The 288358-nt window shown below is 44.0% G+C and overlaps 8 protein-coding genes and 3 long non-coding RNA genes across 23 annotated transcripts; 6 read left to right on the forward strand and 5 right to left on the reverse strand.

Moving 5' to 3' along the window:
• Window positions 1-16312: 16312 nt before the first annotated feature.
• Window positions 16313-27408, reverse strand: SMIM13 (small integral membrane protein 13). The gene is made up of 2 exons (XM_081015094.1): window positions 26726-27408; window positions 16313-21216 (listed from the first exon to the last, which is right to left on the reverse strand). Exons 1-2 carry the CDS (start codon window positions 26799-26801, stop codon window positions 21032-21034), a joined length of 261 nt encoding a protein of 86 aa, XP_080871220.1. The 5' UTR covers window positions 26802-27408; the 3' UTR covers window positions 16313-21031.
• An 11515-nt stretch (window positions 27409-38923) lies between these two features.
• ELOVL2 (ELOVL fatty acid elongase 2) lies at window positions 38924-89874 on the forward strand. Its single transcript, XM_081015010.1, has 8 exons — window positions 38924-39184; window positions 63221-63284; window positions 66304-66491; window positions 75145-75222; window positions 79277-79448; window positions 81248-81372; window positions 83378-83512; window positions 86667-89874. Exons 1-8 carry the CDS (start codon window positions 39182-39184, stop codon window positions 86790-86792), a joined length of 891 nt encoding a protein of 296 aa, XP_080871136.1. The 5' UTR covers window positions 38924-39181; the 3' UTR covers window positions 86793-89874.
• LOC308482182 lies at window positions 44811-50785 on the forward strand. The gene is made up of 3 exons (XR_013989123.1): window positions 44811-47699; window positions 48072-50362; window positions 50607-50785. It is a non-coding gene; the product is annotated as an uncharacterized lncRNA (long non-coding RNA).
• A 1325-nt stretch (window positions 89875-91199) lies between the features above and the next one.
• SYCP2L (synaptonemal complex protein 2 like) lies at window positions 91200-122639 on the reverse strand (the record flags this gene model as incomplete). Its single annotated transcript, XM_081014536.1, has 32 exons — window positions 91200-91259; window positions 91906-91975; window positions 93278-93348; window positions 93426-93525; window positions 94039-94133; window positions 94270-94394; window positions 94948-95082; window positions 95699-95768; window positions 96520-96593; window positions 98691-98805; window positions 99400-99449; window positions 101661-101820; window positions 102457-102505; window positions 103907-103956; window positions 104343-104394; window positions 105684-105745; window positions 106170-106275; window positions 106728-106836; window positions 111755-111907; window positions 112378-112438; window positions 112537-112629; window positions 113455-113500; window positions 116039-116091; window positions 116460-116602; window positions 117653-117687; window positions 118396-118484; window positions 118591-118676; window positions 119631-119655; window positions 121142-121242; window positions 121793-121916; window positions 122104-122238; window positions 122610-122639. 32 exons carry the CDS (start codon window positions 122637-122639, stop codon window positions 91200-91202), a joined length of 2727 nt encoding a protein of 908 aa, XP_080870662.1.
• Window positions 122640-128750: 6111 nt separating this feature from the next.
• Window positions 128751-134756, forward strand: GCM2 (glial cells missing transcription factor 2; the record flags this gene model as incomplete). The annotated part of the gene is made up of 5 exons (XM_081014537.1): window positions 128751-128837; window positions 129762-130014; window positions 131526-131638; window positions 132805-132930; window positions 133872-134756. 5 exons carry the CDS (start codon window positions 128751-128753, stop codon window positions 134754-134756), a joined length of 1464 nt encoding a protein of 487 aa, XP_080870663.1.
• Window positions 134757-143664: 8908 nt separating this feature from the next.
• Window positions 143665-170092, forward strand: MAK (male germ cell associated kinase). Of its 9 annotated transcripts, none has more exons than XM_081014807.1 (15): window positions 143665-143938; window positions 148843-149138; window positions 150119-150173; window positions 150260-150381; window positions 152014-152093; window positions 153778-153910; window positions 154085-154256; window positions 154880-155047; window positions 155949-156281; window positions 156725-156915; window positions 158047-158174; window positions 158437-158565; window positions 160139-160213; window positions 164928-165050; window positions 166401-166493. In XM_081014807.1, the coding sequence occupies exons 2-15, from the start codon at window positions 149038-149040 to the stop codon at window positions 166490-166492; spliced, it is 1902 nt and encodes a 633-aa protein (XP_080870933.1). In that variant the 5' UTR covers window positions 143665-143938; window positions 148843-149037; the 3' UTR covers window position 166493. The 9 variants fall into 9 exon arrangements, with proteins under 9 accessions (XP_080870933.1, XP_080870936.1, XP_080870937.1 ...); XM_081014805.1 differs by lacking the exon at window positions 166401-166493 and adding an exon at window positions 169749-170092 and having other exon boundaries at window positions 143667-143938; XM_081014806.1 differs by lacking the exon at window positions 166401-166493 and adding an exon at window positions 169749-170092 and having other exon boundaries at window positions 143667-143938; window positions 160142-160213.
• Window positions 170093-173889: 3797 nt separating this feature from the next.
• LOC308482062 (transmembrane protein 14C-like) lies at window positions 173890-181061 on the reverse strand. The gene is made up of 6 exons (XM_081015077.1): window positions 180933-181061; window positions 178433-178549; window positions 177621-177697; window positions 176515-176616; window positions 174733-174820; window positions 173890-174537 (listed from the first exon to the last, which is right to left on the reverse strand). The coding sequence occupies exons 3-6, from the start codon at window positions 177694-177696 to the stop codon at window positions 174480-174482; spliced, it is 324 nt and encodes a 107-aa protein (XP_080871203.1). The 5' UTR covers window position 177697; window positions 178433-178549; window positions 180933-181061; the 3' UTR covers window positions 173890-174479.
• A 6229-nt stretch (window positions 181062-187290) lies between these two features.
• Window positions 187291-189690, forward strand: LOC308482187. Its single transcript, XR_013989128.1, has 2 exons — window positions 187291-187369; window positions 187485-189690. It is a non-coding gene; the product is annotated as an uncharacterized lncRNA (long non-coding RNA).
• GCNT2 (glucosaminyl (N-acetyl) transferase 2 (I blood group)) lies at window positions 188265-217824 on the reverse strand. 2 transcript variants are annotated; one of them, XM_081014891.1, is made up of 3 exons: window positions 216870-217824; window positions 192319-192411; window positions 188265-190386 (listed from the first exon to the last, which is right to left on the reverse strand). In XM_081014891.1, exons 1-3 carry the CDS (start codon window positions 217795-217797, stop codon window positions 190196-190198), a joined length of 1212 nt encoding a protein of 403 aa, XP_080871017.1. In that variant the 5' UTR covers window positions 217798-217824; the 3' UTR covers window positions 188265-190195. The 2 variants fall into 2 exon arrangements, with proteins under 2 accessions (XP_080871017.1, XP_080871016.1); XM_081014890.1 differs by lacking the exon at window positions 216870-217824 and adding an exon at window positions 201799-203525.
• A 30854-nt stretch (window positions 217825-248678) lies between these two features.
• Window positions 248679-260505, reverse strand: LOC308482125. Its single transcript, XR_013989061.1, has 2 exons — window positions 257909-260505; window positions 248679-249341 (listed from the first exon to the last, which is right to left on the reverse strand). It is a non-coding gene; the product is annotated as an uncharacterized lncRNA (long non-coding RNA).
• Window positions 255305-284608, forward strand: TFAP2A (transcription factor AP-2 alpha). 4 transcript variants are annotated; one of them, XM_081014883.1, is made up of 8 exons: window positions 260616-260917; window positions 265240-265266; window positions 266533-266967; window positions 270690-270741; window positions 273698-273929; window positions 276093-276211; window positions 280641-280782; window positions 282776-284608. In XM_081014883.1, exons 1-8 carry the CDS (start codon window positions 260867-260869, stop codon window positions 283062-283064), a joined length of 1347 nt encoding a protein of 448 aa, XP_080871009.1. In that variant the 5' UTR covers window positions 260616-260866; the 3' UTR covers window positions 283065-284608. The 4 variants fall into 4 exon arrangements, with proteins under 4 accessions (XP_080871008.1, XP_080871009.1, XP_080871007.1 ...); XM_081014882.1 differs by lacking the exons at window positions 260616-260917; window positions 265240-265266 and adding an exon at window positions 255305-255459; XM_081014881.1 differs by lacking the exon at window positions 265240-265266 and having other exon boundaries at window positions 260710-260917.
• Window positions 284609-288358: the final 3750 nt, after the last annotated feature.

The raw sequence follows: 288358 nt of genomic DNA on the forward strand, positions 1-288358 counted from the left end.
GCCACATGCACAAATCATTCAACTGGTACTTTGTTGTTTAGTCGTTTAGTCGTGTCCGACTCTTCGTGACCCCATGGACCAGAGCACGCCAGGCACTCCTGTCTTCCACGGCCTCCTGCAGTTTGGTCAAACTCACGCTGGTAGCTTCAAGAACACTGTCCAACCATCTCATCCTCCGTCGTCCCCTTCTCCTAGTGCCCTCAATCTTTCCCAACATCAGGGTCTTTTCCAGGGAGTCCTCTTCTCATGACATGAGGTGGCCAGAGTATTGGAGCCTCAGCTTCAGGATCTGTCCTTCCAGTGAACACTCAGGGTTGATTTCCTTAAGAATGGTTAGGTTTGATCTTCTTGCAGTCCATGGGACTCTCAAGAGTCTCCTCCAGCACCATAATTCAAAAGCATCAATTCTTCGGCGATCAGCTGCCTTTATGGTCCAGCTCTCACTTCCATACAAGAACTTGCCATAGTTTGCTGTGGTACTAGTGTTTCCATTAATATCCAAAGAGACACATTGTGGGATGGGGTTAAACAACTGGGAACCACAAAGTAAGTGCTTAAAGGAATACTAAGCAAGGCCAGAAACTGTGATCAGCCTGTAATATGTAGCGTCTGGCATTATATACAATGCAAACATATACCAGCCATAATCCAGTGGTATATGTTGCATACAGGAGAACCTGGATTCAGTTCCCAGTATCTACTGTTATAGGTTCTCAGATAGAGATGCTAGAATTTTGTCTGAGACTCTGGACCACTGCTTACATCAAAGTGCTAGGCTAGGTGGTCTACTGGCCATATGGCACAAGGCAAGTTCTTATATCTGGAGGAGAACACCAGACTTTTTTGTAAAGTTTTTTTTAAAACTATTTCATTTTCTAATGTACAATTTATAATGAACAATTATAACGACAGAGAAAATTAAAAGATGGGGGGGGGGGGGGAAACCATACAATGGACACTTAAGAGTGAGTAGTTGCATGAGTTTAAATAACAAAGCCCATCTTAAAAATGGTGGTTCCATTGTGTATGTCATGCCAAATCACATAAAAAGTATCTGGAGGTTCTAGTCCTTGTTGAAATATCAAATTATGCATCATTTTCTCTATTAAAGCTATATTCCAGAGTGAGTGCTACCAAGCGTCCAGTGTAATATTTTGGGCTGTTTTCCGCTGAGCTGCAGTTACTCTTTGTGCTGCCAAGGTCAAATATAAGACCAATTCTTTTGAACCATGTGAGACTTTTTGATAAGGCAATCGTGTAGCATGTCCTGACTCAGATCTCTTGTTAATGAAAAGGGAGAGAGAGAGGGAGATGGTTGCTGTAACTAGCTTGTTTCACACAAACTCACCTCTTGCAATCGCAGATGCCATATAACTGTGGAGTCAGTAGCAGTGAGGATTAAAGGACAGGTGTACAGGCCATGGCCCATCATGATTGAAAGCTGCCTGGCTTTCTGTGTCTGTTGCTCTATGATCACTTCAGCTAAGCGATCCCGCAAGTCTGCAATATTCTTGCACCGCCTGCCTAGCCAGCAGGTTGCCGTTGGCTAAACGTTATTTACAATCCGGTGATAGCTAGTCTACTTAAAATAAGGTCTTTCCTGCACACAGCATGCTTGGTATTATCACAGTCTGTGTTTTTACATGCTTCTCTTAAATACCCAAGAAACAACTGCTCTTCTTTATCATGCTTCAACAATTAACACCAACAGAGAGCATTTATTTGACTACCTTCCTTGAACTAAGAATGACTGATGGGGGCCATGAAAGCATTTTTTTGCTGCTGCTCTGCACTTCTGTAACTTCTCTCCTTTCCCAGAAGATTACAGGTTGGCAGAAAATGCTACCTGACAATCCCAGCATCTCTCTCTCTCTCTCTCTCTCTCTCTCTCTCTCTCTCTCTCTCTCTTGTTTCAGGAAAAGCAAGCTGCTAGCCCTTATGTTAGGGAACACAGGCTTGAAAGTACTTGTACAATTGCTAATGAAAACCTCCAAAGCCCCAACCGAGTCCTTTTCTGTTTTTTTTCTACTAGTCAGATGGCAGGACTTGCCCTTCTCCAATGACTAGGAACAGTATGATAAGCAGTTCTTTCTTTCTAGAAAAATAGGTGCCGGTACTCACCATGAAGTTGTTACAGTAAATGCCACACTTTTTAACAACAAAAAGAGGTGCCAGTACTGCATATCCTTGAATACCCCCTGAAACACCCCCCCCCCCCCCGCTGATGATAAGGATGTAATCCTATATCCAGCTACCTGGAAGAAAATCCTGCTGAAGTTAATGGAATTTTCTTCTGAGTAGACATGTAAAAGAATGCCCTGCAAATAATGCAAAAGGAGCAAAGGATTAACACAGGTCCCAGCTCTGTTTTCAGGTGACAGACAAGCTGGTATTGGTTGTTTTTTACCAAATCTTAGTTCATTTTATGTGGCATAGTTTTTTACCTGAATTTAACGGGGGCGAAATTACTTTGGGGACCTTGAGATATGGGCTTTAAATACCAAATATGTTAATAGAACAGCATGCCCTCTTTGGAAGTATCTTGGAGAGCAGGAAGCAATTGAACATGGAGGGACATGATGTATTTTGAGCGGTCGTAGATATTGCTTTCCTAGGACCTTGATCTCGCGCATTAATGCTGAGGGAGCTTGAGATCCCCAGAAATAGCACCAGGCCTTAACATTGCATCTGGCATAAGTATTTAGAACTGCTCAGCTAAAGGAGATGGGCTCATCTCCTGTTACCAGTAGAAACATTTTAAAAAGAAAAAGGAAAAAAATCTAAATTCAAGTCTGTTGGAGGCATTTCTGGGTTTTTTTCTTCATGAATGTGCCCTTTCAGAACTTTGTGGTTCATGATTTGTTCTTTGTGCATGGTGTATGTCCAACATAACAATGTTGTAAACTGCAATATATGAAGGGCGTGATCCAGCAAACACTACCTGCAAAGTAAGCGCCTTTGAAATTTTAATGGGATTTTAAGCATTCAGCTGCTTGCCAGTTTCATCAATTTCAAGGTTGTGCTTTATTGTCTCATTTGAAGGACATATGAAGCCCAAGTCCTGTGGGAGTGCATTGCTTCCCATTGACTTCTGTGCAGAGAACTTTCCATATGCACGGATATCCCCCTTTGTACATGTCGAATTTTCCTTGTTCAGAGAAGCTTCTCACATTGGCCTCTGGACTTGCAGCCTGCACTTGCTTCAGAGCACCACCAGCAGCCATGGTCTCTCTTGTGCAGATGTGGAGGTATAGGTAGTCTCTGGCCATGATCTACAGTTGCACATGTGCAAAACTCCCAGTCAGAGCGCCAGAAATGTTCAGAGCCTCTTTCACCCTCCATAAATTGTGGTAGGAAAGCCCTCTTCCATGGCCCACATTGCTCACTGCTGGAGTTCTCAAGTGATGCCTATATAAGGCAAATAAATTTCCTTTTGCATTTGTTACCGTGTAGAATAAAAATCACCATGTATACAAAGAATGCTTTTAAAACAAAACTTTTGTGTTGACCAGTTTTATTGTCGTCTCCCATTTTGTACAATGTGTTTTCTCCAGATGGGGATCAGTCGTCCAAAAGAATAGCTACGTACTGTTTTGTTTTCCTTTAGCTGGTATTATCAATAGATGCAGTGCTTTTAAAACAATGTTAGTTGAAAAAAGCAGATCCCTGGCCCAAGGAGCACAGAAATGTAAAAGCCCTGCTAAATCAGACCAAAGTTCCATCTAGTTCTCCCCAGATTCCTATGGGAAGCCTGCAAGGAGGACAGAAGCACCACTTTACTCTTTCCATCTGTGATTCCCAGCAGATGATACCCAGAGGCATGTTACCTCTGACACTGAATGTCATGCATGCCCATCATGGCTAAGCAGCCACCAGTAGTGCAACAACTATTGGTCACCAGGTGGAGGTTAACATAACTCTGCATTGAAACGTGCATCCAGTTAGCTCAATACAGTGGTACCTCGGGTTACATACGCTTCAGGTTACAGACTCCGCTAACCCAGAAATAGTACCTCGGGTTAAGAACTTTGCTTCCGGATGAGAACAGAAATCGTGCAGCAGCGGCGCGGCGGCAGCAGGAGGCCCCATTAGCTAAAGTGGTGCTTCAGGTTAAGAACAGTTTCAGGTTAAGAACAGACCTCCAGAACAAATTAAGTTCGTAACCAGAGGTACCACTGTACTCCGTACTTCTGCTTTTGGCTCTCCTTCGCTAGATGAGAATAACCCAAATTTCAATAGAGTGTGAGGCACCAAAGGGGGGGGGGGGGAGTTAGAGGAAGCAGTAACGGGAGATATGTAAGTAAGTTTAGCTATACAAATTTCCAGGGATCCTTTCAATGATTATCCAGTTTCCTGAGGGTAGATAAATGGGAAAATTACATTAAAATAGAGGTTAGTACTTAGGGTTGCCCAACCAATTTGGGCAAAGCTGAGAAAAGCTCAACAACTTTGGCCAAAAAAGTTAAAAAGCTCAACAACTTTTGTGTTTGGATTTTCACTTTTTGAAATATGGCAACCCTATTAGTACTGAAAGTTTCCTATTCATCAGAGTCTCCCAAGATTGAGCATATTCAACTATTCTGTGTGTATTCACATCATGCAAGCACAGAATATGGAACTTGATGCAGAAGTAATCCTTTCAAAAGTCTGAGCTTTCCTCTCTTTGTTAAAGACAAAAAGAACTTCAAGGACTTAAGGTTGCAGAGGCAGACATGAATGTTTGGCTCATGCCTAGTGAAATTACAGACACCAATGAAAAGGTGACTTGAGCAGGCTTCAAAGCTCAGGGTTCAAGTGACCTGCGGTTGTGCCTTACCCTGCACCATATAAATGATGCAAAAATCAATGAAAACTTGCTTAGTTTAATCAGGACTCTGACTCCAACTCTTCATACTCACAGCCCAGCATAATACGAAAAGCTGCACAGTAGTCTTGTGGAGCTTGGAAGCAAATTTTGCAAGGAAGCAAATCTCCTATCTTCTGCCGCCCTTAACTTTCCTGAGCTTTTAAAGGTCCAGAATCTGGACTGCAGCATCTTTACTTGCTGAGAAAGTTCCCTAGGCAGTAACTTTCCCCCATTGTTCTTCTGTAGCAAAGCTTCCTTGCAAATATACTTCTACACGGTCAGCTTTAACCTGCAGTCTGAAGCAGATTTGTCTATGTCACAGTCATTTTTAGCAATGTGTCGTAAGCCAGGCACATCCTTTGTTAGGAAACTACAGCTGATACATTGCCATGGGGACAATATAGTTAGCTAATTGCTTCCTAGTAGAGGATCATTTTTGGAACTCCCTGAATAGGGGGGAAAAACAATCGGAGAACGGGGCTGACTTTCTTCCCAGTTAAGGATGATGTAATCTAGGCCTATGTGAAAAATGAACAAAAGGACAGAATTCAGTTTTGAGAGTTCCCTGTGAAGAGAGATTGACGATTAGACCACTCTGAGAAATGTACCAACTACTCTCAGCACCCTTAACAAGCTATAGCTCCCGGGATGACTGTGGTATCATAGTACTTCCAATGCATGGTGTGAATGCTTACCTTCCAACATTTCTCCAGTGAAAATAGGGACGTCTGTTCTATAATAATAATTTTACTATTTATACCCCACCCATCTGACTGGGTTGCCCTAGTTACTCTGGAGGCTTCCAACATATATAAAATAATAATAAAATATTAAACATTTAAAACTTCTCTACACAGGGATGCCTTCAGATGGCTTGAGGGTTCGGATAACTCCTTCCGCTCCAACATTCTCCGATGAAAATAGGGACATCCTAAGGAAAAGTGGGACATATAGGGATTGAATCAGAAACTGGCACGGCTTCTGAAAATCCGGGGCAGTCCCTGGAAAATAGGAATACTTGGGGGGTCTGCAAACGTGGTCCAAGTCTGGGTAAGTTCTGTGCTCCTGTAACTTCTCACTACTCGCAGAAGTGAGATGGGAATAAGTTCAAAGGCAACTGGCCTCCTTTAAACACTGAAGCACCTGAGATCCCTGGCTGGGCCATATAGCTCCCTAACACACAATCTACTTGGACCCAGAGCATAATAACTCAGGGAGGGAGGAGCCCTGAAATGACTTTTCTTGGTGAAATAGAAAGGCCGCAGGGAACCAAATGAGTCAAAGGGCTGGCTCCACAGTCTGGGAGGGGCTGTGTTTTATTTCTTAGATGTAGGTCAATGCCAAAGCTTCAGGCATCAGCTTCGGGTTTTTGGAAACTGACACCAGATGCTAGATGCCACTGGTGTGCCAAACCCTGCAAAAGTTTAGAAATGCCTAGGCAGAACAATAACAATTGTGAGCATGTGGGCAGCTATGATGGGCTTTGCATTCCCCCCTCCCCCCAGTCCTTTCAGAACTGCCAAGTGTCCCTATTTTCCTAGGCATGTCCCTGATTTAGGGAAGCCGTCCTGGTTTCTGATTTGAACCCAGAACATCCCACTTTTCCTTAAAAGGTAAAGGTAAAGGGACCCCTGTCCATTAGGTCCAGTCGTGGCCAACTCTGGGGTTGCGGCGCTCATCTCGCTTTATTGGCCAAGGGAGCTGGCATACAACTTCTGGGTCATGTGGCCAGCATGACTAAGCCACTTCTGGCGAACCAGAGCAAACGCCGTTTACCTTCCCGCCGGAGCGGTACCTATTTATCTACTTGCACTTTGATGTGCTTTTGAACTGCTAGGTTGGCAGGAGCTGGGACCAAGCAATGGGAGCTCACCCCGTCATGGGGATTCAAACAGCCGACCTTCTGATTGGCAAGTCCTAGGCTCTGTGGTTTAACCCACAGTGCCACCCGTGTTCCTTAGGATGTCCCTATTTTCATTGGAGAAATTTTGGAGGGTATGGAATTATCCGACCCCCGAACCATCGAAAGGCAATCCTGTATAGGGAAGTTTTAAAAAAAAAGTTTAATGTTTTATTATGTTTTTATATATGTTGGAAGCTGCCCAGAGTGTTTGGGGCAACCCAGTAAGATGTGTGGCATATAAACAGTAAAATTATCGTTATGGAATGGGACGTCCCTATTTTCATCGAGGAAATGTTGGAGGGTATGGTTCCTTTAGACATCATTTTATTAACTGGACTCAACTCAAGATTGTTTACTGTGTCGGAGAATGAATGCAGTCATCAGAAGGCTCCCAGTCAGCCATTTCTGTTTAATGTTTTAGCAGCAAAGCATTAAAAACATTTTTGTCCACACCCCCACTCCAAAAAAGCAACATAGAGCAATCCCTGTGAAAAGCTTGCATTTGATGCTCTGTAAAAGGGGGTCAGGAATGATGTTGTTGCAGCTTGTGGGTTCTGGATAATCTATCCTGGGCTCTTTTCCGAGTCAAAGTTAAAAATCTCTGCCTCCAGCTATGTGGAAATGGAAAAACCCAGGAGGATGAGTGGATAGGGACATGAAAGAGAGAGGTGGATTTTCACCGTCTTTTCATCCGAAGAGACATTGCTTCTTTTTTTGAAAGATGATAAAATTCCTGAGGGCAGTCTGCACACAAATGCTTTTATCTTTCAGGCAGATTTGAGCAGGCTATCAATAGCTGTAATTAATGTGCCTTCAGACAGGAATTAAAAATAACCTTTGTGCTTTGTGCTGTACTGGCTTTTAAAGGAAACAGGGCGACCTTCCTGAAAACAAATAGCCTGCTTGCACTACATTGCAGAGCAGAATTCTCAAAGTCCTTTGCTGTAATGGAGCTTACATTAGGCATTCCACTTTTCAGAACCACACGCTCTCTGTTGAACAGCTTTTTAGCCTTTTTCAGGCATGGCGTTGGCCGTTGGTGCCATTGTAGCAGGAAGCCAGCTGCAACCTAACAGATGCAGCTTCTTCTTCTTCTTCTTCTTCTTCTTCTTCTTCTTCTTCTTCTTCTTCTTCTTCTGTATCTCCATTTCAAGGAGCTTGTTAGGGAGGTTTTATTTATAACATTTACCATCTCACCTGCCTAAGGTAGCACCTGTTGTGTCCCCCCCCCACATGTCATATTATCCTCACAACAAACCTGTAAAGTAGGCTAGGCTGAGAAAGGGAGAATGACTGTCCTAATATTGTTCAGGACGCTTTGTGGCTGAGCAGTGATTCGAACATGGATCTCACGGGTTTCAGTCCTTGCATCTAACTGCCATTATTGGCATCTATCTGTCTCGAGAGACAATTGAGTGTGCCTCCGGGGGTTTATGGCAACCCTAAAATATACACACTTCAAAATGTTGTGGTACATTTGGGGAGTCAAGAACCACGTTGCAAAATATGAAGATGGATGAAATGCAAAGGATAATAACATTCCAAGCTGCTCCAGAGGCACAGATCAGGTCAGTTTGCACCGGAATCCACAGAAAATAAAATTCGTCTAGCATCCCTATGCCTGAATTACACTGTGCATTTTTGAGAGGCAAACTCAAGTTACCTACATGTGGGCTATGGTAAGGAAAACATTATTGGACAGAGCTAGTGGGCCATGCCAAGAAAAACAGCAGGACCTACTGTCATTTTGAGGGTTTAAAACGATCCCTTCTAGAAGTTTCTCCACTGAAGTAATCATTAGATGCATGCTGATTTTATTACAATGTAAACCACTTCACATGGCTCAGAGCTGTGGGATGGCTCAATGTCCAGCTCAAGCTAAAAATAATATTTCCTTAGGCTAACATTTGCAACACATTTTCCCCAGTTCAGTATAATGTCGCCTTATATACTTTTAAAAAAATATTTTAAAAAATACTTGTTTTAAACTTGTGGGTGAATGGGGAAGTGATCAGGAATAGAGTACTGTGGATTTCTGTTTCTGATAGGGAACTTCACCAGTCATACTTAAGTAGCTCAAAAGCTTGCCTATATCCACAAAAAGGTTGGCTCAACAGAATAAAGTATTATCTGTCAGATGGGTTGTATTTTCTGGTACCAGCAGAGCAGCAAACATTTGTGCCAATGCTGTACACCCTACAGCAGTATCTCTCAACAAGCCAGAAGACAGAGACAGTGTTAGAAACCGAGATATGAAAGCTAGGAGCTAAATGGCACCTTAAACCTAGGTTATGGGCACAACAATGGAATGTCTAGGCGCACTTTTTTATGAGAAGAATACAAAGATGAAAATGAATGAACTTGCAGCTAAAATATTATGCTCATTTTTCACACGGTCTAGTCCTTCCCCTGCCCACCCCACCTAATATTCTTAAGAGGGTCTCTTCTCCAGTCTTCAGAGAGTAGCTGGGAGTGGGGAGGCAGAAAAAGGTCTTCCTTTCCTTCCACTCTTCAGTTTTATTCTGAAATATTAGGCGCAGTATTGCGCCCAGAGCTCAGAAACTGCTCATGCTAATGAAATTCCCTGTCGCAAAATGCACCTAGATCAATGTGAGTTTCGAACACTGGATGAAGAAGGAAGAATGGAGGAAGGTCTCCCTCCTCTGAGCAGAAAGGGACAAAGGAGACGTTGAAGGAAATTAAAAGGTGAGGAAAAGCTGGTATTAATTATCAAATTTTTTAAAATTATAAACAACCAGGAAATAGAATGGAATGAGAAAAGAGGGAGTGCAGTATTTTTAGCTTGGTCCCTCATGCATCTACTTGTGTAACTTTCTATTAACAATGCACCACAGCAGACTGAAATATTTTGGTTATCAGCTTCATCAGTGAACTAAAAGGCATCAGAAAGCTCCCTGTCCTCATGTACAGAAACAGGACAGTCTGGAATCTCTCATCATTTATATCTGCACTACAAGCAACGATGTACACTTCAAAGCCCTTCTTCAACTTTTTCCAGTTGTTAGCCACATTGCCTTGAAGCACAGGCTTCCCTGGAGAGTGGAATTATCCAAACTTAGCTTTCCTTCATGCTTTCCATGCTTTAAAGCTCTGTGTCCAATTGCCCCCTCCTTTTTCTTTTTCTTTTTCTTTTTGCTCCGGAGCTTTCCCCACAGAAGTCCACTCTTTAAAGCTGAATCAGAGCAAATGGCAATCCATGGAAACTCCATGGATTGCTGTTTGCTCTGATTGGTTACGTCAATCCTGCTTCTGTTTACCACCATTGTGTGACAAGTGGGCCTCACTCCTTTTCAGCCACCTCAACTGGGCCCTGAGGGTAGAAAGTTTGAGAGCCTCTCATACAGGGACAAGGAACAGCAGGTGTGTTCTAGAACACCATGCCCTCCAACATTTCTCCAATGAAAATAGGGATGTCTTATTCTATTATTATTATTATTATTATTATTATTATTATTATTATTATCCCACTCATCTGACTGGGTTGCCCCAGCCAATCTGAGTGGCTTTCAACATATAGTATGTTAAAGCATAATAAAACATTAAACATGAAAAAACCTTCTCTGTACAGGGCTGCTTTCAGTTGGCTTCTAAAGGTTGTACAATTGCTTATCGCCATGGCTTGGGGGTGACATAACTCCATACCTTTCAACATTTCTCCAATGAAAATAGGGATGTCCTAAGGAAATGTGGAAACATTCTGGGATCAAATCAGAAACTGGGATGGCTTCTGTAAATCCAGAACTGTCCCTGGAAAATAGGGACACTTGGAGGTCTGGAACACTCTCTTCCTGAGATACAGGGAACCAGGCAGAGGGCCTTCTCGGTAGTGGCGCCCTCCCTGTGGAACGCCTTCCCACCAGATGTCAAAGAGAACAACAACTACCAGACTTTTAGAAGACACCTGAAGGCAGCCCTGTTTAGGGAAGATTTTAATGTTTGATGTATCACAGTATTTTAATATTCTTTTGGAAGCCGCCCAGAGTGGCTGGGGAAGCCCAGCCAGATGGGCGCGGTATAAATAATAAATTATTATTATTATTATTATTATTATTATTATTATTATTATTTGCATGCTGAGATTGAGGGAAAGAGACAGGAGAATGGAAGGCTGGCCACACATTTAAAAACTAGGGAGAGAGAGAGAAGAGTAGAAATAGCTTCCAGGCACAGTGGATATCTGCGTGAAGAATGTGCGTCAATGGTTCGTAACTCAGAGACCCGCAAAGCAGTGATTATTTAGTTGAGGAGGACATTGGTTGTGGTTGATGGGCCTCAGGCAATTGTGCTACCCCAGATATCACATGAAAGAAGGGCACTTGTTATAAAACACCCTCCTGGATCTTTTAGTTCTCTGTGATCTATAAGCTACTCACATGTTGCATTGTTTTCACACCAGGGAACTTTCGAATAAGAAATAAACACACTCATGATCTAAAGCGATGCGACCACGAGGCACAAGGAATATAAGGCATTGCAAGCAACCTGACGTAAGGCTTATGCAAGGTCCTGTCTACAGGGGAGCGGCGGAGAGCATGGAATTTTTAAGTTGGGGTGATGACCGTTAAAACGGCTTTTCCTGAGGCTGTTTTACCAAAGTCTCCTCTGTTCAGATAACATGGTTGGGGAGAGAGTAAAGAGTCCTGTAGGCTGGATACTTTATTTGGGCTGTGTCTTTCCTCCTGATCTAAGAACCTCAAGGCAGTGGATAATAAATATCTGTCTGAAACAACTTGAGCTTTCATTAAATGAATAAAACCATTCCATTATAAATTCCGTTCCCTTTTTTGGGGGGTATAATATGGGGCTGGGGAACCTAGACCAGGGTTTCCTAAACTTGGGTCCCCAGCTGTTTTTGGACTACAACTCCCACCATCCATAGCTAGCAGAACCAGTGGTCAGGGATGATGGGAACTGTAGTCCAAAATCAGCAGCAAACCCAAGTTTGGGAAACCCTGCTCTAGATGTTGGCTGGGGAGCCAGTGGCCCATCAGACCTAGCTGGTGATGAGAATTGTAGTCCAATCAGGACAGCTCTGGTCTAATCACTGTGACAAAGAACACAGTGACTTGGCTAACCTCTGTGAGCAGGAATGGGGCTTTCTTGTTTCTCCCTTCCTGGCATAGCCCCTTGCCTCCTATAGGAGGCTGCTTCCGAAGGTTGGGAGACCCTGTGGGAAAGCATGGGATGTAGGCCGAAGGGTTTCAGCATAAAGAGAGAAAATCTGTAAAGTCAGCCATCTTGAATCCAAGCTGAAGCACTGGGGACTTAAGCTACATTTTCATCTTCCTTCCCCCTTCTTTTTTTTAAACCTGATCCAGTTTACCGCTGCACACCTGCACACCTCATCTGGGCTGCAGGAAGACTGCACCACTTCTGGAAATGAGTGTTTATCTCAACCTGAGTTTGTACTGAACAGTAGTACCTCGGGTTAAATACTTAATTCGTTCCGGAGGTCCGTTCTTAACCTGAAACTGTTCTTAACCTGAAGCACCACTTTAGCTAATGGGGCCTCCCGCTGCTGCCGTGCTGCCAGAGCATGATTTCTGTTCTCATCCTGAAGCAAAGTTCTTAACCCGAGGTAATATTTCTGGGTTAGCGGAGTCTGTAACCTGAAGCGTATGTAACCTGAAGTGTATGTAACCCGAGGTACCACTGTATATGGTGGGTGTGAAGGGAAGTGCAGCAATAATCTTGGTGTCAATACAGTGCAATACAGTACATGTTGTTCTGGGGCAATTCACTCCTCCCAGTGGCCTCCTCTTGACTACTATTATTTGCTAACTTGGGGCAGCTGTTATGGAGGGGACACTTCTTCCTGTTAGTTTCGATAGGCTGCATGTGGTCAACATAAACTCAATTTTAAAAGTGTTGGAAAGCAGAATCATAGAAGTGTAGTGTTGAAAGGGACCCTGAGGGTCATCTAATCCAACTTCCTGCAATGCAGGAATCTCAACTAAAGCATCCATGGCAGATGGACATCTAACCTCCTAGGAAGTAGAATCCACCACCTCCCAAGGGAGGCCGTTCCACTGTCCAACAGCTCTTACAATCAGAAAATTCTTTCTGATGTTTAGTTGGAATCTCCTTTCTTGTAACTTGAAGCCATTGGTTCGGGTCCTACCCTCCAGAGCAGGAGAAAACAAGATTGCACTGTCTTCCATGTATATTTGAAGATGACTATCATATCTCCTTTCAGTCTCCTCTTTACCAGGCCAAACATACCCAGCTCCCTCAACCGTTCCTCACACAACTTGGTTTCCAGACCCTTCATCATCTTGGTTGCCCTCCTCTGCACACATTCCAGCTTGTCAATATCCTTCTTAAACTGTGGTGCCCAGAACGAAACGCACGACTCCAGGTGGGGTCTGACCAAGGCAGAATAGAGTGGTGCTATTATTTCCCTTGATCTTGACACAACCTGCTGAAACAGGCCAGCATCCTCTTCTTCCAGCGGCTAACCAAGTTCTTATGTGATGTTCTGAGTGCAATTACCAAGTGGTCTTCGGAAGCTTACTGCTCCCAAAATAATAACAGCATGGCATGAGGGTGTACAACTTTCTAAGTCCTGCAACGTCCTTGGGGATGATGTTCTCTATTGCAGGAGCAGCTGGAAAAGAGTTGCTGCTCCGACTCAAATAAATGCACTCCTTTGACCACAGCAGTCAAGCAATCGCCTCCTCAGCATCCTAAGTAACCAAAGGCCTTGTGAGGAAGAGAACACGAGGCTCACATCATCATTTGTCCTGTCAGCCAAATTGAGATATGACATGCCTATTATTAGTACAGGGCTTGTTTGTTCTTTAAATAGATGGCTGCTGTTCCGTTTATTCATTTTCATGCTTTAAAAAACCGGGCATGTTTCAGAACTGGCTTCAGCCACCACACTGTTGCTAAATTGGTTGAGAGGTGCCATCTTGTGGTGAGCCAACACAGAAAGCATGGTCTTTTAATTTGTAGTGATTTTGCTAGCAGGATCCTGTCGCAGGAAGCCCCCCAGTCATGTTATACATTGTGTGGGCATTCCTCTTCCCTTAGAAAATGATGTGAATCTATCAAGGTGCTTTCTGAAAAAAATTGGCTGAGCAGGACGCTCTAAAGCTACCTTAAACTTTGCTTCACACAAAAGCCAGTTACTCCTTAATCCCTTCTTTACTGATGTCTCAGAATAATCCCATGCCATCTACTTAGAAGTACGGTAACTCCTATTGAATACAGGACTGCAGCCTAAAATACAGAACCCCCATCTGTTGAGTGTCAGGAATGGCAGTCAGGAGCAGGTTGGCAATAAATCACACAACATCAGTGAAGTTAACTCTTTATTCAAGGAAACACGGTCGGCCCAGAAGGCCAGGCCTAGGGAGCATAGCAACTTGTCCCGATAGATCTTGTCCCTATGAGGCAGTTGGTAGGGACTGAAGGTCTCCACCTTCCCACCGCTGTCTAAGTGTCCTCCTCCTCCAGGTCCTTCCCAAGCAATCTGAGACTGTCGCCTGCCTTTGTTCCTCCCTCTTCATAACTCTTCTGCTTCTGGGAGACCAGAGGAAAGAGGAGCTTGTCGCAGCAGGAGGGGAAAGACACCTATGACTCTTCACCAGCCTGCCTCATCTCTGCCTCTGTCCCTCCCTCCTCTCCAGCCTCTGCTTCTGTCTCTGCTTCTGGGCTTCTCTCTATCACAGATTCTGCCCACTCACTAAATCCAGTTATTTCTTCAACTTCCAACACCTCCTCCCCCCACTTGTGGTTGTCCACCAATCCCTTGGCTCTGAGCCTTCTTCCCTTGGGGGCTCCCTAGCTGGCGCCTCTCGCCACTTCTCTGAATCCAGCCAGTCCTTGAAACTGAAATAATTCCAGACTCAATTTAAACCTAATTTGTTCCAATTTTAAGAAGGCTTCTATCAACAGATGATTTTGTTGCGGTCTGAATTTCATAGTATTTTCCCAGCTAAACTTTGGAACATAAATTAGCAGATAATCAAACAGCAGCCTTCTCCCTCCCCCTTTTTATTAAAGCAGAAGCTTCAGTATCTATGTACATCATCGAAGTAATCCCCCTAGTAAATGTCAGGGCTTGCTAATATTAAATAATTACTGTATTTATTGCTGCCTTGATTTTTTTAGATAAGGCTTGAGAAAGCATGAAATTAATAACACAAAGTTGAAAAGAGCTGTCTACAGCCAGTCATCAGGTCATTTATATAATTTCCCCTTTATTGCTTCAGGCTGTGTTTGAATTGCTATGTGGGGAGCTATTGGTGCTGACTGCAAGCTTGCAGGTTGCTGATTATCCGAGGTGCCCTCTTCTGATTTGGCTATTATACAGTAGGAACAGACAGATTTGCCCATTTCCAACCTGTGTCAGTTTGGCAGGCCATTCTGCCAAATCTTTTCAGTAATGATTAAAAAATGTACCGACAAAATTATGTGGGGGAAGTTATTTGTTGAAATAAAAGCAGTTACTGGACAAAACACTTTCAGATATCCAGAGCTGGTGCTGCTGAATCCTTTCACAGGAGATAACACCCCGAGTGCAAATCCGTAGTAAGGTCTCTCTTAGTGGCAGCCTGGCTCATAATGAGATATGGGAAGAAAAGGGGGGGGGAGCTTCTTTGAACAAACCGGTGTAATAAATTAGGGCGAATAATGCTTGTGGGGGAAAACGACTAATAAAATAAAGTTAGCACAATGTATGAAGCATAAAGGCTCTTTTGCAACTGACTGGTGCAGGTTTATTATGACTGAAAATGAAAATAAAGGATTTCCCTCACATTCTAAAACTTTTAGGTTAGCATGAGCTGCAGGGTAGGAACTTACCGTACATTATTTTGGATGTGTTGCCTAAACTCCATCTTCTGGGTTAGAGTGGGATATTTTATGTATGATATTGTTATATGTTGCAAGAATCTTTTTTTTTTTTTTTAAACCATTTATCACAAAATACGCATGTAGAATGTCATCCTGTTTAGCATTGTAGGAAAAACAATTGTTGTGGCCTCTCCTGGCCTGAGGGTGCCCGGCCAGAGTTATTCATGCTCCTGTTACATGAGGGTTAGATTACCGCAATGTGTTGCTTGTGGGACTGCCATTTAACTCCAAGACATTCCTTTGGTCCAAATACAGTGGTACCTTGGGTTACATACGCTTCAGGTTACATACGCTTCAGGTTACAGACTCCGCTAACCCAGAAATAGTGCCTCGGGTTAAGAACTTTGCTTCAGGATGAGAACAGAAATTGTGCCCTGGTGGCGTGGCAGCAGCAGGAGGCCCCATGAGCTAAAGTGGTGCTTCAGGTTAAGAACAGTTTCAGGTTAAGAACAGACCTCCAGAACGAATTAAGTACGTAACCAGAGGTACTACTGTAATGCCAGGCTCCCAGCCTCACCGCCACTGCCTGGCTGTCAGAAAGCCTTGCTGATCCACTTGTCCACCACCCAGAGACCTACCAGTAAATCCCAATCTACCTTCTGCCTACCCCGGCTCCAAACCTTTGGAAGCGGGCACGCCATAAATGAATCGGTGTACCAAAAAAATCCAGATGCAAAACGTTTGGGCACCCATCTCAAGCTGGGTTGTTTACATTTTATTTGTCAAGTTACTGGTGGAGTCAGTTTTAAGTTAAGAAATAATAATTAAAAAAGAGAAAATAGTTAGCATGATGGAGTCAGAACACACAAAAACATTTGGTACAGTATACATATTTAACCAATGAGCACAGGAAGCCTCATGTGTTGTTACTGCGGCCATCTATGTATAACGCTGGCCATGACTGATGTTGGAACATCTGCAGGTGTAAACTAATTCACTGCGAATGTCACCGGGAGCGGCAAAACTACTTATCAGCTGTGATGCAGTGAACGGCATATCCCAGAGATGACTGCAACAGCAGTGCTGTGAATGAACGATTCAGAATGTGTTATTTTACAAAGCTACCTAGTGTTTCCACAATGTGACACCCACTAGTTGCACCGCAGTAGAGACAAAGGAGCATTTTGTAAGCAAACGGATCTTAAATGCAATCTTCATGGGGGGGGAGGAATAATATCTACTATTATTTCTGTTTATGTCTGCATGCTGAGTGGTTACCCAACTCATCTGCAGAAGTCGTAAGGATGTCGGCAGCTAGTGGGTCAAACTACTGAATGCCATATTCATTAAAATGGTTGCAATACTAACAGAGGAAGCGACAAACATAAAACTCTCAACTCCCTTGCACGTATTAAAATTCCATAATCTTTGAAGAAAAGATGAGCAACAGCTAAAATGGGTTTTCTTAAACGGGTCAGATGAAATAGCTTGAATTTTAGGTGAAACGGGGGACAAAGAGCAGGTTTGTTTGTTTTTTAAGGCAAAATTCCCAACTGCAAGACACGTGTCACAACTGGACACTACGTGCAAAGTGACACGCACAACGCCACTCTTGTAAGTGGCAAGCTATATAGAGAGCCCATGCCCCTATCTCCTACGAAGCACTTTCACATAGTCACTTGCCAATGCTTGCATAGGCCAAAAGCTGCAACCCTCTGTCGTTATTATTGAGTAAGCAGCAGTGAGAACAGCGGTAAATTTCCAAGTAAACCTGCACGGAATTTCACTGGGTCTCACATAACTTCCACAAGCCTTGGTGGCGCAACGTGCTCTAAGGTTCTGAAGAAAACCCTTTATCTGCTAAAGGTGCACCATGTCAATCCACTCCACGTAACTCAGCTGCACCACGTCAATCCACTCCAGCTAGCCTTTGTGGCTAGAACCTGCCTCCACTTCTTACGTGACTGAGTCAACTCATACTCACTGATCAGTTTAAAGAGTACCTGCAGTTAGGTAACCTTTCTATTAGTCTTTGGGCAAGTCCAAGCCCTGGTGCAGGTTTGTGAATGATAACGTTGTTGTTGTTTGTACTAAATGCAAGCTTGCATTAAGGAGAAACAGATTGGATCTGCTTGAGGTTGCCCACTTTGACGCCAGAGAAGCATTTTGGCCTGCCCCTACTCAACTACCTCAGTCCACTGTCACTGAAAGCTCTTCAGTCTCTGCTTTGGGGCTGTTTGTGGGCCTGGGAGAATCTAGAGGTCATCGCCACCTGCTCTTTACGGCATGAGTCAATGGAGAGTCATATCTCCCCACCAATGCTTCCATTAAGAAAGGAATACTTCCAGCTCAGGGGAACAGCCCTCCTCCTCCAACCAGACTTCCAGGGATCTTCCCTTGGCCTTTTGGGGGGCTCTGACTGACATCACAATTCATTCGAGAACCTTTTAGCACAGGCTGGGGAACCTTGGACCGTCCAGACATTATTGGATGCCAGCTCCCATCAAGCCCAGCACAGCCAATGATCAAGGGTGATGGTAGCCCACCAACATCTGGAGGGCTGAAGGTTCTCCATCTCTGTTTTTGCAGGAAATGCTCATGAACTCAGTACACAGCTAACGTGCGTAGCATTTCAACCAAACTCTTCACCACAGCCAAGGTTGACTGGGATGCAGGAGGGGGCTCAGCGGGAAGAGTACTCGGCCTGTAACTGATTGGATAATCCAAAAGGCGGAAGCTACTTGGTGTGGACCAAGCATGTGATGTGCAAACACAGCTAGAAGAGTGCTACATTGTCGGCAGGTGCAGTGCTACTGGTATGAAACAGACTGGGGTAGCATCATTGCTTAGGGGATAGCGTTCTCCATTTTCCAAAATGTCAGGAGGAAATGATGACAGGTGTCCTGCTCAAGAAGCAGTGAGCTGGACAAGGGATACCAATCTAGCCAGAAGGGCACCGTGTCAACAAGCTTTCCCTGAGCCCTCTGTGTCACACTGTTGAATGCTACATTGAAGGAAAATCTAGGCAGGCATTAAGTCCTCATCAACTCCGAGTCCCTGTGCTTCTTTGCTTTGAAGGCGAGGTCATTACAGCCCTGTACGGCCACAATTTTGCCCACTCCTGAAACTGCCCGGTGGATGATCCATTCCTTGGTTCAGAGGGAACAGATAACAAGCGCTAGCCTTCCAGACATGCAGCTATGGTACGGACATTTCACCAAGCTGCAGGAGGCGTGTCTGGTGCTCTTTGAATGAAATGTATCTTAGCTTCCTCCCTAAGTGAAGCCTTTTCAGAATATCTATTACAGAGAAAAACAAGAGCCATTAGAAACAGGATAAAAACTTCAAACAGGGGTCACCAACGTGGCACCCACAGGCCTTTCCAGGAGCTGCTCTGCTTGCCTCCACTGAAGTCTTGAAGGAAGCATTTTACAGGAGCCAATAGAATAGGTTACAGTAGGGGCATGGTTACATTACACGGGAGTGCGGTGCTCATGAGAGTTTCACAAATTTGAAAATGTCTGGTGAACCCTGAAAATCAGCAGGTGCAACACAGAGTCTAATGGGAGGCAGGGAACAATCGGTCATTGGCTTTCATGGACAAATAAGTTTTGAGCTGCATTTTTTTTAAAGCTGATATCATCCAGTGGACTGTTGTTATATAAATCTGGTAAGGCAACCATTTGTGGGACGGATTGGGAGGGGGGAGAAAATGAGGCAGATTAGTCTGAAAACAACTGGCATTATTTAATTTCAAGTATTTCTTCCCACCACATCCACCTTAAAGAAGCCAGTTGCAGAAATCTTTTTTGATACGCCAAGGTTTTCATTTGCAACGTCTTCAGATTTAAGAGTGTCGTTTTTTTACGTGTACAGACCCAGGTTTGCTGTCGTGAAGTACATGAAACAGGCCTGTACTGCCATGTTCATTACATGCTCCAATAGCTATTAATTAAAAACAGAACAGAGAGGAGTTTCCAAGAAAATAAAATAAGAGCAGGGCAACCACTTCAGAGGGTGGGAAGATAGGAGCCATTGGTGGGTTTATGAATATTGTCATCTTCAAATTGCTTTTTGCTTTTCCAAAGGGTGTACACAGGTAACTAGACAAGGAACAAACAAAAACCCCAAACAAACAAGGCTCTTGACCCAAATGTTAAAGGAGGTCACTCAAGGTTGCTGTTCAAGATGAGGAGTCTATAGATAAGAGTCTTCAGGAGGGCTTGATTTCAGCTGCTATCAAGCATTAAGACACTTTTCCGTAGTCAATGATGAGCAAAACTGCAAGGAGTTGAACAAGAAGAAAGTCAAACCAACTCAACAAGACACATCCTGGAGTTGAAGGAAAAGTCAGCCATGAGCATCCGGGGGGGGGGGGGGCATCATCATCTCTTACCTACCACTGGTTCAAAGTCAGTATCAGTTATCTTCTACTACAGTTACAGGTGCTAGTTTTATGAATTTAGCAATACTGAAAGCAGTGTCAATCAAGTGGGGGCTCCCTTTGCCCGAAGGCAAAGCAGACGCATTTGCTAAACTGATCATTTGTTTGAGGAACAAAAGATGCAAAGGTCCCAGTCATACAATTTAGCAATAGGACGAGACTATGGTTAAAAAGCTGCCCCCCAGAGGTTTGTCTGTAACTTGTTTCAACTGAATTTTGGTGCAAAGGATGCAAAAAAAGAAGAAGCTTACTTCAAACTAATTAGTTAGTGCCTTAAAAAAAAAGACATTCCATGAAAGGTTTGTAACAGATACTCCTGTCCTCTCTCTATTATGGAAATAAGAAAGGATGTGACGACACATACACACTCCTGCACAAGCCTGATGAGCTCTTAAGATTAAAAGCAAAGCAGAGCAAGGAACTGCTGTGCATTGAAACTAAAATGCTGTGTTTCATTGCCCTCTTATGTTTAAGTCAGTTGTCAACACCTCCGCATGAGGCTAACAGCGAATTTAGCCTATGGACAGAGGCATGCTTTTAGGTCACTGACCAAAGCAGAACACCCTTGTGAAGTGGATAAGGCTCAAGTAAAGACACACTTCCTCTTTGCAAGACGTAGAAATGAAGGGTCGCAAGAGATGCCACCTGCGATGAGTTGCAGTCCTACACAAAAGCAGTCAGTAACCATTTTCAGCTTTGGGAAGCTCATCCACAGATTCACGCTGGGCCTAACCACTGAGGAACAGACCCAGGAGTGGCACTCCCGGCCGACTCTTCGCCAGAGCAGGGAGGAGCCATTTCTGCTCCGCTCTCCCTGTTTCTCTTCAGTCCCATCTTGCTCTCCATTAAAATCTCGCCGGAACCTCTTCCGAAGCAGTGCATAGTTAAATTCCAGGAGTAAAGGAATTCACAAATCCTTGGCCGTCCTCGTTCGGCGTATCAGCAGCACCAAACTACTAAGCCACAGAAGAGTCGCCGGCTGCCCATCTCTTGAGGATTGCCCAGGAAGTTCCAATTAAGTTGCTTCTTCAGCAGGTGCCCTTCGCTGCCGGGCAGATCTCCTCTGTGGAGCGGCTGGCACATCCTGCTCTGCTTCAGGCTCAACCACGGCATTATCCCCTTGTTGAGATCCTGTGTCTCCTATCAGCTCTCGTAAGAACCGGAACTGTGACAGGAAGAGGTGCCAGACAACGTACCAACCTACAGAAGGTGCCAGGAAAGGAAAAAAAAGTTGATGTTGTGAACATCTACATAGAAAAACAAGAAGAGGCTGTGCCAGGGCAACTAAACACACACAAACACACTGCCCCATACATGAACAGATGTTGTGCGTGTAGATGTTTATGTTACCTTTGGCAGACACAGAAAGCTTAAGTGCCAGTGTGATGTAGCTGCTAGACTGTCGGGCTGTGACAGTGAAGATCGAGGTTGAAGTCCTCACTCCACACATCATCATCACAACCATTATTGTTTTATATACCGCTTAATCAGCAAAGTGGCTTCTAAGCGGTTTCCAAGTATAAAAGACAATTACAAAATATTAACATGTTTTAATTGAAAATACACAATAAATACACACAATTCCATCAAAACATCGAACATTTTAAACATGCAATATTTTAATAAACATTTTAAACCTGCACATTTAAAATGCGCAGTAAAACAAGCCTGTTAAAACGGAATAACAATTAAAGCAGGAGGTTGGAGTCAAGAGATGGGGGCATGCTTGTCAACACTGATATGTCTCCAAGTGCCAGTAGGATGATAAAACTTCAGAGGCAGTGCTATTTTCCTAGAAAAGGAGGTGCCGGAAATCACTGTGAACAACTCCTTTGTTCTCTTATAATGGCAATGGCACCCAACTGAGAGGTGCCGGAACTGAGTTCCTGTAAGTTCCCCTGGGGGGAGCCCTGTTGCCCTGTTCAGAGGACCGTTGTAAGGATAAAATGCAGAGATGGGAAGATGTGTGCTGCCTTCAGCTCCCTGGAGGAAAGGCAAAACAACCTATCTAACTGTTGAGAATCAGCGTGGTATAGTGGTTAGAGTGTCAAACTAGGGCCACGGAGACCAGAAAGTTGTATAAATCCAGACTGTAAAATCCAGAGATTTCAAGTCAATGATGAAAGAAACTGAAAGGCAGATTGTCAAAAAGGACAGCCGTACTGCCAAAGCAAACATAGCGACAGTAAAAGCGAGCAACCTTGAATAATAATAATAATAATAATAATAATAATAATTTATTATTTATACCCCGCCCATCTGGCTGAGTTTCCCCAGACACTCTGGGCGGCTCCCAATCAAATGTTAAAAACAGTACAGCATTAAATATTAAAAACTTCCCTGAACAGGGCTGCCTTCAGATGTCTTTTAAAGATAGGATAGCTGCTTATTTCCTTTACATCTGAAGGGAGGGTGTTTCACAGGGTGGGCGCCACTACCGAGAAGGCCCTCTGTCTGGTTCCCTGTAACCTCACTTCTCGCAATGAGGGAACCCCCAGAAGGCCCTCGGCGCTGGATCTCAGTGTCCGGGCTGAATGATGGGGGTGGAGACGCTCCTTCAGGTATACAGGAGGCTGGTTGTTAAAGGCTTTCAGGTGATCCTGCACCTGCCGGCTACACGCTCACATCAATTTTTGTGGTTTTACAATCCCTTGTTTTCCTCTATCCAGTTACACCTCCCGGTTGCTGTGTTTTTTTTTAAAAAAAATCTATGCCACAGATCACTTTTCCGCAGGAAGCAAATACACAATTGTCACAAGACACCACCTAATGTTCAAAGCCTTTGGTGGTTTGGTGGAAAGAAGTCCCTTTTACCCAACACCCAAATGCTGAAAGAGTTAAGCTCGAGCATGTCACCTGGAAAAGCAGCAAAGCAAAAGTAAACAAAACCCAGCATCTTTTAAAAGCATCTGCCAAATTCCTACAGGGACACAAGCAGCTGCTTTCGGTTATTGGCAATGAAATAATCTGGAACACCTCATCTCAGCATCTGAGGATAAGCAGCTGTATCGATCTCAGTCACAGCAGGACCAGAGCGACACAAGGAGAGGTGCTTGAACACAACTCCCTTGACAAGTCTGTGTTCTATTCCTAGAATCAAAGATCTGGGAAGAACCTTGCAGGAGGAGCGATGTCCCCACCACCTCTCAAGGCAGGCCGTTTCATTGGCAAACAGCTCTTGCCACTAGGTAGTTACCACCTGGTGGAAACTCTAGCTCACATGGCCCTTAAATGTAAAATGTATGATGATCTCCGCCAACAATTTCTAGACCATCTATGTATTCCAACATGGAAACCAGAGATGGAGGTTATGCGCTTCTTATTACAGGGGAGAGACCAGGAGCTCAACAAGACAGTAGCTAAGTTCCTCTATTTGATTTTTTTGTCGCCGAAGTACGCTACAGGATCCTGCCCTTGCTGGAAACCCACAGAGATGAGGCGGATTGTTCGCCTCTTCTGCCCTTTGGTGGGTGACTGTGCCGTTGGGGGGGGGGGCGCGATGAGATTGCACTGGCCTATCTATTCTGAATGTATTCTGAATGTTATTATGTGATGCCAATAAAGGTTACTTGACTTGACTTGACTTGGTAGTTACACCTAATGTTTGGCCGAGATCAGTTACCCTGTAACATCCACCCACCGGTTCTAGCCCTGCCCTGTGGAGTAACAGGGAACAAGCCATCTTCTGTGTGTGGCAGCCTTTCAGATATTTGAAGGCCGCTCCCAGTTCCAGCCCAAGACATTCTGCTCCCTGCCCATATTCTTTAGCAACATGAATTTAAATTTAAATTTCCCAACGTCCTCAAGCTTTTGTTTGCCATCAATGAAGGCCTTCAGTGAATACAGAAAAGGTCAGGAAATTACATTCCATGCATAATACATACTATACTAGGAGAAAATTGGAAAAGATTTCCAGTTTCAGGTATCTGCAATATAGATTTTCCCCCAAACTTGATGCCATGTTCAAAATGCTTCTTTTGGAAGCGACTCTAAAACATCTAGGATTTGCATTAAAAGGAGAAAATTTCATCTATCACTTGTGTAGATGTCGCAAAAGCTGCACTTGGCAATTTTCTACCCAACTCTTGCTGTGAGAGGAATCTTGCAACTTACGTGGGGGTTACTTTATGGGGATCGCACCTAAAGCCAAAATTGTATATGGTCAAAACCCATCGGCTGCAATGGTAGGTGGGATTGCCAAAGTCATTTTTCCTGGAACCTCGCCCCCTTTATTATTTATTTATATCGCCATGTATGTAAAGCTGAATGCGCACAAATAAATGCATGTAAGTTGCATGCTTACTGTATTTAACAGGTGTTTGTACACAAGCTGTGTGTCTCCATGAATTGTGAGAGTATCAGAATGTGGTGGGGAATCTCCTGTCAAGAAGGGAACCCCTTCCCCGTTCCATATAAAGCCATCTGGACACTTACTTAACAATAGCTACAGGATAGCATCCTTCAATGCACCAGAGGCAGCCATGTCATTCTGTCTAATGATAAGGATCCAGCTCCAACTGCTATCGTATCACCCCTTAAGTGTCTTGGAAGTCAAAACATGCACAGCTTTTTCAGCCACTTATTTGCCTCCCCCCAATTTTATAAACCATGCCTCCATTTCAAAAAAACGCTGCATATGTATGAATTTAACATCTACAGCTGTAAAGTTTGTTCTAAGAAAAAGTGCTTTCAATTTGACCCACATGGGTATTGAAAGAAAAACATTCATGGCAATTTAGTCATCCAGGCCAAAATCTTGCAAGTGTCTTATTTTAATGCACCAGGTGTTGTGGCTTCATTGCAAATGTAAAAACCCTGCAGGGTTCACTAACTTCTGTCATTGTCACATACCATCACCAGCGATAAGGCAGGGGGAAGGGAGCAGTGGTGCCTAGGGGTTGTGAAGGATCCATATTTCTGGATCAAGGAGCTTGGAACTGCAAGAAAGCTGTTGGTTCAGCAATGAATGTCCAGATCAAATGGCTCTTTGCTGGCAGCGTGGCAATCTGCTGGGCACTGCTCCCCTTTCTCCTCCTTTTAGGAGACCTCAGCTTTCAGCTGGGCAGGACTGAACCCCAACAATAGGCTCATGACGAGCTTACGCGACGCTTGCTGAGTCCTAAAAGACTGCAGAATGTGACACCCTTCTAAGCTTCGTAAGTCTTGGTTCAGCACTTGGTTCAACATTCCTTTCATTTTTATGAAGAGCTGCCTTATACCAGATCAGGCTGTCCATCTAGCCAAGGACTGTCTAACCCCGAGGGCCCCATCCGCACTATCCATTTAAAGCAGCACCATACCACCTTAAACAGCCACGGCTTCTCCCAAAGAATCCTGGGAAGTGTAGTTTATTAAGGGTGCTGGGAATTCTTAGGAGGCCTCTAAGTGCAACAATTCCCAGAATTCCATGGGAAGAACGGCCACCTATTAAAACCACCCTGAGAACAGGGGTCTCCAAACAACTCTCTAGCAACCTTAAGGAACTACAGCTCCCAGGATTCATTGGGAGAAGTCATGGCTACTTAAGGTGGTATAATATTGCTTTAAATGTGTAGAACAGCAGGACAGCAGCTTCCCGCATTAACTGCTACCTGATCCTTTTAACCAGAGGTGCCAGCAACTGTGCCCCCCCCCAGTGGTGCACATGCTCATCCCACTATCACCCCCGCCAGGCAATTTTCTTCCTGTGCTTTGGCCAGTTGCAAAACTTGTAGGATTAGAGATAAAACAGGGCAAAAATAAATGGATGCCAGCTATCATAGCACCTGCGGCTGTCTTAAAAACCACCAACTGCTTCCATTCAAGCCCAAAGCTCTTAAGGGTTAAAAAACTACACACCATCATTCAGATAACAGACTCTTCTTAACTTCATTCCTGGCTATTTTTGGAAGCTGGACGATGATTCCTTATTGCTGCTGTTTTGGGACTATAAGCTACTGCCTGGACACCAAGATAGACTCCATCTAGCAAACTTCCACGCCACCAAAGTCCTTTTTATCAGTTTGGTCTTTTGAAAAGAAATCTAGATAATCAACTCTGGTGACATCTTACAATCTCAGTTGGAATTATATTTTTAGTAAGTGTTTAGGTTTTCATCTTTTCTTGAGTAAAAAAGGGAAAGGGGACCATATTCTTTCCTCCACTCACCTGCTTCACCACAAATCCAGGGTGTGTGTGTGTGTCCTAACACACCCACACAATTAGAACAACAGGTTTAACGTGAATCCATTTAAGGGCCTCTTGTCTGAGTATTCACCCCTAATAAGTGTGTGGCTTGTTTATTTTTATGTCTGTCACTTATATTTATATCCTGCCTTTTTTCTAAGGAGCTCAAGGAAGCATATGTTGTTCTCCCCTTCTGTTTTATTATTAGAACAACCACCCTGTGAGGTAGGTAAGGATGAGGGTCAATGGCTGGCCCAAAGAACACCCAGCGACCTTCCTGGCTGGGTGGGAATTTGAACCCACATCCCCCCAGGCTTATTGCAGCACTTGTGGCTTTCTAGTTGGACCACAATGAAGATGATAATTTAGCATCATTCCCAAAATCAAAGCGGCCAAAGAAAGGCTGGGGAAATCATTATTGTTTCATGCTATTGCACCTTTCTCTTCTTTCCTTTTTTTCCCACCACAGGAAAGGGAACGGAGAGAGAGGAGAAAAGCAAGACACTTCTGGTTACTGGAAGACAGATCAATAGAAAGTACTCACCGCAAAGCACTAGCAGCAGAAAGCAAGCAAGGGCGGCCACGACGACCAACAAGGACAGGCCAATGCTTTGCCACATTTTCGCAACTAAGAGCTGGGGCTTTGCTCTTCACGGTTCCCTTGGGTTAACTGCGGGAAAGACGACGAGAAGGAGAGAGGCGACAGCAACATCGCTGCCCGCCAGGAGTGGGGAATCCACCGCGACAAGCAAACGGATGGGCTGGAGCGCGCTTGCCCCCTTTCCCGAGGGCTTCGCGCTGGCAATCAAGAGGCAGGGAGTTCCGCAGGGCGAGGGTTCCAGGAGACCCGGAGATCGAAGGGTGGAACAGGGGAAATAAATGAAGCCCAAACTACACGGATTAAAAATTAGTCAGGGTAAGGGGCTCCCAGGGCTTTGCGGGGTTAAGAAAGCAAGAGGAGCGGCTGCACCGGTGGTCCCGAAAGCGAGACGTGAGGCTGAGAGTGGGCAGAGCGCTATTTCCTCCCGGCCCGGAGGCTGAGAGGCGGCAGCTCCATCGCTCCTTCCGCGGGGGGAGCAAGGGCGCCAACACCGTCGCCCCCCTCCACCAGCCGCAGAGTGGTTTCTCCCCCTCCCTGAAAACACCCCCGGCAGCCGCAACAAAAAAAAAAGAGCCGGGAGAAGGAGGGAGGGAGCTCAGCCTCCCATCACCCGGACATGGCTGTCTCTCTCTTTTCTCCTGACTCTTTAGCGAAGGCATCATGGGAAGTGTGGTTTTAACGTAGAGGTGAGAGCCCTGGCGGCGCACGGAAGAAAGAGAGTGACTGGGACTTCGATTCCCATCGGGCCTTGCGGGTGAAGGCCCGCCTTCCCCGCGCTTGGCGCAAGTTGATTGAAAGACGCGGGGGCGGTAGAGAATTGTCATAGATCCAAATCAGGGCAGTGGTTTTCTAAATCAGGGCAGTGGTTCTCCAAATCGCTTCGGATGGCTGTGGAGAGCCTTTTAGATATAAAAAATTTGAACTTTCACATACACACACATTTAAAACCACTTATTCTTTCTTCCATGTCTGCAACCTGGCTAGAAGAGCAAGGGGCTCCGGTGTTTAAATGTACACAGTATCTTTGCAAGGGAGGAGGATGGGAGGAAAATCAGAAAACAATGCCCCCTGTTAACTTGGTTGGCCACAGACCCCAGTGTCCACCCAGGTTGAATATCTTCATGCAAAAATTAAACTCACTGGGTTACAAACACAGCTTTATTAATCGTGAAACGATAGCATGGAATTTGAGAGGGTTGATGAATACTTTTAAAAGCATTGTATGTAAGAATGAATATACTGTATCACAAACATAAATGCCACTAAGAAGCATACCAAATACAAAAATTGGACAGAGTGCTCCTTCTTATTAGGGCTGCCAACTTACTAAAACCATGCTTAAAATTGAGTTGTTTTGGATATGGTTCTTTTCTTGGATCTTAATTATTGGTTTTGGTAGATTTTATGTACTACATTATTCTAAAGCGGTTAGTCACACACACTGATGAATTAAAGCAGATTAGTAGAGATTAAATCCTGCCGCCTTGGCTGTGCAAACCTGTTCCCTCCTGAGAACAAGGCACATAGCCAAGGCAGGATTAAAATCCGTAGTTCCGCCGACCAGCTGATGTCACTAGTGACATCAGCTGATGGGCAGGTGAGCGTGGTTTGAGGGAAATAGTCTCATGGGCCTAACTGGATCCTCTGGCAGACCAAGATTGGCCCAAGAACCAGGATTTCCCTACCCCTGAGTAAAAGCATCAAATAGTAGGAGTGGTATTATAGGTCTGGCAAATACCTGAATAAACAGGTATGCTTTCAGTTGTCAGTGGAAACAAGCCATAATTGGGACCCACCTGATCTCCATGGGGAGATCATTCCCAAACTAGGCACCACCGTGGAGAATTAGGCAAGAGTAGGGTTGCCATATTTCAAAAAGTAAAATTCCTGACACTTGCAAAGTTGTTGAGCTTTCGTTGACTTGATCCCATTTTGTTCAATACATGAAGTGTTATCCTCATTAGGCATGTGTAATATAAATGAGTAAACATGAACATTTAAAAAAACTATCGGGACTTAAACTGCCAATGCTATACTCACCAACCTGTAAGTCCCACTGAACACAATGGGGTTTACTTCATAGATATAGACATATGTATGTATCATTTATTTTATTTTATTTGGCTGCTGAAAGAGCTCAGTCGGTAGAGCATTAGACTCTTAATCTCAGGGTTGTGGGTTTGAGCCCCATGTTGGGCAAAAAATTATTGCAGTGTAGGGGGTTAGACTAGGTGACCCTCATGGTCCCTTCCAACTCTGTGTCCCACCTTTCTCCTAGTACAGGACACAAGGTGGCACACAGCATGAATTAAAACAAATCCAGCTACAAACACACAATCAATAGAAATATTTTGAAAAGCACAATTAAATAAGTAACCGTTATATTAAAGACAGCACTAGAAAAAAAACTTAAAACTAGTTAAAAGCACATGAAGAATAAGAAAGTAAGTACAACATCCACCCTCAGAAGACCTAGCCACAACAGCCAGTTGGCGGCCAAATACCTATCTCAAGAAATAAGTGTCTGCCACTGAAAGGAAAACAAATCCCATGTATCTGTTTAGGAACACACTGCACATGACAGTGAAATGCAACAGACAGCAGGAGGCATACATAACAGAAGGCAAATATGGCTATAATCGTTATGATAATATAAAATGGATAAGAAGGCAGCTGTTAATCCACTCCAACACACTGAATAGACGGGGTCAGGTTCAGTCAACAGCCTCCAATGATTCATTGCCAGGGTAGCTAAGGACAGCAGCAACCTTGTTTCTGATTAATGATTTTCCACGGACCAGTTGTTGTCCTTAACCTCAGTGCTTTGTGTTTGTTTAGTATATAATGTGGCAGCAGGATCTAGCAAACTCTTTGTGACCTGACGTTTTCATTTCTATGCCTTGAGGAAGGCAACAAGAATTCACGTTATGTGATATTTGCAGTTTGGCTTCTGTCCATTTCTGACACAGCAGCAAAGCGCTAGGTCCTCTCTCTTAAAATAATATTCGCTGCTGTGTGCACCCCAGTCTCTGAGTAGTGGGAAAATTCAGGGGTGCCAGCACATTCCTCACATTTGGTTTCCTTGGAATAAAGGGGACCAGAGATTGTAACACATGCTTTTACTTACACATACATCCAGGCTGAGTATAAGTTGGAAGGTCTCACAGCATTAACATTCCAACAAATCTTGCTCTCCGATTGGGTTTCTAGGAGGAGAGGCAAAAGCCATGGCTTTTGTTTTGGTACAGAGAGCAAGTCAGGCCTTTACGTCTTCCCAGCTACGTCTTCCCAGAGCAGACCAGTCTGGTCCTTGGCCTATTGTTCTCTTACATCTCCTATACCTTGGTCTACAGCCAGGTGAGGGAGTTAAGACCCGCCTCATTTTCTGGAAGTGACACTAAGCTTGTTGTTTCTATGGCAGCACACCCTGTACTTGGACAACTCTTTTTGTTATGTAAAAAAGAGTCTTAACAGGCTTGTATAGGGCCATTAGCTTAACAAAGAGACTGTCTTAAATGCAATACTTTTTTTTCTAAAACATATATCTTACATTACATTCTTTTATTATTCTCATTCCTTTGCTTATACAGTGGAACCTTGGTTTTTTGAGTGTCTTGGAAGCTGAACGATTCAGAACCCGAACGACAAAAACCCGAAAGTGAATGCTTCCATTTTCAAACACGCCTCAGAATTTGAATGGCTTCCAAGGCGCATTTCTCCATTTTCTAAATGGAATTTGCCAACCGCCCATTGCGTATTGGTTGTTGAATGTTTCGGAAGTCGAACGGTTTTCCGGAACAGATTACGTTCGACAACTGAGGTACTACTATATTTCAAGTCCTGCCTATGATTTCATTTAACTATAGTATTTTCTAAAATAGTCTGAGAAGGGTCTCCATTCTTCCACAAGCAGTTTGTCTCTTTGGTCTCTTATTTTTGCTCTCAATTTTGCCATCTCCACATAGTTCAATAGTTTTAAAGTCCATTCCTCTTGTGTTGAAACTTCTTCTTTCCATTTCCGCACATACAGAATTCTGGCTGCAGTGATAGCATTTTGTTGTTGTTGTTTAGTCATTTAGTCATGTCCGACTCTTTGTGACCCCATGGACCAGAGCACGCCAGGCACTCCTGTCTTCCACTGCCTCCTTCAGTTTGGTCAAACTCATGCTGGTAGCTTCGAGAACACTGTCCAACCATCTCGTCCTCTGTCATCCCCTTCTCCTTTATACATTTTCAAAATCAGCTTTTCTTTACCTTCTAACAGTCTTCATTCAGTTTCACATCTTTGTTCTATAAAGCCAAATATCCTATATTTCTTAAATAGTCCATTTACTTGGTGATGTTGAAGCCATCGTGTCACCCAAACACTTCTTGTTTTTCCCCATTCACCACCATCTCCAGTAAACCTTAATATATCCCTGAATGTACCCCATTCTGCTTCCAGCGTTTTATTCCATTTTCATGACTTTCCCCTAACTTTTAATTTCCCTAACATGATATTTGAACTTTCTGGGCAATGCATTTCTATCAAGAATCAAATCCACTCTCTTGCTGAATTCTCCCCCTGGCATGGGAGCTGTGAGAATTCTGTAGGGTTCCTGAAACATGCATGGCATATGTTGGAAGAATCCAAATTGCTGGAACTCAGCCAGGGGCAGGGATGCTGTGGCCTTCCAGATGTTCCTGGACTACAAAGGCCATCATCCTTAACCAGTGGCCACGCTGGATAGAGGTGGTGGAAGTTGGTGCCCAACAACATCTGGAGGGAAAGAGCTTTTCACCTAAACATTGACTCAAGAAGGAGAGTGTTATAATTCAAAAGCCCACTAAGGGGCGGCATAGACTCATCAACATTCAACCAAGAAGTTCTAAGTGGCTGAACAGAGCTTGCAGCTTGCAGAGGTACCTTGGGATACCCTCAAGGTGGGATGTTACTCGGTAACTAAATACAGGTTCATTAACAACACAATGCAGGTTCATCAAGTTGCCTCAGCTATGGCCCTTTCGTGGTTTGTCTAGGACAATTTGCTTAAGCAGAACGTCTAAGGTGGTCTGATTACTTCTTCTGCATTTGCTTTTTCTGTTACTTTTTGCTTCTTTTTTTGTCTTGATTTTGATTTACTCATTATTTGCTTTACTATGCATTCACAGTGAGCTTTCGTAAAGGTATACATTGCATTAGTGATGTGCAGTCTTGCCCTCGGGTATCCTCTCCTGCAAAAGAAGTGCTCAACGTTCTTGCACAGAATTTCGGATGAAGCAGAGGTCAAACTAGGACAGAGGTTACACATGAACGGTTTGATAAATAAGCAATTAAAGTAGGCTCAATGGAAAGCTGCTTATTTTCAACAGTATAGCAACCCGCATAATTTATGTCATGTGTTCATGCTGGCATGAAAATCATGTGAACGAGCGCCAAAAACCATATCTATAAATCTGTCCTGAGATTGTGCATTGTCTCTAGAACTTGTCCATGTAGATCAGCCTGGGAACAACAGCTTGCAGGTTATTATTTTATTTTTCAGTGGCACCACCCTGACTCCTTATGAGCTTTCCCCCTTTCTAGAGATGGCTGATGTTAAGGTTGGGGTGCCTCCCTTCCATAGGTGCACATGGGGAATCAAGGATGGTTGGACACCAGTTTTGCATAGGCACCTTATGGGTATATCAATCCAGAAGTCTGTAAAAATGACAAGGCACCCTCCAAACCACTGTCCGCAAGAGTTCAGTCAAATGGAGGGCTGTAAGTACTACGTTGTTGCTGCAGCACAAGTTGTTGCCAGTTTGCACTTTGCACAGTTCCACAAGCCAACCACCACACCTACACACAGTGCCACAGCAGTTGCCCTCTGGTCCCTTGGAAACACATGCATGAGGACCAGTGTGTGTTTCTTAAGCACTCCAATAGTGGTAGTTAATTCTGTCACACCCATGTGCCCCAAGGACCAGCATGTTTGGCAGAGGACCAGCTCTCCATAATAAGGTGACTGCTTACATAAGGGAGCTTCTGTGTCAGAGAAGGTGTCCAGAGTATGTGTTCAGTGGCGCTGGACCTCCTCCAGAGTCCGGCACCAACTGGCAGAAGATTAAAAAAAAAAAGTAAAGAGGCACAGGAAATATACAGTAGACAGAGAAAGTAGACTGCATTCCTAGACCACCAGGAATGGGTACCTTTCTTTCGCAATAAAATGAATTAAAATGGGCAGTTATAAGCTGAATGTACAGTGGTACCTCAGGTTACATACGCTTCAGGTTACATACGCTTCAGGTTACAGACTCTGCTAACCCAGAAATAATGCCTAGGTTAAGAACTTTGCTTCAGGATGAGAACAGAAATCGTGCTCCAGCGGCGCAGCGGCAGCAGGAGGCCCCATTAGCTAAAGTGGTGCTTCAGGTTAAGAACAGTTTCAGGTTAAGTACGGACCTCCGGAACGAATTAAGTACTTAACCCGAGGTACCACTGTATATGTATTAGTTCAATTATGCATTTAAGCACCAAACCTGAAAAAATAAATAAATAATGAACTGGAAGATGAAATTAGAGGAAGGTTCCACCAGAAATAGAACAGCAGAGAAACCAAAAAGGCAAATGAGGGGCAGAGGGGTGAGGCCTTGTGATGAAGGTATGCATAATGCCAAATAGGTGGAATTTTGAGAAGGGCAAAAGAGAGATAACCGAAGAACTTTGATATGGCAGGTGCATGCTGCCAGGCAAATTACCATGTACAGTGGAACCTCGGGTTACAGACGCTTCAGGTTACAGACGCTTCAGGTTACAGACTCTGCTAACCCAGAAATAGTACTTCAGGTTAAGAACTTTGCTTCAGGATGAGAACAGAAATTGGGCGGCGGCGGCAGCGTGGCAGCAGGAGGAGGCTCTATTAGCTAAAGTGGTACCACAGGTTAAGAAAAGTTTCAGGTTAAGAACGGACCTCCAGAACAAATTAAGTTCTTAACCTGAGGTACCACTGTAATCAGTTCTGGAAAAAATTCTGCATTACTGCCAGTTAGTTGAAAGATGGATTTTGACGGTGTGGCTGAGATCTTGGTCCTTTCCCCCCCAGTACAATGATACATCAGGTTACAGACGCTTCAGGTTACAGACGCTTCAGTTTACAGACTCTGCTAACCCAGAAATAGTACTTCGGCTTAAGAACTTTGCTTCAGGATGAGAACAGAAACCGCGTAGCGGTGGCACAACGGCAGTGGGAGGCCCCATTAGCTAAAGTGGTACCTCAGGTTCAGAACCGTTTCAGGTTAAGAACAGACCTCCTGGACGAATTAAGTTCTTAACCCAAGGTACCACTGTAGTGATTTTGTAGAAGAAAAATCTTTGGGGGAAAGGAAACTGAACAGACAACAGCAGCAGAACAAAAAACTACCAAACTGCCCAATATCTGAAAGGAAAGTTTCCTTAGCAAGCAAGGAAGTGAATCCTGTGTTAGCACTGCATCTAAAAGCAAGACCAAATAAAAGCTGGCAGCAATCGAAAGGCAGAGGTGGAGTACAACAAAAATCAATATGACTACCCCGTTAGGGCCCTGATGGAAACCCATCTGTGTCAATCTGATACAAGCACACAGTTTAAAAGTCATGCCCAGAAAACTGAAGGGAAGATTGCCTTATCCTCTGCCTGGCAAGCGGTGGTAGATAAGCACTTCTCTGATCAAGCAACATTCACACTAACTCTTAACAGGAAAACTGCACTTTAAACTCCCAACAACCCCCCTCCCAATTGCTCTGTCATGAAAAGCTGCATGGTATTTGGATCACTAATTATCCCCCACAATCACATGCAAACCAGAACATTAACCAACCATTTCATGGCATCATATCCTTCCCAATAACACATGCATACCTCAAGGAAACAACATTTAACTAATATTGAGATGAACAGAAAACCTATTGGGAGGTGGAGAGGTGAAAGAGAGATAGAGAGAGAGTTCATAGGTTATTGTGTGCTTGGGGAGCAGAGGTTTTTCTGTAGACACAGATAATTTTTTTCCTGACACACAGACAGTTATAGTTATTATGCCGAGTTACACCAAAAAACAAAACATAGTACAGACCATCATGCAAAATGTAAGAAGCCTGCACAGCCCCATGTTGGGTGTTCACACAGATGCATGGATAACATTAGCCGTCTGTTTCAACACTTTTCCATTCCAGAAATCTACCAAAGAGCTTTTAGTAAACAAAAACGAAGAGAAAACTGGCCAGTTTTCTAAGACGTGCTTCCTTGCAGCAGAAAAAAATTCATCTGGGTGGGAATGCTTCTCTCCCAAGGTGGCTTGAAGGTATGGAATTATTTGGAGAAAGAAATACAGTGATTGCACTACTTAGAGCAGCAATACCAGCCAGGACTGGAGGGGGTGCAGTATGTAACACAAATCTGATTGATTAGTTGTTGTTGCTGTTGTTGTTGTTGTTATCATCAAATTTCTAAATTACATAACAATCCCACAATATGTAACTGTAGATTTAAGATCTCTTCTTCTATGTCCTGCTCTGCATGCTGTGTTCCATTTATCACCAGTTTTGTTTGTTTCTCACACTCCGACCTCCACACCTTCTGCCAGCTTGTTCCAATGTCTGGAACAGGTTGCCTTTAATAGGCAAATATCCTCCTTGGAAATCCCTTCCTAACATCCACTGCACAGTTTCACCTGGACTCTTGCATTGGTTAGAAGCCACTTTACACTGGGGTCTCTTCCAACTGTACAAATCTATGATTTTATGGGGCACAAATTCCCATGAACAAACCTCAGTGTGAAGAACAACGCCTGGTGGACATCACACGATGCCTTGGTTAAAAATTGGGAATATGAAGCTTGCCTTAAGGGTACCCTTGCTCACTTTGTTTCTGGAGAGCTATTCAGAAAAGTGTCTCAAAAAATGAGCCCATTTATGGCTCCTTCCTAGCAATCTTAAGTGACAGAAGTTTACAAGTTAAAGTCTTTGGGATTTATTTTAATCTTTCTAAACTGCTCCTTATTACTGGAGCTTGTTTGCAGAGATGATGTCTGGTCAAGTTATTAACCTAAGAAATGAAATACATAGGTTTTGCATATCCCAGCTTCGGGCATTGCAGATTTGGTGCATTTTTTAAAAAACTGCTGGCTCCAAATAATTGGGAGCTTTATAATTATCTTTGTACTTTAATCTTTGGTGATGTAAGCAGGCCCTTTGCTGTCATGAAAAAAGGAGATAAAGACAGTGGGAGGAAAGTCCACATGAAAGGCAAATAGATGCTTCCAACCGGTATTGATGCAAGGTGAGGGTAAAGGTAAAGGACCCCTGGGAGGTTAAGTCCCGTCAAAGGCAACTATGGGGTGCGGAACTCATCACTTTTAGGCCGAGGGAGCTAGCGTTTGTCCACAGACAGCTTTCCAGGTCATGTGGCCAGCATGACTTAACTGCTTCTGGCGCTACGGAACACCGTGACAGAAACCAGAGCACATGGAAACATTGTTTACCTTCATGCCACAGCAGTACCTGTTTATCAACTTGCACTGGCATGCTTTCGAACTGCTAGGTTGGCAGGAGCTGGGACAGAGCTATGGGAGCTCACTCCGTTGCCGGGATTTGAACCGCCGGCCTTCTGACCAGCAAGCCCAAGAGAGCTCAGTGGTTTGACCATGGTCACTGCATACATGGAGCTGTCCAACACCAGATGCAATATAGAGACTTAGAGCTGCAGACAAGGAACTCTGTTTTTCTGAGTTGCCACCATCATTTTATCTAAAGTGAAATTTGTACCATATGTGGAAGCTTTTGAGTGGCTAACTGTGGAGGTAGATCAGAGACAGCCATGGTGGCACCCTCAGATGTTTGGACTGCAACTTCCATTATCCATGAACACCAAGTTGCTTACCCCTTAGATAGGTAGCCTGTGATAAATCCAGCACCCCAGGTAGTCTACTAGATTTACTGGATTTGACCTGATATTCTCAAGATTCTATTATGATCACCCAGCTACATTATCCAGTGCTAGGTCTCTGGCTAGGTTTTAGTAACATTCAGCAATTGATAGTGAACAAGGTGAGGCAGCAAAGATCGTACACATTGGGTCTGGTATTTTGCTTTTCTATAATCCAGCCATACAGGCCATGTGGACAGCAGCCTTGGACCTTGCTTTGCTGAGGTGTGCTCAGTTTTATCAGAAATGAGATAAAACCTTACCCTTCATGTTCAGAGAAACACAGCAGAAATTCCTAAAATGACCACTGGCAGTAACAAAGCTCCCTTGAAGGTACTAAGGAAGGTTTCTACTTAGACATGGCCATACAATCTGCTAAAGAGAGATTCCAACAGCTACAACAATATATACAGTATCAACAACAAATCTACTGAAGATGCACTTAAGGCCTGCAAGAATTTGGGAAAATAATTGATGCATTATGGAAACAAATATATTGATGCTGAAGATCTGTGCTGTGAACTTATAGCAATAGCTCGAAGACTTCCAAAGTCTTTGCCGCCAAAAGGAATACTTCTCTTCGTACTACAACAAAAACTCCTGGATAACGTGCCTAACGTTTCTGTTGATCTAAGCATCCTTCCCACACTTTCAGTGTCAGTGGCAAGCGGTGAACACAGTTTCTCAAAACTCAAACTTTTACAAACTTACATATGCTCAACAATGTTGCAAAAGAAACTGGTTGGCTTGGCAACTATATCCATGAAAAATGCCCAAGCATCAGCACTCGACTTGAAGGAAGCAGTGGCAAAATTTGCAAAGGAAAAAGCATATGCTAAGCGAGATTTGGATGTGCCTGAAATTGAAACTTAAATTTTAACACCACAATTGACAAGATTATTCAAAATGATTTGTATGCTAAAACATTTTCTTTTGTATTTGAGAAGCTAATCAAAGATCGTTGTATTATTTATTGCAATTTAAAATAAATTTAGCAGAGCCAAGTTTGGTGCTTTTCATTTTTTTCTGCAAGACGTCTGTTTTTGAAAATTGAAGTGAGTAATTTAGGATGTGTTTGTGCAAGAAGTTAGCCTTGCCTGGGGTAGAAAAGAGTCTCGTACCAGTTCTGCTTCTGTGCCTCAGTGGTACAGTACCAAAAGTTCCCTTTACACAGTACAAGTTGCATTACTTTGAAAAGGCCAAATATTCCTACTGAAGTAATAATCTTAGGTAACTGTCTGAAGGTAGAAATAAGCCCCATTGCAGACACCTCCATACTGGAGCCTTTTTGCAGTTCTGCAAGATTTCTTTATTTTTAAAAATTACATTAATATCAAGGAGGTCATGCGGTTCACAGTTCTCCCTCCACTATTTTATCCTAACAACAACCCTGTGAGGCAGGTTAGGATGCTAATGGACCCTAGGTGAGCTTCATGGCAGCACATCCTCTCTCCCTCCCCCCAGGTTTGCTGGTGCAAACGGGTGTGGAAGGCGAGGACCGTGCGTAACTCCTGCGATTATACCACCACGTGCACAAATCGCCGTGAACACGCAATGGAAAGCACGTCTGAAGGGGCCCTAAGTTCCATGGCGCTTACTTCCAGGTACCCACAGGAGTTGCAGACGAGGGACCATCGAAGCTACTGCTTGCTTGCTGTTGCAACTTTCTCTTTAATACTGAATTGTCTATCTATTGATCGATCGATCGATCGCAGTTTGTACCCCACTTTTTTCTCCAAGGAGCTCAAGGTGCACGGCTCTCCCTCTCCTCCTTTACTACAATACGGCGGGGTCGTTTAGGCTAAGAGAAGATAACCCAAGTGAGCTTCATGGCAGAGAAGGGATTCAAACTCTGGTCTCCCAGGTGCCTAACCCTGCTCTCTAACCACGGCACCACGGTTAGGGAATCTATTGCAACGTTCCAGATCTGCAACTGGAGGTCGCTAAACTCGCAGCCCCTGCAAGAGAAACGGGCTGGCTGGCAGCCTTGCAGCAGCCCCGGAGCCAAGTGGGCCAAAGGAGCCCCGCGGAGGGGTTGCAAAGATCAAAGGCACCCGCGAAAAGCAGGCGCCGCCGGCTCCCTTCCCCATGCAAACCCACTGGCTGGCGCGCGCAAGCTGAGCTCCCGGCTCGCGCTGGAAGAAGAGGAGGGGGAGGAGGAGCCGCCTTTGGCCCCGCCCCCTCTCTGAAGTCACCCCCGCAGCCCCTCGCCTTTCGCGCGAGGCCGGGGGGCGGGGCAGGCGCGCGGAGCATGGGGAGGCCGGAGCTGGCCTTAAGCTGCAGAGCGAGAGGCGGAGGCGGAGAGAGCGGGAAGCCCAGCACGCCCGGCCGGGGAAGGAGCCGCTACTCGCTGGAGCGCTTGCCGAGCTGACGGAGAGCCGGGATACCCTGGACAGCGCCTCTCCGCGCCGCCGCCTCCTCGCCTTGCCGAGCGCGCCCCGCCGCCTTCCCGCCCAGAGACCCCCTTCGGCGGCGGCAACATGGTGAGTGAGGGAGTGAAGGGACCAGCCTATTTCTGGCGCGCCCGGAGCGGACAGCCGCGTTTCTCCCGCCGGGAGACGCTAAATCCCTCCGAGGAGGAGGAGGAGGAGGAGGAGAGCGCTCTCTCTCTCGCGCGCGCGCGCGCTCTCCCTCTCGCTCTTCAGCCATGAGGGCTGAGAAAGAAGGCAGGAGACCCCACGGACAAGAGCCGGGCTCTCTCCTCACAGGCGCCCACAGCAGCGCCTTTCCCACCCCAACACCTGCCACAGCCGTGCGCCCTCGCCCTCGCGCGCGCCATTCATGCTTTCCTCGTAGACGCTCAGCAAGCCAAGGATACACACGCAGCACCTCTCTCTCTCTCTGCCCACGTACACACACGCAGGTGCACACATGCCCTTCATTCTCGTTCACACATGCTTCCCTGCCCTCAAACACACACCCCTCCTCCTTATTCCTCTGCCTCATCCCCTCATTTTCTCCCACATCATTACCCGCAGGCACTTTTTCTCACACCTGTACATGACATGCTGCCTCACGCTCCTATACCCCATTTTTCTCTCTCTCGTGCCCACTTTATCCTTTGTCTCATATCTAGCGCAATGCCATCACTTTTTTTTTAGACCTTGAGCCTTTCCCTTGCACACAAATGCTTGTTCTCTGCAAGACAATGCACCTCGCGCAACATATGCACTGCATTTTCTTGATATGCACACTGTTCTTGTTAGCACACCCACACAGCCCTTGCACAGGCAAACACCATCCATTTCTCTCACTGTATCTCATATATATAGCGCGCTCTCTCTCTCTCTCTCTGTCTATAGGCAACAACTGCTGTGCCCACATTACTTTATCCTCTCTTCCCCGCCCACACCTGACCTCCCCAACTAATGTTTCCTCACACACAGACAGACAGATGTTCTTATCTGCATACAGGTGTTTGATTCTCAACACATACAGATTCACAGTTGTTCATTTGTTGCTCTCAGACCCATTAACAAAAGCACACTGAGGACCTCAGGGAAACCATATTTTACATACTGGTTTCACCAACAGAAGACACTGAGCTCCCTCCTTCCCCTCCTTTTCTGCCCCACAGCTTATTTTTTCAAAATGCATCCTATGAAGAATCAGGGTGCAGTTTTGGGTTGCTCTCTGTATATGAAGAGCTCCTCTACTCATGCACACACTTGCTTCCTATATGGTGCAATCTTATACAAGTCTACTTGGAAGTAAGTGCCATTAAGTTCAATAGGGCTTACTCTCTGATAAAGGGGTTTATAGGATTGCAGGCTTAATCAGCTGCCCTTGCAGATCTTCTGTCTTTGTGCACACTTGAACAGAAAACATTCATGGTGCCGCTATAGTAAGGGTTAAAAGAAGAAGAAACTTTCCTTTTACCTAACTCTGTTGTAGAAATGGGTGAAGCAGTTAGTTTATACCACTCCATTGTTACAAACTGGTCCTAACATCAGCTTAGGCAAGCCTTGAAGAACTCCAGGAGGAATCCTTGGCTGCCAATAGTACTTCCAAATTACTCCTTCCCCACCTACTCTAGTAGTATGCAAATTAAAGATGAAAGGCCAGTTTAAAGGGACATAAAAAACCAAAGTAGACATGCAGGTTCCTAAAAAAACCCCACCATACATTGTGGGGCCATATTTTTATTGGAATCAATCAAAATATCACAACAGCTCCACACTTTTGTGATGTTTTCGTTGATCCCAATAAAAGTATTGCCCAACAGATTTTGCACTTTAAAAGGCAGCACTCTGCTCCTTCCTTCCTACTGCAGATCCAAGTTATTTAGAAAATCCTAGGAAATTCAGATCTAGCTACTAGCTTTGGGAACAAATCCATCTGAATGTAACAAATGCATGTTAGAGTATTAGCATTCCAGCTTCACCACCATTACCCTTATTCAGTCGGGTTCTTCATGACCATATTTGGATTAGGTCTTTTATGTGAGTGTTCAGATTGTATATGTATTCTTTTGCGGCAAAATTAAATACTCATGTTAGGATAACAGCTCAGGGAATGTTTTCAGCCTGTAAGACAAAACGAGGACAATGACATATATATTTTTGGTCAAAATTTGGGTCTTACTGTGTGAAAAGCCCTTAGTTACTATCTGGAAGGTCGGTTACCAGACCAAAGGACCATTGTAGCCAGATGACAGGTATGTAGCCATTCACCTCTGACAGTAACAAAGCTAAAATGGGATTTGTCTCCCCCCCCCCATCTATCTAAAAGAACACTAAGCTGTACATAATGAGAAAGAAATAATAAGTATTCCAAGACCTACAATACCTATTCTTGACAATTAGCTGAAATCCATGTTAATGAATGTTGTAACAGTTTACAGTCATATCACAGAAAAACTGCAATAAGAATGGAAGGAGAAAGGGTGTGTTTGTGATAAAATTCCAGTTGTATATAGCTTTATCCCTAATAGATTTCATGCCTTTCATAGAATGACATGAAACAAGAACCAGATAAGCTTTGGAAACCCCTTAAAGGTTATTGTATACATTTCTCACTGTGCCAATTCCAAGAAACAAACCCAGTTCTGCACTGTTGATAGCTTTAAAAAGGTACTCACCTGGGTTCAAATCTTTCTTAACTAAGGCAGGTTTTACAAGTGGGGAGCTAACAGATGAATGAAAAATGCAATCTTATTGGGTGACTTTTGTGCGTGTAATTTTTTTATTTAAAAAACCCTGCCAAGCTTACAGCTTTTGAAATGGAATTTGAAATGTAAGAGCATGAAATGTAAGGGTGATCCACAAAGGGGATTGGAAGCCTCATGTTAGCTGGGCCTATCAGTCATCTCAATGAATATACAGATGAGAAAACGAAGGTTCAAGGTGGCTCAGTAGCTAACCCAATTATCAGTAATGTGTTCGTGTGTGTTTGTAGTTACACCATTGAGCCTGTGTCCCAGAGGATCACAAGGACTGCACTAATGATAAGATGAAGTTAATGATGTATGATATAATGAACAACCTAGTGCACATCAACTGGGAATCAGGTCACATATAGGTGCTACTGAGTTTTTATTCTAACACCAAACCTGAAACTTTTGGCTTGCACCAGTTACTCTGAACTCTCCATACACCCAAGTAGTTTTTGGGAAATTAGATTTTGGACAGCATAAATATATTCCATACTTGTGATTTATCCTGGCAGTGTTTTATGTGTTTTGTAGAATCATAGAGTTGGAAGGTAATATGTGCCATTCTCCTGCCCATGGAGGGAACTCGCTGCATCCAAAGCATATTCAGAAATGGCAGCATGGCTTTTTGTTTGCAGTTGGTTTTTTAAGTCAGTAACTTATTGGAGAAAATTAGTGCAGGGAATGAGATGGACACACTTTTTACACAGAGACATGTGTAGTTGAACTACAATGAAATGACAAAGGAGACTCTTAGTGATCACAGTTATGTGATGGAAAGCAGCTTCCCATCTAGTTCTACAAGCTTCCCATCAAGTTCTACAAACCTGGAAACACATATAAAAACAAATTCTCTTGTCCATCTTACATGCTGATCATAAACTCATCATTTGGAAGCAAGTACAATTCGCTGAAATGGCAGTGATGCCCAAGGTCAAGGTGCCAGTATCTGTGTTTTATTTGGGAAATCGTTAGTTTGAAAGTTGCATACAGTTTCTGTAGTAAGCATGTATTATTACACTGTATCTTTTGATATAGCCATGCAAAGTATTTGTGAGAATCGGGATACAACGTTTCGCCCCACTCAAGCCTGAGAATCATTTTGAAGACATCAGGGTGTTTGTTTGTTTGTTTTGTTTTGCTGTTTGTGGAATATACTTCCCATATTAACCAGCGCTCTCAGCCTCAGTTGCATGCTTATTCTGAGCCATGAGCCTGATTTCCCCCAGGATCTCCAGTTAAAACTGGATCATCTCAAGTAGACATGCATGGAAATACATTGGAAAGCCACTACCAGTAAGAAGAGACCCTGCTGAGCCAGATGGACCAGTAGAGGCAATGGAGCAGATTTTGGAATTACTGGGGAGCTACAGCGGGGAGAAGAGAGAATAGGCAGGAGAATCTCCATTTATGCAAACTGATTTTTTTGTTGTGCAGGCAGGCTGACACCATTGGATGTCACCCCATATACTAGACTTCAGGAACCACCAATGTTTTCTGCAGCAGTTGCAAACTGTGGAACACCCCAGACATGCCATGAGCATTGCCTGTCAAAAGTGAATGATGATAACTATCGGTTTGTCTAGTGACAAAGGACCAATTCACACCACAAGTTTCCTCACCCCCACTGTGCAGAGATTCTTCACAGCTACATAGGATGGGGTGGCCAGATGTGGCCCTCCAGGGGTCCCTGTCTGGCTTTCAGGATTGTCCCCAGGATACACGCAAGCCAGACACCCGATTGGCTCTGTTTCATGCCTTCCCTGAGTGCCTCTGCCTTGCTGGAATGTGACCTTGAACTGTGACAATGCCTCTTGCTTGCCTGGATAGAGAGAGGGTGGAGAAGCCTCTTAATTTTGTGTGCTTTTGCCTGCTGCATAAAGGTAAGAGTTGCATCCATTGCTCTGGCCCTGCTCACCACTGGCACGAGCATTGTGCATGAAGGAATACAACCCCCACACTGAAAAATGCTCCCCGCCCCAACATAGGAACCTACCTTATACAAAGTCAAGCCATTCAACCATTTAGCTCAGTATTATCAACAGTAACTAGTAATGAGTCTGTAAGGTTTCAGGTAGGCATTTTCCCCAGCCTTATCTGGAGATGCCAGGGATTGAACCTGGGACCTTTTGCATGCAAAGCAAATGCTATACCACTGAGCTACAGTCCTTCCTTTATGAACATACTGCCCTACAGCTAGAGCTTCATGTTATCTGGAATCTTCATGGAGTTCGGTTCCTTCAGCAAGTGTCATAAACCAATGTCCTCTTTGCAACCATATAACAACTTTTTTTTCTCTTTTCTTTTGGTCTGGCATAATACCTGGAGGTGTGGGATAAATGATTTGTGGAGGCCTAAAGCTTAGTTTGTGGGGGCACGCTCCCAGCTCCTTTTTATTTTGCAGATACATTGGCAAGATGAGAGCCTAGAGCCCTTGACAGTGTAGTGTGCCAAAATTAGGCACTGAACTGGATGTGACACTGGGGTGTATAAAAAAGGACAACCTCCTGGAGATGTGGGTATATCATCTGGTGTTGTCAAGCATTAAATAACGTTACAACAAACGAACAAACAAACAAACAACCCAACACCCAACCATTTTGATTGCAGAGAATTATTGTGCATCTCAAGAGGACCATCCCTGGTCTTGGAGATATATGATTAGGGAAAGTACAAAGCTTTTTTAGTGGTGCAGTGGTACCTCAGGTTACAGACGCTTCAGGTTACCGACTCTGCTAACCCAGAAATAGTACCTCGGGTTAAGAACTTTGCTTCAGGATGAGAACAGAAATCATGCAGCAGCAGCGGGAGGCTCCATTAGCTAAAGTGGTACCTCAGGTTAAGAACAGTTTCAGGTTAAGAACGGACTTCTAGAATGAATTAAGTTCTTAACCCGAGGTACCCACTGTACAAGTGTGTTCCTCATTACCACTGATTATGCAGATACTTCAGTTCCTCATTACCACTAATTATGCAGCTCTGTTTCAACCCTTCATGGGAACTAGGAATAAGGAACTGGGAACTACTAACCAACATCAGCCTTATTCCTGATGAAAAGTTATGGAGAACATGACGGTTTGCTCGATATTTTGTGACACTTTGATTGGTTCCAATAAAGGTATTACCCTACCCTGCCCTGATTTCCCCCCACCTATGGATCTGGATCAATGATATGGAGACATCAACATTCATGATACTTTGCAAGAGGACAGGTCCCTCCCCAAGGAGCATTCAGTCTAAAATTCAACACAGGAAAAGGCAACAGAAGAAGGGGAGAGGAGTGAAGGCAGGGGTGAACAGGAGCAGAATGTGCAATTATTTCAGTTATACGTACTTAGGATTAGTTATAGGCTTAGGTTCTTATTTTGGAAAATCATACAACTTGTGCCAGGGGCTTGTGCTTCACTTAAATAAATAAGTGTTGCTAAATTGTGGATTACAGCACTATATTGAACTATCTGGCAAAGGCTTCAGGTATTTGATTTTTCACTGACGTTTTCCCCTGTAAAAAGAATGTCTCTGCATTGATTTGCAGCCAGCACGATCCAGTGGATTATTGGTCTTTGATCTAGGAGATTTGGGTCCAAGTTCCACTTCCTCCTCAGCTGGTTGACTTGAGATAAAATTTGTTGACTTCAACTTCCCCATCACCAAAATGGGAATAACAGAATTCCATTGGATGGGGATAGTTGCTAGCGTGATGAAGCATGGAAAGCTTTGTGCAACATCAGTGATTAAATTTATAAAAGGGGGGGGGAAGCAATCTTGCATTCTCTGTTACCTGTTCCTTCCCTTACCCACCCCTTTCAACAGTCTTCACTGGGCTAGTTTTTTTTAAAATTTATACAATAGCCTATGTAATTGTACTTGCAAATCTAGGCTTAAGTAACCTAACTGGGGCCCACTTAGTTTTAATTTAAGAGAGGGTTATTTTCCAGTATTCATTTCATCCACTCAAGTGGCACTGAGTATCTGATCTTCAGCTTCCACTGCCTTCCTCACACATGCATTCTTCCCAGCCAGTATTAAGAAAAAAGAATCCCCGGCAATCTCTGCTGCAAACTCTGAACAGAGTCCTTCCAAAAAGCATCATACTGGCAGCGAGTGAATTACTGGCACAAACCTCCAAAAGGGGGTGGGGAAAATACTGTTTCAAGGAATTGGCATTCTTTTCATCAGAGTACAAGTTCCAAATAATGGCATCCACACCACATTTGCTTTCCAGTTACTTGTTATGTAATGGCTTGCTTTGGTTAGTTGTGTAGGAAGTCGAATAAATTATATTGCGACAGTGTCTTTAATAAGCATTTGCTGGTACAAAGGGACATTTTATTTAGCTCTGTTCTGAGCCAGGGGTGGTAGTTTAGAGGTTGGAAAAGACAGCCAGGTATAATTCTGACTGCGTTTACTCCACTACAACACCACTGATTTTACTAGAATTGTAACCTTGGGCAGTAGCTCACAATTCATGAATTAAAGTCAATAGGACATCTATGTGAAATTTTGGACCTCTAATGCTTACTGACATTTAAATTTTTAACATTCACTCTCACAACTAATTATTTCAGAGTGATTCCATTAAAGTTGACAGAGCTCCTCCTCAGACACATAAAAGGAGTCTTGATAGATGTGCGTCTTAATGCATGACACATCGATGGAAGACCATAACATGGTGTCAGAAGTCATGTTGTAAATTTACAGATTCCTAACCAGACAAGGAAAATGACACTGTTCCCTGCACCAGAAGTCTTCAACTCTAATAATCCTGCACCCTGGAAGAAATAGAAGAAAATATTTGCTTGCTTTTGCCTGGCCTCAGAGGAATAGTGCACATAAAGCTCATCGCTTTATGTTATGGGGAAAGAAGCCAACAATGGCTGCTATTCATGTAAACTTTTCTCAGAGCAAACCAATTGGATTCAACTGGTTGATTTCAGTGGGTATAGTCTGAGTATGGCTAACATTGAATATCGCCCAATGTTTGCAATTCCTTTATCTTTGTTGAAGAGGGCAACAAGCACAACCATAACCAGATTAGATGCCTATTTCACTCCCAAGAGGAATGTAGCTTATGAGAAGTCTGCTGTCGAAGACTAGTCAAATCCTTGAGTCATTTGTTAGGGCTTTGTCTGAACAAGACTGAGCTTACTGTTAAAAAACATAAGAGTGCTGGTAGAGATAGATTGGTGGCTGTAATTCTAGAAAAGGTCTCTCCAATCTTTTGTCCTCCATCAGTTATGAACCACAGTTCCCACCATTCCTGACTATGGGCCATGCTTGATGGGGCCGGTGGGTACTGTAGAAGTGGTATTACCCAATTGGGACTGGTAGGGGAGAAGGCAGGGATGCCAACTGTAGGAAGAATTGGAGCCAATTGCAAGCAAAACCAACTAATGCTAGTTTTGTCTCCATCCTCCTCCCTGTTGAGTTCCACAAGAGCAACATCAAGACTGAGGAAGGGCAAGTGGACAGCCAGTGCCACACACCCCCCCCCCCGGGCTGGTTGTGAGAAGGTGGGGGCTGGCTGAAGGCAGAGTGAGGTTGGTGGGGCACTGCCCCGTTCACTCCAATGCACCAGTCTCCACTGCGCTGTAGACCCAAACATCTGGAAAGCACTAGGCTGGGGAAGGCTTTTCTGCAGAAAGGGTTCCTGAAAGAATGTAGCTAATAGAAGACTCAGTCCTTCACCAAGCCATGGGGATAAGCAAGGGAATCAGAGTATATCAAAAACCCAGAGCAGGATAGGAAAGATAACTTTGGAGCAACTTGGAGAAGGTAACCTTTACTCCATAAAACATGAGAAGAAGAGGTGGTAATTTTGAAAAAGAGTAGATTCATACTCGCGGGTGGCGCTGTGGTAAAACCACAGAGCCTAGGACTTGCCGATCAGAAGGTCGGCGGTTCGAATCCCCACAACGGGGTGAGCTCCCGTTGTTCGGTCCCTGCTCCTGCCAACCTAGTAGTTCGAAAGCACGTCAAAGTGCAAGTAGATAAATAGGTACCGCTCCAGCGGGAAGGTAAACAGCATTTCTGTGTGCTGCTCTGGTTCGCCAGAAGCGGCTTAGTCATGCTGGCCACATGACCCGGAAGCTGTCTGTGGACAAACGCCGGCTCCCTCGGCCTATAGAGCGAGATGAGCGTGCAACCCCAGAGTCGGTCACGACTGGACCTAATGGTCAGGGGTCCCTTTACATTTACCTTTAGATTCATACTGGAAGTCCAAGAAAAAGCAATCCTGCCATTTAAAAAGTGTTCTGCAACACAAAGATACCCTTTCAAACAGCATGCACGAGTTGTGGAAGAATTCACAGAGGAGTTTGCCCCAGTGATGGGAGTGTACATTTCAGGATGTGCTCCCAAATACGCTATTTTGCTGTGTTCAAAAGTGACCGTAGTAGTGGATGTCTTATTTTTCTTAGGTTCCATATTTTGTAAAGACAGTAACCCTTCCTGAAGAATATATTTGGGACAATCATTGTTCCAAAAGTGATTTATGAGCTGATGGGACAGCAGTTTAAGAGGGATGACCTACAGAAGATTCCAGAGCACCCCACCCCTTATTTACATAAAGCAGAAACCATTTTACACAGGTGTCACTTTTTTATGCTTTACAACACAAACAAGCTACAAAGAGAAGCAGATTTTGTTCACTGAGTATGCAATAGTCATAACCTGGATAATCTCAGTCATGGAGAAGCTCCAAGTATGAGACTACAGAAGACAGTAGGGGGTGGGGGCGGAGATATGTTTGGGGACACTGGTCTACATAAAGGAGATCCTGTGGACATTGCTTTAACCAAACCATATAAGATACAAGCACCCTGAAAGGTAGAAGTGGAGCTGGGACAGATGAAGGAGCATAACATAATGAAGGAGATTATGTTAAGTTTTCAGGAAGCATCCCTCCCAAGCAGTGTGGAAGGTTACTGTTGGAATTGGGGATGTGGAAGCTAATGTGCGCACGCAGTGCTTAATGCATGGCCTTCTGGTTTCTGAAGCACTTGACTTATTTGAAATATGACATCTTAGCCAAATGTTTAAATGAGTAAGCAGGGGGATAATTGCATTTCCATCTAGAGCAAGCTCTTTAAGGTGGCAATACTGCACAGTACAGTAAAGGGGATGTGTGGTAGAAAATCCTTTCTGACCCTGCCTGGCAGCAAAAGGAGGAGGAGCCCCTGGTACATTAATCCCAGTCTTGGGGACACCGTGTTACATTGCAGGCAGCTGGGACAGCAACCAAGAAACCTCCTTCTTAAACATAGAGCCGCCTTTGTCTCAAGGCTAGACAGGGAGCTGTTGTAAAACTGAAGGCATTCTCTGCCTCTCTCTCTTTCTATTTAAAAAGTTCAATTGCTGAACTAGCATAGATATCCTGTGCACAAGCTGTGCACCCAGTGTCTGAAATGTGTTAAAATGAAAGATGTGAAAAAGATCCTCAATGGGATAAAATTACTCCCACCCCTTTTTCATTCTCCTGCAGTAATCCAAAATGTGTTTCAAATAGCAAGATAATCTCAGTTTATCAATGGCATAAATAACACTAACTCATTCTTATGCCTCTGTTCAACAGAAAGCTATCAAAATTGGTACCATCACCATTTGTAATTAACAGAAATGTATGGACAGTATGACTTTGACATACTTGTTCAAAACTTTTTCTATACAGTGGTACCTCGGGTTAAGTACTTAATTCGTTCTGGAGGTCTGTTCTTAACCTGAAACTGTTCTTAACCTGAAGCACCACTTTAGCTAATGAGGCCTCCTGGTGCCACCGCACCGCCGGAGCACGATTTCTGTTCTCATCCTGAAACAAAGTTCTTAACCCGAGGTACTATTTCTGGGTTAGCTGAGTCTGTAACCTGAAGCGTATGTAACCTGAAGCGTATGTAACCTGAGGTACCACTGTAATTTTTTTGGCAATGTCTAACTAATAAAACACATGCATTATTTATGTAGCATTTTAGAGTGTTGAAATGCACCTATGCATTCTTCCGGTAATCCTTACAGAAACCATACAAGAGAGGACAATATCATCATCATCATCATCATTATCATCATCTCCCTATTGCAGATGTAAGATGGTGGGTGACATGTGACATATAGGGGCTTGCTTAAGCCTCGATCACTTAATGAGTGTGTGACTGAGAAAAGATTTCAGCTAAACACTTCCTGGATCATGGCCCGTACGCGTAAGCCCTAGAGTGCACCATCCCTATTCAGACATCGATCTGTGTACAAATGAATGTGTGGAGTGAGAGATTTGGGGTCCCATGCTGGCCAACAAGTCTCATCATGTGCACATAATCTATACCAGTGTACAGAATTTTGATCCCCTGCTCTGTTGTAGATCTTGCCTGCTTTCCTCTCTTCTCTTCGACCTCCTCCTTCTGCACTTCCTTTTCCCTTTTAAACATTTTCAAAAATTTATTTATCATAAGCATATGTACACATAACCAAACAAACGGAACCATATATGGAGCATAGTCAGCATAAGAAACAAAGAGATGTAGTTACATACAGTGGTACCTCAGGTTAATTACTTAATTCATTCCGGAGGGCCGTTCTTAACCTGAAACTGTTCTTAACCTGAAGCACCACTTTAGCTAATGGGGCCTCCTGCTGCCACCGCACTGCCAGAGCACAATTTCTGTTCTCATCCTGAAGCAAAGTTCTTAACCTGAAGCACTATTTCTGGGTTAGCGGAGTCTGTAACCTGAAGCGTATGTAACCTGAAGCGTATGTAACCCGAGGTACCACTGTATTGCTGTTTTGATTTCCCGTTTAGAGGACCATTTCTGCCTTTGTTCCTGCAGCATTTGTAAACAAAGTATTCACTTTTACTAAAGTGTGCTGAGTTGCATCACTATCTAGAGTGATATATTTAATGAATGAAGTATGCGTGTATGATTAAAGTGTTTTATATTTTGTTGCAAATGGTTGTGTCCCTCTCGATATTGCATATAATGAGAGGCAGGATATGAACCTTATAAATAAAATAAAATAATAAATAATAGATGTGGCCATTAGGCTGCAGTTCTTGAAAGTAAGTCCCACTGAACTCCACAGGGCTTACTTCCAAGTAGACACACATAGGCTTGCATGGTTAAAGAGCAGACTTTCCTAAGGTCCAAATCCAGTTAATCTGATTAGCGATGTTTACCGCTCCTAAATGGATAATTACCCTGCATCACATTGACTGGATTATTTTTCTCATACTCCCCCCCCCCCCCGCTCCTTTTCAGTTTTCATAAAATGGAAACATTTTAAAGCATTGCTTCTACCATTAGCCAACTCAGTGTTGTCATTCAGCCCGGCTGCTTAGAAATACTTGGTTACACTTGTATGAGTAAATATAGACTGCAATGGAAAGTGTAGAAATTGATACTAATTTAGATAAGCATACCTGATCTGCTATTAAATTTGAATGCATGGAACTGAACCTGAGCAGTAAAAGTTAGCAAACTATTTTCCATCTGTAAAGATTGCCAGGTCTGTTGAAGCTGCTCAGGCAACCCTCTAACCACAAGATAGTCACAGTATGCGGAATCCAGTATGTGGAAGCCGAGTGCAGTGTAAATCTATGACCAAGCATGGGATTTATTTATATTACAGCACACATTGGGATGCTTACCTCTAACCCAAACCCACCGATGCTTCCCCAAACATGCTGAAAGCTGAATACTGTGTGTGGTAATACCTCACTACAGACTGGCAGTCGCCACAAGCATCCATGCCAAGTGTATGTGCTGAAGTTCCCAGATGCCTGCTGGTTGTGTGAATGTGTCCTGGCTGTAGCATAATAGCTCTTGTTGTTTGTGCCAGAGATTTTACATTCAGTTGCACTATTAGCTAGGAGATACGCCAAAGGCACCATAATTTCCTAAACATCCAGTGCCTAAACATACGCACTAATGTGCATTTGTCTGTGTCAGCAACATAACATGCACCAGCCTACTCTTTTAATATTTTGTTATGCTAGCTGCACAGATGTATGCATACATGATTTCCTTGCAAAACTGATACGAAATCAAAATCCATAAAACCATCCGAAAAGCAACTAGCAATCAATTGACTGCTCAGTTTTTCTGATTGTCAGGTAATTGTAAAATATTCTAAGAATGATGCTGTGTCGATGTGGGTCAATTAATTTTTGCTTAATTATGGTTCCATTTGTCAGTAAGGGCAACATGTCTCGTAGCCTGCAGCACTCGGGGATAAACCTAGCAGCACAGCAAGACTTCTCCCACACTGGCCCGCTGCTATAACTGTAGGAATCACCAAACAAGATCACAAGCAGTCTTCGGGGACAAAGGTCATTGCCTAGTGGATGGAACAGAGCCAGGGAATTATTTTCAGCCTAAGGGCTTTGCTCCCTCATAGGCAGGGCTTGCCCAAACATTTCATCACCTGAGGCAAACCACAAAACAGTGCCCCCCCCCCTTCCCACCAGGGATGAATGGGTGAGGGAAGATGTTCATCAGGAACAAGGGGCAATAAAGATTTACAATGGAACCTGCTGCCCTTGTGAATCCTGCCACCCGAGGCAATCACCTCAGCTTGCCTCATGGGTGGGCTGGCCCTGGTTGTAGGCAGTTTTTCAGGGGCTTCTTTCTTGAGACTGGTGGGCAGGGCCTGAGGGAAAAGTAACCAGAGCAATTAATGCAACCTTTCCTTGTATAGTAGGCTGCACTGCAGTCACACCAAAGCCAGAGGTTTCTATATGCACATTCCTCCAGCCAGGCAAGCAAGAAGCACATTATTACAATTAAGCAATGTCTTCCAGTCGTGCAAGAGCACTCAGGGAGGTTGTTGAGCAGGGAGGTGGTATGTGGCCTGGAGAGAATCTTGAGGATCAGAGAGGACTGCTGTTTGGCCCCTAGGTCTACACTCCTGGTGTAGATCATGGGGCTAGGATGAGGAAGACCCAGTTCCAAATTTCTCCCTAAACATGAAGCTCATTAGGTGACGCTATATAAAACCATGTTTATGGAAGACAATCTTACTTGGCTACGAGTGATCGCCAAAGGAGAAGAAGACGATAGAAATATATGCCTTACAAATAGCTGGAGATAAATCTTTACTTGTCATGCTGGCCCCAGTTGAACAACAAGTATTATTTACATATGCATTCATGAATGGAATGCATTTCTCTCCCTTGAGCTCAAGAGAGGATTTAGTCCTTTTTTGCTTTCAAAACTCCTTCATAGCAATGCATAAGTTATTCACCCATTAACTTGCCTGTCCTCACAGTGTCCTCCAGACAGCATCCCCACAATTCTCACTTTCACAGTTAAAGATAGAACTAACAAAATAAACTGCCAACTGCCACCTCTTTTCGCCAATACCGTTTTTGTGTGTGTGTGAAATACATTTACGCTACAAATACACTACAAATAACTAACAGTGCTGAGTGCGTCACACACATTCCCTGCCTAAGAAGAGGGCAATTTGTGAAGATGAACGGCAACTATGCATGCTGGGCTAAGCTCCTTGCAGAAAAGGCAGGGTGAAAGTTTGTTAAAATAATGTATTCTATTTTAAAACCCATTATTTCATGGTAGCAGCCATCTAACTTGTTTTTTGTAGCTAGCGTAAGCCTCAAACTTGTTGGTAGATTTCTTTGATGTTGCACTCAAGTAGAAAGCCAACATTTTAAATTCTAAGAATAAACAATAGAAGTGATTTATTTATTTACTATACACATTTACTTATTATACAAATTTATAGCTTGGTTCATAAGATAATATTCAGCCGTGAACAACATAAAATCTCATGAAACAATATTTGTTCAATATGTAAAATACAATTCAGTGAGAAAACAATACATGTAATTTTAACTATGCACTGTGTGAAGAAGTACCATAATTCCTTTTATTTATCTGGAACCTTCCAACATTCCATTTCATGGGATGCCCACAATTTCACGTGTTTTGAGAGAGGGAGAAACACCTTTCTCTATCCACTTTCCCCAGGCCATGCATCAGTTGCAAATTTCTGTCATGTCACCCTTTCTCTCAATGGAAAAAGTCAAAAATTATGGAACCTTTCCTCACAGCAAAGTCACTCCATCTCCTTGATCATTTTGGTTGCCTGTTTCTGAATCTTTTCCAACGCTGCAATATCCATTTTGAGGTGAGGTGAGCTAAAACCAACCTCCCCCAGTCCGATGCCTTTCAGGCGTTAAGACCAGTGGCGAAGCTGCATGCTCTGGCACCGGGGTGGAGAGCAGGCAGAGGCGTGGTTGGCGCCCGTCCCGGGGGGCATGGCACGTCACCTGCGGGGGCGTGGCATGCGTCCTGAGGTGTGTGGCATGCTGCCCATGGGGGTGTGGCATGCATCCCGGGCGTGTGACGTGCCACCCACGGGGGCATGGCATGTGTCCTGGGGGCATGACACACTGCTTGTGGGGGCTTGGCGCCCAGCGCTGTGGGGGAACGTCCACCAAGCATGTCCGGGGGGGCGGGCGCAATGGTAGTCCCCTCCCCGATGGTGTTGGGGGCGGTGCGCTCCCCCCGCCCCCCATTCCTCCGCCAGTGGTTAAGACTCCCATCAGCCTCAGCCCGCATGTCTGCAGCTGATGAAAATTACAGTCCAAAACATCTGGAGGGCACCAGATTGGGGAAGAAGGATTCTTCAGATACTCTCCCCAGATAAATCTTCCTTAATTACAAATTAAGCTGATGTTCCACTATGAAGTAGGTAGAATAGAATAGGATTACTTTTAAATGGATTGCACTAATCTCCTTTCCGGGCCAGGCTCATTTTGCAGCATTAAGAGCAGGGAGATTCCAGAGCTGCAAACATCATATTTTCTTAATTTGGCCAGATTTTGTGTGTGATACATATGTTTGCAACACTTCATTATAACAGGGTTGTTTTCTTTTTTAAAAAAGACAGTAAAATAACTATGGAATGTGTGCTAGACAATCGTCTAATAAATACTAGGATCATAGAATTGTAGAGTTCGCAGGGGTTCCCAGAGTCATCCAGTCCAACCCCTTGCAATGCAGGAATTCTGCACACAGACACACTGACCACAGAGATGACTTACTTAGTATAAAGGGTACACACAAACTCCTTTTTGTGTTTTTATTTATTTTGAAGGAAAGGCTTTAGTGCTGGGACTTTGGGCTCAAAGATACCAGCGTGTTTGCCGTTTCTTCTTTGCTAAAATATTTTGATCAATGTCACTTCATTTCAGTCTTTCCAGTTAGAGATGGTGTATGGAATGCTTTTTGTGAAATACCTGGTATCTGTGGATATCCCCTCAGTGCCACCTTCCACTCAAGGTTCCCAGGTGCATTCCTACCATTAATAAAACACTGGATTAGGATATTCTACTAGTTGATTCATAAGTTTCACCATCTGAGCAGGAACAAGAGTCAGCAAAACTAAGCAAATATGCACTAAAGGAAAAGAACGAACGAGCATTTTTGTTTTTGTTTTTCTCAAACTTGCAATTAATGTATTTTTCGCTCTATAGGACGCACTTTTCCCCCTCCAAAAATGAAGGGGAAATGTGTGTGTGTCCTGTGGAGCGAATGCAGGCTCCTTGGCTTCAGCAATAGCAACACGAAGCCTCCAAAGCGAGGCTTTGTGTTGCTTTCGCTAAAGCCTGGAGAGCGAGAGGGGTCGGTGCACACCAGCAGAGAGGGAGAGCTGCGCAGCGCCCCTTCAGCGAAGCGGGAGGAGAAATGGAAGGGGCTCTGTTTCTCCTGCCGCTTCGCTGAAGGGGCGCTGAGCAGAGAGGGGGAGAATTTTTTTCCCCTTGTTCTCCCCCTCTAAAACAAGGTGTGTCCTATGGTCGGGTGCATCCTATAGAGCGAAAAATACAGTAAATTCCAGATTTGGAAGCAGAATAGAATTAGGATGCAAATATGCACTCTTAATAGCAGGCATACAGTGGAAATAAGCTTATAGACTCACTTGCTTTTGGGTTTCTTTCTCCCAAACAGGTCCAGGGATGGTCAGTATCCATAGAAGTCTATCCTTTCACACTCAGCAAGAAGGCTGGCCACAAGTTCCCAATTTACAAAATTGCAATGCGGAGAATGTTAGCCGCTCTGCCTTACTCTGAAGCAATATTATAGTAATAGGCATATTAGGCTATTAATCTAGTGGACCTTGCCCCATTTTGGTTAGAAGAACACTATTCAGTGTGGGATTTTAATTTATTCCTCTTGACTCAGATCAGTTCTCTTTAAAATCCACTGTGCTTTGCAAAAACACGGTTGAAAGTTTGGAAATGGGTTATACAAGAAAGGGTTAATGGAGCCAGAAGTAATCTGTCAAAGTTAACAAGTACCTCCTTTGTTAGAGAGATTGGCAGATTGCTCACAATAGCAGGATCTTCTTGAGTCTTCTGAAAGGCTAGGACAGTGATGGTGAACCTTTCAGAGACCGAGTGCCCAAACTGCAACCCAAAACCCACTTATTTATTGCAAAGTGCCAACACGGCAATTTAACCTGTATATCTCATTTTTTTCTGTGTGTTTCACGTTTCTTCTTTATGACTGCTGTTGTAATAAATAATAATTCATAAAAGTTATTGCATTACATTCTTCATTAAATTATCCTTCCATTGATATATAATTTTATGGTATAACTCAGCGCTTTTTTCTAAAAAAATGTTGAGGGGTACAGTGGTATCTCGGGTTAAGAACTTAATTCATTCTGGAGGTTCATTCTTAACCTGAAACGGTTCTTAACCTGAGGTACCACTTTAGCTAAAGGGGCCTCCCACTGCCACTGCGCTGCCGCCATGCGATTTCTGTTCTCATTCTGAAGCAAAGTTCTTAACCCGAGGTACTATTTCTGCGTTAGCGGAGTCTGTAACCTGAAGCGTCTGTAGCCTGGAACGTCTGTAACCCAAGGTACCACTGTACTCTCATTTTGACCCAAGAAAATCACCACGGGGGTGGGGTGGGGATAAATACAGTTCAAATTGGGAAATATAAATACAATTCAAATTGGGAAAAATAAATACAGTGGTACCTCAGTTTTCGAACAGCTTAGTTCTCAAACTGCTTGGAACCTGAATACTTCAAACCCGGAAATGAGTGCTCCGGTTTTGAAACTTTTTTCAGAAGCCAAATGTCCTCTGTTCTGAGTATAACTTCCATTTTGAGTGCCACACTTCCGTTACATGAGCAGGCAAGGCATATCGCTGCCACCCCCTCCCCAGCCTGCTCCTGCATGCAGGCAAGTAGGCATGGGATTGGGCTGCTCTGCTAGGCAGCATTGCTGCTTGCATGGGAACAGGAGCTGGATCGGGGCTGCTCAGCTGGGGAGATGCAGGCTCCATCACACTTTCCATTGAGGGGTTCATGACTGCACTCCCCTCAAGGGAGAAGTTTAAAGAAGCCCCACCTCCACATCAGATCCCCTGCAACCCTGTGAAGGCAGCCAGGCTGAATAGTTGCTGGGGTTGGGGAAGGTGGAGGAAGCCCCTGCACCATCTGAAGGCAGCCAGGCGCGCCTCAGCTGAGCTGCCCGATGCCACTCCTACTTGGGTGCAAGCAGGAGTGGAGGTGGGAATCTCTCAGCACGAAGCCTCCACTCCATTTCTGAGAGATCCCTGCCTCCCCTCCTGCTTGCACGCAAGCCCTCTTCTCCCCCTCCTCCCCCCCCCCAGCACAGGAGCTACAGCCCTGCACACATGCCCACAGAGAGGCCTCTGAGTGCCCTTTCTGGCACACATGCCATAGGTTTGACACCACTGGGCTAGGAGATACCTGAAACAGGGCCTGACTTTCTCCCCCAACTCCTAGGTAAAGATTATGTCATCTATGTCTGTATATAGGAAAACACAGACCACAGTTTTGGAGTGTGGAAGAAGTTACAGGAGGAGCCTTCACACGTTACATTCAACAACTGTGTAGTCCGTGTGCCTCCGTACACAATAGTCCAGGTGTACAGTGGTACCTTGGGTTACAAACGCTTCAGGTTACAGACTCCGCTAACCCAGAAGTAGTACCTTGGGTTAAGAACTTTACCTCAGGATGAGAACAGAAATCGCGTGGCGGCGGAGGCAGCGGGAAGCCCCATTAGCTAAAGGGGTACCTCAGGTTAAGTACAGTTTCAGGTTAAGAATGGACCTACGGAACGAATTAAGTCTTAACCAGAGGTACCACTGTACAAATCAAGAAGTGTTACACTCTTGTAAATGTGTAGAAACAGGTTGTGTTCAGTGTAACCCTAGAAAAAGCTGTGTTTGGGGGCTCGGTAAGCTAACAGCATTTAGGGCGCCATCTCTGTCTGGGGAAATGGATTTGGCCCTCTGTTTGATTGCTTAAGCTGGGGCTCAACCTGCACATTTCTAATTAAACGCAAATATTAGAAAACTCCATAAGCCTCCAAAGTAAAATTAGACCTGGGCAGCAAGCAGGCATCAGGTGAAACAATGAGGGAACAGCAGTGAGGAATTGAAGGATAAATCTCCTTGTGAACAGCCTGCCCTCCCTAAGTTAACCTGCTCCCTGCCCCCCTGGGTGATAGATGAAGTCAGATTCAGCTGCCAGCCTGGTCAGCATTTTTCTGTGGAATGGGGTGGTGCCACTATATTGTTCCTCAGCTCGGACAACTAAATTTCTTGGGCTGGTCCTATCTCCCAACATTGCTGTTCTATTAGTGATATGGCCATTAGGGTTTAATTACACCAATTTGTGTGTAACATGTAAATTTGCCATCATGCACAGCAGATGGACAAAAGGAGTCAGACAGCAGAGTTGGGGAGTATTTCAAGAGAAAAGACACACATCCTACTTATTCGAGCTCTGACACATCATATCTTCACTTTGTTGTATTCTACTTAAATAGCATAACTGAATATGGTTCCCTTTTGGGTTCAGGGAGAGTTGAGAAACAGAATTATCTGCACTGTGTAAAAACCTAGACAGAAAGTGGTTAGCTTTTTTAAAAAAAAGTTTAAGAAAAGCTTTTAGAGTACAAACAAAGTGAGAAGTACTGAATAGCTTGATCTTAATTGCATGTGACACATTTTGAGTTAGAAAAGCAAACTTAAAAAAAACCCACATCCTTCTTACGTGATCCTGTCTCTTTTTTCTCCCCTCATATCTCAGGAGATATTATATGCTCAGTCATGTGGGAAATAGTTCTGTTGTTACATAACTTTTCCTTCCAATGTGTATAAAATAAAAACTCCATATAGTAAGTCTTCATCTCTGAGATTGAGGAAATGACCTGAGTATGACACATCTCCCTGCACCTTACTTATACTAAGATTAATGTTTTCAGTTCTCTGAGAGCTGGTCTAGATGGAGGAGGGAACTTTTCAGAGAGATTTTGCCATGGTGGAATACTGCCAGATCATATAACGCTGGTTCACACATGCACACCTGTCATTTGATGACTGTGCCATCAAGTGATAACTTGCATGTGTGTGTGAATAGACCATCATGGATCTGAAGCCATACCACATATAGAACATTATTGTGATCCTGTGTCACTTTAAATGCAGCATTTTCAGATGGAGTCAGTTCACACATTCAGCATCAGCTGCATCAAGTGTTGCTGGGTAATCAAATAATGGGAAATAAAGTAATAATTCATAAGATAGCTGCAATCCTTACAGCAACATCACAAAATGAATCAAAATTGGTAGTCCCCATATTGTAGAAAGGCTGAGACAGAGAGAGCAGCTTGTCTAAGGGCACCTAATGAGTTCATGGAAAGGTGAGAAATGAGCTGGGGACTTCCTTCTTTGCATCTCAGTCTCTTCTCTGCTGTGCAATGCCAAGTAGCTTAGTATTGCAGTCACAGCAATTACACTAAATTCAACAAGTTCACTCATTAACAAGGACTGAAGGGAAAGCAGCAGTTGTATAGATTTCGTTCACACCAAAAAAAAACCCAAAAAAACAAAAAAAAAAAAAGCTTGATGGAAAATAATTTCATGTGGTTAATGTGCACAGCAAGTGAAAATAGCATTTTTACAGGAAAGCCTCTTAGATGCAGAAGTTTTTCTTCCCAACGAATTCCCCTTTTGTATTTCCCAACCTTCATCCACCAGTACCAATAAACCAACATGTCCCTCATATGTATTAAAATTCAGCCTTGGGCAGAGATTTGTCCACTGGCATTAGAATTCATGTTAATAGTGATATTGTTCCTATTTTGTGTAAATACCACTTATGTTACCTAATAATAAATTCAAGCTTTTGTGCTTTGATTTTACATTTGTTATAAGCCACATAGAGATGAACAAAATATTGTTACATTTCTAAAATGTCATGTTAAAACTTTGGACAATGGGATCTCTGTGAAACAGAAGCAGTAAGAGAAGGCTAAAGTTGAGGTTCTCTGTTTTCTCACACTCCATGCTTCCTGACTCAGCTCCTCATCTGAAACTATTTTTTGTTGAAACCAGCTAGCCTTGTGAACACAGTTCCCTGATAAGTTTTAGTATGATAGACATATTTGGAAATTTGTATTTATCACATTTGCACCTTACATTTCTAGGTGTACATTTAAAATGTTTTAATAGTAATGTAGGGCAGCTGCAGGCAAATGTTTCAACTCAAACTATTTGAAGATATATTCTTATGGATATAGGTTAAATCATCTTAAGGTTAAAGGTAAAGGACCCCTGGATGGTTAAGTCCAGTCAAAGGTGACTATGGGGTTGCTGCACTCATCTTGCTTTCAGGCCAAGGGAGCTGGCGTTTGTCCACAGACAGCTTTTCAGGTCATGTGGCCAGCATAACTAAATCGCTTCTGGCACAACAGAACACCATGACGGAAACCAGAGTGCACAGAAATGCCGCTTACCTTCCTGCCACAGTGGTACCTATTTACCTACTTGCACGGGCGTGCTTTCAAACTGCTAGGTAGGCAGGAGCTGGGACAGAGCAACAGGAGCTCACCCTGTTGTGTGGATTTGAACTGCCAACCTTCTGATCGTCAAGCCCAAGAGGCTTCAGTGGTGCCACCCGCATCCCAAATCAACTTAATAGAGCAAGTGAAAATATAGTTTTGATTGAAATGATTTCTCTTTTTCTGTTAAATCAGTAGCACTTTTGTAGAATCGGACTGGTATTTCCAACCAGATAATAGTATTAAAAAGGAGTCTCAAATTAACTATTTAGAATACAAACAGTGCATTCTGATATACAGGCTGCCCTGGGACCAATGGCATGTATACTTTGTAATGATGATTAACAGCCAAACCATGAGCTGAATGGCAGTACAATTAAATAAGAAAACTAGAAAACATACATTGGTCTCCAAATGCAACAAACCATGCCACAATCACTATACCTTTCAAAGGTACTTTAATGCTTTCCCATCTTTCAACTGAACGTATCTTCAACAGCATCTTTGGGGCATCTATCCTGCCTTTGCTTTTGTGCATGCAGATTTCACTAAACAATGCAAACTGTGTAAGTAGATCCTCTGCAGAATATGGTCTTCCCTAAAGAGTGTTTGAAGAATGCATTGATCCTATTGATACCTGTAGCTGGCAGAATTTGCACAGAAGCTTACTATGCTGACAACCCTTGTGGAAGAAGCCTGCCACTTATAACATGTTACTGCAGTACATTAAGTGCATAGGGTTGTGTCCTCCATACAGGTGGTTTCAGTAGTAGCCGAAAGGCCTGTAGGATAATGTATTAGGAGATCGTCTCAAGCTTTGCCCCCATCCTCTCGTGCTCTGTCTATTCTGTGTTCATTTTTGTGCTGTTGCATAATCATTTCGCAAATCGCTGCAGCACCTCGTTGGCTTATCTTGGTTTGTAGTATCAACATGACATTGGTGCAATGTCCTGGGTCAACTCCTGTTATGAACCACTTGTTTGCTTTTATTGATTTGCCCCCCACCCCCTCCTAACTTGTAATTTTCAGTTGCCAGCCACAGCAGATCCTGCATCTGAGCTTACATGGTGACTTGCCCGTTCAAACCCTCCATAGTGTCAGCCTGTGTTGGCAGATACTTTTGAGGCTCTTTTGCAGAAAAGAATCTCTGCCAGTCTCATCTGACCTCAGAAAAGGCAACTCCTAGCAACTAGCAAAAGAACATTTCAATCTCTCAGGATATTTTGCTGCTCGCCTAAAAGTTGCCATTCTCCTATAAAGGAATTTCAGAGGGAGACTCTGAAAGTGTGAAATAGCTGAATTATAACAGTTTGATTCTATTCATTTGGACTTGAATAGAGACAATTGCTTCCTGCTTTTACTTAGGAATGATAAGGTTATTGTGGAATCACCAGATACTGCTTTTGTGGTCATTGGGATTATTGCTCATTGGGGAGCAGTAATCAATTAAGCTTAAATAAAAAAAATCCTTCCAGTAGCACCTTTAAGACCAACTAAGTTAGTTCTTGGTATGAGCTTTCATGTGCAAGCACACTTCTTCAGTTGGTCTTAAAGGTGCTACTGGAAGGATTTTTTTTATTTTGACTATGGCAGACCAACACGGCTACCTATCTGCAATTAAGCTTATTCAGAGTAGACCCACTAACATGACTAAGTTACGTCTATTAATTTCAGTGGCTCTACTCTGAGTCTTCCTTGGAGCTTTAATTCTCACAAATAGTACCTTTTGCATTTCACTGCCACAACCTCACTGTTTACAATTCCTCCCCTCTGTACTAGTGGATCCATATATGCCTGTCAACTGAGGTTAGCACTTCATGCATAAAATGGAGAAGTTTCTAGATCGGTTTGTGCCATAATAAATCTGTTAGTCTTTAAAGTGCTTCAAGTCTCTTTGTTGTTTACCGCCAATCTTACGTTTGCATTAAGATCCTATGAAGAAGATCTCTTTTGGATCAGCCCAAGGATCCATCTTGTCCAACATTATTTTTCCAAAAATGACCACCCAGATGAAGAAATGCAGAAAGGCAACCTCTCCCTGTTGTTTGCTGCTAGTATTAGATACCCAGATGTATGTTGGTACTCCACGTGGAGGTCAATTTAGCTGTCGTGGCTGTAAAAAGGTAAAGGTAAAGGACCCCTGACCGTAGGTCCAGTCGCAAACGATTCTGGTGTTGCGGCACTCATCTTGCTTTACTGGCCGAGGGAGCCGGTGTTTGTCTGCAGACAGTTTTTCTGGGTCATGCGGCCAACATGACTAAGCGGCTTCTGGCGCAACAGAACACCGAAACCAGAGCAGCGCATGGAAACGCCATTTACCTTCCTGCCAGAGCGGTACCTATTTATCTACTTGCACTGCTGTGCTTTTGAACTGCTAGGTTGGCAGGAGCTGGGACAGAGCAACGGGAGCTCACCCTCTCGCGGGGATTTGAACCGCCAACCTTCTGATCAGCAAGCCCAAGAGATTGTACATCTCTGTAAATGAGGACATAACAAACCTGACCCTTGTTTCCTTCTGCTTTCTTTTTAGGAACATCTGAAGGCATTTGACCATGAAGTAAATGAGTTTGTGGACTATATGTTTGGAGCTAGAGGTAGGTGTTCCTTTCATGGTGCTACCAGGCTCTCCTCACCTGCACCAGCTCTGCTGGAGGGTCATTATAATATGTGTACCATGGTGATTAAAGAAAACTGGGAGATAAATGCATTTAGTTCAAAAAGAATATATAGCTGGTTCTGATAACTCCTAGTGGAATGTATAACAGGCAGCATATCTCATTTATTTACTCCCAGGGAATTCTTTTACATGACACTTCACACGCTTATAAGCTTTTTAAAATATATATATATATATATATATATATATATATATATATATATCACCCTCTTATTTCCTCATGTAATATTTTAGTTAAAGATTTGGAAGGTAGCCCTTAGTTTAAAGAAGATAGTGACACTTTTTGCTCTCCAAATTGCCAGTGCTTAAAAAAAAATCTTTCTGTTCAGAAATGCAGCTGGAGCAATTGTTCATTGTGGCTAATAAAAATCACTTGTTATAGCTCCCAAGGGACTTAAAGGTACTTAAGTCTAATGAATTCTACCTGTGCCAATTTGTTCATTTGATGAAAGGGGAAGCTTGCTTCACAGGAAGAAACCAGTGTTTCCAGTGAAAGCAAGTTGATGTGAATGACTTTTACCTGGTCATAGGAGGATACAATTGTGAAAACATTTGCTTTGTTGGCTACAACAAAAAGGGAAACTGCCAGGATTTAGTAGAACCATCAGGATTTCATTGTGGGAAGAGGAAACTACGTATTTCATATCCAGCCATTGACTAGTCCAGCTATTGACTAGGTAAGCACAGAGGGAGCATTGTGCTGTGTTGAATTTTGAGATAATTTGTGTTCTTGCTGCTTTTTAGGCAACTTAAAGAGCTTAAACAGAATATGGTGTGAAGCTAGAAACGTGAATAGGCAAAATGCTTTGTTGGGTGAGGATAAAAGTCTATTTCAACTGTAGCATTGTGTTTTAAATAGTGGCAATTCAGATGCCCCTGAGAAGCGGGGTTTGGAAGCAATAGCCCTTTGGTCTTCTTTGTCCTTATCATCTGGTGCAGAGAGGGATACCTCTGCAGATCACAGGGTTCTGTTTTGATACACTTTCTTAAAGTACAGGGTCTTGGTTTGCAACACACTTGCCTCTGTTTCCTCCTCTTACTTTTAAATAGGCTAGTGTCAAATGTGTAAAAAAATCATAGCGGATGTTTTGTTGTTGTTTGTTTCAAAAGGGTGCTTCCTTATGGGTGCTTTTACCTGGAGCTGTTACCTAGCAGGTTCAGAAGTGTAACAAGTGATCGTTGCAGCATTGCAGTCAATACGTCACAGCCACAGCAAGGACGGTATTATCCAAGTTGATTGCTAGTATAGTTTGTTGGCTTTGCACAAATAGTCACCCATATCGGGAGACTTTGAGGTAGTTATGCTTGGCATTCATCAAGGCCCGATAAACAAAAGGAAAATGCAGCATGGATAGCGGGAAGGGATGAGTCACCTTTAAAAAAAATAAATCCCTAGTCATCGACAGCTTCACTTGTGCAAAAGCTTCAGGTCAGCTACCTTAAGAAAGCGCCAAAGGCATTTAGTTGATAATGTAAGGACTTATAGCTTTACAAGGAAACGCATAAAGATTCAGGTGTGAAAGTCCAAGCTTAGAATAGAAATGAACTGATGCTTTGCCACAGCTACCCAGGGTGTGTGCAATCGACAATATTTGTGGTTTGGGGACAATAAATAATGGGGATCAGATACTGGCCAGGTGACTCTGTAATAATAATTATTAAGCAGAGCCCCACTTGCTATGGTCAAATAAGGTATGATCTTATTTTTCTGGTTCTAAGCTTCCTTCTTGTTCTCTTAGAGTAACTTCTAACTTAGGCATGGCCAAACGTGGCCTTCCAGATGTTTTGGGACTACAACTCCCATCATCCCTGGCTAACAGGACCAGTGGTCAGGGGTGGTGGGAATTGTAGTCCCAAAACATCTGGAGGGCCAAGTTTGGCCATGCCTGTTCTAACTGAATCATCATACACAGGTGTTAACTCTTGCTTTGATTTGTGAAGCTTATTGGTTTGTTATCTTTTGTTGTACCAATAACCTTTCAATTATTTTTATTTATTTATTTCCCGCCCTTCACCCTAAGTTCCAAGGGTGGGTCACAGCATTAAAAGACAACATTAAAAACAATGTAAAACTATGGGCATAAAAATAAGGTGGGTCTTACCATTCACCTGTGAATAGTTTGACTGAAATTGACAGCACTTCATTAGGCCTTAACCTGCCTACTGGAAGGCATAACTGCCAGTTTAGGACATACTTATGTTTGCATCCAGGAACGATGAATGCCTCTTATGGTTCTTAAGCTATTCTGGTTCTGGACAGTGTACTGCTGTGTGAAAAAAGACATTGTAGAAGGTGACTTCTTCTAACAAATGGTAATAATGATTAAAAAAAATCAAAGGCTTATATTCTAAGCATTATACAATCTGATCGTTTATTGGGGTTTCGGTAATGTGCAAATATATTGGATGACATCCAGTGATGTCTGCCCACCTCCACAGCAGAAATCTGCTTGTGCATTCTCTCTTTCCCCCCCTCCAACTCCCTTTTGTGCCCCCAAACTCTGCTCTGGATAGTCCTTCAGCCCTCTGGAGCAGATTTTGGGGGCACATGGGTTCTGTAGGGGGTTGAGAAGCGAGAGAAGCCCTGTTGCACAAAAAGACACTTGCTTGTGCTATTTCAGTTCTCACCCATTAAATTTAACTGAATAATCAGCTGTTATTTATTAAAAATTGTATGTACCACCCTTCATCCATAGATGTCAGGACGGTTCACAACATAAAAGTACTAGGGGCAGGGGACATAATAAAAACAAGAGCAAGAACAAACTAAAAACCCCACATTATAAGAGCATCCTAGGAGAAGGTTGTAAAGACTGGAGGGTGGGTATTACTGGGAGACTGAAAAGGTGTTGGTCGCCCATTGAATGACTGTATTGAATAAGAAATATTTATATGTGCATTTATATGAGGCTTTTTGCTTTGCTTTGTTTCTTCAGATCCCAGGGTCAGAGGATGGCTCATGCTGGATTCTTACTTGCCCACTTTTTCCCTCACTGTTGCGTATCTTCTCTTCATATGGCTGGGTACCACATTTATGAAGAACAGGCCTGCTCTGTCACTCAGGGGTCTTCTCATTGTATATAACCTTGGAGTCACCATGCTTTCGTTTTACATGCTTATAGAGGTGAGTCTTTTCAGCGTTGGCCCAGTTTTGTTGTTGGTCTCCGAGTTGAACAGATTGGGCAGTTTGATAAAATTGCTTTCCACAGGTCATATTTTCTGAGAATCCTAGTGTTTTACTTTCTATATTTTGCTCTTTATTTTCACCAGTATCACATGGCTCACCTGCCTGAGCCATCCAGACATGCACAGTTTGAATCATTCCTTGCTCTACATTCAGGGTGCATCTATTGCTCCTGCTTCCATAGTTGATCTTCTGTGATCTCAGTGATCTTATAGAAGCTTTATTGAAACATATGTGCAAGGACTGGACTAGGTGACATTCTGGTGACTTCTAGAAATGAGTCTGTAATGGACTATATTTTGAAGAAGCATGAACATAAGAGGTGCCTAACATTACCATTTTTTAGTCATTTGTTTTACAAAAGAGAGGAAAAGAGGGAGGATCTGAAGCACTATCGCCGAAGGGCACACATTATACACAAATTATGTACAAAACAAGCCCCAGTGGACACTTTTCTGCACTGGGAGAAGCTCATTTTGAGCAGAGGGGCCATGCATAACTTTTTTTCTCCACACTGCAAAACAAAAGCAAAAACAAACCCACACAATGCTTTCTTCCTCCCTGCATTCCAAGCATTTAAATTTGACTCTGGCAGGCAGGGTGGGGGGTGGAATCTAGAACCTCTCCCCAGGCTGAGAGTCATTACCGTATATTAGGTAACACATGGCCAGAGTAATAATATCTTCCTGTTTAGCTAAGGCTGCAGTCTGAACCCCATTTACTGGTGGAGTAAGACACAATGAATTCAATAAGGCTTACATTTGAGTAGTCAGGGTTAGGACTGCGCTGAACATCTGTGCTGGTGGTAGTGTTTTTAACAGGTCAACCACTAGTCCAGTTAAACTGTGATGGTTGCCTTCAGAACATGTGGGAAGTGGCAGTTCTCATATGAAAACCCATGACCGCATGAGGAGGATCAGGAGTCTCCTTTCCAGAAATCCCATTATTCAGGTTGCCAGAGACAAATACCTCTGACTCAGGTGTGCCACTGGATGCCAAGATGTTGCAAATCCTTCAGGCAGCTTCTGAACATATAAAGGCAGGCCAGTGAATGTGAGCGACTACATGTTTATTGTGTAGCTCCATTTGGTTTTTTCAGGCGCCCCCCTCACTTCTTGGCGTGGGACTGTTTGCCCATGTTTGACAGTCACCACATTGTCAGTATTGGAGCATCAACCCTATTTTGGATATTTACTGTAGCATATACAGTAACTTCCGCTGTGTTCAAGTATTTGAGGTCTCTGGCAGTGGCGTAGCGTGGGGGGTGCAGGGGGGGCCGGCCGCACCGGGCGCAACATCTGGGGGGGGGGCGCTCGCACTCGCAGCTCTCTGCCCCTACCTGGCTCACTCACTCTCTCTCACTGCAGTGCTGGCTGTGCGAATCCGACCTGAGCCACTGGGTCACCGCCCACTGTGGAGGGGGTGGGTGCCAGGCGTGCGGTGCGGAGAGAGAGCGAGGAACTATCTGGGGGAGGGACAGTGCAGCAGCTGCCCATCGCAGCGCTGAGCGCGGGAGAGAACCACACCAGACCAGCCCAGGCAGCAGCAAGAAGAAGCTGGCAGCGGTGGCAGGTTAGGGGTTAGGGGGCGCAAATTACTTGCCTTGCCCCGGGTTAGGGGGCACAAATTCCTTGCCTTGCCCCGGGTGCTGACAACCCACGCTACACCGCTGGTCTCTGGGGCACGCTAGCTGCAGTCTTTAAGTACGGGCTGCATTATATCTCAGCAGCCCATCTAAAACCACGGATTAAACAGTGGCTCTTCGAAGATCATCTAAAAATAGGCAACCTACATAGAAAGCAGGGCTTCAGTGAAGCAGGAACTCTGGAGTGCTGGGTTTTCTCTAACTTCCTGAACAAAGAGAAATGCAGGGCCTTGTCTCTCTCCCCACCCTCCACCTCCAGCTTTTGCTTGCAGGATCTGTTCTGGTTCTTTCCATGGATCCCTCCTAATCCATCTGAAAAGAAGCAGACTTCACCTCTTAGCCAAAACCCAAGGCTTTGGTTTCAATAAACCCTTTGCTTATGCTAAACAGAAGAGTCTTGCCTCATCCTCAGGTTCTAAGGCAATTCCTACAAGCATCCAAGCTTAGTACATAACAGGAATAGAGCTGGCAGGGAAACCCCAATAGCCTATACCAAACCTTTCTTGGGTCCTCAGCCAGCTCAGATCACACCTGCAGTGCATGGTGTAATAAACCAACATCTGTCCTTATTCCCTTATGGGGAACACAAGAGGCCTTAGAGTCCTTTGTAGGTTCTCCAGAGGCCAACCAGAGAATTTTGAGAAGCAAAGCAGCTCGTAAGCCTGATCTGTTGCAACAGGGTGCTCCCCTCACACGCAGGAAAGGAGAAGGACACTGAGCAAAGGTGTGCCTGCCCTTATATAGACATTTTAAATTGCCCGCCCTGGAGTCCAAGACCACCCCCAGAAACCTCATACCTACATCACAGAAAGGGCAGTCTACAACAGAAATCTGAGTGCGTTGTTTATCTCCTGTCTAGCAGACCTGTTAATGGTCACTTGATTGGATACCCTGGGGAGCCTGGCCAGTCTTTTGTAATGACAAATACTTCGTTCCTGAGCCAGGTCACAGGCTCATCCTATTCATACACAGACATACCCGTAAGACAGGATTTGTGAAGGAAAAGACAATGGGGAGGCTTTTCCATTTTCCTTCAACCTTGCAGAGAAAACATTTGGTCAGTTTGGGAGTCAAAATGGTTTCAGGGCTGTTTTCCTGTGCTGCTTCAGACATGTGGTTTATATATTTATGTACGTGTTTGCTTGGTACATTTATGAACATTTATTATATAAGACCTTATTTTTTATTTCAATGGCCTCCAGTGTGGTTGCATGTGGAGCTTCATTTACATATGCAGACACACTCCCATCAAATTCAGAGAGCTGTGAAGCAGTTGCACATGAGGGTGTTTGTATTCATATGCGGTACTTGAGTTGTATGCTTGGACTGTTGTCATGGAGTTCTTGCCGGGTTGCAGTGGCTATTTTGGGCCTGTTCACTTTGCTTGAACTTCTCCTTCAGATAACTTTGCCAGGTCTTCTTTCAAGCCACCCAGTAAAAGTATATATACTGCCATCTTCAGCATAGTTTCACTTCCCCATGTCAATATTCGGAAGTGACTTCAAATTAAGGGTGTTTTCTTTCCCATATTCCCACATATATTCAAACAGGCAGGATAATTATGCTTAGAACAAAGCTGCCATTGTGAGCAGAGTCTATTTATACTTGAATTGTCAAACAGAGGCCATTTACTCATATTACAATGGAGATTTGTTCATTAGGTTATACGAGTGGAGGTAATTTGTCCCCTAAAATTAAATATCAGGATGTTTTGCTGTTGTGCAGAATTTTGCAGTATTTCATTATTCAGGAACTAATGACAAAACATAACTATACATCATGATAGCTGAGATAACATGCTACAAATATGCTTATAAAAATTATTATTATTTGTACCCTGCCCATCTGACTGGGTTTCCACAGCCACTCTGGGTGGCTTCCAACATACATAAAAACGTAATAAAACATTAAACATTTAAAAAGCTTCCCTATACAGAGCTGCCTTCAGGAAATAATAATAATCATTTATTATGGATTGTGTGCTACAACTTATGAAGGGATGTTGTCACAAAACAAAACGCTGTTCTACCATTGAAGGGGTGTTAAGATAGCTTTTTAGAAACAGACAAATGTTTAAGACTGGACACTTAAGATGCAGCCATGAATGTACTTTTCTGGTGATTTAAAAACTAAGGTCTAAAGCTGTCATTCAGATATCACTTGCTCCTGCAGCACTGGGCTACAGTGGTACCTCGGGTTAAGTACTTAATTCATTCCGGAGGTCCGTTCTTAACCTGAAACTGTTCTTAACCTGAAGCACCACTTTAGCTAATGGGGCTTCCTGCTGCTGCCATGCTGCCGGAGCATGATTTCTGTTCTCATCCTGAAGCAAAGTTCTTAACCAGAGGTACTATTTCTGGGTTAGCGGAGTCTGTAACCTGAAGCGTATGTAACCTGAAGCGTATGTAACCCGAGGTACCACTGTATAGGTATTCTGGGTACCTGGCAGGATCACAAGATCACCCACACGGTCACAACTAAGAAATTTAGACTGGGATGGTTGAAATTAGGATGCAGGGAAAGAGTGGAAAGAAAGACTGATGGGAAGGCAAGCAGAGAATGAGGCAAGAGAACCAGCCACACAGGTAAGGGCAGAAGGTAGCCTCTAATCTGTAAGCATTTGTATCCTGTCCAGCTTCGGAATGCACAGTGGCAAGTTCGATGCACTTCTGGGGGAACAGGGAGCTTTAGTTTCCTTTCACTCTCTGAATTAGCCAACCAGTATAGCTTGAAGTTTGGCAGATTCTTAATAAACTGCATGCTGAATCAGCGCAGGTATGCAGCCTTGCGTTAGATGATGGGAAATAAATATTACTGACTCAGAGTCACACTCTCTCCAACCGCTTGCAAAAGACATAACTTGTGCAGTGTTCTAGGGCTGTGGTTATGTTTGCAATAGTTCCTATGGTGAATTTTGCAGGTGGCCTGCCCTACTTCGTTAGTGTCTCTGGTTTTAGTGGGGAATAAGTAGCTTGCACCTCTTTGTGGTATGCAAAAGCAATTTGCCCTAATAAAAAGGGGTAACACTCAGACAATTCAGAAGTGAAGACTTGCTTGTCTATTTAACCCTCTCAAATAAATTCTGATGCAGTACATTCCATACTGCAGCCTTTGCCAGCTGGGCACCGACCAGGTGTTTTGGACTACACTTCTTTCAACCCCCAATCCAAAACCTCTGGAGAGTATCAGCCATCAAGTTGGCAAAGGCTTCCTTACAGCCACAGAAGACGCATCCCTAGCATAGAGGAAACTGGTGGAATGTAACAAATGGGGAGAGAGCAGGTGTTTCTTTGTAGAATTAGTAGGATTGTAGCTTTATCAGGCCCTTAAATGGGACCTCCTAGCTCTGTTTTGAAGACAAAGTCCCCAGCCTTCTTGCCTGCCTTCGTGACCTCACACCACCCTGCAAGCGAGTGAAATGATATGCAGGCTGCTCTAATGAATAAGAAATCTATGCTCCTTCAGTTTCCATCAAATATATTTGTCGGTATGCAGTGGTCACGTTACTCTTCCCATCTGCCTCTCCTGCACTCAGCTAGGTGCAAGCCACTGCTCTCCGGATTATTCTGACTGCAGACATGTGACATTTCAGAGTTAAAGGGACTGTGTTTGATAATGACCGATTTCATTAACTCCCTGGATTGGCAGAGTAAAGGTATAATTCCTAAAAAAATTGCTGCAGTCCAGTCCACCCTCAGCTCGATTTCAGTGTTTCCACATCTGCAGTGCTGAGTGGATCCTTTTGACTTGTCATCTTCTAAGTTGGAACATCAGTGAGTTACTTTTGTAAAGAAAACAGGGTTGTTTGCCTTTCAACTCTTGAAACAGAAGTCTTGGGGTTTTCCCAGACACTGGGGGGGGGGGGACAACCTATTCACCCTCCCACTATGCTCTGAGCAGGCAGTATTTAGAATAAACTAAATGTTAGATTTAAAAAATAAAATAAAATAATGCCTACAGCAATACAAGGTGATGATGAAGGGCAAAAGAGATAGAGTTGTTGAAGGTCGCCGCTTTGTTTTATTAAGTGAAAGTTTCTCAAATGTGTTAGCACGTAGTGTGCCTTTGAGTAAGGATATCTGTCTTCTGCTTCCAAAGAGAGGACAAGTGAAAAGCTGCTCAGGCAAATAGCCAGCGTAAGGAATTACTAATGGGCAATATCAGTTTCAGCTCTGGCAGCAGAGTAAGTGCAGTGCTCAGTTATGTTTGTCATGCTATTACCAACTGGAGTTCACCAATTGCACTGTTGTGGAAAGTGATGAGAGTTGGAAATGAGTTGCAAGCCCTTGGCAATTAGTAACTGGCATTGAGCTTTGCAATTAGCATCAAGAACCTGGCTTTCAAGAGCCCTGCAGGCCTTAAAAAAAGGAATACAGTACCTTGCTTTAGTAAAGCATGGTTTGGCAGCGCACACCTATACATGCACACCTATACATGGGAAGTCCCATTCTTTCCAATGGGGCTTACTCCCAGGTAAGTATGTGCAGGATTGCTGCCAGTAAGGCATCTATACATACATGCATCCTTAAAAGAAGGATGCTATGGTTAAAAGGGCTCTGTTGGCTTTCTTAGCAGTAATGGCAGCAGGGGTACTGCAGCAGCAGAATAAAACCAATCTTTAGAACAGGTATGAGGAAACCTCAGCCCCTGGTGGGACTGAATTCAGTCATTTGAGTCTATCTAGCTAATGCTTCTTCCTTGCCTGGATGGAAGCTAGAGAGGGGTGTCTCAGTGTGTGCATAGGTGAGCCTGCTATGCCAAGGTAAAATTTACATCTGTTGCTCCGCTTTCTTTTCACTTTGACCCCACCTTCCACTAGCATATGCCCCGTCCCGGGTGACAACTCCTAGGGGCCTTGGTCCCTTTCCTGCCCCCCGTAAAATATTTGAGAGGGCCAGGCCCTGCCAAAGCTGATGGAAATTGCCATTCAATTGGTGTCATAGCTGTCAACTTTCAGATTTGAAAATAAGGGATCAGCAGCCTCACCTGTCCCGGGGACAGTCTACGGGATGTCTAACAATCCGGGATGGCAATGGGAAGCAGTGGGAAACGGCGCTGAATAAGGGAATTTCCCGCAAAAAAAGGGAAGGTTGACAGCTATGATTGCTGTGTGTGCGCTGCATCTTGTGATTGATTATGTGGGTTGGGGCTTACCTGCCCCCCTGTTTTATTCAAGTTGGCACCCCTGCCCCCCACCGTCCCCAAAGGTTGCCCAGAAAGGAATGTGACCCAAGTGGAATCTAGACACATATAAAAAAAGCTGTGAAAATGCTTTTTTTTAAAAACCGTTTTGAAAAATATATTGAATTTGCCGTATCTCGCCATCACCAGCTAGTGTCACATTTGTATAATGCACCTTACAACACACCTAAAACATTTATTTGCAGCTGCATAGCTGAGTCCCTTCAGTCTGGAAAAAGGTTCCTCACCCCCTACTTCAGAGGCCAGTATTTAGAATTTCATCCATAATGTTATAAAATGCCAATGAAGAAGTTTCAGAAGTCGTGTAGTGGCTGGAGACACATATTTCCCTTTTCTTTTTTCTAGACAGTTAAATGTGAGGTGACAGAGAGCTTCTTACGCTGCAGGCATTCACCATTTTGTGCCTCATTCCCATTGAAACTGATTTGCAGGGGGGTATTTTGCATTAAACGTGCATTCAACATTTCCACCACTTCTGCTCCAATCTAGTCCCGCTCTTTGAATTGTAAGCATGTTTTTTTCCAGTTTTTCTGGGCAGGCAAAGGAAATGAGTGGCAACACTGTGGGCAACAATGGCTCTGTCACAGAAATATAGGGAGAGTCAATGGTTATGCAAGCTGTCTTAAAAAAAAAAAAAGAACCCTGCAACATGTTTGTAAAGAACTACTACGATTCCACCAAGGAGGAAGGGGTTCATGCCTGTCTTTCATACCTTCTTCAGCTCCTTTAATAATTATTGCTTGTCTTTTAGAGGAATGCCCATTTTCTTCTGAGCTTACAAAGCTGAACTTACAAAGCAATATTGCTTTTTCTAATCCTGCATACTGCACATGTAAACATACTTCCTTAGGGATCAGGTTAACACATGCAAAGTAGTTCTTCATGTAAGGGGGGGAATCAAGAGTGCAGAGGCAGTTTTCCCCACATTGGGCCCTGACATGAAAGCTGTGACAGGGTCCTATAGTTCTTCCTCCTCCCCAAAACCTACTAAGCTTTTTTCTAGCTTTGGGAAGGAGCAGGGAGGGCTCTAGGACCCTGCCCGAGCCCTCACACCTCCTTCCCAAAGTCCAAACAGCAGAAGGCCTGGAGGGGGGGCACCAAATTTTGGCCTAGCTCAGGGCACCATAGTACCAAAGGCTGCCCCTGGAGACTGGGATGATTCCTGAATGCAGGTAGACACATTCAGTCTGCTGTTACATGCAGGAATCTCTAGATCAGCACCATTATTTTGAGTGATGGGTGAAATGCTTAATACGAATAGTTTGAAACATTGCTTGTAGGTCGAAGGTTGGATTAGATCTGAGCAGAGCTCATAGTGGTGATTACCCCCCCCAAACTGAAAATTCAGACTTAGTTACCTTTAATTAACCAATGGGACTTCAGTAATGAAGAAGTCATCTCATTGATTTCCTTGGGATCTAAGACTGACTTAGTCTGACTCAGACACAAAGTAGATATTTATTTAGGGTGTTAGTTTAGTAGTGAGACTACGTTTGAAATTTTTGAAGATACCTGCCATTTTGTTCCTGGTGATTTTTGTTGTTGTTCTTTCATGATTTTAAATTCCCCTCCCATACTTATAATTTTGCACATCTTTATTTATGAGAACAGGGGTTTAAATTTGTTACCATGCGTAAAGCTGAAAGCTGTTTACCCTTCAAAACCCCACATGCTTGCAGTGATTAATAATTATTAACAATGGGAAATTCTATTCGGAGTAACAGAATCTGTTTTCTTCTTCTCCAGCTAATTCTTGCCACTTGGGAAGGAGGTTATAACTTACAATGTCAAAACCTGACCAGTGCAGGAGAAGCCGACATCCGGGTAAGAAACAAAAAGCAACCCAAGAACTGAAAGGTGGCTGTGAGGCTGGAAGGAGTCATATTCCAAAATATCTTGAAGGCACCAGGCTGGCAAAGACTAGGCTAGCCTCACCTTAATGTCTCCCAGTTCTTTCTTAGGCTGTATTCATGTATACACACTTAGCTTAGGGGCAAGTCCCACTGAACTCAATTGGGCTTCCTTCTGGATAGGTATATAGAGGACTGCACCATTGCCACATTTCTATACCTTGGTAGAATTTTTTTTTAAATGCATTTATCATTCTATGGCTAATCTTTAACTCTGTCTTTTAAATTTTGTCCATTGGGGTGGGTTTGTTTGTTTGTTTGAGGCTGTTTTTTCACATGACGATCTCTTTGGTGTACAGCTTACGCTGGTGCTTTTTAATGGGAAAATTCAAGCAAGCATTTCCTAAAAATAGTTTTTCAAAAGGAAAAAGCTTACAACCTTCTGCAGCTAAAAGAGGCTATTCCACCCCCCTTCAAAATTAAGAAAATGCTTCCTACCTCTCCATGTATCTCTTCTCATGCTGCGCCTTCTTCAGCAGCTGTCTGGATTCAGCCAGGACCCAATTCTAGAAAAGAAGCTATGTTTTTCTTCTCTTTCCCTTTTTGCACTATTTACATGCCTGGTAGCGAAAGCTGGAATCGGAGAGTAGCCATAAAGAAACTGCCTATCAAACTTGTATGTGTATGTGGGTCTGTGTATATCTCTCTCTGTATACTCTTTATATCTTTAATCTTAGAGTTCTAAGTGAGACAAGAAAAAGAACTGGCACGAAAGGTATTCTTCTAACTGCAATTGCCGATTTCACTTCCCTCTGAACTTTCCTCCCAAAAGCCTTGGTGCTGAATTCACATTAGATGCTTTTACTCTTGGCTTGCTGTTTCTGCTCCTCCAGATTCAAAGGCACTATTCACATGCATAGAATCATAGAATTGTAGAGTTGGAAGGGACCCCCAAGAGTCATCTAGTCCAGCCCCCCCCCTTAGCAATGCAGGAATCTCAGCTAGATCACACGTGAGAGATGGTTGTCCAACCTCTGCTTAAAAACCTCCAAGGTTTTTCACCTCCAAACCTGCCTATTTCCAGACTCAAGAATTGGCATTGAAGACAACGCTCCTGGGTTGAGCCTGTGTGCGTCTTGACGCAAACCAAGTTGTAGGAGAGGGGTAGGGAATTACTTTATAAGAAGAAAGGGAGTACAGTTGTTGGGGTAGGCGGCGTGGGGAAGCATTTTTATGAAGATTAGTTGGAGGGGAAATGAGGCAGGGGGAGCTAGGCATAGACTGTTGCATAGACAGGAACAGAGCCATAGGTCAGTGGGTAGCACATCTGCTAGGCATGCAGAAGAACCCTGCTCCAGTCCCCAGCATCTTCAGGCAATGCCTGGAGACTTCAGCCTGAGACCCCCGAGAGCCACCACCAGTTAGTGTAACTAACATTGAGCTAAAGCAGGGCTCCCCAAACTTGGATCTCCAGCTGTTTTTGGACTACAGCTCCCATCGTCCCTAGCTAGCAAAAACTAGTGGTCAGGGATGATGGGAATTGTAGTCCAGAAACAACGGGAGACCCAAATTTGGGAAACCCTGAGCTAGAGGAACCCACAAGTCTGGTTCAGTAAAGGTAGCTTCCTATGGATTTTCTAGCAACAAGTGGCGTCAGGGCTGGCCCTAACGTTAGGTGAAGTGCTTGTTTCCGGCAGCAAATGATCACCCTCCCTGCTGCTTCCCATCCTCCCCCAATTCAGCTTCATTGAGGGCAGAGTGCAGGAGTGCAGCTGGTGGTGATGAGGCTGGTGGTATCTCTGTACCTTCCCCTGGTGTTGCTGGTGGCAATGCTATGACTGTATTGTGGTGGAGCTGCGGCTGTAGGCTCAGACTGCTGGTCTGGGTGGCGCAAGCACTGAGGAGCCATCTCTGCTGATCTTCTGCCCACTGCGTTTCGGGGAAGTGTCTGTGACCTGTGCTGTTTCCCCTCCAAAAGTTGAGCAACTAGCTCAGTTGAAGTTAAGGTGACCCAGATGAAAGGCAGTGTTTGGCATAGCAAGGGCTCTCCTTAAAACAAAAAACAAATGAACCACCCTCTCTGATGTTTGCTTGCCTGCCTGTGCTTTTAACATATCAGTACTTGGTCCCCAGGCAGTTGGCTTAACTGAATTATGCACTCAGGGCACAGCTAAACTCTGGAATTTGGTACCTAGAAGAAGTGATGGTGCTTCTAGATGGATGCTTATTGTGCAAATACATGCAGGGTTGTTGTCCCTGCTCCCCTCCCCCAGCATTCAAATGAGTGAATGCAAAGGACGGTCCCTATTATCTCCAATGAAATCTTAAGAGTGGACAGTGTTGGACTAGAACTTGGAAGACAGAAGTTCAAATTCCCACTCAGCCATGGGTAACCTTGGGCTAGTCAATGACTCTTAGTCTTAATCATATGTGCCAAGTTATGCTTGACGTTGGGGAGCTTTGTCACGTGCACGTGATGTCACAAGTGCAGCACACACGTGTGACATCACAAGTGTCAGGAGGAGGCCTCGAGGCTGACAGGGCCTCCATCACCATAGAGAGGCCCAACATCACTACATGGAGGCCTAGCGGGGCCCTCTGCCACTGCAGGGAGGCCTGACAAGGCCTGCAGCAGCCAAGACCCTCAATATTGGGAGGGGAAGGGCTCAGCCCCGTCCCCACATATTTCAGGGGGGCTCAGGTATCCTCAGCCCCATAGAGTTGGCACCTATGGCCTTAGCTCCCTCATGAGACTGTTGAGAGGATAAAATGGGGAAGGGGAGAACCTTGAGCTCCTCAGAGGAAAGGTGGAATATAAAATCAATTAAATGCCATAGTAGAGATTTAATGTACTTATAGCTCTCCTTTCTCCCAAGCTGGGATTCAAGGAGATATGCCACCTGTCAAAATATGGTACACGGCACTCTTGTACCACAGAAACTTAGTCTGGCAGAACAGGGAGAGAGTAAGTAAATAAATACTGCACAAACAATTTGCCCCAACATAAGGGAGCCTCTGATTATAGCAAGCACGTTCTTTGTAAGCTGAGAACATTGTATTTACTCCCACCGTGTGTAAGAATTTCTCCACAGTCAATGGCATGCAGGGCCATATGTAAATGCCTCGCACAATTTACTTGTTCTGCTCAATTCATTATCCATTATTGGAGCCTGATACCCTGTTGCAAAGCCCACCATGAATTGCATAGTTCTGAAGCTAGATCGTGATTCTGAGGAGTAATTTGGAAGCCTTGCTGAGAAAATGCAAAGGAGAGAGGGCATTAATAAACAACAGCTGCTCAGGGACTCAGTATTGCATACTAAGCAGGTTCCTTTTCTAAGACAGGAATTGTAGTTGCTCAGAATTAAATCCCACTGGAATCTACGAGGATTACTTCCAATGGCTTGTGTTTAAGACTACCTCTAGGAACGAAGTCTGAATCTGTTGCACTCTCTGGGCTTGTGCACACTGCTCTTTCCAGACATGGTCCATGCTTAAAAGCTCTGTGTTTGGGAACCCTTTTGTTTGCTCTTTAAAACCCCCTCTTTGAAGCTCAATTGGAGTGAACAGCAACCCGCAGAAAACCTGAATTGATGTTTGCTGTGATTGAGCACTAAAATGTGAATTTTCATGGAGAAAACGCCAAGGCAAAAAGCAAAGCTAGGACACAGAGCTTTTAAGTGCAGACCTGTGCCTGTAAAGAGTAAGCCCCATGGAATACGGGGGGAGAGGGGGCTTGCATCTGCATAGGACCAGGCAGCACCCAATTTTGGATTACTGTAAGCCACATATGGGAAATCTGAGGCAGTCCAGATGTCGATGGACTACAACTCCTCTCAGCCAATGGCCAGGGATGGTGGAAGTGGAAGCCCAACAACAGTTTGAGAAGGGCAGGTTCATCGCCCCTGTTTTAAGCCATAGGAAAATATCTTAAATCTGAGTTTTGCCTGACTAAAGGATTATTCAAGGATAGCAGAACATGTTCCTCCAAGAAGAGAGATATTAATTCATCTGTCTTGTTCCTGCAGGTGGCCAAGGTGTTGTGGTGGTATTACTTCTCCAAAGTCATTGAATTTGCTGACACGATGTTCTTTGTTCTGCGGAAGAAAAACAGTCAGATTACTTTCCTTCACGTTTATCATCACGCCACTATGTTTAACATCTGGTGGTGTGTCATGAACTGGATACCTTGCGGACAAAGTTAGTATTCGGAGACGCGGACTTAAAATGTAACCAAGCAACATACCTAGAGTACCTTTATATATGATAGATCTAACAGCAGATCTATGCAGTCCTGCCATTTGGGGGAAAGTGGAGGTGAATCTCATTTAGTAAACGAACAAAATGTTGAGTAAGCTGTCAGGCACACTCTCTGTCTGAAGTAAACACACAGCAGCAACTCAGTTGCCATTTTGTTTTTTTGAAATGTTCTGCTGCATTTAGTATATTGTAGAATCTACCTCAGACACCTCCTGTATCCTGCAGATGATGTGATGGATTAAAGTGTGCAGAACAGCTAGAATACTGCAGCACATTCCTTGAGATCACTAGTTCAAATCTTACATGCATACCATCCCGATCTTGGGTTGTGAGCATTGCGCAGAAGCCCCTGCTTCTTCCTTTTTGAGTCTCTTTTGTGCAAAGAGAAATACTGAGGATGCAATAATTTTCTGTAGTCCTCTGGCACAGCAAAGGTTGGAGGGGACTCATAGATATATTTTCCCCTTGTAGTGAGGTGAAGTAAAGGAAATGACTCTGAGCTAATTAGCCACGGGTGGCGCTGTGGGTTAAACCATAGAGCCTAGGACTTGCCGATCAGAAGGTCAGCGATTCGAATCCCCGTGAGGGGGTGAGCTCCCATTGCTCGGTCCCTGCTCCTGCCAACCTAGCAGTTCAAAAGCACGTCAAAGTGCAAGTAGATAAATAGGTACCACTCTGGCAGGAAGGTAAACGGCGTTTCCGTGCACTGCTTTGGTTTGCCAGAAGCAGCTTAGTCATGCTGGCCACATGACCCGGAAGCTGTATTCTGGCTCCCTCGGCCAATAAAGCGAGATGAGTGCTGCAGCCCCAGAGTTGGTCACGACTGGACCTAATGGTCAGGGGTCCCTTTACCTTTACCTATTAACACAGGAACCGGTTGCAGTTTTCAAAGGATAGAGCAAGGGTGAGAAACTTTTCTTTTTTTAAAAGAAAAATATTTTTCATTTTTGAAAATAACATTTTTTCTTTTTATATATACATATCTAATCCAAATTTTTATTAATTAACTTCCCCCTGCCCCCCTGGTTTCCATCCCCCCCTTTTATTCTCCTTGCATATAATTATACTGGGGTGAGAAACTTTTCAAAGGCTAGAGCAAGGTGCTATCTTCCCCATCCCCACAGATCAAGTTTGACAGGTGGGGCAGTCTATCTGTCAATCATTTGACATCCGAATGACATCAGATTGCATGTTTTTGCCTGCAGTTTGGAATTGAACCATGCTAGCAAATACACAGCCTGCAAAGCCTGACTAATCGCCAGTGCTTGTAGAGAACTATGCACAGAACTTTGCAGGCACCACTTGCTTAGTGGTGCTTGCAAATCCCCTTTCGGTGCAGCCACATCTCTATGGCCTCAGGTGTAGGGTTAGGCTCATCCCACACCTGACGCCATAGAGATACGGCTTCACTATCGCCTCCCCAGTCCAGCGCCCCAAACCAGCTGCCTGGACTATCTGTCCCTTCAAGCAGCTTCAGCCACCCCAGCAGCAGTTGTGAGCCAACTCACCACCAGAACCAGAACCACTTGAACAAGGTTAGAAAGAAACCCATATAGGCTACAAGAAGGAAAAAGGCATTAACTCACGGAACCGTCATTATGTAACACTCCCATGGCATGGTAATAGAGGCTCTGAGCTCAGCCGCCAAAGGAAACTCTGCCAGTTCTTTACATTGCCAGTGAACCATAGTATTGATTCTCAGAAGCAAAGTCTTAACAATGTGTTCAATTCAATCACAGGTTTCTTTGGACCCACCTTGAACAGTTTTATCCACGTCCTCATGTACTCCTACTATGGACTGTCCGTCATTCCATCCATGCGCAAGTATCTATGGTGGAAGAAATACCTCACTCAGGCACAACTGGTACGCTTACAACATTTTGTTGCTTGTACTGACCATAGTTCTGAAAATAAATATATAAATCCTGTAGCAAGGTCAAGCTAGCAATGAGCCAGTTTGCAATGGAATACGAAGTTGAGGGTGGGGAAGCTTTTAGTTCTTCAAGGCAGATTACCGTATTTTTCGTTCTATAGGGCGCACCGGCCCATAGGACGCACCTCGTTTTTTTGGGGGGGAAATGAATAAAAAAAATTATCCCCCCCCCACCGCGGCTGCCGCCCCAAGCCTTGTATACACCTGCAAGAAGCACGGGGCACCCTCCGGAGGGCTCCGCGTGCTTCGGGCTGCAGGCTACCGCCCCAAGCCTCGCGCGCTCGGCGGGACCTCCCGCCGGGCGCGCGAGGCTTGCAGACACTTGCCCGAAGCACGGGGAGCCCTCCGGAGGGCTCCCCGTGCTTCGGGCGACAAGCTGCCGCCCCAAGCCTCGCGCGCTCGGCGGGACCTCCTGCCGGGCGCGCAAGGCTTGCGGACACTCGCCGGGGCTGCAGGCTGCTGCCTGCAAGCCTTGTGAGCCCGCGGGAACTCCCACCGGGCTTGCAAGGCTTGCGGATAGCTTCCTGAAGCCTGGAGAGCGAGAGGGGTCGGTGCGCACCGATGCCTCTCGCTCTCCAGGCTTCAGCGAAAGCCTGCATTCGCCCCATAGGACGCACACACATTTCCCCTTCATTTTTGGAGGGGAAAAAGTGCGTCCTATGGAGCGAAAAATACGGTATGTTCCTTCTTTTTCCACTATCCAGGGACACTAGCACAATGGCAAGGAGCCACAGCCCCATCCCAGCTTCCAAACATGTATATGAACATCTGCATCATGCATTACACATTCACGCTGCATGTGGGAATCAGTGTGATGTAGTGGGTTTGTCTGCAGCACAAATCTTCTAAGATGTGTATGCCTAATTCTACATAGAATCAGGCTTGGGGCCATCTCAGTGTAGCTGCTCCACCAGGAGAACCATGAAGAGACCTTATGTTTTGGAAGAAGGGAGCAAGGAACACACAGCCAGGCAATGAGTTGCTCAAGGCCAATATTTGGGAGAAGTGTGATGGAAGTAAATCAATTTGAAAAGCCACAAGGATCTTATAAGAACTGGGGTTTTTTGTGGGTGGGGTGGGGGAATATGCTATACAGGAGCAATACCAAGTGCTGGCAGGAACAGAAGTGGCCCCAGTGTAATTGTAGTTGATCCCTCTACTCATTGACACTGCCCCATGTTTTAGTGTGAGCCTTGCCTAGGTTCAATTTCGAAGGACAACCTGTGTGGCACAGATGCAAGTCACATTCCAGATATAACTGGCCATTGCACTTGTTCATCCTGCCCACTATGCAACATTGTAATAGCCAGAGCTGCTCTGTGCTGAGACGATATATGGGCATGTTCTTTGATGTGCTCTTGAGGGATAGTGTTATGCCCGTCACATCGACGCTGTTGCAATTTGGAGCACGGCTGCTCCATGCTCCTGTCTTGACTTGTAGAAAACTCATGCATTAAGTGACACTTCATCACCCAGAGAGTTTCCAGGCTGGTGCCATCAGACATCACAGCTCTCCTGCCCTAAGCAGGATCCTTGTGGCAAACTATTCAAGATATTTAGGCCAAGTGAACAGAATATGTAAGAACCCCTAAAACATTAATGGCCTTTTTTTTTTTTTGGGTGTTGCCACAAGCGTCAACAGGTATGAGTAGTAAACACTGCCGCTATGGTGTCAAGGTGCGACCTGTAACTTTCTGAACAGAATTGATGTGGAGTTACCCTGGCTTTTCTCTCCAGTGAAACAGCCATTCCAAAGGGAAACTGCCATTTTTTAAACATTCATTAACAACCTGGATATTAAATGTAGGTGAACGGCGGTAGAGCAGAACTTGTAGATTGACAACACAACCATCATCCATGAGAAAGGGGTATGAATTTCACCTGGGGAAGGCCTAATCCTGAAAATGATGGGCATTGATGTTTCTTTCTTCAACAGATCCAGTTTTTGCTCACGATTACACACACGCTCAGTGCAGTTATGAAGCCATGTGGATTTCCATTTGGTTGCCTCATCTTCCAGTCTTCATACATGGCCACACTGGTCATTCTGTTTGTTAACTTCTATGTTCAGGTAAGTTGAAAAGAAAAAGGATAGCTGCATATGCTTAATGAAAGTGTCTTGAAACTTGGCATTCCTAGCTTTAACGGTGTCAAGCTTGGTTTCCGCCCCATGCTGGTTTTTAAAACAAACTTTAAGTATCTTCCTCAAATTGCTCATTGAGTTGAACTTGAAGAGGGGGCACTGAGGTGAAGGAAGCAGTCATGCCGTCAGCAATTATGCAACATCCACTGCAGTGTGATATAATGTTTCTTATTGGCGTGTCCAATTCTGCAATGTTAAGAGCCTTTGTTGCAAGGCTCCTTGCCGGTATTCAGTTCCCGTGAAACGTGGGGGAAAGGAAACGTGACAGCAAAATCAAACCGAACCTTCACTTATAATGAAAAGATAGATGTCCACTAGTGTGTCCACCAATTCAGCAGAATCCAGCAAACTCTATACTACAAAGCTTCAGCAAGTAGGCAGCAAATACAGGCAAAAATTATGCTTCAATGGCTACAGTGGAGTCCTAATGGAAAATGATGGGCAGGCCAAGTTAGGAATGTGCATTTGTCATCCACATCAAAAGAAAATAATCTGGCCGCTTCACCCAACTGAGGCCCAACTGAGCTTCGCAGTGCAGGTTCATCTGCTGCATATGTAGAAGCTGTTTCTGTGGGCAGACCTTTCTTGGTGAAGCAGGGCTGAAATATTTAATCCAGTATTATCTTTATTATTAGATTTACATCCCACCTTCCCTCCAAGAGCTGAAGGTAACATGGGTTCTCCTTCCAATTTCCCCCCTCCCAGGTTGTGCTAGGGGACAGTGACTCTTCCCCCCCCCCCCCCCCCGCTCGAAGGACACCAAGTGAGCATCATGGGCTCAGAGGGGATTTGAACCCTGGTCTCCCACATCTTGGTCCAGCACTCTAGCCAAGGCATCCCCAAACTCGGTCCTCCAGATGTTTTGGGACTACAGTTCCCATCATTCCTGACCACTGGTCCTGTTAGCTAGGGATGATGGGAGTCGTAGTCCCAAAACATCTGGAGGGCCGAGTTTGGGGATGCCTGCTCTAGCCACTACACTACAGTGGCTCTTATCCCTTCTCCAGGTGCAGAATGGGCCAGAATCAAGGGGAACATTAGTTCCAGCGACAGATTCTTAAGCGAGAGAGCACAAGCACCTTTTCCACATCACTTTTCTGTGCAATAAACTTGCTTTGCTATTAACTTGTTTCACATGCTCCACTTTTTTCTTTTTCAAGGCTGTTCTTCTGCTAAGAGTTACAGCGTTCTTCTTGTACTCAAAGTTACACTATATTATTTGCTTATTTTATTATCTAAATTCTTTGCGATGGTAGCACATTCAGTGCTGCTTGTAAGAGCAGCGCTGTTCACATTTCAGCAAATCTAGCGCTCGAGTGCTTACCCTGCATTTTCAAAAAAAGAAGGTGGCAAAGCACATCCCTCCCCTGCCTACAGTAATTTCACGAACATTATACAGAGGTCTCCCAATTAAGTATCTATGTGCCTATTTATTTATTTTTTAAAAAGAAGAACAGCAGCATAGCTAACCCCTTTTATCCTATACATACAAGGTTGGAATTTTATGCTCTTGTGTCACAGAGAAATAGCACACCAATGACAGAATGAAACTACTGTGACATACTCTATTCAACCTTTGTAATAATAATAATAAATAATAATAATAATAATAAATATTATATATAATATATTATTATTTATACCCCACCCATCTGGCTGAGTTTCCCCAGCGACTCTGGGCGGTTTCCAATCAAGTGTTAAAAACAATACAGCATTAAATATTAAAAACTTCCCTGAACAGGGCTGCCTTCAGATGTCTTTTCAAGATAAGATAGCTGCTTATTTCCTTCACATCTGAAGGGAGGGCGTTCCACAGGGCGGGCGCCACTACCGAGAAGGCCCTCTGTCTGGTTCCCTGTAACCTCACTTCTCGCAATGAGGGAACTGTCAGAAGGCCCTCGGCACTGGATCTCAGTGTGGGAAAGGATCAAATGAAAGGACTTTCCTGTGAAATCTTGCACAGCAATGCTTAAATGGGAAAAGAAACTGGAGCAACAGCCTGGGGTGGGGAAACACTACAAAACAGCTCTAAATTTATTGCATAGTGCAGCTCAGCAGTTCTTCCTGCAGTCAGGTGTAGATAAAATCACTTCTAGATGAAATAGATCTACATCTAAGATTGTTTGTAGGTGTTCTTCTCCGTAACAGTTGGCTGGGTGGTCAGCAGCATCTCTGTAGCTTGCTGAGGGGGGTGAGGCTGCTGGAAACACAGTGGCTGAGCCAATGCAATGTGGCCTTTGATGGGTTTGCACTGCACCACCACCCCTCCACCTCTTCCTCCCAGTAAGCCACAGCAAGGCTGATGATAAGGTCAGTGGCGGGCAGTCGGGCAACTACTGCTGCCTTGCTGACCTCTAGTGGTTTTGCTGATCCATTGCTTTTTAGCCCTCTATAAAGGATGTCTTTTGAGTTTGTTTAGGTAACTTATAAGGAAGAGGTTTTGTTAAAAGAGAGTTGAATTTCTCCAGCATGATACCATGTATTTCAAACAAATGCATCTGCCATGAGTTTCTCTGTGTAAGTCCAGGAGCACATTTCTGTTCTTCTCAACTGTCAATCCGTTTTCTGGGCTTCCGGAAGAGATTTCTCTGTGGATAATGAATGCATTTTCTCCCTAGGTGTGACATGTTAAGTGCAAACAGAGAAAAAACAAATCTACTCCATTCTGTTGAGTATAATATTCTACAGCCAGCACCAGTATGTTATAGCAGTTGCCGTAACACCAGCTTGATGAAGGCTAGTATTCAATTGGGGTTGCGTCAGTTGTTAGTCCTGTTCAGGGTAGACTCATTAATGGCTCAGGTCCATTGATTTCAACAGGTCTACTTGATGTGAACCTTAGTTGGATACAGCCCCAAGTATGTTTATTTTGTGAGGAGAGATGATAGTACATTAGACAAAAGCCTTTGGAAAAAATACTGGATAAGGAGGCACTATCAGTAGTGGAAACTGTTAAAACAGAAGTCATGCTGTTGTATGCTTTTTAACTGCAGGAAAAAGAACTTTGGCTATGGCTAAAAACATTCAGATCTACTTAGAAGAGGCTGGCCCTAATTTTGATTACTTCTGTTTTTCCTTCCAGACATATCGGAAAAGACCTTCAAGAACCAATACAAAAGAGGCCTCTCTAGTAACAGAAGTCAAGAACGGGTTCCATAAAGACTACATAATGGCAGCTAATGGTGCTCTGAACAAAAAAGCACAATAAGAAATATATTTTATTATACTGTAGTGTACAAAATCCTTCCTCTTTTTTTTTTGCTAAAGCCCCCCCAAAACACGAGTTGACCAGGCAGTTGTGCACAGCTTTAGTATGAGATTTGACTCTGTTTCCTTAACGTTTAGCAATTTTTACTCCCTTGTTTAACTCACGATTGATGACTTGTTTTTAACAACGTAGTTTCAAGTGTTTTGATAAATACCTCCATCGAAACGGTGAGGACATGCTGTCTCTTTCACCCAGCCAAAACAAAGCCACATTTTGTAAATTTTAATCATGGGCAGAATGCCTGACAAGAGTTGTTCCTTGGGATGATGGTTTGGGGTGGTGGTGCTTTGAACAAAATCCTACCTATTGAAACCAGCTGCAGGTTCACAGGTATTAGTTGTGCAGACATACAGAGTATATAATCTCTGTTTTAGGAAGAAGTGTGTGTTTTAGTATGGTTGCATGGTGACACTAAATTTGTTTCCCCCTTGGATTCCAGGAAAAAAAGTGACTTGTATACTAAAAACTTTGTTATTATCTTCATGGGGATAAAGAGAGGTAGGAGGATTACTCCTATTCCAAGTTCTAGCAAGAGGCAGTGTAAGGTGCTCCAGAATTTCCTCCAACTTCACGTGCCAACTAAGAACACCTGAACTGCATTGTCCACCCTGAAACCATCCAAATGCTGGTGTACCTGCTGCCACCCTTTAAAAATGTGCTGCAACAGGTATACCAGCTGCAGATCACCTTGCAGAAAATGTGTTGGGGCATAACCCGTTATGATAAGCAGCGATCGGTCACCTGACAGAGCCGACTGCAACCTTGCTATTGTCTTTTCCCCCTTCATAATGCTTCCTTGGCTAACCAAGAAAGGTATGGTTTATATCCAACCCCCCCGGTTTTAAATCTGTGTGACTGCAGAATACAAGTTCACTAGATGCACCATAATATGCTTCCTATGAAGCAATAAGGTGGAAACCAGGAAGAGGGGCTTGTTTACAGGCAGGCATCATCATTACTGCAGCACAAAAGTGCACAGCTGATAAGACTTTTAAGGCAACCCTATACAGGTTTGCTGAGAAATAAATCCTACCCATTTCAATGGGACTTAGTGTTCTGCGTGAGGGATTGCAGCCTCAGAGTTTTAGCATTTAAATATGACAAGTCGGATCACTTGCACCACCAGCAGCCCCTGTTCTGAAAGCTGAACCCCTACTTCATGAGCTTTGCACCTTCTTAATTTCTTGCTGTGGGTCCACAAAGCCCACATGCTTGAGCTACCTTCTCCGACATTTAAGTGCTTCTCTCTCTACTCTATTCTAGCAGCCACCATACCTGTTTTAGGTGTGGTCTGTTACCAGCGGATTAAGCCTGTTTGCCACTCGGATGCTATGGCCTACCGTTACAGTGGTAAGAAGCTAGATTCTGCCACACATAAGTGTCATCAAAGCATACAGTCCCCTTTCAAACAGTTTTATATTGTGGGACACTTAACATTTGCTGCTGATGGACATTGGTAGTGACAGAGCTTGGTTTAATGCAGCTTTTATTCCCAGTATGAACCTAAGAAATTCCGCCTACCAAGCAGCTGCTTGATTCTGTACTATGACAAAACATCAGCAGGAGGAAGCAGCACTGCAGCTCAGCCTTGCTGCCTGCAGTTGGCGTAAGAAAAACACTTTACCATTCCACACATCCATTATTTCATTCCCATGTTGGCCACCCCTCTCCCAGTTGGTGCAAGCAAGACTGGCCACCTTAGACAATTTGGCACCCTAACTTTGTACGACTGATGGCTCCAAATGTAATCAGCACACATTAAAACCTGGAGGCAGAAGTGTTGGGAAAAGGAAAAAATAGTTGTGTCTGGAGTCCAGGTGCAGGACACAACAGAATCCCAAAAGCTCAGCATTAGCACAAGGACTATGACCCTGAGCATGTTTACTTGCAATTGATTCTCACTTAAATCAGTAGGACTTACTCTGGGGAGAAAAAAAAGCTTTGCTAGAAGACCGGGGGGGGGGGGGGGCGCAGCAAATATATGCACCATGCCTTTATGAAGGTGAACTGTTGCCACTGATGGGTAAAAACAGTATCACATTGGGTGTAAGAAAATAAGATTCATCAAAGCACCCTAAACATTTGATTCTTAGAAACCATCAACCTTTAGGAATTCAAGTGGAAGCCAGGAAGCAATGACAATTTCCCCCTCTAGAGGGTAGTACACACAGCACTACATGAAACCAAATGACCACTTGAGTGTTGCCAGAAAGATCCTTGAAGTGACTAATTCCTTGCCTCTATTTTACTCAAATAAAATCCACTTGAATTTAGAGTTCTGGCATAGAAATTCTCACCAGCATTCCATAATGCCTGAAGCAATCCCCCATCTGTGTGAGGAGCAACCTACAGATATGTAACCTGCTGAAGCCGTGATGGGCGCTTGATTCCTTCATCTCCGGGAGACATGGTTCCACTTGACTTCCAACACTTGATGACTGCTGAAAACAACTCTTGGAACAAACAGGTGTTTGAATTTTAACCTGAGACAGACACACTTTTAATCCAAACAGAGCCCAAAAACCTTTGCATCGGGATGTGAAATTCATCCAAAAATGACAAGCCATTCCGAGGAGCTCTCAGATCTCCTGGTATTTGTTAGTTCAGGTATGAGAGTTTACTGTGCAGCGAACATTCAGCAGGGGTGGCTAACCATTGCTGGTGTTGCTGAAGCCCCAACTCCCATCCAACTTGGCCAAGCTGGCAGGCACTGGAGGCTGTTGGTAGTGTTAGCAACTGCAAACCTCACCCCTGGGTTTAAAGGGTTTTTGTTCCATTTTTTAAGGATGTGCTGGGGGGGGGCAGGGAAGGGGAGGAACATTGCCTTACTCAATCTTTCAAAGGGCTGAAAAATACACTGTAGATTTAAAACCACTTGATAAAATCGTAATCAGGTACATGTCTGAATACGCAAAAACTAGTAACATGCTGCTATTCTGAACAACCATCAGGATAACAACTTCTGAAATTATTTTCCTGTATCAGTGTTTGCCGTTGAAAATAAAACACGTTTTACAGTCAATGCGTTTTGCGGTCTTCTGTTCTTGCTATGTGACAGTGCAATAGCTTGGAATATGAAAATACCCAAGATTTGGCATAACGGGGGTGGGGTAAGGGTGTTAATTGTTTTTTGCAGCACAAAGTTGGGGGGGTGGGGAGGAGCCACATTCTATCACCCATTACATGCCCTATTATATTCCCATTATATCCTGCCTCTACCCATATAAACTGACCCAAACTCTTGTGCTCATCATCTGAGGCCCCTCTTCATGTGTCCCCTCCCCAAGAGGTCTGGAGTGTGGCAATACGAGAATGGGCCTTTTCTGTAGTGGCTCCCTGTTAGTGGAGGAGGTTCGTCTGGTACCTTCATTAAATATCTTTAGGTGCCAGGCGAAAACATTCCTCTTCAACCAGGCCTTTTGTTGATTAATATTCTACAGCCTTTTAAATGTGTTTGTGGGAGAGGGGGTTATTATTTTGATTATTTCTGCTTTAACTATTTGTGCTTTAACCTTGTATTTTTATCTTGTGAACCGTCTTGAGATCTTGCAATGAAGGGCTGTATATAAATCTAATAAATAAAATAAAATAAGTAATTTGGAAACTGCACTCTGTCAGGTAGAAGTGCAAGACAACTCATACCCATTTCCTTCTGAGGTGCTGATTAAATGTGAAGTCATAACCCCCCCCTTAGTTGTTTTCTACCCATGTTGCCAGTATTATTAAAACCTGGCAGTTACTGCTATTAAGAACTGTGCTGCCCTATCTTCTGTGCTACACAAATCCCTTTCATGGGCACTTGAGGCAGGCAAAACTGAGCTGCAATTTGGGCCACACCAAACACTGCTAGATGGAATCACTTGTGTCCAACAGACCACACTCTTCAAATACATTTTTAAATCTGTTAGTCCCTTAGACAAGTCAAGCAAGAGGTAAATCATAATAAAATAATAAAAAGAGTTTTCATCCAATAAGAAATTGGGGGGCGGGGACACTCAAACAATTGCTTCTTGTTAGGAGAAGGTTATCTTTAATTTGTGTTTACAAGATTTCTAACACAATTGGCTGCATATAAAATATAAATGACAGATAAGGATGGGAAGGAATGATATCAACTGAAATATCAGCTACGCTATGCATTTCACAAATTGTTGGCACCAGAAACCCCTCAACACTACCCCCTTGTGGGAAAGAGAGAGAGCAAAACTCATTTAAGCATCGAGTACATGTTAACAGACAACTGTTTATAGTTATGGACTGAAGGCATTTATCCAGCATATTTTAAGAAATGATTCAGACACGTCAGCATTGATCAGAGCTCTTCGGGTCAGCTTAAATTAATTTTAATCAGTCGGAGGCAATGACAGAAGTCTTGCTTCTCTCCTCATGATCTTCTGCTTCCTCAAACTGGGGGGGGGGGGGGGAGAAAAAAAGCATGCAAAATCTGTTAGTGCTTTACAGCACAGTCCTTACCTATATTCACCGAGTACTACTCAGAGGAGACCAACTGAAATAAATGAACCTATGGCTTGTTAACTTCAATAGGTCTACTCTGAGTCCCACTGCCACTGATTACAATGTATGAAATGTATTTTCATACATTTGGGACCAACACATCACAGGAACAGATAAAAGCCCTTATGACTGTGGGAAGCCTCGTTCTACAAAAAATGACCGCGGCAAACCCTTTATGGAAAGGGATAAGGAAATAGTAGTACTCTCAAACTTACACCCAACCCATTAACTACACCAGGACTAAACCTTGGTTACAGGCTGCGATCAGTCTGAAGCCAAGCTTCAGATGGCATGCTAAAGCAAGCCACAGTTTATACCAAAGCTGCCGCCACCTCCTCTCAGGGAGCCTGTGGATTTGTCTCAAGGCATGGTTTGGCTCAGAGATGTACTGACTATAAATGAAGGTGTTAAACAGTTAGATAAAGAACTGCCATCTTGCCTGCTCAATAAGAGCCTTTGCTTCTCCTTGTAGTTCCTAAGACTCACACCTGCTGTTCAGTATGCAATGTGTGGCAATCTGCCCAGCGACAGCCCTTACCTTTCCATTTGGGGCTGAGTCCTCCAGGTTCTTTGCTGCTCCCGCCAGCTCTGAATCCATGGACTGCATCCTATGAAAGAAACCAAAATGGGTATAGTTGAATTTGGTGCAGCTAAAGTTACTGCTCATGCTCCCCCAAGCTGCAGTCAAAACCCAGGGTGAAGGCCGAAGTGAGGAGGAAGGAAGGAAGGAAGGAAGGAAGGAAGGAAGGAAGGAAGGAAGGAAAGAAAGAAAGAAAGAAAGAAAGAAAGAAAGAAAGAAAGAAAGAAAGAAAGAGGGGGGGGAAACAGCTCATGATGCTGCCTGGTGACGTTGATTGCCAATAGTATTAAGGCAGCTCTTCGTATGACGACAGCTGTAGCCTGGGATGGGCAACCCTGACATCTAAGACAGTGACGGGCTGTTGAACGCTGCACCCACTACATAAAGTGGCCCAAACATTTCAGCCTGATGGACCCTAAACTTCCTCTCTGGTGGAGTCTCCTTTCCCAACAGTTTATCCATGAATGCAAGGATGAGATCCTCAACAGTGGCCACATGGATTTTGGAGATCAGGGAAGGTTTAACCTTCTCCTCCTGCCACAAAGTCCTAACCATGAAAGAAACAGGGATGGGGACGGAACTACAGAACTAACCCCTACACAAACCTCAATCCAAACAGGGTGGTGGTGTGTGTACCATGGCTATTACTTTTAAAAAGAAAGAAAACGACACCCCAAACCACATGCACAAGCAAAACTAAAGATGCATTTCATGTAAGACGCAACTTGGCCCTTAACATCACCATTATTATTCCTCTTTTATACATTTTTTTAAAATAAAAACAGGAGCCAAGAAGCCGAGATTCGGAAAATGTTCTGTGGATTACTGGTTCTGCATGGGTTGGTTCTTTTTTTTGTTTAATGTCATTATATTATTTTTCATAAATGGCTTTTGAAATTGTGGCGACGGATAAGGAAATTGACATTTACATTTTACACACAGGTTGTGCTGTAGGCTTGTTGCAGGAGGGGCATTCAGCTTCCCCAAACTTACAATTTATTGCGGCTTTGAGAATTGCCAGGGGGAATCCAATGTCCCTGGCAGCAGAAGCACATCTTTGTTCAAATAAAATAATCTGGAAAAGCATGAGCAGATATACACCCACCCACTCACTCCCTCCAGGGTGGCTGTGTGAAAAGAAAAGTACAGTAGAAGGAACACCCAGTCAACTGGGCTTGATTCTTCCAGCTGTGCCATTTGGAGACACCATCAGTGATGTAGAGATGCATGCGCTAAAGTACCTAGAAGATAGCAAGCCCAACAGACGGAGGAAAACAGTGCACAATTTTTTAAGCGGTGCACATTGGACAGACAGCAAGATGATAAATACCTCTGCATTTGACGAATACAAAAATTGTTCATTTTGCTGTTGAGTTTGCTGGATTGCTTAGTCCAAAATTCCTGAAACAAACGTTCTCAGCGTGAGTCGTTAAATCAATCCACAGACAACAAATAAAATGGAAAAGAAATACACACACCAAAGTATCCTTCTCAAGGTTTGAAAGAAACCGAGTTCTCTTCTCGAGATTGGCAAGTTCCTGGGTAACTGTCTTGTGGAAGTGTTCCAGTTCATTCAGCCTGTTGCAGACAAACATAAGTCATTTTACCGCTTCAGGAAAGCAGCATTTGACACTCATCTCACTAATGAGAATTGACAGAGCTGGGGGGAAAGATGCAAACACAACATGGAAAACAGTATAAGGAGAACCAATCTACTACATCAGGCAGCTGGCTTGCAGCTAGGTCCTTTGACATTGTGACTTCCTGATGGACACCTCTTGGGCTGGACTAGTAAAGCAAGCCTAATAAAATGCAAGACACAAGCTGGAAAACAGTTTTCATTGACTGAGATAAGGGAGGAAGCAGCTTAGATAACAATGCTCCCAAGCCTGCTTCATTAGTCCTAGGAAAACCTCTGTACCAAAAGAATAGACATCTTCACTTCAGTGAACAACACTGTACAGCAGTCTCTTCTTGCAACCCTCCTGCATTTGAACCAATAACAAGTCACATGCATGATAAGACTTGAGGCTTTTGACAGCAATTACTGCAGAAGAGATGCCACACAGTTATTTGATGGATGCCACGTACCGGCCCTGATGAATCTGATTCAATAATGCCAAAATATGCCGTTCAGACGTCCTCAGAACGTTTTGGGTATAAATCGCCATCCTCTTGTACCTAGACTAGTCACAATGCCAGCAAATTAGAATGGGGAAAATACTTGGAGCAGGTGAAGATACATGTTGAAATATTCATGCCAGTCTGTAAGCAACCCGTGGTGCACTTAAAATAAGCATGATGTTGCAAATTATTAGTTACCCAAAACGTTTTCTTCAATACGTGTGTGAAGCTTTCAAACGCAGCAATGACCTCCGAATCGCCAGCTCCTTCCTCAAGTGTTTTGGAGAAAAATACGTCTTCCTCTAACTCTTCTAAATTATGGCCTGCAAGAAAGACACACCACACACACACACACACACACACACACACACACACACACACTATATAAGAACTTTGTGTATGCTCAGTATCTTGGGGAAATCACTACTAAACTGCAGCATTTTTTAAAGGAATACTCTGGAAGCATTACAATGTGTTTTGCTGTCCTGGGCTTCTTTAGGAGGAAGGGCAAGATATAAATTTAGTTAATTAACTCTCTCTCTCTCTCTCTCTCTCTCTCACACACACACACACACACACACACAGAGCAAAACTACACGGCACATCAAATCTAGCTTGGCCACCTTTCCAGAGAGCAACTGATAATAAAAGCCAATCACAGAGTACATTAAAAAAGCCTCCGCATCAATGGCTGCTAGAAGCCAGAGTTACTATAAAAACAAAGGAGAAACCTCTGCAGTGGAATGTTCTGGAAAACACAGGTAGATCTTCACTGTCAACAAAACACAGGAAGTAGGGGAATTAGGAAATGTGAAAGGAATTCAATTCAGTACAGCTGCAGCAAAGGCTTGCTGGTTTCTGTTTCAAAGTAGTCACCTTCCCGAGTCTCCTCTTCCATCTCCGGGGAGTTGAAGAGTTTTCTTGGTACAAAAGGAATGGTAGGGGAGCACTCATCCCTGGGCTGCCTCCTGGTGAGCTTTGAGCGCTTTCCACTGGTACCAGCTGACAAATCTAGCAAAGACAGAATCCCAAACCCATTTCTTTGTTGCTGGAGGTTCTTATAAGGCTTTGCATGCTGACAGATGAATGCTAACATGCATTCTCCTTGAATTAAGTCCCAAGGGACTTCAGTGAAACTTCTCTGTTAAAGCAAACTTAGGTCCATACCACGATGAGATTCCAAACTTTCACCACCTGGAAGCGTCTCCACCCCCATCCTTCAGCCCGGACACTGAGGTCCACCTCTGAAGGTCTTCTGGCGGTTCCCTCACTGCGAGAAGTGAAGTTACAGGGAACCAGGCAGAGGGCCTTCTTGGTAGTGGCACCCATCCTGTGGAACGTCCTCCCACCAGATGTCAAAGAAATAAACAACTATCCGACTTTTAGAAGACATCTGAAGGCAGCCCTGTTTAGGAAAGTTTTTAATGTTTGTAGTTTTATTCTGTTTTTAGTGTTCTGTTGGGAGCTGCCCAGAGTGGCTGAGGAAACCCAGCCAGATGGGTCGGGTATAAATAATAAATTATTATTATTATTATTATTTGCCTTGCAATAGTGGTGGCTGCTCATATCCCTGGGCTCAGGATACTGTAAATGAGGGGGTTGGGGGTTGGAGACCCTTCCTCTTTACCTGAAAACTTCCGCTTGGATTTGGAGACTTCATCTTCCATGGGCAGAGTACTAGAAGCAGCTTCATGTTTCTAAGAAGAGCAAAAGCAAGACAATACGGCAACTGCAGTATGTAATTAAAAAAAGGCATATGCTATCCCCATACAGTCGTACCTTGGACGTCAAACGTTTGACTTCCAAAGCTCCTGCAGCCAATAGGAAGCCGCAGAAGCTCCGTTGGACGTTCAGCTTCCAAAAATAGTTTGCAAACCAGAACACTCACTTCTGGGTTTGCGGCATTCGGGAGCCAAAACGTTTGAGAACTAAGCTGTTCGAAAACCAAGGTACGACTGTATTACAACTGGGAATTACAAAGTAAGAAATAGCGCAAAGCAGTGAGAAACTTATTTTCATTTGCCACAGCACAACCCATTTGGGGACATGGGTGTCTTCTTCAGGAGCAATCTGAAATCTTTTTTCAAATTCTGCAGCTTGTCCGCATATTGCTTATCTGGCAAATAGTGCTACCATGATGCCAGGAAGACAGCAGCAGCCATTCATGTTGTTCCAGCTACCCTACAGAATTGAATGAAGTTTAAGATCGCTCCCAAAGAAGAAAGCTGTGTTTCGAAACATGCTGAGCCGCAGTAAATCTGTCTGGCGAGCACTTCTGAGATCAAGTTTCTTTTTGCATTCTTTCTGGTTTCTGTGGCTCCCTGTTTGTCGGTTTGCAAATAACAAGTGCAGCGTTTCTGTTTCCACACACACACACTTTTATCTATATTTCATGTGCAAACAGGTGAAATACCACAAATACATCACCCACACATCCGGGAACTGTACCTTGCTTGCTCCAGCTTCTGAGCTATTGGGCAAAAAGTGACTCGGCAAAGTGTCGTCCGCCATTTCCAAGTCATCTAAAAAAGAAGCAATTAATCTGTGAGATGCATCTGCAGGTCCTTGATGTCCACAGAATCTCGCCAAAACACAATAGCATGAAAGCGTCAATGAGAAGTGCTGCTCCATCTACCTAGAAGTCTGTATATTTGGACAGACAAGCCACTACCCAAAGGTTCCCCCACATTCAGTCACATTTTGCTGTGACCACAGCCTCCCAAACCACAGATGAGGTGACAAACCTTTAACCACGCAGAACTTTGCACTACGGGGGGGGGGGGGGGAGAATAATCACAGAACCGTAGAGTTAAAAGGTATGACAAGGCTTAACTAGTCTAACCCCCTCTGCAATGCAGGAATCTTTTCGCTCAATGTGGGGCTCGAACCCACAAACCAGAGATTGAAAGTCAGGGTTCAACTGAGCAAGGGGGGACTTGTAGGATGGAATGTTGTTTCCCCCACAACTGAATAAAACAATACAATAATAGGAAACTAGCATGCCAAGACGGTTAGACTACAACTCTTCTCCTTGACATGCTATTTACTATCTGCAGGGATTTTATTTTATTTTTGTATGGAGAAAGTATTCCACCTTTGAAGGTGACTCAGAAACTACAACTAATCCAGGATGTGGCTGCTAGACTGGGGACTGGAAGTGGCCACTGGGACCCTATAACACCGGTCTTAAAGGATCTATATTGGCTCCCAGTACGTTTCCAAGCACAATTCAAAGTGTTGGTGCTGACCTTTAAAGCCCTAAATGGCCTTGCGAGAAGCAAAGTTACAGGGAACCAGGCAGAGGGCCTTCTCGGTAGTGGCGCCCGCCCTGTGGAACTCCCTCCCTTCAGATGTCAAGGAAATAAACAACTATCTGACTTTTAGAAGACATCTGAAGGCAGCCCTGTTTAGAGACATTTTTCATGTTTGATGTTTTATCATGTTTTTAGAATTCTGTTGGGAGCCGCCCAGAGTGGGGCAGTCCAGTCAAATGGGTGGCATACAAATATTATTGTTGTTGTTCCACTGTGTAAAGCCCCAAGTGGTACAGTCCAGACATAGGCTTGCCAGCTCATCTGTTCTGACAAACAGGCCTTAGAAACAGATTTTAGGATTGTGCTATGCAGATGAAGGAGGAGGTACAATTCTTAGTGACTGGGGGTTGCCACGGCATGGGCTTTCCCCATTGTTGAGAGACTTCCAAGTGCATTCAAGTGAATACAGACCCCCTTCAGTCATTACCACTCCACACTCAGCAGCATCCCTAGGGACTAGCCAGGTTGGCCCCTGCCAAGGGCCCAAGCCCGGGGGGGAGGGGTGCAAGAAGAAAGGCAAAGAGAGCTGGTGGTTGCCAAGGGAAAGAGTGGGTGCCAATATAACTCCTTGCCAAGGACACAAGGGAGCCTAGCTACATCTCTGTCCACATTCAGAACTTAGTACAGTGCGATCGCAATTTACGCTGATTTTACTTACACAAGCACATGTTTACGCACTTGGCTGAAAAATAAATGAATGAAAAGGGGGTGGGAAAGTGGGGGAGGGATGTTGGAAGGGGCCATTCAAGATTCTGCAGGAGTCTCCAGAGCCCGGTAAATCAAGGCGGAGGGCTTAAAAAGCTCTTTCTGCACTGGGGTTTTCTGCATTTGCCTCGCTTTCCAGGCTCTGGGGAACTCCACAGAGATTTCGTGGGATCTCAGACGGCCCCACGAGATCTTGTGGGAGCCTCCCAAGACCTTGCAGAGCTCATACGTGACCTCGCCAGAGCCCAGTAAGCAAGATGGAGGGCTTAAAAACTCATTGTTTTGGCCTGAGGGCAAAGGCCTGCTCAGCATACTGGCTTCAGTCAGGTAGGGATGGTTGCACGGGGGCAGTCCTGGAAGCTGTCCTGACTTAATTCAATTTTGCTGTAATGCACAAACCCCCAGAACGTGACCCCCCACAAGTTGCGATGACACTGCAATGCCTGCTGAGGACTCAGCTCTCAGTCAAGGCAAGAACTACTAAGAGAGGATATAGAGTGAAGCTTATGCTTTCCAGAGATCCACTGGCTTATCTTTTCCTCTCAAAACAAAAGCCTGGGAATCGCAGAGATATGTGGTATATTAGGAGGAACCACCTACTGTGTCTAACATGCGATATAGGGGTTGAGGAAACCATTGGTGGCTGCATTGCAGCAAAGTCATTCAGCTCTGGGCTTGGCTCCATCCTTTGCTCCCCCCTTGGTGAACTCCCCACCTGGAAGAGAAGGCAAAGGCATCAAGTCTACTATGGAAGAAAGGTCTAGCAGCAGAGTAGTGAATGTGCAACCCAGGCTCTTAAGAAACAAAAGTTATCTACCCGTGTAGCTCATGAAACATACTCTACTGGGAAGGTCACAGAGCTCACTAGTGGAGCAGATACTTTTTATGCAAAAGGTTCCAGATTCACCATCATCTATAGGGCTGGGATTGATTCCCTTCAAACTCTAGAGAGATAATCTGCTTAAACAATATTGAGTGAGGCAGACCCATAGAATAAAGGCAGCTTCTGCAGTAGTAAGAAAGAAATCAAGTTACCGTAAATCTCACTGTGAGAAAGTGTTTTGCAATCTCTCGTTTCATATTGTCACTGGGATATATGGTTGAGTTATAGACTTGTGACTGAGACTCTTTGCTATCACTTTAAGTTTGATTAAAATTCAGCCATATTATTTCTAAGAATCGGAAATGGCACATGAAGATTTTCTTATGTAAGCAGATCTAGATGATTCAGAAATGTTAGGCTTTCTGACACTGCAAGAGCCTGGTCTCAAAATATATATATAAATATTAGAATTGAGCTTTTCCTTACCTTCTTTCCATGGTGATCGCTGCCACTACTTGGAGAAGACAATGGCAATACTAAGTGAGGGAGGGGCAGACAAAAGGTATTCATTAAGAACAGCGGAAACACAAGATAGCTTTTCTAATCTGCTAAAGTTAAAAAACTAGAAATAATACTTATGAATGGCTCTTGCCGATTGAGTAAGGCTTCATATACAGTGGTACCTCAGGTTACATACGCTTCAGGTTACAGACTCCGCTAACCCAGAAATAGTACCTCGGGTTAAGAACTTTGCTTCAGGATGAGAACAGAAATTGGGCTCCAGCAGTGTGGCGGCAGCAGGAAGCCCCATTAGCTAAAGTGGTGCTTCAGGTTAAGAACAGTTTCAGGTTAAGAGCGGACCTCCGGAACGAATTAAGTACTTAACCTGTATTTCAATAACTGAAGAACCTCAGCATTCTTGGGTAATTTCAGAGATAGTGTTAGATTAAAAGTGGTTGACCTTTGTGAGAGATAAGCAAAACAAAAAAACAAAACAAACAAAAAAAACCCACATGGACAAGCAAAGGATGTTACTTCATTTTGCAGCACACAAAATATATAAACCACTCAGCTAGTTTGAAATATACATTTACTTCAAGGTAGTTATATGCTTTGCTGCCTCGGCAAAAGAGAACTTAAAATGCAGCAACCCAGCCTCACATCAATCCACAAGGCACATTGCGCCACCATCATGTGACTGCAACTCCACGGCAGCAGACACATCTCTTCGCATGCACACGTATAACACCGGCTACTGAACTTTCACTAGCTATCACCACCATGCTCTATAGATGCTCTAGTTAGCCCAGTATCTTTCTTCAGAAAGGAAAAACTTGGACGTTTGCAAATGAGACGGGCATCTACCAGCCAGGCAGGATACTAAAAAAAGAGGGCCGTAGCTCAGTGGTGAGTGCACCTGCTTTGCATGTAGAAGGTCTGAAATATACTCGGAGTAAAGAGTGGATTTCATGCTCTTTATTCAGCTCATAGTGGTGAGGAGGAATGAAAGTTCCGCCAAAGTATCTGCTTTATATACATTATTTACACAATGGGCTGCACGTGATTGGCTAATTCCGGAATTCTCCTGTAGGCCAATCAGGTTGTAGATTCACTTCCATCTGGAGCTGGGTTGGGTGGCTCCTGCAGACCAATCATACTGCTGCATTGTTCTAGGACCAATCAGACTGCTGCATTCTGAATCCTATTGTTCTCGGACCAATCAGACTGCTGCATTTTGGATCCTAGTCAACTCAGTACATAACAAGGTCCCAGACTTAAAGCCCTAAAATGTAGAACATCTTGAGCTAGATTATTGAGCTGTTTCATTATTATTTGCTGATGTTTAATTTTACTGTTTACTATTAGTTTCTGATGGATTGTTGAATGTTGCTTTGATATAAGTTGTTTATTTTAAAGTTACTGTGACTTTTAAAATCTTGCATCAGGTTGTTACTGTTCGATGTTTTATTATGTTTGTACATGTGTTGGAAGCTGCCCAGAGTGGCTGGAGCAACCCAGCCAGATAGGCAGGGTATAAATAAAATAATTCTTACTATTATTTTCAATGGCCTGGCTAGCTCTAAGGCATCTTCCTATTTCTGCGCGTCATATGGCTCAGCCAGTATAGAGCAAGAGACTCTGGGCAAAAGATTCCTGCATTGCAGGGGGTTCGACTAGATGACCCTCGTGGTCCCTTCCAACTCTACAATTCTACGATCAACTCTCTATATAGATGCATGCTCTGTAAAGCCTAATGGAAGCAGCTTATTTAAGAAACCATGGCTTCAGAAGTTTCCTTGATTGGGCAGCCCTGTTCCATACCCCAAAATTGATTGGATAGCCCTGTTCCACCCACCCCAAAATGCAACAGTCCTTTATAACCAAAAAAAGAGGAAATAGACCAGTCTCCCCACTCCAACCCCCTAACACTAACTAGAACGTGAACTACCAATCCACATACTGTCGCATTTATACACACTCTCAAGTCACACTTTGCATTCTTCCTGCTTTTCTTAATAATACAGTTATTTTAGCCACACCCAGACAGGGAATAATATGAAGCCTAGAGAGCCACAATTATCTGTCCTTACAGGCTCTGGCTATAGCCCCATCCACATTTACTTGGGTGCAAGTCCTGCTGAACTTTTCAGGGCTCATTTCCAAACCAAAACAGAATCTGGCTACATCTCTCATTTAGCCTGCATCAGGTGGCTAATTCAAAATTGTGCTGTATACCCCATTTTCACCTTTTAACTTGCTCCTGACCCTCTTCTTTTTCCGAGTATAGTCTGCGGATTTTGACACCAGCTTTTTCTGAGAGTCAAGGACCCAGCTTTTCTCACTCTCACTGTTGCTTGGAGTTTCTTGGTTGCTCTCTGAAGGGAGATTATTCCTGTAGCTGGCAGACTTGTAAAAAAAGAGGTGAAGAGAGAAGTTAGTTCAATCTACCAATCTTTTGCAATAAAGAATGGGGATGTCACATCCAAACATTTAAAGTAAATATTGCATTCATACAATAAAGAATGGGGATGTCACATCAAAACATTTTAAATGCATAAATCATCTCAAAATCAACATTAAACACAGAACTAGCTTTAAAAAAAAAGTTATGCCAGCGACTCTAGTTTCAGACACAGTGTTTCACAATACAGGGTGGAGGGGGGACCTTTCCAAGCAGAGGGCCTTCTCGGTGGTGGCGCCCGCCCTGTGGAACGCCCTCCCACCAGATGTCAAGGAAATAAACAACTATCTGACTTTTAGAAGACATCTGAAGGCAGCCCTGTATAGGGACGTTTTTAATGTTTGAAGTTTTATTCTGTTTTTAATATATTGTTGGGAGCCACCCAGAGTGGCTGGGAAGGCCCAGCCAGATGATGATGATGATAAATTATTCCAACTCAGAAGCCAAGTAAGTGCTCAAAAAGCCCCACGGCTGATCACACATTTCAAGTACTACTATTTCTTTCTGGATGCCTGACAACTATGTCCCATCCATTTCTGATATCCCTATTCCCATGAAGACTTAAGAATGGGCCTTGTTACCAGTCTTCTCTTAGACTTGCTCTGTTCAAGGTCTCCTTTGCTGGAACTCCTGTGCACAACACAAAAATCAGGATATTAAAGAGATGGCAGAAGAGGCTTCCAAAGGATTTAGGACGACTCTACAGAGTCCTGAGTTACACATGCTTAGATATTGAAGTCCTAGAAGTCTCCCAAGCTCAGCTCCCGCCCACACTTCCCTGCTAATTACAGCAACTTTACCTTCAAGCGTTAAAATATCCTGGTTGAGAGCCAGAAAGGGGGAAGGGGTGGCCAACGCCACAGCCTTAGATATGATTCTGTGCTCCCAAGCAATTTTTTCCCCTGCCCCCTGTATGCCTACAAGACACCTTTGACTGTGGCAGTGCCAAGCAAAAATAAAGAGAAAACCAAGAAGGCAGTCCAGTGCTGAGTGGGTGGAGAGGTTTGTCCTCTCCCATCATCAAAACAAGCATCCCCACCTCAGCTGATCGGCACACTTCTAAGTGGAAAAGGTGAGCTGCAGGATCTTTATGTATGAGGAGGTATGCACGTGAATGTGTGAGGTTGCGACACCCACTTTGGGCTGCCTGTGATGGCCAAGGGGAAAAGTGGCCCTCAGGTTAGAGCAGTGCTTCCCAAACTTGGGTCTCCAGCTGGTTTTGGACTACAACTCCCATCAACCCTAGTTAAGAAGACCAATGGCCAGGGATGATGGAGGCTGTAGTCTGAAAGCAGCTGGAGACCCAAGTTTGGGAAACACTAGGTTAGAGCATCAGACTGGGATTCCCAGATTCACATCCTTGGGTTAGCCATGAAGCTCACTGGAAGACCTTGGGCCAGCCACTTGATCTGCATAATCTAATATTTTTATAAACTTATGATTTTATATGGGCTTGAAGCCACCCAGAGTGGCTGAGGAAACAGAGCCAGATGGGTGGGGTATAATATAATATAATATAATATAATATAATATAATATAATATAATATAATATAAATATAATAATAGGATACCCCTACTTTAATCGGATATTATGTTGCTGTTGTTGTTGTTACTATTACCTCCCAGGGTTGACCCAAACAAGCAGAATTCATTAAGCGGCAGCAGTGGTGGGTTGTAAGGGGTGGAGCCACATTCTTGGCCAGCAGGCCATAAAATCACAACACAAGCAAAATTTAATTCAGTCATGACAACACAGCGTTGGCTCTCACCCCAGAACCCTTTCCCATAATTTCAATGATCAAGAGCTCCTCAAGTAAGCAAAGGCTTACTACTCAGTGGAAGATTCCACACTGCTCAAATTGGATCACAACTAAAATACTCTTAAGTGTTTCAATCCCCACTCATTCCATTTCTCAGGCAGCATCTCTCTGATTTTACTTCTCATTTCCAGCATCTCATCTGGATATACTTTCATAATTAAATCTGTGTAACAGCCCCAAGATAATTTTAGTGCAAGATTCCAACTATACCTGGGTAAAGCAGCCTTCTGGACAAATACTTTTTGCTTCATTTCAGAGACCTGAAAACAAAGTGAACTGAAAATACATTCAAGGTGTTTTGAGGGTTTGGTTTTTTAGAAATGAAAAACACTCCCAACCCCAGCACAATAATTCTACTAGGCCCTGTAGTGATCTCACCAAATTTCCTCCAAGGCTGCGTTTGAAGTCTCAGCTATGAATTCATTTCTAATTTACTACTGCCAGCAAGTAGTAAACCTGGGGCACAAAATCTTTCTCTTTAAAAAAACAACAACCAAATTCAGGGTGTCTGAGAAACACCACTAACTACAGTACTAGGTGTGTGGGGAAGGTGGAAGAGAAGGGCACAATTTATATTAACTATTCACGATATAATTTGTTCACCAAAAACTCTGTTCAAAATATTTCTCCAACTTAAGTGTCTCACCATCTCATGTGTGGCAGGATCAGACGTGTATTCAAATTCGTACGCATCCTTCCTGCAAAGTGAACATTTCCAGATAAACAGAACTTTTTACTCCTGTGAAAATAACCTAAAAGCAGGATGCATTTTCAAAGTCGCTATGAAAATTCAAAGATGGGCGGCTCAACGGAGCTGCAGCCATAGCTTTCCAAATCAATGGCTGAACTCAGCTACCCCCTACACCACCTCCAGCATGATGGCCTCTTAGGACAACAAGAAGCTGCATATTGGACAGACTATTAGTCCAGGCTTGATTTTGATTGACCAGAAGTGGTTCTCCAGGATTTCTGGTGGAAGATTTCCAAAGCATCTGCTGTCTAGTTTGTTTTAATTGGAAGCGTCAAGGGTTCAACCTGGAATTGTCTGCTTGCAAGGCATGGGCTCTCCCACTTCCTGCCCTTATGATTCTCGATGGACTGACATTTCTTGGGCTACATTTTTACATGGTCAACACCAGATTTAGGGTGGTGTGGGCGGACCGCCCACATAGGATGCCAAGCTGAGAGGGTGCAAAATTGAGACAATCCATAACTGAGAAGATCCATTTGTTTGTGCCAGATTTTGGCCTCCCTTAGGGCACTATATTAGCAAAGATTACCAAAGTCCACCCCAGTCACATAGGGATTTATACCAATTTAGTGCTTCTTGGTATCATTCATACCAGGCCATGGCAGATTCCTGGGGGTTTCTCTGATGTGCAAAATACTTCTTCTCGCTTCACAGAGAATGAATATGGATAGTCTGTCACCATGAGAAATGAACATGAAAAATCACTTCATGAAACGTATTAAAAAAGTTAAGGTAACCTCTGATCCTTAGGAGCTACTTTAAAAATATTATACTTCTGCCATGAACAGAGTATTGTGGATGTTTGAAACAGAATTACTTGCCCTTAATCAGTGGATAAGATGTTAACTTAAAATATTCACCTCGTCTGTTTAAAACAGGGGTCGGCAAAGTTTTTGTGGCTTGGGCCGGTTCATGGTCCCGCAGATGCCACAGTGGGCCGGAGTGTGTGTGCGCACACACGTAAACGCTATTTCCCTCACTCCTTCTGGCGCAGAGGTGGCATGTGCAGCTTCCCATTGGCTGCAGGAGCTTCCTGCAGCCAATGGGAAGCCGGCCAGCGTCGCGGAAGGCGGTCCCTGCTCTGCTCTGCGCTGGTTTAGCACAGTGCATGGGAGCCGACCGAGCGGGCGGCAGGGGTCCATGGGCCGAATAAATGACCCCCATGGGCTGCTTGTGGCCCATGGGCCTTAGGCTGTCAACCCCTGGTTTAAAACATACCAAACAAAACTTTCTTACTTTGCCTCTGTGATCTGTCTGGCTGAACTTCTGACGGCATTTGTCTTCTCCAGCAGAGCATCCTGGAAAGGAAACATGGAGAGTCAGATAATCACAGATTCAAGAATGGGAACCTAGTCTGCTTTGTTTTAATTAGAAGTGGGTATAATGAAACAACAGCAATTACCTCACACCGGTAAAGGTAAGTCTCTTGGGTTACTTTTTAGAAAAAAGAATACTACCGAGCAAAGTAGGACCAGTTATCAAAGGGAATAACAGTGTTTTAACTGTCAGAAATCCATTATATACAATTTCTTCCATTCCAGCCCACTGCACATTTACATACAGTGCTAAGCCCCGCCCCCTGGCAAACCTGTCAAAAGGTGAGGTGCAAGTCCCTTAAATAAGTAAAAAAATCAATAAGCTAATCAAGTGAAACAGAACACAAGCAAAGAATTAAAACCTTTGGAACCTGCTAAGAAAACCAAGTTTAAAAATGCAAGTTACCTTCACTAAATCCGTACTGTTGCAACTGGGTGAAAGCGTTAAATCCACGTCTACGGGAAATGCTTGTATACCTTGCAGATGGGATTCGCCTTCAATGCCTGGCTCACTAAAAGCAGCAGAAAGAATGACAGGCAAGAATTATATGCCAGAGCTGTCATCCCAAGGCCAACAGAACCAAATAGCATCTGTGGAAAGTTCGCTTAAATGTCAGTCCTAACACAAGTTTGCTGGGAAGGAAGCTCAGCCAGTTTCAGTGGGATTTTTCTCTGAAGTAAAGATACTTAGGTCCAATGTTATTGACTTCCAAATAGGGCAACACACAAATGTACATTCTTTTTTATTACAACCCCCGTGAAGTAGGTTAGCTGAGGGAGAGTGACCATGCTAAGATGCCTTGTAATTTTTCCTGTACAAAGCACAAGTTTAAAAAAATTGGCCCCCCCATGACACTTTCTATATAAACTGATGAAGCTGCAAAGCAGTCAGATGGACCATCAGACAACTGAACATTCCACAATAAAACTGTCTTTTAATAGAGATCTCTACAGCTGCACTTACACAGCCCTATCCTTTCGTCTCTGTGGAGAGGCATTCGGTGCACTTGTCTTCAATGGTGGAGGAGTTTTCAAAGCATTTGTTCCAGAAACTGCACCTACATCACCAGAAGCTTTCAATTGAAAAAGGGAGAGAAAACTAAATCAGCAGAGTTTATAAACATTAAAATGCCATGCAAGGCTAGAAACCCAACCCTAAATTCATTCACTTTCTGAACAAGTCCTACTGGTTTAAATAATAAGTAATCATACACAGGCTGCAGTCTTAACCTCATTTATCTGGGAGCAAGCCCCATTGAATTAAGCGGGACTTGCTTCTGAGTAGACATGGTTAGGATTGATGCCTTGGAACAGGAAACAGCAAGAACCATTCTGACCTTGACTGTCATTTTGTTTTCCTGTCAGTTGACTCTCTCTAGTTGCAGTGGCATCTGAAGGAGCAATGGTTTTCTGCTAGAAAGAGAGGGGTGGTGGATGAGCGTCAACAGAGTACATTTATAAACGTCTGTTTGGGAGATGTAAGAAAATAGATATTTACACCAGTTAGAAATGTATTTTTCCAGGCTAGAGATGGAAACAGGCTTTTAAGCAGACTTGCCTTTGGGCAAAATCAGGGAAGTCCTACATAACAAGATTTTCTTCTTCTTTCAGGTGATGAATAACTAATACAAGGGATGCGGGTGGCGCTGTGGGTTAAACCACAGAGCCTAGGACTTGCCGATCAGAAGGTCGGCGGTTCGAATCCCCTGCTCGGTCCCTGCTCCTGCCAACCTAGCAGTTTGAAAGCATGTCAAAGTGCAAGTAGATAAATAGGTACCACTCCGGCAGAAAGGTAAACGGCGTTTCCGTGCACTCCTCTGGTTTGCCAGAAGTGGCTTAGTCATGCTGGCCACATGACCCGGAAGCTGTACGCCGGCTCCCTCAGCCAATAAAACGAGATGAGCGCCGCAACCCCAGAGTCGGTCACGACTGGACCTAATGGTCAAGGGTCCCTTTACCCTTTACCTTTAATTATTATTAACTATTACAGTGGACGCTCGGGTTGCGAATATGATCCATGCTGGATGCACGTTCGCAACCCGCAGCAGCGCGTCTGCGCACGCACAGGTTGCGATTCGGTGCTTCTGCACATGCCCGACCGCCGAAACCCAGAAGTAACCCGTTCCGGTACTTCCGGGTTCTGGTGGTCCATAAACCGAAAAAACGCAACCTGAAGCATCTGTAACCCAAGGTATGACTGTACTACTACTACTATTTGTACCTCGCCCATCTGACTGGGTTGCTCCGGCTACTCTGGGTGGCTTCCAACATATTTAAAAACATAATCAAACATTAAAAACTTCCTGTCACAGGGCTGCTTTCAGATCTCTTAGGAAAACTGTGTCATTGTTTATCTCCTTGATATCTGACAGGAGAGCGTTCCCCAGAGCGGGAGCCACTACCAAGAAGGCCCTCTGCCTGGTTCCCTATAACTTCCCTTCTCACAGTGAAGGAACTGTCAGAAGGCCCTCAGAACTGGACGATGGGGGTAGAGACATTCCTTCATATATACAGGGCCAAACAATGATGTGCGGTAGCATTTGTATAGACTTACTGGGAAAGCTATCCAGGATAAACAAATATTATACTGCTAGCAGGTTCATACCTGGCTTTGCTCAGGAATTCTAAGAAAACCCCCAAAAATCAGCACTGTTTTGAAAGGTTCGGGCCATAGACTTGTTTCAAAATGGCTCCCACTGTATCCAAACATAGATGAAAACCTGTTCCTTGATCTCAGGAACCATCATGCAAAATTGAGGCATACAAATGCATATCAAACAAACAACTTTCCAAAATATATAGTGAATTAATTATCAAGATCCTCCTCCCTCCCCCATCTGTCCCAACAAATCCTGTTGGGGGTTTTATTTGCCACCCTCTTTGCAGCAATGTACTTTTTTGGGAACTTTTAAAGTAACTCTTCAAACAGTAACACTCCAACCCCATTTAGCTCACCTTGCTTCAGCTAGTGCAGTGCTTCTTCTGACACACAGCAACTTTTCCCAACACCTTCTTTATTTTCTCAGTTCCTACCATTTTACCTCTCTCGTTCATATATGGCTGCTGAGTTGACAATTTTATAGCAGCTGTCAACTGAGGACATTATGAGGGTTGGGGATACTGGATTTTGATGGGTAGTTCATAGAACGGAATAACAGAATTGTAGAGTTGGAAGAGACCATGAGGGTCATCTAAGTCCAACCTTCTGCAATGCAGGAACCTTTCTGCCCAACAAGGAGCTCAAACCCACAACCCTGAGATTAAGAGTCTCATGCTCTACTGACTGAGCTATGATGTCACATGGCTCTATGTAATTTTGTATTCACTTGTGTTCAGCAGCAAAGGAAAGAACAGAAAGCTGGGCACCCAGCAACTGCAACAACCCCATCTGGCAAATGTTGTCCCCAAATATGCTCACGGATGTAGCTGCAACTGACAGTAATGTTGAAACGTTCAGTAAGGAATCTGAACCCTCAAGATCTTTTCCACTCTCCACATGTCTGCTTACCACTGTAAAAAAATGAAAATAAAAAAATCAGCAGTATAGACAAATTTTCTAGGCCAAACATGGGCATGCTGTTGCCTAAGGGTGCAAATGCATTTTATTCCACACACCCCAATACTTCCAGAAGCTGCCTCATTTTACCATCCTTCCAGAGTTCCCATTTTAAAATTCATCTTTCTTTCCCCCAGCTTTTAAAAACGTTTCCCTCTTTCTATGCAGTTTCAGAACTATCAGAAGGAGCCTCATTTAATTTGATACAATATAAACTTTTTCATAATTGAATGGTTTGGTCGGGAAAAAAGCCTCAACCCCAGGTGTCTACCATTTATATGAAGTGTAATGCATATATGTGTGTGTATTCTACATTCTATGTCACACTATAGTCTCAAACAGTGCTTTTTTCCCCAGAAAAAAGGTGCCAGAATGCACTTTCCCCAGCAGACCCACCCCAGAGCTCAAAGAGGATAATCTTCGGGCTCTGGGTGTCTCCTCGCCAGCCAGAGGCTTGTTGAGGCTATTCAGCTGAGGGGAGGGGAGGCTTCCATTCTGTATAGAAAAAAAGCCTGGTCACAAATGATTAATTTCACTTGCTTTCCAGTACTGTAGCTGTATTAGTTAGTTGTAGTAAGGAAGAAAAATACTTGACATGAACCCCACCAAACTCAGAATAGACTTGAACGAGGCTCTAAAAAGGCAGCTATGGTGAAAACCAGGCATAGGCAAACTCTGGCCCTCCAGATGTTTGGTACTACAATTCCCATCATCCCTGACCATGGGTCCTGTTAGCTAGGGATGGTGGGAATTATAGTCCCAAACATCTGGAAGGCCGGAGTTTGCCTATGCCTGGTGAAAACTAAAGGAAGGAGGCATTTGTTCCAGATTAAGACTTTTTTCCTCCATGATTAGCTCTGGTGCCACCCATACAGCCCCTGATGTAAACATACTCAGGATGTAAACAGAAGAGACATGAAGTCTCCAACCACACACATAGACCCCTCACTTCTGGCCCCTCTTTGCCATGGTCCATCTTGACTTGTCAATGACTTCTTTATTGAGAAAACCGGCTCAGTTGGGCATGTTCAGTTGAGATGCTTCGGATGCACAAACTATTTCTCTCATCAGAAACATTTGCACAAGCCATGTGTTTAAAAAAACACCCTTGACCCCAATACCCTGGAAGAGAGATGGCTCTTACTGCAAATGAAGCGTGGCGCCAAGACCAAGGGAAAGCCCATCCCAAATCTCAATTTACCCTTTGTTTAATTCTCCCAGTGAAGATAGGGAGGCATAACTCTAAAAAGGAATGCTTCTGGAATGCCAGCTGTGGAAAGGCGAAGAGGCAGCAATCCAACCCTGTCTTCTCAATCTCAGTGAACTCCGGTCGTGGAAAAAAAACAAGGGCTGAATAAAAACAAGGGCTGTATTCTGTATGTGTTTATATCAATAAGTGTGTGTGTGTAATATTAAAAAGAATAACAATGTTTCCACACTCAAGTCACCTGAAGCAATAGCCAAGAGAGTGCAAGGAAGAAGCACACAACAGTTGTGAAATTAAACCAACACAAAAGGCGGAAAGGCCTAGAAAGAGTCTTTTTTTTGGCTAAAATTGCTGCTCTTGTACAGATGGGGATCTTTATATACAGGATATGGCAAAAGGTAAGATTGAGGATATTACATACATGGCTGAGACCAGTTAATAGACTATCAGTAAATTTACAGGCTGCCCTCCAGTACAAAACTCCTCAGGGTGATCAGCAACAACAAAGAAAGCATTCAGTACAAATCACAGAAGCAACAGCCACAGTAAAATTCAGTAAATCTGTAAGACACACATAATTGACCGGCTATTATAAAACATGCTGATTGCCTGAGCAAATAAAGATGACTTTGCACAGCACCAAAAAAGTAATCACAGTTGGCACCAGGCAATTCTCACTGGGATGCATCTGGAATTCCAACCACAAGATGCCACAAGGAAGAGCCTCCTCTCCTTGGGTACCAGTTATCTAGAATCAAATGGCCGGAGGACCCAGAAAGACTACAATTAAGCATCACATCTGACTTGGATACTAATATTGGTGCATTCAAAAGACACTCACCTATTGTACTTTGCTGTGGCTGATCTCCACTGCAGTTATCATCATCTTGGTCAAGCACTATCTGTCCAATTAAGTTATTGGAAAAGCAGAGTTTAATCCAGGAAAAGCACTCGCTCATGGATAAAAGTTGTAGGAAATGAAAAAATGCCTGCCAAGTTCAGAATCTGCAGCTTTCCAGTCTTGAATTTTGTTGATATTATTAAGCAACCAGCCAATGCTTTATAACATGAGGCAAATGGAGCAGGTATTAGTTGTGCTTATTTAACAAATGACCTAAGCACTTGGCTATTATACTAACGTCCATAAAGAGAACCAACATGACACACAAAATTCAAGACCACAGAAGGGTTCTGAACAAAGGTCAAATGAAGGGAGGGGGAGAAATACTTGCCATCACTTTATCCTTTCCCATTACATTGAAGAGCTGTGTCAACACATCAAACTGGCTATCAAAGTGAATTTGTATCTTTTTTACTTCTTTTTTGTTGATGGCCGTGGGATCCTTCAAGACCATTTTAAGAATCTTTTCTCCCCCTTCCTCTTTAGAAAAAAAGAAAAATGCATGTTTTCTAGAAGATGCCAACACTTTGTTCAAACAGCATAAATAAGGCACCACAAAGGCAGACCACAAAAACAATTGCAGCTGCAATAATGGTTTAACCTTTCTCCAAACCCAAGAAAACCTCATGGTGTTTTCATATCTGCTATCTTCTCCCTACATGTCAAAAGTTACCATTATTTGCCTATGGCAAGATGGCCGCTCCTGTCATCTACACAGAGTGGGATAACTAGGGAGAGCAGAGCAAGAAAATTCCAGGAAAAGGCTCTCTTGAATCTGAAGCCACTCATGTTTCCCCACAAAACACTTTAAGAATCTAAAACACTCTTCCTGCTTCACATCTGGATTCATACAGCAAGTCTATTTCCTGTCAACAGTAACTAAGATTTCTCTCCATTTGCACAAGCTCAGTTTACACACACGTTTCCTTTGAGTGTATGAAGAGTCTCACCTGTAAGACGATAGCTACTAACTGCTTCCTTTGCCAACCTCACCGACTCCCAGAGACCACCCTGAAAGGATATTTGAAGTAAAATTGTGTCCGTTATTTTAGTACAGCTAAGAGCAGCCAAGGGCAAAGGGGCTCAGTATCTTTTTCTTTTCTTTTTACCTCAAGGCTGTCCACATAGAAAGTAATGCTCTCACTTCCAAAATTGAAGTCAATCCAAAACTCCTTTAGTTTGTCATCAGCTGGTTTCTGTAACTTGGAAAGAAATGGGAAACTTTTCTGCTTGTTTTCAGAAAGAAAGGAAAAACTCGATAACCTGTGGACTTCAGTACATAAAAGCTTAAGCCACATTTGTCGTAAGACACTGATGTTTTTGCTGCAACTAACTTGGATACCCCTCTACAAATTGTAAATAGCTTGCTTAATGGTTTAGGGAACAGAAAAAACAAGCCACACACGTTACAAAGCCATGACTGTCCCCCTCTCCCTTGCATGAGTACTGCTTTGACCACCATGGGGGTCCCAACACCAACTGGCAGGGGTAGTGGCTAAGCCTTCCTTTCTCCATCTCTCCCAAAACATCTCCCCCAAAGGTGGCTTGCAAGAGAAACGAGGCCACTTAGCCTTTGCTGCACATGGACAGCTGCAGTGTAAAATGAAGGTTTTCCCAAGTTAGCCAGCTTTAATATAGTTAAAGAGTTAGCTGCTTAGAATAAAAAAGGCACTGACAATTCAGCAAATAGTTTTTTTCTGATTTCAAGCAGGATCAAGGACTCTTTTCTTGTGGTCTTTTGTGAGATAGAAGGGAGAGCCTCCTGTAGATTCTAGGTCCCTGGAAAAATGAGAAGTCTAAAAATACTCAGGGAGCCTCTAAGAGGACAGGAAGCTTCTAGCTTCAGAAGTCTGCCCTCCCACTTGTAGACAGCAATCAAGACAACAATGGAGGTGGCATGCTGCTCCCCACCACCTCCCTCTCATGTATTTACATTGCTCAGATGCAAAACACCTGAAGAAGGCCATAGGAGCCCTATTAAGCATTATCGAGCTTCATGCAATATCACAGCGATTTTTAAGCATTACCATGTTCGTATCAGCAACAGCAGCTTTGCATGGAACTGAGTAAACCCTGCAAAAGAACAAATTCGCCACTAGAATATCGGTCTCAAATACAATCTGCTCCGACCCCTGCTTCCCCCATCTCATAGCTATGGAAATAGCTCGTCTCCCTCAAAACTTCCTCTTTCTCTACTTTCTCCCCTCTCCCTCCCCACCTCGACCCCACCCCACATTATCTACAACAAAAAATGTCTCAAAATGACTGTCATTGATTTGTATGAAGGATGCTTAAAACACAGACACCGAATGTACTTTTGTTACCTATGAAAAATCTTTCAATAATAATAATAATAATAATAATAATAATAATAAAAAATGCCTTTCGCAACGTTTTTATTTAAAGCAGACAATGCTAAGTACAGCCCAAACAGGTAGAAAATGCCCGACAAGCAGCGCTGGCAAGCCTGAGCATGGAAATGGATGAGTACAAACATGTCGCAGATGTGTAACCGTATGCATGCCAGGGGGTAGTCAATTTGGTGTCCTACAAAAATGTTACTGGACTAAGACTGCTGCCACCCCTGACCACAGGGCATGCTGGTTGGGGCTGATGGGACCTGAAATCTAACAATATACAGTGGTACCTCCGGTTAAGAACTTAATTCGTTCCGGAGGTCCGTTCTTAATCTGAAACTGTTCTTAACCTGAGGTACCACTTTAGCTAATGGGGCCTCCCGCTGCCGCCGCGCCATTTCTGTTCCCATCCTGAGGTAAAGTTCTTAACCTGAGGTACTACTTCTGGGTTAGCAGAGTCTGTAACCTGAAGCATTTGTAACCCGAGGTACCACTGTATGGAGGGTGACCCATTGACTCCCTGTGGTCTACGTGCCCATGCTGTTCTCTCACAGCATCAGAAGCCGCTTAATGTACAATTGCAGTGGCAGGCCTCCAAGTTAGCAATGACCTACAGCAAGACTGAACATGAGAGGTGGTGATTGAGCCTAAGCTAGCCCATCTGTTTGGAGAACTTCAACGCAGGTCAGCACCAGCTCACGTCAACACCATCTGCCATGGCAAACAAGGTGGGCCCGCATCTCTTCCCATGCCCCATCAGCAATTCACACTTCATTAAGTAAAGTCCTTTCCTTTCCACACTACTACCAAGGCAATCATATCAGCGTATCAAGTGAAAGAGGTTGCCAATATGGATACTTCCTGAGCCTGAGTTTCACTGGGGGACAACACTAGAATGGGAAGCAGACATGCACACATGACTTCCAGCTTCTGACGTGGCCACATAGCCCTTTCCATGCCGCTGGGGAAACACCCAGCAGATTTCGACAACAATGGAATCAGGGCAAAAAAATATTGAAAAACAAATGAATAAACCATCTCCCATCTCCTCTGAAAGAAAGTTTGCCCTTTCAAGATGTTTAGAAGCTTGGGCAAAGGGAGACTTGTATGTTGGGAAGCAGGCATAACTCATAAGTAAATTTATTTCTCATCTATGGCCTTAGCCTACTGTCAAATTTCAGAAATCATTCCAAGCATGTCAAATGCGCTACTTAATGTGAAAATGCCATTCAATAGCCTGAATATTCATCGTTGTTTTAAAAAAACAGAGTCCTCTAAGTTAACAGGACAGCAGTTGCTTAGAGTGTGGTGCTGATAACGCCAAGGTTGTAGGTTCGATCCCTGTATGGGAGGGATGCATATTTCAGCATTGCAGGGAGTTGGACTAGATCAGCCTTTCTCAACCTGTGGGTCCCCAGATGTTGAACTACAACTCCCATCACCCCTAGCTAGCAAGGCCAGAGCTCAGGGATGATGGGAGTTGTAGTCCAACAACATCTGGGGACCCACAGGTTGAGAACCGCTGGACTAGATTATCCCAGGCTCCCTTCCATCTCTGCAATTCTATGATTCTGAGTATTAAGACCTTACTTTCCAAAATGCCCAATACTGAAACCATGAAATAATATTTCAACATAATTAGCTAAACCCCATTATTGGCAGGGCCAGCTTCAAAGATGACTTCCCCCACTAAGCTGACCCAATATTTGTACATGACTAAGCCCTGTACTTTTGGGCTCAACTGGATAAGCCTTCCACAGGAAAATTCCACTCCCAAAGTCTCCTCCATGTGTGCATGAGCGAGAGCAACTGAAAAACTCACCATCCAGATTGTCTCTCATTTAAGTATCAAGGTGACAGCATGCTGATTCTTAGCTCTGTAACTTTTGAAGCTTTTAAGACCAACTCAGCAAACTGCCATCCATTCTGACATGATCTGTAGCGCTACATCTTTCTATCTCCATGCTTTCAGTGCTCAAGACTGGTGTAGTTCTGCAACATAACTTCACATGCCTAGACACTGGAGTTTATGCATTACCGGCCTGAACGGGAGAACTTGGGCTCCTAGTAAGCTTGCCTCAGCAGCACCTCAGAAGAGACATGCCTACATTGAGTGGGGAGGAAAGAGTCTGGGGCGCCCAGTTACTTCTGTGGATAAGCCCAGAAATAGAGTCGGTAAACAAAACCGGCAAAAGCCTGTGATAAATCAGTGCTCAAACTCTCTTGGGTGAGCATGTTTGTGGCAAGTCCTTACCTTCTTTTATCCCCAAGTCTTTCATTCAATTTGTTAAGAAATAACCTGGAATCCTTCAAGAGGGGGAAAAGGGAAAGCAGAATGTGACGATTATTTTCAAAAATTGTTCCAACGCCAATTCCATTTTTTAAAAAAATAAACATTGCATGCTCTTCCCAGTGGCACATAAGCCACCGTACAAATGCAAAATGAGTTCAGAAGGCCTGAGTATCACAAATCAATCAGCTTCAGAGTTGTTTTAAAGACAACCAGCGATGCTTGATTTTCTTCACTGAGAATGCACCGTTAGCAGATTACATCCATTAATTCAGTGAAAAGGGAGAGAAACCAGTTGCTATACTCTTTCACAAAAAAAATTCCGCTGTTGCTATACATTTGAAGATTAGCAAAAACAAGAAGCTGAAAAAACAAAAGCCCTTACTGTCTCAAAATCTCTTTCTTTGATTTCTCTAAAAGCCTTAGCAAGGTATTGATCTTCAAACCAGTTGTGAACAAGATCGTCTCTCAGCTTTTTCAACATTATCCTGAACAGGGCTTCCACAATAGCAATCTGGATGTCATAGTCTGCACAAAGAAAAGAGTTACTGAAAACAATATATTCAGCATCCCATATGCAAAGTATCTTACCAAGTGATGAAAAACTTCCTTCCATCCTTCCTTGCACTACAAGTTTAGATCAAGAACTATTCCGCTTTATATTCAGCCTTTGCCCAAGTCCATTATTCCAATATTTCAAAAGGCAGCGTGCTTTCCCTCCCTCCTTCCCTCCTGGGAAGTTTGATGCTATTGCTACACTATTTATCTTGCTAAAGGGAAATGTGATTTATTACTACAGTCTTATGACTTTTGCATTTCCGAGAATAGTCAAATATTCATGTGCAACCATTACAGGTTCATTGGCTATGACTCAACAAAGGTTTGCCACTTTTGTCCCATAAAAAACCATGGGAATTAGAACTAGTGCCACTAATGCACCTAATTTAATTCTACTGCTAGGGAAGAGATCTCACCTTTCCAAAGAACCTCTTGCTTAAAATGGTATTCATATCAAAATACTTGTTTGCACATAGCATTTCTGAAGAAGAGCTGCTTCAGATTAATTCTTGTTCTTTAGAGACAGCAGTTTAACCCTTGCCTAGTCAGTATTCCCTTAACATTTTAACACAATACAGGAATAAGAAGAAGAATGGGGTGTATCAGATATTAGAGCAACTAGTGAGGGCAGGGAAGCTACAGCAATCTCACCCTAGCATTCCCTGGGACTAATCAGGCCTACCAGGTCTTTGCATTTGGCCCATGAGCTGGTTTTGCCCGCCTGGCATCATCTATGCCGTTAGATGTGAGGCAGGTAAAAGTGCTTTGTAAGTCCTGATGACCAGCTGATCAGCTGAGTGGGCAAAAACTGGTAACGACATTTCACTGGGACATCAGGTGACATGTGGTTCACTCAGTTCTTAAGCAGCAGCTTAGTTTTACAGCTAACATCAGTTGAAAAGTACCACTCTACACAGGAGTTTCCGTATTCTTGGATTTTAGCATCAGATGTCTAAGGCCTCGTCAAAACAGGTACCTGGACTTTTCCCAGCCCCAACCAAGATGCTAAGTTTTTCTTACCACCAACATCCAGAATTGCTTTTGCAAGTTCTTTCCTGAAACGACATAACCCATTAATGAGCTTTAAGCCAGAGAGAGAGAGAGAGAGAGAGAGAGAGAGAGAGAGAGAAACAATTGGGGATTAAATATTTAGACATAAGGTATGAACAGTCAAAACCGAGAAACAAAACATGCATAACAGGAGTGGACTGAAAGGGAACTTTTGCCAAGACTGTCCAATTTAATCTTTATGAAGCAACGTGGCAGTTTAGGGCCACAGCAACCAAATGCCTTTCTCCCTCATATTCAAATGCACGATTCATAAAAGTAAGTTCTTCACTTGAACAGTCATATGGATCTTCAACCACAGGCACAGTGCTGCGGTATACAAAAACTGAAATTGTCTCCATATGTTTCCCAGTAACGCTGTGAAAACTGGACTAGTTGGGCCATAGGCCTGGTCCAATAGACTAGTCTTATGTTCTTAGGTAGCCAGTGGTGGGTTTGGGCTAGTCGAGTCAGGGATAATGGGAGTTGTAGTCCAAAAACAGCTGCAGGACCACATAGGCTAGCCACACTGCACTAATGCAAGACATTATTGGATGCAAATATCTCCTCATTTACTTCAGCAAAAATTCAAACTTTCTGTTAAGTAGATCCAATAAGAAATTCTGGAAAAGAAGAGGGGAAAGATTCCTTCCTAGCACCTAACAGAGCACAGAAGACACACAAGGATTAAGTCCACATGTTACAAAGATGCTTACATGAGCAGACACATCTCTTCAGACCCGGCAAACTTCTTTTTCTCCTCTTTTCCAGTGTTATCCAGCAGAGTGTTTAAGGTTCTCAAAGCCTTTGATACAGGAAGTGTAAGAAATGTAGGAAGACAAGAATAAGTAACTAACGACTTTGTTTTACTTCCTAGAAATCATTCCACACATTCCTTGTTTGAAACTGACCTCCTGTCGCAGGAAACAGCTCACATGAGAATCAGCAGCTAGATGTCCCAAATATGGTATGAAAGACTCCAGCAACTGCTTTTTCCCTGTAACAGAGAAATTTGGAGAGAAACACACATTTGTTACCAGTTAGGCAGCAAGACCTCTAAGTTTCAAAGCAGTGCCACAGTCTCTCTTATTGGAATAGCAATCTTCCCAAATCAGTGTGACCTGCTTTTTGTAATATTGTACAAGAGGTTTGCTTTTCACTCCCTCATTGTAGAAGTTTAAATACCTACTGCATTTTTATTAGAGCTGTACACAGATTGGATCATTTTTAGCTGATCAATAATTTGCTTTTTAGTCAATTAAATATATTTGTGCATTACTGAAGTGTGTGAGAGTTTCGCAGTATGGAAGACAACAGAAGGAAAATCCATTTCTAGTGTGTCCCCTATTCCAATTCCTTACTACAGCAAAGCATCAGAAACAGACAACAGTATCCTAATCTCTCAGTCTGATTAACTGGAGGGGACCCACTAGAATGATCTAAACAGTGGTTCCCAATTGGTGGTCCTCAGACACCAGGGGGTCCGTGGCACCATTCACATAACAAAAACTACCACAGAGATATAAAAATTTTCCAAATTAGGGGGTCCATGGCTTTTGAAAAACAGGGGCTCCTCAGTACTTAGCTAATTGGGGACCACTGATCCAAAGTATTAATTGGTTGTCTAATTCAGTCTAAATAAACCTGGCAGCCTCACTTCTTTTGTTTACTCCTATGCTCCACAAGGACTCAAAACAATTTAGAAAGACAGCTCAACAAAAACATTGCATGTTTATACAGTAGTAAATCTCAATGTGTTCCATTGGATTTACTCCTGGAGAGGTATTGTAGTCACAAATTATATGCATTTAACAGCCATAAATTCTCTCTACTTCAAACCGCCATTTCTTTTTTAAAAATGTAATTTTTGTATTTGTCTTTTGTCATGTTGCCTTGGGACTGCTCTGATAATAAATCAACATCAGACACTTAAAGGTATTCAGCGACTGACCTTCAGCGTTGCTTTTGCCAATAATCTGAAAGCAAGATGTTGTGGGGATGGGAAGAGAAACAGAATAGATATAACTCAAAGGTAATACCTTATTGGCATGCATCAAAATGTAGCACATTCAAAATACTGCCCAGTTTATAAAACTTACACACCAGCACTAATATATCACAGCATTGTAAAGTGCTTAACCATAATACCGGCCAGGTTCAAACAGAACAAGTTTCCGCTCCTCAACACTGAGTTTTATTTCAAATTCAGAGTCGTCCTGAATTATTATCATTGTCATTCATGCAGTGCATTTCAACCATGTACAGATTTTCACACGCATTTTCTACATTCCCATTTTTCCATGCAGGTATTGTAAAAAATACTACGTGGTACGATGACAAGTTAGGGCCAACTGCTATGTACTTTGAACAACATAGCTTCCAGCAAAAATTGCATGGTTGGGTCTTCACAGGAAAATCTGAAGCAGCATCCCACATTTGTCCCACAGGTGTCATGGATGCTGGCCTCACTAGCATTGTCACCCCGTGGCGCTGGCGTGGGTACTTGCTACAATGCAGATGAACCATATGGGAAGTGAACATAATGTTCCTGCAGGCACATGGGGCACTGAAAGCTCAGAAGCAACTTCCATTGTCCAGTTTGTCACGGGGAGCATTTATCAAAATCAGCCTCAGCTTGCACAACCACACCTCCAACATTTCTCCAGTAAAGAAAGGGACATCGTATTCCATAAATAAATAATAATAATATTTATACCCCGCACGTCTGATGGGGTTACCCCAGCCACTCTGGGCAACTTCCAACGTATATAGAAACATAAATAAACATTTTTTTAAAAGTCCCTATACATACAGATGCCTTCTAAAGGTTGTATAGTTACTTATCTCTTTGGCTTGGGGGTGGTGGTGACAAAACTCCATACCCTCCAACATTTCTCTGATTAAAATAAGGACATCTTAAGGAAAAGTGGGACAATCTGGGATTAAATCAGAAACTGGTACGGCTTCTGTAAATCTAGGACTGTCCCTGGAAAACAAGAACACTTGGAGGGTCTGCACAACATCCACATGCATCTTTGCATCTTAAATGGCTCAAAGGATGGCTTTCCACATTACCATGATGTCCTAGTATTGAACAAAGCTGCATCCATACAGTCCATTATAAACATACAAGGAAAGCATTAGCTTACCGCTGAGCTGGGGAACTTGTTCCTCCAGATGTTGTTGGACTACAGCTCCCATCATCCCTGACCTCTGGCCATGCTGGTTGGGACTCATGGGAGTTGGAGTCTGACAAATTCCGGCAGGCCACAGGCTCCCCCATCCCTACATCCACGTGGTAAAAGGTCAGGTCCAAAAAGCACTTTTTCAAAATAAAGGTCACAAATGGGCATGGCTACAGGGAAAAGGGAGATTTGTGGGGTTCATAACCAGCCGCTTTGTGGTGCACAAATATGGTTGCCAAAAGGCCGCAACCCAGCACGTTTGTCTCTGTGCACTTACCAAGGCAGTGTCAAAGAAGTCTTCAACAAGGTGGACCAAGAATGTACTTTCACTTGGTTCTATCAGGCTCAGAAATTCTCTGGTTCTTTCAAACCAAATGACCATGTAAAACAAGACACACACAAGCAAAGTCAAAGGAATGTCTCAAAGCTAGTTTTCTACTTACAGAAATGCAGCTAGGAGAAAGACGACAATTACATGTGTATGGAGACCCACAAGTGTTTTTATTATACAGGGAGGGTTGAAGAGTAAGATAAAAGCTGCCCATGGATATTGCCTGCCCATCTTATGTGGGCTATTCCCAATTTATGAAACCAATTTCTTCTTTCAATGAAATAACACAAATCTTCACAGAACCATGCCTAGCTGCATAAAACAAAAAAGGAAGATTGTCATCCTTGTCCACAAGTAACAAAATGAGGTCAAACAAACTGACTGCAAAAAAATTAAATGGTTTGGGGTTTTTTTGGCGGGGTGGGGGTGGGGAGATAATCAATCCGCAATGGAAAGGAGGGCAATTTAGAAGTTTGGTTTGGTCAGCTTTTGGCTAAGAACACCAGTTCTTAGAATAAGGAAATTTCTGTTTCATGGAGCATTAGTATGGTTTATACACAGCAGAGCACTTAAACAGCCATTCATGTATAGGGTTACTTATCTTTGCTATCAATCCCTCCTGAAGAAGCAAATTTACACCATCTCGAGGATCACTTCTACAATACTGCTGAATGCACTTCAACAATAGGGATACATTTGTGAACTCATTTTTGTCCAGTTCCTAGGATGGAGGGAAATCCCGCATTACTGCATAAACAAGCAATTCAATGGACTGAATTTTAAGAGATTAACAGTGCAGTCCTATAAATGTCTACGCAGAAGCGAGCCTCATTGAGTTCAATGGGGCTTACTCTTCAGAAAGAAGCTACAGAATTGCAGCTGAAACAATGGAGCTTTTTCCTACTTGCCTTTTTTAGAACTTTGTCCAGTTGGTTTAATAGTTGCTTGCTGTACTTCTGAGGATAAATATCATTCCCTTGGATTATTTCTTTTATTTTCTGAAATCCTTTTCCCTTGAAGGCATCACTCAGTAATGACTCTAGCTAGAATAAAACATGCACAAACAACTTTTTGAATAGCCTCTCAATTATGGACAGATTATGGTAGCTTTCCCACCATTGATCTAGCCACTTCCTGGTCCATACCAACTTTGAAAACAGAGTGAGAAATTCAACATAGCGCTATGGAAATGGCTCCATCCCCACTCTTCTCTCCCCACACTCTTCTCTGACTCTTCTCCTGAAACACACACAAGCCAATTTGGAAGAATGTGAGGGGAGGACAATGGTAGAAATCTTGTGTGAGCTTCTGCTAGTGGGGCTCATTTGGCCCTCAATATGCTGAAAAGATGAGTGTCTCTAAAACAAAGACAATTGATTTTAAGGTGACTGAACAATGTTGTGCACATGGTGATATTTACATAGTATTCAGATCTGTCCGGCATGTCACCATCATTTTCTCTACTCTCTTCTTCCTATACGTGAGGGGGACACACACACAATCATTTCAAACATACAAATTTTGATTAGAAATATCTACCCAGAGCTCAAATGGTGGGCAGAAATGGCAGGGGAGCCCTTAATGGAAGCTCACTCGCCCAGCTGCTCATACTCTCCAATTTTGCCCACTAGGCCCCCACCCCAAGACCATTAGGAAAGGTAGAGGAGATGGCCCTCTCCCCAGTGCCTCCCCACCCAGTACTTATGTTGATCACTGCAAGAAAGACTGGAGATGTCCTCAAAGAGCATCAGTAAACTTGTGCCGGAATTGTTTTTAAGTAAACATAAGAAAAGAAAGATTGGGACGTGGGTGGCGCTGTGGGTTAAACCACAGAGCCTAGGACTTGCCGATCAAAAGGTCGGCGGTTCGAATCCCCACAAAGGGGTGAGCTCCCGTTGCTCGGTCCCTGCTCCTGCCAACCTAGCAGTTCAAAAGCACAGCAAAGTGCAAGTAGATAAATAGGTACTGCTCTGGCGGGAAGGTAAACGGCGTTTCCGTGCGCTGCTCTGGTTTCCCAGAAGCAGCTTAGTCATGCTGGCCACATGACCCGGAAGCTGTGCACCGGCTCCCTCAGCCAATAAAGCGAGATGAGCGCCACAACCCCAGAGTCGGTCACGACTGGACCCAATGGTCAGGGGTCCCTTTACCTATGAAAAGAAAGCCCAGAAACAGGACCAGAGCACAGGAGCTCTCTCCCCTCCTCTGATTTCCAGCAGCTGGTGTTCAGAAGCAGCTCCTCCTCCTGCAGGGTATTTCATCTGCTATAAGCCACTCCTGGTAGTATTTGATTAAAAGATGGGGCATAGATTTTCAATGTGTCCTCAGCCAAAAAAATATATCACCACCCATTTGCAGCCAAGAAAAAGTCAGCCAAAATCCCAGAAAAAAAGACCTTTGAGGCTCATTGGGTAACCCCCACCTTGAGCGTTTTGCAAGGTGACCCTATGCATCTCCAAGGGGTTAATCTCAGGTCATGCCTAATCAGACGCATGTGTACTTGAGAAGGATCCCCCCCCCGGGGAGGGCCCATGGGGCACACTCTCCAAACAAAAGCCCACAACAGGTTTGCCACCCCAACTATGCTGGAGAACCAGTCTTTACACCAGTCAACAGAGCCCCTCCCGCGGGCCTGCAAGCGGCCGACCGACCTGATCCTGCATGGCCGGCTCCAAATCCTCCAGGAAAGAGTGGCGCGCGCGCGCCAAGCGCGGCCTTAATAAGCGTTCGGGCAGCGTCTGACGCGCGTTCCACGCGCAGCTGATGCTGCCACCTGCGCCCAAGGGCGTGAATTAAGGGTGGCTGAGCGCGCTCGGAGCCCGATCCACTCCCCCCCCCCACTGCGTCGGAGGGGTTACTTTAAGAGGCGATTTCCTGAAAGGAAAGCTATGCATCCCTTCCTAGTAGGCATTGATTCCGGGGGTGCAGGGGGGATTTTATTCCCTGCTGCTGCGCATATGTCCCTAGGATTGGTTTATCAATTATGCGTTTAGGATGGGGACATTATTTTGTAAGTAGGAGGAACGAGAAGAGATGGAGTTCCGCGTCCCGGTTGCAATCCGGTGCGCCTTATAAACCCCGCGGAGAGGAAGTCTTACTTCTGTCCCCGACTTAAAAGGGAGAGGAAGGAAGTGGGATCGTTGAGTCCCGAAAGATTTGTGCGCTTTTCATTCTGCCTGGAAGACGAGCCTATAGAGCTTGACTATCGAGTGGATTTAAAGGGTCACTTGGTGGAGGTGTTGCAAACGCAGAAGGGATTTTGCAGTACGTTTACGCAGACCTACTGGATTTAATGACGCTCCTAAGCGAAGGCGTGCCTATATACGATTGAAGCCCAAATATTTTCTGTATCCAAGGCAGATTAAAATCTCCAATCACAAAGGAAAATTGGAATTTCATACTCCCTTGAGGGCACCACTACCAAGAACGCAGTTTATAGGGCAAGTCTAGACTTGTCTGCTCAAAGGGAAGTTCCATTGTGTTGGAGACCTTAGGATCCTGCCAAAAACCGGATTTTTCGCCCATTATAGCCATCTTGTGAGCTTTAGGTTTAGCAACCTAAAGGTTTAGCTTTAGGTTTAGCTTTAGGTTTAGCAATACCCGTTTACCTTGGAGCAAACTACAGTGAAGTATAGGACTGCTCTTTTACAGAGTAGCTATAATGGATGGTATTCAACTAAGTTTTAGGCATGTTCATTAACGAGTCTACTCTGACTCTTGAGTAAAACTTACTTGAATACCAACCGGCGCATGTAAAACGGTGTTGTGGATGCGTCATGACCAGTTCAACAGGTGCCACTTATTTAGTTTTGCTTCACAATAACTATGGAGGTTAACATTAAACAAACAATAATCTATGCCTTAAAAGATGTTTAGGAACATATTTCAGAAAACACGCCTCCAGGGTCATTATTTTATTCATGCTTTAAACAGACAGACAGATGGAAAAGCGGCCAATGAAATAAAAACATACATTCATAAATCGGGTCTAGCATGATGATAAATCCTGGTCACAAAAGATTGAAAGAATGTAACGCAAAGCGAGGGAAGTAAAGACAAAGGAAGAACATTGTCAATATGATTCTCGTTCCAGTAATCCGCAAATAAAATAACTGGCGTTTTATTATTTTTATTGGAGAACAAAAATCTAAAAAGTTTCGCGTCATATATTTGCCAAACGGTCGAGGGGAGGCGATTTCTTTTATTATCGGCCACAACAAAATAGATCCTAGCAGTGCATAATTTTAGAACAAACTCTGTCGCAACTATTACGCAGAGTTTATTTAGAATGCTTGTTTCGGGAACAAAAATAAAATATATATATAGAAGGCAGAATATACCCCGTGATATATTTTATTAACAGAATGATCCTTTTCCAAGAGGTTTGTCCTAGGCAGAACCAAGTCCGCTGATTGTACGCAGCCGCGTCTTCTGCTTTTGAGAATGCGCGGTAGAGGAATACTGGGCGCGTTTTTTCCCCTTGGAAGTAGATCCCATTTTCTTCATTGGGACTCACTCCCTAGCAAGTGTGTTCGGGGATCGAGATTGCGGCGGAATAAATGCGTTATTAATTTCAGCCCTGCAGGTTTGCTAAAATACCCCAGAAACTTGTAAAGTGTTTAGGGTATTTTAGCAAATCTGGAGGGCTGAAATTAATAACGCCTACGCTACCTGCCACGTAAATGTGCATCGGATACGATCGCAGCCAGTGTCCTGCACAATGCTGAGCATCAAACGCTGACTTTATTTAACGTGTCTCCTCAAAGGTAAGACCCACTGAGTTCTATGAGATTTACTCCCAGGTAACTGTGTATTGGATCGTCGTTTTACGTGCCAGAGAGCTGGCTTAAATGTCTTCAGGATGGTATCGGCGAATAAAACCCAAAATCGAAAGTAAAAAAAGAGAAGGCAGGAAAGTATTCAGTGTGCTCAAGAGTCTAGGTTTTTGTATCTTAGAACAGAGCAAAGATTTAAAAACTGTGAACCAACTAACATCATAGGAAAAATGCAAAATCGTTATGAAACAATACTTTTCGTTGTCAGCGTACGGAAATGGCTCCCCTCTCCCTACCTGGCTGCCGCCATCGGTGTGATGGAATTTTGTCACATTGCAGAATTAACATTAGAAGATTAAAGAGAGCTTGCCTCGAATCGTTGCAAAGGATATCAAACAACAACTTTGCAGAGCCTTTCGGTTTTCCACCACTGGATATGAGAGAACCAACATGGTGTATGGTCTAATTCACTTTCTAATTCAGGCTGTAGTCCTTTCTGCACTTACCTGACTGGGAGTAAGTCCCATGGAATTCAATAGGACTTACTTCTAAGCAGACATGGTTCGGATTGTACTTGGTCACTTCCAACTCCAGCTGCCTTCGTTGTAGTTGTTAAGCTCCTTTGTATCTAACCATTTCAGGGACAGTGAATAATAGAATTGTAGAGTTGGAAGGGACCTCAAGGAAGCGACCTCGTCTGGGCCAACCCCATGCAATGCAGGAATCTCAGCTAAAGAATCCCAGACAGATGGCCAGCCAACCTCGGTTTAAAAACATCCAATTAATATCTCCTGTAGTTCAGCTTTTGCTCAACCTGGTGCCCTTCAGATGTTTTGGACCGCAACTCCCATCAGCACCCAAAACATCTGGCGTTCTAGTCCAAAACATCTGGAGGGCGCCAGGTTGGCAAGCCTAAGCACTACTTAGATAACTATACACCCTCTTGGAGTTGAGCGCGCAGCTGGGTAAAAATCCACTCAGCGCTGGAAATCCATTCAGAAGTTTTGAGCCGACGCTGAAGCTCAACGCGGTTTTGTGGAGCGCAATTTGGAAGCTGTTTTTGGCCGAAGAGAGTGCTAAAATGCCGAAATGCGTAATGATAATCATCATAAATTATAAGTTGTTGTTGTAGTAGTAGTTACTGAACTGCAGTCAGGCGAACAGACTTCTTCTGAGTAAGCGGATTTCGCATTGCAGGCTCCCATTCAGAGGACACCTTTGCTGGCTTGGGGATCGGCACCCTATTGAGGGGCTTGGTTTTTTTTGTTTTTTGTTTTGTTTAATTAATTTGTGTGTGTGCGGGGCGGAGAATACTGGATTCCTGAGCCTTCAGCTCCGGGGCTGAAGGAGAAGGAGGAGTCTCCCTCCCTCCCTCCCCCACGTGCTTTTAACACCTCGGAGGACAGCTATGTGGGAGGGTGAAGGTCGGGGACAAAAAAGATCCCCTTCCCGGAGTGAGCAGCAGATCAGAAGCGGAGCTCGAGAGGGTAAGGGCAACAGCGGGTTCATTTCAGCACCACAAGAGACGGACAGCGGCAAGGCGAGGACGCCGCTGTTTAAGGCAGGTTGTGCAACACCCTTGATTCCCTCTCCTGTCCTGTCCTGTCTCTCATCCTCACCTTCATCCCTTTCAGTTTGTTCTCTTTTGCCATCACTGTAGAGCAGCCTTTCTCAACCTGTGGGTCCCCATATGTTGATGGACTACAACTCCCATCACCCCTAGCTAGCAAGGTCAGAGCTCAGGGATGATGGAAGTTGTAGTCCAACAACATCTGGGGACCCACAGGTTGAGAACCGCTGTGTAGAGACATGGGCACCTTACCAAGGTTATTGTGTTTTAGTGTTTTGTTGGAAGCCGCCCAGAGTGGCTGGGGAAACCCAACCAGATGGGCGGGGTATAAATAATAAATAATAATAATAATAATAATAATTTTTATTTTTATTATTATTACAAAGGGAGGTGCTGGGGTATTTATTTATGTCTGCCTCTCCTCCAAGGAGCCCAGGGCTGCTCACATGATTTCTCCCACCCACTGCAAATAGCAGTCCTGTGAGGTAGGCCAGTCTGATAAATAGAAACTGGCCCAGGGGCATTCAAGTAGCTTCGTGGCTGAGTAGGGATTTGGAGACTGCAGCCCTTTAACCACCACTCCACAGCAGCTGCTGAGGACTGTTGGGCCATGGGTGAGAATGGTGAACTGGGAGCAGAAATCATCTATATCAACTCCTACATCAACCATGAACTCACTGCCTGGCCTTAGGAATTGCATGATTCTCTTATATTCCCCTCCCCTCCTCTTAGCTGGGGCACGAGGATCACCTTACTCCATAGATGCCTGCTCAACCACTTGGATATGTGGGACTTGCAAGGATTTCCATCCTTCAGTTTGGCAGCACCTCCCTGCCCATTGTCCTTAGCCAAGCACCTTCTCTACCACTGCTAAACTCTTCTTTATTTAAGCAAGCCTACCCAGATGTCTAAATATGATGTGTATTTTAATAGGACATTTTAGTTTGTAGTGGTTTTTTTAACTGCTGATTTTATTTTGGAAAAAAGAAGGCTAATTTTAACATCTGCCTTTAATGCACATTTTATATGTTAGGTAAACAGCTTAGAGGTTTACCTCTAACAGAATATTATATATATATATATTCTGGTAAATAAAAAATAAAGTAAATATAAGGTAATTCTGGCCTTCTTTACATCTTAAGGTTAATCTTTATCTCCAGATTAATCTTTACCTTTTGCTGTATCTTTTTTGTTATATTATTTACCTAGATCCATGGTTAACATGTCAAAGGACTCGGACTACACCTGCTCCTATGGGATGAAGTTAACCTGGGATATCAATGATCCCAAGTTACCACAGGTACAGTTCAAGGAGGGAGGTTTGGAAGAAACCTACGCGAATGAATTTGTGGGCTAGTTTTCTAAGGCTGCAAAACACACTTGAAAGCCTTACTGAGCCTTACTGAGCTCATTGGGGCTTTTTCTTGAGTTGGTGTGTATAGGATGGCCCTGTACACCTCAACAAAGCACACCCCAAACTACACTGTATCTTTATAGGATGCTCCTGCAACAGCAAACAAGCAATAATGGTATGATGGCTGATCTATAGGCAATTGCTAGGAGTGGTGCAGAGATGTTTCTGTTCTTGTTCTCCCTCTTACTTTGTAGATCCAGCTGGATATTTGCTCCAGAAGAAGAGAAGGGGAGCAAAGCACCCCTGAAAATTAAAAACAGGAGAGGACTACAAAATGATATTGTATATGTGTGTGCTTGTGCCAGTGGAATTATATTAGCAGCTCATTTCTATTTAAAAATATTCTCCACTGAAGCACATTTTTTTTGGGGGGGAAATACATAGCTTGAATAATAAAGCCCATAGAGGAAAATTGTATTGTTCATCGCCAATAAAGTCACAAGGAAGGAAACTGCATTAGCTGCTTGAGCCTGTGACATTTGCACAATTACAAGCCCACAATTATAAATCTAACTGATTTCAATGGAATATGGAATGTGCAGACTTGCAGCATTAATTTGGGATCTAAGTGTGGAGCTGAACTGGACATGGATGCCTTTTGGGAAGTTGCTGTCATGGTGGATCTTCACATGTGCATTTGAGCCGCTGCTTGCATTATTTTGTTAATACATTTTGTGTGTGTGTGTGTGTGTGTGTGTGTGTGTGTGTAGAAATGATAAAGGCCCAGATTGGTTTTCACCTTAATGAGATGCTTTGCTAATATAGCCTCCATCCGTTCCTCTTTCTTTCATCCCTTTGCCGCTGATGCAGGAACCCAAGCACTTTGATTCCTTCCAGGAGTGGCCTGACGGCTATTTGCGGCTCATCTACTCCAACGAGGATAAAAATGCACAGCGCCACCTCAGCGGGTGGGCCATGCGCAACACCAACAACCACAACTGCCAGATCCTCAAGAAGTCCTGCCTCGGTGTAGTGGCATGTGCCGGGGACTGCACCCTGTTGGATGGGACCAAGCTGCAGCTCCGGCCTGCCATATGCGACAAGGCTCGCCAAAAGCAGCAAAGTGAGAGAATTGTGATGGGGGAATCCACCCAACGGCTGTTGCATCTTGCTCTGATTTGGGAGCCATAGGGGACTTTTGTGGAGTTTACAGCAGGCAGTTCAGTCGAATGGCATCCTCAGGGAGGTACACCTGGCATCCATGCTATAACATTATCGATGCCAGGTTAAAGTCTCCTTATTTACAGAGGCATTTTAGATGGTGGCATTTTTAGCTGGTTGGACAGCTTCATTCCTCTTAATTTTATTGTGCTGGTTTTTCTTATAACATTTCTGGCATTTTAAATTTCTTTGTGTATCGCTTTGGAATCTGTTTTTGGATGAAAGGTGGTTTATGTAAAAAGTCAAGGAAAATCTGTCCAGGAGATTTCAAGCCTCAACACAGCTCCGTTAAATATTTTCTCAGTGTTTTTAAAAGTACAGTCGTGCCTTGGAAGTCGAATGGAATCCATTCTGGAAGTCCATTCGACTTCCAAAAAGTTCGGAAGCCAAAGCACAGCTTCTGATTGGCTGCAGGAAACTCCTGCAACCAATCGGAAGCCCTGGAACGTCCGGCTTCCCAAAAAAGTTCAAAAACTGGAACACTCACTTCCGGTTTTTGATCGTTCGGGAGCCAAAACATTTGGCAACTAAGCCGTTGGAGATCCAAGGTACAACTGTAGAGTCCTCTTAGAGAATATTGTTTTGGCACTCATGGGATGATGTTTTGAAGTGATCCTGTAACTGCAAACCATTTTTGTATTTAAAAATTACCCTGGAATTTCCATCACTTTCCAAGGAATGTATCTGAGGAATTCAAGGAAGACCCAACAATAATCTTGAATCTGTAACAACCAATAGGAATCAAATATCTGCTTTCAATACCATCCCTAGAAAAACTGCAGGCATAACTGTTCCAGGTGTAATTTTTCTTTCTGCATTGTACTTATAGGCTCACTTTTGTCTCATGGATGTCAAAAATCATGTTGTAAGCATCCTGCAAATGCCAAAGATATCTGAGCCAGCTCTAGGAGTCCTACCTTTCATTCTGGCAACTGAGAGCACTTGCAATTAATAGGGTTTCAAACATCTTTAAACCAAAGTCCCCATTGTTATTATACACCATCCTACTAATGTATTTCTGTGCAAAGTAAATTTACAATCGTGTCATTCCACCCTGCCTGTAGGACTTCCCCTTCTGGGTTGTTGGGGGAAAGTAGGCAATACTGCTGGAGTGGCACGTGCTGACACACAATGAACCAATGGGAAGCTCCTGGAATGCTACAGAGGGGAGGAGTTGGTGGTGGGTTCAATTTTGGAGAGTACATAAAATGTGGAAGGCTATCAGATTCATAAATCATTTTAAGTTACAAGCAACATCAGTTCTGAAGAGATTTGTACTTTAGAGGTTCTAAGTTAATAATTCCACCATTTATCAAATCTACTTCAAAAATAATTCTGCCTGGAGATTTTAATACAGAATGATTGAATCTGACTTCCCTTCTGTTCATCACTTTAACCTATTATCCTTCACAGAAAAACTTTGTCCAAACTGCAATTCAGCACTTGAATTAATTCCTTGCCGGGGGCACAGTGGCTACCCAGTAACTAACTTCTGGAGACATGAAGGCAAGGCAATATTTTTCCAGGTAAAATATAAATAGTGCTTTTGGATTTTGAGCAGCTTGTGTTTTTTTCCTCTTCAGTGATTTGGAATTTGTGGATGGAAAATCCGTGATCATATTTGTGCACCACATAGAAGGAATTCATACTGGAATTGCTTGTGATAATCACCTGTACTCACCCTTTTTATTTTTTTTAGTGCTTTTGAATGAAATTAATTATGTTGCACTCACTGAGGGTCTGCAACAATAGCCTGGCAGTGATAAGATGGCAGGACTTGTAATTTTGGTTGTTTGATATATTGAATATTGACATAATTCCAAAGCCATTGATTTAGAGTTCCAAAAACATGGTGGCTGGAATCCAATTAATTATATGAACAATTTATGCCCCAAGGACTTTGAAGCTAAATTGTCGCCCCAAGGTTTCATGGCAAACTTTTTTGAAATGGAAGGACATTTCAAAGAGTTTGTCATCATATGGCACGATGGGTATGCCTCAACTCTTTGGCATGTTCCAAAGCAGCTCTCTGGATCCTATGTTTGATCCAGCATTCACTACTTATTTCATTTATTTATTCATTCTCAATATTTATAGACCACTTTTTACCATGAATGGTCTCAAAGCAGTTTACAAATCAATCAATAGAACAATGCACTAATCAAATAATATGGTGTTTAAATCAATAGAAGCCACATAGGCCTAATACAACTTACTTAAAATGCCTGCTGGGATGCAAAGCTCTTCCTCAGGTGCCTGCGGCTCAACAGAGGGGTGTCTGATCTCAGCTCGGTACTACAGAGTTAGACCTGAATGCACAAGTCCTGGTGAAAATAAGCTGTCCATCTGAGCCAGGGGAGACTACCAACACTCACTTTCATCAGTTTCTCTGGTTCGTTTCAATGAGGCTTGCACAACAAAAGTTGACTTCATTTTTTATAAATGATACAAACTTCAATCCACAGATGTTAGCAAAACTCCAGACAGATTAAAAAAGCAATTTTTTGTTACAAGGTCAGACTTATAAATGTTCCTGACCATGGCTTTCAACAGAAGAAAATGACCTTCATATCATATTAAACTGGTTATAAGATCACTCCAAATTAACTAGTTTATGGATGGGTTGGAATGTCTCTATGCTCATATGTTTCCTGTAACTAAGAACATTGTTCACGTGTCCGTATTTCTCCAGGCCAAGGGAATACATGATCACCCTAGACCAGAGAGTAAATCAGAAACAGAGATCAGAAGAAGTGCCCTTAAAAAGCAAACACCACCTTCTCATTCATCTCAGAAAAAAAGACTTCTGGATTTTCAGGTAACTATAAGGTTGTAGAACCACAGAGAGCTTTGTGGCAACTTAAAGACTATAACAAATTTATCCAGGCATAAGTGTTTGCGAGTTGCAGTGCGTGGGGATAGACAGGTAGTTACCCAGCCACTATGTCCTTCTGCTTCACTCCTCACCTTTGGCAAAGCAGGGAAGTGGGGTGTGTGTGTGTGTGTGTGTCCAGCGCTAGCAAGAGAAGCAATATCTGTTGTAAGGGCTGGGGAGTTGTCTAATATGCGGGGGCGAGGAGCAATGCTAGTGTGGAGGCAGTGATGCTGGAATATCACATAATAATTTATGAAGTAGGAGGTGCAGATAGCCCACTTCAAAATCAGTACAATTTCACTTTAATCCCATCAGTGGGTTGCTGCTGCATACACCCACAGCAAAAGACCTATCTGGAAATGCCCTAGGCTTGAAATAAACCAATAAATAAACCAATACAGTGGTACCTCAGGTTAAGTACTTAATTCATTCTGGAGGTCTGAACTTAACCTGAAACTGTTCTTAACCTGAAGCACCACTTTAGCTAAAGGGGCCTCCTGCTGCTGCCACGCCGCTGGAGCACAATTTCTGTTCTCATCCTGAAGCAAAGTTCTTAACCAGAGGTACTATTTCTGGGTTAGCGGAGTCTGTAACCTGAAGCGTATGTAACCTGAAGCATCTGTAACCCGAGGTACCACTGTAAAATGAAAATTATCCAGCAAATGTTTATGGTGATTCCAAGATGTGTACAGAGCATCAGCACTAGTTCCAGGTGTTTCTGATATCAATTAGCCATTTGAAGCCATCATCTGATGCTTCATTTGAAAAACTTGAGCAAAATTAATTTGAACCACAACTGGCAACAACTGAAATAGCCATTTGCCATATTTCATGGGCGCATGCAGCCATTTCTCCTGAAGTCTTTTTATTTATCTTCTCATCAGACAGGAATGTGTTTTGAGAACAGCAGTCACTTTCATTATATTCATCATCTGGGATGTGAAGAAGGATCAGAAAAAATCAACATAATTACAGATACCGGCTTTCCACTCCTAGCTCAGCCTCACCATTTATTTCAAAATATAGAACCTTACAACATTACCTACGATGCAGCCAGCTTTCAAGAGGATGTGTTATCACCACTTCAGAAGCGTCCGAGCCCCAAAATCTATACATCTAAACCAACTTGTGGCTATGAATGCTCATTTCCTGGTTACATCAATTCCAGTCTGTATACATTTCACAAAGATCCAATGGATATTCCAGGGGATGCTGACCATGTTGTGTTGAATGGACTTCAGTACCATGTAAATTCACTAGATGCCCATGAAAAGAACTTTGATGGCACCCATAAACATCATGGACTAAAACAGGCCTTAGCTGAAACTAACTACGGAGAAAGGATTGGCGATGAATCGAGTCAAGTCAATGTTAACCATCCCCATTACAGTGAAGAATATGCTTGCAGATATAGCAGTCATTCTTCTTTGGAAGGTCATCCTTTGCAAACTGTTATAACCACAACTACCAAGATGTTCCTTGAAGCCTACAAGCCTCCTGTGGCAAAGTATGGCGACAGTTTATATGATCCAAAAGATCTTATGAGTTGTTCCTTGGCAGAAAGCATTTCAGGGAATGTCTGTCGAGAGATAAGCCTTCAAGACCACTGGGGAATGGGCAAACCAAATGAGATTGGTGAGCATTTTCTGACAATTGATAAGGAGGAGCATATAGCATCAGTGAATGAATGCCAGGATAGTACTGATGCAGGAAAAGTTTATACTGGATATGAAGGACAAACGTTCCAATTTGAGAATACTGAATACTAAGCCTCAGGTGTGGCAAGATTTGTGTACACACACAGAGAGAGAGAGAGAGAAGATAAGGGTTTTTTGTTTTTTAAAACCAATAGATTATAAAATATTTTGTGGGAAATCTGTTGGCTTTGGGAGATTTGATCAACACTGTGGCTCATGTTATTCATTCTAAACATACACATTAAAGTCACAATGTAGAAACCACACAGCAGTTAAGTCATGGCTAGGTTAAAGGGTGATGCAATGTCAGTCATACCAGAGGTCCACTGAAATCTGAAAATGACTTCATTGGATATCATCTGAAGATCTGCATGAATTTAAGATGTATACAATACATACACTACCAGAATTATATAGGCTCAAAATGCTGTTGTAAACTTTGGTATTTTACTCAAAGGTGCTCCAGCTTAAAGTATTGTGAGTGCAGATCACTGAGAACATCAGCTGTGCATGCTCAATGGAAACACATGTGAACCTCTATTCTTTTTAATCTGTCATGCATATGATAAATTATCAGTATGTGTGTGCCCTTTGTAATCATATTATTTCACATTAGCTCCTTGTGTGGTTATGGTTAGGTTTTGAAGTAAGGATGGGAAACCGATATGGCTCTTCAGATGTTGCTGGACTTTAAATTCCATCATCCCCAACCAGCAGGGACAATGGTCTGTGTTTATGGGAGACAAAGTCCAACAAAATCTGGAGGACCACATGCCTGTTGAAAGCACCTATTCAGTCTTTATGGCAGCATAAAATGCTATCATAAAGATCATAAAATGCTATCAATTGAGAGCCAGTGTGGTATAGTGGTTAAGAGTGGTAGACTTGTAATCTGGTGAACCCTGGTTCAATTCCCTACTCTTCCACATGCAGCTGCTGGGTGACCTTGGGCCAGTCACACTTCTCTGAAGTCTCTCAGCCCCACTCACCTCACAGAGTGTTTGTTGTGGGGGAGGAAGGGAAAGGAGAATGTTAGCTGCTTTGAGACTCCTTCGGGTAGTGATAAATCCAAACTCCTCCTCCTCTTCTTCTTCTATCAAAATGTGACTCTTTAAAGGCTGAAAAAACCATCAACTACGGTAACAAGTAATAAACAAAATCACCTTCAAAAATCAATTTATTAAGCTATTATGTCAAACATTAATTTGAAGACATAAGATGGAAATCAAACAATTTTATTTATTTTAGTTATTGCATTTTTATACAGCCCTTCATCCCAATACATGATGATATTTTATGAACTTGAATCAGTTTTATTTAAGTTTTTTTTATCACTTCCAACCCTACAATTCTCTGATTTGAAGCACACATCACTATAATTTTCATGGAACAGAATTTGTGTTCCTGGAGGGCTGAATTTCACTGCAGCAACAACAATGCTGGAGAACTATATTTTACTGCAACAACAAATATTCCAATCAGTTTTGTCAATGAAAGCTACAAAATGAAACTAACATAAAGAACAGACATAAAGAACATCCCTCATTCACTGGACGGGCTGGAAAGCTCAGTTAGCTAGTGTGGTGCTTATAATGCCATGGTTGCAGGTTTAATCCCTTATAGGACAGCTGTGTGTTCCTTCCCCCCCCCCCAATAAATTTTATTTGATTTTTCATTAAGCATACATATATTCATATAATACACATATAAATTACATATTTGTCTTAGGCCTTAGGCCAAGCCTCGGACTTCCCTCCATTCCTTTGGTAAGTATCAAATAAAATCTCTTATCTCGTATTCTATATACTGCTTGTCTGCCACACGCTGTAAGAGTTATTCCAACCCTACCAGTGTCTTTAAAGATTTACAATTATTTCTTATATACATCAAATATTTACTCCAGTTTTCTTGAAACTTCTGATCGTCCTGGTCTCTTAATTTTCCTGATAGTCTAGCCAGCTCAGCATAGTTCATCATTTTAACCTGCCAATCCATTATATTGGGTATTACATCCGTTTTCCAATTCTGAGCTAGCATATTTCTAGCTGCCGTCGTGGCGTATAAAAAAAGATTTTTATCTTTTTTTTCAATTTCCTTACCAATCAATCCCAGTAGGAAAGCTTCAGGCTTTTTTGGAAAAGTATATTTAATTTTTTTTTTTTTAAGTTTGTTATAAATTAATTCCCAAAAGCCCTTCACTTTACTACAGGTCCACCACATGTGGTAGAGGTCACCCTCCACCTCTCCACCTCTCCACATTTCCAGCATTTCTTATTTTTTGTTCTATATATCCTTGCCAATTTCACCGGCATGAGATACCACCTATAAATCATTTTCCATAGGTTCTCCTTTAATGCCGTACAAGCCGTGAATTTCATATTTACATTCCATAGTTCCTGCCACGCTTCAAATTCAATATTATGTCCAAAATCGATAGCCCATTTGATCATGGCTTCCTTTACCTCTTCGTCTTTTGTATACCAATCCAATAATAAATCATACATTTTAGATAGCATTTTATTTTTACCTTCTACAGTATCGATATTGAACTTAGATTTCTTATCCTCAAATCCCAGTTTCCTTTTATCTTCTTTTAACAAATCATTAACTTGGTGGTACTGTACAACAGCTGCGTGTTCCTGCATTGCACAGGGCTGGACTCAGGGTCCCTTCAAACTTTACAATTCTATGATTAGACAATTAAGCAGAATGGCGAAAGGAAGCTTGCAAGGCTTGTAATATCCATTTCAATAGCCTGTGGTCCTCCAGATGTTGCTGTACTCTCTCCCATCAGCCCCAGCCAATATGGCCAGTGATCTGGGATTACAGGAGTTATAGTCCAACAACACGCAGAGTCTCATAGGATCCCCAGCACTTTTTAAAAGCACCTTTTCATGAATCAATAAAACAGAAACAGTGATAGTGGAACTATTTTAAGACATATACAAGTGCCATCTAGATCTCCAGGTTGTGTAAGGTTAGCTCACACGACCATATTTCTCATAAGGAAGCTTGGTTGCAGGAAAACCATTCTTCTTGATCCATACAGTGCTCATGAATGGGAAGCCAGTTTAGCAGGTGAGATCAAAACAGTAAAATGAATTTGGGCTCATTTTCGTGCATCATGAAGTATGGCACGGACAGAGTCTTTCTTTGCAGAGTGCCTGAAAATATTTACCTGTTGATTCTCTATGGGTTGCCATTTCCCTACAACAAATACCTTTTACAAGATCTACTGATCCAGAGTGGTTAGCATCTCGGCAGCAAGTCAGACTTGGACTGGAGAGACTGGGGCTCAAATCCTCACTTGCCATAAAGCTCACTGGGCCTATTACACCATCCCTGAGCCTATATCACAGGGGTAATTGTAAGGATAACATGGGATTGCACTCATGCATGTGTCACCCTGAGGTCATTGCAGGAAAGGTTGGAATAGAAACTGAGAAAAATAATACAGCATATTGATCTCATCCGTACCACATTCACAACAGACAGATTCTCAGAGCAGCCTTTGTCCTTCATGTATTTGTTGAGAGCTTGTTTTCTTTGCTGTTTATTTCCCCTTCTAATTAATACAGCTAATTGCATTATCAGAATTATTCAGTAGCAGCTGCTATGTAGTTAAGAGGCTCCTAAAATAAAATTAAACATCTTCAATTGTGTCTCGTTTTTATGTGGTAGCCCAAATCAGTTTGAAACCGTTTTTAAAGGACATGGTTTAGTGCTATGGAAGTGGGCACTGGAATGCAGTCTAATGTTCCTTGCTTTGTGGAATCTGCACTGCTATTGCAACCGTTATTTCTCAGCTAGAAGCAATCGTGAAGACAGTAAAGAACTTGGCCCGTGTTGACTATGACATTGCTAGTCCTCCCCACCACTTGCATGTGGCCCTCAGAAGGTTACCCCGGAGGTGATGTGGCCCTCAGCCTAAAGAAGGCCCCTTCCCTTACCCTTGAGCTAAGAGCACTAGACTAGGAGAGACCCAGGTTCAAATTCTCCCTCAGACATCAAAGTTCACTAGGTGACCTTGGGCTAGTCACACAGTCTAGCCAATTTGTCATGAGGCTGAAGGGAAGGGGGCAGAACCACATGCAGCTCCTGGAGTTCCTTAGAGGAAATGTGGGATACCGAATAAATTCAAACTAAACAACGTATTTTATTTATTGACTTGGTTGGGGAATATGCCTGAAGTCCATTTCAAAAAGTTATATTCAGTTAAAATAGGAGCCAACTTGGGTGCCCCATAATGTGAACACGGTGAAGTGTAAAATGAGTCAGGCAGCAGGTGCATTTGGATGTTGTGTTTCCAGCTTCTTTCGTAAAAATGCAAACTGTGTTGCTCTTCATGGATCTTTTAGCTCTTGCCTATTATCTTTCGTTTCATTTCCTGGTTCACAGCAAGAGCAAGGAACGCTGCTGCTGTTATGTCTGTGGGGCAAAATGACGTGCTAACTGATCGGCACATGTTGTTCATCCCATTGCTTTGGGAAACATTGGCAGGTTGTTCTTCTAACGTCAAACTGACCTATTATCTATGAAACCTAAGAACTGCTATCAAAGAACAACATCAAAAAGCAACTGTGTGATAGATAACCCATGAAGAGCAACACAGGCATGTGCAGTAAACATGATCACACAAGCTCAAATACACCAACATCATATTTATTTATTCTTAATGCTAAGCTTGCTAAAGAACTACTGCCCAATGCCTTTGCTACTTAAAGATTAAGCATCAATAGTAATTCTTCTTGTCAGAGACTGGCTATTATAGATCTGATGGTGGAGTACATGATATCGTTAAGCGTGTTTAGTATCTTTGAAACTAAGGCACATGGTTGATAGAAATATATTTATAATTATTGCTGCTGCCTGAAGGGCTCAAAAAGTAGGAGACAGCCATACAAGTATTTATTTCACTGTTGTCACTTGCAAGCTGTGACTGGCCAGTGTTTCCCTGTATCATCAGATGCCCCATGTTTCAGTTTTTCCTATTCAGAAGTGCTTTCAAATATGAAAAATGTGACATATGATGTGGCACAACAAAATGCAAAAAAGGAAAAGAATGCAATAGAAACAAGAGAAATATGAATGTAATTTTAATCTACAATGAGACTGCCTATAGAGATGTTAGTAAAGTTCTGACAAAAAAGAAGTATTAGTTAAAATGTGGTATGTGTGTGAGGGGGGCGGGGAGAGAGAGAGGATGGTGGTGGAAGGAAAGGAAAGACCTTTAAAGCTGAAATTCTACACCCACTGAAAATATGTCTTGAGTAGCCATATATTAGGGTTGTGCCATAAAAAGGTTACTTTATGGGAAATCCCAATTTCAATAGACAGGGATTCCATTCCATATCCATTCATATTTGGATTAACAAAACAAATATAATTTCTTCTGTCAGGACAGGATATGCATCTACATTCTGCATACACTTTAATCCAAGGAAACCCAGATTCAAATCCCTACTCAGCCATGAAGCTCACTAGGTGACTTTGGGTCAGGCACACACTCACAACCTAACCTACCTCATAGGGTTGTTGTGGTAATAAAATGGGGAAGGGTGGAAAAATATGGATGCCACCTTAAGCTCAAGAGGCAATGGAGTGCACCTCCAGGGGTGACGTCAAATTGTTGTGTTAGCAGAACCGTAGTGACCTCCATGGGGCACAAGCCTGGGAAGTGTATGGAGGTCCCAGGCTGCCCAGACGACAAGACTCTCCTTCTCTCGGCCTCACTGATATGGTCCAAAGGAAAGCAGAGCAATACTTTTGGCACCAGTTTGGCTGCGGCAGTTACTGGAAGGAGGCGTACAAGGTGACATCCACCCGTCTTAGAGACTCCACTCTGGATTTGTTTACTCCTTAGCCTTTTCTTCTCACAAAGATATCCTGCAAAAATGAGGCATAAATGCAATAATGCATAGTTATAAATGCAATAAAGCAAAACATAAGGTGAAACAACACTAGCAGTACTGAATCTGTAGCACAATAGCTTGAGATGGTATTGAAGCATAAACACTGAGCCAGCTCCTGGTATCAAATGACTGAACCTATCTAAGAATCAGTGGCTGCAGGGTAAGATAAGACTTTGAAAATGCTTGTTTCCTAGGAATTATTAGCTTGTTGATGTACAGAGCGGTAAAGCTTGCTATTTTTATCCAGAGATAGAAAGCAGTCTGATTTCTGATTGAAATCTTTGTGTATGGAAGATACTGTATTTTGTTAGTGATATTTAACCAGCAATGTGTTTTTAGCCATTTGAACTCTAAATAGCTAATTTTTAAGCTTTTCCTCCTTGTTTAAATTGCTCATTAAACCAGGAATTAATGGTTACCACATTTAATGTAAACAATAGCAGTAGGACTCCATGCCTAATTTGGTTTATGGCACTAGTTTTAAGACTTCTTTTGAACATCTTTTCAACGGCAAGATCTATTGTTTTCAACAGTTTATCCTCTGGATTCCAGAAAACTGACTCTGTTACCCTGACTTTCCAGTTGACTTGCTGTAGAATCAATTTGTCTGTCAACATAAGCCTATATCTGCAGCAAAGAAGCTGATCAGGTTTACAGTTGGATGCAAAAATAAAAGTAAGTCAAGTGAATTTTCACTTCTAATCTGCTGTACAGAGAGGACGCAGGAGTGGCTTCGCTTCAGCCAAGGCACGTTACCTGCTTTGTTTTCCCACCCCTGCAGCCCCCCCCGAACTCCTAAACTGTACAAGGAAGCTGCCATCTGTGCAAGCACAACCAACAGCTTGTGTTTTTAAATCAGATGGAAGCTAGTTTGAGGGGAAATGCACCAATAAACAGAAGGATCCTGTGGTTTGTGGCTAATGCTGTGTGCACTTGGCTTCAGGTACCCAAAAGCTGTGGGTGGTACTGTGGATTAAACCTCAGAGCCTAGGACTTGCCAATCAGAAGGTCGGCGGTTCAAATCCCCATGATGGGGTGAGCTCCCGTTGCTCGGTCCCTGCTCCTGCCCACCTAGCAGTTCTAAAGCACATCAAAGTGCAAGTAGATAAATAGGTACCGCTCTGGCAGGAAGGTAAACGGCTTTTCTGTGTGCTGCTCTGGTTTGCCAGAAGCGGCTTAATCATGCTGGCCACATGACCCGGAAGCTGTACGCCGGCTTCCTCAGCCAATAAAGCAAGATGAGCGCTGCAACCCCAGAGTCGGTCACAACTGGACCTAATGGTCAGGGGTCCCTTTACCTTTTTACCCAAAAGCTGGAGTACACTTGAGCCAAAGCAAAAGGGGAATGTGTACACAGCCTCACACGTCATCCATATAAATACACAGAGTAGTAGTAGACACATCCTTTTGGAATGAAAGTTGAGTCCTGCCGGATCAGGCCAGCAGCCAACCTAGTCCATCTTCCTGTCCTTAGTGACCAACCAGATGCCTGTGGGGAAACCACAAACAACACATGTGCGCTGCAAGAAAGCCCTCCCCACCTGTGGTTTCCAGACCCTCCAAGTGTCCCTATTTTCCAGGGGCAGACCCCAATTTACAGAAGCTGCCCAGGTTTCTGATTTGGTCTCAGAATATCCCGCTTTTCCTTAAGATGTCCCTATTTTCATCGGAGAAATGTTGCAGGGCATGGTAGGACATCCTTATTTTCACTGGAGAAATGAGTTAACCGATCCCTCAAGCCATCTGAAGGCAGCTCTGTACTGTATAAGGAAGTCTTTTTTTAAAAAAAGTTTTTTGTTTTATGTTTTTATATATGTTGGAAGCTATCCAGAGTGGCAGGGGCAATCTAGTCAAATGGACGGGATATTCTTATTCTTATTATTACAGTCAAACCTCGGTTGTTGAACGTAATCCATTCCGGAAGACAGTTTGACTTGCAAAATGTTTGACAACTGAAAACTGAAAGTGGAAGCCTCAATACAGAAGCTGCATAGCACGTTCGGCTTCCGGAAATCGTTTGAAAACCCGAGCAGTTACTTCCATGTTTTCAGAGTTCAGGAGCAAAAACATGCCAAAATGGAGGCGTTTGGGAACCGAGGTTTGACTGTATTATGAAATAGGACGTCCCTATTTTCATCAGAAAAATGTTGGAGGGTATGCGTTTCCAACAACTGATATTCAGAAGCATTGCTGCCTCCCAGGGTGAGGGTCCAGAGAACAGCCATCGTGGCTATCGGAGGGGGACACTGAACAGTGTAGGGCATAGGGGGTGTCGTTTTAGGGGTGAAACTTATTTTTTGCACATTTCTTTAGCGAGGGGTTTCTGGGTGTGAGGAATTCAAATCTGCTACGATATTACTTTAGCAACGGGACATTTTGCTTGGTAAATCTACGTTTGATTTTTTTAAAAAAGCACATAAATTGCTCTTGGAAAACCAAATAATTTTAATTTCATTTTCTGAAAATGTCAGGTAATGCTAACTAATAATAATAAAAAAATAAAATCAATATATAATAAAACTGCAAGTACTTGGCAATCATTTCTATGCCACGTTACACACATTTTACTTAGCAAGCAAAACTAGATCGTATTAACTTAGTCCAAACGTGTTTTGAATTCCCAAGTTCATATTACTGTACAACTTTTTAACACCCCTCATTTTTTGGAATCCGAAAGATGAAATATTCAGCACGACGCTCCTGCGCAAGCGCGCAAAGGACCGTCCCCTCGATTCTACAAGCAGGTGCGCGCGCACTTTCTCTCTTCTTGAAGAGGCCACTTTTTTTTTTTTTTATTTAATTCGCCGGCGCGTGCGCGCATAATCAACAAGTCGAACGCGCGCGCGCGACCTTCTCGCCTTTCTACGGCTCGGAGGCTTAAGTGGGAAGCGTCATCGCCGCCGCCGCCGCCGCCGCCGCAGCTGCCACGCGCGCGCAGCTTGCGTCCGCCCCGCCCTCCCGAGTTGCTGGGCCGGCCGTTCTCGAACCGTCACTCAAGTCAGCGCCCAGCCAATCAGGATCAACGACGCGAAGCTCGAGCGCTACCCCGCCACCACTTCTCGTTCCTACGGCCCTCCTCCTCCTCAACTGCTCTTAGGCCCGCCCGCTCCGCCTGCGTGCCTCGAGAGCTGGCGCCGGCGATTCGTGTTGCCTAGGAGACGGGTCGCCGCCGCCGCCGCTTGCTGCTTGACGCTGCCGCCGCCGGCTCTAGACCCCTGGCCGGGTTTAGAGTCGAGGGAGCTGCTGGTGGTTCGGAGGTTGGGATGAGGCGGCCAAGGGAGGAAGGAGGAGGACCCGGAGGGGGCGGCCCCGGAGCTTCCGCAGGCGGCCAGCAGCTCAGCGGTGAGTGAGGCGGCAGGGAGGGCGGATTAAGGAGGGTGACGAGGCGGGCAGGCAAAGAAAAAAGCCTTTAACACCCCCCCCCCCCGCGCGCGCGCTCTTATTCTGGAGCAGCCCCGTTTGAAGCATTGCAGGGGGTTGGTCTAGATGACCGTGGGAACCCCCTTCCAACTCTACGGTTCCATGATTCTTGTGACTTGGGATTTTACTTCCCAGGCTCCCGTTAACTTTGGGCGGGACTTCAGAGTTCAGGCGCGATCTAGCCAAAGCTATAAGGGGCCTTTAGAATCGCGTCGATTTCAGTGGGAAGCAGCTTAAAATGGGATCTCAAGCACTGGAGCGACTTTGCGCTTTTCGTTTATGTATCTCACTTTTTCCTCCCAGGGGCTCGCATCACTTATTTTATCCACGCAGGGAGGGGTGGGTAAGCCTGAAAGGAGGTGGGCAACCCACTGAGTTTCAGAGCTGTATGCGGGTTTGAATCTGGGCCTCCTCCCAGGATCTAATATTACTTTCTTCCACTGTGTTACAGTGGCTCTTAACAGTACTTAATCTGGGTACCTAATGAGACGTGGGTTGAAATTTCCAAGAATGACGGTGCAGTCCGAAACGTGTACTACCCAGAAGGAGATCTGGTGGATGTAATGGGAGTTGTAAGATGGTAGAATAATAGTATTGTAGAGTTGGAAGAGAGCATGAAGAACGCCCTGCAATGCAGGAATCTTTCACCCAACACGGGGCTTGAACCCACAGCCCTGAGATTAAGAGTCTCATGCTCTATAGACTGAGCTATCCCAACTCAACTATGTATTTCTTTAAAATCTCTAGCTACCCTATCTACTGGTAAGACTGGAGGGCCACAAGGGGACCATGGTAGGGAAACACTGATCTACAGTATGTCATCAAATCCCCCCCTCCAAAAAAAAGGAGCAACTGTGTAGGTTTTGCTTGACCAATCACAGCTGTCACCTTCCTCATACAAAATGAGATATTTTCTATTCACTTGTGATAACAGGATTGTTGCAGAGTTAGATAGAACTATTGGTGGGAGGCTGTGGGCTGAAATTGACAGATTCCATGGTGGGAGGATTGGTTTTGCCTTCAAGAAGCTGATCAAAACGAAGATCAACCACAATCTGCCAAACATCATTTATAAGCTTTTTCATATGGGAAAAGAAATATTTTAAAATTGCTATGAGCTGGAGATTCAGAAATCTAAAATTTTCAATTAGCCTAAGATAATGGCTGCAACCCTAAATATATGTTGAGCTTGTCAATCTGAAGCAGAGAAATTCTACATTGATTCCAATAGGTAGGCTTAATGCTGCACTTGATAGTACTGTATTTTTTAATGTTCCCTCCACTGAAACCGCTTATAAACATTTTCAAGTAAATACAATTAAGAGCAGATTATAATAAAGTGGGTGAAATTATTGAATGCATATTTTTTCTAGGTGTGCTGAACGAAACGTAGAAGGGTAGGGACAGCGTCTTCTCTTAACCAAGGGGGTGATGACAGATGTACAAATGCCAAGAAGAGAAGAGTTCAAATAGTGTTCTTTATTCACAGAATGAAGGGTGCAGTTTCCACTTGAATAAAAATATGTGAAACTACCTTGTTTACTACCTTGACTACCACTTGTCACTGTTTAGCAACAGCAGCAGTTTGTCTTGTAAAAGTAAACACGGAAAGGAAACTAAAGTAAAATGAAATCTCTTCAAATATATGAGTATGCATTAATCCCCCCTGCCATGCATTTAAACACCACCTGTTTCCTATTGCCAATGGAGCAAGAGTTTTGCCTGTGGCAGCTACCTTTCTGAACATTTTCTGAATTTTCTGTCAATTTTTGTTACTGCATTTTTAAACAAAATAATAATAATGAACTGTACAGTCACTGCTAGTTCTCACGAAGCCAGTGACAAAATTGTTTGCAAGGTGAGCCTGATCTGGGCTTTTATTGCTTAGCATTCATGAGGTTTACCTTTTATCTTTATCTGTGAGAAGTTTTCTGGAAGGTGATCAGTGTGACCAGCTTTTCGATTAAAAAAATGTGAAGCAGTATTCTAAACAAGACACTAATGTCAACTGATATTTTCTTGTTTCTTTATTTCCAGTGCAGGGACCCAATGGTGCAACTGTTAGCTATCAGCACTACTATGTTTCTGATTTCCCCTAGCTCCTTTGTGACGCTGCTGTTCAGTGCAACATGCTTGCTTTGAGCACAGAAGGGATTTTCCTTCCCACAGCACAAGATCTAAGGTGGTTTACATAATCCCGCACAGTAGCACACCTGTGGTTTTCATAAAAGTATGGCAGAGTTGAATGGCTTTGCCATACTTGGCTGCTGGAGTAGGCAACTTGTGACACTCAACCTAATTTTATGGGCCTTCTGCGAGGAACCAGTTCATGCCCTCTGCAAGTGTTGATGGAGAGTACGCTGTCATTGTCCCAATTAGTGCCTCTTCATTTGCTCAGTCAAGCAAATGAAGTCTAAAGATCCCGAAGTTCCAAATATTTGGGCAAAATTCACATCCTCTCTCATTCTCCCATTTTGCCAATGTTTCTGTTCTTCTTTTCTAAGCTTTCCTATATATGATGTCTTCACAAAGCCCTAAAATAACAATAGGCTTTTTGATCTGGCTGTCATGCCCTGATTTTAAACAGTGAATGTTACTGAAAATAATGGCATTTTGTTGTGAGCTAGTATGTTACATAGTCCTATATTCCCTGACCTGAGGGTGAGCCGCATTGAACTTAGTGGGGTTTATTTCTTACGTAGACGTATTTCTTACGTGGTTAGGATTGCAGTAGCCGATTGATAAACCAATGTCCCATAGTAGTCCTCTTGGTTCAGAATAATCACTTCAGCAAGTAACTGGAAAGGTGATATAAGCATCTTCTGTTGTTGCTGCTAATGACTTTAATTACCTGAAGGATGGCACATTTCCACAGATGGTTTTTTAGAATGTGTGTGTTTTACTGGCAGTGACTGTGGTTAGTCAACACTGATTACTTAGGCTTTAGTTCTACCAGTTGTACTATTTTATTTTTAGAATAGCATTTTTACAGGCAGTGTCATCAACTTTGACGTGCTTTTTGCCCACTAAGTATGGCTTCTGTTTTTGAAAAGTTTATAGTTATCCATCTCTAGGAAACAAATGTATGTGCATCAGAGCTTCTGCAGGCTCTGTTTCAGTTGTGATGCTTTCTCTATAAGGTTACGCCTTAACATAAAGAGGGCATTTCTGGTAACTATCTTTTTACTGAAATTTGTCTTGAAAGGATGGCAATTAGTCAATCACTGAATTACTTTGATTCATACATAACTAGCTATCTCTCTGTGCAATTTTTCTGGTACTGCTAGGCACATTTGCCTTATGACAACTTGACCTTTATCTGTCCTCTGCTTTAATCCTCCCTTGATCCTCCTTGAGGAGATTATTGGCAGCATGTCTTGAACAATGAGGAACAATCTGTTGTTTACAATAGCATTTTTTCTCCATCTCCCTTGGGAAACTCCCAGGGGAATGTGATATACACTTGTCTCCAAGTTCTGCGTAAGAGTCAGAAGTACGCTGTGGGGCCTGCATATAATGCTCTATGTGCCTGATCAAATTGTCCTTAAGAATAATGGTTTTAAAAATCGTATTAAGAAGTGGGTGGAATGTGCAATAAACAGAAGGGCTTCATTTGCTTATTCCTGCACCACCATCCTATTCTCTCCTTACATACTTCCTCTGAAAGCTCTGTTATGCAATTAAATCATACCAACAGCTGTGAAATGCTGCAAAACCATTTAATTTACTTCACATATATTTTTGTCCTTCAGTTCCATCGTCTAAAACTTGGCTACCCAGTTAATTCCATTTTAATTCCATTTGACACAATTGTCTCCTTTGTAGCCTTCAAACATAGCTAGGTGACAGCTTCACAGGCTTCCGGTTTTTCACTTTATTATTATTATTATTATTATTTATTATTTATTATTATTATTATTTATCAGACAACACATAAAGTATCCTTTTGGGGGGTTCTATATTTGCTTCGTCTGTTTCAGCACCACCAGAGAATCTCTTTTCATACAAGCAGTAGCCTGGTCACTGAAGATCCTCTTGTGTGCTTTAGGAATTTTTCTTCACCGTATTGTTTGGATCATTCCTTGTAAAAGCATTCACTGTAGCATATGTGCTGCTATAGCATCTCAGTTTGGGAACTACTCTGACATGCCTAATAGAATCATGTTTTGGAGCTTTCTTTACCTCTATGAGAGCTAGAAACCTGTATTTAATAATTAAATTGTAGAGTATTAGAATTGTAGCTGGTGTTGTGGCAGTCTAGAAATGAAAACTTTGATCACTTTGGTGACATCCTGCACAATCCTATGGCACAATTAAGTCCCACTAATTAAGTATATGATGATAGTAAGTCCCACAAAATTAAGTAGTGTTTACTTTCTAGTACCGTAAGTGGGTTTAGGTATGGTCTAAAGCAACAATCCTCTACACACTTACCTGGGAGTAAGTTCCATTAAACTCAGTAGGACTTAGAGGACTTAGTTGTGAGTAAACATGAATAGGATTGCACTGCTAATATCTCAACCTATATGTTGGCTTGAAATAATATGTTGTATAATTAATTAGCAATCATGATTATTAATAGTCAGAATCTGCAGTGTCATTTCACTTGATTCTACTGTAGTATTAGCCCTTCTTGCTCTCTTTTTTTTATTCTAGAGGGAATTTTCCCACTTTGCAAGAAAGCTAGTCTGGCATTCTGCTTGGATTTAGCTCAAATCTACTTTGCATGTTTAGTTTTTAAATATAAAATGTTTTAGTTTGCTTGTTGCGTGATAGTAACATGCTTTTCCACAGAATACTTAAACAAAATATCTGTTTCTATTAAGGACTCTTGTAAGAATGGCAGAATTATTCCCTTCACTACGACGTTATTTCTGGATAGTGTGGTTATAATACTGGAAAAGAAGACTGATGACTTAAGCAAGTACTCGCCCGTGTAACAGCAACATTCTCAAAATTCCCGGCTTGAAAAAGAAGCAGTTTTAGCATTTTTAAGGATTTGGCTAACCTGTTTTTACAAAATGAATCGCTACACAACCATGAAGCAACTTGGGGATGGAACATATGGCAGTGTACTGATGGGGAAGAGCAATGAATCAGGGGAGCTTGTGGCCATCAAAAGGTACGTGCCATTAAATCTTCATGCATGACAGTGCAATGTTACACATGTCTACTCAGAAGTAGGCCCCATTGAGGTCAGTGGGAATTAGTTCCAAGTAGGAAGGAGTCAGCATATGATGTTGGTTGCTGTTAGTGAAACATTAACAAAATATTAGGTCCAGTTGTGACCGACTCTGGGGTTGCAGCGCTCATCTCTCTTTATTGGCCGAGGGGGCCGGCGTACAGCTTCCGGGTCATGTGGCCAGCATGACTAAGCCGCTTCTGGCGAACCAGAGCAGTGCACGGAAACGCCATTTACCTTTCCGCCGGAGCGGTACCTATTTATCTACTTGCACTTTGATGTGCTTTCAAACTGCTAGGTTGGCAGGAGCAGGGACCGAGCAACGGGAGCTCACCCCATCACGGGGATTCAAACCGCCGACCTGTTTCGGCAAGTCCTAGGCTCTGTGGTTTAACCCACAGCACCACCCGCGTCCCTTAACAAAATATAAATAACAACAAATATGTAAATGATTGAAGCCTCATTCTGGATGCTCTTTAAGCAGTAGTAGAAATCACATGTAATTCCCCCCCCCCTGTTGGTTTGTGCTTTGTGAGCCACCTAATTTTTCTCCCACTTTGCCTTCTGAAATGGCCTTTTACCTTTTGCTGGGCTGCTGCTTCTGGCTAGCTGAACTGCATCATTGGGACCCTTTCTGTGCTGCTTTATTTTAAGTTATGCTGATTGGAATAAGCCGTTATGGAGTGTACACTGCCCATTCATTTCTTACCTTTTTCAAATTCTGTTCAGTAGCTTGCATTGAAATTGCTGCCAAGACTTTTTAATTTTTAATTTGTTCTGATATTAAGTAGAGCAGGTTGTAACTTCCGAATCGGGAAATAATATTTCAGTGCTCTGTATAATCTACTCTACTTTCTATCTTCTTTGTGTGTTTCACTTTTTACCTAATAAGCATGGGTTCCTTGTGACTTTTATTTCAGAATGAAAAGAAAGTTCTACTCTTGGGATGAATGTATGAATCTTAGAGAAGTCAAGGTAATGCTCATATTTACTAAATAACTGTTTAGGCCTGTGTTGGAACCAATGACATCATCATAATTAGTTTCTCTGATGTATTGCAGTCTCTGAAAAAACTTAATCATGCCAATGTGATAAAGCTGAAAGAAGTTATTCGAGAAAATGACCATCTTTATTTCGTGTTTGAATATATGAAGGAAAATCTCTATCAGCTAATGAAAGACAGGTATGTCCACTTTTAAAACTTTGCTTAGATCTGGTTTGCTTTTTTTCTAGAACTCTGTTCACAGTTCTCAGTACAGCACCGAAAGGTGATTATTACAATATCAAAGGGAAAATGTTCATGTTTCACATATCTAAGAATCTGACCTAGTTGGTATACAGCAGATCTACTGAGCATTTGAATATTATTGCAAGCTAAGGTATCTTAAGCAGGTCAATTATTTTCCTCTGAGAAGAGCCTTTTTGTGACTCAATTTTAATTGGGTGCTTTTTTATTTGTCTTGGAAGGGAGCCTTGTTTATGTGGCACAACAGAAACCGAGAACCTTGTGTGTTACCTTTTTGACATCCTCGGCATCCTATCTGTATGTCAGTCTGAAACAAGTTTCTCTTGCAATTTCTGATGGAGAAAGAAAACTAGTGAACTCTTCAGAAGATTTACTTTGTTAGCCAGAAAGTGTCAGACTGTTATTTAAGAGTTGTACTCAACACTGCAGTAAGAGAACATTTTTTCAGTCCAAGGATTTCTCCTTGCACAATAGAATGTTCTGTCCCCTCCTCCTCTTATGTGCCCCCTAAATCTGTTCTGGGAGTTCCTGAACCCCCCCGAGAAGATTTTGGAACAGAGTGGGGTATGCATGGGGAGGGGGGAAGTCCCATAGTGCTAATCCATGCACTAGTGCACATATTTAATTGAATACTGTCATTAGTCAGCAACATGTTGGGGATTATCTAAACCTTGTGTTGCTTTTGTTGAGTTGCATGTCATAAATTGCCATCAAGAAGTACAGATTAATCAGTTCACCTATTTATCGCTTTAGCTGGTGTAATATAGATTCTGTTATACTATTTAATATTTATTTAAAGCCATATTTTGTATTCGGTTGTGCTCTATGGTCAATATTAAATTAAAGGAAATTGAATTTTTAACCCAGCAGCTTTCAAATGAAGTGGTCATCAAAGCCATAGGATCATTTGGGAGGACCAGCAGAGCGGCAAGGTTGCAGCTTTCTGCCCTGCTCATCAGACCCATCTTCCAGTCTCCAATACTGCCAGACATCCATCCATGTGTTTGAAGAGTGCATAAAACACAGTGCGCATAGGTACAATTTGCATGATTTCCAAATTGTTCATGGATATTGACTGCACTGTTCAAGCCTACACATACTGCTTTTTATGCACATACGCTCCATTCAGATGTTAGTGCATATATGTGGGTGTCTGGCAGAACTGGTATACCGGAACATACCTGGGAGGGGGGGGGATGTAAGCTTGCTCTCATATCGCCCCTAGAGAAGATCAGTGAGAAGATTGCTAGAGTTCAAAATTGTTTACACGTAGGAAGAGTTGCAGAAAAGTTTAGAATAATTGTGAACATCAGTCATTGTGATTTTATATTCTTATATTTTATATTGTTGGGCATCCTTAAGAAAAGTTGCAGTGTGAATTCACTAGAAAAAGTAAATGAAAACTGAATGCCATTTTGGATGGTTAAATCAAGGCTGTTCACTTTATGTGTTGATTTACTGCATTTATATAAGGCTGCTGCATTTTAAAATGAGATTTTCTGCTTCATAAGCAGAAAAAGCTTTAATGTTACAAAAATCTGCTGACATTGTCAATTTGTTTCCTCTCAGAAATAAGTTGTTCCCTGAGTCTGTCATCAGGAACATTATGTACCAGATATTACAAGGGTTAGCTTTCATCCATAAACACGGTAAGACACTTCACTATTCTTGCTTTATCTGAGTAAAGTAAATGTACAGTGATAAGCATTTGTAACTTGGGGGGAAATGCTTCATGATTTGTTAAAGTAAGATTGGTGTATATTATTACTGTTATGCAGTGTCAGTGGATCAAAAGGAGAAGGAACCTTCTGATTGATACATAATTCAGATGGTCCTCTGAAACAAAGCTACAGCTGTGTATTTGTCACTACACAATAGTTGGCAATTTCCCACTCACCCACCCAAAGAGTGTTATGTTTAAATCCTTTGCTCTATCTTCAGTTTTCAAGGCAATATTAATTTTACCTCAAGTTGAATCTATCCAACCATTGGACCTCAAGCAGAAGGCCCTGTAGCAATAAAAATAAATATCTAGGACTGCTCCATATGTTAGGCCAGTGATGTACTGAGACAGACACATGGTTGTCATGGTGACTATGAAGCTCCAGGCCAGCCCCAGGACTTCATGGCCACAGTGAAGCTGTTTAGTAGTGGGATCGATGGTACACTAATAAGATCCCTGTTCTGTCACAGGGAAGAAAGTATCAAATCAGGTGCCCAGGTGCACTGGCTTCCCTGAAAGAAAGACTGCAATTTTTTTGGCTGATGTCCCCTTCCAGCCCACCAGCCTGTGCTGGTTCTGTACAAAATGCTCAGGTAGACAGAGCTGGTTCAAGGTAGATCCACCCAGGTTTTCTGAATACATTGCACGTTAACCCCCTCATCCAAAATGAAATCATGGATGGTGGTAATTTTATTATTGGCTGATGCGTTCATCGGCAGCACCACTTGGGGAGCAGTGGGAGGCAAATTGGCACGGTCATTCAAACTGTGATGGTTGAGAGATGGTCCAGATTCAGCCACTTCTCAGCTGGCCTGACCATGCTTCAGACAATGACCCTGGTTATTGAGGTGCTCTGACCATGCCCCCAAAGCACATTCTCCTAAGCACATAATTCAAGTTGACTTTATATTTGGGTTCTGCATGGTCTTTGGATAAGCTTGACCCAGTAACAAAGTGCATGTATATAAAAAGCAGGGCTGCTGAACTCTCTCAGCTTCAGCTACCCATGGACATCGGTCAGGGATGATGGGTGTTGTAGTCTAGCAGCATCTGACAGGCAACAGGTTTCCCATCCCTGCACTGAAGCAATCTGAACCATTAAAAACTTTATACCAATGTATGATCCAGCACAATGTTAACACTGAGTAGTACATATGAGTAGGTAAAATTACGATTCAGTACCTTAAAATAGTAGGAAGCGGTAAAGTGCAAGTATCACAGATAGATTTGCTCTGGCCGTTAAAATGCAGATGCCACAGGCAGACCTTTTAACACCCCACCACCACCATTTTTGGGACTGCAGGATTTTGCCCTAGTTTAAAAGCAGATGGTTCATCATTCTTTAATTAAAATTCTTTAATTAGTTGCCATAATTACTAGGTGCCAGCTGCTACAGGTCAGAATGTTCTCTGTATTTAATTTGATGAACAGATTTTTAAAAAAAATAAGAAATGATAAACTAGTTTAGAATTAATTCAAGAGAGATTACTTTTATTTTCCACTTGAATTCCATGCCCAAGTTCCATATTTCAGGTAGTTGTTGATACTGTGGTTTGTTTGTTTGTTTGTTTGTTTGTTTGTTATATCTTTGTCCATATTCACATTTACAGGATTTTTCCACCGGGATATGAAACCTGAAAATCTTCTCTGTATGGGTCCTGAACTTGTTAAAATAGCTGACTTTGGACTGGCTAGAGAACTTAGATCTCAGCCTCCATATACTGATTATGTTTCTACCAGATGGTAAGTATGGCTGCATTTGTAACCCCACTTTATCTGGGAGTAAACCCCACTGAATTCAACATAAATTGCTTCTGAATAGACATGGTTAGGACTGTGTTGTTATTCAGCATGACCTTCACTTACCTTTTGCATCTCTGCATGAATGTATTCAATTATTTCTCTTCACCATCACAGGTACCGTGCACCTGAGGTTTTACTGCGATCCTCTGTTTATAGTTCTCCTATCGATATATGGGCTGTTGGCAGCATAATGGCTGAACTATACACACTAAGACCACTTTTTCCAGGAACAAGTGAAGTTGATGAAATCTTCAAAATTTGCCAGGTGTTAGGCACTCCAAAGAAGGTAAGCTACTTTGAGAATATGTAATGGCTTGGATGCTAAGTTAAATTAAGCAAGTTCACAAACAGAAAGTTTGTCATCTCTTCCCTGCCGCCATACCTCTGCAGTGGGTTATGAGGAGGCTCCTGAGCAATGTGAAATAGGGGCGATGATTTATTATTCCTATTGTTTAACAGTGGTATACTGCTGAAAGGAATCAAGCTGGGTAACCAGCAGTGTTTTTGGATAGAAGGAATGTGAGCTCCATTTAATTTTGTACTGAAAACAAATTTCTGGGTTCATAATTCTCTAATTTTAAATGTGCAGGCAACTCCCCATTTGTGTGTGATCAGCAAGCACGTGACCACTGACACATGTGCTGTTTTTGGCACCACAAGGGGACACACACTGTGCCTCGGAACACCCACCCGCCCTGCGTAAATGGGGAGTTTCCTGTATGTCTTTTACACTAGGCTCCCATTGGTGGATCTCAGATTTCTAATAAAAAAGAAAGTAGATTCCGCAAGCCTGAAATCTGCCCACTCCTGGTCTAGAAGAGTTCATTCCCCCCCCCCCAGCTTTTTTTAAAAAATGAAACCTCTTCTTATCTGATGTTTCATGACTGCTGTTGTATGCCTTTTTCTCAGAATGATTGGCCAGAAGGATACCAACTTGCCACTGCAATGAATTTTCGCTTCCCTCAATGTGTCTCCCTAAACTTGAAGACTCTCATTCCAAATGCCAGTAATGAGGCAATACAGCTTATGTGTGAAATGCTGAACTGGGATCCAAAGAAACGACCTACAGCAAGTCAGGTATGTCATTTGCAAAATAGGTTTGTTTTTTTAAATTATCATGAGTAATTGGACCACTGCTCATATCAGCACCAGCTGGCATGGCCAGTAGTTAGGGACTGTGGGAAATAAAGTCAGCAACATCTAATTCCCTATCGCAGTTTAAAGTTTAAAGAAAGTAGCACTCCAATAGAAAGTCTGGGGCTTCTAAATTCATTTTTGAAAGTCATGCTACAAACTCTTTCCTTCTATGGAAATCAGATAGTCACCAGTAAGGAGCAGGTCATTCTTAGTGGTGGCTCCATCTTTCTGGACTGATACCTTCCAAGAGGCATCTTCATATCCTTCCTTCCTGGCCTTCAAGTAAGATTTAACCTGTAGATCAAAAGGAAAGAGGGGGAGCAATTGACCTCAGGTGGTTGCTCAGTGCTATACCTGGCTTTGGTGTTTTATTCAGTATTGGGTTGATTTTGCTTCCTATTTTTATGGCATTGTGAACAGTAAAGGTGGGAATAAAACAAAGTTGATAAAATCCATAAAAGGTTATTTCAAGCGTACAAAGCACATCTCATATGTTACTTTAATAATACCACCCCTGTGACGTATACTAGTAATACTATTCCCACGTTGTAAAGGAATTGTGAAATTGTTGCTTTACCAGGGCCTGTTGAACTTAAGGTTAATATGACATTTGAATTGGGAATGTCCTGCCTTGGACTTCTGACTGCTACACCAGTTTCTCCATTTTGCATGCAGTTAAAATTCCTCCTTGGCTGCTCTGTCCTGTGCATGATATTGTCCATGCCACAAAACTTGCTTCTATAAGATTTTGCTTAAGGAGAACTGTTTTATCAGCCGTACGCTAGAATGATTGTAGACATTTTATCTGCATTCTAGTTATCAGCATTCTCTCTTTCTTCAGGCATTGAAGTATCCTTACTTTCAAGTGGGCCAAGTTTTAGGACCCCCTCCACAATATTTGGATCAGAAACAGTCTCATCCCAAATCAATTCAAGCAGCAGATCCAAAGCCGTCTCTATCCAAGCTGGACCCTGTATCAAAATTAGAACCCGTATCTAAGCCAGAATCTCAGTCTTCACCAGATGCCCTTGATAAGTTTCAGCTGCAGTGTGTATCAAAGAATAGCCAGCAGCCCCTCCAGGCAATTCAGTTGCCACAGAATGCAGCCAATCATCAACCATCAAAGCAGCAGCAGCAATCATTCCTTCCAGCCATCAATAAAAATTCGACACCAGTAAGTTGCTGTCAAGTGGCTATTTACCTATGAACAAGTCAAAAGTACTAAGTAATTACTCTGAAGTCCTGTTTTACATTCGTATTAATTCAATAGGGTTGCATAATCTGCAGCATTCTGTGTAAATTTTGACTTGGTGTTTTATTCTGAAATCCATTCTTTACAAAGCCACTTTCCACTTGTACCCATGCCACTCCTTTCCCTCAAGCAAACTACTAGAGATTTCTCTGATGTCTCCTGTTTCTCTCTCCATGGTGCTTACTTCTTTCCTTACCCTGTAGCATGTACACTCTCTGCACACCAGATTTACTCTAGTTTTGCAGTCAGAACTCCTACAAACCAAGAAATACTTCCAACCACTTTCCAATTTAGGATAGTAATGTACAGGTAGCAAGATGTTTCAGAAATAATATAGCCTTTTTGTGTGTGTGTACTTGAAACAGAAGCAGATAGCCATAGGACCGTCAAATGGCGCAGTAGGCCTAAAAAACTGTCGGCGCCGATGGGGCCAGACTATGTTACAGGCGATGGATAGCTGGGACAATTTGGATGACTCTGAATTTGGGATTTCGTATTCTAAGAAGCCTACCATCACCATGTTAAGTGAAAAGAAAACAAAGGAATCTCTTTTTAGGTAAGGCATTATATTTTGTCCTGTTTTCCCTCCTAGTTTATAATTTGTATGTGTGGGAGCAGGGAAGCAATCTGCAATATTTGCCGTCTGAAGACCAAAAACAGGATGAGTTGTTTCTCTAGAGCAGCCTTTCTCAACCTGTGGGTCCCCAGATGTTCTTGAACTACAACTCCCATCACCCCTAGCTAGCAAGGCCAGAGCTCAGGAATGATGGGAGTTGTAGTCCAACAACATCTGGGGACCCACAGGTTGAGAACCGCTCCTCTAGAGCTTTTGGCCCAGTGGGCCTGATACTTATTCCCCACCCACCCCCACAGGCGAACATTGACAGATGGGCAGGGCCACTTGTTAATCATCTGATGTCATGTTGACATCAGGTAACTCATAGGTGGGCAGTCCCATCCACCTTTCAATGTTGACCCACAGGGTGGGCGAGGCAGCACCCAGCATGCTTGAACCCTCTACCCCTTAGCTGGTGGACAGGTGGTTGTAGCTTGGGGAATATGTCCCATTGGGACCACCCCCACCCCCCAGAGCTTTACCACCCCAAGTCTGGAGAGTCTCCTATACAAAAGCAGCAAAATACACAAAGGCAGGCTGGACCTATCCACACACATTGCAATCATTGCCTGTGGGGTTAGTGTGGAATTATGGTCAGTGTATCTCTTTGCATCACAATGAGGGTTGTTTTTCCCCAGAAGTGCTTCATTTTTTAACTGTTCCCACACAGCTTCCTGACATTCTTGCCTAAACTTTTTCAGTACATTGGTACCTCTGGTTACGTACTTAATTCGTTCCGGAGGTCTGTTCTTAACCTGAAACTGTTCTTAACCTGAAACACCACTTTCGCTAATGGGGCCTCCTGCTGCTGCCGCACCACTGCGGCACGATTTCTGTTCTCATCCTGAAGCAAAGTTCTTAACCCGAGGTACTATTTCTGGGTTAGTGGAGTCTGTAACCTGAAGTGTATGTAACCTGAGGTACCACTGTATAGGCTCTGCATGGAATCCGCATTCTAGGTCTGCTTCAACTCTGCACTGAATGTGAAAATGCAGCATCCCTACGATGCTGGAAAACACTGTTGTTTTGGATCAAGAGTTAATTTGTGTCATGGGTTATCTTCACTTTCAGTGTTCCTGGGTGTATGTCCCCCAGATCTGGCCAATCAGGAGAAAACAAAGTTCTGAAGAGAAATGACTCTGGAATATCAACGACTTCAGCAAAACAGTACTACTTAAAACAGTCAAGATACCTACCTGGTAAGGAGGCAGTTCTTTAATGCTTTTGATTACATTGGTTGGGGGGGGGGGGTTGTGCCTTTTCTTCTGCTAGTATACATAGGTCAGAGGAATAAGTGGGCAAAAAGAGGGGGGAATCCAGGAGCTAGAACAAACTTTATTTCAAGAGGCACAGTTTTCAGTGAAAGGTGTTGCAAAGCACATTGTGACTTCAGCGCTCTTGTTAGGTTATGCCCTGAATTGGCAACCATATATTAACTGTTATCATTATTATTTTTCTAAGGTGTAAACCCTAAGAATGTCTCCTCAGGAGCAGCCAGTAAAGAAGGATCCCACGGTAACTGGAATAATTCCTTGTTTTCAAAACCGATGGCACCAATTGGAGGACTGTCTTTCAGCAGAGTCAGTGCAGGTAATTAATGTAATGGATAGTTAAAAATCTCTGTGTACCCCCCTGTCTCATATATTTGATAGATTTTGTAAAATTTATTTACTATGTTATTTTTGTGATGGTTTTCAAGCAGCGTGTGTTTTCAGTGTTCTATTTGTAATTCTGCTATCAATGTGCAGAGCAGCAGGTATGCAGCCTGAGACGGTCATTGTCCATTTGTATCAGTGTTGCACTACATAGTGCTGAACATGGCTGTGTCAAATGCCTCTTGTCGGAATGTGTTTTGTGGTATTCATAAGCGTCCAGATGCATGTCTGTGTATGAGGGGTTCTCAGTCGAGGAAGGGAATTGGGACATGTATGGGGCAAGTATATGCTAAGTATAATGCTGAAACACAGCCTGGGAAGTTTTCATATTTATCCTGTGTTAATTTACAAGTAAATTGACCTCCATCATTCCTCTGTTGGTTTCAAACAATATTAAAGAGCTTATCAAAAGAAAGCAAATTACTTCAAAATTAAAACTGTAGATCTGACTAATCTCAAAACATTTTAAGTTATTGAAAGCAGCATAACCTAAGTTCTAGTCTATTTCTATGTAGACAACATTTTTCAGGTTGAGCTTTTTTTTTTAACAGCTATGATTACAGTTCCATGGCAGTTTATTTCAAACCCTTGCATAATACCCTAAATATCAAGATAATCAGAAATCTCAAATAAATAAGACTGCTTATTTTGTGTTACAATGACATTGTGCATATTGTGAAATTGGAGGGTCCGGGTTTTCTGGTAAGTAATGTTCTGTTCTGTTCTTCAAACCACTCACTTTATCTGTTTGCAGCACATGGAATAAAGCTCGTATTGCTATGACCCTACGTGGGGCTAGATTTGCTTTATTTTTCTGGGTTTGTATTAAACCTTTGCATGATCATACAGGGCAGACAAAAATATATATGAAAATATTATAAATATCCTGTATGGGCTTTAGAGGCAGGTAAATCAGCTTTACTCAGTGTCTTCTTTAACCTATTTGAAGTACTCTTCCGTTAGCAAATAATAGTAATTACTTTTACTGTATTGATGATTATTAGCTGACTGCACATACGAAGGCTGCAGTCCTATGCACACTTATGTGAGAATTGGTCTACGGGGCTTAATTCTGAGGAGACATGCATAGGATTGTCCTGTAACCTTTTCGTACAAGAAAAATACACTATGCATTTAAATACAGATTTGTTAGAATTCTGTAATATTCTCTTTCTAGGATTAATAAAGGTAATTTGGTATTTCAGTATCCTATTCCTTCATTATGCTTATGATCATAACCACTCGCAATTACCTTTTGCTTTGCTTGTTTGATTCTTGGTAATAAGTACTCACTGGTCTAGCTCCTGTTTTAGAGATGAATCTTTCAACATTTACAGAACTGATACAGCATCCTAGAGGCTCACTCACACATGCTGTATTCCAGATTGCTTTTTTATTTTTATTTTTTTGTGTGTCTTCCATTAGTTTCATCCATTCATTCTGTTTGCCTAAGGTATTTATTTTCATCCTTTTCTTTTCCTCCATCTGTTTTACTGCCTCCTCTGAAGAAGAAAACTTAATTAAACCAATTGAAAAACTGTCATGCAAAGAAAGAGTGAATGAAAAATTAGAGGACCCAAAAGGTAATTCCTGGCAATTACGTTTGGCAGTGCTTAATCTTTTGCAGGTTTTGGGTTTTTTTTCATATTCAAATCATATTTATTTATTTGCTTTTGAAAAGGCATTAATTGTATCATTTGAGCCGTAGTATTTTAGTTTGACATATGTCATGGCTTTAGCTCAGCATCTCCAACGTGCACAGAGGATCTTGTGTGTGCAGAAGCTTCCTTGTTCACTTTTATGATCCAAGAGATCGTAAGAGGCTCTTGGATTTGGAAGATTCCACAGGGCCATCTGGTCAAACATGTCTGCCAAAAAATGAATCAACCGCCATCAATCCATCCAGTCTCTGGATCACTGTGTGTCACAGGCACAGAGAAGATTCTTCAAGGCTAACTAGGTCCAGATAATTCAGGGAAGCAATCTAAGCCAGATTTGTTGGGCAGCAATAGGAGGTATTTGCACATATTTAGATTATTCCAAGGATATGGAAGACAGAAGTAGGACCTTTTGAACACTGAGTAGAATCAGGATTTGTTCACTGTCATGAAGGGTGTGTCTTTTCCCTCAGCTGAAAAGGGAGTTATACTTAGAAAAATCTTTACGGAGCAATCCTGTGTGTGTACAATAGGGCATACACTCAGGTACATACACACAGAATTGCTGCCTTACAGTGAAATCATATACATGTATATTTAGAAGTAAATGTAGCTTACCCCTGGTAAATGTGTATAGAATTAGAGATGGTACTCATGGAGCGTAAACAATATGTTCCAAAGTGAACTTTGTCCCCTTTTACTTTGTATCAAGCATTATAGATCAAGTACAAACTATAACTGTTGGGATTAGGTTTTTAAAGACCTAAGAAACCGTACATATCCTGTGTGACTCTCCAACACATTTGAGCAAAGGTCTCCGGAGTTATTTGAAAAAGTTTTAATTTACTTCTACTTGCTTTCTCTTTGTTTGTTTGTTATTTACAATGGACTTAGTGTTTTGAAAACTAGGAATAATGATGCTGATATTGTTTATGTCTCTTTTTATTGTGTTTCTTTCTGTATCCTATTGTGTTTTGTTGTATAAACAAGATGAAAATATGCAGAAGAAAATGCCAATAATAATTTCCTGGGACTAGGGCTGCATTCCAGTGAATATTTGTGACTGAGATGGTGATTCTTTTGTTGAATTTGCAAAGGGTGCAATCCACTACAAATGCATGGGAAATGTGCAAAAGTTTCCTGATTGTGTAAACAGACTCGCTTAAGTATGAGAGGCTTGAAGGAGTCCTCTAATTTCCTGTTGGTTTGTTTAAATTTGCTAGGCACAAATGGGTGTGTAACTTTATGCCATTCATTTTAATACAGTGGTACCTTGGGTTAAGAACTTAAATCGTTTTGGAGGTCCGTTCTTAACCTGAAACTGTTCTTAACCCGGGGTACCACTTTAGCTAATGGGGCCTCATGCCGCCGGAGCACGATTTCTGTTCTCATCCTGAAGCAAAGTTCTTAACCCGAGGTACTATTTCTGGGTTAGCGGAGTCTCTAACCTGAAGTGTCTGTAACCTGAGGTACCACTGTAATGTGGCAGAGCTGTCTGAATCATGCTTACAGTGGCATGCTATGTTTCTTTCTGTAGGTCTTCCCATGCCAGAAGGTTGGGGCTGAGGTACTGAAGCACTTACTTTGAGTAGAGAGATTTGTATGTGCATACAAACATAATAATTACAAAGTGTAGCATACCCGATTCTGGTTCCCATCAGGTTTCCAGTTCCATCACTTTAGTGTGTAATCAGCTGGTGGGTTTCTCTGGCATACTGTGTATCTTTTCAAACATCTGAATGGTTCCAACTGCTGCTTCAAATGATGATTGCTCTTTTTTGCATGAGGGAGGATTTTAAGCAGAGGCTGGATGGCCATCTGTAATGGATGCTTTGGCTGAGATGACCCTCAGGGTCCCTTAAATGTAAAGGGGCCCCTGACCATTAGGTCCAGTCATGGCCGACTCTGGGGTTGCGGCGCTCATCTCGCTTTATTGGCTGAGGGTGCCAGCATACAGCTTCCAGGTCATGTGGCCAGCATGACAAGGTTCCTTCCAACTCTACAATTCTATGATTCTCAGAATATTGCGTAATTTACAGTAGTACGGCTTGCATCCCACTCTGGATGATACCATTGCAGAGAGTACACAGTTCCCTCTGTATCCACTTCCAAACCATCTGTAGGCCTGGGAGGCCATATAAGCATGAGGATGAACACAACCACCTGTGAATGACAGTGCTTGGAAGAGGTAAGGATTCCCCTTTCCTAATCTTTCCGTATTTGTAGGCTTGGATATTTTCTAATTTTTCTAATTTCTAATATTTTCTAATATTTTCTAATATTTTCTAATATTTTCTAATTTTCTTCTTCTTGTTGCAGCTTTTCCTCTTACCTTCACTGACAGTCTTTTTCTCTTTTGTATTTCTAACTAGATTCCAGAGATGGAGGCATTCCATGTTTCATGCATTTCCACATGGCTTGCAAAAGGTTCAGCTGCTTTCTTTTGAACTCTCTGCTTTGCCTTCTGCAGTAAGGATTCAAAGGAGCCAATTGTGATGGGGAACACAATTGAGGTTACCTTAAAAAAAAGTTTCCGAAATAAAACTGGTAAAACAATTTTTCTTGGGTTTTGGTTAATTAGTCATCCTCTTCTCTTTCCCCCCTTCCCAACACTTAGATCTGCAGGGTATCCCGGCAGGCTGTCCACATGCCCCCACTTTCAAATATACCTAATGAAGCGCATATGTTTAAGAATGCAAATCTGCATGCATTCCATGTTCTGTTGAAAACTTACACCTTTGATTATAACTCCCTCACCCCAACACAGCCAGGAATACACAGAGCAGAGCTTGTTTTCTTCTGCTCTGGAGGGTAGGACCTGAACCAATGGCTTCAAGTTACAAGAAAGGAGATTCCGACTAAAGGTCAGGAAGAACTTTCAGACAGTGAGAGCTGTTTGAAAGTGGAATGGACTTCCACAAGAGGTGGTGGACTCTCCTTCCTTTGAGGTTTTTAAGCAGAGGTTGATTGGCCATCTGACAGATATAAGCAGCAATGAAGAATATTGATACAAATTTAGATAAAGCCGATGAACACCCATATTTTCATTGTTTTGATATTTGTTTTCAATATTTGCTCATTATTTTCTAGTTACAAAAAAAATGCCCAATACTGGAAACAACCCATAGAAATCTGGGTAAATAATATTTGGAACGTAGCTCTATCGGGACACCTTACTCGTCATAGAAGGGTAATTAAAGGCACTTCAAAGATAGACACTTTTGGTGAGACTTGGCTTCCATTCTTTTCCTTTATAAATGAGACAAAATATACTTTTATTCCACCCACAAGACAAGAATCTCTGTGGAGAGGATACTTGAATTGACAGTGCCCAAGTAAACGTATTGCTTGTGTACTGCATATGAAACTGAATAAGAATGTACCTCTGTATAAGTTACTGTATTTATATGTTGTTCTTGTATTTACATGAAAACCAATAAAAATCATTTGGATTTTTTTTAAAAAGTGTATAAAATGCTTGACAATTTCTTCGGGGCAGTGCCTTTGGGTTTTGACCTAGGGGTAAAGACCTGTTGCAGCAGAATTAAATAAATAAATGGACGCCTTGCTGGTTATCATTGTTCTTGCCTGTTTATTTAAGATAACTAAAGTCCTACCTAGGACAAGCTACATTTCCATGATATTAGCCAATAGTGTTGTGCTTAACGACTTCCACCCAGTATTTTATTTCTCTGGCTTTCTTCAGGTGCATTTGACCCCTAATACTGGATTGGAAAAGTCAACTTTTCTATCAGCGGAGGGTTAATGATAATTCATTCTGAGACTGCATAGATAAATCGGTTCCTCTGGTGCAGATACTGTTGTTCCAGAGAGGTCTTGGATGCATACATGGGGCTAGAGAACGACAGTAAAAACAACCGTGTGCATTAATCTCCCTGAAAACGTCTCTGATCAAGAGTACAGTGTTTGGGCAAGGTGCACCACTAGAAGTGTGGTGCTGGCATTAGGACTCCAGTGGGCGTCATTGGAGACTGAATTTCTTAGAACCAAGACTGTACAGTGGAACCTTAGTTCTCAGACGACTTAGTTCACGAACAAATTGGCTCCCAAAGGCCAAAAACCCGGAAGTACCATAAGTGTTCCAGTTTTGGAATGTTTTTCGGAAGCTGATTGTCTAATGCAATGCCGCTTGCCTCAAAACTATAGATAGTACTATTTCTTGTCAGTATGATTGTATTTTTAGTTGTATGCACACTGACACTGAAGAATAAACCAGTAAGGCCTGGAGAGAAGAAAGCTGGATTTGGTGCACTCACTAATCATTGGGGTTTTTGTGTTGAACAACTTTCTGTCACAGCATTTCTACTGTATTGTGGTTTGCCTGCACTTTATGTAAGACATAATGCTTGCATCTAATTCTGCTGATAATTCTTTGTACCAGTTTTGTATGTACCAGTCTATCTGGGGATACTTATGACACACAGGGAACTTCTCCCTTGCATCTAAGTTTCTAGGCAAGAAGAATATACTAAGTTGTAACAGTGAACACATCTTTGAATACCTCTGAATGACTAGTACAGTCCTAAAATGATCCTTCAGATCTTTGGAAGAATGTGCTAGGTGCTTGAAACCCCACCCCCTGGTTTATTTATTTTTTTAACTTTGTTCCTTTCCACAGGAAATCCTGGCTTTGTAGGAGCTGCTTACAGTACCACTGGATATATTCCTTCCTTTCACAAAAAGGAGGTTGGTTCAGCTGGTCAAAGGATACAACTAGCACCTCTTGGTCCATCAGCGACTGGTAAGATTGCATTATTGTCTTATCTATAGTGAAACAAACCATCACGTGTTTCTGAAGTCTCTATCTCTTGGGCTTTCTGTAAGGATCTGGGCCAGATCACTATGGCTGTCCTTAAGTTTTTTCTCAAGACTAGACCCATTGAAATTAATGAACACGACTATGCTCCATTAATTTCAGTAGGTCTATTCTGAGTAACACTTAATTAAATACCACCCATAATGTATCATGTCTGAAACATTAGACTGGTCTTGCAAAGGTTTTAATTTTGAGTGTGTGATGAGGTGTGTTTTTGTTTTTTAGTTGTCTTGATTTTATAATTTTATATCTTATTTTGTATCTAAATTGTTTTCTTTGTTGTAAGACACAAATATAACTTTGTTACTGAGTAGCGTAAACACCACCCATAACTAACTGAACTGAACTACAGTGATAAAACTGTTCTCAAGCATAAGTTTGCCCATTTTCATATTAAAACTTCACTTCAGCTTGGCATATTTAGTTTTGATTCCTATTGGCAATTATTTAAAGTTCACATCTATCTCATTATGTAGGAGCTAGCAAAAAAAAAAAAAAGCTTTTTAGTTGTTATTATAGGGTATTGCACCACAAATGACATCTATCTTGTTAACAGTAAATTCCACAACTGCCACTGAGCATTAACATTGGCTTTCTGTTTAAAAACGTTATAGGGTGTTTGTTTTTTTGTACAGCAGTTAAAGATTTGGCTCCATATTAAAGTGTGGCTAAAAATGTATTACTTTATGGTCTGTGATAAGTCATACACACCTGAAACCCCTTTGCCAAAGAACCATTGATTAATTGGAGAGTATTTTTTAAAGCACCATAAAAGCAAGAATCAGAAGTTCACGAAGTTCCTTGATTAAGTGCCCAGTAATAGATGTGCAGACTACAGCACTTAAGACTAAATGAAACTTCACCCTGGGGTTGCCAAGTCTTCAGCCGGACCCTGTAGCTGTTGATTTTTAAAAGCAGGGTGAAATGCAGGGAATTGGCAGGTGAAACTTTTCATGGTGTGGAGATAAAATGCATCCTTTGCCAATTGCCGTTGATCAAATCACAACCTATAGAGGTGAATTGAACAGTTGGCAACCTGTTACTTCACCTTCCAGGACCGCATGGCCACTATACCTTTTAAAAGTAATGAATATTCTATAGATACCGGACACACATTTTATGTTATACTCTTCAGAATTACATTCATGATGCCGGTGTATTTTTATTTTGACAAAGGCTTAAGTTTACAAAGGAGTAAGTTGGGAATAGTTGGCGCTCCCATGTTTCGGAAGGTGATCTAGAACTGTGTGTGTTTTACTGACTCGCTATTTGCAGGTGGCTCGTTATCTCCACCTGGATATAAGGGCTGTGGAAGTGGCTTTTTAGAGAGAGAAAGCGGACCCAGGGTGTGGGCAGAGCAGTCTTGAGGTAGGAAACTTAGGTACTGCCATAGTGGGTGAAAAGGTCCCACTTCCTTATTCTGCTTGGGCCTTGATAGTTGCAACAAGGAAAAAAACACCATTTAAAACCACAAACATCGAAGGTAGAGTGAGAGATGGGTATCCCAACTCACTACAGATCTAGTGTGTGAGGCACATCGATTTCTGTAGCCCTTATTCCACAAAACGTGCTGTCTGGCTAGTGCCATATCTAGTCACCTTTTAACTGTCTCCACATAATGGATTTGTCTCTAGTCATTTACATACATGGACTAGAAGTTGTTGGTTGCTTGTTGGAGAAAACTATTCCTTGACTCCGCAACCTTTAGGAATGCAGTTACCAGTGGGAATCCTTGCCCCATAACTAGGGTTGCTGGTTTCCCTCCTGCCCACCAGCTTTTTTTTCCCTGAAAGAGAGATCAGTTCTATAATGGCTCCCTGGTGTTCACAAATACCAACAGCTACAGTTTCCCCATTAAATCATCATGGTATGGAAAACATGGCGCCCTGAATTTCTGCCCATCGTGCAGCTATTAATTGAACAGAAACTCTGTCAGGAAAAAGCTGGAGATCTTTTTCTGTAACACCCAGAGGGAAAGACTTAACTATTCTATTGTATTCTAGCTTTCTCCTCCCACTTTGAACAGCAAACATGTTTATTTTTCTTGTCATGTTCTCACCTTTTTCTCACTTCATTTATTTTGCCTGTCAGAGCTTCCTACTATCTGTGACACAAAGAAAGGTAAAATTAGGAAGCTGTGTGATAAATAAATTGTTTTGAACTGATGGTGATGTAATGAGGAGCATGAATAAAGCAGTGTATCCAGCATACCCTATTGATAAACGTTTATGGGTTTGAATCTCCTGGCTCATGGAAAGCACATCTAGGCAAATGCTGGCTGAAATGTGCAGAGTGGATCACCTTCATTATATGCAGTTGCACGGGTGCCAACTTGAAAATGATATTGATATTAAGCCCCTCCCTGCATAATTGACAAAAGACAAAAGATTCAACACACACCATTTGAATGGCAATGCCCATCAACTTGGGGGGGCCTGGGCCCCGCAAATATTTTAGGGGGGGCAAAGGGACATCCCCTCATGGCTCCTATGTGCAGTTGTCTTTCAGTGCCACAAGTGATGAGTGCAAATTGCCACAGAACGAACTTTATTCTCTCACAAGATTTGTATACCACTTGATTATAATCAGTGCTTTTTTCTAGAAAGATAGGTGTCGGTCCGCACCATGAAGTTGTTACAGTAAGTGCCACACTTTTTAACAACAACAAAAAGAGGTGCCGGTACTGCGAGTTCCCCCCTGGGGGGGAAGCGCTGATTATAATAAAACCTCAAAAGCACTTGCTGAATCTGAGCATATCTCTGGCAACATCGCTTTTCTCTCCTATCCCTGGAGTCCCTGCCAATAGTATGTGGGATGATGGATTGGAAATGTCAGAGAATGACAAACTGAGACTTTTCTAATCTTTTGGAGTTGAGTGCCAATGTTTGCACTTCTTAATGAATAAGCAAACAAAGCAATGCTTACCTACCTCAAGCTGAAAGACATCTGAAGGCAGCCCTGTTTAGGGAAGCTTTTAATATCTAAGGACCATTGTATTTTAATATTTTGTTGGAAGCTGCCCAGAGTAGCTGGGGAAACCCAGCCAGATGGGCGGGGTATAAATAATAAATTATTATTATCATTATTATGCTGGTCTGTGTGGGTGATATTCAGAAGAACAGGGTGGCAGTTCTCTGCAGTGCAAGTGAATTCAGTCTGGAGTTCTCTTATCTTCTGGGAGGCTTTGGTTTAGGGAGGTCCAGAGATTGTTTACCTTGCTCCATGGTTGGGTACCATTCTCAGCAATATCACCTCTCCTGTCTGATATAAATGAGGGTTGCCTAGGGCTGTGCATCTAGTTTTTATTTTATTTCGTGCAGTGCTGAACTTCTTTAGGCGGGAAAGGTTAGGCATCATTCCCATACACACTTACTGGGAAGTAATCTCAATTGAATGCAGTTGGACTTGAATATATCAAACTTCTTGGAAAGAGTAAAGAATGGAGAAGCTAAGGAAAACAAGTTTAATAGCCACAGTGAAGAAAACACTCATTAAGATTTTGAGAAGTGCTTTTGTTAGTCCAGTTGGTATGTTTGAAGCATGATTTAAAGTTAGCTTAGAAGTGAATCCTATATCTGCATTTATATGTTTTGGTTGTGTGGACAGGTATATGCTTGTTTAATAAGGCGGGTGGGGTAATATGACAGTTTAAAAACTTGTATATGGCAATATTTAGTAAGTTGATGCTATTAAAGGTTTGTTTCCATAGCATTTGAATGAGTTGTGTATGTTTATTCATGCTCTTTATAGAGATGTGTTTTGTAGGTTCATAGGTATTTAGGTGCTTGTGAGTGATAGCAAAAAGTAAGTATGTTCTATAATTTAAGGTATTGCTGGATGACAAGGTCCAGACATTCCCATTGGTAGCAGTTACGATACAGGCCAGTGTTTGAAATTTGCCAGGTGCCAGGTGCATTTTGCACCTGGCTATTGGCCACTTGCAACCAAGTGAAGATGCCTGGGTGCCAGGATGGTGCCTTATGTCTCCGCCATCTGGAGGTGCATGCCTGGGGATCCTTGGATCTTGACTGTTTTCACACACTAGCAACACATCCTATAGAATTCTATCCATTATATTTTATCTGCACAATCAAAATGAATTTCAGGAACCAAAAAGTTGTATTGAAAAATGTGATTTTCAAGCTGTCTGCCTCCAAAAGGGCAACTAGGCATTCTGTTTTGGCAACTGTAACCCTGGTTTAAGGAGCCATTTGGCACCTAGCTTATATATATCTGAGTTTCTAACACTGATACAGCCAGCCAAACTATCCAAGGATGAAATAGCTTACCTTGAGGCTGCTTTGTTGTCTGTCCTTGTACTGCTGTAGAACTCTGTGGTTTTGGCATAGGTGATTAGTTGTGTGGCTTTGGTAGCAACATATATGCCATTACATCAGCAAAAAGTGAAAATAAACACCCTTCTTTCCCTTCCCTGCTCGTTACCAATGTGTGCTATTACAGCTAGAGTATATTTCCCCCTTTTGTGTGAATAGTAATATTCAGTATCGTGTACTATAAACTTATTAAAATAAAAAACCAATTACTCTGTTTAACACAGAGAGAGAAGTAAAGTTTTAGCCACTGGATTCTGGCTTATATTGACTTTTGTGTTTTTTAATTCAGAATATGCAGAATATGCTTGGAAAACGAAAGCTGCTCGTTCTCAGTTACCAGGGCCGACATACAACCCAGCAGCGAAAGGCATGAACATTTTAACTCGCCCACCTCCAGTGCAACCCATCCATGGAAGGACCGACTGGGTGGCCAAATATGGCGGGCATCGATAGGAGGGCTTGCTCCCACTATGTATGCTTTACTGTGACTGTTATACACTTCCCTTCATTTACTTCCGGGACGCTTTAAAGCACGTTTCTACTAATAGAATATCAATTCTGGAAAGAACCGAGAGCCTGTATTTTATTACCTTTAGGGGGAAAAAATAATAATAAATACATTTTACTTAGAAAGCGTTCTTCAAAATAGTGTCTCTAAGGTAGGGTTGTTGTTGTTTAATTTTGTTTACATTACAAAGTATTCTATAAAGTATATTGCCAAAACTAATGAGTATTTCAACTCTTTCTAGGTAAGTTTTTATTGGATCCCTTTGATGTTTCCTTTTAAAAATGTTTTTAAATGACATAAAAAAGCAAATGCACATGTTTACCATTGAGAAACTGTGAGTCATTTCTATGCGGAGAACAGCAGATGTGCAAAATGTAGGGTAAAGGGTGACTTTCAAATGGATGTTGCTTCCAGAACATTTACAGATAAAATCAGATTTGAACAATGAAAGTCATAATGATTGCTGGAGAATAATCTTCTATTGCATTGTCTAGCTAGCATCAAAGGGTCCATTTGACTTTGTTTTGGATTGCTCTATGTCCTTAACTACCTTTTTGTTTGCAGAGAGTGAATCCATACATCAGGGGTGAGGAAGCTGCAGCCTTTGAGATGTTGCTGGACTCGCAACTTCCATCATCCTGGCCAACAACATCTAGAGGGCCACAGATTTCCCACCTCGGCCATCCGTAGTCACCAAGCCCATGAAAATAAGTGTTTTACAAAGGTGACACATCCCCAAGAGCCCATTTCATGTTGTATTATGCAAGCATGGGACCCCTCCTTGCATGTGGATCCTGCAGAAGTATTGTGAAGGCTGTAAACCTTGTAAACTATTTAACTAGTGACCAATGTATACAGCTTGTCTCTGGATCTGACTTACAAGTGAGTAGGGAAGAGATTCATCTGTACAGCATTTTTGCCCTAATCCCCAGACAGTTATGTGCAAATGTGTACTGGATACAAGTATGTGGTGGTTGTTACCTTTGCATTACACTGCAATGAAAGAAGCCTTTCATTGCACAAAAGATGTGTGAACAGGAGCACTGGAACCCTAAGGAGCCCCTGGATTGAGGTGAAAGTTTTCTTGGAGATCATTTGCAAGTTTAATCCTGTGATTGAGAAATACAGCCTGTGGATGGTGTTGAAGCCTGGTTTCCTACCCAGTAGGCTTAGCATAATTGCCAAGCCAGGAAATAGATGGGTATTTTAATTGTAATTACTGACTGAAGACCTTTAATCTTTGTGTTCTGCAGGCAACTTTTATCCCCACCTTTATGGAACCAGAGTTCTGGTGTTTTGTCACAAATTGTCTGCAGGAAGTCTAGGCCACTGTGGGTTTTTGTGGGGTTTTTTTTTTACTCTTCACTAACTTTGTTGAATCAGAAATTTTAGTTAGTCCCACTTACTGTAGTGCCTTCGCCTGGTAACCAAAGCTGAACAACTATAGAATTTCCTACCGGTTCCTGAAGCGTGTTTATCGTTGAAATCTCATACTTGTAGCATATAGCTGCATTATCTGGCCAGGGACACATTTATGACCTCCTTTCCTCCTTTTGGATGCCATAAAGTACACAGTGGCCCCAAACCTATGTGCTATTTCAGTATATTTCTGTTTTTAGTAGATTTGCTAATATACTAGACAACAGAGATACAAACTGTGGAGAGATATATAAGGTCTGCTGCTTTAACTGCTAAATGTTATGATATGTAATGTATTAAACCTGACAATCCAAAGTTTAAAAAATAGCATGTATTGTATTGTATATTTTTAACTTGTAAAATGTTAGAGTTATTTGCAGGCTAACAAGTATTTTTATGTGTTTTTTAATGTACAGTTTTGTTGTAGAGTATTTATTGGTTGATTTGAGGCTTGAATTAGGATTTAAGCTTTAACTCACTTGAACACATTTTCATAATTTGAATAGTTTACTGATGTGTTAAGTGTGTTTTAACATGAAAACCTTGAATTAACTAGTAGCAAAAAGGGGCAAGTGATTATATTAATTCAGTAGTTTATCTAAGCTGCTGCTATGCAGGCAATATTATGTTCCTATGTGGAGTTGCAGGAACATCAGACTAATACTGTACTAGTTCCCTCATGTTAAGTGGGGTTTCAGTCTTTCCAGGTTTACGCAGTTTCACTGAAATGCTATATTGTAGGTATCCGTCTACAGGTTTGTATGTTAGTAAAAAGCAAGGAACCTGCCTTTCTGACTGGGGTGTTTTCAGCTGAAAATCATTTTCTTTTATAATAAAGTTAACTTCTCAGATACACAAGACTATAATAGTCTTCCATTAGAACACACACACACGAGAGTCTTAACTTTAGGCTGAAGCTATACATTTACAGGGAACCTGTTCCATCCCTGTAATGAACTGTTCTGTTTTGTACCTAGACATAATTCTTATGTATGTTTTCCCCCTAGGTAGGGCTAGGATGGAAACATGAAATTGACCTCAACCCACAGGGTAAATGATGTTATGGAGAGAGGGGGCATTGTGGCAGTGTCCTTTAGAACGTGTGATTTCATGCTTAGTTTCTGGGAAATGGTACAGCAGGGGTGTCAACTTGAATAAAATATATGGGGGCCCAGGTAAGCCCCGCCCGACATAATTGATCACATGACACAATGCACACACACCATGTGAATGGCAAAGCCCATCAGCTTTGGGGAATGTCCCCCTCAAATATTTTTTTTGTGGGGGCCAAAGCCCCCACAGCCCCTAGGAGTTGGCTCCTATGCTAACAGGGGTGCATGACTTCAAAGTTGAGGTGTTGGTTGCGGCAGGAAATTTTGAAAACTTAGAAAGTGTCATTGTGATAACGTAATTTCCGGACTGCTTGTGTTTATGGTGTGATTAAAATTGCCTGAGTCAGACAAAGGAAGAAGCAGCTCTCCTGCTACTTCAGCAGCAAGGGGTCATGAAGCCATTTAGGACTGTACTTTATCTGCTTTTAGGGTCTTTCTGGACCATTATAAAAACAGTACCCTGCCCCGCTCTGCTTCAGTGGCTGCAAGGCAGTGCTATCCTCATGCAATATTGAGGGAATGTATTCATTCCATTCAACTGCTATGGATATATCACAGCACCCACATAATCACTGGATCAGTACCATAGTCTCTTTAAAGGCAATTAACCATCAACAAATATCTGTGTAAGCATTTACCGTATTTTTCGTCCCATAGGACGCTCTGTCCCATAGGACGCACCTACTTTTTGGGGGGGGGAATAAAGGGAAAAAAATTCCCTTTATTTCCCCCCCCAAACCAGATCGGGGAACAGTGGGATGGCGGCGCTGCGCCTCCCCGCTGTCCCCCGAGCTTGTGGGGCTGGCCGATGTCTGCCCGGCGCAAGGGGCGCTCTGCTTCAGGGTGCCCCACGCGCCGGGCGGCAGGCTGCAGACACCTGCGCGGAGCACGGGGCGTCCTCCGAAGGGCGCTCCGTGCTCCGCGCTGCAGGCTGCTGCCCGCAAGCCTTACGCGCCCGGGGGGGGAGTCCCCCCCGGTGCACAAGGCTTGCCGACACCTGCGCGAAGCACGGGGCGTCCTCCGAAGGGCGCCCCGTGCTCCGCGCTGCAGGCTGCCGCCCGCAAGCCTTGCGCGCCCGGGGGAACTCCCCCCGGGTGCGCAAGGCTTGTGGATAGCTTCCTGGAGCCTGGAGAGCGAGAGGTGTCGGTGCGCACCAACGCCTCTCGCTCTCCAGGCTTCAGCGAAAGCCTGCATTTGCCCCATAGGACGCAAACACATTTCCCCTTCATTTTTGGAGGGGAAAAAGTGCGTCCTATAGGGCGAAAAATACGGTAGTATCTTTACCTGAATAGTATATTTTCAGGTACTGCTGACCAAGGGCAGCCAGCAAGTAAAACACACCCATACACACAGAGACGCACAAAACAAAATCTGCCTTCCACCCTGAAAGGTACCTAGAACTAATTGTTTTTTATTATTGGATAAATGGTTTATTTACTACTATCTTTAAAAAACAAAACCCTCAACAACAGATTTAGCAAACTTTCACCTGATTTTTAAAATATATATTATTTGTAGACACTTAAACAAAATTAGTCACCTTGATAGTAGCCCTGTAAGTACAGATACAAATTTATACTAAGAAGTCCCTCTATGCAGCATCAAAAATTTCAGTTTTTCAAGACAGAGAAGTGAAATACGATACAAGTTAAGGAAATATTTATGATAGATAACACAGCAGCAGCAGTGGTTATCACTGCCACTTTTTCCCCATTCACAATCTTCAAGTGCACAGGGCTATGGGAAGAAATGTGTACATTTTTTAATTAAAAAAGTGTGATGTGGAAGCTGTAATTTTGTAGCTATGACACTTTAGAATTGTGCAAAAGGAGCCAATAGAGATAATATGCTGGTCTGCTTCTGTAGTTAAGTATCTTCTCCAGATGCTAACAATATTTTTAAAAGTCAAAAACTTCAGCTGTTTTTATGTGGCTTGAAAGCTGTCTTCAGGTACTTTATTTGCTTTTTATCTGTTGCACGCTTATGGCTGGAGGGGTTTTTCCATCAGCTGTAGTCCAAGTTTTCCCACCATCAACAGACTGTTTAAATTCAAACACAAACCAACATTTCAGTAAACAGCACAGTACCATAATCTAAATGTTTCACTGTAGTTTACGATAATGACGAGTCCATGTTATGACTGTGTTAACTATATCTTACAGGTACCCACATTCCATTAAACCAAATAATAGTTCATGGCAGGAAAGATGGAGAAGGAAAATGGAATTTTGTACCTGGCACCAGCAATTAACCCCGCAGGCATGAATTTCCTGGAGTTATAAAACCTCATTCCCATCACACCGGTTAAGGTTCCAGAAGCAACTAATGGGGGGAAATCACAAGAATTAAGGAGGATACATTAGTCCACATTACATGTAAAGCTTAATGCAAGCCAAAGCTTCATTCAAATGTTACATTTACATCCTGCATTTTGTTCAGTGGAGCTGAAGCTTGGATGCATAAGGTTCCCAGGTGCTTCCCCCATGCAGACCTAGACCTTTCTAGCCTCTGCCAAATTGTTACATCCTGTGCCTTAAGACAAGGGGTGTCCTCTGAGCACACCCAGCTCCAGTGAAGACAAGCGTTGGGAAGTTTAGTTCTTTAGTGGCAACTATTACATCAGCTCCTAAATTGCAGTAATTATATGCACCGCTCCTGCTAAATAGCTAGCTGGGCACCTCCCTCTTCAGACTTGTGCTGCAACCTGGACCGTTGAAGCAACAGCACAACGACGCCCCTTCCAGCTTAGTTAATCCCCCTCATCTGATGTAGTGCACATAAGCAACTGGTGACTTCTGCACGGCAGCTCCAGCTGCTGCTGCCACTTTAAGCCCCTCCTTGTCCTTGGAGATAGCACATCTCTGCCTGCTTTCCTTCTCTCTCTGACCACCTGGACTCCTCCTCTTCTCCCAACTCTGCTTCATGGGTGACACAGAACCTGACAAATCCCCTTTCCACTGTCCACCCCTTGGACTTCTGCCTGGATCCAGGGGTAGCCAGCCCTCTGCAGGACACTTTAAAATAGAGGTTGGGACTGCCAACCTAGGAATCCCCTGATACCATAAGAAGGGTCAGCAAACTTTTTCAGCAGGGGGCCAGTCCACTGTCCCTCAGACCTTGTGGGGTGCTGAACTATTTTTTTTTAAAGAACGAATTCCTATGTCCCACAAATAACCTAAAGATGCATTTAAAATAAAAGCACACATTCTACTCATGTAAAAATACTCTGATTACCGGACCGTCCGCAGGCCGGATTGAGAAGACGATTGGACCGGATTTGGCCGCTGGGCCTTAGTTTGCCTACCCATACCATAAGACATGAGGTCACGTTTAGACCACAGCCCGAGCCTGCATAATTCCTTACATCAAACCCCCAAATTCTGCAATTTCTGGTTCCATGTTGTGTTTCATTGCTAGAATTTGAATGTAAAGGTAAAGGGACCCCTGATCATTAGGTCCAGTCGTGGCCGACACTGGGGTTGCGGCGCGCATCTCGCTTTATGGCCAAGGGAGCCAGTGTACAGCTTCCGGGTCATGTGGCCAGCATGACTAAGCCGCTTCTGGCGAACCAGAGCAGCGCACGGAAACACCGTTTACCTTCCCGCTGGAGCGGTACCTATTTACCTACTTGCACTTTAACGTGCTTTTGAACTGCTAGGTTGGCAGGAGCAGGGACCGAGCAACGGGAGCTCACCCTGTCGCGGGGATTCGAACCGCCGACCTTCTGATTGGCAAGTCCTAGGTTTAACCCACAGCGCCACCCGCGTCCCTTAGAATTTGAATGTAGGCTGCCACTATTATAAAAATGGGGAAAGGACATCAAGCAGCAGTGGTACGGGGGGAGGCTGGCTGGCCATGCCATATCCCATTTCCTTTGCAGCAAATGGGAACTTGGCAAGCAACAATGGCTGACTGTGAGTTTGTGATTTGGGAAGGAAGAGATTGCAGAAGAAGGAATCACATTGGGTGGGCTTTGGTTGTTGTTTTGGTCAAATAAATCTAAATAAAATACTTACTCAGAGAAAGCCAAACATTCTTTGGATCCTGAGACTGCTGGTAAGCACCCACGCCTGCTAAACCACCAAACAAGAGACCAGCAGCGAGAGAAGGAACGCTACCTAGAGTAAAAGAACAAGAGGGTTGTGGAAGGCCAATGAGTAGTATGGGCCTCAGCAGCAAAACTCCCTTGGATTTCTTCAGCATTGAAAGGCTTACTAAAGTGAGGGAGGACACAAATGCAAATGAACAGGGGCTGGCCATTCAGTTTCTGTCTGACTTTTTTACTTCACTGCATGTCACAAGACAAAATAATACTACCGTTAAAACTGGAATCCTAAAAGAGAATAAAAACAGCACATAATAAATTAATTTAAAGTGGCTCAAATTACTAGCAACAGGCCCCTTTTCAAGGCAAGCTAGCCAACAGCAATTAAAACTCATCTAGCCCCTGAAAGGCTCCTGGAACAGAAAAATAATTTGTCGACAAGGAAGAACAGAGGCGGCCTAATGAGGTCCTCTGGGAAGCGAGTTCCATTATTAAATCTACAAACCAGTATTTCTTTTTGAGAAAAGACAATGAAAGGACATTACATCTTGTGGGTGCCGAGTCCATAGTTAACCTTATTTGGAAAAACTAACGAACCGTTAACCAGATGGTCCCAGGGAAGAAAACACATGCTTAATTTTTTAAAGTACAATTAAAAAACACATGACATGCTCATGCTGCTTTTAAAATAATAATTGAAATAATGATTTTAATGTGCTGTGAATATATGATTTTGTCTGTCCTGAATCTCTCAACATTTGGTGATAATGGGGATGAAGTGAGTTCTGAGTTTTGTGATTTATTTATTTGCTCCCGCAACAAATCAATGTGGACTACGAATCATGGAAGAAAGCAAACTGCAGCATGTTATATTCCAAAATGCAGGCATTGCTATATTGCTGATAGCTATCCCTGAATGTTTGGCACAATGAGGACCACATGCCTTTATTGCCATATACCAAGTGCGTACTAAAAATTATTGTACCAGCAAAGGCTACGAAGCACAAATATCCATGTCATAATACTGAATGAAGGATGGAGAAAACAGAAAAAGGGTCTGACTTCTTAATACTATACCTGCTTTTGCATAGCCAATTACTCCTCCTGAAGCAACCAGTGCTGCATAACCGTAGCCAAGCCAGTCCGTACTCATTCTGGAACATAAAGATGAAAATGCAATGTTCAAATATTTTCAGCTGAGCTGATGGTGAAGGATTTCATGGCTATTAAAATTGGAGGCTGCAATGCCTAATTCATTCATCCAAACTTATTAAAGACATTATATCTGAGCTTTCGCACAAAGTAAAAAAACGCTTTTGGAGTGGAACATAATGGAATGTTAGCACCCATTTCTGTGTTAATTGCTTCCAGGAAAAAAAGATGTTTGCAACCCCCATTAGCCCAGAAAATCTCAGGCGTAAAGTGATGAAATGTGGGGCAGAATACCAGCATGCATTTCTCCCCCACTGTTTTCATGGGGGAACCATAGCAGAACAGAAACATGTATGTGCGGAAAGAGTGGGGGAGTAATTATGCTGTCCAATGACATTTGTTGTTGTGTCATGCCACGCCTATTTGCGAATGAAATTTAATGTGACCTGCCAGTATGTTGATCCAAAAGCCACAGTTCCAGAATGCGACAGGTACCATGAATGATGTATTAGCAAATGGGACAGAAGTGCTAGCCTTATAATCAGGAAAACCAACGCAAGATTTCCCAGGTCTAAATGCACTGTAAACATACCCTTATTTAGCATGCATTGGGGTATTGCATGCACAGTCGCACAAGAGGCAAGCTTTGGGGCTACAGACCCGTCTTCTTGCAAGGGGCAGCAGAAGGTAACTCAGAACAAAAATTACCTCTCTCCTTCCTCTGGCTTTCATCTCACCTGTTTGTTTATTAGGGGCACGCAGTTCCACTTCCCAAGGTCTCGTGGTTCTTTTACAGCAATACGTCCTTATCTTAATGCTTCTCCTCTATTGGAGGTGATGTTGTGCAGAGGAGGCTGAAGGGGGGGGGGGGGCAAGGGCAACAGGATAAAAAGGTACACATTCCATGCCCTGAAATGTTTGCATATACCTGTTTTACACTTGGATTTCACTTGCAAATTTAAGAACTACCAAGTATCACCATGACATGTCAACAAGGCATGTCAACAAGGCCAGTGCAGTGCAAATATGGCAGCAGGAGTATTGGCTTGGCTCCACCGGTGCATTTGCACTGCACTGATCTCGCCACCATCGCTGCTCCTCTCCTCTCCCCCTTTCTGTCCAGGTATGCAGCCGTGATGCAGCCAGAGAGAGGTCAGGTGAGTGTCCTACCATGGTAGCATCCCTACCATGCCATCCCCTACTGGTGATGATGCCTAAATCAGAGAATTGGAGGGTGCCTGGTGGCCTGCTTAGTTCAATTCAGAGGGCTTCCTAGCCTCTGCTTCAAGACCTCCAGGAAGGGAGACTCCACCATTACCTCTTTGCAGTCAGTTCCATTGTAAGACAGATCTTACCATGTTAGGGAAAGTGACCTTCCCAACACAACACTTTGACACAGCAGAACACAGATTTGTTGAGGCAAGAGCTCTGTTTCGATGTCCTTGGAAGAAGGTGGGTGGGAACAAAATGGTACCAATGAATGAGTCCCACCACAGGGGAAGTGAAGGTCATGAAACAACAGTAGCTTATCTACCCCTGACTACAGTTCATAAATCTGCAGGGGAAATCCAAGTCTAAAAAAGCACACATCCATCTACAGTGGTACCTTGGGTTACATACGCTTCAGGTTACATATGCTTCAGGTTACAGACTCCGCTAACCCAGAAATAGTGCTTCAGGTTAAGAACTTTGCTTCCAGATGAGAACAGAAATCGTGCTCCAGCGGTACAGCAGCAGTGGGAGTCCCCATTAGCTAAAGTGGTGCTTCAGGTTAAGAACAGTTTCAGGTTAAGAACAGACCTCCGGAACGAATTAAGTACTTAACTCGAGGTACCACTGTATTTTAAATTAAAATTTTATGTCAGGGGAAAGGCACCAGAGGGGACCACCACACAGCAAGAAAGGAGCTAATAATCAGAGTTGGAAGAGACCCCGAGGGTCATCTAATCTAACCCCCTGCAATGCATGAACCTTTTGCCCAATGTGGGACTCGAACCCACGATCCTTGAGATTTCATGCTCTACAGACTGAGCTATCTCCTTAATTCATTCTGGGTGGGTTGACCATTCTTCTTGTTGCAGTCTAGAATCCCTGCAGTCACATTTAAAATATACGAAGGTGACAAGCATGACTATTCTGTGTTAAGTAATCCAGAAAAAGGTACTCTTGCTTCAAGATGCAAAAAGAACCAGTGGCTTCAAGTTTACAAGAAAGGAGATTCCGACTAAACATCAGGAAAAACTTTCTGATAACAAGAGCTGTTTGACAGTGGAAGGGACACCCTTGGGAGGTTGTGAACTCTCCTTCCTTGGAGGTTTTAAAGCAGATGTTTGTTGGTCATCTTGTCATGGATGCTTTAGCTGAGAATCCTGCATTGCCGGGGGTTGGACTAGATGACCCTTGGGGTCCCTTCCAACGCTACAATTCTATGATTCTAAGCGCTTTTATGGGTCAGAACCAGCAAATAGGTGCAAGGACCTCAGCAAAACAGCTGGCATTAGGTGAACCACCAGAAAGTGCCTTGAAACAAGTTGTGTGGCAGGGGGGAAGCTAACCCCTTCCACACCCTGCTGCGCCTGTTGAACATCCACCTGCCGTGCTGCTGTTCAGGGGCTCTGAGCCTCCACCAGCCTCTAGAACAGGCATATGCAAACTCGGCCCTCCAGATGTTTTAGGACTACAACTCCCATCATCCCTAGCTAACGGGACCAGTGGTCAGAGATGATGGAAATTGTAGTCTCAAAACATCTGGAGGGCCGAGTTTGCCTATGCCTGATCTGGAGTCTAAAACAATGTAGCACCCAGTAAGGAAACAGAGAGCAACTGTATCCCGGCGGCGGCAGAACTGTAACTCGCGGCCTTTAGATGGGCTAATAATAAACAGGCCGGGCAATGGGAGGAGACCGGCTGAGTCTAGCCGGCGGCACAACCTCCGCGATGATCGGGTGCTTCCTGCAAGCGAGGGCAGCGTGCCCAAAGCAGCAAGGTGCCCCGATGCACCTGAAAAGTAGGGTATCTCTTTCCCCCATATAGGAAGCAAATCCACCACTTTGGCTTGATCGCCCCACATTTGCACCAACCAGGCAGCCATAGACCATTGCAATGGGGCGGAATGTGGGCGGAATCCATAGTTCCTACTCCTCCAACGCCAAATTGTAACTCAGAGGGAAGATGCAGCAAAGGCAAAAGATTCCCCCCTGCTGCAACGGAGCGCACAGCGCAGCGCCCCAGACTGACCTTCTTCCTCCAAGGGCGCACAGCGTGAGGATTGCCTAGGACGCTCCCCCTCCCCCACTGACGGCGAGCTACTCGGTCTCCCAGAGGCCCCTCCGCTGCGGGAGCGCGCAAGCGTGGACAACCAGCAGCACGCCCGAAGTTTCCGTGCTCGAGAGCGAGGGACGAGCGGCACTTTGCCCGGAGTTCACGAGCTGTCAGTGCGGTGATTCTCTTGCTTAGCCGCCGTCCCTTGTTGTTGTTGTTTGGAGATGTACGTGCGTAACGCCATGAGCATAAGAAGCTGTTTTATACTGAATCCTGGTTCAGATTTGATTCCTGAATTGCAGGGGGTTGGACTAGATGACCCTCGGGCTCCCTTCCAGCTCTACAATTCTATGAATCAGGCCACCTACTTCAGTATTGTCTACACTGAGCGGCAATGGCTCTCCAGGTATATTTTTTTTGGGGGGGTGGCAAAGTTATTGAGATTTTTTTTTTAGTTTTGCCCAAAGTTATTGAACTTTTTGGGTGTTGTTGGTTTTTTTGCAAAATCTCCAAAAATAAAATAAAATTGAAGTTTTTAAGCTATTCTTAAATAAATTCTGCAAAATCTACACTTCCGACATGGGTTGCAATGCTTCCAGATTTCCCCAGACTTTTCTGTTTGTTTGTTTGTTTTTAAAGTGATTTCTGCCCAGACACTGTTTGCGATGGCCAAATCCCAGTTATGGCAGCCCTATACCTAGTCCTGGGATGTTCTGCATGCAAGGCAGATTACCTACTACTGAGCTATGGCCCTTTCCCATAGGAATGGTATTCAACTATGTCCAAGCAGATGTGCTTGCGGATGGGAGGTGATGGTTCTCTCATATATATATATATATATATATATATATATATAAAAATTTAGAATATAGGAAGCAAACATGCAATCAATTACAATTCCTATTACCAGGGGAAATGTTATATCTGAGGGCTGATCTTGTGAAACAACCACTAATAATATATGACGGCAGTTGTTTGGGGGTTTGTGCAGGCCATCAAAATGTGTTTGTCTAATTCTCTGAGATAGAGAGAGAACTGGGATTGCAGGTCCAGGATACTTTATGGTGAAGTTTGAAATCATTTTAGCGAACACCCCCACCGCGCACAGTCATTTGCAACTCATCGGCCAATAGGAAGGGCTTTTGAAGCTGGGTTTCATTCTTTCTTTACCTTTGCACACACCATCTGCAGAGACTGCTTTGAATACCAGGGTTCAGTTCTCTATAAATTTCAATGGAATGTTAAGAATGTTTCAGAGCATATGCAGAGAGCACGCTTTTCACCACAGCCACCTCTAATGAACTGGCGTTTATCTTCTTGGGTTTTAATGGCATTGGAAGGCCAAGGGATGAAGCTTCTCAATTCAAAAGCAATTTCAGCCTCGCCCCACTTATCTTGTTTCCACAAAACAAATTACAACTGCAAACTGAGGACCTTTAACTAAATGCAACTAGATATGCATGCGTGGGAATCTCAAACTCTCCTCATAAACTCGGAGCCATGAAAAAACAATCCTTTGTTTGCAGATTATAAAAGGATAGGAGGAAATTGCTTTTCAGTGCCAGAATAAGCTCCTCTGCCTTTAACTCCTTAATATCAAATAATTATTTGAGTAGAGCGAGCTAAAATATTTGGGGTTTTTGAGAGCACAGTCCTAAACTTACCTTTTTAGAAGTAAGCCCCCAATGTGCTCCATGGGACTTGGGCCTAAGTAACTGTATAGAATTGCCACCTAAGACCTGGTTGGCACATAACACTTAGCCAAACCATGACTTAGCATGAACCAGCAAATGTGTGCACTCCCAGAGAGATCACAGCACTCCTCCAGAGATCCTTCTGTTGCCCTGCTATGCAGTAGTAAGCCATGGTTTAGCTTAAAGATGTGAAGGCCTGGGGGGCGGGGGACAGATTTTAAAAAGAAAAAAAGTCTGGTTTTGTTGCTTTCTGCAAAATCGATGTAGGTGGAAGTAGATGTCAATGAGGGATTGAAGTTATGGCACATCATTGAATGTACAATCCCAGGGACACAGGTGGTGCTGTGGTCTAAACCACCAAGCCTCTTGGGCTTGCCAATTGGAAGGTTGGTGGTTTGAATCCCCGTGACGGGGTGAGCTCCCGTTGCTTTGTCTCAGCTCCTGCCAACCTGGCAGTTCGAAAGCACATCAGTGCAAGTAGATAAATAGGTACCGCTGTGGCGGGAAGGTAAAAAGCATTTCTGTGCACTCTGGTGTCCATCATGGTGTTCCGTTGTGCCAGAAGCAGTTTAGTCATGCTGGCCACATGACCCAGAAAGCTGTATGTGGACAAATGCCCGCTTCCTCAACCTGAAAGTGAGATGAGTCCTGCAACCCTATAGTCACCTTTGACTGGACTTAACCATCCAGGGGTTCTTTTCCTTTTACCTTTTTACCTAAGTGTACAATGTCTAAAGGCATTCCATGGAACCTTAACTGACATATTTGCCTTCAGGTGGGTGTAGCTTGAGCATGAGTTATTTATTATCTTGTGAAATATTATACAGGGCACTCATTACTCATGTATGTTCTACAACACAATCAAAATAAAGGCACACCCACGGTTACAGAAACAATGCCTAAAACTTGTAGCTATGACACTTACAAGTCAAAGGAAAAAAAACAGTTCAATGTGCACAAATACTTGGTTGGGAAAGTATCTCAATTCCAGAATGTAATCATCATAAAAGGCTACCATTCAGCAACATGGGAGTTGTCTTGGGGTGTCTCACAGGGTTCAATCTTATCCCCCTGTGTCATTTCTCATCTATATCAGTGGTTCCCAATTAGCTAATTACTGAGGGCCCCCTATTTTTCAAAAGCCAAGCCACGGACCCCATACTTTTGAAAATTTTGATAACTCTATGGCAATTACCTCTACAAAGCAATTTTTTGAACAAAATGTGGGGTAGCCCCTAATAAGCAAAGGATTTTAAGTATGCTAAAAATGAACAAAAAGACCATAAAATTTGTGATATTGCCATGCAAATATGACAAAAAATGGGGGGGGGGGAGGCAAGGGGTGGGGCCGTGGACCTCCAGGAGCTGATGGCACCCTGCTCTTTCTCTGTTCCATCTGAATCAGGAGAGGTGGTTGAGGTGTTAGATCCATGCATGGAGGCAGTGATAGATTGGATGCAGATCCCTTTTGGACGGAGATGATCTGGCCACTGTACTCCATGCTCCAGTTACTTTCAGGTTGGATTATTACTACAACATGCTGTAAAGGGGACTGCCCTCGAAGACGACTTGGAGATATCAGTTGGTTGAGAAATGCAGCAGCCAAATTAACAGCTAGGGCTCCATTTAGATCTCGTATCACCACTGTTTTAAAACAGCTGCATCGGTTATAGGTTTGTTCCTGGGCCCAGTTCAAGGTGATTAAGTTGGTGTTTAAAGCCCTAAATGAATCGGGCCTCAAATATATGGAAGACTGCCTCCTTCCCTACAGCATCCCTCTAGGATGCTGAGACAGGCAGCGGAGGCCCTCTTGGTACTTCCTCCATCCTCAGAGGCTCAGGGTGCTGGTGGCAGCAGCCTGGCAGAAGGCATTCTCAGGGGCAGCTATCACAGAAACACACCCAGGACTCCAAAGCAAAGTGGATCTTTTGTGCTCTGAGGAATCCTTTGGGGCTTCATGGTGTTAGATGGAGAATAAACAAAGGGGCAACATATTTCGCAGGTGTTGAAAAGATACGGCAGCTCTGCCAGCATAGTTTGAAACATTGTTCACAGGAAAGTTTCACAAAGGTTTTTGCTTTTTGAAAGAGGGCAACCCTAGCTTTTCAAGCAAAGTATCGTAGCCATACGACCTGCAGCTTGTAATAGTGCACGGGCGTTTTGCTTGCAGTCAGCATCTACTTTACCTGTTGTGCCTCTTTGCAGAAAAGATTGGGTGCAAACTGCATGAAATACCATTAAGGTCGGTGGAGGTTACGATGCTCAGCACCTTTTCAACTGGCTTTTGTCACAGTGGGTTGTTTTGTAGCAGTTATCAGATTTCACAAGATAAATGTCATACCCCGCCTGTCAGCTCTGTGTCCCCATATTTCCTCCAAGATTCCAGGCTGCTGTAAAGGGATACATCACCTTTATATTCACAACAACACTGTGAGGTGGATTAGGCTGAGAAACAGTGACTGCCTCGAGGTTGCCCAGTAAGCCTTTGTGGATACGGATAGACCTATCACTAGGCAGAGTGAGGCAAGAGAAAGAGTAGAAAGGCAGCAAATGGATAGTTTGCTTATTTCCGTAGATCAAGCTGTTGTTAGAATAGAATTTATTATTTATACCCCGCCCATCTGGCTGGGTTTCCCCAGCCACTCTGGGCGGCTTCCAACAAAGTATTAAAATACAGTGGTCTAAAAAATACAAATAATAATAATAATAATAATAATAATAATAATAATAATAACAACAACAGTGGTCTGTTAGACATTAAAAGCTTCCCTAAAGAGGGCTGCCTTCAGATGTCTTCTAAAAGTCTGGTAGTTTTTGTTCTCTTTGACATCTGGTGGGAGGGCGTTCCACAGGGCGGGTGCCACTACCGAGAAGGCCCTCTGCCTGGTTCCCTGTAACTTGGCTTCTTGCAGTGAGGGAGCTGCCAGAAGGCCCTCGGTGCTGGACCTCAGTGTCTGGGCAGAATGATGGGAGTGGAGACACTCCTTCAGGTATACTGGACCGAGGTTGTTTAGGGCTTTAAAGGTCAGCACCAACACTTTGAATTGTGCTCGGAAGCGTACTGGGAGCCAATGTAGGTCTTTCAAAACCAATGTTATGTGGTCTCGGCAGCCGCTCCCAGTCACCAGTCTAGCTGCCGCATTCTGGATTAGTTGTAGTTTCCGGGTCACCTTCAAAGGTAGCCCCACGTAGAGCGCATTGCAGTAATCCAAGCAAAAGATAACCAGAGCATGCACCACTCTGGTGAGACAGTCCGCGGGCAGATAGGGTCTCAGCGTGCATACCAGATGGAGCTAGTTAGACACAGCTACTGAGGTAGAATTAGCAGCAGCCCTACTGTGAACCACCCCGTGGCACGCCCTAATCACATATGTGTGAAAGTGTGTGTTGTGTGTACTATGTGTGGACAATTGTCACGGGCTGGTTGGATGCAAAGGCATGGTGGGAGGAACCAGGTTGGGAAACCAACCAAGGGAAGAAGGCTTAGAGTCTGGGGAGTGGGATGAGACAACAATGAGTGGTCAGAGGGAGAAGACTGGAAAGAGTAGGTGTCGGAAGCGGAAGGGCTTGGTGAGCTGTGAGTCTGTGGCAGAAAGAAGTCAAGAATCAGAAGCTGAAGCTGGCGACTGGGATGAGGAAGGTCAAGAGACAGAGATGAGTAAGGCTGGTGGAGAGTCACAGGTGTCTCCCTTCCTGACTCCTTGTGACAAGCTCCTCCTGCCCATCTGCCAGAATCAGGAGAGGCATGAAAAAGACGAAGAGATTGGCGGCACGCAGGCACAGTCTCCGATTGTTTGGAAAACACCCTGGAGAGGAGGTAACATAGACAGCTGTGGGGAGGCAGGGACCTTAATCTCAGCAACTGATTTCATGGAGTAAGACCCACAGGGAATGAGCTGCTGTGCTCATTATACCTGACCTTCAGCCAAGTCTGTGGAGATCATGTTTTTGTTAATAAAGAGTTTAGTCCAACATTGAATGGTGTGATTTTACTCACCAGCACACTCTGGGACAACAGGGCACACAATAATCTGAAGTGGCTTTCCAACAGCTACTTAAGTGGTGGCATGAAATTAACCCTGGTCACATCTAGACCATGCATTGAAAACACAATGTTTTCCCCAAAGAATCCTGGGAAATGTAGTTTGTTAAGGGTGCTAGGGATGGTAGCTCTGTGAGGGGTAAACTACAGGTCCCTGGATTCTTTGTAGATAGCCTTGTATTTTAAATGTATGGAGCTGATTTGATCAGTGTATTATTTTAAAGGGAGGGTGTTGTATGAAGCTGTTGTTAATATTATTATTACATATGAACTCTTCACAAAGATCAGAACTGTGTCAGGAAAAGGTCAGGGAACTATATAACTATATAAATGCAACTCTATAAATATAAATGACAACAATAATTTATTATTTATACCCTGCCCATCTGGCTTGGTTTCCTCAACCACTCTGGGCGGCTTCCAGCAGAACATTAAAATACAATAAATGCAACTGAACAAACAAGTAATTAACGGATTTAAAAGAGTGCGGGGAAGGAAGTTCATGTTTCTTCTAGTAATCCGTTATCATGGAATGCATCTGAATAACTTGTTTTATTAATTTCCATTGCACACACACACACACACACACACACACACACACACACACACTTCCCTAGAATGAAGTATACAAAACAGGGGAAAGATTGGTTGGAGAATGATGCCTACCCACTCTGCCTGTATGTATTTGTACCGATTATAGTGATATGTGTGAGGAAAGAGGTCGTTTTAACAGTTCTGAACTGACCATGTAATTCTCCCACCCCACCCCATGAATTCTCATTGCCTGTTTAGGTTGCGATCCTAAGGAAAGGCACCTGTAGCCTTTGCAGATAGAAGATCAGCCTTGCAGAAGTCAACGGGACTCCAAAGCTGCAATCCTGAACACACCAACTTTGAAGTAATTTCCATTGAGCAAAGTGTGGCTGGCTCTTGAGTAACCTGCACAGATTCAAGCTGCAATCCTAACCTTGCTCACTAGGAAGAAAGCTTTGCTGAACTGAGAGGGTTTGTAATTCTAACTAAACAGGTTTTATGATTTAGCCGTGCATTGTTATTTTTTCATTTAATTTCCTGCTCACTCACCCAAAAGGCTCATAGAGCAGCTTAGAAATGCCAATGAGAAGACATGCCCTCAGTTTTAAAACTGTTGATGGAAACTCATGAACTTTTCGCTGTTCAAAAGGCAAATGATGCAAAACAATATCGGTGTCTCTATTTTACACTTCCTTGTTATCAGATATCGTTTTTGCCTAGACAGAACTTATAGGAGTAAACAAGCCAGTGTGGAAAATACGCAGTTGATAATCCTTTTTTTTTTTTATGGTGAACAACTGCTTGACTTCCAGTTGCAGCTTTGATTTTTAATGGGTCTGCTGTGCCTTTTAAGAACAGCTTGATGCACACAAATTAGGCAGCAGAATCTGTTTCCACTACTTTTAATTTTATTTTAAGCATGCTATGAAAAGATTCGCCTCTACATTTCTGACCTTGAGAAAGGTCAAAAGTAGCTGCAATGCGCACATCCACAAGAAGGGGGGGGGGTTTGGTCAAAGGTCAGTTCTAGTTCATATGTTTCTCTGTACATTTTATTTATTTAAAAGGATGACAGGAACACCTGGGAGTATCTCATTTGTATGATGTGCATTTCAGCCTTCATTCTATAGCTTAGCAACACTGCTTAGCATCCCTTGTAATGCAGTTAATGGGTTAATTCTTCGTAAGTCAGCAGATACAACTCAATCACCCATAATGCACCTGCAGGCACCTCACAACTCTCTTTATGTGTGTTATTGGGCAGATTTGGCAAGTAACTTCATGTATACAAGGGCAACATACTGTGTGGGTTGTGGGAGGAGATTGCAGGAATTGTTGAAGGCTTTCTGTTGGGGTTGTGGATTCAAGTTCAGATTTTTCGAAGAGATCATCTGAGGAAGAAGTTGGGATATTGCCAGACTTCAGAACTTGAAACCTCTTATCTGTTGCAGAGCTTTGCAAGCCAATGAACTAAGGACTTGGCTGTGGACTAACAGAGCAAGGACGTTGAAGCAAAGAACCCTCTCTGGGCTCAGAAAGAGATGACTGCTTGTAACAACTGCTCCTGAGGGATTATGCTCCTTCTGAAGGAGCAGGCACATAGCTTGGGACTACTTCTGGAACCTTTGCTTAAGGTTCAGGTGGCCTCAGTGGCCACCAGCTTCATCTAGTGGTCCAGCTGCATCCCTATCTTGACAGATAGCCTAACTACTGTTTGTCTATGCACTGGTAACCTTGTGTGTATGTTGGTGATAACCTAGTAAAGACAACTCTGCTAAATCGCTGTTTTCTGTGACTGAGATTCCACAAGGTATACACCCAACATTCTTGATATGCAGCACTTAGCAAACAGCCCAGTCTGCTATTTGTTTGTTTGATCCAGCGCCGAAGGCCTTCTGGCGGTTCCCTCATTGCGAGAAATGAGGTGACAGGGAACCAGGCAGAGGGCCTTCTCGGTAGTGGCACCTGCCCTGTGGAACACCCTCCCATCAGATGTCAAGGAAATAAACAACTATCTGACACCTCCCATGCGCATTTGTGTACACACATACACAGGCTGGGATTCTCAATGGTGTCCCCTGGAGGCTTCACCTGGGACAAAAAAAAACCTGGCTAGATACAGCTCTGGCTTAACTTTATCAGAATGCAATAGTGCTTAGGCTCATTTCCTCTGACTAAAGCAGTCTCATTTCTCCCAAGCAACAGTTCCTTGCCACAAAGAGAGTTGGGCCTAATGAACTAGGTCCTGGACACCACTGATAGCCCCTTTCTTTTTTATTTCTGGGATCAATTAACAGTCAAGCCGAATGTGGCAAGTGTAAACATGCAACTGGTCCAATAGAAACATTTCCCCTCCCATCTCTGAGTTTCTATTTCACTCTCCTACTTAACCCTCTGGGGGCTGTGATTCAGACTTCCTACACTACCCTGCCATACATGCAATACTTCCTGGGTTAAAGAGGGGTTGGGTGTGGGGTTCTCCTTCAACTGAGAGAACCCTGGAGGTCCAGGAACCAGGTTTCTAAATTGCTGGCAGAGGTCAATTCAGTATGAAGTACAATGCTTGCGTGTAGGACAGCAGAAGCTGGCACAAGATGCCCAGCTAACGAAATGTAAGCTTGAAATCTGAAGTCACTGTCTTTCTCTTGGTTAATACAAACCAGTTCCCAAAGTATTAATAAATAATACCTGAGTGTTTTTTTCTGGGCAGGGCGAATAACCCTGTTCCAAAATCTTTAAAATATCAAGGAAGTTCAGCTAATATATTGATTGCCCTGAAATCTTGTTTCAGCCTTAGTGCAAAGGTATTCAAAGTGTTATAAAACTGGCTCGTATTGAGTATCCTGAAGAAGCACAGCTTCAAGGTGCGATGAATGGTCCATCCATGATTGTTTCTGTTTCTGGCTTTCCATGATTGTTTCTGGCTTTGCATGATTGTTTCTGTTCACTAACTTAAAAGCTATCTTTTCCTATAGGTACCAACTTGGTTCCACCGGTATCTCACTCTGATTGAGTGTTCTCTCCCTAACACTCAACTCCAGACACTCCACGGTTGGTGGGTATGTTTCCAGTTCAAACTTGTTAGCAAAAAGGCTTTTGGATTTCAGCAGCCACTTCAGATCACCAGTTCCATAGATACAAATGGCTCTGACATAACGACCTGCCAAGGAATAGGGGGAGAAAAAAATAATCACACACAAAAACTTTTCTTCTTTTTTTGTGGACAAGACAGGAAGGGCCTGGAATGCATGCCTGTGCCCAAGACCTTAAGTTGGTCAGACCACTCCTGTGTCCAGTTCTGGCTGCCACAATTTAGGGAGGATACTGACAGGCTGGAATGTGTGCAGAGGAGGGCAACCAAGATGATTAAGGGTGCGGAAACCAAGCCTTATGAGGAAAGGTTGAGGGAGTTGGGTATGTTTAGCCTGGAAAAGAGGAGACTGAAAGGAGATATGATAGCCATCTTCAGTATCTAAAGGGCTGTCACGTGAAAGATGGGGAAAGCTTGTTTTCTCATCGTCTGGAGGCTAGGACTCGAACCAATGACTTCAAGTTACAAGGAAGGAAATTCCAACTAAATACAGTGGTACCTCGGGTTACATACGCTTCAGGTTACAGACACTTCAGGTTACAGACTCCACTAACCCAGAAATAGTACCTTGGGTTATGAACTTAGCTTCAGGATGAGAACAGAAATCATGCTCCGGTGGCACAGCAGCAGCGGGAGGCCCCATTAGCTAAAGTGGTGCTTCAGGTTAAGAACAGTTTCAGGTTAAGAACAGACCTCTGGAATGAATTAAGTTTTAACCCGAGGTACCACTGTATCAGGAAGAACTTTCTGACAGTAAGAGTTGTTTGACAGTGAAACAGAATCCCAGGTGGTGGACTCTCCTTCCTTTAATGTTTTTAAGGAGAGGCTGGGTGGTCATCAGCCATGTATGATTTAGTTGAGATTCCTGCATTGTAGGGGGTTGAGATGACCTCGGGGTCCTTTCCAACTCTACAGTTCTATGATTCTGTGTGTGTAATTGTAATTCTATGATTGTATGATTCTATGTGTGTAAATATTTTATGTAATTTCCAGGCATTTTAACATATTACTAAAAAGGGGGGGGGCGCTAGTGGAGCATTCTCAGTGTATCAACAATGGAAACATTTAATGTGACCACATAGTAACGAGAGCTGTGTTGCAAGAGGGAAATCTCTGCTGTGTAGCAAAACCACATTCCCGTCTTTGTTTTCCTTTCAGATTCAAGGAGATGAGTGCTACATGGCTGGATGAGCAAAGTACACAGAGCTACAGAGAAATAAACAAAAGAGCAATAAAGAAAGGAAGCAGAAATAGGCGACTGCCCTGTCTGGAATCAAAGGGAGGCAGTTTGCTTAAGGTGTTACGTTCAGGAGGGGTGGAATGACCACACCCTGGATCCCTGTCCCCAAGCAGCCCCCTTCCCTCCACATTGGCTGGTGGCTCCATCTCTAGCGGCTGCGCAAAATGACAATGCACCACTACTGAGGGAAGGGAGTAGCAGGCAGTTCCCTTTCCAGGAAAATTCTGGCTGCTGCACCTCTAAGCCTGTTCAGTATCACTATGGCTGCAGTTCAAAACCATTGTTTTGTGTGCCTTCCCTTCTATTTTTTTTCTAGCTCCTCTTCTTTTCTTTTCTATTTTGTCAATAGTTTTCTGCTCATTACATCTTTGTTTTCCTCCTGTTTCTTGCTCCTGTTCTTTACTCCTTCCTTCCTTCCGCTCAATATGTCACCCTTTCTGCCTCCTACTCTTCCCTTTCCTCCACCTCTGTGCATCTGATTTTTCTTCTCCTTTTCTTTTTCTTCGCAGTCCCAACTCCCACGGATTTGTTCCCAGATATAGTCAACTGAGCAAGGGTGTGCTTGTGTACGTGAGACAGCCGAGCGGTCTTATGTAGGTCTACTAAAAACAAAGTCCCATTTTACCCTATCACCTTACTAACTGGATCTTTATCTTTCCAACTTTATGGATGTTAACAATGGTTTTGGAAAAAAATCAGTGGGGAGAATCAAGCTTCCCGCGGTTGACTGAAACAAAATGCCAAAACCATGTGCTCTTTACCGTGACATCCTCCATGTTTAGTTTCATCATTGCTCCACTTGACAGCTCTCAGGTCACCTTCCCATCTACCATCTGGCATGGAGCCAGGGACACCTGTTTGTTGAAGAGAGGACACAAGAGAAAGATAAGTCTTATTATTAAAATGAGGTGATTCACTCTTGAAGAAGTGAACACTGTTGTGCCACCCTGTTGGAGATCCTCATTCATCTCAGTTTCCTCAAAGGGAAAGGTTTCTATTTGGAAGCCTCTGGCTTTTGCCCCAGCCAGCTTGTGTTAAAAACAACACACATATCCTGATCACTAAAAGTTATTTCCAAAATCTCCAGCTGTACAAATAGTTCCTGCATCACAAAGGGAGGTATGGTTTTCCTGTCGACCTGTGAACCCTGCAGTAAAACAAAGTCGAATGTCCATGCACAAGAACGAGCCTGGAGGAAATACTATCTCCGGTCAGTCTGCATGTGCTGCTTATGATACGTCCTGCAAATGCCATGAGGAATGTTTGTGTTCTTGGACCCAATGCCAACTTTTGGAAGAAATGCTGAGTCAACAGAACTGGTTGCACTGCACACAGGCATGAATGGAGTACAGCAAAGGTGAAATTTGTGGCATCTACTTCATTTTTACTATGGCCCAAAGTCCACCAATCAGAGACGGTGCAAAATAGCAGCTGCAGAACAATGCAAAACGGTGCTTTTGGAGCATGGGAGCCTTACCTACTGTAGCCCAAATTCTCCAGGTGTATATATGTATTGAGTTACTACAGATTAAAGATTCTAAGCACAAACCTCTAAAACTACCCCACAGGGTTGCACTAAGATATGGTAAAAGGGAACCAATGAATATGAATATGTTATAGGTCAGGCTTCCTCAACTTCGGCCCTCCAGATGGTTTTGGCCTACAACTCCCATGATCCCTAGCTAGCAGGACCAGTGGTCAGGGATGATGGGAATTGTAGTCTCAAAACATCTGGAGGGCCAAGGTTGAGGAAGCCTGTTATAGGTGAACAACACAGAGGGAAAGATTCAGCAAATGAGTCTTGCTAAGAGAAACCCACACAAGGACTTCTAGTAACGCAGAGCTGCTTACCCCTGTCCTTGTGCCCCCAAAATTGGTTCAGTAGGTTGGTGGGAGAACCGCCCTAAAAAAAACAGTGCAAGGGGGAGACAAGAGATGGGGGACCCTTCCACATGGCAAACTGAAATGTTTGCACTGGTGGAACAATGGCCATAGCAGAGGCAGATTTTGATCTTTCAAATTTCAGCAGTGCCCTGTGTGGGCCCAAAATCCAGCACCCTCCACTTCTCATCTTCTGTTTTGCTCAATTCGCTATGTTATAGTTGCAATGTCCTGCAGCACCCCCTAGGCTTGACGCCCAGGGCAGGGGAACCAGTCACTCTGCCCTAAATGCACTGCTAGCCATATAATGATGTTGAATTCCTCCCAGAGAGTTTTGTTTTTTAACTTGCACATCTTACTTCCTGTTGTTAAGCAACTGGGAGTCAGAAAGCCGTGGCTATCTACTACAGATCACACAAACATCTACCAGCAGATTCTGATCTGCTTGTTTGTCCATCTCTGGGGTAGAGGGAAAGCACTAATGTAACAGTAGAAACGGCATGCATAAGATTATTTACAACGCAACAGCAGCATCAACGCACAACATTCTGCAACAAACCTGCAACAGCAAACTATGTTCAATAAATGTCACTTACTCTCAACTCCGTATTTCCACTTCCTTCCTATGGTAGAAGCAGATGGGCTTCTTTCCTGATTCTCAGTGTCAGCGGATCACAATAACAATTCCCAGCGTATTGCAAGGACACTGCTTAGCAGCCAAGCTTCCAAATACCATATATATATATATATATATAATATATATATATATATATATACTGAACTGATTCTTAGATGATATTCTGAATCACCCAATGAAACTGAATCTCATTAAAAATGGTAAGTAACTCCAAGGTTCTTGGGGGCAACAAATCCCTACAACAAACCTTAACTTGGTGGCATTCTGGTGCTTGTAGCATTAATCGCCACAGTCAATGGAAGAGCAATAGCCTACTGAGTTTGGAAGACTGGCATTGTGGGGCCAGTTTTCAAGCAAGAGGGATAAAAAAGAAGAATCCCAGGTTATTAGCTGGTCTATCAACCTGCATGCAAAGCTGCATGAAGGGCCCCTGAGCAGAGTGTCTCCAGCAAGTCACCCCACCGCACTGGGTTTAATGCTAGGCTGGGGAGCCTGTGGCCTCCCAGATGTCGCTAGGTTGCAACTCTCATCATCCCCAATCACTGGCCCTGCAGGGTGCTGCAGCTGATGGAAGTTTGGAGTCCAGCAACCAAGATCTGGAAGGCCACAGATTCCTCAAGTCTGCTTTGCTGATGGAAGGTTGCCTGGAAGCAGCCGTCACTTTGGCACTGCCTTGGCAAATGTGGGTGCAAAGAGTGGCAGAAGGAAAGGACAGAAATGTTCCTTCTGCGTACTTCCTTCAGTCAACTTAGCTTAGGATCAAAGCCTTGTTTTGGATGATTCCACATTGGCTGTGAGTCCTGGAAGACCTTGCCTCCCTGCCTTACTCCAGCTACAAATGCTAAGGCTGCTGAAGAGGCCACAGAGACCATCTTCTTGGCTATCTTACTATGATTTATCTTGGAACTGTTCAATTTAGTTGTGTGGTTTTTGATGTGTTTTATTTATTGTTTCTCTCAACTTTTGTAATTCTGGTTTCTTTTTCATGTTGTAAGCTGCCTTGAGCATGGTTTTAACTATGGAAATGCATCCAAAAAAAATGATGTGCGTATGTATGTATATTTATTGTTCATGAGGCTTTTTCTGGAGCTTGTGTATAGGAAACTGCTGGAGGCCAAGAAAAATATGGGAACCTTATCTTGGATCAAAGTCACTGCAGATAAAATAATAATAGCAGCAGTCCAATGGAATTTTGGGGGGTTTTCAGGTGAGCACTACTTGGGACATCCCACAAACTATAATCCTCAGGCCAGCTTCTTTGGAAATCTCATCATGGTGAAACCAATTTTATGCTATCTTAAACCTGTGTTGGATTCACTTCTGGCATCCAAACACTTTGTTCCCCACCCCTACCCCAAGGTTATGCCTAAGATCCTTGGTTCCTTTACTTTGGCTCATTTGCCCCCAGGAAATGGATGAAAGGACATGTAAATATCTGGACATTTCGTTGTTGTTCAGGTTTCACTCTTGAAGATTATGAAATAGCTGGGAGCAATGGAAAGGGCGAAACAGAAGCTCTCAAGAGGGCTGACCTGTCTTTCCAGCCAGTGTAGCTTTCACAAGATCCAAGGAGGTGGGTTATCTTTTCTTTTTTTGCCAGAGGGTATAATTTGAAAGATAGCTGAAACATTACTTTACCCCAGGTGACAAGTATGAGCACTTTGCACTGCTCCTAACAAAGGAGTGCCCTCAGGGGAGGTTTTAAGGTCAGGAAAAGTAGCTGGGGAAGAAAATGGCTGGGCTCTTAGAAAATGAATTACACACAAGCAGCAAGTATTGCGATACATCAAAGCTGTTGTGTGCTTTAGCCAGGGTGGTTGTGCTACTTTACCAGACTGCTCATCATGGGCATTCCTAGAAGGATTGGTTGGCTGATCATAGAATCATAGAGCTGCGGAGTTGGAAGGGACCACGTGGGTCATCTCGTCCAACCCCCTGCAATGCAGGATTTTTTTTGCCCAAGATAGGGCTCAAACCCACGACCCTGAGATTAGGAGTCTCATGTTCTGCAGACTGCCAGGGATGGGGACTGATGGTCCCCTGGATGCTCCTGGGCCCCCTACTCCCATCATCTTTGACCATTGGCTGCACTGAAGGGCTACAGCTTCCCCATCTCTGCTTTGTGCTGATGCTCAGCTTCTCTGCCTCTCCACAGTCCTGTTTCCAAAGGGATAGTGGTGTTGCTCCACTGCAGCAAAAAATGACAAATTTGTAATGGCACAAGCCTTTGTGTGTCAGAGTCCAGTTTGTCAAGTGTTGCTGGACTAAAGCTCCTATAGCCCTTGGTCATTGGCCATGCTAGCTGGGTCTCATGGGAGATGGAATTTAACAACGTCAGAAAAGCAACATGTTCCATGCCACAAACCCATGGAACAGCCTGATCTGTGAGGTCTCAGAACGTTCATAGCAGACCTTTTAGTCCAACCAACAGATTTATGGGATAATTCTGCACCTTTCGAAAGCTTCAGCACCCAGTACGGTAATCATGCAGTTCCACCATGAAGGCCATTGTTGATATTCTTCAGCAATGCACACTGTTAAATGGTGGAACTCACTCCCACAGGGGGCAATGAAGGCCACCAACTTGGTTGACTTAGAAAATCAGACAAATTCATGGAGGATAAGACTATCAGTGGCTACTAGCCATGATGATCACGTTGCACCTCCACTATCAGAAGCAGTATACCACTGAATATCAGTTGCTGGGGGCTGAGGGTAAGGAGGGTAAGTCTTGTGCTCAGGTTCTGCTTACGTGCTTCCCACAAGCATTTAGTTGACCACTACAAGAACAGAACCAGTTCGGCCATTGTTCTGATCCAGTAGAGGTTCTTATGTTCTTATGTTCCAAGACCATCAGCTGGCCAGAGCACCTACAGAAGTTTCTTGGCAAAATACAGTATTTCTTCTGCAGGAATCTCCTGTACTGGGTTATATCCAAGACATACACAGAGTAGACCCACTAAAATGAATGGATTTAAATCACATGCAATTAACTTAAGATTATTGATTTCATTAGGTCAGCTATGGGTGTGGGCGAGTCAGATATATCCCTTTGAGTTATCAGAAATGCATTAAGACACTGACATCTAATAACCTTCTTTATGTACTGGAGGTGGGTTCCCCTCTTTCAAGTTCTATTATATTTCTTTGGAAAATAGTTTGCGAATTCAAATTGCACACACACACACACACACACACACGTGAACAGAGTTTCTGCAATTTTATGTCTTTTGGGAAGCAACGTTAATAAGAGAAACCAGAGATCTGAAAGGAAGAAAAGGTAAGGGCACTGAGAATTCCCTCTGTGCCAAATGTTCCTGTGTCTAGGATGCATGGACAATAATAGCAACCACCCTGCTCCACAGGCCCAATTCACCTGCCTGGTCTTGTTAGAGGAGGCAACTAACTAGCTATTACCATACCTTCAGGGAGCTGGTATGGCCACTGTGTAGCACCCAACCAAAAGAGCAAAGGTGGCAGGCTGTCAGATGAAGAAAACATCTTTCTTAGAGGAAAAGCAAAAACTGGGAGGGGGGGAGTGGGCCACAATAAGATTCAATAAATAAGAAAAGGGGGGGAAATTGGGGGGTGGGAATGAGGGTCTGTAGAAAATGGTGGAATGGCCAACCACATTTGCATCTTCATGTAGCATCTCACAACCGACACATTTTATGTCTAAAGCTTACTCACTATATAACCTACAAGTGGGGAGGGGGGAGTGTATATATTACTGGGGTTTGGACTAGATGACCCTCATGATCCCTTCCAACTCTACAATTCTATGGATAGACTTCCGGGTTGGCGCCTCCAGGCAATGGCGGAGTTCCTCCGATTGGGAGGAATTTGCTCCTCGGAAATTAGGGTCTGACCGCCACGGCGAAGGCGGAGACCCACTGAAATCACAGGCGGGAGAAGCCTGTGAACTTGGGATTCGGCTGGCACCCTTTGCGCCTCCCCTACTCGCGGGGAAACCCTGATTTGGGGATCCGGAGCGAAGTGGGGTGAGTGGCGCGGTGCTTCGAATTGACTGCTTCTTTCACGGAGTGAAGCCGCATCGCTGTTGCTGGAGAGCGCTGACTTTTTCCTGTGGACAATTGGATTTTAAACAACTACCCATGAGTAGAACGGAAAATTAGATCCTTAAATTCATTAATTTGGCATCGAAACAGGAAGGTTCTAAACAGGAAGTTCGCCTTCCTTTTTTGTAAACAGATCGAAGCAAAGAAGTTGCAAGTTAAAGCCTTGGAAAGTTTATTTTTGTAAAGGATTAAATCTCCATCGGTTAAACCCCCCTTGGAAGCAGGAGAAGAGGGGGGGAATTTTGGACCTAGTGAGTCTGCAGGAGAGAGTGAAAAACCAAATTACCACTGCTCCAAACCTGGAAACGGGCTGCCAGAAAGAGTGACGTTTTTGGACAGCTAGCAATAAGAGAAATATATTGTTTCCATTGTACTCATCTGCATTTAAAAAGTAGGAAAACAAACTATCTTTATAGTTTAAACTGTGTTTGAAAGGATTGATACAAGTGGAGACTGTTTCCCTCTAGAGGGAGCTTTTGAAACAGTTACAAGAGTGGAGCTGGGGTTTTTCCAGTTGCAAGATAAGAACTGTGTGAAATAGAGATCGACCTTGGACTTTAAGAATGTTGACAGAAGGAGCCTTAGTGACTGTATTATGTAAGATAAGCTATTCGTTGGAACAGCTCCACAAGAAGACGGACACTATGAATACCAAACTTGAGAACTTGGGACAAAAAGTGACTAATTTGGAACAAAAAGTGACCATTAATACAGAAATTGTTCAGGATTTGACACAGGAACCTACCTTGACAGGACAAACTGGGGAGAAGATGAAGGAGAATGTTGGTGTTGTTAAACCTAAAATAATACAAGTGGAAGCCCCAGTTTTACAGAGGCAAACTGAGGACTATAAGTGGAGGCCATTTATGAATGACTATAGAAAAAGTCAGAATTTGAAGATTGGAGCCCTGTTTGGATTGAAGAAGGAAGGTTGGATAAACTCTTTCATGCAGAGATTTACTGACCTTTGGGTCCTGAATCTGGGTCAGGAGGTGATTGGAGTTGTGGGAGCCTTTGGATCTGGGGGAGCCTTGAAACATGATTTGAGATATTGTATGGACACTGGTTTTAGCTGTGGAGAGTTGGTTGTTCTGCCGAGAGGGAATGGGGGCATGGTTGGGTTGGCCCCCCCCCCAAGACCTGCGCTTCAGCACCCTCAGCATCAAAGAATATGAAGAAAAACTGCAGAAGGGACTTGGAAAAGATTTAAGAGCCTCGGACAGAAGATCTCCAGGTTGATGAACTATATGGAATGGACGGAAATGACGGGCAGAATCCGAGACCAGGGAGAAGAGATGGTGCTAGAAGATTGGGAAAGTTTAAAGTTTATATATAGAAATATTGTAAATTTAATGAGTGTTATAAAATTGTTGGAATGAAATTTTATGGCTTTAGCAGAAATGTTATAAGGAGTTAGGTATAAATAAGTATTTCAGTATTAATGGAAAATAAGGTACAAAATATGTTAAGATATTCATAATGATAAAAATAGAGAAAGATGGAAAGGAATTGCTGAAACAAGTAATAGAAGTGGAATACAAAAAGGGAGGTGAGAGGAGGTCGATGAAATAAGGGAATGAAAGATAAGAGTAATGAAATGGTATGATATATGTTTTTAAATTGTTGTTCTTTTGCTTTGTTTAGTTTAGTCTGTTAAGGTTGTGTTTTGTATTGTTTATTGTATTGTATTGTATTGTATTTTCTTTCTCTTTTTTTCCTTCTCTGCTCTATTTTGTCTTTTTCTTTCGCCTATTTTCTTCTTTCTTCTTTTCTTGTAAGTTTTAAAAGCAATAAAGATTATTTAAAAAAAAAAACCCTCTACAATTCTATGATTCTATAAGTCAAAGGAAAGTGTGATTTACTATCTGGTTCAGTACCCAAAGATAAACTCTACTGAGAATGTAGCATGAAGCCAGCATAGAGGCATGGCAGGCACTGCAAATGAAGCTAGGAAGCCTCTGAGTGGAGTTTCCCTTTGAAGCAAGATTTGGGAGAGTGCCTCACATTCTGTGGGACACCCCAAATCACTGCAGCTACTGCAATGAAATGCATCACAAACCAGAGGACCATAATGAATATATACTGCACATGTTCTTCTGACCGCAGGGGGTAACCAAGGGAGACAACATTGAAAATATTCTGACGTTGTTAAAATATGTTAAGCCTAACACAATATCAGGCTTATTTGTTTATCTTTTCCATAATCAACATGCTTGGAGTCCAAGTTTGCATGCCTGCTCTGAGCCCTAGGTCCTGCCATCAAGCACATATACCATTATATCATTTCTCGATTTCATCTCTTAACGCAATGTTTCATAGAGCTTTGTCAGTTGCTAGGAACATCACAGCCAATTCATTTGCTACAAACTTGTCATGGAATTAAGGTTTTCAATTGCCAAAAGGAACAGATTCACTTTTTCAATGGTAAAATCACATGAACCACATATTTTAACTTGGTTTTGTGTGATAAAGTGATTCCTTTTGTCTGCCCTGTATCTTCCAACTCTTAGCTTCATTTGATGCAACCCAAGTTATTGCGTTATGAAAGATGGAGAAAATAAGTTTATCTGCTTTCTCCACATTCCACATAATTTTACACATCTCTATCATGCCACCCTCTGCTTACTCATGGTTTTCTCCTCCTAAGCTTAACCTTTCCTCTGAAGGAGATGCACCAGGGAAGCCCAAAAATGGAAAATGTGGAGGCAACAGTTCATCGTCATTGTAAGTTACCCAGCAACTGGTTTTCAGAAGCATGAAGGCTCTAACATTTAGGTGGCAATACCGAACTCAATGAAGCTTACTTCTAAATAGATAGGCATATTGCTGCACTGTTAGTTTTCATGTTAACAGCCACTGGCAGGCATTCCAGACATACCTGTGGTGCTGTTAATCACAGCCAGCTCAGATCCCATAAGTTCATATGGAAAGCTGTGTGTTGTTGCCCCAGATATGCATCATTTTACACCTACTTACATTCACTTTCATTTCCCCTTTTCTCACCTGCAGGCTTAGATTTGGTGAGATTCTTTTGGAGCACTTTTACCTCCTTGAGTTTCATCCTGGCTACCTCACTGCTTACCCTCAATTCCAGATCATGCACAAATAAATTACATTAAATAGCCCCAGGACAAGATTATTGGGAAACTTCACTACTTCCTTCTTTCTGATACATCTGTCCATCTATAAGAAAGAGGCATTGTCCTCTCATCCTGCTTCTGCCACGCTGGGCAGGACTTTGAACTAAGTTCCACTAAAGTCTGCTGGGTATATGCTGTTATTATTACAGAGCTCAATAATATTGTGTCGTGTGTAATCAGCCCTTAACAGTGGAGCCTGTATCCAGGCAATTATTCCCTGCGCCACTGGGAACAATGTGATTTATTGTTGAACTGGAAAAGGTGGGAAATGTGTCCTTGAAAAATAAAAGCAAGGTGGAAAGCTGTACAGGGTTTTGCTCTGTGGTTTGGACAGCTCACAGTTGGAGTTCTGAGAGATGCAGTGAATTATTTCCCACGCTAAAGAGGCTCCATCTGGAAATGCTCTTAGCAAGCAAGTCCTGTCTACAGGACAAAAGAGAACACGCGCCCCTTGGGAGACCAGAAAGCACCCAAATCAGAAACTGCCAGATGCCATTAACGTACCTGGTATCCTGTTGAGTGTCACCCAGTAATGTTCATCCGGACTGTAGGTGTCCTTGGACCATTCCAGCAAATCGAGGGCCCGTTTGTCCTGGAAAAGGAACTCCACAAACGGCCTGGTGAGGGCAATGTAGGCAGAGCCAAAGTAAATTGTCAGATTGTGGGGCGCAGGTGATTTGAGGGTACCAGTCCTTTTCATGTAAGAGAACTCTCTGTCTATGTGCTCCTTGTAAACGTACTTGGTCCTTACGGTGATCGGCTCAGGAGGGAGGATGCCGGGGGTGATGTTCTTCCCTTTGAAGCTTTTCAGGTGGCGGACGACTTCCCTGTTGGTTTTCAACGGGAAGTCTTGGCCGCACATGTTGAGCACATACTTCCAGCGGACCTCGGAGCGCAGCAAGTCCTTCATGCAGTTCAGGTCGGCCTGGAGACGCGAGATCCCCGCGTAAATGACCGGCTCGGCTTTGGACACGAGGAAGGCGTTGGGGAAGCAGCCCACCAGCCTCTCCACGCTCTGCTTGTAGTCGCCCGACACCTTCTCGTCCACGTGGACGCAGTACAAGTTCTGGGGCGCGTAAAGCGCGCGGAAGACTCTTTCGAACGTGGCGAACTCTTTGTGGAGGGTGATGACGTAGGCGAGCGGGAAGGCGACCTCTTCCTCCGAGAGGGCTCGCGTGACGTAGTGACTGCCCTCCACGTACTCGGCGCAGTCGGGCGACTGCCCGAAGGGCGTGCGCAGGTGGTTGCCCCACACGAACGCCTTCTCCTCAGCGGCCAGGGCGCCGCAAGCCCCGCGGAGGAAGTCGCCTTCTCTCCGAGGCTGGGGCTGCTGCCGGGGCTGTTGACCCCGCGGCCGCCGGGCCTCCTCCTTGGGACCCGGAGGGCCGGGCTGGCCGCGGAGGAAAACCAGCAACGCCGTCAGGCTGCTGAGGGCGAGGGCTACCAGAAGGTAGGAGAGCCTGCGAGGCAGCATTGTGGCGCGCGACGCCCAAGCCGCCAGGCGCAGCGCGCCTTTCCCCCCGCCGACCGCCTCAGGAAGGAGCTCCCGCCGGCTGCAGCCCTGCTGCGCGCGAGGCATGCGGCTCCTCAGCTGGGCGCCGCCGCGCTGCATGGGGCTTCTTCCCACATGCCCACGGCTAGCGAGGTCGCCAAGGCAGGGCTTTTGTGTTCGCTGTGCCTGTTGCTAAGCAAGACGCCGGGCTGCCTCTTCCTAGCGGCCGCAATGGAAGCAGGCTGAGCGTTCCCTCAAGAGCGCAGAGGCGCGAGAGCTTCTCCTTTGCCGCCTCTTCTTTGCGCGCGCTCCTCGCCGGACTCCTCGCCGGCTCTTCTTTGGTAGCCCTTTGGTTCAGCGGCTCAGCCCCGCCTTCGGGGAACGGGCTTCTTCTTTGCTCCCGGCCGTGTGATTGGCTGCTGGCGCAGCGGCTTCCCCGCCCACCTGTCGGTTTTGGGCCCGAATCCTCCGGGCGCGCGTGGAGCAGGTTTGGGGCGCCCGACCCGCTTAGCATGTGAAAGGGAAACCCTCAGGGTGAAGGAGGGAGAAGAAGGCCTGCAAGCCAAGGCGAACATATTGGGAAACAAGAGCTGAACAGCAACCCAGGGTCTTCTTTCCATTGAGCAAGCCACGTTTACACGAATAATTTTTTTCATTTCCCCCTCTTTTTTATTATAAATTTTATTGACTACAAGAAAGAATATCAAATAAGAAAAGAAATACGAAACAAATTTCATACACATACACATACACATAAACATAGTTATTTATACATCTATAAAGCAATATTCAGAAAGAAAGAGGGGTAGGGAAAAAAGAATAAACGAAGAAAGAAAAAAGGAATAAAAGAAGAAAGAAAAATTAAAGATGGAAATTTAGAAAATAGAAAAGTGTTCACCATAAACAGCAGTTTCAGATCTATACTTGCATATGGCTATATATTTCCATCTTGCAAGATATCAGCCTTAATTAAAATGTTTTAAAAGACTTCCACCGTTTACGCCACACGTCTTTTATACTTCAGTCACCATAACCTCTGTTCTTCATATCCACGTTTACACAAATATAAACAAATACCTCAAAGAGGCTTGTGGCACCTTGAAGACTAACAGATGACAGTCATGGACCAGTCGTGAGATGCATCAGGTGCTTTCTCTTCAGTTGGTAGGCCTATGTACCATGGAAGGCATCAAATTTTGCCATATGGCATTGGACATCCCTCCGTCTTCTGCAGAAATGCACTGAGACTGGCTACTTCTCTGCAAGTTGTTGAATGGGTACTTGTATATGAAGTGTCAAGGGCTTTGTCACCCTGAGCAACAAGGGTGGTTCTGGTATAACAGAATGGGAGGGGAGTTAAGATCTCCCCAGAGGCTAAGACAGCTTGTCCCCACGCCCCTATCAAACTCAGCTCACATGCACACACACAGACACAAGCAGCATGAGTCAAGAGTTTAGGGACATGAGGGACCAGTGGCGTAGCAGTGGCTGCTGGCACCCCGGGCAGGGCAAGTGTGGTGCCCCCCGGTAGACTAGGCAGCCCAGTGGTGCTGCCACCACCTCTCCTCCTATCCTGCTCCCAGGTCAAGCCTGATGGACTCTCCTTCATTGGAGTTTTTAAAGCAGAGCCTAGATGGTCCCCTATTATGCATTTCTTGTATCAGCAGGATATTGGAGTAATGGGTTCCCCATCATAGCCCACTGTATTTTGGAAGAAATGTCAATATCTATTAATAACCTATTGAAAAGATAAATTAAATAAGATAGCTTAGTGATAAAAAGGACATATCTTCACTTTGACTTGTGCCTCAAATGCATAATCAAAATTCTAAAGTGATTTTTTTTAGTGTTGTCCTTCTAGTACACACTAGTATAAAACACAGGTCTTAAGGCTGAAATCTTACAGATATGAATAGCCAGCATAGGAAATTAACACCCCATGTACAGGCTTTGAGGATTGTGAAAGACTAGAGCTATTTTTTAATGGATTTACTGTTAACATGAGCTATACATACTTCCTGGTTAGGACAATACCTAGTTATCCAAAGTCCAAATTTACCTAAGGTGGGGAAGAAAACTAATAAAACCGGTGTGTGACATGTTGTACTCAGCTTGCAAAATGATTTTTCTTAAATACAGGTGTCTTTTTATTTATATGTTACTATTTGAACGTTAGTATATAATGTATATAATAAAATGTAGGGAAACATGAACAGAGGAAAATTTCCAGTGTTAACAATGACTCCTTCTAGGTCAGAGGTATCTAATGTGGTGCCCATCAGATGTTGCAGCAATACAACTTGCATCTTCCCTGATCATTGACCGTATTGACTGGGGTTGATGGAACTTTGTGGCAAAAGAAATCCAAACTTCACATTTATGCCTATGGGGCTTGAACAGGCATTGACCAGCTAAGAAAGAGATGGACAGCTGAATTAAAGTATGGAGTAACTTTGGGGGGGGGGGTTGTATTCTGTGTGTTAGGAATGAAGAGGAAATTATTTGAAAATAAAACTGTTGGTACAAATCTGGGGTGTGGCTACACCTGGAATGATGTGTTCAGTTCTGGTTGCCAGACCTCAAAAATAATGTTGTGAGCTGGGGGTGGGGTGTGTGGTTAGTCTAGTCTGCATGGTGCCTGAGGCCTTTCTAGTTCCTGGGGTAAAATCCAGCGAGGGTTAAATCTAATAGAGGGTTCCATTGTTGAACTAGCCAGGTAAGCTTCTTAGTGAGATAATGGCTTAAATAGTGTTTTTAGCATAACAGAGGAAGTGGCTCTGTGCCAGAGGGCAGGTGGGTGGGGGGTCCCTCCATCACCTGGCTGGTAGTGAGAAAGACAAAAGTCACAGGTAGGGGTGTGTGAGTGAGTGAGAGATGGGTTATAAACAGGCAAAAGTGAGAGAATGAGAGCCATGCTTGATTTCTGCTTGAATCCAAGGCTGTGACTATGGGAGAAGCAAGACCTCTTGGGGTGTTAACGCTGTGGGTCCCCCCAAATTAGCCCCAGGTTGTATATATGTGTAAATAATCCTTATATAATTAAGACGCCATGGCATCTGCTGTCCTTCCAAGGAAACTGAACCCTGGGTGAGCACTTGGAAACCCTGGAATATCTCATTTGCCCAGGACTGAGCTAGACTGGTAAAGAAAAAGCGATTCATATGCTTTGTATGTGCAGTATAACATTGTGCCCACAGATGGCAACGTGGAATCCCACTTTTCCTCTACCTGTTTTCCCTGTTTAAGTAACTACTAGCTTGGTTCAGGTTTCCTCTTCCTGCTTTTCATGAACCTGACAGGTCAGTCTTGGTGTTTTTTTCAACATCTTTTGGGGAAGCAAACTAGTTTCTGAGTGTGCTGCAGACTTAATTCTTATTGATTGTACACCTTTGTGTTAAAAGGTAGAATTTGGCTGTGCCCTGAGGAGAGGTTTTTGCTTATTAATTTCCATGTTTGCACAACCTTTTGAATGGTGGAGGAACAAGCTGGCCAAGCACTAGAAGCTAGTGGCAATTTCAAAATTTTGCAACAATTGAAAAATTGTGTAAATAGGAGGAGAGGGGAAGGAGGGGGAGGGAGGGAGAGAGAGAACACACACACACACACACACACACACACACACACACACACACACACTGGTGTGAGAGTAAGTAGCAGCACCAGAAAAAAAATTTTTTGCAGGAGGAGCAGGTTATATTTCTCGGTGGGTACGAAAGAAAAGTAACAGTAGATGTTAATGACAGGAGTTCAGAAATGGGGAGGCGAGTGAGGAAGTGAGCTCCTTTGGCAGCGGTGGCAGTGGGGGTGGGGGAATGGGACAATTGCCCCACCTGCCCCCTCTAGTCCCATCTATGGTTGAGGGTTTATAAAATCCCTGCTATCTCAAATCACAACAGCATTCTCACACACCATCCGGAGGGAGTTTCCATTGGTTCTGCACTAAAAAAAAAAATTAAAATTGTTCTGGTATGCATATACAGTGGTACCTCGGGTTAAGTACTTAATTCGTTCCGGAGGTCCGTTCTTAACCTGAAACTGTTCTTAACCTGAAGCACCACTTTAGCTAATGGGGCCTCCTGCTGCTGCTGTGCCGCCGGAGCACGATTTCTGTTCTCATCCTGAAGCAACGTTCTTAACCCGAGGTACTATTTCTAGGTTAGTGGAGTCTGTAACCTGAAGCGTCTGTAACCTGAGGTACCACTGTATTGATAAAAGTGCCACAGGTGCCGGCACAAACTGGCTGCCGTGGGCAGCAAAGGAAGAAGTGCTAGTATGCTGCAGTGGACTCTTTGTCTCTCTCACACACAAAAACCCTGGTTTGGCATCACAGAATGGAACCATGCATGTAGAGTACAGTGGTACCTCGGGTTAAGTACTTAATTTGTTCCGGAGGTCCGTTCTTAACCTGAAACTGTTCTTAACCTGAAGCACCACTTTAGCTAATGGGGCCTCCCGCTGCCACTGCGCTGCTGCTGCACGGTTTCTGTTCTTATCCTGAAGCAAAGTTTTTAACCTGAGGTAATATTTCTGGGTTAACGGAGTCTGTAACCTGAAGCGTCTGTAACCTGAAGCGTATGTAACCCGAGGTACCACTGTAGTTGAGTAGATTCATGCAAAGAAAAACCCACCATGCACTGGCGGAGGAAGAGGAGTGCGGGGGGAGCACACTGCCCCTGGCAGCGCTGGGCGCCACTCCCCGAAGGCGCATGCCAGGGCCCTGTGGGCGGTGCTCCACGCCTCCAGGACACCTGTCACACCCCTGTGGCGGTGCAGCACACCCCTGGGACGCATGCCAGCCCCACCCCCGCCTGCTCTCCACCACCCCACCCCCCGGTGCTGGAGCATAAAGCTCTGCCACTGCCGCCATTTTGAAACAAGGATATGCAACCCTCCATGCCCTTTCTATCCAGCCTTGAAATGCTCTCCCTGGGGCACACATGTCTGCTGCCCAAGTCACACTGCTCCCCAGTCCTCTTTGCCTAGTTTGAATTGTGATGGTGCCTCTTGCTAGCTTTTAGAGGTGTGTACATGTGTAGGAACCTCTGACTTTTATGTGGCTGGAATTTATTGTACAAAGGTAAGAGTCACACCTGTTGCTCTGCCCACTTTTTGCTACTGGCTCCATGCAGTTTTCTCTCTGGCTCTGCCCACCCCTGGCATTCCCTCCAAGCCCACCCCATGTTGCCTGTGAGAGAATGTCACCCTAGAGCTGAAGAAGCAAAGCCTTATATTTGGGAAGGGGGAAACCAGGTAGCAGATGGCAAAGGTCTCCCACAATGTAAGAATTTATTTATATGTATATATCCTGGTTTTTAGCTCTAAAAACAACAGCAACAACAGCCACAAATCGAAGCAGTGCTCAAGGCAGCTCACAATATTCTTATTGGCAGCTCAGAAAGAAAAGAAAAATTCATAAGATGCAATATTAAATTATTATAGCAGCAATCACAATATACCAATATCCACGTGACCAGTATAATAAAAACTGAGATTTAAAAAACCTGAGAGAATTTAAAAAACCTGAAACATAAAAAGGGCCATAATGATGCTCCATACAAACCTCTCTGGGGAGATTATTGCTCAGCAAGGATGCCACTGGTGAAAACAAAATGCACAATATTTCAGCATAAACACAACTGCAGTCCTGCACACTCCAGGGAGTATACATATGTCCCATTGAATACAATGGGGCTCACTTTCCTCCCTAAGAAAGCATCCTTGGCATCCCCTCAACAACTTCAGAACTTAATGTAGTGGAATGGGGACCAGTGACACTTCTTTTGGAGAAAGCTTTAAGGTGATATAAGGTGATATAAATATTTGCTGATATGGCACTACTTTTGCTGATATGGCATTACTTTAAAGTTCATTGCTTTAAATGCTATTAAAATTTGTGTTAATATTTGGCATATCTACATTGCAAATTTAAACTGGTCTGAAAGTGAATTAGTGAATCACCTCTTGGACTTGCTGATCGGAAGGTTGGCGGTTCGAATCCCCGCGACGGGGTGAGCTCCCGTTTCTCAGTCCCAGCTCCTGCCAACATAGCAGTTCGAAAGCACGTCAAAGTGCAAGTAGATAAATAGGTACCGCTCTGGCGGGAAGGTAAATGGCGTTTCCGTGCGCTGCTGTGGTTTTGGTGTTCCGTGGTGCCAGAATTGGCTTAGTTATGCTGGCCACATGACCTGGAAAAACTGTCTGTGGACAAACACTGGCTCCCTCGGCCTATAAAGTGAGATGAGCCTCACAACCCCAGAGTTTTCTGTGACTGGACTTAACTGTCAGGGGTCCTTTACTTTTTTTTTTACACTGCAAATTTAAACTGGTCTGAAAGTGAATTAGTGGGTTCTGATAATGACTTATATTGCTTGATAAGTGTGTTTATAAACCATGAACTTGTTCAAAGAACTATCACGGTGGTATGCACTAAAAGTATTAAAATGTCACAAAATTATAAAATAAAATGCGGAACAAATTACTAACACTGAAGCAAATTCATTCTCGAAAAACACCTAGTGAAACAGAAGCATTTCCAGGAGGGGATGAAATATCAAAGTTGTTGATTCTGTGTCCCACCCCCCAAAAAACCCCTCATTTCCATACAATTGCAATTCACAGTTTCAAGCCTAGAATCACAATTACTGCAGAGAACTGAAGTTATTGTAAATCTGTGGCATGGGCACAGCCTTATTACAGTGCAATTTTTAAGGCAGAGAATTATGGTATCTTGCATCTCCTATCCGAAATTACCCTTTTGGCTACCCAACTCTTGTACTGAATCCGGAAGTTGACCTTTGTGTAAAATAAAATGACTCTGGCAGCAATATTGTTTGTCTGGCAAGCCCGTAAGTCTGTGACAAGTCAACCTTTCAGTCATCGTTTTATTTCAAAGCCAAATATATAACCAAGATTGATTTGATTTGTCCAAACATTCTTAACATTCACACCCACATGATTCATCAATTTATTCATTCAGCCTTCATTGGCATAATTTAGACAATAAAATCATAAATGAGAAAGAAAGAAAAAGAACTCTATAAAACAAATTATTCTTAAAGGAGGTGGCAATAACTTAAAGGAGGGTTGATTGTGTTGCTCTGCATTATGTTTAACTTAAATATTAAACTTCTTAAATCTAACCCAAAAGCTGAATAAATAATAGTTAATCCTAATGCTAAGGATAAGGAAGGCATGAGTAACTACTACCTTCCCTAATGCTCAGTTTGAGGTCATGTTCTGCCTCTTGGCTGCTAGTCATTTAAAATACTGTGCTGTCAAATACGAGGAAATGTTGGCACAGAGAGAACACACTTAGTGTGATTTTGACCTTTTTGACTATTTATTTATTTCTTATTCACAGGCATAGAAATATTGCCTTCCTAGTTTATCTTATACAGCAGCCATTTTTTAAAAAACATTTATGAAATATAATATTAATTGAGTTCAGGAAGGAGGAGGTTGCTATAAATAAGCTGTTGTGACTTCTGACTGTGTACGTGTCTGTACACCACTGAATAAACTGGTTGCCCAAGCCCACACATTAATTTGGTTGAACTTTCTCACCCTTCCAATCGGCAAGCCCTAGGCTCTGTGGTTTAGACCACAGTGCCACCCAGTGGCGTAGCTTGGGGGTGCAGGGGGGGCCGGCCGCACGCAACATCTGGGGGTTAGGGTTAGGGGGCGCAAATCCACGGGTTAGGGGGCGCAAATTACTTGCCTTGCCCCGGGTGCTGACAACCCACGCTACGCCACTGGTGCCACCCATGTCCCCGGCCATAGGTAGCACCTTGGAAAGTGGTAAGCGGAAGCTCACCATACGTCACATGCAGGCATCTGATACAATAGAAGAAGCCTGCAATCTTATTCTGAACACACTTGAGTCAGGAGGAGCACTGAAAACTAACACTGATGCATAGGAAACTGTAATTATAATACATGCATAATTAGATTATTGGTCCACTTAGATTAATAATAATAATAATACTGAAAATTCTGTTGCCAAAAAAGAATCCCACATTGACCAATCCCTAACTGCAGATCAACCCAGCCACGCACCAAGCAGGACTTTGGAGAACACAGGGATCTTTGCTGGTGAATACCGAACACTCTACCATGGGCATATCTGGGGCGGGAGGGGGGCAGGAAGGGGCAGCTGCTCCCCTGTAATCAAAAAAATCAATAAAAATACATAGCTGACTGAGGTTCTGCCCCCCCACAAAAGGCCTGCCCCCCCAACAAAAATCCTGGCTATGCCCATGCACTCTTTTCTATCTACTGACCAAGGTAGCTACCCGCCTCTGATGGATTCTACCAGGCAACCGTAAACCACACAAAAGACTCGAGTTTCATACATTGCAAAGCATTTATATTACTGTAGGCTTTTCATCAAGTGATCTTGGGTTGACAATGCAACATTCAGTGCGAGACCAGGTGTGGAAGGGGTCCAAACGCAAATGAGATTTATAGCAATGTTGTTCAGATGCCCATGCTTGGACGAATTCAAGATTTAAATTGTTTTAAAAAGGAAGTAGCATATCCATCTGCAACGTTATCATCAATAGTCAGGAAGTAACTTAAAAAAAAAAAAAAAGTGAAACAAGATATGAGAGTTTTGGCATGAAAGTACTCATACCGGCAGCAACAATTCATCTCGAGAACCCTGCTATTTTGCCCCCATGGGCAGGAAAGCAGTTAATCACCCCACCCTGGCTGCAACCAGCTTAACCAGCCCCTCCCTTCCTGTTGCATCTCCCTAGGAGACTGCATTGCAACACTTCAGCTGGGAAGCACTGTCCCACCATTCCATTGCCTTATTCTTGATGAGTTCAGATTAAAAACAACAAACAGGAAAACACACACACACATGCCTTATAAAGGTAATATAGCATTCAGATGCAAAAAGTGGTAATAAGACAAGCCAGAAAAGCAGGCATCTCCCCTCACTCCATGATTTGATTGCTACATTCCACACTCCTGATATAAAACAAACATCAATTTGTTAACCTTAATAAGCAGCAACAAAAATAAAAACATGCTCTCACCATGTGCAGTTTTACATTTTAAACTGACATAACTCATTAAAAAAACGCAGATCTGAGTCTTTCCAGTGCTGCCATGGTGCAAAAACTTAGGTCTGAGTAATAAATCCTTATAGATTAATAGAACTGTAGAGTTGGAAGGGACCACAAGAGTCCTCTAGTCTAGCCCCTTCAATGCAGAACTTTTTTGCCCAACATGGGGCTCGAACCCACAACCCTAAGATCAAGAGTCTCATGCTCTACCAAGTGAGCTAGCCAGCCATCCCACTCACTTGTGGATTGGAATAATTTTTACAAGGGATCTCTTCAAAGTCGTCATTCAATAACAGACCATATCTGTGTCCACAGTTCTATTCTGTTATTTGTCGGTGACTTTATTGTTATGCTAGGTGAGAATCAAGGAGATCCATGAGGATCTGTGCCTTGGCTCAGTGGTGTTGTGGTGCTGGCAGGCACAGGATGAGCACCGAAGCACTAAAGTGGATGAGTCCAGTTGGTGGCACTGGCTCAAGGGCGATGCTGACACGGGATCTGTTTCTCTTTTTACTCTGCAGTCTACCAATGTAAATTTTAATCTGATGGTAGTTTGGAGGAGGTACCGTATGTAAAACCAAGAGGATCCGTTTTTTATTCTGCTAGGTTCGACTTTTACCCAGGGCCATGGAAAAGCAAAAAATGTGTGTGTGCTTTCTCTGCATGTGCAGAATGACAAGGTGGGGAGGGGTGGTGCCCACAGTACTTTCTCAAATTTCCAAACGGGTCCAAAGACATTAGTGACTCCACATGGCAAGACAGACACTTATACTGACATGCTTCTTCTGTCCAATGCATTTGGAGGCCGGGGCCCGGGGGGACAGAAGCTGTGCTTGCTCCATATGATGAGAAAAATGCAGAGAGTCCTGTTTTAATGGGGCACCCCTATACGTTACCTGGAGGTAGATTATGAAAGACATGAAAACACCCTCTCCAAATCAAAGAGGAAATGTTGATTACCGAGTGCGATAGGGAAGAAGCTATGGGTGGCATTTTGGATTTTGCAAATGTAAGGAAGCGTGACGAAGATGGTATCTGTAATGTCCAAAGGTTGTACAAAGAGTCACATAACAGTGATAAGAGTGGTGGCACTGTACCTTCAGCTGAGGTTGCCACCATGTTGCAATCAGTTATCAAATCAGGAATGGGCTGTTACCACCAATACAGCTCTAGATCAAGTCGTTGAGTTGGATTCAACTAAATAGTTGAGGTAGTGGGAGCCAATGCAACAAGTCCTGCTAGTGCAACAGGGTTTCCCCCCTTCTCCCCAGCACCCCTGAGCTCCTCAGATTGGCTCTAGTGGGGCTGGGAGAGCCCATAGAACAGGGAGGAAGAGAGGGGAGATGGTTCCATCAGGCAAGCAGAAATGACATTGAATTCAACCATTAGGTTTACTCCACCTAAAAATTCCCCAAAAGGCATATGTGACCTTTATACTTCTACTTGTCTATTCCATGAAACTGTTAGGATATTTCCGTTCCACCTTAAAAGGGAGCAGGCTTTGTGCTTAATACAGCTTTTTTGTACGGGGTTTTGGGGGAGGAGCTGTATATGCTTCCACCTGATGGAATGCAGGTACAGAAGGGAATGGTCTGTAAACTGCGGAAATCCTTATATGGTCTCAAGCAGAGTGCCAGGTGTTGGAACACAAAGCTCACTGAGACATTGCTTTCTCTAGGTTTTCACCAGGGCAAAGCTGATCCATGTGTGTTTGTCAAGGAGGAGGGGCAAAACAAACTGTATTGTTTATTTTTTGTTGATGATCTTCTGATGTTTTGGAAGAATCAGGCTTTGTACCAAAGCACCCTAGCTCAGCTGAAGGAGCACTTTGACATGAAGGATCTTGGTGAGGTATCCAACTATCTTTCTCTGCAGGTGGAGAGGGACCAAGCAGGTAATTTTCTGGTACACCAAACACAGAAAATTGCTGATATATTAACCAGGTTGAATTTGGTTGATGCAAACCCAGCAGACACACCGATGGTGACAGGTTACCAGGTAGATAGTACTGCTGAAGCGTTTTCTGACACTACGCTGTACAGATGCATTCTAGACAAGTTGAATTTCATTGCTAGATGCTCAAGACCTGACATAGCTGTAAGCACTAACCTGCTTAGCAGACATGCCAACAATCCTGCTGTTCAGGATTGGAAAGCTCTGAAGTGCATAGCCCGCTATTTGAAAGGGACTATGCACTACAGGCTGAGGTTCACCAGTCAGAAGACTGGAGGTCTTGAAATCTTTGCAGATGCAAGTTTTGGAAGTGACACCATGGATGGTACAAGCACTTCTGGAGTATGCTACATGTACAACCACTGTCTGTTTGACTGGCTGTGCAAGAAGCAGACGACAGTGAGCCTAAGTTCCTGTGAAGCAGAACTCAATGCTCTGTCATTTTCACTCATGGATTGTGAATGGTTGATGCAACTGTTTAAGGACATCAGAGTTGCTGTGAAATGTCCTATACAAGTGTATCAAGACAATAGATCCTGTTTGGCTTTGCTGAACTCAGAGAGTTGCAAGCAAAGAACCAAGTACTTGCAGATTACGGTAAGTTACATCGTGCAAGAGAGTGTATTCAGAAAGGACTCATTCAGGTGTCCTACATGCCAGGAAATGAAATTCCTGCTGATCTGTTGTCTAAGGTTGTTAACAGAGAACAACTTAAGGTTTATGTACAGAAGTTGCAATTGGGTTGAACCACAGGTACTACAGGTTACACGGAAAGGGGGAGGATGTTAGGATATTTCCGTTCCACCTTAAAAGGGAGCAGGCTTTGTGAGTCATCAATGCTGAATAAACTTGTAAATAATGCTCTCCTGCATGCATCTTTCGCTGTGCATTATCTGCTGATAGAGCGTGCATCGGCTCTGGAATGTGGCAGGCTATTTCTGGAGCTCGTGTCGCTAATTGCTGATAATGCGTGTCTACGGGAGATCGATGGACGTCCGGAGGCGGCTTGGGGGCCATGATGGACTTTGTCTCCCTGGCAGTATCCCAACAGAAACGTCTACTTGTCTATGCCAGGTGTTCAACCAGACAACACCTTTCATGGCTATCCCTCTTACTTTACCAAGGGTGCTTCCAGATATCACTACTTTCAGGTGGGAATCAATCACATACTTAGAAATCCAGGTTGCACCATTACAGTCAGTTGGAGGTCTTGTGTAACAACCCAGTTCCTGAAAAGATTGGACTACACACACACACACACACACAGAGAGAGGAAAATGTACTGGAAAGTGTGCTTTGATGCAACACAAATCAGGGTGAATGCTTATTAAATAGCCAGCTTCATCTAATCTCTCTGCAAACACATCAGGATGCATAATCAATAAACATTTCCCAAATTCCCATTTGCTTTTCTTTCTTTTCTAATCAATTGTTGTTTCAAAGTTGTTGCTTCAGTTTTCAATTTAGTACAACTCCAGGCTGTATCTCTAATAGCTACGTTGGAGAGAGTGAGTTGTTGCACATTCTCACAGCCCCATCCCTGTTTTCTCACAACTTTACACAATCTCTTAATTCACATGCCTCCTTTTCTTCTGTTCCACACCACTTAACAGCCTGAGCCCACAATTTCTTCCCTAGGGTCACTTCCAGACTGTCACTGTTTTGTGGGTGGGATGAAAATGCATACCTGTAAATTCAGGTTGCCCAGTTAAAGTAGATCAGGTGCTCCTGAACAGCAAACCCTCTCTCTCTCTCCTCCTGCCCCGTAGACTGTTTGTGGTTAAGAAAGTGACAGGAAAATGCCCTGGTGGAAAGTGTGGGACGGGTAGGCAAACTAAGGCCCGGGGGCTGGATGCGGCCCAATCGCCTTCTAAATCCAGCCCACGGACAGTCCGGGAATCAGCATATTTTTACATGAGTAGGATGTGTCTTTTATTTAAAATGCATCTCTGGGTTATTTGTGGGGCATAGGAATTCGTTCATTTGTTCCCCAAAAATATAATCCGGCCCACCACATGGTCTGAGGGACAGTGGACCGGCCCATGGCTGAAAAAGGTTGCTGAACCCTGGTGTGGGATAACAACTTCTTGAAGTGGCATCCCTTAACCTCCTTGCAAACAAATCAGACTGAATTCTCCATAAACAAACAACACAAGCCCTTCCCTCTTACCATCCTGATACCCATCTCTTCCCCATCTATTGCATTTCCCTAGATTGAAGAAGTTAAGCATGATACGGGCTGCAGGGAACTCATCTTGCAAAATGATTTTTCTTAAATACAGGTGTCTTTTTATTTATATGTTACTATTTGAACGTTAGTATATAATGTATATAATAAAATGTAGGGAAACACGAACAGAGGAAATTTTCCAGCGTTAACAATGACTCCTTCTAGGTCAGAGGTATCTAATGCGGTGCCCATCAGATGTTGCGGCAATACAACTTGCATCTTCCCTGATCATTGACCGTATTGACTGGGGTTGATGGAACTTTGTGGCAAAAGAAATCCAAACGTCACATTTATGCCTACGGGGCTTGAACAGGCATTGACCAGCTAAGAAAGAGATGGACAGCTGAATTAAAGTATGGAGTAACTTGGGGGGGGGATTGTATTCTGTGTGTTAGGATTGAAGAGGAAATGATTTGAAAATAAAACTGTTGGTACAAATCTGGGCTGTGGCTACACCTGGAATGATATCTTCAATTCTGGTTGCCAGACCTCAAAAATAATGTTGTGAGCTGGAGGTGGGGTGTGTGGTTAGTCTAGTCTGCATGATGCCTGAGGCCTTTCTAGTTCCTGGGGTAAAATCCAGCGAAATGACCATGCAGTAAGGCTGGGACTCCCTCCATGCAGACTGAAGGTGTAAATATTAAAGCTATGACAGTCTCCGTCATGTCTCAATTCTCCAAAGGACCACAGACCCTGGGTGAGTGCCTGGAACCCCATAAACTCTTGCCACCGCTCGGCAGGGGAGGGGCACCTGACATTTGTAACACTATTATTATTACCACTGTTATTATCAACAACAGAACAACTTTTTGAAGGAAAAGGAGCATACCTGGCAGCCTGTTGAGTGTCACCCAGAAATGTTCGTCTGGACTGTAGGTATCTTTAGACCATTCAAGGAGATCAAGAGACCTCGGGTCGTTGAGGATGAAGTCTGCAAATTCCCTTGAAAGTGCAATGTAAGCAGTGCCGAAATAGATGGTCAGGTTGTGCGGAGGTGGTGATTTCCACAGAAAAGTCCCCAGCATGAAGGAAAAGATGCTGTAAACCTGTTCTCGGTAGATGTATTTTGTCCTCTTGAGAATATGATGTGGAGGCAACACCCCAGGAGTGATGTTCTGCCCTTTGAACCCTTTCAGGTACCGAACTATCTCCTTGTTGGTTCTCAAGGGGAAATCTTGCCCACAAGCGTTGAGAAGGTATTTCCAGGGCACTTTGGATTTTACAAGATCCTTCATGCAGTTCAGATCAGCCTGGAGCCTCGATACCCCAGCATAAACCACCAGCTCCAATTTTGAAGCGAGGAAAGCATTGGGGAAACAGCCTAGCAATTGCTCCACCTTTCTCTTAAATGCATGGGTGGCCTTCTTGTCCACGTGAACACAGTAGACATTTTGGGGCATATATATGGCCCTAAAGAGCCTCTCAAAAGTATCAAACTCTTTGTGCAGGGTTATCACGTAGGCTAAAGGAAAGGCAGCTTCTTCCGCAGAGAGGGGTCTGGTAATGTAGTGGCTTTGGGTCACGTAATCACTGCAGTTGGGTTCCCCAAAGGATGTCTTTAGCATCTTTCGGGGTGAGAAGTGCTTTTTTCCTTCAGTAATAGCTTTGCAAGTTTCTGCTAAGAACGAGGTGGCCGACTGGTTGAATCTCCTTGGGATGTTTTCATCCGATAGTCTTGAGGTGTAGAATAGGATGGAGAGGAAAACCGCAAAGATGAAAAGAGTCAGAATGGGACGCATTTGTGAATTCATGGCCATTGCTGAAATTCTGGGTAAAACAAAGAAGATACACAGCATTAAAGTTGGTGGTTTTAAAAATAGGAAAAAAGGAGAAATGGGTCCCCAAATTAATGTTTGGTCTAAAGGTGCAGTAAAAGATTACAGTGGTGCCTCGCAAGACGAAATTAATTCGTTCCGCGAGGTTTTTTGTCTAGCGAATTTTTCGTCTTGCGAAGCACGAAATCCCATAGGAATGCATTGAAATTCAATTAATGCGTTCCTATGGTCAAAAAAAGTGCAAACAAAGCCAAATTTGGTACAACAAGAGTTTATTAAGTGCTCTTTAAAGTCACACATACTGTAAAGAGCATTTCAAAAATTGAAGGAACAATAAATTAAGTTTCTAAACATGACAGAAAAACATTTAAAAATCAACAAAGTGTACAGTACATTTTCTAAGACTCTGGGGGACAACTCGAAGAAGGTTCCTCTTCCACTCTTTGCTTCTTGCTGAAGAACCCCCTCCTCAACTGTTCCCCCAGCCACCCACCACACAGAAATTCAAATCCAGAATTTTTTTTTAAAAACAGCAGAGTGGCCCAATGGTCACAGAAAATCATAAAAATGCAGAAAAAAACACACAAGCTTCCAGATTCTTGCAAACCCCTCCCCAACACCAAGTCCTTGAATTCCAAACACCCCAACCCAAAATCCAAAACCCCCCCAAAAAGTTTTAAAAGTTTAACTTATCAAATGGCTGCAAAAGAAGTTTTGGAAAAGCTTCAAAAATCACCAAAGTCTTCAAAAACCTCAAAAAAGGCTACCACACCGCGTTCTATGAGTTGCTCCTCGAAGTCAAGTCGCAACTGTATTAACGGTGTTAAGAAAAAGGAAACAAACTTGCAAGACGTTTTCGTTTTTCGTCTTGCGAAGCAAGCCCATAGGGAAATTCGTCTTGCGAAGCAGCTAAAAAAACGCAAAACCCTTTCGTCTAGCGAGTTTTTCGTCTTGCGAGGCATTCGTCTTGCGGGGCACCACTGTAAATATTACTGATACCATACATCTAAAGCATAGTTAAAGGATGTAAATCACACACAGAGAGAAAACAATAATGGGAATTGTAGTTTACCCCTCACATAGCTATAATTCCCATCACCCTCAATAAACTACAGTTCCCATTATTGTTTTTTTGGGGGGTGGGGAGGGAGTCATGTGCTTGAAATGTATGGCGTATACACATTCATAGACTTACAGTGCAATCCTAACCTGTGTTCTCAGAAGTAAGTCCCACTGAATTCAGTGGGGCTTCTCCCAGGCAAGGTGAGACCACCTCAACTTCGGCTAAAGAAACCACAAATGCCACCTGGGTGGTTACTTAGATGGGCTATCAACGCCTTTTGTCACCGGCTTGGCTTATCCCTGGCTAGCTACCTGCTCCTAAACTGAATGCAATAGCACTTGGCTTAGTTTTAACAAACCAGACTTTCCTTACTTCGTGAATTCATGAGTTTGCTCAAATTCTAGCTCTTTACCGACTCTAGAGATTATGGCGAGTCCGCCCCTCTCCCAAAGGGGAGATATACAGATATACGTAACAAGATATACAGTTTGTTCTGGGAAATCAAGCCCTGATACAGCCCTCTCTATTTGCCCTCAATTCTTTGTGCTGACCCCCACCATCAACAAACAGAGTAGCTGATCCAGCAGTTTGCACACTTGCTTGTTTAGCTGCAAACCTGAGCACAGAGCGTATATTTCAACCTGTTTTTTACAAACGTTCCACTGAGACTTGCCACTGATTCCCCACTGAGTCACCAAAAGAGCCATACATAGCTGAGTAAGTCACTTTTTACACCAAGAATCCAAAGCTGCAGCACAGGACAAGGGCACATGAAGGCGGGGGTGGGGGGAGATTCTCATGGGTCCATGCTGTTGTATTTGAGTGAATGGGTGGCATGCGTGCAGGGCTGGTTTTAGGACCAATTGACCCTAAATTTCCCTGGGGTGCTAGGCTTGGGGGGTGCGCGCACACACATGCTGTGTAGGCTATCTACTTACATATCTAGTCAACAGTTGAAACAAATAATACAAACAGTTAATCTGATCCTAGCCTGATTTTTTTTTATTTATCATAAATCATGTCTGCAAATCATGCATCCCAGTCATGAACTGGAAAGCAAATGCATGTTTTAAAAAGAGGCTCTTCAAAAGTTAAAACTTTGAAGAAAGGTGTCAAAGCCTTTCCTTGCCTGAGGTGACATTTGGTCTAGGACATGGGTAGGCAAACTAAGGCCCGGGGGCCAGATCCAGCCCAATCGCCTTCTAAATCCAGCCCATGGACAGTCCAGGAATCAGCATGTTTTTACATGAGTAGAATGTGTCCTTTTATTTAAAATGCTTCTCTGGGTTATTTGTGGGGCATAGGAATTTGTTCATCCCCCCCCCAAAAAAATAGTCCAGCCCCCTACAAGGTCTGAGGGACAGTGGACCAGCCCCCTGCTGAAAAAGTTTGCTGACCCCTGGTCTAGGACCAGCCTGTCAGCACTTGTTGGTTGGTTGGTTGTATGAAAGTGAGTCTGTGGAATTGGAAAAGATGGTCAGAAGTAAGCACTTACCATCCGGAGAGCCAGTCATGGAGCAGAGTGACCAGCAGAAAAGGACCCTTGAGCAGGCCTAGCCCCTTTCAGGTATTTGGTGAGGGGAGAGTAAGTTATTTGTCAACAGAGTAGTGGTGATTGGAATGCCGCATCCCAAACTGGAACAGAAAGCAAGAGGGAGGGAGGGAGCGCAGAAGAGCAGGGTGGAGAGAAAAACAGGATACCAAGCTAGAGGAGCTGGAAGAACCAGCTAATGGGACAGAACTGGAATCTTTGCCTGCTCTCTTCCCCTCTTGGCGGTTAGTATGGTTCTAATCAACCTGAAGAGATGGGCTCCAACCTGCCCACTTATTTAATTCATGAGCTGTGCAAGATTCCCAGGTTTTTGACTGCCTAGCTAATATCTGATTATATATTGTGAAACCACTTTTTCCCACACTCCCACGGAGAATAGAGAAATCATATCTCCCAAAAGAAGGGCAGTTCTCTTCAGCTTTATTGGTTGCTTGTTTCCTCCCCTCCCCTCCCCTTCTAAAACAGTGCCCCACATTCTCTTCCTCTGACACAACTCAGAAATACCCTCCCTATTTACCCTCCCTCCTGGCTATATACATTTGAAAAGGAGTTTTTAAAAAATGGTTTCTTTGGTTGTGCAGGTTCTGTCTGAACATTATTATTTGCATCTGTGCTCTTTTGCTGACCAAGCTATGCTTGTAGACGCTATGGCGATGAAGTTGTTCCTTGGGCAATATCCAATTCTGCAGCTTTGCTGGCGCAACAGACTTCTGTGTGCTCAAAGAAGCTCCCTCTCCAGCCCCCCCTGCATGCTCTCAGATCACTTCTGCAGGGTTGGGGGGACCCTCCAGAGCAGATTTTGGGGGCACACAAGGAGAGGAAAAGGAACATAGCTGATGCAGCATGAGATAGTTCCTTATTTGCATGGAAGTTCAAAGCAACAGAAAACGTTACAAAGAATTATTTATTTATCCCTAATGCCATTGACAGGAGTATAATGGTATGGGGTTGCTCGTGCGTAAGTTGCCGCCTCTCCTGGCTATGTTGCCTTGTTAAACCTTTCTGTCTGGACAGCCCTTCAAATCGTGGCTGCCTCAGTCGCTAGCAGAATCCGTCAGTGGGCGTTTCTTAAACCTTTTCCAACATAAAAGTTGTTTGACACCCAGTCTCCTCCTACTTTCTCTGCGCAGAAGTCTTCTGCGCAGGGAGGGCGTGGGTAGCGGAGGACCAGTGCTCTCCCCGCTGGTGTCCGGTGAAGAGTCTGGGAGCCCTCTCGCCGATTCCCCCATCTGCCCCTCCTTATTCCTGGTGTTGCACTGAATTGCTTCCCCATCTGCTGAGCTGCCCCTCTCCCTGCTGGGCCCTTCTCCAGCATCATTAGAGAGCCTTCCCTCCACCTCTAGCTCCGATGTCAGTTCCCTGACAAGGAGGGACGCAGGTAGTGCTGTGGGTTAAACCACAGAGCCTAGGACTTGCTGATCAGAAGGTCAGCAGTTCGAATCCCCGCAATGGGATGAGCTCCTGTTACTCGGTCCCTGCGCCTGCCAACCTAGCAGTTTGAAAGCACGTCAAAGTGCAAGTAGATAAATAGGTACCACTCTGGCGGGAAGATAAACGGCATTTCCGTGCACTGCTCTGGTTCACCAGAAGCGGCTTAGTCATGCTGGCCACATGACCCAGAAGCTGTACGCCGGCTCCCTCGGCCAATAAAGTGAGATGAGCCAGAGTCGGCCACAAGTGGACCTAATGGTCAGGTGTCCCTTTAATGCCATTGACTGGCTGGATGCACGAATGGTGAGAGGCACCAGTTGGGGAACCCACAAGGGAAGAAGGCTAAGAGCCAGAGGATTTGTAGTGGGACAACGATGAGTGGTCGGGTGGGGGGGGGGAGGGAGAAGACTGGGAGGAGGAGGAGATGTCAGAAGCTGAATAGATAATAGGTTAGTGGACAAGAAGGGTCTGTGACACAGTAGCATAGGTAGGGGGCAAGAGGGCAGGGTGCCCCCGGTGGCACTTACCTTTAGGGATGGCATGCCTAAGCCCAAGGTGATGCATAAGTCCAGATGCCCCAGAGCTTTGCAGTGTGGCCTGGGGCTGGGCTCTCAGAGCGCCAGCTGCCAGAGGGTGGCTGAGAAGGACACAACTGGCAGGCACTCGCCCTGCGAGCGGCGCTGGGCCTGCAGTGTGCCCTAGCCACAGCATCTGCCCTGTGCTGGTCATATAGGTCATTCATGCCAACTGTAAAGATTGCCCTGCAGTCAGTCTGCCCCTTTATTAGATATCTGGATCAGTATTGTATACTATTTTACATGACATGTTTCCTAGTCAATCCTCGTGGATAAGTAAGATAATGGACTATGCAGAACTGGCAAAACAAACAGCAAAATTTAGAGAATCTGATGCGTGTTTTATGGAAGAATGGGTGCCTTTTTTGGACTATTTACTGCAAGGAATATTACAGTATGGTGAACGCGCAAGCAGGATTTGAGCTATGAGCAACAGAAGTAATTAGATTATAATACTGTGGCTATGATTTGAAGATAGGATGCAGCAGAAGGAGAGAAACAACAACTCCATGGGGAAAGGGGTGGGAAGTCGACAAAAACAAGAGAAAAGACTGCATATGTTAAAAATGTTGAAACTTAATAAAATATAATTTGAAATAATCATAATCATGATTGGACTGTTACATTTTTGTTCAAGAGCTAGATTCATGCAAATTTGTGAGGTGCACAGAATCCTAGCATTTGATCCTAGAGTTGGAAGGAATTTTAGAGGTCTTCCTGACCAATTCCTCCCCCCTGCAAGGATCAATGGCTAGAGATAGCTGGTCTAAAGATAGACCTGACAGCTAGTCTCCCAGCTTCTGCTTAAATGCTTCTAGCAAAGGAGCGCTCACCATGTCCTGAAGTAGTTTGTTCTACAGCTGAAACACTCTCTTAAGTCAGTAACCAGACAAGATCCTCTTTGCCACTATTTCTTATAATCTGAATTTTACAGGGGCAGTGCTTGTCCATGCATTTAAATTCTGCTATGCACACAACATTTCTGAAGGAAATACCCCCTCCCCCATAAAATCTCAGATTATATCCCCTCTTTATTTGCTCTTACTTTCAATGCACTCTCCCTCTGGAGAACAATGCCCACTTACTGGCTGGCATTTATTTCCATGCAATCAACTTCAGCAACTGTTGGCTAAGGGTCCTCAAATGAGGCAACAAGGAAAGGAATGGAAGAAAAATAGAAGCCTGCCTGATGACAAGACAAAAAGCTCCACAGACTCTGGATTATTTTTTTTTTTAAGCAACAATTTTCCAAACCAGTGGGAGGGAAATAGAGCTTGAAGTATCATCTTGGCTCATTAAAACATAAGCAAAATGTCCAGATATCAGCATTCAATATATATTTCTAGCAAAAAAAAGCAAATGATGTGTTCACTGCCATCTTACACCTCTCCAAGGGCAGATGGCCCAGCCAGTTCGTTATCTAGCAAGTGGCAGAATATCAAATCGCCCATAAACTTACATCAGCCATCCAGCATTTTTGCTTGGAGATTCTTAAGGCCAACTCAGGTTTCGAACAAGCTCCATAGCCAACTCAGGTTCCTGCCCTGCCAGTTTGCTGAACTGCATTCTCTGTCTCTCCCTCTCCCTCTCCCTCTCTCTCTTTCTCTTTCTCTGTTTGAATGCAGCTGGCTTTGTTGCAACAGAGATGTGAGCTAAGCAAAAAACAAAATAAAAAAGTAAAAAAGCACTTGTATAAACAAGCGCCATCTGATGCCACTGTGCTAAGCAGACTGAATCATCCATCATATATACATACACATCAACTGGAGTTTTCAAGGCAGTAGGGGAAATGCAGTATAATTAAAACAATTATAACCAGGAGCTGAAGCTGTTCTCATCCAACAAACCTAAGAATATATGGCATGAAGTGGAATCAGCTGGACCATGGCATTTGACACATGCCAAACGGAGAACATGTTTTATGATGATATTTTATAATAGGGTTTTGTAATAGGGATGCGTACCAGGGTTGTGTCACTGAGTAAAGTTGTTTTCCCAGCAATAGACAGCACTGCAATTAGGCCATCAGGTGCCCATGTTGCTGTTTCCTCCTGCACCTCACAAGTTTTTCTGCTCAGCATCCATTCTGGACTTTTCTCTTGTCAGAAATGCTGTGAGTCCAAACATGGTACATTATGGGAACTGCTCGCTAGGGCAAATAAATTTTCTGTGTCAGAAAGCTCCAGCTGTGTCAGAGCTTCAGTACAGCCAGACCACACAAAGGGGTAGTGAAGGTGCTCAATTATTCTTTGCAAAACATAATATCACATGGAAATCAAAGAACTGCACTTTAGTTCCCTACTCTAGGTGGTTTCTTCGTCTTCTTTGATTTTTCTACTTTTGAACAATGCCTCCCTGCTTGGCAGACAGGAATCATAGAAGACTCTGCAGCATATGCTAGGCTCTAGCTTGTCCTCATTTCGGAGGGGTGTGAAGAAAACACTTTCCTGCAAGAAAGAATGAGTAGCAGCTGACATGAGAAAGAAAGCTAGTCTATTGCAAACATAGCAAAAATCTCTTCCCCATTGAACCATCAAATCCTGTGATCAAAAGAAGGGTGTTTTCAATCTCTTGATCCTTGCAGGCTTTTGGGGGGCTAAATCTGTTCAAGAAATGGATTAATCATTTGATGGGCAGACCTTCCTGTAATTCCATTGAAGTCAACTAAACTGGGATCATCTTATTAAAAGCAAACAAAGGAAAATAACTCTCCCGAACTTGTTAGCATCAAGTAACAAATCTTCTCATGGGCAAGGTGTAAATTGGGGGAACACAATATCTTAAGAACTCTGCTAGTTATGGCTTGCATTTGTGTTAAAGAACTGCAGCAGTTGCTTTTGGAGCTTTCCAAATTATAGGTTGAGATCTGCTGTAGCACCTGCTATTATGTTGCCTAGCACTCTCTAAGATTGTTCTCTGGCTGTTTCCTTCCACTGACAGTCAGCGATGTGAGCAGAACCATGGGAGTCAAAGGCACCCAGTGTATCAGGTGACCATAGGAGGCTTGAAATAGACTGTTTAGTCCCCAGGGCATAGAAGATCTTGAATAAGAAAAGGGAGAAATTGTGTGGGATAAATTCAGAACATGCCAAGTTTTGCGTTGCACAGAGTTCTTTGTCATACATACATACAGAAAATAATTTAATGTACAGTGATACCTCAGTTGTCAAATGTAATCCATTCTGGAAGACCGTTCGACTTCTGAAACATTTAACAACCGAGGTGTGGCTTCTGTTTGGTTGCAAGAGCTTCTTGCACTCAGCGGAAGCTGTGTTAGATGTTCAAGTTCCAAGGAACGTTCGAAAATGGAAGCATTAACTTCCGGGTTTTTGGCATTCGAGAACTGAAACGTTCGACAACGTGGGTGTTCGGGAACCGAGGTTCCACTGTACTGTACTACAAACATTTGCATGTGCCCACATTAGCAGAAGTTGGATATCTATCTTTCTGCATCTATATCTATAGCTACATCAGTTGTCAGTTTGGAATGTCTTGTTTTCTATGGAAGGACTAGAGAAAGCTTTCCTTTCAGGAAGAAGTGGTTACATTTGGACACCATGCCTATGCTTTGAGTTTTGATAAAATGTGAAACATTTACATCGGAGGTTTCCAAACTTATTTGGCCTACCACTCCCTTTTCAGAAAATAAATAAATAAATAACTCAGCCCCCCCCCCATCGAAATCTACCTTCTTTAAGCAAACAAACAGAAGGATGCCGTGACAAATTTGCATTCTTTTATGTATCTTTATTTCTACCTACATCTTACAACATTGTAAAGAAATATGTTGTTGTAAATATGACACCTTGAAGCTTGAAATTGTAAAATTATTTCTTAAAATCCATGGGGCGAACCAGAGTGAAGCCTGCTGCTTCAGTCGGATCTGCCCCCGTGTTGGGACTGGGGCTGCAGCCAGCCTGCCATTGGACAAATAGGCAGACAAGCTGCAATCCAATTCCCAAGTCTGGGTGAAACTGGGAATTCTGTGATTCTATGATTTGTAGGGCTCGATATCAGTGGCAAAATTTCCAGCGACGTTCGTCTATTGCAGCAAAACCTCAGAAAACCTAAGTTTATTTATTTCTATATCCTGTTCTCCTTCTAACGTACTCGGAGCATCAGAAAACATAAATCAAGGAGCAGTCATCATCAAATATATATCATACAAATGATCAGTTCATTAAAAGCAACAAAATGAGCAGCAATTAATTCTTGTAGGACCCTGAATACGAACAAAATTTTTATGGCATAAGCTTTCATGGACCGGAGTCCACTTTCTCAGATGCACCTCTTCTTCTGAACTTTTTCTTTTTTAAATAAGGGAATACCACCTTGTGAACTTTTCAATGCAAGGATATAATTCAAAGCTCTCTCTGTATGGAAAAAAAGAAACCCAAGCAATTGCAACAGTGAGATAACAGATCATGGTGAATCCAGGAGGAATATATATGGTTTACTACCAGCAGATGGTAGTGTTGGCTCATTTTCCCCACGCCTGGTTCAGAAAGGGTAAGCCAGTGTTACTAGAGAAAGAACGAGAAATTGTACAATTAATTTTCAATAAAAATCATGCTTTCATGCTGCACTGTAAAACACACTAACTGTGGAAGGAAGGAGGCATCTCAACCTTCAAAGAAACATGTAGTAACTTCCCAAGTGCGTCTCCGCTTGAGAAAAAGGAACTGTAGGGAAACAAATACATACCGGGCTTTTTGACTTTCATTTACCCCAATGGTGGGGAAACCTTTTCAATGCAAGGGCTGCATTGGGGCAACATTATGGGGACAGCATGCTGGTGCTAAGTGAGGCCAGGTGAGAAAATGTACAGTAAGTGACATTTCCAGCTGTACAAAAGGCCAGAGGTTTACACACACACACACACACACACACACACACCCTTCCTTCTCCAGCCTTCTTCTGGGCATAGCTGTCAACTGTCCCTTATTTGGCGGGACAGTCCCTTATCCCAGCGCCATGTCCCGCTGCTGTCCCGGACTGATAAAGTCCCTTAAATTTCCCGGGTTTCAAAAGAAGCAGCTCCTCCCCCTCCCTCCTTGCCGGCCAGGGAGGAGGGAGGCTCCAAATGTGTTGAGGCGCGTGCCCATGCGCAATCCGGGAGCTTGGCGGCGGTGTGACATGTCGGAGAGAGACCCTCTGCTGCCCCCTCTCTTTTACAAGAGGTGAGCGCAGCTCCCTGCCACGTGACCTCGCCTCTGCCCAGACAGGGTCTCTATCTTCTCTGCTCCCATCCCCGTCCAGTTTCTGGGCTGCGGGCGACTCAAGCCCCACCCACTTGGCTGGGGCCTCACGCCGGCTCTGCTGCTCTCCCCTCGGCTTCCCGTCTCGTGCTGGCGGCTCTGGCGAGCTGGGAAGGTCAAGTGCAATATTGCATAGATTTGCAAAAAAGAAGAAAGAAAAAAAAAGACAAGCAGCGCAAGCGGGGCCAGAGTGGGCAGCAGGGTGCAAAGGGTGGGAGGTAGGTAGCAAGCTGTTGTCTCCTCTTCTTCCTTCTCTTCCTCCGCTCGGCTCTTCTTCCTCCTTTCTTCTAGGCACGCCGTAGGGCTTGCTCGGTGTCTGTGTTTTTTGGGGCTGCGGCAGTTCATTCACGGCCGTCGCTCTCCGCGATTGCTTTTGGGGCGGGGGCTGAGGCTTGGAAACACTTCCCCCCTGCCCCCAATCACATCTCCCGCCCGGCTTGCTTGTTGTGCTACACTTTTTGCGCTCCTGGCATCTGCCCTTCTTGTCATCCACCGCGGTTGGGGGGAAAAGAAAAGTGGAGACTGCGTGGAGGTGGGGATGACTGATATATATTTATGTGCTTTAAAATGAAATGAGAGCAGGCTTCCACGCAAAAGGTTAAACCTGCCACTTTCCCTCCACACACAAAGCGCAACTTTGGCAAGGAGGAGTAGCAGAACTGTTGCTATTAGGTGAGCCCAGAATAGCAGCAAATAAAATCTGCTCATATATCAGCGACTGATAAAACTTGTCAACCAGTTCTTCCATAGTCTTCCTAAATTATAAAGCTCCAAAATACAGGCCAAAAGAGAGTAGGTCTGGGAAGAGTGAGGCATACAATGGGCCGGCTGCCTCGGCCAATAAAGCGAGATGAGCGCCGCAACCCCAGAGTCGGCCACAACTAGACCTAATGGTCAGGGATCCCTTTACCTTTTACTCATGCCACCCTCCCCAAACTAGCCCTGTGCTCCTTTGCAAGGCTGGGATCTGATCCGATCCCAATCTCTTGACAGAACCAACCTGGCCAACCCAGATTCGCTTCGGCTCATAAGGCTTGGTTTCCAGACCCAATATCATATTGGCTGACCTTCTCAGCACACATTCCAGCTTGTCCATATCCTTCTTAAACTGTGGTGCTCAGAACTGGACAAAGGACTCCAGGTGTGGCCTGACCAAGGGAGAATAGGGTACTGTCAGGGGTTCAGGGACAGAGGCACAGGGTAGGCAGGAGATGGAGAGCGATGGGGATGAATCCCAGGACAGCGAGGAAGAGGATGACAATGACTCTAGAGATTCCATGAGTCTTTCCAGCGAATCAGAGGATTCCCAGAAGGGGGCGCCGGTGGTCAAGGCCAGGGGAGCCCCAGGGGGGACTTGTCAGGAGCAGGGGGCCAGCGGGGGATCCCAAAGTGGCAGCTGGGCGTCAGGACCAGCCTCCCCGCCAGAGTGCAGCGAAGGGGGTGGAGGTTCCAGTGTATCAGGGGAGGCGGCTCCGGCAGTAGAGAAAGGAGGGAGGTCGGAGCAAGCCACCCTCCCGGAAGGGGAGGGGAGTAGTGAAGGGAGTAGCGTAGCTGTCAAAAGGAAAGTTAGAGGTTGGGGGCGCGCGCCAAGTTCAAATGTAGAGGCGAGCGGAAGTACAGGGAGCCCGGAGGAGGGGCCAGGTCCCAAAGCCCGCAGGAGGGGGCAAGAGCAGTCTGATTCCGCGTCGGAGGAATCCAGGAGGGGCGAAACCCCAGCGGGCAGAAAGACCCTGCGGAAAAGGAAAGAGAGAAAGAGGTGGAGCAGCGCAAGCCTCTTAAACTGGTGCAGGGCGGGGACAGATTCAGAAGGGACTTCAGCGGTCTAAGCCTAGCAGACGTAGGGCTGCGCGCCTCGGATCTGAAGCAAACAATGAACTGCAATAAACACTTTTGTATATAAGAAAAGAAAGGCGTTGGTCTTTTGTGAGCTGAGACTTGAGGCAGCCCTGACAGGTACTATTACTTCCCTTGATCTGGACACTGTACTTCTGTTGATGCAGCCTAGAATTACATTATCATTTTTTACTGCTGCATCAGCCTGTTGAAGCATATTAAGCTTCTGGTCTACTAATACCCTATATCCTTTTCATAATGCACTGTTGTCAAGCCAACACTTCCTGGGGTTGCCACCCTCAGTGAAATCTGGCAAAATCTCTCCTGCTCCCCGCCCCCCTCGCTTCCTCGGTGGGTAAAGCAACCCAATCTTGCCTCTCCGAAGCATCTGGTCACCACCCCCAATCCCTCTCTTCTCTCCTCCTCACCTAGTCAAGCGCCGTCCATTGCACGTCTCTTCTCTCCTGCTGGTCACACCGCTGGCCCTGTTGGGATTCACAGGATGCTGTGTAAGTAAGTCTGCAGGCTTCAGTTTGCTAGATTATACAACAGGCTGATGCAATACTCTCTGTGGAGGTGCTGGCTGTCACCAGTTTAAAAGGGAAGCCTGTCCAATAGTAATTGTGGTGGTGTAGAGGAGTGTCTTCTTTTTGCCTCAAGGTGCAGCCACGTACTCTGTCTGATTATATGAACTGCTTCTGTAGATATTTGTATATATATATTCAGCTCACAATAATAAATACTGCACTAAAGAACCTGGGACTCTGAGCATTCTGCTAAAAGCACCGCGAGGTATTTGCGACAGGCCCCGCTGACTTGCTCCCACCGCAGGGGGCACAGCTCGCCTCCGCCTCCCTCCCTCTCCTCTCTCTCTCTCTCTCTCTCTCTCTGCCCGTGTGCCACACAGCCAGAGAGGTCGGGCTCTGTGCAGAAGAGCAGTGAGACTGCCCAATGGTGCAGCGGTGGAGGTGCCAAACACCTTCTTGCTGCTGGTGCTGTGGCCATCACCGAGCATGCTGTGCCTCTGGCTGCTGCTGGGGCGGCTGCTGCTGCTGCTGGTACTTGGGGATGCCCAAGGAGAGTGACAGGTGGGTGGGGCGGCTGCTTGGAGGGCAAGAGCGGTGGCCCAGTGTGTGAGGGAAGGGCCTGTCCTGCACCTCCTCAGCTTGGCTTTCCCATTCTCTGGGAAAAATCAGGGGACATTAATTAAATTCTGGGGACATTCTGGGGATGGATTTTGTCCAGGGACAGATTGGTGAATCTGGGGACTGTGCCCGGGAACCAGGGACATCTGGTAAGCCTAACTCTACCTGCCTCCTGCCACTGCTGTAAAGGAAAAGCTAAGCCATGCTACTTCCTGGCAACCAAGCAATTATTTTTTAATCATGTTCTTCGTGTTGTTATTTCAGCATACTTGTGAAAAGAATGCCAGTTGATACCTGCCCGTCAAGTACAAACTGTGACACACACAGTGCCAGTTGCTCTTGCCATTTTGCAAGGATGCGATTGACAAAAAAAAAATTCTCTAGCCTTAAACAGGACTAGACACATGAGGGCGCCAAAAGCTTAGGAAAAGATTTAGAGTTTCTCCATGCTCCTTTTATGGTGGCGTCTCCTCAAAATCAATTCACGGTGCACACAGAATGTATCAGAAATGAAAAAAGGCAGTATTAGTAGAAATGATTCTCCCCCCCCCCCAATTTTTTTTATTGATTTCCACAAAATTATAAACAAATACATATAACAAACAAACATAAATCATAACCTTATTAAAAATTACACTTATTAACATTGTTAAGTGACTTCCTCACTTCCCCTTGGTTGAATTTCAATGCATTTCCTTTTAATGGTTTACCAAATTTTATAAGAACTGTGATTAATGGAAATGATTCTTAGTCATGTTGACAAACATGTTGCATGAGACACATTAACGTGTCTCCATACCTTGGGGGGAGGGATTAACAATAAATTATTTTTCATATAGTTGTTGCTTGCTTGGTAGTGACCCTGCAATCATCACTTGAGCCTCTTCCACAAGAGGTTCAGAGGGTGGCAACACAAGAACGGGCCTTTTCTGCAGTGGCTCCCTGTTTGTGGAATGTTCTCTCCCCAGAGATGCTCACCTGGCACCTTCATAACATATCTTTAAGTGCCAGGTGAAAACATCTCTCTACAACCAGGCCTTGGGCTGATGATCATTATATGGTCTTTTAAATGTGTTTGGGGGCGGGACAAGTTATTGGTTTGTTTTTCTTTTATTATGTAATTTGTGTCCTCCTTTTTGTATTTTTATGTTGTTTACAGAAAAACATTTCACAGTGGGACCAAACATAATGCAAAATGATGATCATGATACATGAAATAAAGTAATTAAACAATAAAATGGAAACAAACTATTCCCTTTTTTGTACTTGACTTTCTTTTTAAAACTGTCTGCTCTGAAAACGGGCAGCGTTGAAAATGTTTCATGAAAACAGGATTGTACTGTAAATCTTAATGAAGTCTTAATTTTGATCCATAGTGAGTTGTGCAGTCCTGCTTTCTATTCAGAGGTAGGTGCCACTGAGCTCAATGGAGCTAACTTCCTTAAAAAATTGCATAGGATTGTGTGGCCAGTTAAGTTGAAATATTCGTGCTTTAACTGGTTAGTTCCTATTGATCCCATAAATATATTGTTCTGGGCTATGGATTACACTGTTTGAAAAGTATATTTTCAAAATAGTGCAGGGTTTCACGCCCAAGCACACACACAAAAATCTGCATTATTTTTAACCATTTTCCATGAATTAATGATATAGAAATTGCATTTGAAAGTTATTGAAGATGAGTGAAAATTTTAGCAACATTCTCATGGGTGGAGTGCAGGGTTTTGCTTTGTTTATCTTACTTTCAAGGTGAGCCAAAGAACATTTGTGAGGGTCTTCTCTTTCATTTTACATATCTTTTCTCTGGTGGTCTGCACTCTGCAGCCTTCCTGGGTGCTCATCTTTCCTGCAAACCCCATGACATCCTCCAGTGGGCTTTCCTGTTAGCACTGGGAGGTTGCCTACTCTTCACTGATAGCTGCTTGTTCTTACTTTGTTAAACATAACCTTTAAAGGCATCAGTGTGGTTTTCTTTTTTTAAAAGGTCAAAGGAAATACTTCCCTTAAAACAAAATCAGCAGACACACCAATCCTAGGTATTCAGTAGCCATGGCTCCCATGCTTCAGTTAAGCCAGAAACATTATAAAGCAGGTCATCCTGTGGGCCTTTTTCGTATCAGGAAGTGGAGCAAGCCAAGGAGGCTGCAGAGTTATTGTTGGCATCTGTCTGTCTCAGGAGACAATGGAGTGCACCTCTGGGGGGTGAAGCCAAACTGCTGGAGAATCACAGCGCCTGCTGTGGCTGCAGAGACCGGTAACTCATAACTACTGCCTCCCGCGTTGCTTTTGCTGCTTTAGCAGCACCAAGGTGACCTTTCCAGGGTGCAAGCATGGGCTGTGTGTATGGAGGTCTTGGGCTGCTGAGGCAACAAGACCCCTCTCTCTGCTTCACTGATGTGGCAAAGCAATATAGTGGGCACCAGCTTGGCTGCAGGAGTTGTTGGAAGGAGGCGTATAAGATGCTGTAGAAATATTTAGTGGAAAGAAAAACACATACACCATCCATGGACACTTGGCAATGATAAAGTACACTAAACCCTGTGCCCTCCAAAAGTTCTGAAGAAATTCTAATAAGACCTGAGAATGAGGAAGAAATTTGCCATTATTATTAGTAAATAAATTTATTTCCCACCTTTCTCCCAAGCTGGAATGCAGGTGGGATGGGGGTTAGCTTCACTGTGTTCTAATGTAAATAAGGCATTCATGTCCAACACCAGCTAAAGTCAGGGACCCTTCAGGATATGGCAGTAGGCAACTCCTTTCTGCTCTGATAAAAACAGATTTTTCAGAAGCTGAGCTCTATGCATTGATTCAGAATCCCATTGAACTAAATGGGAGCTGCCTGAGAGGATAGTGAGGCTCTTTCGTGTCAATCAAGCTTGCCCAGGAAAACTTCCTGGCAGGTTGTGCTCTTGTGTAAAGGTAAAGGTAAAGGGACCCCTGACCATTAGGTCCAGTCGTGGCCGACTCTGGGGTTGCGGCGTTCATCTAGCTTTATTGGCTGAGGGAGCCGGTGTACAGCTTCCGGGTCATGTGGCCAGCATGACTAAGCCGCTTCTGGTGAACCAGAGCAGCACACGGAAATGCCGTTTACCTTCCTGCCGGAGCGGTACCTATTTATCTACTTGCACTTTGACGTGCTTTCGAACTGCTAGGTTGGCAGGAGCAGGGACTGAGCAACAGGAGCTCACCCCATCGCAGGGATTCGAACCGCCGACCTTCTGATCGGCAAGTCCTAGGCTCTGTGGTTTAACCCACAGCGCCACCCACATCCCTCTTGTGTAGTTCCTCTTAATTTCACCGATGTCTGCACAGATGAGAACTCTGGTAGATCATGCCCAGAGACTACTAAGCTTCAGGACTCAACGTTGAAGTGTTTTGATCTGAGTTCTTTAAAGATTTGAGCAATGAAACCAAAATGGAGTTTTTACCTGATGCATGTTATTGTTTGTAAGCAGCTTATATGAAATATGTGGCATTAGTCTGTGATTTAAACGTACACCTACCCACCATTGTCTTGTTGGATATCTGGGCAATGATCAGAAAGATTATGTTCAATGCTAAAGGTTTCATAACTACAAAAAAATCAGCCTTTTGAAAACATGACTGGAAACTGACGATTGAAGATTGCAATGTCCTGAACAATATTAATCTCCCCCTACCCCTCCTTCCCCAAAGCCTTAAAAGATAATTTTAACAGGAAACTTACAAAGCGGTGTTCTTTAATCTACACCAGATTGCTGCAGCTGCAATTAATTTTACCTCTGGGATTAAGTTCTTAACCATTGTCCTAATGCAAGTCTGCATCTTCCAGCAGACCCTGGCATACTAAAAATAAGCAAGTAGAGTAGAGAGACAAGGATCCTGGTGCTTTCCAGATGTTGCTGGACTCCAACTCCCATCAGCCCCAGCCAGCATCGCCAATGGTCAGGGATCATTGGAGCTGTACAACTTCCCTACAGAATTTAGGGCAATGCAGGCAGTTCCCCTGCACAGGGTGCTAAGCTGGTGTGTGCGCACACAAAATAATACTAATTAGAAGATCCATTAAAAAGCAATAATAATAATTTATTTCTTATACCTCACCTATCTGACTGGGTTGCCCCAGCCACTCTGGGTGGCTTCCAACAAAAGCACACCATCAAACATTAAAAACTTCCCGAAAGAGGGCTGCCTTCAGATGTCTACGAAAACTTATACAGTTGTTCAACTCTTTGACATCTACCGAGAGGGTGTTCCACAGGGTGGATGCAGCCACTGAAAAGGCCTTCTGCCTGGTTCCCTGTAATTTCACTTCTCACAGAGAGGGAACCACCAGAAGGCCCTCAGAGCTGGGCTTCAGTATCCGGTCTGAGCAACTGGGATAGAGATGCTCCTTCAGGCAACTGTACCAAAAGGAATTATTTTTAGCAACAAAGCTGGGGCATGGAGGGCAACAGTTGTATCTTCTGCCTTGAATGATGAGAAAGCCTTGGGAAGTATACCTGTCTGAAAATAAATGAAAGGTGAGGGAGAGGATGTTGGTGTATGTGGAATGAGGGGAGGAGCCAAGAAGTTATATAAAGCAAGGTTACAAGATTGAAATGATGTCCAAAGTTTGCATGTTCCCAAAGTAAATGATATCAAAATTATTGTAAACCTGCAGCAACCCCTAAGAACAATGGATTCCAGGCTTTGTTCTAAGGAATCCCTGGGATTCTTGGGAAGCTTATTGAAGCTTCTTGTGATGTGATGATCGGTAATGAGTCAAACAAGATGTCCTCAGTGGCAGATGGCTTGCTTATAGCTGTCAATCTTCCCCAAGCAACGTTCAGCCCCCAGGAAGCCTTAGGTATATTGCAGGTTCATCCTCGTTTCATGCAACAGTGCAGACCAGCAGATCTGTATGGGGACAAAGGAACACAGGAACTCAGCCTTATTATACAGAGTCAGACTGGTGGACCCTCTAACTCAGTACTGCCCATGCCATCTAGCAGTGGCTTTCTGGTGTTTCAGGCAAGGAATATTTGCCAGCCCTACATGGAGATGCCAGCGATTGATCCTTGAGGAACACCTCAAGGCACACCTATTCATCCAGACCTTTGGGCGGTATGAGTATATGGCTGGGTCATCTAAATTGCTCTTATTGTTTGCTGTACTGACATGAGGATCTGTAAATTCCTGGTTTTACCTACATGTGATGGTTTTATGGGTGGTATTTTTATTGTTTTATTAATATATTGTGAACTCTCCAGTTATTTTGTTGTGAACGGTCATAATTGGATGGTCAATAAACAAACCCAATGAATAAAAATAAATAGTACTTTCTTTCCTTTTTTTTTTTTTACTAGAACCCCCAAATCTCCCAGGCATGGACAGGTTCAATTACTCAAACTGCAGAATTCTGAGCCCAGGAATTTGTTTTTGAGTGCCAGAACTGAATAGCACATTGTCCTTCCTTACAGAAACCGAGTCCTGTTTCCTTCCCTTCCTCTGCTCTCAGCTTCTTTTCATTTTGGCAGTATAGAGTGATCCATCCATAGGGAAGCACGGTCAGCGGCAACTCTCAATACAATACCAGGCTCTGTGTGACTTTAGTCATTTTCTGTCTCTGTGTTTCCACCGCTGAATCCTACTAGTTGGGAAAGAAGGGAGTGGAGATGTGTCATTCTGGCCAGCTATTGCTGTTGACAAGACAACAGAAGGTTGGGGGGTGGAGTGGGTTGTATCACAGCATCTGAGCTAAGTCCTTGTCAACATTACACCAGTCTGAGCAGCTAGGATCCATAAAGGGTACACAATTGTTGTTCACTACTACCTCATATCTTGCCAATCACTGTCCAGAGGGGTCAATCAAGGGTTTCAGTTACGGAAAAGATTGCCTCCAGATGTTGTTAGATACCAGCTGTCAGAGATGATAACTGTAGCCAAACAATATCTGGAAGGCCACAGGTTCCCCATCCCTGATTGAAGAGAATTTGGGGGGGGGGGACCTCTGTAGAACCTTCCACTGATTTTATAGACATTAAGTCTATTGTTGTGAACAATTTAAAAACACAAGAATCTTGCTGATTCAGGCCAAAGGTTCATCAAGTTTTGGCATCCTCTTTCCTATAGTAACCAACCAGATACTTCCAAGAAGACCACAATTTGTGCAGGAAGTCAGCAATCCTCCCTCTGCCTAGTCATACCAAGGGCACAAGGCCCCCCAAGTGTACAAAACAGTGATTGTTTGATCTGCACTGATGACAGCTATACAACTTAATGCAGAAGAAAATATCATCAACAAATGGTTTAATATAGGATTCAGCTACATTAGTAAAAAAAAACCAACACCCAGCGTTTTGAATGCATTATAAACATGCAACACCAGATAGTGCTGGAGAGCAAAAAAAAAAGTTATCTGCAATTTTCCATAGTGTTTCCCCCCCCCCCTTTCTTATAATGATTTAATTTCTGACTTATTTATAGCTGGTTTTTCCTGTGTGTAGATCCACCCATAGTCTTCTTTTCCCATTTTGTATGGAATTTAATCCAGAATGAGCTTTGAATCATGCCATAAATTTTGCCCCAAGGCTCCTACTGAAAACTTTATATTCATCCAAGCACTGCTGTGGAAATTCCTGTTTAATGCTTTTAACTTCTTTGTCTGTCTCAGGAGGTAGGATGGTCTGTCTGAATTTGTGTAATTCCAAAACCTCAAAGTGGCGTCAAGCTAAGGAACGGCTTACCTTGGGTGTAAGAAACGACGAGTTACAGTACTGTGTGTTAGGTGAGAATCTCAGGAGTGACCCAACAGCCCTAAGGAACAATACAATCACTGTCATAATATGGACCTTTGTGGTACGAAAGATCAGCCAAGTTTCAGATCCCTTGTCCCAAGGCAAAACATCTACAAAACTTTATTACTACATCCCAGACCCTGATCTAAAGGCTTGCTGAAATCTGCTGAATGACTCACTGGGTAAAATTAAGCACACATGTAAATTTTAGCAGGATTGAGTCTTATTGTCTGACTCTACAATGGAGGTTTTGTCTGAATAATGTCTTCAGGATCCAGCCATTAATGAGCAGCATTTGAGAGGACAAGCAGCCAAAGAGAAATGCCTAAAGGGCTCCACACTTTAAATGGGGGATTTGTCTATCTCCCCCCCCCCCAAAAAAAACCAGAATCACATTTTTGCAGTCGGCTTTAAGATAATAATCACTTTGTATGTCCTGAAACCTACCATCAGCTGTTGATGCAGGACAAAATAAAGATGTGCTTAGGAAAATAAGTTAAATATGTGTATGTACGTTAACTGCAAAGGCTCCAAATTGGCAACCCTATTCTAGGGCACAAATACATTTTGAAGGTCTCCAGAGTGGCCCTGGTCCAACACAAAGTTAAGCACACTTAAGCTGTTGACATCAAAGGGTTTAATTGCATTTGAGACTGTGTTGGTTTGTGACCAGTTGTTATGAAGGGAATCAATGGGATTCCCTCAATGTTCTTTTTATGCCTTACCACAGCCAAACTTCTCCTTTTAATACTCCATTATAAAAATCATGGAGAAGTCCAGGTAAAAAGAACCTTCTGTTTTAGAAATGAAGGCAAGTCTTTCTGTTTTGATGTGCAGCCTATAACAAGTTTTCATGGGACATTTTCAATGCCGCCTCCTGAATCTACCTTGAATGTGGAGTGCATTCCACTTTGGAAATTATTTCTAGGACAAGTAAGTAAATCTGGATGTACACATAGATCTTATGCCAGCATTTATACAACAAGGGTTTCTGTCTGCCAGTTGTTTAATGATGGCGAAAACAAAATTACTCCCATTCTCTTAAAAAAGAAAAAGAAAAAAGAGCCTCTCCCTTGGCAGCTTGCTGGTGATAGCTAGATGTATTTACTTAACATTATGAAGGAGTAGAAAAACTGCTTAGCTGAAAGTGATTTCTGATGGTGCTTGACGCAGACACACAGTCAGTGAGAAGAAGCAAGTGTCCCTCTTCCTGGCCTTATTCAATTTATTCAGAGAAGTAAAAGGACTTTACATTCAGTAGTATCGTCCAACAATAATGCAAGAGATAATCTAAAGATTATATGAAGATTTGCCCCTTTGTGGTGCGTTTCATTCTTCTGACTGGATTAAAGACTTGTTAGGTAAACATTTTACCTGCTAAAGAATGTGTGTGTGGTGGTGAGGAATCAACAAATCACACTATGTGGATGGAAGACTTTTGTTCTCAGGTTCTGCTTCCAGGCTTTCCATGGACATCTGTGGATGCTGAACTAGATAGGACTTGGGGCTGATCCAGCAGAGCTTTCCTTATGTTCTTAAAGACTGGACTGCAGCCACGTGTATGCCACTCATCAGTAACCTGATAAATCACTGTGACACAAATCCATGCAAATAAAATTGCTCAATGACTCCCATGTGAACTTGCTTCCATTGAGGTATGGTTGCTGCAGTGATAGGAAGCTCTGTCTGAATGTTTGATCTGTGGTGACTCATATATACATGGTGATCAATGCTTCATGATGCCATTGTTGTGTAATGAACTCACATAAACCCCACTGAAAGTAGCCTTTTAAGGATTCATATATTCTTGGTGGGTTGGTGAACGCCATGATTGTGAAACATGCCAGCAGATAACCCAATGTTTGACATTTTGCATAACTTTATAAAATCACCTCTTTCTTCAAGGAAAAGTAAGAGCTTAAGTTTAGATCTTGACTCTCACTTTTGTTTAGACTTTTCTCTTATTTTAATTTTAGTAAGAAGAAAGTTGATTAGGGCTGACAAGTCAAGATGAATCTTCTTCTACCTTTAAGAATGGAACAGGACAGAGTTCCACCAGAGGCAGTTTTTCCTGTTACTGATGGTAGAATTCTTACATTTCTGCAGCTGGTAAAATTACAGGACCCTACTCAGTTTATGGACTTAGGAACCGATATAGTTCAGTGCTGTGCATTGTCTACTCAGAAGTAAGTACCACGGCGATCAATGGGACTCACATCCAGGTAAACACATATAGCTTTGATCTCATGGTATCAGGGCAAATTCTAGCTCTGCTGATACCTGGATTGATAATGTTGCTGAAACAATACTCAACCTTCCTAAAAACATATCTCTTTGTCTAAACATTGAACTTGAACTTTCTCACCTGGCTTGGGATAGAGAGAACAGAGTGTCACTCCACTTCCTGTTTCTACTCATAGCTGCTTCCTGGAATTCACACCTCTATCAACACCATTTGATATATCTGTAGTTATACTTTAGACTTGCTGGTAACTTAACTTTACTGTTTTATTCAGCTACAGTATTTTCATGCTACACAGCTTTCTAATAACAAAATTACGCAGGGGGGAAGCTACCCCAAAAGAGTAAATACATCCTAAGTCATCACTGTGCTAGTGTAACAAATCTAACAAAATATGAATATTAAATATTGAAGTTATAGGTAACTCTTATGACTGAAGTCCACCCCTTCAACTATCAAACTCCTTTGTCTAGCACATCAGCACAATTATGTTTCTTTCATAACATCGCTGATAGTTGGATTACATGGTGCTGTTCCCAAATTTTCCTAATTGTGTCTAGTTTGTTGGGCGAGGGGCTGGTATTCTTCCAGCCTTAACAAACACAATTCCTACTATTGTTGTAATGCATCGTATATTTGCACCCTGTATAGACATGACAATCTCTCGTCAGTGTAATTTAAGAGACACATAGTGGTAACTATCTGAACGATGAAATGGGGAAATGTTTTGTGCTTCATGGCTGTGGTGATGGCAATCTTTTTACTGTCACGACAGTAAGATAAGATCACTCGGGAGCAGTGAGTGATTTGAATCTTGCAGTGTCTGCTGCCCACTCAGAAGTCAAACAAAGGTTATTATTTGATGCACAAATAAGCCGAGTGAATCCAGCTGGGCAGGCTCTTCTCCAATCATGGAGCTGTACATTTCCACCCACTGCATCACAGGCTAATTGGTGCTCCTCCTTGGACTCAGTAACCTTGCTCCTCCATGCCACTATACTCCTGTCCTCTGAAACTGCTGAATGGCGGGGTTTCAGGGAGGCCGCTCTGACATGCCTGGGCAGTGTGTCATCCTCAGCTCCTTCCCCTGAATACAAACCTTTTGCCAGCTCTTCCTCTCCTGTAGGTCTGCGCTACCATGGCATCCCAGCAGTGACATATGCATGGCTTCAGTCACAAGAGGTTTCGTGCATTGCGCAAGCCTAACCAAAGTCCTACTGAAGTCAATGGGCACTCGCTCCCATGTAAGTTGGGGTTAGCCTTAGTTGGCACTGGAAAACTGGAGCCTTGTAGAGAGAAACCAATGCTGCTCCCTGTAATGAAACTTTGGACCTCATATTGACCATGCTGGGAAACTGGTTAGAGCATGATGCTGATAACACCAAGGTTGCAGGCTTGATCCCCATATGGGACAGCTGTTTATTCCTGCATTGCAGGGGGATGGACTAGATCAGAGTTCCCCAAACTTGGGCCTCCAGCTGTTTTGGACTACAACCCCATCATCCCTGACCACTGGTCCTGCTAGCTAAGGATGATGGGAGTTGTAGTCCAAAAACAGATGGGGGCCAAAGTTTGGGGAACCCTGAAGTAGATGATCGTCTGGGTCCTTTCCAGTTCTACAATTCTATAATTTTATGACTTGGGAATCTAAGGCCATCTTCTGAATTGAATATGGGTGGAAGGACCAGACAGTTTGGCTCTGAGCACTGATATGCTCCTGCACAAGCCCTGTCACACCTAAAGCCCCTTCTGCCAAATGGGAACAACAAGAGAGACTTTGTTAGAGTTCAGCCTGCTGTTCACACTGGAAGAAAGTGGTTAAAGAAAGCTTTGCCGGGGTGCAAAACAAAAATGAGCTTGCAAAATAAAGTGTTGGGGGGTGTCTTTGGGATTGGAAACTATGCTGTGGTTCTCATGGAAAATCCTGGAGGCAGATTGAGGCTTGGTCTACGCTTGCAATAGAAGCACCACTTCAGAGAGTTTAACATGTTTAAGACAGCTTTAAAAGTTTTTTAAAGGATGTATCCACCAGCATGCTAGCACAATGTCAGACAAAAAATGTGCCGAATGTATTGCAGTTGCAGGAACAGCACTCCAGCAATTTAGATAGGAAGAGAGAAATGCTGGGCATAAGGATATTAGATTCACTTACTTCATTCCCAGCTAAAAAACAGACTGGACCAGGGTGCAGATGGAGCAATCATATCACACTCTTGCAAATGTGCTTAAGTGGCAGTGAGGATATTTATCTCCTGCCCATCCTCTGATGAGCTCATCATGGTGTTCGTTGAATTCATTTAAACTTCACAGTAAGCCTTCCTAATAAATACTGTGCACTATGGGTGCCCAAGGTCACCCACTGAACTTCATAGGTGAGCAAGGATTTGGAATAATAATAATAATAATAATAATAATTTATTTCTACCCCACCCATCTGGCTGGGTTTCCCCAGCCACTCTGGGGATATGCTTTCCTGTACATACAGGGCTGAATTATTCATTCCAGGCTTGAAAACCAAACCAAACCCATCAACTATGTTGGATGGACCCCAATCTTCATACCTGTCGGGGGGACTGCAAAACAAAAGGACCATCATGGTTGCTCGGCTGCTTTCCACTTGGTGGGAGACAAAGAGGGCAGGCCTGCAGCTTTAAAATACCTTCCATGCCCCATTTTGACTCAACTTGGGGTGGTGGACAGAAGGTTGTTTTCCCCAAGCCAACAACAATACATTGGAGATGTTCTCTGCTTTCACAGTATTCCTCCCAGAAGTTGTTTAAAAAGGACAGGGCAGTGGTGGACCTTGAGGGCTCAAATTTCAGTGGCACCCTATGCAACTCCAAAATTCAGTGCCCTGCTGCCTCTCGCACACTCCATTCTAAATAACAGTTGTGGCATCCTCTGCAGCTTCCCAGAGGCTCTGCGCCCAGTGCACCCAAACTAGTTGTGCTCCCCTAAATCTGCCTCTGGATAGGGAACAAATGGGTCTCTAAATGTTGGACTCCAACTCCCATCAACCCCAGCCAGCATGGCTAATGGTCACGGGTGATGGGATCTGTAGTCCAGCAACACCTGCAGGGTCACAGGTTCCCAACCCCTGTTTTGGGGGGCAGGGGAGGGGAGTCATTCGAATGGAAAGGAGGCTTCTGGAATTCTGCTGCTCCAAGCAGAGAAAGTCTTTAGGGCGGCGCCTTCACGTTCCGGAGGCGCTAGGGGAGGAAGCTGACAAAAGTTCTCAGGGCAAAGGAATTCAAACAGCCCCACCCGGAAAATCAGGTCCTGATCAAAGGAGGAGAGGAAGGCAAAGGTGCCTCGGCGCTTGCCAGCAGCTACATTTCGTCAAATAGAGCAGGAACCCAGAGAAATGCAACGTTTTTAAGGGCAGATGGATGGCTCAGTAGCAGACACCAAAGGCGAGCGCCCCAGTCAATCCTAGGAAGCGATTTCGTTCCTGTTAACAGCACTGAGACTGAACCGACTGCAGTCTAATCGCTCCGTTTTTTGTTTTTTTAAATGCCTATCAATGGGCGCGAAGAATCGCAGCTTTAAAGGTTGAGTCCTTTTATAACAGTTATAAACGCGCGCACAAGATCTGGCACCAGAAGCAAAGCTAAACCCACAATTTATGCCTCTTCTCAATCCCCCCCCCCGCGTCTCTCCCTGCCCCCTTAAAGTTCTTTCTCATCTTTACAGTGGTCACCCTCAGGGCAACACTATGTGGGGAGGAGGCACGGTTATGCCCATTTAACCGATGGGGACAGTGGCTGCCAACATTGCCGGAAGTGTCGCCAGCCACAACCGGATGCGCGATTCTCCCTCTTCTTCGGAAGGTGGCGCTGTCGCGTTCCAAGGATGCCTTGCTGGAAGGGGGAAGGGAAACTCAGGCCTGGGTTTCCCAGAATCCCGGATCCAGAGGTTGCCTGCGTATCTTGCCTTTCTTGGAGGAAGAAATGAGCCGATGCTTTCGCAGCCTCTGGATATTTTGGACTACGACACACACCAGCCCCACCCAGCACCGTGGGGATTGTATACACTGTGCTGTAATCCAAAATATCTGGAGGGCACCAGGTTTTGGGAGGCTAATTCAGCTGCAGTTCGGCACCTGACCTAAGGAGAGATTGTCCAATCCCGGCTGGCAACCGCCCAACAAATCCTACCGCAGGAGACTCCTTCTGAGTTGCTTTGCAGGTGGATTCCAGAGATCGGAAGCGAAGAAGTGTGGAAAGCAAACAAATGCTTGGAAGGCGAACGTTTGTCAAGTCCCTTGACGGCTATTGGCTGACACAGATACCAGGAAGGAACCCGCGGGGAGGATTCGCTTGTTTGCCTAGAAAACGTTCCTTTAAACTAAAGCCGCTGTCTTAGACACCTAGTGGAAGCACACGTTTAGGGTTTTTGGTTTTGTTTTGTAATGTGGCAATCCATCTCAATATTGTTGCATGCAGGCGAGGATCGCTTTGTATAGGTGTTAAAAACTCCGTGCCTGGAATCCTTCTGCCTGAGTTTTCTGTGCACAAGGAGATTTGCAACTGCATATTCCCGCACTGCGTGTTCTGAGAATATCATTCGCCAGTCTTTCACCTGCAGTCTGAAATGATCTATGCTCCAATAACACTTTTTACTGGGCGATGCGCTTTTTGTCTCGACCACGCTTCCCCATCTGGTGCCCTCCAGGTAGTTTGGACTCCGCTTACCATCATACTTGGATCCCGCTGGCTGGGGCAGATACGAGCTGGGATCCAAAATCTGTAGAGCACCAGGTTGGGGAAACCTGACTTTGAACACACCTGGCGTGCCTTTGCGGACCCTTAAGTAAGACTTGGTGCACTGGTCGTGCTTCATCGAGGAAGCCTAACTTTTTAAAAATTCAAATGTAGATTAATTTTGTGACTGGGTTTAATTGAGGCTTCTGCTAACTGAAAGCACGTTATGTGCTGATAGTCTTTTTGCCAAGAGTACATTTCCACATCCAAAAAACGTTGGCGGTAGCTTTCTAAATGATGCGGGGGAGGGGGAGGGTTGCGTTTCACTCGAGAGAAATTGATCTCGTAACCTACTTGCCAAATGCCACCTGTGCTGTCAAAATACTCATTTCAATATCTTTGCTGATCTTTGAAAGTAAGATAAGAGCACCCCAATAATATGCCCTTACTTGAAGTAAGTCACACTATAAGTCCAAAGGTGCACTCTCAGGTAAACGTGCCGACGACTGCAAGTGCACAGCCGGAGCTTACACAGAGGTAAACTGCAAGGGAGTGAGTCCCATTGAACACAGTGGGAATTATTTCCGAGTAAACCTAAATAGGGATCGGGCTGCCAGGTGTTGATCTTTGTATAGGAAACAGGGCGTGGGTGGTGTTATGGTCTAAACCACTGAGCCTCGTGGGATTGCTGATCGGAACGTCCGGTTGCTCTATTCCAGCTTCTGCCAACCTAGCAGTTCAAAAGCACACCAGTGCAAGGAGATAAATAGGTAGCGCTGCGGTGGGAAGGTAAACGATGTTTCCTTGCTCTCTGGCCTCTGTCACAGTCCTCCGTGCGCCAGTAGCGGTTTAGCCATGGTGGCCACATGGCCCGGAAAGCTGTCTGTGGACAAACGCTGGCTCCCTCGGCCTGAAAAGCGAGATGAGCGCCACACCCCATAGTCGCCTTTGACTGGACTTAACCGTCCAGGGATCCTTTACCTTTTTTACCTTACCATTGTATAGGATTAGGAAGCATGGCTGCAAGCATCTGCAAACCTCCCTGGGTAACCCTATCAAACAGTGGCGAATAAACATGCGTACAAGCTTGGAAACAGTTCCGATTTCAAATCAATTGAATCTACTTCGGCCAATAGGTGCGTTTAGCATGCGCATCCGGCCTGAAGAGCTGAATAAAGTTACACTGCAGTCCTTGAAAATGATCAGTCTGTTGCAATCAGATTTAAACAATCGCTTTTCTCAAGATAAATTGCTCGAAATCCGCGGCTGGTTACAATACCAGTTCCATTTACCCTAATGGGGATTTCTTCTAAATCCAGTTCTAGAGCCACTGAGTTGAGGATCGAGTTTGTAATTCATCTGGAATTACAATGCCACTCCTACACACAAGAGGGACGGGCTTTAAGTTCTTCATTCGTGGTTGCAGATGATCAGCTTGAACACGGTAGAAAAAAGATCCAGGTTTCCCCAAACTTTCATGGGGAAAAGCTGTTTTTCGAAGTTGTCAGAAAGCGAAACTTCCAAAACTCTCTGCTCTTTTTGGTGAAATCCGCGTGGGATGTTCTTCTGTGGAGTGGATGCAAAGCTCTTACTACAACTAGACTAAAGTGTCCAGGTGAACAACATAAGAGGGTTCCTTGCACCTTTAAGGGCTGTGCAGTGGAAGCGGCGTCACCCGACCACCTAAGACAAAAACAAAATCCCCACTGAGTTGTTTTTTTAACACACCCTTGGGTCCGACCTAGAGAAGGGAGTCGTCCTTAAGTCTCATTGAGAAGAATGGGAGTTGCTTGTGCATTCACATATAAATGCCAACGTCTTATTTGAGGCTGACTCCCCCCGCAACCCTATGCATGTTTACTCACAAATAGTAAGTCCTAAGAGGTTTCCTCCGCCTGGTAAGAGTCCATAAGGCTGCGAGCCTCCGATTATCTAAGGGGGGGACTAAATTTGCAATCCTATCCATTGACTTGAAGCAAGTCCTCCTACCGAACTCAGTGAGACTTACTTTTGGGGAGACGTATAGCTACCTCGGCCAATAAAGCGAGATGAGTGCCGCAACCCCAGAGTCAGCCACGACTGGACCTAATGTTTATACCTTTATAGGATTGCGCGCTAACTTGTCAGGAAATCTCTCCGCTTTGGCGACCCCTAGTGGATAAGGTGAACGTCGGTCAACATCTCCTGCTTCAACCAAGCAGTGAAACTCCTTGGTGGGGGGGGCAGCAGGCTAGTTCTTCTGTGAGTGCCTTACCCTACCTATTAGTCAGCACTAAGGCTAAATCCGACCCCAAAAACTCTGGCCTGCATAAAGGTTCCGCCCTGGAACACGCAAACGCTGCAAACCCACTGCACATTTACGAAGTCTGTGTTCACACGGTACGTTTAAAGCATTGTTCTAAGCACGTTCTTTCCCTCAAAGAATTCTGGGCTCTGCAGTTCGTTAAGGGTTGCGAGGATTTGTAACTCTGTGAGGAGCAGACTGCGGAGCCCAGAAATCTCTGGGGGTGGGGGTGGGGGAGATAATGTGCTTTAAATGTATAGTACACAGACTAAGAATAACTACTATTCACTGCAACTGGAGGTGCCGAAGACTGAACGTGTTCTAGGGTCCCTGCCCTCTTATTTACCCAGGAGTAATTGCGTTATTTCCAATGGCAGTTACGTCTAAGAAAACCAGCGTAAATATCGGAATCCTAGATTGCATAATTTATGTTAGCACCTCAAACAAGTAGAGCCTGACACCCACGTCAGTGGGTGCAGCGTTTGCCCTTTTCTAGGGTTGTAATCCACCCCAAAGCATGGTTTTGGAGTAACTCTAGTAGAACACTTACAGCCGGGTTTCAGGGAGATCTCACCGGAGTAAAAGGCTTGCAGAGCAACATTCGTGCCCGATAAACGTCACGGGCTGGAAGGTTGCGCGGGACGCAAAGCGAAGCGCTCGTTGAATCCCATTGACTTCAATGGACGCTTCACATTCCAGTTAAAATCAAAGGGACTTCAAGGTGGTTTGCTTTGAATGCATAGCTTGAGTCTTTTCGGATTTGTTTTTTTATGATTGTGTATTTAAAACGTTTTTAAAAAATTTCCTGAGGGGGAAAAAGCAACACTCATACAAAACACTTGGGAAAGTGTGTTAAAGACAGGAAAACCCAAGTATAACATGGATTGCATTTTAACATGGTATATAATTTCGCTCTGTTTACTAACACTGACCTACCTCTCAGGGTTGTCTTGAGGGTGACAGCATAATTCACGAGGGTTACTCTAAATGTACATATTATTTATAACTAATGCTCAGATTATATGTTAAAGATAAGTAAACAAAAAACTGGATAAGAGAGGGTTCATATACAATACATAGAAGCCTCTTTCCCACTGTAATGTGAAAACCCGGAGGGGCGGGGCGGGGTGTGTATACACACATATATAAATGCAACACACACACACACACACGTACGTATATCTATGGACAATTAGTCCTGCCTGAAGGCGTATCAGTCTCCCTTATAAGCAAAAAACCGAGGCTTGTTTACTTCCGAGTAAATATGTTTAGGATCGAGCCGTCACCCACTGGTCTTCAGCTCCGCATTGCCTCCAGGTAAGTGGGTTTGTCGCTATAGCGAGGGCAGTAATGTGAGCAACAACCCGTCCTCTCTATCTAGCGCTCAAATTCCACATCCAACCTCATTCAGTTTAGACTTTAACATGTTCCGAGATCCAGATCCGGTTGCTTGTCTGGATTGCTCGTGACCCAGAACTTTTTTTTTAAAAAAACACCCCTTTCCTCCACCCCCAAATTCATCACGTGAAGTGAACGGACAGGGCCACGATCTCTATCCAAAAGGCAACTCCGGAGGTAAACCCTGCCCTGAGAATCTTTGCGCAGAAGCAGCGCTGAGTCCAATGGGGTTCACCTCAATCCCCTTCGCTTTCTACGGAGGCGTATTTGAGCCTCCCCCGCTGCAACCCGTGGACGTTTCACGATGGAAAACAGTGGGAATTCCCAGCTGAACTTCTAGCCCATTTATAAGGATCCTTGTTGAACAGGGAAGTTCTTTATGGAAAGTATTATTGCCGTCCCTCTGATTTTTGAGGGTGATCATTCCGCAACAAAAGGCTAAGGAGTGGACGCTTCTATAAACTGCCTCAAACACTTCCCTATATGCGCAATCTTATACAACTCTACCCCGAAGAAACTCAATGGGAGTTCAAGGGGCTTCCAGATAAATGGATATAGGATTGTAGATAATGTCTTTCCTTCTAATGTCTTTTCTTATTTTGGGGGGAGAGAAGAAAATTACTCAGCAGACAATGGATTTATTGAGGGAGGGCATCTTGCTCCACGGACAGCCTTTGCCAATATTCAAATACGTTTTAAGTCACAGATGAAGCTGCATTTTGAAGTGTGTCCTCTGGTTTCCTCGCCTCGGTCCCTCTCCCTGCACAAGTATTTATACGGTTTTACCTCCAGGGCGGATTAAACTTTTGACAGGACGGATAAGTGGTGATTTCGCCTCCTTTGATGCCGGGATTGCTGTGTAAACAGAAGGAAAATCTCAGGCTGATAATGGCCATGCCTCCGCAGCAACTTGCGAAAGCTTACAGAACAATCCTCCCGCTCCAATTGCGCCGCAGGGGAGGGGGAAGAAACGCCGCCGCCCCCTCCGCGCGCGCACTTTGAAAGGATCCACAGAAGAAAGAATCTCTGGACAGGGGGTGAGGACCCAGTGCTGGGTTAGTTGTATTTGTTGGCGGATGTAAACCAAAATACTGGGGATTAAACCAGTTTTAATCCCTTGCCCCCCATTGGGCTTTAGTTTAACGGAGTTAGATCAGGCTGCCTGGAAGGTCGAAGTCCACGCCTGTTGGCTGCCGCGACTCCACTTCCGGACAACTGGTTATCTGTTTAGGATCGGGCGCAACGTTCTCTTCTGCGGGGATGGCAGTTCTTAGCCAGTTTCTAGGTAGCAAATGAGAGGGTGCGAGAGAAATAAAATTATACGTTATAATCTCACCGGGTTTTTGGATTAAACGCACAATTCATGGGTCAAGGATATGGGGCCTGATCATAGGCCGCCGCTTGGACCACTTTTCCGAAAAGGTTGTGGCCTTTTACGGTCCTATTATGCAGGTTTCCTCTGGAATAAGTCCCAGTAGAGTCAAAGGTACTTACTCCCAAGTAGCAGCCTTAACAACAACGACAACAGAACCATAAACCAAAGGAGGAGCTGGTAGGCGATATAGTAGTTTTTGCCAATATATTGCGGGTGACGTGGAGGACTCAGACTTCATACAGTGTACTGGGGCCATACAACCCCCTGACACCCTTGTGTTCACATGTATGTTACATGAGTGGGAACCAGCGGTTTCAGAGCTGCAACCTGGGAAAAGATCAATGAAATCCGAGGAGATTTAGGCAGGCACGACGACCCAGCCAGCCAACTATTTTTATGTCTTCTTGATTTCGAAGAGAGGCAGTGAATCCCCCAGCTGAAGCCAAAGAGATCTAAAACAGTTCATTGTTGGGTGGATCGTGTCCTTTCTCCTTTCAGTTATATCTGTATAAGTATCAAGATTAGATTTTGGCTAGTCTGCACTGAGTACTGTGGAAGAAACCTACTGAACGCAGCAGTTTAATTTTGCTCAATTAATTTTGCTACGAGGCAAGCCCTCCCCTCGAGGCTTACAATCTCCAAGGTGCAAAAGTGTAGGTTCCTTTGAGGTGTCACCTTCAACCTCCTTTCCACTGCCAAAGAGGCGCGTTTATGGTTCTTTCCCAGATCCTTGCTAACTTTCCCCCGCCCTCCTCTTTTTTTTTTTTTTTTTGGCCCAGGGTAGAATCCCACCTTTGAGAGCGGGAGAGAATTTAATGCATTGTCTCTACCTTGCCGGCTGTTACAGTCCGACGACCTAAACGTATCTAACCTCGTGTAATGCGGATCGCGTGTTTCCCGGTTCACTCTAACTGCAGCCACAAACTGCAGCAGGTCGCCCCGAGGCGCTGGGACTGGGATGAAGTCGAATAGTTTCTGCATGGGCGGGGCTAGGCTGAGAAATTCCTGGGACCCTCCATCTACGATGGTCCGCGCGATTCCCCGGGAGATTGGATTCAATCCACACAGCCTAAGGGTATTTTCTGCCTCGGACCCCCATCCTAAGACTAGCTTGGAAATGATGTCCTGTTGAATTGATCTTGGCGCCGATCCAGGTGAAGTTATTGACGACTCGGTTTCCATGGAGCAAACTGCATCCAGGGCTGCAATACGCATTTACCTCCGAGTAAATCCCTTTGGATTCAGTGGGACTTCCTTCGGGATAGATAGGCATAGGATTGAATCTGGCTTCAGCAGGAATAGGGAGCAAGACTAGGACCAGTATGTTGTTCTGACGACGATCACCCAAAGTCCAACATTAGCCCAGATTCGTGGTCCCCCACGTAACTGGGGGAAGCCGCAGCGCCTAGCACTATTCTTGGCTCTAAATGTATGTTAAACAGTAGCTGCGCGACTCACACGGACTAGCGCCTCAGTCACATTTATTTGCTTGGGGCAGATTTGCGCTTAGCTTAGCCCACATACTTCAGGGCTGTGAGGTTTTGTTGTATTTTTGTAAATGCAACCGTGAGGTCTACCAATCGGAACAGGGTGCAAAATAGTGACTCAGTTAACAAGTAAGTAAAGATGTGCCTCTAAGAAGACGAGGAGCTAAAGAATGTGTGATCAGTACCAGAATCAAGCTCTTAAGTCATCTGACATTAAATAAGTCAGTCAGTCCACTCCTGCTCCCCCCACCCCATAAACGCCCTTCCCCTAGCAAACTAATTTTGCTGCTCTTGGGATTTGGAAACCCTTGCTGATCTAAATCATCCAGAGATCCACCAGTAGATCCCAAACTACCTTTTGCTCATCCTGACGAGAAGCAAGATAAGAGGGTCATAACATTCTAAGAATGCAGAGAAAACTTTTTCCTACTTGTCCCATATACTCAAATGCAACTGATTGGCCGTCAGTTGCAGACTAATGAGATTGCCGCACACCAGAAACTCGTCCGTGTGTAGGCTGCGATCCTATGCCCACAGATTTGGCAGTAAGACTCGCTGAGCTCAAAGGGTCGCTAGATGTGGCGATAGCCGCTGGTTTAGACGGCTAAAAAAAGAGATGTGTATGGGGGGGGGTGTCTATCGCGGGGTTTTCCAAACGGAATGATAACTCAGTGGAAGCTCCACTAATATCTTGCTGGGAATCAGCAAGGAAAGGTTGCCAGTTTCCTGTTCTAACAGGCAGAAACTGGAAAAGTGGAATATCGGGTGAGTTTCATACATTCTTGAATCAAATTTCCATTGCTTGCAATAGGAATTTATAATCCAAGCAATTGGTTGGTGGTTCACAAGGACCCTACTGCATCCCAGTAAAGGGTCTGAAGTCCCCGCTATTATTATTTTTTAGCAGATGCCCAAAATAGAACACTACGGGGGTCGGAGCCGACTTGCACCCACAACTATTATTATTATTAATATTAATATTTATACCCCGCCCATCTGGCTGGGTTTCCCCAGCCACTCTGGTCAGCCTTCCTCCGTTGGGAAAAAGTTCCTAACGACTCTCACCTGTTGCAGGGCCCTCTGAACAGCCTACCCTTCAGCGGGGTAAACCTGTTCGCGATATTTCTGTACCTCGGGAGAAATCGGGCAGACCCGGACGCTTCTTTTCCGATTAAACGGCGTCCTCTCGCCCTCCTCCAAGGGTTTAGAGCCGCTTAATATAACTTTTTTTATAGGACGGACCAGGTGCAGAGGGAAAATGTGATGCCACAGAGATTCGCACATGGGACCGGATCTAATCGGAGATCTAATCCGTTTCCTTTCCTGCTCGTTGATTTTAAAGGCTTGCCAGTGGGCGCTGGTGGGACTGAGACTCACAAGGGATTTCGGCCGGAGACCTTTGAAACCAGCAATCCTAATGGAGAATTGGTCAGGGGGGGAATCGGTGAGCTGGATTCATTCAGAGCATAGCTTGGTTCTGAGCCCTCCTGGCGTTCAAAGCACCTTGATGAAGATGATGGTGGTGATAGTCATAAGTGGCTGTTTCGTTGCAAATATCTGGCTGGGGCCCGGATTTCTACTTCCCAGCCCGCCCTGCCCCCTCCGCAGGGATAGAAATCTCGTAATTGCTAATCGGATGAACTCTTTGCCCTTCGGGAAAATAAAGGACGCTCCCTTAAAATAAAATTTAAAAATCGCTTAGCTACCTGAACCCCACTTTAGGGCACGTGCAAAACCTCCCTCCTTTGGGGAAAGGGATCGTTTCCCAAGAAGAAAGAATCCCCTTGAGAAAAACTTGTGTAAAAACTAGGGCCCCGATCCGCAACCCAACGCAACTGATGTGGTTCTGGTGACTTAAAGGGTCTCTCATTCCCTGCTTAAATTGGGGTTGTTTTGAGCAGCAGTGGTACAGTTAGGGCGCTGTGGGCTTTGATTCGTGGTCCCGCGAGGAGGGGAGGGCGCGAGTTCCCTTTTTAGACAGGTGAGGTGTATTGCTTCAAAATGTGAGAAGCCGGACCTGTTGCCTTTGGGAAGCTCTCCTGCTCCTTCTGCTGGTTTTGGTGGGGCCTGGATTTCCGTCCCAAGGTCGTGCGCCCTGAAGGCATCACTGGTGAATAGGATCCAAAGAGGGTCTACGACCCCGATCAAGCTAGAGGGCACTTTAGTCTCCTTGACTCGGAGGAGGCAGATCCATAAATCTGTTAAGCAGAAGCAGCAAGGTTTACGCCTGCTAGGTTGCATTGCTTTCGAGAAGAGTATTCAGGATCAAAGCGCGCCTTCAGTCAAATCCTACATACATGGCTAGCTCTCTCTCTAATGCCTTTCTTTCTTTCTTTCTTTCTTTCTTTCTTTCTTTCTTTCTCTTTCTTTCTTTCTTTCTTTCTTTCTTTCTTTCTTTCTTTCTCCCTCCCTCCCTCCCTCCCTCCCTCCCTCCCTCTCTGATGTTTCACTCTTGCTGAAACTCAGAAAACGAGACCATGCAACTGTTCCCCATAATTCTGAAATTGACCAAAGTCTCTCTGTCTACCCAGAGAGAATCACCTCGCGGCTATGCAGGTTCTTTCCCGTCCTTCTTTCCAGGTATTTAGGGAGAGGGCAGAATCTACAGACGCCACTGACCCTAAACTTTTTACGGAGCTACTCTAGAGTAAAACTTATTTCCTAGCCAAAGCGGGCGCCCATCTGGTCGGAGATCCGGCTCATCGCATCAAGACCAGAGCTGAAAAGGAGAAAGGAGAGTGACTCTCTTTTTATTACCACATTTCCCTTTCCACCTACAAAGTTTCGTCTGCACAGTTCCGCGCAGATCTCTCGTCGGATACTTGCACACAATGGCGTCACAGGAAATGCGGCTCCCCCCTTTTTTTAAACTCTCGGGAAAAGAAGGCTTTGAAAACTCCTAGACCTTGTCTTAAGATTTCTTATTTATTTATTTTGTGGGAGGAAGTTTAACATTTTGTGGAAAGTCTCTGAAAGTTGGTAAAAGGAAAACTACAGTTTGCGGTGATCTGCTCTGGCTCTGCTGCTCGCTCGCCGTAATTAGGTGAAAAATATCCTTTCATACATTTAAGCAGACCCAGCTCCTTCTGGAACAATAGTGGAAGCCCCTTGTTCATTATGGGAAAGTGAAGTCAGACGCGTTTGAAAAGACCCCGAACACTTAAACCCTTAAAAGATGCCGCTTTTAGTTGTCTTATACCCCATTCCCTTATCACTCCAACAGCTGCACTGTTTCGGTAAACAGAGACTGTGCAGAATTTAACAACTCGATCCACAATTTGAATTAAACCCATGAACGGCGACGATTTAACAGAATCGTGTAGCAACTGGAACCCGCAATTCTTCCGCGTACGCAGCACTGCTTTTACTGCCTCCCGCGCCCCAGGCTTAGTTTTCCAAAAAGTCTTAACTGTCTTGCTAACGGATACCGAACACATTTTAAAACAATCCCCGCTTTATTTGAACGCGAGAGATCCGGTGTATATCATCTCTGCTGCTGCTCTGGCCCTCAACTCGTCCTACAGCCCCGGCTATTTTGCGCCGAAGCCGATTGAGTTCCAATCCGGACTCGACGGGCGCTTCTGCGCAAGTGGGTCGTCTTGGCAAAGAGCCGTTGAAAGGATGCCGCGCAGACAGAGCCGCGCGGCCCGCCATCAGAGCCAGCGGACGGGGAATCCTCGCCAGTCATGTCTCAAAGCCGGGGCAAAGAAGGGGTGTTCTGGAGAGCAATTGCCCTCTGTTGGAAGGGGGGGGGGGTTGCTTGTCCCAGCAGACAGCCTCTCTCTAGCGAAGTCTTTATTTTCCCCGAGCAACAGGAGACCTAAAGCACCCAAATCTGCAACTGAACCCCTGTGGCAGCTGCTTTTTCGGCACACAACTCCTCGTCTCTCCTTATGTCGGTTGTTGCCCCCCTCCCTCCCCCCACCCCAGCTCAAAATCAGGTTGCCCAGCAGCGCCGGCTCCACGCTCCGGATCTCTGGGGCTCGCGGGAGTTAGTTGCCGGTCTCCATCTCTCTCGCTCTCCTTTTTCTTCGCCCACCCACCAATATACACCCAATTTCACTCCCCTGGCTTTTCTCCACACTGCAGGAAAGCCAGACAATAGGAGGAGAGTGGGGGCGAGGGAAGAAAGGCGACGAGAGGGGAAAGAGGAATCCCAGCAGCTCCTCTGACTCCCTGCTGTTTTGATCCCCTCCAGGAGGAGATCAGGACGGCTCCCCGGAGGTGGGAAGTCAAGAAACTCCGCTCCAGAGAGCTGCTGTTTGCTATAAATCCATCATCCGCGGAGACAGGTTGCGAGCTCTGGAAGGGAGCTGGTCGAAATGCATTCCTGCGCCAGTGCGCAGGCGCGGGCAGGCAGCACCCTGCCTTTTTTTTTTGACCAGGTGAGCTCCTCAGGCAGGTAAAAGAAGGCTTTGCCTAAAGAGATCGCAGGAGAGGCAGGCGGGCAGATCACTCCTTCCATGACCGGCAGGGACCTTGTGATAGGCAGCCCGGAGCCAGAATGTCACTCCTTGCGAAAATGGGAGACTGGCAGGTAACGCGATTTCTCTTCTCTTCTCTCCACCCCCGCCCGCCTTTGCTTTTCTTCCTCGTTTTGTCTGGGGGTTAAGGATAGGGAAAACTAGGAGGCTCGGATCCAGACCCAACAGACGAAGAGCGACTTGGGGTTCCTCTCTCGGGGCATTTTGGGGAGGGCAAGCCACCTAATAAGGACAATTCACAGCGCGTAAAATTGTTTGCGTAAAGGAGACCTTTGATGGCCGCTCAACAGGTGGGGGAAGAGAGCCCACCGAGCAACAAACGGCGCCACGGGCTTCCTTGTCCACGACAATCGCCCCCAGCAACATTTCGAAAGAAACTTGCCGCGTGATCGCTGTTGGTGTTAAACCACCACTGATCTGGCAAACCGGTGGTGGAGTTCTCCTGTAAACTGGTTCTCTTTATGTTGGTCGCCGAAAACTGGTTTGTGTGAAAGGTTTTTTAAAAGGTTTTAACAGACCCAGCCTAAGTTTTGCAGGAGTTCCAACTCTTTAAAGTGCTCCAATTCTGAGCACTTTCAAAGGCGAACGCTGCTCCGCGCTAGACTAGGCCTCGCAAGCGTTTACTGGGTGAAAGGTAGGGGCCTTCTTTTCCAAAGGGAATAAGGGTTGGGAAACTCTCCCTCTCCGCGTCGAACTTCCATGCTCAACCTGTGGCCGAACTTGCGCCGCTTCCTTGTGGCTCGCGCCTTTTTTTTCCGATTTCAGGCCCCGCAAACAGGGAAAAGTGAACTCGGTGCGCCATTGAAACCGGTGGCTTTTGCTCTTCGGGTAAACGATCCCGAGGAAGTTAAAATTCAGCTCTTGCCTTCAGTTCTTTTTATTCCGAATGGTTTTTCAGTACCCCAGTTATCCCTTGGGAACGACCGTAAACGGGGACCCCATTGACTTCACTGGAAAGGTTTACCAGAAGCTAAACTCTCTCCAACTGAAGATCTCCCGGGACTTAAGAGTGCTTAACTTTGGCTGAATCATGGAGAGCAATCCTATATCTTTAAGGCATTTGCTGGGGGGGGGGGCACACACCTGACATTTGTTTGAATGGAGCATAATTTACCTATAAGAAACCTGATCCTAAGCACACTTCCGTGGAAAATGTGTTCAAATGAGGCTGGATAAAAGTTAAGGTTTTTTGTTTTGTTTTCCTATTTTGTCCCTATTTAACAGAATGGCATTGGCTTAAGTACAGCTATGCAGATATTGATCGGGTCGCAAATAGTGTATGTATAGTATTCTGAGCCTAACCCCCTCGGACTGATTCCTCCCTCCCCCCCCCCCCGCGAGACGGGTAGCCATCCAAGTAGATCTTATTCCGGACTAGTCCCAGTTTCATCTTAATCATGCTTTCCCCATAGCGCTGTACAAACACTACAAACAGTATGGAGATTGTCACAAAAGGTGTGGGCTTTGCAGCACCCCTTCCCCACTAATTCTAAGGAAGGAAGCGCCACTGATTTCAGCTCAAGGGGACAGAAGACCCCAAGCGATTGATTAAGACCCCGCGTTTTCCTTACATTCCCAGGGCCGGCCATTCTTTCCACTTACTCCCAAGTAGTCGCCTGTGGCTCTGAAGTCAACTGGGACTCATCCAGCCGCTATCAGGCGGGCAACAGAAGGAAGGCGCTGCGAGGGAGAGGGAGGGGAAGGCGACGCGGCGCCTTGAGGCCCTTCGCTCGCAAATCTTTATAGATACGCGCGTGTGAGTGCGCGCGCGAGTGTGTGTGCTTAGGTCGGTTTTCTGCAGCCACCTGGTGAACTACTACCACTAGCTTCGGTTCCTGCGAGGGCTTGAAGCCCTGTCCGGGAATGCAATTCCCCGAGTCTTGCAAAAGCTGCACGCCTCTAGCTCTCTGTTGGGTTTCGCAACCGCCGAAGTCTTCGGCGGGAGGGAGCACCCAAAGCTTTGCGAAGTTCCCACACGGCTGTGCCGCCAAGGAGGCCGGTTGGACGGATTCCCTCTCTCTCCGGCAGCGGAAGAGAGGAGAGGAGCGGAGAAAGAGAGAGAGAGAGAGAGAGAGAGATCCACCCCCTTCCCGTGCGTCCGTGCAACCCGCAGTAGTATTGAGTTGTGTGTGTGTGTGTGTGTTGGGGGGGGGGGGGGAATCTTCCACTCCCGCTAGAGCCTGGGAGCCCAGTGGCGCAATCGCCGCTGGAAGGCGCAGGGCCGCGCGCGCGCACACACATTGATCTGCCACCGAGCGCCCTGGCGTCAAGGCAATGGGCGTTTTAGACGGACCCTGGACTCCTGTGTATCGGAGGGGTGAGAGGAAGGGAGACAGCGCCTTACCCGGAGTGGCCTCTCTCTCGCCACCTCCCCACAGCTCCCTTGGAAGTGGACCATCAACGGACAGTGCACCGACTCTTTTATTCCTAGGAAGAGCCCAGAGGTGGCGAGGGAGCCAGCCAGGCGCGGTGGTCCTGCAGAATCCGAAAAAGGGGGCTCACCGTTTTGTGGCCGTCCAGAATCTCTGGGGAAACCCGCCGTTTCTTGGATCGTCCAAAATCTCTGCCGCCTTGGCGTTGACTTGTAGATTTTTTTCCTCTCTCAAAAAAAAGAAAAGAAAATCCCTTACCATCCCGATCTACAAGCTGCTTAAGCCGGAACAAACCTGAGTCGATGCCAAATTCTAAATTCTCCAGTGGGCCTTAATCCAATTTCAACCGGTTTAACTGGCTTGGGTTCTCCTTTTGGGGGAACTTCAGAGTCTCCCAGACAGGCGAATCGCAGTGCGTTTCCCGTGCAAAGGATGCCTCTGCCTCCTTGGACCTGTAGATCTCGCTGTGGTTCAACAATAGGAGCGCATCGCGGAAGGTTGGTTCTATTCAGGAGGCTGGTCTCGAATTGCAGCTCTAGGTGGCCTCTTTATCCAGACACGTACAGACCCCAATGAGAATGTACGCATGCCGGTATCTGAATCCGCCAAATGCGACGATTCGCTTGTAAAAGGGCCGGCAGCACACCTGCCTAGACACCTGGTGTCTTTTGATCCTGACCTGCAAAGCTGGGAGAGTAGGAAAGATGTTGCTTCTTTGTCTCAGGAAGCACGGTTTCTAGTAAAAGACAGAGGAGGACCCCAACCTGAGCGATCCGAAATGAATCCGGATTAAAAATCAAAAACAGTGTCAGCCAAGGCAAAAAATAAATGAAAACCCAGTCCGAAGGGATCTATTATGAAACAGTGTGTTTGAGCTATACAAAGCAAATATAAGAAAGGAATCGGGTGTGCTGGAGAGGAAGGGGGCGCAGGCGTTCCCATTAGAGCTCAAGGTTGCAGTCCTCACTATATTTAGAGGCAAGTTCACATATGCACCTACCTGTCTGTCCCTGGTGTCAGTGCTGATTAAAACAGCAATTCCGGGACCCTGGTCGAAGCAGTCAGGATGCTCTGCAGCCTGCTGTTTAAACCTGAATGCTGCGGGGACAGAGTGCTGTTGAGAGAAAAACACTCTGCACATGCTTATGAGGCACTTTCCTTTCTAGTATGACTTCACATGCTCCAGCATTCGCCCTCGGGTTCCGAAAAGTGAGAGCAGGCAGAAGCCTTAGGGTGAGAGTAACGGGAACTGAAGCTGGATCTCGCAGCTCCCAGTTTAAGCTCAGGTGGCATTGACTCCGGTGGTACAACTGATTCTCCCTCACATCCTCCATCCGACCCTAAACACTGCAGTCTTCCGGAAGTAAATCTTATTGCCTGTCTGTACTCGTCTGAATGTGGTCTGCTTAGGATCACAGCGCAAAATAGCCTGCGGGCTAAGCGTTTGTGCCTTTCTTCAAGTGGCTGAGAGAAGGGTTTGCATGGGGTTCAAACAGGTAGAGTAGGAGACCACTCCCCACCCACCCCACCCCCAACTTCCTACACTGTCCACTGTCTCTGCCCTCTGATCGGTTCCTAATACTGTACTTCAGTGGTACCCTCACAGGGCAAGATTGGGGGTGGCAGAAGAATTCAGGACTCCACTCAGCAGAACGAGTTGATGGGCCTCCAAATGCGTCAGGGCACATCTTGAAGTAACGATATATCCCCCCACACACACCAAGTCCATTAACTCCGAAGTCTACAATTCCCCGAACTGCACCGCCGCCTTTCTTGGCCACAGCTCTCCTCGATTTCTGCCGAATTTCTGCCGAAATAATTGCGCTCAGGATCCCACGCTTGGACAATACTGGCGCAGTCTAGGATTATTCGCACGAATGTATCTTTCAGCCCAAGCGTCGCTTGTCCTTAGACGCAAAGAAAACCACACAAAACCATAATAGACTCTCGGTTGTCCCCACGGCGGGGCGGGGAGGGGGAGAGATGTTAAAAACCCCAGGAAGTGGGCGTTGTTGTTTTCGTCCCCTAAAAAGGAGCTGCTGGTTCAAATCTGGTCCTTACGATGTAGGGGGGAGAATAGGCCTCAGTTTGGCGAAACAAAACCCAAATCAGAAAAGGAAGGATGGAGTGCTTTGCTGGGAACTCCTAAACGCAGTAGTGTCCTTAAGTCAAAGAACTGCAACCCTATGGAAAGGAATCCTATCGACCTCGGTGGGATAGGACTCACTTCTGGGTAAACACGAACAGGACAGGGCTGCGCGGGTAAAACCTTATCACAATCGGGAGTAAACTAGCGCCCCGCCCCGCACACTTGTAAAAGTGCATAGGATCGGGTTGCACATTGAGATCCGTTCGCGCCCATGGGAATGTTCCTTTTGACAGCTTTGCATGTAAAACTGCATCTAGTTTAAAGTTTAAAAGTTATTTAAAGGGGGGAGAAAGGGAGAGGCAGAGAGCAATTAGATAGCAAAAGTAAGAACAGACGGATGTGAGAACGAAAAAGTAAATGGACTCAACGTAGAAGATCGCAAGAATAGTGACTTTAAAAACACACATACGCCCCTCCATCACAATAAACCCCTCCCCTCCTCTGTCTCACCTCCCTCCCTCTCGCCTGCAAAGAGTCCTGCTGTTTAAAAGTAGCTTAGCCCAACCCAGCCCAAACGCGACGGTGGCGGGCGTTTTCTCGGCTACCTGAGTCCATTCGCGCGCAGGTTGCTGCGCAGCGGAGCAATTGGCCTATTGTTGCTATGCTAATGAGGCGATTAGGCTGTTGGTGAAAAGACTCGCTTGGAAAGAAAAAAGGGAAAAGTTTCGACCATTAGAGGGAGATCTCCGAGCGGGCACGGGAGATCTCCTCCTCCTGCTGCTCTTCCTCCTCCTCCTCCTCCTCCTCCTCCTGCTCAAGCACTCCAGCGGGCGCGCTTTGCATGCCAGAGGAGAGCGCAAGGCAGGCAGGCAGGGCAAAAGAGCCTCTTCTCTCTCTTTCTCCTTCTCTCTCTCTCTCTCTCTCTCTCTCCCTCCCTCCCTCTTTCTCTTTCTGACTCTGTCTGTATCTGTCTCTCTCGTTCTCTCGCCACGCCAATCCATGAAAATGCTTTGGAAACTGACGGATAATATCAAATATGAGGAATGTGAGGTAAGCGCTTTCCCGCGGCTGGGGCACACATCAGAGAGGATCTCCCGGTCCCCCGTCCTCCAATCCGTCCAGCCTTCCCCACTCCCGCTCCACCTAACAAACAAACAGAAAACCCAGCTGTTTGGGGGAAGCACCTTGCAACAGCTAGCGATGCCGTTGGAAGACCAACTTCTGCGCTAGGCGACCGAGCAGACTTCGCAGCTGGAGAGAGGGCGTCTGTGGTGGGTTTATACCTGGGTGCCAGGTGGAGGAGGCTACGCGTTGAGGAAGGAAGGGGGTGCTTAGGCAGGGTGGGGGTGGGAGAATCGACCTCCTCGGCCCAAGGAGACCAGAAGGAGATAGGAAGCGGGTGGGGTGGGAGGAGGAAGCCCAGGCAGATCTCTCCACCAGTGCTGAAACAGTTATTGAGGAGAGGAGGGGGAGAAGATGGAATGGATGAGTAAAACGAATGAATGAGGACGAGCGAAACGACCCTTCTGAGTCAGCAGAAGGAGCCCCAAGATGTCCTAAAGAGGTCTGCCCCGATAGAGGTCTTTTTGAGCTACAAGTTCTGCTGAGGCGCACTGAGCGACTTTTTTCTCTGGTTTGGACCGTTGTCACTTCCGCGTCAGATCTTGCTGGCTGCTCTTCTCCTCGCTCTCCTCAGCCAGTTGGTGAGGGTTTTAAGTACTTGCTGGGCTTTTAAGAGCACGCCTTTCAAACTCCAAAAGCCTCCTCGAAGGCTATTGGGAGATGCTCCTCGCACAGGTAGTGTGGAGGAGAGACAGAAGCAGACCAGGGGTGCCTTCTGCGCGCGGTGGCAGAGAAGATGCTTACTCGTTCCTTCGCTTTACAAGACTCTTGATATTTATTAGAGGTATATAAAATGTAACTAGAGATGATGTTGGAGGTAGATGGAGGAGACGGAGAGATGCATATATGTGATGTCTGATGTTGATTATTATTTTTTGAAAGCCAGAGAGATAGGTGCATAGACAGGCACAGATGGATAGGTTAAACCGCTAGGGTGACCTCAAGGATGCTTTTCAAATAAACGCATCTCAGAGTGGTTGTGTACAAGAGCTGTACTGTTGAATACTTTAAAATATTTGTTTCCCTGGTGGGATTTGGTGCTTCAAAACTCTGTTTTGCAAGTCTTTCTTTTCTATCTCAATCCAACGGTTTGGTGAGCAACACATTATTTCTCTCTGCGCGCACACACAAACACACACAAATACACGCACACTTCCTTAATTCTGTGCACAGAATAGAATCTGACAAGCGCCAGCCTGGAAGATTAATTAAGAAAACAAATGTGGGTTGGTGCTGAGATTTATGGCTCCTTTGGAGAGGCGAGCCTGTCTACAAATGTCAGAAACTGAGAGAAGGCGGCATGCAGATCTCATTCTCACTTTCTCTAAAGATGTGTGGTTCTCTCCCTCTTTTTCACCCACCCGTCCAGAAAAAAGCCGTTTTAGGACGAAAGCCTTTCGCTTCTCAGTGTCGAAGCGAAGTGCACGTGCGGTTGTGGATATGCTTGGAAATGGCTTGTGTTGCTTCACATGGAGCTGATAAACAAACCAATCCAGTGGTGAGGCTTCCAGAGCAGGCGAGGGTGGTGTGTTTGGAGAGCTGTGAGTGCTTAGGCGCGATTTTCTTCTGTTAAGAGAATGTATCGCTACGGTTAGGGCGGTGGCACAACGCTTGAAGCTGACTAGCAGCTCTTGAAATGGACTAGCAACGCAATCCTAGACGTGCGCGAAATCCTAGACATGCATGGAAGTAAAATGGGGTTTGCTCCCAGGTCACTCGGTGCAGAATTGCAGCTTATGGCTGCAGTGACACCCGCCCACTTACGCAGAAGTAAATCCCATTGATCCTAGTGGGATTCACTTCAGGTAAACATACATAATGTACTGAGTGCTCCAGAGTTCGGAGGAGATGGGCTTGATTTCAACTTTATTTCTAAAGTCTGTCTGTGTGCGGCAGCAGCTTCTGGAACGCGGTAGTGCTCTCCAGCTGGACTGAACTTGCTTCGGCGTTTGCTTAATGCGCTTGGCTTCGGATGGCGCCCCAAATCGCCCATGCAGCAATTTGGAGACATAAGCAATCGTAAGAGAGGGTGTTTCGGCGGTGAAGCTACAGTTCTCCTGCTTTTCTCTATATGGAAATAGAAAGTCGGGAGGTAACAGGCTTACAAAAGCTGAAGGTGCATGCTTCTCTCCCCGCCCCCCCCCCCTTATCCTTCTCCACTCGGCGAGGTGCGCTCTCAGGGAGTTTTGCAGGGACATGCTCGGTCGGCGGCAGAGCGCCTGTTGTTATGATAAGTCGGCAGCAGCAGCAGGAAAAGTGAAGCATGCCTGTCACCTCCCAGGATTCACTGGCTGCGAGTTGCCCAGCCAGTTGAGCGGGTTGGGCCGAGCCTGGGAGCCCCAGCTTGTCCGGGCCAGCCAAGCGCCAGTCGCCTCCCTTTTTCTTTCCCTCCCCTCCCCCCCGACAGTCTTCACCACCCCTTTTCCACGATCCTCAGCCCCAAAGGGGGAAAAAAAGGGCTCCGCGGGGTTCCCGAGATAGCTCCGCCGCCCCGATTCCGGTCCCCTCCGCCGCCACAACCTCTGGGAGAACGGAGCTCCGAAAGGGCGGCGGAGATTCCACGCGCGGAGCAGGGAGGGCCCTTCCCCTCCAGCCCGGGGCTCCGGCGAGGCCCTGTTGCTGCCGCCGCCGCCTCGGGCCCTCGAGCCATGGACGTGACGCAGCAGGACGCCGCCGGAGCCGAGCCGCCAGGCCCAGGAGAACCGGGGCAGCTGAAAGGAGGCGGCGGCGCCGAGGCGGGCTCCTCCGAGAGCGGCTCCTCGCGGAGCAAGAGGGCAGCTGGAGACGCGCAGCTCTTGGCGCTGCCCTTCGACGGCGCGGCCTTCGCCCAGCCTCCGCCGCCCGAGGTGCGCCCTTCTTCGCTTCCCTGCCGCCCCAGGACCTTGCCTGGGCCTTAGCCGGCCTCCCTCGCTCCTTCCACGATTGCCCCACCGGGCCCAGGTCTCCTCTTCCCCTGCCTCCTCGCTGCGCTCCTCGTCGGGCCGTCTCTTCCCTCTCGCATCTTCCTTGTTCACTGCCTTCCTGCCTTCCCCTCTCAGTCTCTTTCTCTCTCTCCCCCCCCCCCGAGATTCCCCTGCTGCCCCCTCCCCAAGTTCACCCCAAGCCCCGGAACCCACCCGGGACCTTTTCCCCGGCCTGCCGCTTCTTTCCTTCCCTTTCCCACGCGCGCTGCCCGCTCCCTCCCTCTCTACTTACCCCTCTGCCCTTCCTTCTCCTATCCACTGGCCTTTCTTCTCTCTCTCTCTCCCCCCCCCCCCCGCCTGCCTGCCTGCTCCCACCCTCTTGCTTCTGCCTGGCTCTCTCTCTCTCTCTCTCTCTCTTCACTTCTTCATGCCCTACAACCTTTTAAAATGTTGCCCCTTTCCTGTGATTCGTCAGACGCGGCGGCGGCGGCGGCATGGCTCTCTCTCTCCCTCTCCCTCCCCCCCTCCCCTCGCTCTCTTTTTGTCTCTCCCTCTCTCTCGGTCCTCTCCCCCCCCTTCTCTCGCTCCCCCTCCCCCCTCTGATTAGATACACTGATTCTTCATTCAATGGACGTCATTTAGAACAGCCTCTGCCTTGAGTTGCTTCCTCGCTTCACGCTCGATTTCCAGCCATTCTTCCCTTATTAAGTATTCGTGTAATATTAACAGTCATGAATATCTGCTATTAGGACTCTCGAGGAAAGCGAGCCGCAGATCTCTCCCTCCCTCCTTCTCTCTTTTTCTCTCTCTCTCTCTCTTATTAGGAGCTCACGTGAAGCAGTCGGAGCGGGAGGGGGAGAGAGAGAGAGAGAGAGAGGTGTGTGGGGGCAACGCACCACACACGCACACACGGATTAAGGAACACACACACACACACACACACACACACACACACACAACTTTGCACCGCAATAGCACCGCCGGATCCGGCTCTCCCTCGCCTTTTTTTCGCCGCTGCAGATCGCCGGGCGTTTGGGTCAAGTTCTGATGGATTTGAGTCGCGCCGCGTCCCCAGTGCTGCTCGCGGACCAGCCTGGGCGTTGGGCACTCGGTGTAGTCACAGTCTAGACCTGGGCTTCTTCTCCTCCTTTTGTGCGTGTGTGTGAGTGTGTGAGAGAGGAGAGGAGAGGGCTAGGGAGAGCGCGCTGCTCGCGTGCGGGAGAGGCAGAGAGCAAGAGACGCAGGCAGCGCGAGAGAGCCCGACAGCCAGAGCTAAAAAGAGCCGACTTTTCTCTGCCTTTTTGTTTTTCTCCTGTGCCCTGACTTGGTCCCCCCGAATCCGCGCAGATGTTAGTTCACAGTTTCTCAGCGATGGTGAGTGGCTTTCTTAGCATTCTCTATCGGGGGCTGGCGGGGTGGCGGGGTGGGTTGGTCTTGCTTGTGCCTTTTCTCAGTCTTGCTTATATGTGTGCGTGTTTCACATCCTGCCAGGGTCTGTCTGTCCTCTGTGTCTTTCCTCCTTTTTTATTTTTTTATTTCGAGAATACAAAAAAAACCCCAACTTCTTTATTATTGCGTTGGCTGCTGCAAGTTAACTACAGAAATCCTCGTTTCCGCTTCCATGCCCGTCTATTGTGTTGGTGTTTTTGTCCTGTTCTGTCCCTTCCCGTTTTCCCGGCTGGATTTCACATCTTTTCCGCTCCTCTCTTTTTCCCGGGGATCATCACGCTCCTTGAGAGATTGAAGTCGAAGGCATTTAACGACATCTTTCTTATAATTCCCAACTGCCGCCCTCGCCCGTCCCCCCCCCTCCTTTCCATTTCTGTGGCTGTTAATTTCCTTTAGTCGTACCTGTGGGCTATAATTTCATAACCTTCCAAGTCCCAATTGCACGCCGGCAAAACCATTTACATTTTCGTTCCTCTTTCCCCACGCGCTTTATTTTTATTTTTGTTTTCTAGTTATTCGCCTTAATTTTTGGACATTTCATTATTTTATGAAGAATGTGTGTGCATATGCAATATATGTATGTATGTATGTATAGTGTGTGTGTGATATTTTATATTATATCACAGTTCCAACTAACAAAGCAGCACATTTTTTATGAGTCGTCAATCTTTTTTCTTTCTGCAAATGACTTATCCAAACCCACATTTTGATCATATTTATGGACGCGCTTTGAAGGAATAGCAGCTCTTTTGGGTGACGTTGCCCTGGGAATGCGACGACGATACAGGTCCGCTTCTGCACCATTTACAGTCGTTCCCATTTAAAAGTTCCAGGCAGATGAGAGTCTTTTTCGTAAATGGTGTGGGAACGCTTTGGATGGGTGGGGGTGGGGAGAAAGATAGGCTGAATTTTCGAATGACAAAAAAACCAAATCCCCTCTAAGATTTTCCCCGCCCTCGGATCTGCCGTCAGCGTACGGATTTGGTTGGTTTTTCTATTTATGATTTTCCTTTTGTTGTAAGGAATTTCAACGCCTTTCCGTTTGTAAGATGCTTGGAACCAAATGTTTGCAAATCGCATCCTTTGTGTGTGTGCGTTGGGTGTATAATGGGGGGGTGTGCGAGGCCTTCAAACCGTCCTGATTTTGATCTCCTCTCTCTTTCTCTCCCCCTCTTTTTCCTCGTTCCCCAGGACCGTCACGATGGCACCAGCAACGGGACAGCCCGCCTACCCCAGTTGGGGAGCGTGGGCCAGTCGCCCTACACCAGCGCCCCACCGCTCTCCCACACCCCCAACGCTGACTTCCAGCCCCCCTACTTCCCGCCGCCGTACCAGCCCATCTACCCTCAGTCCCAAGACCCCTATTCCCACGTTAACGACCCCTATAGCTTGAACCCTCTTCACGCCCAGCCCCAACCCCAACACCCAGGCTGGCCGGGACAGAGACAGAACCAGGAAACGGGGCTTTTGCACACCCACCGAGGACTTCCGCACCAGCTCTCCGGCTTGGATCCGCGAAGGGATTACCGGCGGCATGAAGATCTATTGCACGGACCTCATGGCTTGAGCTCAGGACTAGGAGACATCCCCATTCATTCGATACCTCACTCTTTAGAAGACGTACCGGTAAGGAGAACTCCGCGCCTGTATCCTCGCGGCGGCTGACACCAGCAATGCCTCGTTCTCCGGCCTGCGATGCGCACATCCCGCGCGCCCTCGGGCTGGTGGATGGGACTTGCGCTGGGCGCATCCAGCCAAATGACCGCAGAGAAAGGCAGCGAGGCGATGGTGTCTCTCCATCCGTTGGCAACCGGACGGCTTTAATCGCGCCAGCGTCTCCCCTGCAAAAAATAGAGTAATAGTAGTAATACCCAGCACACATTAATAGTTGTTTGCATCTGTCCCTACCACTGCATTGATGGGGAGTTGAGAGGGAGACGCACCAGGAGAGAAATAATTCAGCCAAAATCATCCTTGACGGTTTTTTCCCCATGCCCAATGACAATGAGTGGGAACTATAGGGAAGGCCGTGCAGTAATAATAATAATAATAATAATAATAATAGTAGTAGTAGTAGTAGTAGTAGTAATAGTAGTAGTAGTAGTAGTAGTAGAATTAATGTGATCCTCGGGCCTTGCCATCGGTAGGATCCTAGATGTCTTGGGAAAGCAATCAGTCGACCTAAACATGCCTAAGGCTTCATGCATTTCTCGGTCGGGAGAAGAAAGGGAGCCTGCAAAATGAATTGGAAATCAACACCAAACCATTAAAAACAAAACAAAAAACCCCACGTAATTCCGGACTGAAGAATTGGCATAGTCTGAAGTGGTTAGCGAGGCGGATGGAAGAAAGAGAATGCATTATTTTTGGGTGTGTTTTTTAAAATGAATGTCGTTTATTCGTTGGGGGGTGAGGAGGAACTAGTAGCTAACAACAGATAAGTAATCATATTCTGACCAATATCTTTTAGTACCCTGAATATCTGCTGCCCACTCTCTGGAGTTGGGCTCTCTTAATCGTTGGGGAAGATTTCTCACGAAGCCCGGCGTTCGGGTCTCGGCCCCTTTGCAAGCGAAGAGGGCCATTGTCCGCGGGGAAGCACCTTACGTGCTTGTCTCCAAAGGGGAACCCCTTGCCTTCTGGCTCCCCGGCTGAAAAGAGTATTTGAGTAGGCCAGTAATATTATGCAAGGCTCATTATACCAGGCAAAAAGCATTTGCGGGGGAGGGGGAGGGCTGGGGCTGGTGGCTGGTAGAAGCAGCTCCTGGTATCTGGATGTGATTTTTGCTGTTGTTGCTAAAACGCCACCCCAAATTACAGGATCAAATATTATAACAATATGTCCACTGACAGTTTAATGATTTACAGTTTCATGTTGCAAGGATAATGTTCCGATGGGTTCACCTATTTGGGGGTCATTTTGGAAGCCTTTTATTCCTTCCCGGTTTAGTAAATCATACTTGGAGGTGGTGTTGAATAGGGGATTTCGTGACATCCCGCCCTCCCTACGAAACCGATTCTTACCTTCAGTTGTTTTGCAACAAACGCATGCATTCCCGTGTGTGGGAATTTAGGGAACGGTTGGGGATGAAAAGAACAGAACAATACGCAAAGCACGTTTGGGACAGGCTGCGGTTCTTAAAAATACTTCTCTGTATGGAAACGCCTTTTAAATGGCCGGGATCTACTTTCAAGCGAAAGGAGTACAGTTGAAACCAATGGGACTTCCCAACACATGTCAAGATGTAAACGATTTTGAAGCTAGCAGCTGGGGTTTCGGTTCTTGCAAGGAACATGAGCTAAAATATATTCCTCTTTCGGAATTTCGTTTTGGTTCAAAGTGTATTGCAAAGCGCAAATTGCATTTGAATGATAAATACATCCCATTTTATTCCCTGCTCTGGCAAGAGATGACTTATCGCTGGCATGTTTTCAGAAAAATCAGTTGCCAGCTAGTTTAAATTCCCACTCCTCACGCCCGCCCTTAAACTGAGCCGGATCCACAACCCAGTTAAGCAGGAGCACCTTGCTTTGAGTTGTGGTTCCATTAAGCAGAGAAAAGTGGCATGAAACTGCTTTGGCAATTGAACACACACACAGAGAGAGAGAGAGAGAGAGAGAGAGAGAGAGAGAGATCGCTTGTGGGGTTGGTTGTGAATTCTTTTATCAAGAAATGTGGGTCACAGAAAAAGGGTCGTTTTCAGTGTCCCCGTTGCTGCCGCAGTTAACCTTTCCTAGGAGCGGCTCCTCGGTTCTGAAGACATGCTAAGTCGAGGGCGAGAATTATTTAAGCATAAATATCTCGGCGGGATTTTAAAACCTAACAGTCGGTGGCTTGCGTGGACTCCATATAGGTAGAGGAATCAGACAAATAAAAACGTTACGCCCCACTACATTTACTTTATGGGTTTGGGGCCTCCTGCTTGAAGGGATCATATTTCCCTATATAGTTAAAAAAAAAAAAAAGACCCCCAAAGAAAACTGCAGCGTTAGTCATTTCTGAACATTTCTCAATTTAATTATGCTCAAATCCAGAAGCACTTTAGGCAAGTTACAAATGAGAGCATTGAGTACAATAAAACCCGTAATAAAGCAACTTCGTACCATCCACCCGGAATCATTGAGATCAGGCACAATTAACAGGAGCATAAATCCAAGGCAGAATGGAAAATGTTAGGCTCGGTATTATTGCTGGACAGAGACAGAGAAGGAAGGGGGAAAAGGGGGTTTGGGGGTATCTCTGCGCGCCTGTCTTTTGAACGGCGGCCGGTCGCCTGCAATTTTTGCAACGCGGCCGCGAAATGTTCTATATCTCAGCAGCGCTAGTGCTAATTTGTAAACACAGACAGACACATTAGATAGACTGTCAGGTTGGGAATTAGAAAACATGATTTTCATTTTACTTTCTAATCACGTTTCGAAGTCGAGGGCGCGCCTCGCGGGCACGCGGGCACACACGCGCGCGCAAATCCATCTGTAGGAGAATTAAAAAGGCATCAGCCGAATCTGCTAGTGGACAATAGAGCCGCGAGCGAGGCTTCATGTTCTTGGGTTATTCAGCTAATATAAAGCTGGCTTCCTTTCCCCTCCAGTTCGTTTCCCCCTAAAAAATCTCCTCACCTCTGTGCCTCCTTCCCAAACGGATTATTCTGCTTCTTCTCCCTGGTTTCCATTGTATTTCCCCCTCTGTTCTCTGTGCCCAGTGGTGGTACAAAATTACCATTCTGAAATCTCCAAATCACTTTTAATCACTTTTTTTTTTAATACTGCAAGACTAAGACACGAGTCCTGTGCACATTTCCTGGGGACACAATTGCAACTTACTTCCGAGTAAACATGCATAAGATTCCGTTGCGTGGCTGCAAATAGACGCCCATATTTGTAGCCAGCGGGTGTTACTTGCGAGTAAATATGTTCAGCGTCCCCCTGCACAGGCTGCAATCGAGTGCATGCGTTTTTTGGAAGTAAGTTGTACTGAAACCGATGCGGCTTTACTGTCGAGTAAACGTAGTGAAAAGATTGAGCTATTAATTGTAAGATTCCAACAGCCCAGCCAAATGCCCCATCCCGATTAGACCTGGGGGCTGTGGTTAAAATATTGTTTTCCCCCTTTTGTTAAATCCCTGCACGATAATGCATCGAAATGAAACATTTCCGCACTGCATATATATCTATATCTGTTTGTGTGTTTTGGATCCAAGTACCGTAAGGCAGAAATATCAGAAAAAGAAAGAAAGAAAGAGAGAGAAAGAAAGAAAGAAAGAAAGAAAGAGAGAGAAGCAGCTTCGTAACATGTTTCTTTTGGTATGTTTAAATATTCACATCCTTGCGTATCCCTTTTGTTGCAGCACGTAGAGGACCCGGGTATTAACATCCCAGATCAAACTGTAATTAAGAAAGGTAAGCCATTTCCTTTAACATTCCAGGCATGTCCTCACAAGCTCGGTGCTGTTGCGGAGAGAACTTGATAAAGCCATTGTTCCCCTCCCCTCCTCACCCCCTTCCATGTAATTCACAACAGGCTTTTGAAAGTGGACAACGACATGGACAGTCCTGGTTGCAAACCACCTTTCACGCGAGCCCAAACGCGCCGTGATTTTTGTATGTGTGCGATTATATTATCTCTCTCGAACGGATCCAGGTTTTAATTCTTCCTAATAATCCCATTCGCGGTTAGGAACTGACTTCGAATTTCTACAGTGAAATTGTCTCTCGTGACCAGAACCCCGCACCAACCCTTTCCAGACCCTAGTCTCTCTGTCTCTCCCCCCCCCCAACCCCCACGGCGGACTTCAGGTTTATGAGATTGTTCTGAATTGTTTATATCAGTAGCAAGCGAGCTAAGGATATGGGAAGGGGGCTTTGGTGTCGTCTCCGCGGCGGTGGCTTCCGCTTGTTTCTGGAATAGTGCCTCCCGGGTTGTTGTTGGTGCTACTGGTTCTTAATGGTGTGCTGTCGTTGGGTGTCTAGAAGACAGAGTGCTCTCATTCCCAGCCCCTTTCAAATGACTTTGCAAGGGGGTTGATGGGCTTGGGCTTTCCTTTCTTGGTTTCTCAGTGTTGGCAAGGGAGCGAAACGATGGGCTCCCCTTTTGGGTACTGCTCGGAAGACGGCTGTTGGAGAGAGTGAAGCTCTCTCCGGGTTGAGCGCTTGGCTGTTATTCGCTGGGAAAGGGGCGCGTGTTTGCCTTTGCTCTAGCGGAGTGTCTGGGTATTTTAGGCACCGCCAGGGTCTGATGCTCTACAAAGCTTTGGAAACCTCAGCACTGCCACAGTGAAAGCTAAAGTTTCACCCCCCCCACCCCCCTCAATCTGGGGAGCTTTTGTCACGTCAAATTAGATGTGCAAGGAATAAATCTTAAAGAGATGCTCTTTCCGAGTCGACATGATAATTGGCTCTTTTATTAGTAATCTCAAGAGTTCGTTTAACTCCTATTGTCTCTATTAGCCTCCCCAGAGCTATTAATGTCACAAGTGATCTATCCAAAACCTAGATATCCCCCCCTCCTCGCTCCACCCTTTAACATTTGGATTAGGCCCACTAAAGTGAGGATGTGAAACGGGGGTGGGATTGGGAACGAGGGGAAGAAGCAGATGATGACAAAAGAGTAAATATTTATAGTGTAACCGGCCTGGAACGTGAGCACAGCGCCCATCGCATGCAAAGGCGGCTGCCCTTATTTTTTCACTTATGCTTAGCCAAGTTGGGAAACGAAAAATAAGGCTTGCTGAGTTTTGTGCTGGTCCTGGATATCTCCTAACAAAGCCCTAGATCTTTCTGTCTCTTAAGGGGAAAGATATGAAGGCGGCAGCAGGGAGGTGGTTTGTTTTTGTTTTCTTCCCATTTTGAGAAGCAGCTCTTTAAGGATCTAGGAAGTTTCTGTTTTCCTATTTTGTTTTGGCTGCGCGCTTCTTCTTCTTTTAAACAAAGCGCTCCACTGTCATGTTCTTTTGACGATAGAAACCGCCTCCCTTGTTTCACGCTTCCCAGTGTGAAAAGTTGCACGCAGAGGGGCTGCGACACTCGGCCCAGTTTATTTGAAACACTTGGAGACAGTGTGTGTTGGGGAAGCGGGGAGGCTACTCTAGAACAATGGCACGCTTAGATGTTCCAGAACCGGCTAAGGTGCATTGTTTGAACGTCTCCCTTTTATCTCTAAAAGGATGAATGTAACATCTCTCTGTGTGTGTGATATAGCGAGTACGGTAAGTGTTCATCAGGCTACCAGCTTGAGAACATTAATTTGGCTCCAAGTTCCAGCGAGATCCATAGGACTTAGATGCCCCTGGAACCGTTTAGCAGATGAGAGGCAATGCCCCGTAAGCTCCGCCCCCTCCTCACCGCTTGACACAACCCCCGCTTCTGATTGGCCTTTCCCCCGAAGGGGGCGGGCGGAGAACAAACCAGCCCAGACGCTCGCCTTGTCGGTGTCCCTGCCTCATGCCAGCTCCTTTAAAGAAGCTTAATTCAGTTCAAGGCATAGTCAATATACATCGGGATGCATCAGGCTTTTAAGCCAGAGATTGCGAGCCCCTTGAGCTTTCACCTCCCCACCCTCCCCACAATGTCTCCCCGCCCCCAGAAACAAAACAAAACAAAACGTGGCGTGCTCTGTAAATAACATCTTGGGTTGAGTCAGGTGGTGCAGCTGCTTGTTTGCCTGTTTATTCGGTGGCATTTCAGAACAGGCGGCGGAGTCTGGGCTTTCAGGCCTTCGTGTCGTCGTCCCCCATTCCCTCTCTCTCCTCGCATAGGAGCCAATAAAATATCCGAGATGGGCCTGGTCATTCAAATGGTGTGCATGTGCCGTGTCCTGTGATCGATTATGTGGGGGGTGGGGCTAACCTGCCCCCGCTCCCCCGAGTATTTTATTCGAGTTGGCACTCCTGCCTCCTGTGCGGGAAGGAAGGGAGAAAACGGCTTCTCTCAGCCTTCGGCCTTCAAAGTAAAAAAAAAGCGAGGGGGTAGGAGGAAGTGGTGCTTGGAGCTGGGGGGGGGGGAGAAAGAAAGAAGCAGCCGCCAGTCAGCCGCCCCCGGGGTTTTCCAGCGTCCCTTGGCGCGGAGGACAGTGCCTGAGGGGGCTCCGCTTCTTGCCCGCCATAGTGGTCGACCAAGCGCCCCCCTCCTCTTCATCCCTGTCGTCTTCCATCTGCCGCCACCTTTCCTGGCTTGTTGTTGTCGTCTTCTTCCCCGCCCCCCCCCTACCATGAAGTTTATCCCGAGGCAGCCCCTCCCCCCTCAGGCTGCTGGCAGCTGCTAATCCCCTCAGCATTTGTGCACTAACGCGGCTCTCCCTCCCCTCGCCCTCCCCTCTTCCTCTCCTACCCAACCCGCTCCCCCTTCCCGGACTCTGCAGGCCCCGTGTCCCTGTCCAAGTCTAACGCCAACGCCGTCTCCTCCATCCCCATCAACAAGGACACGCTCTTCGGCGGCGTGGTGAACCCCAACGAAGTCTTCTGCTCGGTGCCCGGGCGCCTGTCCCTCCTCAGCTCCACCTCCAAGTACAAGGTCACGGTGGCGGAAGTGCAGAGGCGCCTGTCCCCGCCGGAGTGCCTCAACGCGTCTCTGCTGGGCGGAGTGCTTCGGAGGTGAGGCAGCCCGAGTCGCGGGAAACGAGGCAGGGTGGCGGGGCGGGATCTCTTTTTGGAGGGAAGGGAGCCGATTGGAAGGGACCGTGCGCGCGACTTGAGGTGGTAGCGCCCCGTCCAATCACTTGCTCGCCAAAGGGCGCCACTGTCCACAGTTCTGCCAGTGCTTAATTCCCAAGCCCCGAGGCACCATTGTTCAGTGTGCATCCTCCTAGGCTAGAAACCTAGGCAGATCCTCCACGGTGCCTTGGGTTAGTCAGAAGGGAAGGGGAAACTGCTCTTGCTTGTGTTGTCAGTGATGCTCCACACTCTGCAGGGTCACATTCAAGAAGAGACCAGAGCAGGTGCTGCCAACCTGGTCGTTTTAAGCCAAGATCCACAATTATTTCAATAAAATAATCGAAATAAATATTTATTTATTTTTTTAAAATTGTCCAGTAGCACCTTAGGCTTAGAGACCAACTAAGTTTGTTCTGGGTATAAGCTTTCAAACAAACTTGGTCTCTAAGGTGCTACTGGACAATTTTTAAAATCTAAATTTTTATTTTGATTGCGTCAGACCCTCACTGCTACCTACCTGAAACAGTAAAAGCATGTCAGCCTAGTCTGCCTTCATGGCCTATGGCTTCATTTCAGGATAAGCTAAGTATCCTTCATAATAAGGATACTTTGTAACAGATTTTTGGAGGGAAATGTATTATTTATCTTTCACCTGTTTATTTCCCTCCTTTCTTCCAATATGGAACCCAAGCTAGCATATATGTGGTTCCCAGGCAGTCTCTCCATCCAGCCACTAACCAGACCCAGACTTGTGTAGTTTCATCAAGGTGGTGGCCTCACCTGACTTCTGACAATTGCAGACCTGATATTACTCACGTGTTAAGTGGTTTTGTTCTCGCCTCAGTGCAATCGCAAAGCCCCGTGCCTCTTGTGTTAATATTTGTTCTGGGTCCACAATTGTAAAAAGTTATCCCTTTTGTGTGGATATGTTGTTACATGGGGCACGAGAAGGCAGTAGTTAACCTCAGAACACACCAGATCTGCAGAATATTTTGAGATCAGAATCTTAGCTCAGTAGTGACCTGAGTGTCTTTAATGGGAGGACATCACTTGCTTTCAAGCCGTTGAACCTGGAAAATGTGTTGAGCAAGTAACTATTCTTCAGCCTTAGTTTGGGGCCTTGAAAAACAGCAACACCCCTCTGCAAAATGAACCACCCATCTCACAGGGTTGTTAATAATGAGATCACATTACACAGCATCTTGTAAACTGCAGATAGAAAAGTGCTTCCTGAAAGTGCAGAGATGACCTTAAATATGAAAAAGCATCTATTATATCTGCTGTTATCATTGTGGTTGTTGTTGTATGTAGCATGTGCCACAATCACACATCACTGCCACACAACGCCAATGCATCCAGTCAGCAGCCTCAGGAAGGAACACTGTCCGCTTCTTGAAAGCTTACACACACCAGCTGAGGGCACTGCCAGCATTGCTTTGCTGAGTAATGCTGCAACAAGCGAGTAATGCTAAGCTACAATACAATAAGGAATATTAAAAAGATTTGATCCAAGTTGCCGGCTACAGGGATACGATGAAGTATTTTCTTTTAAAAAGAAAACCACACCTGAACAGGGACAAAATAGCAGGTATCATTCCAACTTCATATTTTGAGCAAACTGAGTGCAGTTTCCATAATGGAAGACAAATGAACACACTTAGCAATTGTGAATTAGGCTAGTTAACAATGCAAGGAGGGTTGGCTTAAGCAAGTCCCCACTGGATTGCAAATGTGTGAAAGCACTAATAGTGGTTATGACTTTGGTCCAGACCATGATAAGGTAAGGGCCACCTGGTGCCTGTTTATGGTTTGCAGTAGACACTGTGAGAACGTAAAGGGCTTAATTTTAGCTGTTCTATCTCCATGGTTATTTCAGACACAAGGAAATATTTCAGGGCATTTCCCTGTTTTGCATTTAATTGTCCCTTTCATATCATGCCTTCCACACCTAGCATTTCCTGAAATGGAACGCCACTATATCATTTATAATAAGGATTTGTAAAATAGCTTTGAAGGAAAATATTTGAAAGAGTTGCAATACGAACTGCTAGATATTAGTCATGTGTTAAGTGTTGTTGTTGTTTTTTTCAACGTGTGGAACAGGGCGAAATCAAAAAATGGAGGGAGATCTTTGAGAGAAAAACTGGACAAAATAGGATTAAATTTGCCAGCCGGGAGACGTAAGGCTGCTAATGTTACCCTGCTGACATCACTAGTGGAAGGTAAGTGATGGCTTTGGATTTGGCGAGGAGAAGGGCATTCTTTGGGAAATGTGTATTTTTATCGTTTGTTTTTACCACTGAACAAAACCAGAACCTTTTGGAGGCCTGTGCTGAAATGTTTATGGGCATTGTTTAATTTAAATCATTATGTCTGAGGAAAATGCTCATTTTGACCTTTTTGCTTTGTACTTTTTCAAAAGGTGAATTGAAGCTGTCAGCCCAGTCCAGAATCCATTTATGTCTAAATATAATTTGAAGCCGGCTCTGTTGAAATCTGGGCTTAAATCCCTGTAATGTGGTTAGGATCTGGGTTGCCAGGCCTCAGTGAAGTGAAGGAAACTAAGTTGGTTATAAATTCTGAAAGTTCAGTTTAACTGGGTTGTTCACTTGCATTAAAAAAAGTAGGGCTGAAAATATTAATTAAGCATAATTAATGAATTAATTTATTAATCACTGATTGACATGGTGGATTTTAATTGGATTTTCATCAGTGCAGTCCCCAGTGAAAGGGGCATGGTAGTGATGTGTACAATCATTGTACACATCTTAATTCAGACAACAGGGACTGGGGGTTGTGATGGTTTTATAAACAGCATATGACTTAGCTGAACTTCTTAGTCAAAAGAAGTTTATTTTCGGGAGAAGTGAAACTTAGTGTTTATTAATTAACTGATTAATTGTGCTACTATAGATTACTGGATTCCAATTCACCAGTCAGTATGGGTAGAACTTTTTGTTTTAAATTGATATGTAAAACTGCAATCCAGTTGCATTTAAACCTGTTTAGGTCATTCACATCAATTGAATGAAGGCTGCTCTCCAAATAGACTTCTCTCTAAATATGTTATAAATAAATTAACAGATCTTAATGACAGTACCATCCTATGAATGTCTACTCAGAAGTAAAATACATTGAGTTCAATGAGACATACCGTACTCCTGGTTTGATTGCAGCCTAAATGTGTTTAGGATCTGGATGTAAATTTGTTAAAAGCCAAATATGTTAACTTAAGTGCATTGTAGGTCTGTATGTAATCTTCAAATCAGGTTGAATTCAAACATTCCTGTTTTGCTAGTTTGTGAATCCAGATGACAATCAGGCACAAATAATACTCATTGCAATACTGAGAGAAAAGTGTATTACTGTTGAAGCCTGTGGTTCTGTTCTGTTAGTTCTGCAGAAATGAATGGGCCTAAATAAGTTCAAAATGACTCTTAATTGTGCAAGAGCTTTGTGTGTAAAATGAGACCCATGCTGCTTTGCTGCTTATATGAGTAGATGCTTGCAGAAAGGACATTATAATGAATTCAAAATGTTAATATGTTGCAATAATTGTTGACCACTTCCAATCTCAAAAAGTCCCATCACCAGTGAATGCCTTATAAATGTAACAAATATAAAGCTGGACAGACTACTTATTTATTAAAGTTTATATTCAACCTTTCTTCCAAAGAAGTCAAAGTGGCTTATCTGTTTTCCCCAGCCTCATTTTATCTTCAGAAAAACCCTGTGAGATCGAGCCAACCTTTCTCAAACTTAGGCCCCCAGATGTTCTTGAACTACAACTCCCATCATGCTGGCTAGGAATGATGGGAGTTGTAGTCTGACAACATCTGGGGACCTGAGGTTGAGAAAGGCTGGGTAAGGTCACCCCGTGAGCTTTATGAGTGAGAGGGAAATTGATCTAGGGTCTCATTGGACCTAGTCCAGCAATCAAACCCCTGTACCACAACAGCTCCAATACATATATCAGGGGTAGTACTAGACTACCAGTAACATCTTGGCCTTTTAATCTGTGGGATGTGATTGCTGTTCAGGATTAAATAGTGTATTAAAAGTGTTCTAGCCTCTCACATTCTATATGAACGGCCTACGTTGAAAGAGTGCATGGCAACGTTACGCTTTGCTAGGAAGACCCCGACTTTGCCAGTTGCTGCACCAAGACTACCACCACACCAACAAATTCCTGCCTCAAACAAATTTTCCAATTTCTGTGAAGTTGGGTAGAAAAAAGAAACTTGTTTAGAAATTAGGCCAGACCCTTCTTCGTTTTCATTCGGCAGTTTATTAATGTGCTGCATTGATGCAGTCTAACAGGTCTATCTGAGCTGACCATCTTTCAGTGCAGATCTCCAGCCTTCCCCCTTTCATTCTCAGTTCATCACTAGGCAGCTTTAAATGCTAGGTGCTGCAGCCACCCGAAAATAAGTAAGCCTCTGCTGCTTCAAACTGCATACCAGTAAATAATTTAAGTTGTTCTGACATCTGCATTTGAGAAATGTGTGACCATTACTTCCTGAATCAGTTTTGGAATCCTTGACCTAAGTCATGATTTAATGGTGTCCTGAAAGCTTCGCAGCCAGGCACTGAACTCCTCCTTTGTTCCCAATTGCTGCATATTATGGGGGGAACCTTCTTTGATATCTTTTCCAATTGTAAAAAGGGGGAGGAAGGACATACTATTCTAACATTAATGAGAGTGCAAGGGCTAGGAAGCTTCATTTAGTCAAATGCCTTATAATGTGGAAAGAAACATATTGGTCCAGCTTTAAGTGGGGTTAGTTTGCCACAGCTGTTGACACAAGGAAGTTGATATGGGGTTGATACTCATGCAACCTTTCTTCTCCAGTGTTTAATTCTCGAGGTCTTTAACCCCGATTTCAATAACTGTAGAGTGTTTTTTAAGCTTTTCTGGACCCCTGGTTAGTTTTGGTTTTGCTTAGAAATAGCCTAATAGTTTTCTTTGCTTTGTGGCCTGCTTTAAAAAATATTGAACGGTTCAAAGATGTAAAGCTGGAGTATTTTAAGAATGCCAGCCACAACTGAAAGAGTATCAAGGAGATTTTCATTTGTCGTTTGTAACTAAAGTATATTTACATGGCATAAGTAACTGATGCGTAACCAAGCAAAGCAAAACAAAGTTTACAAGCAGCTGAAGGGGAAAAAAGAATTCAATGTATACTGAAGAAAATAATAAAATGGGAAACATGCAAAAAGAATTGGCAGCGGCAACTGGCCACTGCTAATGCTATTGCGATGTTAAGTAATATGTAAAAGGTTTAATAGGATCTATTTGCTGACCTCATACTTTTCTTTATAAAGGTTTTATAAAAAATAACAATTGGCTAGGGTTTGATCCACTTATATTAGAGCAAAAACAAAGGAGTAAAGGCTAATGCTCAGATAAACTGATAATAGTGGGCAATTTTTTTCCCTTTGAGAGATAATATACAGTTGTTTTGGCTGTGAGTCCCTGTGCGATGAGGCAGTTTCTAAAGTACTGTTATTGTTTATGATCCGCTCCATTTTATGGAAACAAGCTCACTGGACTGAGGCTTTGAAGCTCTAATTGGCGCATGCGTTCTTCCGGACCTAAAGCTAATGGCAGGAAGCCCTGCAGTAAAAACCAACTGGTTCAGGAAATTAAAACCAAAGATTTGAAAATCAACAAAACAGACAGACTCAGCAGAATGACCCTAAAATTCTTATGGTTAATCGTTTGAAGGGAGGGGGGAAGGGAAGGGTGGATAATTATATGCGATCAAGTTAAATTTTAAACACTTAACTGTTTAATGCAATCCATTTAGGGGAGCTCTAGAATTAATGGTGATCAATAATCAATATTAATCTCTAGTATGTGATAAGAAATAAGAAGAATTAGCATAGTTTAAACATATGCTTTTGCCCAGGCATGCATATATATTTTTTCTTCCTGTATATAAGGCGTGAATGGATCTCCTTAAGTGTACAAACACAAGCTCACTATTCACTTTGCAGAAAATAAGTATTTCAGATAAAATTTGTGTATTTTAAAATAAAATATATTGTGGTATGATTTAACACTGAAAGAGTTTAGTGCATTAATAAGCAGTTTAACCAAGGTGTTTATTAATCACAGTCCCCTCCCACAGCAAATATTAACAAACTTTAATATGATCTGTTGCCTGTGGAGAGACAGTGTTCAGTGTTAATGTTCATTATGTAAACAATGCCCATTGCTTGATTTTAAAACAAGGTTTTAAAAAGCTGTGTTCTCCTAGTGCAGCTAATGAGGAACTGATCATTTCCTGCAGGAAATGCTTACAAAATATTCCTTGCACTGAAATCTTACATTTATAACAATCAGGTGTTTTGATTAATCCTACACCAGGGTTTTCATAGTACTTTCTTTAAACCAGCTTTTTTTTTTACTTACAAATTATACATTTGCAGATTTTTTAGTAGTTTGGGGTCTTCATTGTCTGGAGTGTATGGTAAAAGTCCAAAGGTGCAATTATACACCTAGGGAAGTCAACTAGAAAGCTCCCATTGATTGTAATGGAGTGGGCTAGCTGCTCAACCATGTTAGCAAGTTCTCCTTCTCAGCCCTGCTTGAGCTTTGTGTATTGATTAGCTTTGTCTTCCCACTCCACCTACCCCTCATTTCAGGAGAAGCTGTTCATCTAGCAAGAGATTTTGGTTATGTCTGTGAAACAGAATTTCCTGCCAAAGCAGTAGCTGAATTTCTCAACCGACAACATTCCGATCCAAATGAGCAAGTCACAAGAAAAAACATGCTTCTAGCTACAAAGTAAGACATTTACCTTTGTGGAGTATCAGTGAGCTGTAAGGAAGGCTTTCCATTGCTTGCTTGCTTGTTCTGATATTGTGTGATTATTAGCTTTCACATTTATTAATTGTGGGTGGTAGCTTTCACCATGCATACAAGATTTGCATTGTATAATTAACTTTATAAAACATGCATTCATTCAAGAATATATTATTACTGTCCAAACCAAGTTGGTGTAGATGACTGAGAAGGATGCTTCCACCCCCCACCCCGGGAGATTGTGATATCTGCAAAATGATGGTTAGATCTGAGCTTATAAATTCAAAGAGGAAGGATATTCCATTTTTTTAGCAATGAAGTAAAAATAGCTCATTAAGTCTGTAAGCCTGTGCACACTTACCTTGAACAAGCCCCACTGAACACAGTGGGACTTATTCCCAAGTAAACATACATAGGATATCAGAATTCTGTGTTCACTTACTTGGGAGTAAATAGGATTGATCTCAGTGGAACTTGAAATACCCCAAACACGTGTAAGATCAGACAGACTGCATACTAGATCTTAAAAACTGGCAACATTTTCCTACCCTTTCCCCACAAGTTTGTCCATTAACTTGAAGACATAATTGAACCTGCAAACTGCAAAAATGCCAGTGGGGGTTATTTTAGCAGAAGGATATGTGTTTGTAAGTCTAGTGGATAAGAAAACCAACTAGACTTCCAGGTTGGGTGGGGTGGGGGAGGAAGAGAGAGAAGCCCCGGCTGTTGTGCATGATGTGTTTGCTGGAAATTAAAAGCCTTGTTTAGCACTCCTTAATTACCGGTGGCGATGTCACCAAAGGGCACTGCGCCAGAGGGCACCCACCAGCTGAAGTTGGAGGTACTTTATGCCTGGGAGATATTTAACGCTGGCCTTTAGAGAGCCAAGTGTTTCAATATGCCACTTATTTTTCTGCTGTATTCTCCCCCCCCCCCAAACAATTGGCTCAGATACTGTTCTGAATGTGAGTTCTGCTCAAGACCCTCCACGTTTCACCTCCAGGGAAAGTAGCTCTTACTTCTGTCAAAGGGGAAGTCCTTGGGTTGATAAGCCTAGCAGGACCCCATCTCTTTAAAATCTTACTAGGGTGTAAGTGTTATTGCAATCTCTTCAACTTACTTCCAACAAATAATGGCTTTTAATATCACGCTGTAAGCTAACTGCTGACTTGAATTTGGGTATGGTGTTTTTTAAAATGGTTGAAAGGGATGTATTTTGTGTGTGTGTGTGGAGAGGAACATGTAGAGAGGAAGTGAAAGAGAAATTGTGTAGTGAAGGGGTGTTCCTGTGTGGTTTCTGCTGTATTTAGCGTGTGTATGAAGATGCACATCTCTTTATGAAAGTGAGGAGTTGTGTTAAAGGGAGAGAGACCTGTATTGTGTGTGTGAGAGAGAGGTCTTGTGTGTCTGAAGTCAACCTGAGTGCCTGCAAGCGGAGGAATAAATGCTAGATAGGTTACACCTGATAGTTGTAGGGGAGTAGGGTTGAGATTACTTTATTTATTAATAGCATTTGTATGGTGCTTTTGTAAGGTTTTGTGGGTGGCTCAGCAAGATTATTGAGACAGTGTGTTCTTGACAATGTTGTTGTTGTTAGTTAAAGTAAACAGGAACCAAATATTGTTCTTAGAAGGAAATAAAGGCACAGCCCCCTCCTTCAGGCAAACTGCCTAGGAGACTAGCAGAAACACAAAGGAAAGGTGGCCGAGAATGTGTGTGTTGCAGACAAAAAAAGAGGTTTCTTCAGTTTAAAAATGCATAGATGTGTTAGAAAGCAGAAAGGAAAATATTGCTCCTGGAAAAGAAATGTGCACATAGAGGGGTGTGTGTGTGTGTGTGTGTGTGTGTGTGTGTGTGTGTGTGTGTTTGTGTCCGCTGATCTCTGAAGGCATTGACTCCTTGGCTTGGCTGCTTGCTGACAAGGCTGGCTCATTTTCCTCCTCTTCTCCTTCTCTCTGCTCCATTTGTGCTGCAGACAGATCTGCAAGGAGTTCACCGACCTGCTGGCTCAGGACCGATCTCCTCTGGGGAACTCTCGGCCCACCCCCATCCTGGAGCCGGGAATCCAGAGCTGCCTGACCCATTTCAACCTCATCTCGCACGGCTTTGGCAGCCCTGCTGTGTGCGCTGCAGTCACTGCCCTGCAGAACTATCTCACCGAGGCGCTCAAGGCCATGGACAAAATGTACCTCAGCAACAACCCGAACAGCCACACAGACAACAGCACCAAAAGCGGCGACAAAGAGGAGAAGCACAGAAAATGAGGATTTTTTTGCTTCTCCAACCCCCCCTGCCCAACCAGCCAGCCTGGCTCTCTCTGCATTTTCCTTTCAGTCTCTCCCTCCTTCCCTCATCAGCCCCAAGGCTACAGCAGCAGAAGCCCAGAGATCTTCTACCCCACATAGTAGGACTGGAAACCCATGGCCCTCCCCGCCCCCAATCTCCTCCCTCCTTTTCTCCCTCTTGCACTCCCCAGTTCATTCTCAGTTGCTGCCCAGTCTGGAGCCTAGGAAGATGAACAAGGCGATGGAGCCAGCCTAGGATTTTTTATTTTTTATTTCTGGTCGACTCAGTTTGTGTGGACTTTCCATTTTTTTTAAAAAAAAAGCAAAAACAAACAAAAACGATGAAAAATTAAAAAAAAACAAATAGAACTTTTTTCTAAAAAAAAAGAAAAGACAAAGTGTGAGTGAGAGAGAGAACTAAAACAAACAATTAATAAACAATTAAGTAAATGTGGAGAAAACAAATGAGTTTCATCGGACTGAATCACCATCTTCCCTTACATAAACTTCCGTTTAAGATTGTAGCCATATTTAAAAGAGAGAGAGCGAGAGAGAGACAAAAAGGATGATGATGACATTTTATCAGTATTGTGAATAAACTTGAACACAAACCACATGCAGTTCCATGTCATGTCTTCAGTTGTAGAACTTTTCTCCTGCCCAAGGTAAAGCGACCAATTTGAACTTTCTTATGGTAACACCAACCCACAGTTGTTCTATAAGGGGATCAGTGTTCATGTATGTATATATTTATTTATGTGTAATTTAATGGGAATTGTAAATATGGTGAGTCTGTTTGAAACTTTTTTTTTTTTATTTATCTGGTGATCTCGTTTGCCTCTTGTTTAGTGGGTTTTTAAATCTTTCCCCCTCCTTAGTTCCATCACTGTGGTTCATGGTTACTTATTTAGAAATCAAAAAAAAGGGAGGGGGAAGCTTTTTTGGAGGGAGGGGGTGGAATTTTTCTGGGATTCATCACTTCAGCCCTGTTGTAGCATGTTTTTTAAAAGGAAACAATAAAGCAGCTAAACAAATAAAATAATCTGGATTTAAAAAATATATATTATTAGTATGACCTTTAGTTTCTAATGGATAAAAGCGGGAAAGGACCCCTAACCACCACCTGAAATGATGTTCAGTCTTCTTCAGGACAGATTTTTTTCAAGTATTAGTAGTTTCTAACAATCCCTTATGTGTTGTGGCTTAAAAAGAAGGAAAACAAATAAACAAAAAGTTTATATCCCGTGTTCTTCTACTGAAAGCATCATCAGAGCAATAAATTGATATTGTCTATTCAGATAAAGGATTTAGGGATCTTCTCCCCCCCCCCTTCATTTTGAGTTGTTTTTTTGATTCAAAGAACTTCCATACATTTGGGACCACCTGGTATCCTCTATTTCCACCAGCCATATTGGAAGCAGTTATAGTTGTATTGTATTGAGTTGTGCTGGCAGTAGTTTCCATGCCTGTCAATGTATCATAGTCCTTTGTTGCCCAGATAAATAAATATTTGATACGCTTTATGTCGATTTTTTTTTATTCAGTGGCTGTCTTTACCCAGGCGTATTTTTGTTCTTGGCAGTATTTTTTATTCAGTATGGTTACAGTAATTGAGTTTAACTCTCCCTTGACAATTGCTCCTTGCAATAAGCAGCTGAACCCATTGTTTCCCTCAAGTATAATAAAAACTTACTTTCAAGTTGGAGTTCAGAGCAGGGTATCATTTAGATATTCCACCGAGTCTGTATTCAGACAAATTACACAATAAAACACAATGTACTCTTTTGGATAAAAAAAATGTACTGTTAAAGAAATGGCATACTTTTCTTTAACTGAAAGGTACTTTTATTTTTTAAAAAATAAAGTTTTATTTTATTTATTTGATCTTTAGGTTTTTATTCCTGCTTCATAATTAAGGATCAGTATTACTTATCATAAATGTCCAACATAATCTTAATTTGCATTGCCTTTTAATCTCTATTAGCCAGTTGGGGAGGAAGGGGAAAGCATATACCTGGTTAAGGATAATTGCAAGTGTACACATGCAAATGCTTGCACACAACTTTTAAATAATTGATTTAATGTGTGACTATAGTATATAATGGTATAAAGGTATACTGAAGCAATACTTATTGTTCATATTTGATAATAATTGTGTTTCAGTTTATATATATCTATCTATCTGATGTACATATTTATTCATAGATTTCGGCATTTTTTTTATTGTTTTGGATGAGGGAGGATGTGAAAAGTGTGGCATCCCAGCAATAAATGTTCCAAATTATTATCAGTGCAAATTAAATATTGGATATAGAATATTCTCATATTGTGCAGATCCCGGCTCCAGTCAGAATAGGTATTCAGTGGAAACAGATACTTGCTTGTTTTTAACCAACTTAAATGGTCTCAGAATGTAGAATTGTGGAAAAAACGCAGTTAGCCTCATTGTTTCAGCTTCATTGTGGTGTTTTGTGGTGCAGGGTTGCCAATGCAAAGGTGGCTTTGATAGAAGTGGAGGTGGAGGGCCCCTCCAGGGCTGTCCTTAAGATGTTCTCCATGTGGTAACTCTGAAAAAAAACAAAACAGCAAAACAATTTGCTTACAGTGCTTATTTGGAATGCTAAACCTGAAGCGTCTGAGTGAGCAAAACATTGTGAAACTTAACTCCCAGTGCAATCTGGTTGGCTCCATCTTGTATTTTGTTAAGCGTTGCAAAATAGGTGAATGTGTGATGGTATTTATGAGGCAACTTTGCACTGTGTGTTTTTGGAGGCTTTATATTTCTCAGGCAGAATTGAGAGAGGTTAGCAAGCTTGATACATGTCTCAATGTATCTTCAAAGAGAATTGGGCCTGCTGCTTCTGTGATTTTCCTGTTGGTAGGTGGGTGAGGCCAAATGCATAAGATAAAGCACAAGATGTTCCATTCTCCCAGTTTGGTAATCTCATTAGGGAAGGCAGTAGAAAACCAGTGTGGTCAAGCAGAGGAAGGAGAGCTGGTGAAATTGAAATGCTATTTTTACAGCGACAGACTGTTGGTGAAATGGGTGTGTGTGTGTGTGTGTGTGAGAGAGAGAGAGAGAGAGAGAGAGAGAGAGATCTTCTGCATGTAAAGATGGCATCATTTTGAAAATGCTTATTCATTTTTCCTCCCCAAGATACATTGGTTAACTGTAAAGTGGATGTAACAAAATAATGAGGTGAATGAACCCTAACTGTACGCGCAGCCTTGACATAAATGAAATGCACAGCGTTGTAGCAGGTGAATTGAAGCATTGTCTATCTGGGCTGTTTTTGTTGGCTGCATCACAGATTGTGTGGGGGATCCTAACCTCAGGCACAATGGCATTCATAAACAGCAATGCACACACTGCTGCTCTTTCTCCAGCTATGCATAAATACTCATTTTTAAATGAGTAAAAACAATCTTATTAAATACCATTCATTCATATCTGGTTTTACAGATGCTTGTTACTTTTCTTTTTTTTAAAAGTCTGCCTAATCGTTTTAGGCTGTAGCTGGGCAATGTATAAAAACAGACTTAATCTTGAAACACAAGGAGGTCCTAATAATTTTAAGGATGTGGCTATAAAATACAATTTAATAAATTAAATGCAACGAATAATATTGCATATTTGATACACTGCAAACAACTATTTTAAGATGTTTTCATGATTGTGGCCTTGTAACATTATACAAAGTCAGTGTAAGGAATGACTAACATTTATACATAGCCCAGATATAATATTAAAAGGTGTATTATATATAATTAACCGATTGATTTTAGACTTCTATATTTTTAAGACTACAATCTAGGCCTAGTGAAATCAATTAGAGATTTGCCATTGCATTCTATGCCCCCCCCACAACCCAATGTTAAGTACCTTTACTTCAAAGTAAAGTCAATTGAAATCAGTGGGTCTACTTTGAAGTAAGTGAACATTATAACTGCTAATTGATGGTTTTCTTGAGATTTACTATTGATATATGCTGACTTCCATTGCACTCAAAATAAGCTGAATAAGCTTGAAATGTATTTTCAGTGCAGTGTCGCTGTTTAGATCCTTACTTGAACATAATCTCATTCATTTGCATTTTCAGTGGAAGTAACCTACTTAGAACTATGGTGTTGATTATTAGTAAGGTACCCTCACTATTTCACTTTGGAGAAATTGAATGAAATTACTGAATAATTTCTATCCTACTATTATTTCATTTTGTTTACGATTTTTAAAAAACAACAACAAAGGGAACTGGTAACTTTTGCGTGCAAAATTAATGGAAATGCTGCTCATTGAAGTTTGGGGCTCATCTGCTGTGACCAAAGTGCAGTTACCAAATCGTGCTAATTACTTTCACATTCTTTTTTTTTGGGGGGGGCGGTATTTTACACATTGTAATCAATCATTGTTTCAGCCTTTCAAATTCTAGGCCATGCTTTTAGCTGCTAACCCTAAAATGTTTTTTTTCTTTGCTCTTTAGATTAACTGAAATTAGGATGAATGGTTAAATGTTAATGAGTTATAGCTCAGTTCCTTCATGCTATGCTAATTTATGCATTTTTAAAAATGTAGCACAATGCTTCTTCGAGTTGAATGGTTACCACCCTCCTCTGTAATAAATCATCATCTATCCCTCCTCCCTTCCAACCTCCAAAATCGAATATTAATATAATTTGAGATTTAACTGGTGGAACAGCCATCAGGACAGCAATGCCCCGCAGCTGAAATAATATTTAAAATAGAAAAGATTTGACATTTGATAAGTCAGTGGCTTGAAATACCCAGTTGTACTTAGCTAATTCAGTCCTTAACCTCTGGTTTCAAATAAATCAATTACAGTCGATTCCACTTCAGTTCAGAAGTGCAGGAGGTTTTGAGTTAATTGAATACATTTTATTCACTTGCTAGGAATATTCATTTATCCAAATCCTTAAATATAAAGGAGATTTCTTTGATTGCCCATGTTAAATCTAAGTGCATAATCAGATCAAGCCTTTGCTTGTTTGCTTGGAATCGCTGTAAATTCCATAATGGGTATATTTCGTTTTCTCTCTAACACACACACATACATACACAGGCAAGCTACGATTTCGCTGAGTTCGACTTAAAACAACTATGATGCTAGATCACAGAATGTGGATTAATTTTCATTGAAACCGGCTGAACCTACTCTTAAGTAAATGTGCTTCGGGCTGAAGTTCCAAAACATGTATAGGATGAAGTAGAAAATGTGCTTGATTCTTCAGTATGTCATTCGTTAGCTGGGTTGCCA

The sequence above is a fragment of the Podarcis pityusensis genome, assembly GCF_964106645.2.
Source record: "Podarcis pityusensis genome assembly, chromosome: 7".
NCBI lineage: Eukaryota > Metazoa > Chordata > Lepidosauria > Squamata > Lacertidae > Podarcis > Podarcis pityusensis.

Bases quoted from the DNA above. Each gene is read 5' to 3' on its own strand.
- GCNT2 (XM_081014890.1), bottom strand. From the start codon at position 202,906: ATGCAGCGCGGCGGCGCCCAGCTGAGGAGCCGCATGCCTCGCGCGCAG. The intron at 192,412-201,798 runs GTACGTTAATGG...TTCAACAAACAG, and splicing joins GACACTCAACAGGATACCAG to GTGTCCCTGGCTCCATGCCA. The intron at 190,387-192,318 runs GTAAAGAGCACA...ATTCCTTGGCAG, and splicing joins TAAACATGGAGGATGTCACG to GTCGTTATGTCAGAGCCATT.
- TFAP2A (XM_081014880.1), top strand. From the start codon at position 263,638: ATGGACGTGACGCAGCAGGACGCCGCCGGAGCCGAGCCGCCAGGCCCA. The intron at 276,212-280,640 runs GTAAGTGATGGC...CCCTCATTTCAG, and splicing joins GCTGACATCACTAGTGGAAG to GAGAAGCTGTTCATCTAGCA. The intron at 280,783-282,775 runs GTAAGACATTTA...TTTGTGCTGCAG, and splicing joins AACATGCTTCTAGCTACAAA to ACAGATCTGCAAGGAGTTCA.
- MAK (XM_081014805.1), top strand. From the start codon at position 149,038: ATGAATCGCTACACAACCATGAAGCAACTTGGGGATGGAACATATGGC. The intron at 158,175-158,436 runs GTAAGGAGGCAG...TATTTTTCTAAG, and splicing joins ACAGTCAAGATACCTACCTG to GTGTAAACCCTAAGAATGTC. The intron at 165,051-169,748 runs GTAAGATTGCAT...TTTTTAATTCAG, and splicing joins TCTTGGTCCATCAGCGACTG to AATATGCAGAATATGCTTGG.
- SMIM13 (XM_081015094.1), bottom strand. From the start codon at position 26,801: ATGTGGCAAAGCATTGGCCTGTCCTTGTTGGTCGTCGTGGCCGCCCTT. The intron at 21,217-26,725 runs GTGAGTACTTTC...CACCTTCTGTAG, and splicing joins TCTGCTGCTAGTGCTTTGCG to GTTGGTACGTTGTCTGGCAC.
- ELOVL2 (XM_081015010.1), top strand. The intron at 66,492-75,144 runs GTGAGTCTTTTC...CTTCTTCTCCAG, and splicing joins CGTTTTACATGCTTATAGAG to CTAATTCTTGCCACTTGGGA. The intron at 75,223-79,276 runs GTAAGAAACAAA...TTGTTCCTGCAG, and splicing joins CAGGAGAAGCCGACATCCGG to GTGGCCAAGGTGTTGTGGTG.
- LOC308482062 (XM_081015077.1), bottom strand. From the start codon at position 177,696: ATGAGTACGGACTGGCTTGGCTACGGTTATGCAGCACTGGTTGCTTCA. The intron at 176,617-177,620 runs GTATAGTATTAA...CTTTTACTCTAG, and splicing joins AATTGGCTATGCAAAAGCAG to GTAGCGTTCCTTCTCTCGCT. The intron at 174,538-174,732 runs GTACAAAATTCC...GAATTTAAACAG, and splicing joins GGGTTAATTGCTGGTGCCAG to TCTGTTGATGGTGGGAAAAC.